The following is a 281,462-nucleotide window of genomic DNA, read 5'->3' as shown; positions in this document are numbered from 1 at the left end:
TGTTTCCGTTGCTAACATCGAAAAGACCAAAACAGTCTGAAAGGGGACAAAAAATGGCGGAGGGATATTTGACATGCGTAACGACACTTGGCGTCCGAAACAACAGAAAATGAACCGTACCACGTTTAATGGCAACGCACCGCTATAGCGAACAGGCCGTTAAAGACACGGTTCAATGAAGCAAACACGGTCGTACTAGTGTATTTGAAACAAAAGGGCAAATTTATGGGACTATTTTCAGGAAGTCCTCCAAGGCTGTGTTGCGGCATCCACGTGAGCCGGCGAACACACCGCATACACATGCGCTGCTATTGTACCGTAACACACTACGTACATGCGTAGAATCGGCTTTTAGTAAACATTGAATACATTGTAAATAAATTGTACATTAGCATAGTACTAACTACACATGAATAAGTCCATATAATGCGATTGCTACTGTATCGTGTCTCCCTCGCGTGGACAATCGTAGGAAATAGTGAATAATGTAAACGCACCATTTAAGTGAACGCTGCCATGTTTACTTTAAATCACCGTCCAATTTATTTTTTAGATGTTATTTTGTATACATGTATTCGTTCGTAGCAAACAAAACAATAAGAAATTGAACCTACGTTTTGAGATTTTTTTAACCACGTTTAAACCATCAATGTGTTTATATTTTTAGCATATTTGATAAACCTTAAATATGTTTTTCAAAAACAAATTTTATAGTGTACGTTTTGAATGTGGTCTGTCATTAAAACATTTTGATCAGGCAATATGGTTTACCTACTATTGTGTACCTTACGCCAATCGAGATGTACCCCCTGTGACAAGTTGCTACATGATTAGCATAATAGGTGCGTGCGTGTCCTGGGGTACTTTTCTCAGACTCTTTGCGGTTTCCACCCTCCGAGGCAATCCATTCAGCGGACAACAACCAGCGGTCAATTGGCGTCCCCGGTAGAAGGATGTTAATGTGGATTTCGCTTTCTAAAAGCGGCAAACTTAACTTGTCGTCTGAGCCAACTCGCTAGCTTGTTAGCTAAGCTTGAGCTCGACACATAAAGCTGCTCGGGGATTTATTCTTTCAGGAATGTTCATAGCGGCAAGCGTTCATGCAGGCTTAAGGTGAGGGTAGAGTCTGTTTTCGATTCAAATCCACGCGATCGTAGTGTATTCGTCCACCCGAATGGGATGTCATTAGTCTATATGCTAGCTCGCGTGCTAGTGCTAGCAGTTCCCAAGAGTCACTAAAAATACACCCTTGTCCCGCGGACCCCCGCATAAGCGGTGGACTCGTCCGCTACATTTTTTTGTTGTTGTTGCCGTTTGCGGCTTTTATTGTGACCTCGCTCGGTGTTTGGCACTCTACATGGTCACTACGGTGGATCCAAGGCGACAGGAAGAGCGAGCCGGTCCGCGAGGTGGTGAGCCGGGTTGGGCTGACTTGACGCCGCATCGCGCAAGCCGGAAGGTGGTGGGGGTGAGGGTGGTGGTCGTGCGTTACTTTGTCCCCATGCCCTGTCGTTAGTAGTCATACAACGAGCCCTGGTCCAGATAAGGGATACAGGAGCAAGGCTTGTTTAAAGGTCAAGCATAAAGTCTTTGATTCCACTGTCAACTGCGTGAGACCTTACGTGGACAACACCTGTGCCAAGTGGATCATCATGTCGGAAGATAACAGCGCAGATAACTTCATCAAGGTAACTTTTGGGGAACGAACCCTGTTATTTGGCATGTACGGGGGTGTCCTCTGACATGAGACGTTACCTGAACGTGTACGTAAGTCGGAACGCACCCTATCTCTGTTACAACCACATGCGCGTTTCACGGTATGTACCTAGAAAATATGACGTTACGAACAAAGTTTAGGCTGCATGAGAAAAAGCAAAAGCGAGCATTTGTCCAAAAAAATATTGTTTTTAAACAGATTTGCAAATACGACAATATTGTAGCGTTCAAAGCAAATTTGCTTCTGGTATAATAAAGTAAGTTTTGTTCCTGATTTAAGTGGTTGCAGAGTACTTCCAAAAGTTGCATGAATTCAGAATTCAACCAAATTGTTCTGGATAAGTATGCTATAAGTGTTTAAAAAAAACTTGAGTTCTACTTCTAACTAACAAATCTTGTGAGACTACAATTTAATGAACATGGAAAGGAATAGTAACGAGTCTGACAACAGAGAGAAAATATCATGATACCCATGCAACCAGAAATTGAATTTACTGCTGCTGGGTATCATAAAATCAATACAATAATTAAACATCAATTTCAATCATGGTGAGCAGGACTATATAATGAATGAATAGCATGACAACATCCAAAGAAACTCGCCACGCTGCCACAGATTTCACTTTATTTCCAAATTCCAATCCCCGTCTTCAAGAGTCTTGCTTGTTCGCGTTAAGTACAACACCTGCCTGTTGGGTTTCCTTCCTGGCCTGCTACCTTCCATGTGTCACCAGCCTGGCATCCAAGTCAGCAGTAAAATGGGATCTCAAGTGCCCCCGGGGCCTCTGCTTTCACAACGGGGTCAGAATGTGCTTAATGGTGGGTTGACTGGGTCGGTCCCGCCCCTGGGAACTAGAACACCGTTGACAAAGCCCGCTGGATAACTTGCTAAACAATCGCCTGTGTTTGGTTGACTGCTCGAGTCATCTTAAAATCTGCTTGCAGAACAAATTGTGTCTGTTGCGTGGCTGTCTTTTGATGAATATCTTTACTTTAATCGCAGGAGGCATCCATTCTAGAGGAATACAACATCAACTGGACGCAAAAGCTCGGCGCTGGCATCAGTGGACCCGTCAGGTGAGTCTGGACTCGGGTTCTTGACCAACTGAGGCAACTTGAAAATACAGCGTTATTAAAAAATCAAATTCGAATACCGAGCGGTACACAGCCCTTAGTTTTTTGCAAACTGAACGAACCTCTGTCAATTTTGGTTGAATACCTCTGAAATACGATATTCAAAGTTGTCATTGTTTTCCCGCGAACTCCATTCAGTAGTGAACAGCATGTACAGTACTGTACCACTAAAAAGCTGTAATTGCACAATGTGGGTTGTTATGTTCTCAAAACGTAAGAAGGCCAACACACATTTGTCTGACGTATGGACATTACTTCGGAACTGAATGAGTCAGACTGCACTTGTCTCCGTTGGAACACATCTGAGTCACTCCATATTGTGCCTAATAGTCCTGCTGCACTTTTCGAACGCAGCCCAAACACGCATTGATGTTATTCACCTGAACCCCATCTGCTCCACGAGTCACCGTTGCCCTCCAGCTGGTGAACTTTAGTCGAAGCGAAACGTTCCGAAGGAAACCTGAACGGTCACCGATGGCTGATGCTTTTGAGTTTTACAGAATGGGAGGCGATATTTGATGTTTCCTATATGACAGACGATTAGGCAAGCAAACGGATGTCGACGCGATCAAGTGACGGCTTTTTGTCTCTTTAAATCTGCAGCAGATCAACATTTAAGCTGCAATAATATTTGCATAACGAAATCGCAAACCCATCAAAACCAAAACAATGTGAACTTGGGCCCCGCTGCACTTCAAGTGACCGCGGCCGGAGTTAAGTTGTAACGCCGTCTTGTTTCGCCCCCGTTAAGAGTTTGCTTGAAGAAGTCGACACAGGAACGCTTGGCCCTGAAGATCCTCATTGATCGCCCCAAGGCCAGAAATGAGGTTAGACGATCCCTTGCTTGTGGTTTGCAGCGCTTGATTTGTTTGTATTTTGTGTGGGTAAGTCTCACATTCGCGCTTCTGCTGTTAGTGAGGATGTAACATTCTTATAAACAAAAGCGTTGAGGTGCTCCTCCGCGCCAGCGTGCAAGCGCTCCTGACAGCTGGGAAAATATGAACAGAACATCACCTCAGTTAAATCAAGAGCTTTTGTTTTTTTTTATAGAAGCACAGCATGTTCTCAAAATGTGCGCTGTGGGGAAAAAATACTAACAACATACTCCTTTTTATTTATTTTATTATTTTTTTTTTTAACTCACCCATTCATTTTATGCAATAAGAAATTAAAAAGATTATATCGAGTAATTTATGCAATATGAGGACAGACGCTTTCGATAATGGATGTTTTACCCCCTTAATACTTAAAATATCACAGATGTTCGTGTGAATGAACAGGTATGAAAGTTATTAACACTACACTAATGTGCACTGATGTGTTTCTTTACTCATTGATCCCAAAAACGTATATATACGTTTTTAAATTGTAAACGTTTTTGTGTATCCCAAAGACGGTTTTATACGTTTTTATGTTTTGTTTTGTTTTGTTTTGGGAGCATCCTGAAGGCTTTGATGCAGCCTTTCAACTGCAAAGAATGGTTGAACAAATGGTAGTTATTACACAAACGACCAGCAGGTGGCTGAAGAGCAGAGGAAATGAACCAGGACCATGTTGAAAAAAAAACTCAATTACTCTCAATTCTAAATAGATTTGTGAATAATGATGAAACATAGCTATATTCTAATGCTAATTGCTGCAAAACTGAAACAGATAGAAATATACTTTATTTTCCCTGATCAAAGAAGAGACTTTAATTTTTTGAGTGAAAATAACTGGCTGTGAATCAGTTAAAAAGTTACCAAAACAAATCTAGCAAGAAAAAAAAAAGATTGTACAATGGTCCCTTTCTATATCTCGGTTCACCCTCTCAGCGTCTCTGCCTGCAGGTGCGACTCCATATGATGTGCGCCAACCACCCAAACATGGTGCAAATCTTGGAGGTGTACGCCAACAGTGTCCAGTTCCCACACGAGTCCAGCCCGAGGTAACTTTGTCCGTTTCTTCTAGCATGTTTTCTTCTTCTTTTAAAAAATAAAATAAAAAAATGTTTCATTTGGCAGAGCCCGGCTTCTGATCGTCATGGAGATGATGGAAGGCGGCGAACTGTTCCACAGAATCAGTCAGCACAGGCACTTTACTGAAAAGATGGCCAGCGAGGTCACAAAGCAGGTAGGCAATCAAAAACCTCCTCGTGATTTCTAACCAGCGTCGTCTGGAAGTACGTTTAGGAGTGTTAAGCCTGAATTGTCGCATGACTAACAGCGCGTCTAGCAGCCTTGTTAGCAGCTCCCCGCTTGGATTCAGCAGCTGATGTCGCACTCGATCAGCGCGCCATATGGCCATTAGCAGTTGTTTGGACACACGCGTAAACGTGTGACATCACTCCCGCAGATCAGTCAAGCCTTGGAACACTGTCACTCTTTAAATATTGCACATCGAGACCTGAAGCCAGAGAACTTGCTCTTCAAGGATAACTCTCTGGTAATTAGAGGAATTTGGCGCACGTGCTCTTAACTTCATGTTTTTTTGTTATAGCTTTACAGTGGTTGTTGATTTTGACCTCGTTTCCCTCAGGATGCTCCCGTGAAACTGTGCGACTTCGGCTTTGCCAAAATCGACCAGGGGGACTTGATGACACCCCAGTTCACTCCCTACTATGTAGCGCCTCAGGTAAGAAAACAAACAGAAAACCCGTAAAATAGAAGAGACTTGAGATAGACAGATATGTTTTTTTCAGGGCCAATACCAATGCTGATTATTAGTAGTCAAGGAGGCCGATAACCGATATTTGAAGCCGATGTAAATTTTTAGTAAAAAGGGGGGAAATATATTGGCGTCAATTAAAAAAAATATATATTTTTTATTTTATTTTTTATATATTTATTTTTTAAAGAAAAGATAAAAAAATTAGGGGCATCAAGCGATTAAAATTTGTAATCGTAATTAATCGCATGATTTTATTAGTTAACTCACGATTAATAAAATGTTTTATATCTGTTCTAAGTGTACAAAAAAAAATAGGTTTTCATACTCTTGTTAACGAAAATGGGAAAAAAAAGTTAAACTAATAGAAATAGTTCAAATGAATTTTTGACGTCTATAGTCGTCAATGGCAGTGAATGAGTTTCAATTTCAACAAAAACAAAAGGTTCAGAAGGTTCCTAGGGGGAGCAGCTGCTCTTATAAAGTTAACTAAATAGTTCCCTGAGATTAAAATGGTTTTAGATTTACCGTTTATCGGCCATCAGATTTTGAAAAAAGGCAGATACCGATATTCATCAAAATGCCCAATATCGGCACTGATAATCCTCCAGGCCGATTATCCCTAGAAGAGACACTAAACCGAAACTCGCTTGTTGCTGTGCAGGTACTTGAGGCTCAAAGAAGACACCAGAAGGAAAAGTCTGGAATCATACCTACCTCACCCACTCCTTACACCTACAACAAGGTCAGACTCGGACCCCCCCCCCCTAACCGAACGGCAAAGGCACTGTAAATCCTTAATAAACAAACTCTGATTGTCTTTTTTTTTTTTTCCAGAGCTGTGACTTGTGGTCTCTGGGCGTCATCATCTACGTGATGCTGTGCGGCTATCCTCCGTTTTACTCCAAGCATCACAGTCGCACCATTCCCAAGGACATGAGGAAGAAGATCATGATGGGCAGCTTTGACTTCCCCGAAGACGAGTGGAGTCAGATCTCAGAGATGGCGAAGGACATCGTGCGCAAGTAGGTTTAGTAAAAAAAATAATAATAATAATTTGCTATCATTGTGCAAAATTTGTCTACATTGTATTTTAGTCTACGGAACGCTCCAACTGAAAACGTTTTTAAAGTTGAGTCGCCAACCACGCCGCCCTTCTCGTTGTGCTCCCTCCCAGGCTGCTGAAAGTGAAGCCAGAGGAGAGGCTGACCATCGAGGGAGTCCTGTCTCACCCGTGGCTCAACTGCACCGAGGCCCTGGACAACGTGCTGCCCTCCGCCCAGATGATGATGGACAAGGTGGGCGGCGGGGGGGGAGCGGACCAGAAGTCGCCCCGCAGTTGGGAGTTGTTTTCAACAAATCTACTGCATTGTGACGACAGGCGGTGGTGGCCGGCATCCAGCAGGCTCATGCGGAGCAGTTGGCCAACATGAGGATTCAGGATCTGAACATCAGCCTGAAGCCGCTCAACTCCGTCAACAATCCAATCCTCAGGAAGAGGAAACTGCTCGGGTCTGTTTGCTCACTTTTTGTGTTACCGAAATGACCTTTTCGGAAGGTTTTTGCAACATATTATTTGTGCAAATCCATTTTTGTAATACTAAACAATGTTACGAGTATTTTGCAATTGGAGGGAGAAGAAGTAAATGGGAAAAAGCACTATTATGGAGGCGCTGATGATTTGAGTCGAATTTGATTCAGATCAACTTTTAAAATGACCGTGCATGGAACAGTATTATTTTTATCCTCCACACTTTTTTTTGCCGCGTAACAACTCCCGCATAATACTTCGTTCCTGTCCTCAAATTGAATTGTTAACCCACGGGTGTGAAAGTTTAGAGGGAGGTGCGGCATGTCTGAACAGCATGTGCCGTTGCTGTCGTTATCCCAGCCCCAAGCCCAGTGACGGTTTCTTCATTCACGACCCAGAGAACGGAGGCGAGGACTCCAACGTAGCGCTGGAGAAACTACGCGATGTCATTGCGCAGTGTATTCTTCCACAGGCTGGTCAGGAAACTTAAGACACACACACACACACAGAGAAACAAATCTGGGGGTGAAATGTCTAATTATTGAATTTCAATCGTTTGTGTTAAGGAGAGAACGAGGACGAGAAGCTGAACGTGGTGATGTATGAAGCCTGGAGGTTCAACAGGGACTGTAAACTGCTAAGAGACGGCCTGCAGGGGCTCAGTTGGGACGGTCAGTTTTCACTTTTTGTTTTTGGGTGAGGATGCTGCGGCTGGACTTTTTAGCTTTGAGCGAAATTTTAACATCTTAATTAGAATTATGAGCTCTTTCAAAATCGGTCCGTTTTTTGGGCTGATTTATTATACAGGACCAATTATGGTATTCAAACATCCTCCTGAACAACAACTGCTGTTTATCTCTCTATTGTTAAAAAAAATATATATATATTTTAAAGAATATTATAAAAATGATGTTCCGCCTGTAATTCATATCTTTGTTTTAAATGTTAAGGGACCAACAATGAAGTTGTTTTAATGAAATGGATTAATCTCCGTATTTGTATTTTATTTTGCCAAATATTGAAATTGGCATCAGCATAAAAAATTCAAAATTGGTTGGGCGCTATTCTTAACCGATTTTTCGAAATGTGAGAGATCCCGTATATGACGAGGGGGGGGGGGGGTTACCATCCGTTTTCACTGCTCTTATATTGTGTGTGTGTGTGTGTATATAACTGGCACCGATGCTATGCATTAGCCTATCTATGATATTTTGCCTCGTTTGTTAGCATGAAGCTGAACCGATTTTCGCATGGCACATGACACCCCATAATGACAACATAAAAACAACTTTTTGGAAATATATTCAAAAATAAAAACTCATTTTCACATTTACATCAGTATTACCAGCCTTTGTTTAAACCTTTTGTTGTTACCCCTTTGGCAGTAAATACACTCACTGGCTAGCCTCAAATCTTTCTGAATACGATGCCACAAGCTTGGCATACTTCTCTTTAGGCAGTTCCGCCCATTCTTCTTCGTAGCAACTCGGGTAGCAGCCAAGTCTTATTTGTTGTTTTGTGTTGCAGGTCGCGCATTCTGTGATAAGGTGGATCGCTTGAAGTTGGCCGAAATTGTGAAACAGGCCATTGAAGAGAGGACAAATCTGGAAGAGTCTCACTAGCGAACGTCTTTATATCGTTTTTATATTGATTTTTTTTAACCAGGCTAAAAAAAAAAAAAAAACTGCTTTTTCTTCCCGTGGATTCACTTGCAAGGCCTATTGTACAGCTGTAAAAACAAACAAACAAAAAAAACTCATTGGTACTTGCAAAGAAAAAGACTATTTTCATTTTGGAAAAAAAAGATGACAGTCAATTCAGTGTGAGAAATTATTTTCTTGGAGGGAAATTTTTATCCACAGCTTGTAGTCATTTGTTTTATCCCAATGATTTAATTTCTTTTAAATTTCCAAACTGTTTTATTTATTTAAAGAATAAGTTCCTTTATTTATATTCATATTTTTGGTAGCCTGCGAGCAGGCTTTAAAGAGAAGAAATCTGATTTTCAGCACGCTATACTTTTTAGGCCTACAGTCGTTCTCCCCCCCAAGTAAACATGTTTATGTGACTCCCTCTCTTAAAGCTGCAAAGACACACTTGGAATAAAATCCAAGCAGACCTGAACCATGAAGGCTCTTCCGCCTCCCAGCAAATCCTTTTTTTTTCACAAAATCTTGCCTACTTGAGCTGCCGACAGCATCTTGATCTTCCTCCTCCGCTTCCCTTTACTGTGTCACACTCGCACTTACTTATCCTTCAAAGATTCATGTTGGTAAAGTCATGATCCAGCCTTAAACATTGGCTCCTTTTTTTTATGCGATTTGTTTCAGTGGAAGTGTTTTGAGTTGCGTGTCACGCTGCTTGACTGACTGCAAAAGAAACAAATATTCCATAAACCATATTTCTTCATCGAGAGGTCACTTCTGTAAGACGCCATGCACCAATTAGTCGCCAGGTTCGTTTACACTTAAAACAAATAAAGCCTCCCTTCTCAGCTCATGCTATCATTCACACCCATTTGAACTGTTTTTAAACAAAACAGCAGCAATCAAGTCTCTTGACTATACACCAGTAGTATTATTTAATACGACCCGGAAATTGCCTTTGTTAAAAATGAAGGCCTGTCCCCCCCAATAACCGCCAATCTTCAGTAAGCAATAAAAGCCCCCATCCATGACCGTTTTTTTTTTGTTGCAGAAATATTGGATGAGATCACCATGGAGTAATGACCACATTCATATATTGCTATGTGCTAATATCCACACACTGTAGTCAGTTTCATATATGGTCACACTCATGTGCTAATGTTTGTGTGTCGTGTCCATGATAGGGCTGTATGCTAATGCACATTCGAGTCATGTCCGTGTCCTAATGTCCATACTATGGAATAATGTCTAAACGATCATGCCCATATATGATCATGTACGTACTAATAATGTCCATCACATTGAGTCATGACCATAAATGGTAGATCCATGTCCTAATGCACATATAATGTAGTTTTACCCTGCCTAAACTATATGTTCAAGCCCGTGTGCTAATGTCCATATATGGTCATGTACAGAATATGGAGTTATGCCCATACTATGGAATAATGTTGAAATGGTCATGTCTGTATGTAGGATTGTCCATATATGGTCATGCCTATGTGCTAATGTCCATTAAATGGAATCATGACCATATATAGTAGATGCATTACCTAGTATAAATATTGCAGTCACGTCCATGAGTTGTCTTGCCCAAATATGGTCGTGTCCATGTGAAATGCCCGTACTGTGTAGCTTATGTCCAAGCCCATGTGCTAATGTACTTAGTGTATTCATGTCCAGATATGGTCATGTCCATATATGGTCATGTTCCTAATATATGGAGTTATGCCCATATATGGTAGGTTATGTACTTGTATGACCCAAATGGACACGATTCCATGTTATGGACATGTCCATATCAGCAAATCACACACTGATGAAATACATCAGCAGTGAGCCGGTGTGGCGTTTCCATGGTGACGGGCTGAGCCAGCAGAATTCTGCACATCCTCTTATTATTCACAGCTTTGTTGTTTTTGTCTCTTGCTCCATGACTTTGTTCCAGGAAGGGGGAAAAATCTTTATGGGATAATTCCTCTGCAACCATTTCAATGATATTTTCCTTTTCCTATCATTTGTTGTTGTGAAAGCTTGTCAAATATTTTTGGATATGCTCAGATAAAGTGAAGGATGAAGTGGTCACTATACACTACTTTTAGTCAAAAAGGAAATTGTTTACATCAACAAGTGTTACTGAAACCTTACCTTTGTAAAATGCTTAAGACTTGGGAGTCCCTTTTTTTTTTTTGTCCTCGGTTAGTTCATTTCATATTGTGAGCGGTCATTTTGGGGGATTTTTCACAAATGTGACTCCCTTTAAATCTCCATGACAACCAGAATAGAAAGGTTTTGAAGGCCTTTTTGCACAAGCAAACGTGCCTTGCAGACTTCTCTTATGAGTGCAAAATTGTTCAATCATTTTGTTGTTTACCCAAAAATGAAATCATTCCACAAATTGGAATTTGTTGTTCTTATTTTCAAATGACTTAAAGTACAATCATTGAGGGGGGAGGGGGTTGTAACTGAAACTGCATTACAAAATGAGCCTTTTCTGTTGATCACGTGATTCAAAATGATCTTTCACCAAAAGTGGTTATCAATGTCAGCTGATGTAGCATGAATCCATCATGGAAGTCTACATGTCTTTCTGCCTTCTCTGGAATGTCTTCAACTTGCTGACTTTGTAATAAAAAGACTTTTCAAGAGCTTTCGTCTTCAGTCTTTAATGCTACTTTTAAGGGCCAACTTGAAGTTCTATTTCATCCCGTATTGTTTTTCTTGTAATTTCTCTTGTGACCAAAATGGACTGAATTTTTTTCTGTAATATAACTTTTTGTAAAATTACTTTTCCACACAATACACCTTTTCTCTCATAACTACTTTAACCAGACTTTCCCCATAACATTACAACATTCTCATAATCATATGTCTTCCATATTTATACACATTGTTGTGATAACTCTTCGTGTAAAATTGCAGCTTTTCATCTTTATTTGAACATGACTTCTTTGTCATTTGGCAGTCAGTTGCGGTGTGCAAATGGTCATTTTCACTGCCTTTGACAAATATACTTGTCAATTAAAATTTTTGCCCCATTTGATACAAAGTAAACAGTTTGAGAGTCCATGGGACTAACGGCTGCATTTTGTGCAATCTACATTTTTCTACTGTCGATTGTAAAAGAACGTCAGAAAGGAGAGTCTATATTTGTCATTTAACAGATTCGGTTTATATATAATTATTGAACATAATATCGTGTGGGTATTGAAAATTTGGATTTTTTTTTTTAATGGCTGGCAGTGAACGAGTTAAATTGTCCCTATATGTGCCCTGCAAGGTTCAAGGTTCGCCTTTTGCCGCAACCCTCTCACGTGATACGACTTTTTCCTCTTATTCCATAGAGTATCACAACTTCACTTGATAGTGTGACTTTTTTTAATTGCAATATTGCAACTTTTCTCTCGATATTTGCAACTTACGACCTATTCACAAGTCAGGCACTAAAATTACAAATTTCCTGTTATAACTTTTTGTAATTTCACCCTTTTTTCTTTTCAGTTTGCATGTACACCAAAGCTGTTTGATGAAGTTAAAACATGCAGTAGACTAAATTGAAACGCCAACAATGTTTTAAGTTAAAACTCTTTTAATTGCAGATAGAAATAAAGTTTGTGTTTCGTAAGAAAAGACAATTCATGGCCACCAACAAGACACTCGGCCTGTTCCACATACAAAAGGCACTTTTGTTTTTTTCCTCGGACATTCGTCTTAAAGCAGCAACACTTTGCTTTGTGGTGGAATTTCAGAGTATTTTCAATCTGTATCATTCTGTCTTGCATTTTAAAGTGGCAAACAAAAAAGTGTTTGTTCAAAAAGCAACAAAACAGTCATTTCATTTTTGACTTTAGGGAGCCATTTGCAAATGGAAAGAACAATTGCTACACTTATTTAGATGATATTTAGGAATGTGCGGAATTACACACTTTTCTTAATTTGACTTGGAGCAAATACAAGACAAACCTGTGCTCATGCACACAAACCAAAGTCTACAAACACCATCAGCAGTTGTATGGAATCAACGTGTTTCTGCGTTTTTTTGGTCCCTTTTGTGCAACAACACTAAGCGACAATTCATTGTCTTCAGGTTTCAATTTGCACTGTTGTGATGCTGAGGGCTTGATTCAGAATAGAGTTACAGTAACAACCACGGGGGAAGACCACAAGGTCTGGTTTTGTTTTTTTTTCATTTCGTCGCCGATCAAACCTCTGCGGGCTCCTCATCCTCAGTCCGAGTCCTCGTCGTCCAAATACTCCTCAGCGTTGCTGTGCGAGCGGGTGATAGCTGAGGGAAAAAAAAGGAACAAAGGGTGTTTCCGTCTTCTTTTTTTCAAGGGTTTATTTGGACAAAGGCAACATGGTGGCTGTGTACTTACTGCTGGCCAGCTTCCTCTTGAGCAACGTGGCACACTGCGCATTGGTGGCCATCTCAAGCGCCAGCTTGTTCTCGTTGTTCCGGATGTCTGTCCGCGCATCTGAACGACACAAGAAAACACACCTTGACGCGCACCATCTACAGAGCAGACATTGGGCGACATCTGTAAAGATGAATGAATTCTATTTGTGATATATACTGCATATCTATTTCATTGTCATGACTTGTGGGTGTAAAACAAAAACAAAATTGACAATAATTCGTTTTATGCACGACCAATTGCACGGTATTAGTGGAATAAGAGTTAAGCAGCAAAATCCAGCCATTTTTATCCATCTCAGGGGGCGGCCATTTTGCCACATGCGGTGGCGTGAAAATGACATTACAGTTACTCGGGTAACAACCAATCACAGCTCAGCTTCAGAAAACAGGTGAGCTGTGATTGGTCGTTGCCTGAGCCATGAGCAACTGCGATGTCATCTTCAGTCCACAGCATGTGGCAAAATGGCCGCCCCCTGAGATAGACACAAAAATGGCTGAATTTTGCTTCATAACTCCTATTCTACAAATGCAATGTTAATCAGAATGTCATGTTTAGACTAGCGACGTCGCATATATACTAGTGTCAAGAAATGTTTAAGATGTGAAAAATGCATTTGGACAAATAAATGCCTTAACCTTAACCCAACACAGAAATACTCACCCTTGTTCAGCAACATGGCCACAATGTCAGAATAACCCTTCCAGGCGGCAGCGTGCAGAGCCGTGTCCCCGAGCTTATTCTACAAGACAAATCTTCACGTCAATGCACTTGGAATTTTCCATTCCCAAATTGTTCCTCACTTGTCCCCACCTGCTGGTTAAGTTCCACGCTGCACTGGCTGAGCAGAAGCTCCACTACGTCTAAGAGGAACAACAAGAGAATCAAAACAACTCGCAGGGATGACCGAGCGAAATTATTCATTATGTCGCAGTCAAGACAGGAAGCGCGACACAAATAACTTTTAGAGACTCACTTCCGGTGAACTGGACGGCACTCCGGCAACTTTTAAACATTTAAGGCAACATTGCGCTAATAGGCAGTGTATATATTAAACAACTACAATGGCTGGATCCCTATCACTGTACCTTTATGTCCTCCGTGACATCCCCAGTAGAGGGCAGTGTTGCCCGCCTTGTCCAAGCCGTTGATTCCCACCCTGTTCTCCACACATTCCCTCAGCCAGGAAAGATTCCCTGCGCGAATGAAGTACACGCAGTTACAATATATAAAAACACGGAAACCAACGCGGTCGCTCAGCGGTCGTCGCACCTCGTTTGGCCGCTTCGTGCATCGGGTGGTCGATGGACTCGGCCTGCTCCGTCACTAAAAGGGACGACAAGTGTTTTGACTTAAGGTTCGCGGATAGAAGACTTTTTAATGTCCTTCTCCACTTACCATAGTTGCGCGGAATAAGGCCCGTCCTCCCCCGGCATGTTCCTTTCCACCAGTTGCTGTCACTCTGAGGACGACAGGAACATGTTGAGGAAAAACCACATCCTGCTGTATGAGGAAGAGTATGGTCTTTTTTTTATGCAGCAATGGTGGATCCATTCTAGTGGGATGCCGACCCAAAATCCTAAAAAATTCTGCATATCAACAATGTATATTTGCTTGATAGATGCCATGTTTAATGACAATGATTTTTCTTTATGTGGCTCTCAGAGGGAAATGTAATGTAATATACATTACATAGCATAGGTTAGTCTTACCGTGTCAGAGATGTAGAGGATGTCTCCTTCTTCAAAGTAAAGCTCATCGGGCTGCAACATGTAACAACAACAATGCCACAGTTCAACGAGCAGTTTGTTTCTTGGGGCCTGAATGCATTTCCTGACTTTTCAGCAATTTCAATATAGCGGAAATTCTAACACAATCCGGGACCTCTCAGATTTTTTCTCTATAGAAAATAATCCAGCCCAGGGTCAAACTGGGCCATCTTTTAGAACAAGCCCCCCCACCCATAAAAAAAAGAAGCTCTAAATTGGGTGTTTGGTGATTAAGTGGTGCCACCATGAGTGAAAATCAAATAGTTTGTGTTCGGGATGGGTGAGTACAAATACAAGGTAACAGTATCAGGCAGATACCCAGCATTATTTAAAAGGTATCGGTACTCTCTTTTGGGCATTTTATGATCAGAAATTAGAATAAACCAAAAATTCCGTTCATTTTAAAGAAACATTTCTTTAAATGTATCCGTCATAGTATTTTTTGTTATGTAGTAAAAGTACTAGTGGTGAGAGTCGAGTACTGGTATCAGTCTGAAAAAAAAGTCTTATTGAGCATCCCTACTGTTTTAATGAGTGCTTGCTTTCCCCCCGGGGTTTCTGTTAGCCACGAGCAACCATCTAGCTCTGGCCTGGTTGCTATGGTAACATAAAGCTCTACTCATGTTTGCAATGGCAGGCTAAACAGTGGCTCAAATGCAAAAAAAATAGTAGAACAGGCCAATTTCAACTGTTGAACGACTTCTACTTCAGTGGTTCTACTGTATTGAATTTCTTCATTTTTTTTCTTCTCTACTGGCTAATATAAAATCAGCAAATTGCATTTTTAATCAATCAGTACCACTTGCCAAGCCAAATCAGCTACACTCCAAAATAAAACAATCCATCTTTCGTCACAAAAGTATTCGGAGGGTGCAGATCGTATGTGCTCAGAAACAAATGTACTTACCGTTCTGGGGTCAAAGGTGAACTCGGCTCTGAACACCTTGACTTGGCCTACAAGCAAAACAACGGAAGGCTTCAGATTAAGCATAACAACAAAAGGTGCACACTTGTGTGGGTTGTGGGTTGTGGGTTATGGCTAATTTGGCTAATTAAGGACTCACTGCAATGTGGAAGCACAAGTTAGAGGATGGCACACATACACACAGAAAGGCTGACATGCAGCCAGATACACAAGGACACATTCTTAACACACTAATAGACAACTATTTTAACTCGTTCACTGCCATCGACGTAAAAAATTAAATTTGAACTGTTTCTATTAGTTAAAAATGTTTCCCACTTTTGTTAACAAGAGTATGAATACCTAGAATTATTTTTTATTGTATTAGAACAGATATAAAATTTGTAATTAATCGTGAGTTAACTAGTGAAGTCATGCGATTAATTACGATTACAAATTTTAATCACCGAATGCCCCTAATTTTTTATAATCTTTTCTTAATTTTTTTTTTTATAATCTTTTTTTTCTTCTTCTTTTCTTTTTTTTTTAAAGAAAAGACTATAAAAAATTAGGGGCATCCGGTGATTAAAATTTGGAATCGTAATTAATCGCATGACTTCACCACAAATTTTATATCTGTTCTAAATGTACCAAAAAAAATCTAGGCTTTCATAATCTTGTTAACAAAAATGGAAAAAAGTTTAACTAATAGAAATAGTTCAAATTAGTTTTTGACGTCTATTGCTGTCAATGGCAGTGCATGAGTTAATGATCATTTTGATTTAATTTGCATTTATTTTGAGGCATAAAGTTTCAAAAACAGATATGAACACAACACAAACGCATGCAACACATTAGGTTAAAAAAAAAAAGAGAGAGAGAGAGACATGCCAAAAAACCCTCAAGGGGCTTGACTAGGAGGGCTTCCCTTAGGTCAGCCAAACAATCTCAATTCTCCAGGTATACACACCTACTAGTCGGCCTTGGGTGCTAGCTGCACGAGTGGAATGCCTTTCGATGACACTGGCATGCATATATTACGCAAGAGCTCACATAACTTCGCCTGCAACTAATAGAAAAGTTGACATGCTGCTCTGTGTGTGTATTTTTTCTGTGTGTGTTTAAGATGACAACTGCAGCAGTGTTTCAAGCTGGGTGAGTGGCTCACACACACAAGCTCTGTTCACTTCTTCGGCACACTCCACAGGCCCGGTCATGTCCACGTCTCCCAACACACACCACAGGCCCCATCACGCAGTTCTAAACGTAAATGTGCGCCGTGTGTGCTCAAGTTTGCTGGAGCTCTCGTGGTTTATGCCCGACACCCAAATGAGTCTCAATTTGGCGTACGTATTGAACGCAGCTTTGGAGTCTTTTTTTCCTCAAAATATACTTTTTTTAAATTTATTTCTATGTCTTTTAGGGGTGCACATGGTAGTTAACGTTGAGTTGATATGAACTCATTCACTGCCATTGACGGCTATAGACGTCAAAAATTTATTTGAACTATTTCTATTAGTTTAACATGTTTTTCCACTTTTGTTAACAAGAGTATGAAAAAAATATATTGTACATTTAGACCAGATATAAAATTTGTCATTAATCATGAGTTAACTATTGAAGTCATGCAATTAATTACAATTTAAAAATATATATATTTCCTGAAGCCCTAATTGTAATAATATTTTCTTTGTTTGAAAAAAGATCATTTTAAAAACGATTATAAATTAGCTCATCAGGCGATTAAAATGTTTAATTTTAATTAATCACATTACTTCAATAGTTAACTCACGATTAATCACAAATTTTATATCTGTATTAAATGTACAATAACAACTTTTTTCTAGGTCTTCATACTCTTGTTAAAAGTGGGAAAAAATTTAACTAACAGAAATTGTTCAAATGAATTTTTGACGTCTAAAGCCGTCAATGGCAGTGAATGAGTTAATTGGGTCTTTGGAAAGACTCTGCATTTAGAAAGATGGAGAGATATCTATTTAACATTGTAGTTGCAGTGGTGTAAAATCATCAAGCATGACATTTAAACTGAAAAAAAAAAACACTTATCTGTTTCAGGGCACTACCAATGGAAAAAGCAACATATGCGGTGCATTCTTCATGTGTCACCCCTTCTTTCATCTATGATCTACGCGCCCTCCTACTACTCAGAGGAGACTTCCCATCTTTCTTCTCTCATCTATTAAGAGCTACACTTCAAACATGTGCAACAACAGGAAATAAATCTCTGCACCTCCTGGCATGTAAAGTGCCAATTGTGAAGGGAGCTACGGTGCATTATGAATGGAGAAGATTGTTTGCTTCTTTATGATCATGCGTCAGTCACGTCACATTCCAAGTGATCATCCTCAAGCAAGGCTCCGAACCACCCCCCCCCCCCACACACACATGCAATTCCACATTCAGATGACTTCATGGAGGCATTTTTCCATCGGTGCCCATCCAAATAAATGATTCCCTCTCAACTACAAAGCCGATAATGTAACATGAGCACTCTTCGCTACGCGCGTTTGCTTATTTTTTGTAAAGTAGTCCCAACTTAACACATTATAAGGCAGTGATTCGATTTATGATAAGGATGGGCTTTTGATGACATTACCGAGATGGACTATGGGGGACAACTAACTTACCGTATTCATGTCATTCCATTTCTTTTGATCTGTTCTGTTAATGTGTTCAAAGTAACATCTGCAAAGCGGAGCTGGGAGTGAACACATTTACAACCACATCGTTTTGAATTGGCCCATAACCAGACCCTCTATTGTCAATTACTTTTCTCAATTAAACACACAATCAATGTAAAGTTTCCCGTTTGACCGGAAATCGGTTAGTTAAATTAAACTTAGCAAAAACTAAGCTATTGTGTGTCTTATTTCTGAGGTGCATACATTGCATGTTGACATCCTCTTTTTCCTAATTTAATCAAAAATGTAATTCTTGAATGAGTTACATGAGGTGGCCATGTCATAGCATAGCAGTGGGTCTCCAAGTTTACAGGCACGACACATAAATAACTTTTCTTTAAAAAGAAAAAAGAAAAGCCACAAAAAATACCTTAAAAATGCAGAGTTTCAAGGCAAGTCACTCCCTCTCGAATATTTCTAGAATCAATGAATGCAATAATCAGATAAAAAGTCCCTAGGATCTAAAATTGCCAAGTCCAGTCAAATGACTCACGTCCCAACCTTAACCGCTCAGCTGTGGGCAGATTGATTTGGGACAGCCTTAAAAATAGCAGTCTGCATCTTTTGCTGCATTCCAGAAAACTTAGAATTTCCATTTTACAGTACACCTAGGAAAAGTGCATTGAAATGTTGCTCCAAGTTGGAGTTCCTACAACTATTATGGAACACAACGATGGCTTACTTTAACACGGAGATAGGTGTACATTCACTATGTTAGTGATGTGTTTACATGAGAAGATAATAAGGTAAAAGACAATACGAACGCTGGATAGAGATTAGAGACCATTAAAAATATGACTGTGAATCAGTAATACAGATTACTAACACACAACTGACGCGGAGTGCAAAATGGCTCATTTGAAAATATAATGTCCACCGAACAAGATTGCATGGCTTGCTTTTGACCCAAGTGATGACTTGACTTGCTTTACTTGAATTTTTGCTGAAGTAAACTTAAAGTTAAAAATATGACTTGCACATGTGACTTACTCCCACTTCTGCTACATTATTGCAGCTGTCTGTTGTGTTTATTGTTTGTCTATGCACAGTTTCCGAATTCCAGGCAGTCTGGAACGCAATCCTAACGTCAATATGATTTGATCCCACCATTGCGCATGCGCAAAAGGGGGATAAACGGCACATAACGCGTCAGTAGGACATATCAGTAAACGTTTATATTAGTTAAAATATGGGGATAAGCGGTTTGGAAAGTGGAATTACGCGCATACATTTGAAAGCCGTTGTTTGCACTCGGTACAGAGACGATTGGGAAGAAGTGACGCTCATGGTTGTCATCTGTTTTTAACCTGTGACCTTAAACGCAACACACTCACCTACAGGATTGGTGCAAATAGGGAAGTCAGAGGCCAGTTGACTGTTTCCAAAGCTGCATCACTACCTCCGTCCGTTTTACGTCCTTCCTTCACTACCCACAATCATACTTTACATCTTTATTTTAGGTAGAGACGCAAAACAGCCCATGAATGTCCCATAACGTCCACGCGTCCGTCGAAACGCGCTAGCAAGGTGTCTAAACTAATTTCGGGGAAATGTAACTCGAGAGGTGCAACGTAAAGTTGCTCTTACCTGGCTTGGCCGGCTTGGGAGGAGGTTTGGACATTGGCGAGGGTGAAAGTCAAACGCAAGCCCAAAGCCGCGTTTGGAAGCGAAGTGAAAAGTTCGCTGAGGTGGACAGCACTTCGGTGTCACTCCCTTTGAGGAAGTCGAGGCTGCCTCTGGCGACGCGGAAGTGCTGCCATGCGCATGCGCAAAAAAGTATAGTAATGTTGGACTTGCTTGTTTTTTAATTGGTTGAAATTAATAACATTATTTAGTTTTCATTTCACTTGATTTTATAGGGATTTACCTGTTTTATTATGCTTCTATGTTCTCACTATATCAGTGTTTGGAATTTGAGTTTGATAATATAATAGATATTCGTTTAATAGATAGATAGCATTACAGCAAAAACAATGGACAAACCAGATGCATTGCTTTCAGAAACCAACTGAATTAAGATATAATACAACGACATTTAATACAAGAACTGTGTGCACAAACTACTTTGACAAATACAATCATTTTGAGTATTAGTAATTTGAAAATATGCAGTATAAATAGCTTCAAACATTTGAAGCTTAATGGATATGCTGCAATGCAGGGCTACACCACTGCAACGCACAGCCACAATAATAATAATTATATATATATATATATATATATATATATATATATATATATATTCATTTGACCTGTATCAAACGTCAAAAAAGAGCATTTTTATCTTCATAAATGTAGCTTTTTTATACATATATAGGCCTTCTTGATATATATTCTTAGGGATAAGAAGTGTATTAAAAAAAAATTCTTAGAACGTATTTATTTATTATACTTGTGTTTTTATGGTAATGCAATGCAATATTTTTGTAATTGTTTTTATTCTCTTTTTTCATGTAATTTTTGTTTACATTTACATTTCGGAGAAGTAATTAATTCATTACTTAATTAATGTACATGTTTTTTGTGTGTGTTTTTCTTTTTACTCTTTTCCCCGGAGGACGTCACGCAAAGCCAGCCAATCGAGAGCGTCGGAAGCCGGAAGTTATGAATAAGTACAAGTTCGAAGTATGACTACAGTTCGAAACCTCGAGCGACGCACGTTACCTCGGTTATTCATGCAGCGTTGCAAATCGTGCATAGTTCTTAGGATATGAGCTGTTTATTTACCTGTTACCAGGCTAAAATCCCCGAGCAGCGACTTTCGCAAGCGGATGTGAAAACACTAATTGTGGGAGTGGGTGGGTAAGTGCGACCATTTTTTTCATAAAGTGCATTTTCCTGCACAATGTTCATATTGGTGGATGCAATAAAGATGGCAACGTTTGCAGGAAACACAAACAAATGATGAAAATACAAATTGAGAATGTTGGCGAGTCTTAAGGCAAGTGACAATCGCAAAGAGTGAAATGGGTGCAGCACGTGACAAACCCGTGGTGGGATGCGTAGCAGCTAAACAAGTGTTTTGTGCAAACTTTCAAGGAGGACATATTTTATATTTTTGTTAATTGATAATCATTTAAAACAGTTCCCGGGTGACTTAATAACCTGTCTGTGGTATGCTTTTCTCATAAGGGTAAATAATTATACCCACTTGACACATACTACTTGACTTGCTGAAATTAGTCAGCAGCAGTATTCCCCACCTGTTGGATCTCAACAGCCATCTGTATGTTACACCGGCTGCTTGTTTCTACTAGCAGAAGCTGATCCCGGACTCATAGTGTGGTGGAAAATAGCCTGAGGCAGCAGTTCCTTCACGAAACTGTGTGTATCTAGCAATAGGCAATAAAAGAAATAGGCAGATAAAAGATTTATTTGGCTGGTTAATTTTACACTAATTGCTGAACAGCCACTCCAGAGAGCCAGATAGACAGAAAATATAACAATACTCACAGGCATATATAGTCTTGATCCTCTTAGAGTAAAGACTAATATTACAGTTTATGGAGGAGATTATGCCGGCCGGCTTCATGTATTATACTGCCTCCAGGTGGCCAAGACGTGCATACCAGAAGGAGCAGTACAATATCCATTTGAACTGAAGCAAAAAAAAATTACAGTAATTCCGTGATAATTGAAATTTAGGGAAAATGTGCACCCGCTCTTTTGTACATTTAAAAAAAAAAGTGCTCAACATGTTTTGTGATGTTCTTCTTTTAGAATGACCAATGGAGGGAAAACCACGCTTTCCAGAAGTTTAAAGGAGAAGATACCCAACAGCTGTATCATTGCACAGGATTCCTTTTTCGAGGTACGATCATTCAGCGGTGGGGAGCCGAAATCCTATCAGTGACAATTTCAGTCTCTATAAACTCCTAGGGTAGAAATACTACATTTATGAAAAATATGGGTTCTCCAACTTGATACGCTGTTTTCATCCAGGATGATTCTGTGGTGCCAGTGGACAGTAATGGCTTCAAGCAGTATGATAGTAAGGATGTTCCCATTATAAATAATGAAAGTAGATGGCTTGGGGTCAAATCTTTAATAATGAATACCTTTATTTAACTGTACAGGAAATGTTTCTAGTAAATAAAAGTATGGAAAAAAAGAAAGTAAAACATGCAGCTAATCTTTCACATTATGTTGATGCTTTATACTGTGTATAGCACATGGACATCACCAAGCACAAATATGTGTAGTTACCATCCCATAATATTTCCCTTTTAAGAGTTATATGCCTTTATATGGCATCAATTGAGATGAGTACACTAACAAAAGGAAATTTGCTGGGATGTGAGACATATTTTGTTACGAAATTCAGGTTCCACATTGAGAGATTTCACTGCTCTCAGAGCAGGCGGCCCTAAAAATGCTAAAACATTCCGAATGTGTTACCGTGTGACACATCTAGCACTGGATGCTCTCCTCATGGGCGACATGATGAGCCAGGTCAACGCCTGGCGAACAGACCCGCAAGCTTTCTTGAAGGAAGTGGATCAGACTGCCGAGAGTGTGACATCATCAGCCGACCGCGTGTTCATGCTCATCGTGGAAGGTTTCCTGATATTTAATCACAGGTTAACAAAGACGGCAATGAATGACTATTTACAAAATATTCGTGTTTCGGGTGAAATTTTAGGATCGGCTTTAAATGCGTTCTAGTTTACAGTGGGAAGTTAAATTCACCTTATCTAAACTTTCTGTTAGTTTTATTTAGTTTTGTTTATTTTCATTAATTTTTATTTTTTTTAATGTTTTGATTTAGTTTTAGTAATACAGAATAAATGCATTTAAAATTAATCCTGAAAGCTCATGTATGAAATAAATAAATAATAAATAAGTTGAAAACGAACAACGTTTTTTGCTATAACTATAATTACTTAGATTTATAAATGTAAAATTTAGTGTCAGTTATCTTTTTCTTTTTTTTAAAGCACTCTCATGTTTGTTTTGTTGTTATTTTAAGTTAAAATGATGTTGTTAGTTTTTGTTAACTATAATAACCTTGGCCCAACTGTTGTGACTTTTGCCGTTCAACTCCTTGTTAATTGCAGAAATCAACACTCAAACTTTTGTTTGCAGACCTTTGAATGAGCTCATGAACAAAAGGTACTTCTTGGAAATACCGTATGACATCTGCAAGGAGAGACGAAGGTAAGTGCTTTTTTTTTCTTCTTCTCCATATTCTTTTCTTATTTGACATTTTGAACAACATGTAAAGTTAAACACGTCGACGCTACTTGTGTGGAACGAACAGTTTGAGGGTGTACGAGCCGCCCGACCCACCAGGCTACTTTGACGGACACGTATGGCCCATGTACCTGAGGAACCGCCAGGAGATGGAGAGCACGGCAACGGGAATTGGTGCAATGTTATAACTTCATTTTAATGAGTCAAATATTGGGTTCATGTTTTCCTTTTTTTTTTTTCAGGGTGAAGGATGATATTTTCACCCTTTTATTAGCATAAAAGCATTAGCATTTTGTGTGTTTAAACAGTAGATCTTTACACTTTTTACACCACCTATTAAAATACTTATCTGAATTGCATTTACTAGTACACGCTTTGTCCTTACTAGGAAGTCAGTTGATTGCACTAGTAGAATGTCTTACTAGTGATGTTTTTTCCACTACTGTATGACATTTCTATGCATTACTCGACTTAGCAGTGACTAGCATGCTACGGCTAATTACATTGTAAAATTCCACCAGTTAACATTTTTGCTAGTAATAAATACTTAGTAGGGAGCAATTGTCATTTGGTGTACAGTTTTGCCTAACTAGTAACTTGTTGTTTTACTAGTGCACTAAATTATCACGTTAGTGAGGAGACAGAACAAATTAGTACGTGACCAAGTCACTAGTAGACAATTACATAATTTCCTCAAGTGTAAATAACTCAGATGTTGATGTTTCAACTGATGTGTTGTTGTTGTTTTTTTTACGTCTTCTTTTTTTTTTTTTTTAGGACATTCATACATTCACACTTCATTTGTGTTTCTCTTGCAGTATTTTTGGATGGATTGAAGTCAAAGGAGGAGCTGCTGGCCGCTGTGTATCGAGATGTTAGTCCGGAAATAAATAAACTGAGAGGTAATTTGGCCGTAAATTATATACATGGAACTCGTAACATGCTCAGATATATGTATTTAAACATAATGCAGTCCTTTTTTATTTTACTTATTTGCAGAGAACGACTGAAATGAACGAGTGACCGAATAAACTGGAAGACTTCAGTTGTATGTGTACCAAAAAAGGAAAAAAGTCATTGGATTTACAGTATACAGTATGTGGCAACATGTTTATAATTTTAGATGGTAAAAAAAAAAAAAAGCAGCTGACGTGATAATGTCTGCAAAAAAAAAAGCACACATCTTCAGATAAGCTTATTTCTAATTGTGTTGTGGTTTGTTTTCCACAAAAAATGCTAAGGCCACAGTGAAAAGAAAGGGAAAAAAATAAAATGATGAGGAATAAATACATTTACGAGACATAAGTCTTGAGAATAAATTCATATGATTATGAGAAAACAAGTTAGTCAGTGGTGCCTTTAGTTGAAACAACCAAACAGCTGCTTAATTTAAAGAAAGATCCCGCTAGCTCAATGCTAACATGCAATAGAAAGCTGCGTTTACGTGCTAATGATTAGCATAGATAGGTGCAGTTTTATGACTCTTTAAGTGATAGATATTTCAACCCAAATGGTGCAGGAACACACGTAGACAGTGTAACAATACTCATAGGCATATATTCTTTATCCTCTGTGAAGAACGACTAATATTACTGCTATACTGAGAAGCCGAGGAAGGAGCTGAACATACTGTATGTATGCACATCCATGTATTAGTCTTATACTGCCCCCTGATGGCCGAGGCGCGCACAGCAGAGGGAGCAGCACAATGTACATTGAAGGAGAAAGTGTGATACTTGTGACAAGTGTGAAATTCTGTAATCATTTAATTTTGTCATGCTTGTATGTTTTATAAAGTATAATATTATGTATTAAATCAGATATAGGTAAATTATGAGTTATTCATAATATGACTTTATTCTTGCAAAAAAAATTATATTGAAATTACATTTTTCTCTTACTTTTACCACTTCAACCTCATAAGGTTATGATTTATTCTCGTAAAATTATGACTTTATTATTGTAAGATTAAATCTTTATTCTTGTAAGGTTATACTGTATTATCTTCTCATACTGTTACAACTTTAGTTTTTTAATATAACACTTTTCACATTTCATAAATTGATTAAATTATTTTTTTATGGTCTTAAAACTCATTTGCATTTCATTTTCAAATTTAAGCAGTAGATTCAACTGCTAACAAAATACATTGAGAATGCATCAACTCAGCAGATTGTTTATTAATGCAGAATGTTATGAATAATAAACTATCAGTGCAATACGATATTGTGTTTTTGTCCATTTCTTTGTCCGCGTTGCACAAAAATATATTATTAAATTAATTACATGAGAGAAAATGCTTTTTTGTGGAGATTGGAGAAGCAATACATCATTACTGCCAGTTGCCAGTATTGCAAAACATAAAATAAAGAAATTTGGCATCCGAGCATTTGGTGCAGTTTCACCCGACTTAATCCACCTTTTAGTACCACCACTGTAAAGTTGCAATGATAGAAAAAAATCAATACTATACAAAAATGCAATACTACAGCACATAAATGTATCTTATACAACACATAAAGCAGTTTAGAATCTATATCTAGCTAATAACATAACACAAGCAAAACATTTAATTCCAATGCATCATACAGTCAAACTTGGCTGTAACGAGTTTTGCTCTGAGCAGCCAATCAGAGGACATAAATACTCAAATCTGATTGGACAAAAAAAAACAAATCTTAACATACAGTACACAATGCCAAGAAAAATACACTGTATGGAACAAATATTGGCATCTTGGTTGCCAATGTTGGTCCTGACTTTTCACCACAGGCAAAAACACACTTACCTAAAAAACAAGCATGTATCCTTCCTCCTATGAGGCACACTTATCAGTGTACAAGCGCATGTGATTAGTCACGTGCACGCTCACTTTACTTCCTCATTCGTGTCTATTTTTGCTCATTTGAATTTAACCGGAGTTGAGGCTTCACAATGCGATTGTGCTCTTTTCTATGTGTCCTGTTTGTTCGCGATTGTTTCAGTTTTCACCAGGCCAAGCTGCTTGGACGCGAGCAGAATGTTGTGAATGACAGACCTGTTATTGGTAAGTACGGTACCACAAGTGGGGACCGTCTGGAAAAGGGCAGGGGACTGTAGTGGCCTGCCTAATCCAACAGGTAGCACTATGTTCCTCCTTCACAATTATTTTACTCTTGAATATAGAGTAGTTGGAAGATGAATGTGACTAAATATACCCATTTGATTGTGTTTATTGCTCTGTTGCTGATGGAGCTTCCCTCCTGTGTGTCTGGTCACTTCCCATTCCTTTTGAGGCCTATAAAGTTTTCATAACATCTGGAACACTTGCTAACCGCATAATAATTTAAAACCTGCAAAATGTAAAAAGGTGAATTTATTTTAAATATTAAAAAAGTAATTTATAAAATAATCAAATGTGAATGCTTAATTTAGATTTGAAAGCTATGGAATGTAAAAAGTCCAATTTAAATTTTAACTTGTTAATTTTAATTTTTCGTTATAAAATAATACAATATAAATAAATAATTTGGATTAAAAAACTTAAATTGTGATATACTGCATTTAAAATGTAAAGCTCCAAAACAGTTTTTTTACATTTTCATTTTTAATGTTTAAAAGCTAAAAAATCTCAAAAGGCCTTTTTGATCTCTAATTAAAAAGATTCAAAATGAAATTCTTTATTGTAAAAATAAAACACCAAACTTTTTAAATTCAAAGCTTTAAAAAAAAATCCCTTTAAATTTGAAAGCCTCAAAAACGTCAATTTAAAAAAATTACAATTGAAATTTAAATGGGAAATTTTTATTTAATTAAATTAATACGCTGAAACATTTCAAACTGAAACTTAAATTGAAAATCTAAAACATTCTTAAAAATTCTAATACAAATGAAAAAGCTAAAAAAAAAACGAAAACCACTTTGACTTTGCTGCATCATATTTGCAAGATTTTCTAATGCATGGGAAAAAGGCTCCAGCGCCACCCATTCTATACCGCAGTTGATTTTATTGTGTTGATTCCTTTGTGCCCTTACAGGTATTTTGACTCAGATTGTTTCAGATGAAGCCATGAAACAATATGGGAGCACATACATACCTGCCTCCTATGTCAAGTACATTGAATCTGCCGGCAGCAGAGTGATGCCCATTAAGTCAGTTGTCAACATTTGACGTCTTTGACATACTATTCGAAACCTTTCATTCAGCGTTTGTTTTCATCTTCACCCACGCAGACTGACGCTCACCACCGCACAGTATGAAAACATCTTTAGCAGGATAAATGGGTAAGCAAACAATTAGGTCACCGGTCATTCATCCTATGATGCTCTGACTCGTGATTTGTATTCCAGTCTCCTTCTCATCGGCGGAGCCTCCAATCTTGAGACGTCTGACTTTGCTCGGGTGTCAAAGGTTTTTCATCAGCTTGCTCTGAAGGTTAGTAGCCAACCGCGAGCTTTATTTCTATATTTACTCACCACTTAGTTTTGTTTCATCGGATCGTAAATCATTTTATGATTTTGTTATTGTCCATTGAAACCCAGCTTGAAACTTTTAAGCCACAATTCAAAATGTGTTTGAATGTGATTGGGTAATTGTGAACACAGCCACATCACAATTATAGGGTGTGGAAACTTGTGCAACCACTATATTTCACATAATTAAATATTTTTTCCCTTTAAAAAAACAAAAAAATTCAACGAAGTTGTACAGGTTATTGTGCAGATAGTTTTCACAATAGCCTGCCACTGGAACAGGGGTGTGTAGACGTTTTATATCCACTGTAAGTATACATTTACTAGTACTTTGACACTGTAAAAATGTTGTTAATTTACAATATGCTCAATATTGTGGTTGTAGTGGTGTAGGAAGTGTGCTATGCCTTTTTTTTTTTTTATATATATACTGCACTGTCCCTTGCATGCAGCTAAATAACGTTACCAAAATACATGCACCACTACAAACTATCTTCACAATAATTGTTTTATAAATACCTCTCTGATAGTGTCAATCAAAAGTGGTCGTTATTATCTTTGTAAAGGCGGAAACTGTTGTATTAGACAATTTGCAGGTGTACCTAATATTGTGAATATTATAATAATAATAATAATAATATATTATTTGTGTATTTTCAGCTATTTTACCAAGAGCAACCCATGAAAAGTCATCTTGTCATCTTTACCTTTTTTGAAAAATAACACACAGTTGTTAAATGTTGGCATTCCAGGCTAATGGGGCAGGAGACCACTTCCCAGTGTGGGGTACCTGCTTGGGCATGCAGCTGCTCACCGTCCTGGTGTCCGGACGCAACTTGTTGACCAAAGCCACAGCTGAAAATGTGGCCTTGCCTCTCAACTTAACACCAGGTTTGCCACGTGTTTTATTGTTTGTCTAATAGTTTACCACATCTGCCTCGCAATTCTGCGGTATGGGGTTCGAATCTCGTCTCTGGTTCTAAAATGTGAGTGTGAATGGTTGTTTATCTCTGGGACATTGTTTCAAATATAATAGATAAAATACGTTTCTAATTGATGTAATTTGGTTGATTAGTTCTCCTTGTAAATTGTGAAAACATTTTGTTTTATCACAAACATATTTTAAATGTATGAAAGTTAAAAATTAAAATACACTCAAATCCTTCTAGCCATTTAGAGCAGTACGGGTACCACTAGTGATAATACTCCCTCTAGTGGTATATGAAAGAATCACTGCCTAAGTACAGTTCAATTCAATGTAATGTTCAATATTATTTTCATTTCATGTTTAAAGTTTGTTTATATGTAAACAGGAATTCAAATTAAATTTTACTCAACTTAAATGTGCAATACATTTAAATTGAATCATTACTTAAACACAGTGCTAATGTTCACACCAGTCTAAACACAGTATTATGATTTGAACAGCCATTATTGGGGCGGCCATTTTGCTGCTTGTTGACGACCGAGTTTGACGTCACAGTACCTCAGGGCTCTTTTTGCAAACATCACATGACCAAACCTAGAAAAACAGGTGAGCCATGATTGGTCATTACCTGAGCCCTTAGAAACTGTGATGTCATTATTTTTGATATTTTTTTCAATGTTATCAGACATAACCGACTGCGTCATTCAAACCAACGCAACCCTGTACTCGTGCAAAAGACACAAAAGTAAAGACACAATAAAATCTTAAGTTTACTTCTTTTTTGTGTGTGTGTTGTAGTTAAGGTCATTTTGTTTTTGACCAGTTAGCATAGTAGCTAACACAGTTAGCGTGTAGCCTACTGTTGCAATGAAATATGTTTTTCAGGTGCCTTCATATCTGTCACAGGGTTGCGTCAAATGCAGAAAATTATATCCCATCCATCCATCATACAAACAACTTAGCGTGATAGGACAAATAAAACAGCTACCTCAAATTTATGTTTGAGCTGGATGAATCAAATGACATGAAATGGTATATTTACTTGAAAACATAAAAATACCGATAAAAATAAATACATTTCTTTTTCAAAAATGTTGTCACCTAAATTCAGGAGTGACCCTTATTCGGCAGTTAAATGAGATGGATTGTAAAGTTGCAGTACTGAATTTGACCACTCAGTGGAAGCAGAGAGTTAGGGTAGTATTAATTGTACATCATTTGTTATTCAACGTCAACGTAAACATATTTTATAATAATAATAATAAATACATTCAAAGAATTTAAAGAATAGATTTGTATGAATTAGAATCATTTCTTAACAAAAAATCTCAAGAGTTTCAATAATTAAAATAAAAAACTTTAACATAACTGTAAGACTAACACAAAAGGCAAAGTTACAAGGGAGTTGTACCAAATGGTCTAACGCTGTTGGAGTAATTTTATTGAAGCGAACGTCAGGGGATAAATATATTTCTTAATCAGTTTATTTCCAAATTAGTTACAGCGTGGGACTTAAGTTCCTGCCAAAGGGCAGCAGTTGATATAGTCCGTTTTGCAAGACATGTGATGGCTGTTTTGGATAGATTTAATATAACTAAAGAAGCTACTGTAGTAGAAATTCCCGTCAGTATCATACCATGCAATTCCGAAACCCTGACTGCATCAAAAAAAAAAAGAAGAAGAAGTTTCTTTTAATTGTTTCTTCCAGCGGCCTCCTCTTGTCGCATGTTTGAGGGCTTCTCAGAGGAGCTGATGAAAGCTTTGCAAAGAGAACCTCTCACTGGTCATTTTCACCACTACGGACTCGCAGTGAAAGTAAACCGAAACGCTCCAACTGTTCAAAAATAAAAACACACTTCCACTTATCTTATTCTGTTTGATGAATACATACAGTGTGCTATCCCCAGGCTTTCAAGCAAAACAAAGAGCTGATGGACTTTTTCTCTGTGATCTCTACAAATGTTGGTGACAATGGAGTCCACTTCGTCTCAACTATCGAAGGTTTGTGCAACGTGTCCCAATATTTGTGTATGTGGTGAATTTAAATACTGTATCTCTAAACAATATGTTTCTATATTCAGGCAGGAAATTCCCCTTCTATGGGGTGCAGTGGCACCCTGAGGTGAATCGTTTTCAGTGGGACAGCACACTGAGCTTTCCTCACTCTCCTCACGCCGCCCAGCTGTCGTCACTCCTGGCCCAGTTTTTTGTCAATGAAGGTCAGCCTTTAACAAGGTCAAACTACTAACAATTAGGGACAGGCTTTTGACTTCATTTAGCAGTACTTTGGCACTTTCAATTGCTTCATCCGGCCATCCTTATTTAGCACATTTTCCCTAGATGAGAGGGCCACAGGCAAAATCTTTTGGAATTTTTATTTTATTTTATTATTATTTTTTTATTATTATTATTATTTTTAAAGAAAAATAAAAATCTTTTGGAATTTTTATTTTATTATTATTATTATTTATTTATTTTTTAAGAAAAATAAAAAAATACAAATCTTTTGGAATTTTAATAGACTACATTCCGAAAAATGAAACTTTCATAACTCAACTCAGAACATATAACATAAAATAACAACATGTAGTCTCATAGTAACACGTTTTTATGTATAAGTCATGCTATGCTACTAACATAGCAAGTATGGCGAGCGTTGGCTTTATTACAGTGCATGTCTCATTGTCTGGTGCATAACAGTGAGGGTCGTGACTTTTTTTGCTAGCATTTTGAAAACTGCAAACTACACTTTTAAGTGAATTTTAAAGTTACAAGTACCGGTAACTGTTTATTTCGAAATGTTTAATTTCATTTTTTTCCCCCTTCCTCGTGATACAGATTTTAACTCATCCACTGACATTGACGGCTATAGATGTCAAAAAATATTTTTTTTCCACTTTTGTTAACAAGAGTATGAAAACCTAGAAAAAAATCTATATTGTACATTTAAAACAGATATAAAATTTATGATTAATCGTGAGTTAACTTGAGAAGTCCTGCGATTAATTATCGCCGGACGCCCCTAATTTTTAATAATCTTTTGTTAAAAAAAAAAAGATTATTAAAAATAACAAAACATAATTACAATTATAAAAAAGAAGAAGAAATTATTACTAATGTAAAAACAATTATTAAAATAAAAATAAAAGATTATTTAAAAAATTAAAACATTTTTTAAAGAAAAGATTAGTAAAATGAGGGGCGTCAGGCGATTCAAATTTTTAATCGTAATTAATCGCATGACTTTACTAGTTAACTCACGATTAATCACAAATTTTATCTGTTCTAAATGTACAATCATTTTTTTTCTAGGTTTTCATTAAAAAAATGTGAAACTAATAGAAATAGTTAGTATGAATTTTTTACGTTTTTAGTCGTCGATGACAGTGAATGAGTTAATTGAATCATTATTTAAGTACAGTTTTTTTTTTTGTCCTATACTTAAGTGCAGTGTCGATGCTCAAAATGAGAATAATGTTGCCATGGCTTACACAATTATGAAATTCTTTTTTTGAGACTAAGACCTCTGCCTTGTTTTTGGTGAACTCTCCATGCGACTATATTTTGGCGCTGGCCATTGTGGTAGTGCAAGGGGAGCTAAGTATTTTTTAAGGTGATACGTGATGTAAAAAGTTCAAGAACCACCATTCTATATCAAGTGCAAGCGCTTAGTTTGTTCAAAGAGACTAAAGAAAGGATGCACCCAAATCACATGCATCTCATTTCTACTTTTTTTTTTTTTTTTTTGGCAGGAAGGAAGAGTTTACATAAGTTTGATGACCCTAAAGAGGAGGCCTTGATGCTGATTTACAACTACACGCCCGTTTTTGCAGGAAACTTCAGCGGTTATGAGCAGATCTATTTCTTCTGAAAAGCTGTCATTAAAAAGGCAGACGATTCATGTCATAGTTTGTATTTTTTTTTTTTTACCCTTAGACACGCAAGTGGGTCAAAAAGAACCTGGAGAGGTTGCAATATCTTTGTAATTAATTTTTTTTTCTAATTTAACATTTAACACGTATTCCTCCCCCAAAAAAATTACCATCAATAGATTTGATCAAACTACCCCAGATTTTTAAAAGTGGGTCAATAATGACCTGCATTCATTTTATGGGATTTGATGTGAACCTTCTATTTTTATCAACTGTGACTGCCAAGAATATGCATTTTGTTTAAAAACAAAACAAAGAAGTGTCAATTCTTACACCACCTCTTTTGGATTATTATTTTTTGACTACTGTGTGGTAGGGTATGTATTGATATCAATAAATTAGCCATGTTTATAGTAAAATAAATAGCTAGCTTGGTAACGTAACATCACTATCTATACTCTGCGTCTATGCAGATGCGTGGCATTCATGACTATTGTATGACAGAGTATTATGGATCAACAAATTAGCCAAGGTTACTGTGTGTGTATTTGTATCTCCATCCATCTATTTTCGGAACCACTTGTTCCTATTCATGAATAATCTCATTCTTGTGACTACTGTGACACAACAAGACAAGACATTCTTCCTCTGATGAAAGCCTCCTAGTCCAGGGAACTTCACAGCACGGTTTCTATTTAATGACAACCAGACCGTGGTCATTTATGTCAAAAAGAACGGAAAGCCCTTTGTGTTCTTGAGCATGATGTATTATAGCCAAGCGGTGGATGAAGATACTACAAAGGGGGGGGAAAAAAACTGGTCATCACAGTCGACAACTGCACTAAAGGAGATATACGCCATGGACCAGTTATTCACTCAGATGAAATGCTTACACGAAGTTACAACTGTTTCACAGCAGCTGAGCATCCTGTAAAAAAAAAAAAAGCTCGCCACGCTGCATATTAAGGTTGTTCCCTACCAGCAAATGCCAATTGTCATTGAGGCAATGAGAAAGTGTGGAGTGACAAAAGCCATAATTCAGCCAAATGTTATAGAAGAAAGGCCCGTGGAAAGGAGGAAAGAGAGTAAGAACATTCTGTTTGCTCGCATTTTTCTGTTGGATGGTTCTTTTTCAGTGGTCAAAATGTTGAGAACATGTGTTTTTAATATGTCTAAAAACAAACATTTCAAACATAGAAACAGACTTGTGTCGACCAAAATCTAATGCATAATATAATACCGATGTTTATGGGCGTGTACCGAGAACAAGTATCGGTGTCAAGCTATACCTGGCCTTATTTCAAGCTGGTATCGGCCGCTCTCTTGTGGCTGTGTTACGATCAGGAACTAGAAATGAGACAATAGAAAATTTTCATTAATTTCATGTAACTTTATGGGAAATGTTATATTAGGATATATAGGTCTTTATTTAAAATGATCCGTCATTGTTTTTTTCGATTTGAGTACTTTTACTGGTATCGGTCCGAAAAAATGCGATATCAAACATCCCTATAAAATACATTGTTTCTGTTGCGGGTCATTTTTGACCCATTTATTGAAAAGTGTTAGGGTCCAGCATCTAAAGTTTAATACAACTCCTACACTTTCAATAATGGCTTTAAATTTATTTTCTTTTTTATTGAATTACTTGTTTTATTTTTTTTTATATTGAATTACTTGTTTTATTTTTTATTTTTTTAGAGTGCAGATGTTTATCTTTTCATTTGATTTAATTTTTGTTTAATTTGGGAGGAAATTAAGTATTTAATTCAGTTAGTTTTAATTTCATTTTATTTGATAGGAGTCAAAACATTGCCAAAAAATAATAATAAAAATAAAGTGCTTTTAAAGTAAATAAATACCGGTACATCCAATTAAATATATAATTTAGTTGTTTTAATTTCATAATATTTGATAGGAGTCAAAACATTGCCAGAAAATAATAATAAAAAAATAAAATAAAGTGCTTTTAAAGTAAATAAATACCGGTACATCCATCCATCCTTTTTCCAAACCGCTTATTTCGTTCCTTATTGACGAGACGGCCGGCTTTGGAAGAGCGATTGATGACTTGAGTGGCGTATTTGTATCCTATCTTGCTTGAGCCGGGAAAAGAAGAAGAGGTCAGACGGAGGACGACTTTGGATGTTGGAAACACAACTCCATGCGAAGCGCACGCACATTGGTCCCCACGCACGTCACTATCGTCCCCGCGGGTGGGAGGGTGGGGTTTAAAGTGGGCGGGCGAGAGCTGTTTCAAAAAAAAAAAAAAAAAATCGAGCCAGTGTTCCACTTTGTCTCTCCCTCAGATGCTGCTGGTCTCTCCGTCCGCGTGATGAACCCTGCGCGACTAATAACAGAACCGGGCCGACAAACTCGCCGTTTGCGCAGTGGTGGTCACGCGTGGACGAAGCAGAGGACGATGCAGCTCGGATCGTGAGCGCTTGTCTTCCGTCTGTTATGCTCTTGGCTTTTGTTGGGTTGACCTCATCTCGACTGCCGGGCGCTTTTCTTGAGGTCTGCCATCCGCTTGTTTGAAACAACACAGTGGGATCTTCCAAGAGAGACACTCCCCCGGATGCATTGATGCACCCCTCTCAGTGGTGCAACGGTAGGCATAACTCAACAAAAAAAAACAACAACAACAATTCACATGCAGACGATGTGTCCATCGCATGCAAGAATAGCATTGGGCAGTGTTCTTATTCGTGATGGTGATTATAAGACGATGCATAGCAACCATATGAATGAGCTTGCTTGATTTTGGGCGAACAATTCGTCCCTTTGTGCTGCTCAATTCCCCTCCTTGTTTTGGAGGCGAAACAGTGGAAAGTATAGCAAAAAGAACGACATTCAGCACTCAGGGGGTGCTTTGTTGTCCATCCATGATCAGTGGTGGGTTCACATTTAATGAAGGAAAAATAATAATAATAATAATAATGTGGGGGCACTTAGCTACTGTACCAGGAAAAAAACACCAATACAGTTGCCTCACATTTTTTACGTTCTGTATTTGAAGCGACACGCACATTCCAAAAATATGCATAAAGGCTTAAAGTTGTCCACAGGTAATTAAATATGAATCTGAATGGCTGTTTGCCTATTTGTGCTACGCAATTGGCTGATGGCCAGTCAAGGGTGTACCCCGCCTGCCGCCCCCCAAAGTCAGCTATAGGAGAGGCTCCAGCTGACGCTCACCCAACATGAGGACAAACGGGATCAAACTCAATAACTGCCTATACTGTGTATTAAGTGTAAAGTGTATCGAAAAGGGAATTACTGTCAGTTTCCCACTGCGGGGCGAACATTTGCTACGCTGGCGAATGTTGACTTCACATCATGGTTCACTCAAGGACGCAACGTTTCCTACACAAGTTAAAAATGTTCATCTTGTTTTCTAATGTTTTTCTTTTTAAAGACAAAGGTTTTGTTTGCCTTCACTGGATTCGGCGTCCGCTGCCGTCTTCCGCAGAAGCTGTCCACAACTGTTTCCTATATGTTCTCTAAGCAGTTTTAATGGTTCTCTAACAGTTTTAATGTGTTTTCTTGTTACAAATACTTTTTTAACATGTTCAAATTTTCCTTGCAACAAAAAAAACCAGCAAGGACATTTTTAACTCATTCACTGCCATTGACGGCTATAGACGTCCAAAATTAATTTGATCTATATATATTTGTTAATTTTTTTCCCCCACTTTTGTTAACGAGTATGAAAACCTAGAATTGTTTTATAGGACATTTAGAACAGATATCAAATTTGTGATTCATCGTGGGTTAACTAGTGAAGTCATGCAATTAATTACGATTAAAAATTTTAATCACTTGACGCCCCTAATTTTTAATATATTTTTTAATTGCGTCAGGCGATTAATTTTTTTTATTGTAATTAATCGCATGACTTCAATAGTCACAATTAATCAAAAAATGTATATCTGTTTAAAATGTACAATATTTTTTTTCTAGGTTTTCATACTCTTGTTAACAAAAGTGAAAAAAAAATGTAAACTACTAGAAATAGTTTAAATGTATTTTGGACGTCTGTAGCCGTCAATGGCAGTGAATGAGTTAATATGTTCAAATGTTCCTTGTGACCCCAAAAATAGAACAATTAAAACTGTTAGAGAACCATTAAAACTGTTTAGAGAATGTTTGCAAACCTCGAAGGAACCATGGCGAACCCTGACAGGAGCACACAATTTTGAATGTTCAAAATTTCCTTGCGACAAGAATACCATTAAAACTGTTAGAGAACTATTAAAACAGTTTGATAACGTTTCCAAAACCCTGACGAGAGCGTGCATTCTCTACCGTCGCCAACACTCGCAAACATTCACCACCCTCAGTGTGATACAGGCTTAAGGGGCTGTATGACTCAGTGGTTGAGTGGTTGTCTCCCAACCCAGAGATCTTGGTTCGATCTCTGGCCCTTGTGATCATGTCGAAGTGTCCTTGAGCAAGGTACTGAACCCCCAGTTGCTCCTGATGCTGCGTTACCAATTGGTGAATATGATGAGTTTGTTTACAAAAAATACTGGAAATGATTTATTTATTTTTTGTTATCATGCAACATGTTTATTCATACACATACAGAGACACCAAGAAAATTAATCCACAACACCGTTACAAGAATTTCAAGATAAGTTCAGTAGCAACTGCTGGATCTGGTGGTCTACTGCCAGCCATGTTCCCCGACGCCCATTCTCTTTGCTCGCACCATGTTTGTGACAACACGACATGTCGCCATGTTTTGGGCTCAACCTACTTTCTCGTAGCAGCAGAAGCAGGCTTCGGCGATCCTCCTCTCCTCCTCCTCATGTGAACTGTTGAATATTTGATGGTGTCTTTGGCGCACGCAGCAGCACTCTTGTGTGTAAATAGGACAAAACCCCGCCAGGAGCTGTTCGAGGAGATACGGAATCACACGGGGGCTTTCCCAGCGTAGTTTGTCTCGCAGGCAAAAAAGTATTGGATCTTTCTTTTTTTGGTGCATTTGCTACTGTTATCGCTATAGCAACGCCTCAAGTGTGTCCATATATAGGGCAGCGGTCTTGCAGGGCTCGAACCATCACAGCAAAAAAAGCTTAGTTGTTTTTTCAGGTATCTGTACTCTGCCTTTATTTTGCCCGTTTAGAGACGTCAGGCTACATTCAAAGCTTGCACACTCTTGCAGTTGGATGGATGACTACTTAGGACAAAAGTTACCTTTGCATTAAATGACTCTCACACAGTTAATTCTCATAAATTTCTACAATTCCCATGAAAAACTTTTTATTTGCAATGTTTGCCTAATTCCCCACCTTGACTTTCAATTGAAAATTTAAATAAAGTTTGTACTTTTATAGGGGAAGGCAAGTCCAAAAAAATTTATTTACAATATTACGTTTGATGTGCCTCCACATGTCTAAATATGACAATCTGATTAATATTGCATTTGTGGAATGTGAATTAAGCAGCAAAATCCATCTGTTTTTACCATCTCAGTCAGGGGGCGGCCATTTTGCCACTTGCGGGCAACTGAATATGACATCACAGTGCCTAAAGCTACATTCAAGGATAGTGGGAAGTCGGACTTTTCCGACTTCAAACCGGGAAGTGTGTACGGGAACGCTTCCTTGAACTCAGAAATCCCACTTGTGCGAAGTTGGGAAAAAAAAGTACCCCGACTTCACCGACCGACTGCAATGTGACATCACAGACCGTGAATGGTAAAACACAATTTACTCGAGTATAAAACTGGATAGCTTTTTTCACTCATTAGTGTTCGACATAACGTTTGTGACTGTATGCCGCTATCACCCTGCATGAAATCATACAGTGAGCAACTGAACTGTATGTGATGCTTATGAAATAAGATTTTTTTTATTTTTTAAATGAAGCAAAATTGCGAGAAGGCAAGTTTGCTGAAGGTCAAAATGTGTTTTGAGGACCAAAATAAAAAAACTATTTACCACTATCCACCATTTTTGTTGTTTACTTTGGCCACCAAAGCTTTCAGGTCGTAACTAGGAAGAGCGACTTCCAACCGTCCTCGAATGCATCATAAGAGCTCAGCTTGCGATGTCGTTACCTTGGCAAAATGGCCGCCCCTGAGATGGATAAAAGCAGATTGGATTTTGCTGCTTATAATTCATATTCCAAAAACACAATATTAATCAGAATGTCATTTTTAGACTCGTGGGGCTCATAGAACATATTATTGCAGAGAACTTTTTTGACTTGCCCTTTAACAAGAGCCGAATCAGCACTTCGACTTTTCTTTTACTGCGTCTTTTTTGGTACAAGTAACTGTACTTCTACAAAGTGTGAGTACTTTTGCAACCTCTGCAACACACACAGCTGCCCATGCAGACAAAGGCGGATGAAGAACATACGCGCAGTCGTGCGTGTCGAGCGCGGTGAGAAGCTCAGAACGTGCGGTACGCTTGACCCAGATTTGCCGAGTGTGTGCAGTAGCCTCGCAGGTGTCGTCAGCTTGTACGCCGCCACCTTGTCTATTAGTGTTAATTTATTTGTATGCGCGCACCTTGTTGCCAGTGGTGATCGCATCCCCGCGTTGGATAATGAAATTGTTTGTTGCGGTGGATGTCGACCGACAGCCCGTTGATGAGCGCCGATTAATAGCTCATTCGGAGAAGAATGGAGCGCAGAGGCGTCCGCTATCGATCCACTTGGAGCTTCAATTTCTGCCGGGGGTGGGGGTTTAAATGCCACGTTATTTTTGTTGTGTGGGCGGAGAGGGAGGCAAGACCTTGATATATTTGAAAGCGGGTGGAGGAATAAGATTGGTAAAGGTTACCATCCATCCATTCATCCAGCCGCCATCCATTTAGTCATTTTTCATCTTATCCCTTTGCCATTGATCTTTACATCCATCCATTCAGGAATGCATCGATCAAGTCTTGCATCCATCAGTTTTGGATGTCTCTCTCATATCTTTGTGGCTGAAAAGGTGTACCACAGGGTCAACTCCTAGGTCCACTACTGTTATTTGTCAGCGTTCTCTGAAAACTAGCATCCATCCTTCCATCATTTGTCCATCCATCCATCCATTCTTCCATCATTCTTCCATCCATCCATCTGTCCATCATCCATCATTTGTCCATCCATCCATTCATCATTTGACCATCCATCATTCATCCATCCATCCATCATCCATCTATCTAGCCATCCTTCATCCATCCATCATTTGTCCATCCATCCATCATTCATCCATCCATCCATCATCCATCTATCTATCCATCCTTCATCCATCCATCATTCATCCATCCATCTATCATTCATCCATCCATCCATCTATCATCCATCCATCATTCATCCATTCAGCCATCATCCATTTGTCCATCCATCCATCCATCATTTGTCCATCCATTTATCATTTGATCATCCATCATTCATTCATCCATCCATTCGTCCCTTCATGCATCATCCATCTATCCGTCCTTCATTCATCCATCCATGCATCATCCGTCCATGCATCCATCCATCCATTCATCCATCATCCGTCTATCAATCCATCCATCCATCATTCATCCATCCATCCATCATCCATTTATCCATCCATCCATCCATCCATCCATCCATCATTTGCTCTTTTCCTCTTATCTTTATGTCTGGAAAGTTGTGCCCAAAAGCTAATTTATTTTTTTCTCTCAAAAGCTGTGCCCCAGATTTGCCTTCTTTATGTCCACTGTTGTCCACATTGTGTACAATTTACATTTTTATGTGGATGACAAGACATGAAAATCAACTGCCCCATTATCTTCAATTTTTAAGAATGAGTGGTTGTTTTTCTGTGATTTGTATAAACAACAATTCAGCCACTTTCACACCTATGGACAATTTAGAATCTTCAATCAACCTAATATGCACGTTTTTTGCAAAATGGGAGGAAAGCTGGACTTTGGGGAGAACATGTTGCAAAGCTGATGTAAGATGGCCAGAGCAGAGATTTGAACCAAAATCTCAGAATCTTACATTTAATGTCTTGGATTTCCCTTCTAAGTCTGCTGCTCCTGTCCAAATACATCAATAATCTCTTATATGTCTCGGAGGCCTACTCTAACCTTATTTGTACAATGTGCGCGTCCATCCAATCTTGCATCTATTTGTATGCATCCAAACATGCGTGTATCGATTGATCCCTTCAAGAATTGGCTTATGCATGCAACTCAAACCCTTCTGTCAGCAAACCAGTGATTATTATTGACATGTTCAACAGGCCTCCATGCAGCAAACATATCGCTTTTGTTGCACAAGGCCAGCTATGCATGCCTTGTTTTTATCACTCAGTCGGCAGCAGCACCAACCCCCCCCCCCTCCCCCCAACAGTACTCTTCCTGTAACCTTGGCGATACGGCGATGATCTCTTTTGTGCTTGAGCAAAGAGCGCTCAGGAATTGAAGCATCAAAGTAAAGCGTGATGAGACAAAGGAGGGTCCTCGTAATGGCAACACCATCTGTTTGTGGCGGAGTTCAAGACTCAAAAACAATGGTTTGTTCAGTCTCAGGGACTGCGGCGTGGGCTGAAGCGTACACCGAGATCATTTGAAACTTTGTATTACTTTTTATGTAATCAGAGGTCATGATCATTTGTTCTCTGGTTGACCCCTGGGCTGGATGGAACTCTTGCGGGAAGAGGGATGAATTATCGGATAGACGTTGATATGTTTAGATGGCACTTTAGCTCATTGAAAATTGAACTCCATAAACGCCCTGTCCAATGACATCCACTTTTTCCACAACAGCAGTCTCACTTTCCTATTTCCATGTTAACTATTAATTTGCTTAATTTTAATTGAGCGTGCTAATTAGGACTACCTGGAGGGAAATTCAAAAATAAACTCTGTTAAGTGGCCTCTCTGTCCTCGCGTAGGCTGCTTCTGTGGTCTGGCTCTGGACTATACCAACAAATCGTGCGCCATGCCGCCCATCACGTTCCAGGACCTGCCCCTCAACATCTACATGGTCATCTTCGGCACGGGCATCTTCGTCTTCATCCTCAGCCTCATCTTCTGCTGTTACTTCATCAGGTGAGGACATCGGGTTGGAAATGTTACGACGTTAGTTGAGAGGCGCGTTTTTGTTTTGTTTTTGGAGGGGGGGTGGGGGTTAACAGGAAGTGAGGCAACAGGAAACCTCCTGCTGAAATGTCACCCTGTGCATTGAAAGAATTGAGGAAAAAATACTGAAAATAAACAAAGCAGTACATCCAAATAAAACACCTGCAGTTTGTTATAACACACTTCTGTCAGGCTACTTTGCATCCGAGTATGGTACAGGATACACGCTCCATATAATGCATACAATATTTAAAGACGTTATACCAATGGACTGGATAGATAGATAGATAGATAGATAGATATACAGACAGACAGATGCTAATGATAGCAAAACATCGGATGGATGGATGGATAGATAGATAGATGGATAGATGCTAATGATGACAAAGCATCCGTTTTGGCTAGCTAGCTAGCTAGCTAGCTAGTTGAGCCAGTGAAAATCTTCCAAGGTTTTTCTTTTTGTAGTCGACTATAATGTGCTGAAAAGTTGAGTTGAAGTCAACTAATCAATGATGTCATTGATATTTTTCAGCACAGTACAGTGAGTGGTCCTCAATTATTTTAGCACCGCCGACTGGTTTCAAAGACTTTTAAAGACATATTTGACAGACGGGCACAGAAACCAATACAAACACGTCTTTGCTGATAAGTAATGTTGAGTAGAAAAGTCGACTCATCGACTCGTCGATTCATTAGTTATTTAGTCACATTTTGAAGAAATGCCGTCATATTAACTCCTTGTAAGAATATTGATAGACCCTCAAAACACCTGGCACACTGTGGTTGTGTAAACAAGTACCAATTGGACACTATTTGAGGAATTGCTCTCATATTGACTCCATGTATGAAAAACAAATAAGTAAAGATATTAAAAGCCCCCGAATTGTTTGTCAGGTAGCCCCCTCATAAAAAACCATGTATGATCGCTTCGTCATGAGTCATCAGCGGTGAGTCACTTCCTGTGCGCACATTAGCATGCTGATGGTAGAGCAGGCAAGGAGGGCGACAAAAAAGAAAAAGCTTCATTTATAGAGCGACTGATTCATGTGATGAATGCGCAGTGATGAATGCCACTCTTTGTCGGGTCGGGGGCAGCTTTCCCGTTATCCCTCTGACAGGTTCCTTCTCAGTCCAGACTCTACTTCATGGTATGAATTTATGGGGGGTTGGGGGGGGTAGCCTAGCCTAGCCTAGCCTCCCATGTTAGAGTCCCCTTTTACATGAAATCAAAAAAAAAGTAAACATGATCATCTAAATTTAAGCACAAAGTGGAGTTGTTGGTGGGATCTCATGTGACTTTAATTTAAGAAGAGTTGTCCTAACAAGCATTAAGTTCTGCAAACGAATATTGACATCCAGAGAAGATATTAGTAGAACGTTTTCAATTACCATTGTTGCACACAATAGCTGAAGAAATGTCCACCGATGCCCCCTTCCACGCTTTAACCCACTTCTCATGGTCCTCTCGGCATGGGAACGCGCGAAAGCTGCATCCTCGCATTGTTCCGCGTGGACGTTCGCTCACAGCAATCAGCGCAAACAATAAGCTTAATGGCAAAAACAGCCAATAATTGTTATTTCCCTTCTTGAAACGGTCACTCAAGCAACACAGGATTTGGACTTGGACTTGCGGCAGCGCGAGGTCTGACAGTCCCAGACACTCGTGTGTCTATGTTTAGTAGTATTAAAAATAACTGCGTAATCAGACAGGGCGTGCGCAGTGATAAGCATCTCTCCATTGTTGCCTTTGTGGGTGGCGCGTGGATTCAATGGACTCAATTCAGCTTACACTGCTCATTAGTTGGGTCAAAAGGTGAACAGCTTGATTAGTGGATTGACACTGTGGGAATTTGTACAGGAAGTTTTGGTTAGAAGCAGACATTTTGGGTGAATTCCTTGACACATTTCTACGAGGGCATTTGCTTAAATGAGCCCCAATCAGAAGCAGGTATCCTGGACAGGTGCCCTGACAAGAAATTGCCAAGCTTATTTTGTGTTTGCACCATCCAGTGTGGGCGGTGTATGGCGTCAAATTATGAATTATTAGAATTAATTAACCAGGAAGGGGTGTAACAAAAATAACGGAATATCGGCGAGTGCATCCAAATGGACCAAATCGAATCGTTCCACTTTAAATTATATCGCAATACGTGTTGAATCATCTTTACTTTTGCATCTTTTACTTTTACACCACTAATATTTACATTTATAGTACAAAGTGACAAGTTGACAAGTTCATTCATGTTGTAAAATGACAACATCTGGAATTCATCCGTACTGTGTCGAATCGAATTGGAATGACACTGAAGTTATTTGAATCGAATCACTTCGCTTTAACCCTATAAAGCCTGAACCATGGAATATATGAGAGAAAATTCTGAGTCTTTGTACATATAGTATTTATTTGTCCTTTTAAACACATTTTGGGGGGGGGGGGGTCAACTTCTGCACTGACTGATGATTTGTGTCATATTTGATACATACGGTCACAATGCTTTAAATTCATACATTTATAACTGTCAAAAATATAATAAGAAACAGACATTTCAAACTAATTAGTATTTCCAAAAATCAGAAAGAACATTTCCCAATTTTAATAAAAATAAGTGTCTCTACTTGCTCAATTGGGGCAATGTTATTTTACAAGTTCGCTGGAAAAGCCATCCGCTGGGTGATACTGCCCTCTGATGGATTATTTGTGTAATGTGTCAGATCATACTCATGCAATAGAGGGCTCAAAATGTCTTATATACGTTTGGCTTTATAGGGTTGAAATAAACCACCCCTGAATCACCCGATTTCTCGAAATACGTATCAAATCGTCTTTTATTTGAGGCCCGCTAAAAGTAAGCCCCTCTTACTGCATTTGCGGAAACCATTCAACCACATTTCTTTTAACATTTCCGTACTAGTGACTCGAGAATATTTAATGCTAATGTGTTTTGCCCTTTCTCCAACAGCAAACTTCGACACCAAGCCCAGAGTGAGCGGTTTGGATACCGAGAGGTAAACTCAACACGTCTTCTCCATTTACTGTCATTCAAGTATGTGTAATGCGTGTGCGTGTGCGTGTGCGTGTGACTCTCCAGGTGGTTTTGAAAGGAGATCCAAAGAGGTTGAACGTGCACGGGGTAAGAATAGCAATGTCGCACGATGGTTTGTTCTTCTGTGCAAAAACAATGGGCATAAATGGGGGGGGGGGGGGGTGCTGAGTGTGCTGAGTGTGCTGTCTGTCATTCACGCAGCAGACGTGCGCAGTGTGTCTGGAGGACTTTAAAGTGAAAGACGAGCTGGGAGTGTTGCCATGCCAACATGCTTTCCATCGAAAGTGAGTACGCAAGTACAAGCTGTCGTTTTCTTCATATAGAACTTTCGTTGTGAGCAGGAAATCACCCATAAAGCAAATATTAATTTGCCTCCATTGTTATGTAAAAAACTATTTAAGTCAGTTGTGCTCCTTTTGGATTTCGCAACTTCCGCTGGTAATTGCTAAAAATAGTTTCGCCGTCGACTTCCATTGTGTCTGTTGTCGGGGGAAGTTTCCACTCTTCAAAGTAATGACGACATCATTTGGAGCTTGTCGAATTTTGTGTATTTTGGAACAGTATTGAGATCTCAACACAACTCCCACATTGCAAAAAACGTTCCCTGCGATTGGCTGGAGACCTGTTTAGAGTGTTTATAGAAAATGAATGGATAAATTACCTCATTCACTGCCATTGACGGCTATAGACGTCAAAAATTAATTTGATCTATTTCTATTAGTTTAAAAATTGTCCCCCACTTTTGTTAACAAGAATATGAAAACCCTAGAATTTTTTTTATTGTACATTTAGAACAGATATAAAATTTGTGATTAATCGTGGGTTAACTAGTGAATTTTAATCAACTGACGCCTCTTTTTTAATATTTTTTTAGTCGCATCAGGCGGTTACTTTTTTAAATTGTAATTAATCGAATTAACTTCAATAGTTAACTCACGATTAATCACACATTTTATATCTGCTTAAAACATTTTTAAAAATTGTAGGTTTTCATACACTTGTTAACAAAAGTGGAAACAAATTTAAACTACGAGAAATAGTTTAAATGTATTTTGGACGTCTATAGCCGTCAATGGCAGTGAATGAGTTAAATGAAGTTTAATTTAATTTCATTGAATTATTTGTTGGGTCGACGAAACCTTGTTTTACTGATACTTAACTGCATTGTGGTCGTCTACAATCATTTTCCTCCATTTGCATCTACATCCATTAGCTTGCGGTGAACTGCAGCTTGCTGATAGCTGGTTATATTTTAAAAATGAATATTCTATGTCAGGGACAGTCAACTGGCAGATCAAACTCTTAAGGACCCTCTTGATTAATTTTACCCTACACAAAAAAAAAAGTTAGATTTTTTATTTATTTTTTTACTTTTTCCCAAACCCAAAAAATTCCTCAAATAAGGCTATTAATTGTTGGATATACGTTTAACATGAAAAACACGGGGTAAATATGGGGAAAAAACATCCTGTAAAAACTGGGAAAAAAATCAAAAATATTTCAAAAGATGTTCAACAGAAATGAAAATAAAAATCTGAACATGTGAATATGCATGGATTGTATGTTTAAGTTGTAATATCACCATTAATCACTAGATGGCAGACATGGCTAGTTGCTTATTCTGCCCGGTACTACAATATGAGTTAGCCTAATTATTTTTTACGGATTTTGAATATTATAGGACAAAGAAAGTATAATAATAATAATAATAATAAATAAATAAATAAAAATAATAAATTAGCAGTATTATTTGGGCAAAGGGCAGGGTACAGATTGTGTTTTCCTATAATACTCAAATATATATTTCTATCATGTGTATCTGTGATTAGAAAGCAAAGTGTGGAGAGTCCCTGTCGCCAAATTGCACAGATGCAATCAGTGAATTTGGCGATTATTGCCAACATATCCTCACTCTATCTTTCCCGTTTGTACTAATCCGCTTCTTACTTGACAATCGCGCCATGTTTTTGTGGTTTAATACAAAGTAATACAGTACAGTATCGTATGTGGCGTCTCAAAAAACCCGATACTGGGTCTCAAGCTCACCACTGGTGTGTGTGCTGACTGATGTTATGCGTGTCTGCAGGTGTCTTGTCAAGTGGTTGGAGGTGCGCTGCGTCTGCCCCATGTGCAACAAGCCCATCGCCGGCCCCCCTGAGCACCACAGCATCGGAACCCTGCTGGACGAACTGGTGTAACCCAACGACCCGCTTCCGGGCGGTGGCGGTGAACGGCGAACGGCCCGTCGCCGGAGGCCGACACCACGACGGTGCTTAGGCCTAGCTGAGCACCCAGAAACAAAATAATAAATCCCTCTTGGTGATGGATGCTGTTGCCTGGCAACCGCCCCCGAGACGGCAACGCGGCGGCGCCTTCTGGTGTGGATATTATGTGCGGCCACCCACACGTCCCTCCGTCACTCGTCTTTCAATCTTCTGCGCTCACGCATCTTCACATCTTCCCTCGAGGTAAGTCAACAGCATTTTTTGTGTTTGGTTGACCGGATCGATGCTACAAGACTTTCATGACCAGGAAATAAAAAAGACAGTCGCGCAAGCGCATTGTTATGTCGACATGCTGTGAAGAAGACTACCTATGAAGAGGACAAAGCTGAAAGCACTGTAGCAAGGAAAGACTGGATATCAAATGTGGACTAATACAGTGTTTCGTTTTCATAACTTGAACTACAATGTTAAACAGTTGAGGTAAAACAATTGTGTCCTACACGCACACTAACTACTGTATTGTTTTTACTTAAATGTATCCTCTGTAGGGAATAAGTTACAAAGTTATTTCTGTCAGGTGGAATCCTCGCATCTCCGAAACCATTTTTTTTTAGGAAATTTTGAAAATGTCTGTTGTTATTATTCTCAATTTATATTCAACACCTGAGATTGGTCAGTAATTTATATCTTTAAAAAAACACAATAAAATAAATAATAATAATAAAATAACACACTTGCAATGGGACTGACAAATAGTATCAATTTGTTTAAAAAATAATAAAAATTGGCCAAATTTGGTCATAAGAAGTTTACGCCCAACAGTGACAAAATATACTATTATTAAAGTCATATACATATAATTTAAATTGAAAAATATTTACAATGATGATAATAATGGAAATACATAGTACACTTTATTGAATAGGAATTATGGAAATCTATAGTACATTTAATTAAATGGGAATTTTGGTGTTTACAAATTGCATCCTAATACAGTATCTTATTGATTAAAAAGATACATTTGTTTTAAATGATCAAAATTAAGATACAAATTCATTTTAAATAATTAAAATAAAGTACAATTTAAGAATATGTAATTTTCTTAATTTAAAAAATCACATTACATCACGCCAAAAAAATAAATTACACTGGTCAACAGCAAAATTTCATCAGTTGGATTCATCTGTCCCTAAAAAATTGTTTTTTTCAAGCACATCAGGTTTCTAAAAAATGGTTGACCTGTATATTACATATTAAGTATAAATAACGATCATTATAATATATTGATTGTTGTATGAGAGTAAAAAAACGATCATATTTTTATTTTAATTGTTAAAATAAAAGTCTTGTTATGAACTACAACATTTTCTGGGGTTCACGTTTCCCTATATAAAGGGTTACTCTCACTAGTATTACCCATGCTCTACTTCAATGTTGAGGAACCTTAATCCGGCTTTTTGTGCAATTCAACCATCCAGGTTCTTTTTAAACCTTTGAACAAAATGCCCCCTAAATTATTTTAAACACAGATTTATATTATACAATAAACATGTTCAATTATTATTATTATTTTTTTTTATGATTTAAATGGTCCTTCCCCCATGATCTACTTATTGTCATTGAGATGGTTAATAGGTTACTTGTATTCCATTCCGCAACATCAGCGCCATCTAATGAGATCATATACAGTATATTGGACCTGCATGGAAAAAAAAAATCTGCATTCACAAAGATTTAGACTATAATGCTCAATTTCATATAATGTTATTTATTGTGGTTATCGATCATACTGAGAGGTGTTTCTAATGTTTTTGGTTACTTTACTAAATGACGCCGTGCACATTAACACCAATGTAAACTAAAACCACAATAATAAACATCAACTGAGCATTATAATCTACAATAATCGCTGCTAATCTGTTACAACTCTTGGATCTCAGTAGATAGCGGAGGTGTACCTAATGAAGTGTCCCGTGACTGCAACAGCTGTTTGGTTCTATGTTGAAGACGAATTGCACTTTACATATGAAAGCTCACCCCAGACGCACCACTTAGATTATTTACTGGTGCTTCTCTATTTTACATTCCACAGTTTTTTTTCTTCTTCAGCAAAACACTGCCTAAACTGAGCACAAATGTCACAAAGCACACGAAGGATTAATAATAACAATTTAAAAAAAAAACTATTATGTGTCATTGTGCAGCACCCGAGCAAAAGAAAATGTCGACTTTTTGTAAAATAACTGATGTAAATAACTGGAAGCAACAATAAATCGACTTGTCTGTTTCAATCAGTTGCTTTATGTTTTGACACGTGATGTGGCGCCACCTTCAGGTGACTCTGAGATCTTATTTTATGGCCATTAGGAGTACAAATGTGGGCTTTTTTTCCCCTCAGTAAAATTTTGCATTAATTAATGCACAAAAAAAAACGTGTGTGAGCCTTTTATGAGAACACACAAGTTATTTTTAATAATTACGGCAGCGCCTATAGAAAAAATATTAACCTGCAAACTGCAGTTTTGTACCTTCAAAAGGTGAGTGTTGTTTTTTTTGCGCTGCGTTTTTTTAGCACAAACTTTAAATGCAAGCAACAATTAGTCAACAATTCTTTAAAAAAAAAAAGATGTTTTAAGCTGTTTAATATTACTCCCCAATTACTGTCAAGATAAAGAATGACTATGAAAACATCTCACTGAGTGATTTTCTTCTATTATGCTGCCTCCCAGTGGTCAAGGCAAGTACACCACAAGGAGCAGCACAATGAATTGGATTGAAAGCATTAAATAATGATACCTAAACTGTTTAAATCATTTGCATTCTATTCAATTATATTATTGATTTGTTTTCATAAAATACAACATTGTGGAGTGCTATTTTTGTTTGGGGGGGGGGGTTGAAATGGGGGAAAAAATGACCAAATTAAACTTGCATCTCACTTGGGATTAGTTCCTATGGGGTTATGGGATGATGATTGAATTGTTTTTGAATTAGGGGTTCCATTTTGGAGGTTCCACTGTATCATTGCCTAATGAGAATTTGTAAGAGCACATTGCCAACACAGCAGTAGAGGGAGGTCCTGTGGGGCGGCAACTAAATGAGAGGAGAAGAGGATGCACACATGAGCTCACTTTGCTTCGACAGGGTCACTCGCTCACCTTTACTTTCGCAAACCCGAAATTTTGGACAACATGTTTTTGCGCGAGGAGGAATCGGATGCTTACAGATGACTTGGGTGAGTTTCAAGCATGCTCTTACAACTCCTAACGTAAAGAATGTGGACGAGTGAATGTGTGCTGTCATGTTTGTCTGATGAGACGCCATCATTTACCGCTTGTTAACATTCCAGAAAAAGGGACACACTTCATTTGGAGCTTTGGAGCTTTTTTTTTTTTAATTCCTAATGTTGTTCATTGTGAAATCTCAAAAGTGAAAAAAAAAGTCTGTATTGTAAGAACACATGCATGCATTTGTAATCACAACACACTTCTCTCTTGTACACGCACACACACAAATTGGGAGTGGGCCATACATGGGTGGATGTGGAAACATAGGAAGCTCTTTCATGGGATCAGCCTCTACCTGTGCAATAAAGACGCAACTGTGCTACGAATAAACTGATGATGGGAACACACGCGCACGCACACACATACATACAGAGACAAGCTTGTTTCTGTCACTGCGGCTTTGTGAGAGAAGGTCAAGTTTGCACTTTCAGGGTGCAGGAAAAGTGAGATTGTTTTCTATTGCTTTTCGCTGCCATTCTTGTTGATATAGGTTGCAAAAAAAACAAAACATAATAGATGAATGAATAAATAAATAAATACATTTGTGCCTGTCCTTTAAATACCCTACCAAAATATGTGTACTATCAATTTTGTTAAAATAAAATAAAAGTAAAAAATAATGAATCACTCCCTAACCCCCTACAAATTCTGGGTGTGTAAATTTATGAACACAACTGTAAAAATAAATAATGTTGAAATAGTTGTAAATAGTAATAATTTATTATTGTACTAAAACTTACAACATGGAGTCATTTAATGAAGTACAAATGATAATAATAAAAAGTGTTTTAGGCCTACTGAATAATTACCCCTGCAAGTATTTTTATAGATTCAAAACATTGTTGAGATTTATTTAAATATATATGTATAAAATCTGTGGTGAACAAAAAGTTGTACAATTAATAAAAAATAAAACACAAATACTCTCACTCAGACTGACTGGTCATTTTTAAAGTTGTATTTATTATTTCCCCCCTTTGATCTTAGGACCTTCAACCACCTGTACTGAAGAATGTTGAACACGTCGTCAAATGACACAATCAAACAAGTGCCATCCAACAAATAACTCCAGGAGTTACAGCATGACTCCATTCTTATTTAGTTTTGGCATATTCACGTGACCTTTCAAAGTGAAGGTCAGCCATGTTGAAACGATGGCTGTTGGCCCTGCTGGCCCGGGTGAGTTCCCTGGGGGCGGGCCTCTGCTGCTGCGCGGCTCTGCTCTACCTGCTGGCCTGCAGACCCGCGTCCAGGGACCCCCGGCGAGACCTCCTGTGGTCGTCGGGGACCACCAGCAAGGAAGGCTACATGGCGCTGCTCCAGGAGAGGGAGGAATCCCACAGGCATTATATCGACAGCCTGGGCAAGCAGATAGCGCAGCTCAAGGAGGCGCTCCAGGAGCGGACGCGACAGTTGCAGGAGTCACTGGACAAAGCCAAACTCAAAGGGATTCTACCTCAGGGCCTCGAGAGTCTGCATAAAACCCCCTCGCAGTCCGACCTCAAGGTATGATTGCTGAAATGAGTCGTACGTCAGTGGTGGGCAAACTACAACCTGGGGGGGCATATGCGATTGAGCTCAAATCACTTTCTCCATTGAAATGAATGAAAATGCCATTAATGCGTTATAGCCCCCGCACCCCAAATAATGTTGTGGTAAAACTAACACTTCATAATATTGTACTTTATTTAAAAAAATAGACATGACATAATAAAATAGCCTCAAATGAACACCGTGTTGATTTTACGAGTATGCCTGCTTTGGCCACCTGGGGGCAGTATAAGGTAGGAAAATGGAGTGTGACGTTGATTAGCATTAGCATTAAGGGAGACTGAAAGGCTAACGTATGTGGTTGCATTTAATCTTTAAGAATTGTTTATTTTACAGTATTTGGGTATATGTTTTTAATATTTAATTATATATTTTTGTTTTATAATAACATCGTTTTTTATTTTTTTTTACATTTCCTATTATTTAAAATCATTGGAAATCTCAAACTGTGCATAACGTGACTTACAATAATATCAAATATACTTGATTGAAATAATAATAATTGTCATGATGGTGGTAGTACTTTTTATACAAAAAAGTAATTTAAAAAAAGTGTGAGAATTACCGACTCAAGCAATTATGCTATCAAGCTAACGATAAGCAAAGTCGCCCCAGCGAATAAAGATAATTTTGTTACAGAAGCAAAAATGTTTACTACAGCAAATCTTATATGCAGTATATACATGCTTGATAAATATGATTTAGAGTGTTTAATAAATTAAAATCAAACAATGTCATGGCCTTCCCTCCTTTATTTTTCTGTGTGGCGTACAGAGTCATGTGACATCATGAATGAATGAATGAATGAATGTGTCCTTCCAGGACTTTTTACGCTCACAGCTGAACCATGCAGAGGTGCACGCAGGCGTGACGCTACCCAACGAATATGTCGTGATCCCATTTGACACTTATACACTGCGCAGGTAAGTGGGTCTACCTACTGGCCTGGCATGAACATTACAGAGTTTTTAGTCCCAGTTGAGTTGTGCACTCCATCTTGCAATTTGCTGGCAAAAAGTAGACTCAATTTTAGACTCGCAGAAAGCACATCTACAGTAAGTAGTGGCGACATTTTGTGTCCCCTTCAGGGTGTACCAGTTGGAGACAGGTCTGACCAGGCACCCCGAGGAGCGGCCTGTGAGGAAGGACCGCAGGGATGAGCTGATAGGCAGCGTGGAGACGGCCCTGCATGTCCTTAATGGACCTCAGCAACACGTGGACGCCAGCAGGAGGAAGCGCACCTTCTCCCCGTCAGACTTCATTGAGGGTGCATGCAACTCATCTATTGAGAATTCCGAGCATCCGGGCATTTCTGACATTTCCACAATGCAACGGAATATTGTATTGCTTTTGCCTGTGATTAGCATACAAAGCAGGCATTTTGTTTTAGTAGTCAAACTACTTTTTAGCACATTTTCAAATCTAAATAATCCTCACAAATCAAATTACAACGATCCAAAGTCCAATGCTTTTCAATGAGCGGGAAAGATAAACGCTGCATTCGAGGAAAGTGGGAAATTGGATCATCCCACTGGGATTGTGTCAGTTGTGACCTCAAAGCGTTTGAACCAAATGTAAACACAAGACATATGTTCACGTGACATCACGTGATTTGAAATGTCTGTGTTAACCAGAACAACAAACAATTTATCGAAATCAGACATATTTGTTGTCTCCTTGAATGCAACTAACACCGCCATTTTGACTTGTGATGTAAACTCGGAATTGTCAATACTGAAAATCAGTCGTGTTCTTGCCTTGACAGATGTCAATATTCTCTTGTTGGAAGAAGACAGCCGATGATCGTTTTCGAAAAGCAGTACACTTGACCCCAATTTGTCGCAGGCGATACGTTACAGACAAACCCTGCGATACAGAGACCATTTCAAAAACATTTTGTTTAGTTTTACCTTTGACCGCCATTTTGTGGCCATTTTATGATCAGGAACTTGAAATTAAAAGAAAAATTGCCATTAATTCCATGCAATTTTAAGGGAAAATGTTGTATTGGGATATATAGGTCTTTCTTTAAAATGACCTGTCATTTTTATGGAGGGGAAATTTTATGTATCAAAAGTACTCGTACTTGGTGAGTCAGTACTTAAAAACACAATTTCAGTATTCCTTAGCACCTGTTCTTTATCGCACAGTTGTCCAAATAAGAGATAAAGCCAACTTGCTTCAAAGAGTTGATATGTCAACCACAGTTGACATTTACTTAAAAAATGACATATTAAAAACAAATATGATATATTTAGCTTATATAGCCAACACAGCTGCTACACATGGTTCAGTGAATAAAAAAAAGTGTTACGTTGTACTCACAGGGCTGACCCGCACCGAGCGCGACAGGGGTACTGTGTACGAGTTGATGTTCAAAGGCGACAGGCCGCGGAACTACGCCAAAACGGTTCTCTTCAGACCTTTCGGCCCTTTGGTGAAGGTGAAGAGCGAGCGAGTGGACACGCGCAGCATGCTCGTCAATATCATCGTACCGCTTTCCAAGAGGGCGGACGCATTCCGCCAGTTTGTCCGCAACTTCAGGTAGCGTCTGGGGGGGAGTGGGTGAAGGCATCGTGGATCTCAGTGTTGATGGTGTTTGTTATGTTTGTCACAGGGAGGTGTGCATCCTACAGGACGGTAGGGTCCATCTGACGGTGGTCTACTTTGGGCGCGAGCAGATCGACCAAGTGAAAGCTGTGCTGGATCAGACAACCAAGTAGGACTTTAGTTCCACCTGCCTACCAAACTAGCTAGCTAGCTAGCTAGATTGCTATATACTGTTGATGAGCAACCTCGATGTTGACCACGCACATGCACATAAGGATTTGCCATCATAACACACTTCCTCCACCAGGGAGACCCGCTTCAGGAACTTCACGCTGATCCAGCTCAATGAGGAGTTCTCGCGTGGGCGGGGCTTAGAAGTGGGCGCCAGGGCCTGGAGGCGAAGCCGCAACGTCCTGATGTTTTTCTGCGACGTGGACATCCACTTTACGGCAGACTTTTTGACTTCCTGTCGCCTCAATGCAGATGCCGGTGGGTGTTCTTTGTTGGAAAGTGATAGCTCGATGCAACATTTAACTTCTTCGACACCGCTGCTTGATGCAACCTGCACATTCTGCGTGAAAACAAACAAACATCACAATTATAGCAGGCTAGCGTGGTGCTATATCAAAGTTCAAGGGCCACATTTGATAGAAGTGGACAGACAAGTCATTTATAGATGAAGTTTTTTTTTTAATTCTTTGAAATTTTTCTTACTTATCTTCAGTGAATCAACACAATATTCTATTCAAATTTCACCATGAAAATGTGAACTTTTGTTTTCGAATAGGTAAAAAGGTGTACTACCCAGTGCTCTTCAGCCAGTACAATCCGTCAATCATCTACAGTAATTGCACTCATGTACCATCTATCCAGCAACAACTGGTGAGTATAAGAGCACATATTATAAACGAATCATGCTGTACTGTAAAGCCCCCTCCACATCCAATTTTTCCCTAAATATATCTGGTCTCTCACTATACATCAATAATCATAGCCAAATATTATAAAATGAAAATATTTGCTTTCTGTATAGTCTTAAAATGCAGTGGAAACATAATTGTGTGCTGCCACCCCGTGGCCAAAAGGGGAATGACGCCCCAAAACAAATTGGAGAGTGCATTTATGGAGCGCGCTTTCCGTCCAAACTTTTTCATTTGAGGGCCATATAAAGAAATATGGAAGGATGCAAAGGCCACTTAATTTATTTTGATTTGGCTTTATTAAACACAAGGCAAAACATTATATAGTTACTTATTTTTGAAAAACTGCTACATAACAGCTTACTGTAAACAGTTGAAAATTGAAAAGATTTTGGGATTGCCTCGGCCCTGTATCCCACGAGACTAGCTCTAACCCTGCACTGAACAGCAACCGAATCCCATCTCCACATTCATAACCGAAATAAGAGCAAACTGTAGTAAGCTGACCATTTTCACATTCATAAACCAGACCTTGACAATACATAGAGCAAAAAGTGGAAGAAACAATTTTTGCTTCTAAAATTTAGTTATCTTTAGTCACCACAGTGTAATGAAGAGAAATTGCGTTGTAGTGTCCTATTTGTTACTCTTTTTTTTTTTTCTCAGGTGATAAGACGCGACACGGGTTTCTGGAGAGATTTCGGCTTTGGGATGACATGCCAGTACAGGTCGGACTTCCTCAACATCGGTAATAACTCATCAACATTATGAATAAATGCTACGTTACCGTATTTACATCAAATGGAAAGAAGAGGGAATGTTTATTGGCAGTATGTTGATACAAAGGAAAATACTGTATTTCCTCATTTGTAAGCCCAAGGCAATTATTAGAGTTGGGAGACCTTTATTAAGAAAAAAAAAAAAGACTTTAATCATAATAAATATTATCATTACTGCCAAGCATTCTTGTTTGTTTCCCTTGCTGGTGACAGTTTAAACCGCGTTATGAAACAACTGCAGGATATTGGTGCAAACAATAAAAGAGAAATATAAGGAAGTAGCATTGAGGGCTGTTGCGCTTGGGGGGGGCTTTCCTGTTCACCGTTTGTGCACGTCCCTTGCAGGTGGTTTTGACCGCAGCATTAAAGGTTGGGGGCTGGAGGACGTGCACCTGTACAGGAAGTACCTGCACAGCAAACTGATGGTGGTGCGAGCGCCGTCACGGGGCCTTTTCCACCTGTGGCACGAGAAGACATGCAGCGACGAGCTGCCGCCGGACAAGTACCAGATGTGCATGCGGACCAAGGCCATGAGCGAGGCCTCGCATGGCCAGCTGGGAGAATTGCTCTTCAAAGCGGACATCCAAGCGCACCTAGAAAGGAACAGAAGAAGCGCATGAAGCGTTGGGACGTTGAACGCGTAATTGTGAACTCAAAAGGAGACAATCGTATGCATTTTGCAGGATACAAAAAAAGTTACCGGGTGTTTTAATAAAATGTCTGTGACATGCTTTTGCCTCAAGAATTCTATTAATTACAGTAATGCCTTGAGATCCAAGTTAAACTCGTATCTCAAATGATCTTTCGTCATAAATAATCTCTGAATGTGAGAAGGTCTAAATGTGCTCCGTAGCCGGGTTTTTTTGTTCTAATATCATGCACCTCCTATTATGTTAGCATGAGCATTAAGCTAGTGAAGTTTGTGCTCACGAGACAAAGCAAAAGAATCGGCAGAACGGCTTGTATCTTGAAGAGCTTAGGTGAGGACTCATGTTGGACACCCAAGAACGTAGCTGTTTTTTTTTAGCCGCGGCCCAAAATTTTTGAAAACTGAAATGGTGAAAAACTCTTCAACACTTTTTCCCCACAACCGTGTACTACATAGTTCTCAACCTTGGCACACTTAAGCAATTATCTTCAAACATTTATAATATACAGTGTTGTATTTAGAAACCAATCTATGATTCAATGTGTGCGTGTGTCTGTGTGTGTGTTCAAATACAATTTTCTGAGAGGATCAAAGCACTAGACAGTGAAGCGATTCATTAGCCTTTTGCTAAAGCTATATTGATAGTTTTAAATACACCATTTGTAATTGTCTTTGTTTTATGTTTACTTTGCAGTAAACATGTACTGTTATATATATATATATGTATATATATATATATATATATATATATATATATGTATATATATATATATATATATATATATATATATATATATATATATATATATATATATATATATATATACCTTGTGCCTCTTGTGTATTTGACTAACACTGTGCAGAAAACAATGGGAACCACGCATGGAATTCCCTCGAGGTGAAATCCAATCAAACAAAGTGCAGTGTTTACATGTTTTCTAATAACACCGCGACTCCTCTAAACCTCATTAATAGCTCAGAATGAGTGACAGGCGATGAGGGCGGGGCCTCGCGATCGCCATCGTCCGAGGGCATGACTGGCACCTGATTGGCTACTCCACCACTTCCTTGTACTGTGCTGCCTTCAAAGTACCTCGGGAAATGGGAAAACTCTACAATCTTTTCTCCTTCTATTTGTTCAACGTAAAAAAAACATGCCAACTCAGAACAGGAATTGATAACCACAGTACTTTTTGTCACGTAGTACATCTAAAATAATCCTGTATGGGTCTTCTCTTTTACTTTAAACGCCACGCGTCAGGAGTAGCAGCCACAAGAAATGGTTATTTCCCAGTGAAACCCGAAGGCCTCACTAATCACAACGGGGTGCTGGTTTCTGGTGCACACCGGTTGAGTTCTACTCAAACGCGGCCGTGTAAAGATGCTCCGTGTCCGGGACAACTTTGACGGGCGTGAAGCTGTCCACGCATGGACGTGCTAGCTGCGTGACTTTTGTTTTCGCGTGTTTAATGAAAGCTCCCGCGCTTTTGGTCGGGTTGCACCATGATTGTGGTGTTTTGTATAGAATAAGACAGTCGGAGCTAAAGGATTTTTATTCGTTTTATTATTATTATTATTTTTAATCTATAACAAAAAGAAGACAACATGTTTGAAGTTTCTAGGATTCCACACATCCTGCTGGACGTTACTTGTCTCGTACTCGGTATGTGAAATGTGATCACTCCTTAACCTACCCTTTTTCTCTATTTACACAGCAAATCGTTTTAGAGAAAAACTACCATTTTCGCCACTATATTATTCTTAAAGTACGTGTCTATTATTAAGTTATTGGCGTTAACTGTGTGTATACACACTGGTAAGCTTGATGTGGGGAATTGCAGACGGGGAGATGGAAAAGTTCCACCCTGTGTGTGCCTGTGTGAGTTTTCCAGCCCAAAGTTTTATTTTTAGTCCACTACTGTATTTGCTTTGTAATCGCAAGAAAACTGCAGCACCAACAGAACCGATGCACTGAATCTGCAATGTCCCCATTGCATCCAAAATAGGCAGTTTTGTTCCACCATGTGACTAATAGTGTTATTTCCTTCAGTGGTATTTGTAGAGGTGTATTTTGCTGTTTAGTCATGCCATCTAGTTTTGTCTGTCTTCAGATGTTTTGTAATATCACTGAAGGGCTGAATTACGAACACACGAGTCATTTAAAGTAGAATTTATGTGTCATCGTCTATAAGGTAAAAGAGGCCCGCAGTAGTACTAAACTCCCTTCCCTGACTTCACCGTATTGTGAAATATATCTTAATGAAAACCAACGCATTGGAAATCAAACGTAATTTAATAGAGTAATTTAGAAAATAAAAGATTTGCTTGTTCGCCTCCAAGGTCACACTCAAGGGTTTGTGTCAGTATTGAATCTCCGTGTTGTCTGGAAGACTGCCAGGCGATGCAGTGGTGACATAATTTCTATCTAGTCAGACAGTCTATCTGTGCCAAAAACAAGATTCTCATAAGAATCATGATTCTCATTTAGTACGATTCAGTATCGATTTTAAATGTCCCAAAATCGATTTTTATTTAAATAATTTTATACTGTCTGTGTGTGCCTTTATTTGGAGCGCTGTTCATGTTGTACCCGGTTTGGCCACCGAGGGGGCAGTGTGGTTCCACGCGGTCTAATACACTGTTAAGTTGTAGCCACATTAGAGAGTAGAAGGAAAAAGTCACGATCAAGTTATTACAATAAAAGTTTGTGTGTTTTTCAGCGTGGAGCCGTTCTTTTGACGGATAAAAGTGCCGCAAGTAGCGCGCTAATTAGCATTAGCGAGTCAGACTGGAGTAGATCATTACAATTCCTTGCACATCTATAGATGGGAGCAAAAATTGTCAATCAAATAATTTTGAATCAAAAATCGTTCTTAATAGAAAATCGATTCTGAATCGAATCACAGACCCAAAAACTCGGAATCAAATCGAGTCGTGAGACATTCAAAGATTCCCACCCCTACTCACTAGCCACTTTCGATACATCTGCACTGTAGTCTGTGATTCAGTACAGAACTGTATTAATCCTTTTTTTTTTTTTTTACTTTCTTCTTTCTCTTACCCCTAAAAGTAGAATACCATTGTTTTGAAAAGTGTTTCTGTTGTAATTGTAACGCTGGTCTAGCAAAGTTGATTAGCTTCCACATCTGATCGCATGAACAATCAACTTTAAATTTGTATCTCAATTTCCTAGCAAAAGTGATTTTGCGATCCATGTCTGTGTCTCCTCTTCTCCGCCACCAGTGGGACTCCCCTTCTTCATCCTCACTCCTCAGCACAGGCCGTTCAAGCGAGGCTTCTTCTGCGACGACGAGTCCATCCGCTACCCCCTCAAAGAGGACACCATTTCCTACCAGCTCCTTGGGGGGGTCATGATCCCCTTCGCGCTCATTGTTGTAAGCGCAAAAAAAGTCTGCGATTAGCATCCATTAGGTGGCATCCATCCTCCCTCTCTCTCTCTCTCTCTTTCTCCCTTTCTCGCTTCCTTTCTAGATCATCTGTGGTGAGTGTCTGACCGTCTACCTGTCCCGCATCAAGAGCAAGACGCCCGGCCACAAGTACGCAGCGTGTGTCTACAAGGCCGTGGGCTGCTACTTGTTCGGGGCGGCGGCCAGCCAGTCGTTGACGGACATCGCCAAGTACTCGGTGGGGCGTCTGCGGCCGCACTTCCTGGCCGTGTGCAAGCCGCGGTGGGATCGCATCAACTGCAAAGACGAAGGATACGTGGAGAACTTCACCTGTACAGGTGACCAGTTCCTGGTGGATGAAGCCAGGTACAAACGTCACTTCACTGTAGCATTCTTATGGCTATTTGGTAGGTTTTTGTAAATCACTGCAATTAGGCAAAAATAATCATAAAAAATCAAATCAAATAAAACAACATATAAAAAGCTTCTTCTTTTTTTTATGTTATGAATATATTCTCTGAAAATACCCCTTTACTGCTGTTTGTTGTAGTATGGCTCATCATATTGTCCCATTGGAACATGATAATATATATATATATATATGCCTAATTTGCATTTCGATATATTTTACGTTACATACTGTACTTTGTTCACCTCAAAAGAAAATATTTTATTAGTTTGTTTAAAAAAATGAAGTACTGGAATTTGAATTTTAAACAATTTTACTAACATAAAAGTGGTAATATAAAACATTAAGAAATAACATTAAAATATTATTTATTGCCCATAGGAAATTGTATGCAGTATTTTCAGTTTTTCACAATTTTTTTTAAAATCCTAAACACAAATGAAAAATATATATAATAATAATATTTGTTTGTTCGTTTTGTATTGGGTTGGGGAAATAAAAAAATTATAAAACCTTACTATACTTGGCGATGCATGCTTTTTGTTGGACAGTGACGATATAAATATGAAAATAATTATGTAAGGCAAATATTCTCATGCATTTAGTTTATATAGAGATGGAAAAGAGGCAATAAAAATCGATTTGAAGCTTTTAGATTCATAAAAAGAAGGAAAAAAAGCATAGAGTATATTGTATTTAACTCATTCACTGCCATAAATTCATTTATTTTTTTCGGGCATCAGGCGATTAAAATGTGTAATCATAATGAATCGCATGACTTCACTAGTTAACTCAAAATTAATCGCACATGTTATATCTGTTCTAAATGTCCAATAAAAAAATTATAGATTTTCATACTCTTGTTAACATAAGTGGGGAAAAAATGTTAAACTAATAGAAATAGTTCAAATGCATTTTTGACGTCTATAGTCGTCAATGGCAGTGAATGAGTTAATATGCTGTATTGGTCATTCTTCATTCTCCATTTACTGCATGTCGTTTCTTGTTGTAAGTAAACTCTTTTTACTTCTAAAAGTATATTTCATTATTACATTTTTGTTGACTCCTTTTTTTTTTTGTATTTTGCAGGCTGTCCTTCTACTCTGGTCATTCTTCATTCTCCATGTACTGCATGTTGTTTCTTGTTGTAAGTAAACTATTTTTGTATTTAACTAGAGAATCTGTGGTAACCCTTTGGTCCATTATACGGAAAATAATAATACTCCAAACATTGTTAATTTTATTGATATATGCTAAATATTGAAATTGTTTCAATTGTGGTTCGCATCTTGGGGTGAGTAGTGTGCGAGACCAATTTCCTTAGTGTGTATCTGCCTGACTTCTTGTTCCGGCTTACGCTCTACATCTTTTATCTGCTGTGGTCTTTCTGTAACAGCCTAGAGAGCAGTACTTGTGAACACAGTTTTTTTCCCAATTGGGCTTTTGGGGCGCAAATGCCAATTAGCCCAGCAAACAACGACATGCTAACATGTGGAACAAGCATGCTAACTCTTAGCATTCTAGCAACCTCCGTGATCCTATTAAAGCCAATTTGTTAGCATCACATGCCCCAATATAGACATTAGACAGATGCTGAAGAGCTAACGCCTACATATAGCAGGTAAAATGCTAATATGCTAACAGTTGATATGCCAACAAGAGCAAGATGTACGAAATGAGTGGATTTCTCTCTCTCTCTCTCTCTCTCTCTCTGTCTCCGTCTCTGTCTCTGTCTGTCTGTCTCTCTCTCTCTCTCCCTCTCTCTCTCTGTGTCTCTCTCTCTCCGTCTGTCTGTCTGTCTGTCTCTCTCTCTCTCTGTGTCTATCTCTGTCTCTCTCTCTCTGTCCCTCTCTCTCCATGTCTCTCTCTCTCTGTCTCTCTCTCTCTGTCCCTCTCTCTCTCTCTGTGTCCCTCTCTGTCTCTATCGCTATCTCCCTCCCCCTCAAGCCAAAATAAAAAAGACTAAAATAAATGACATCACTGTTTATGTAATTGACAACATATGTCTGTATTTGTAGTTTAAAGCAAGTAATCCATTTTCTGCTGTGCTGTCGCCAGCTGTACATCCATGCCAGGCTGAGGGCCAAGTGGGCGAGGCTGCTGCGGCCCACCGCGCAGTTCTTCCTGCTCGCCACCGCCGTCTACGTGGGTCTGTCCCGCGTGTCCGACTACAAGCACCACTGGACCGACGTGCTCGCCGGCCTCCTGCAGGGCGGCGCCGTTGCCTCCTTTACCGTGCGTTTCCCCCACTTTTGTACTGAAGCACATTTCAGATCTACAAGTACAAGACTAGAATCAGTACTTTAGTCTTTTTTTTATACAAGTATCAGTAGTGCTTGAGTTCAGATAGAGTTTAAATACTTTTGGGAGCTCTGCTGTTATCTTGCGAATTTGTAATAACACAAATCCTCTTGCAGGTGTTCTGCGTGTCCAATTTCTTCCAGCAGTCCCTCGAGGCGGGCGTGTCCCAGGAGGAAGGAGGCCAGCACACCAGTTTACACGAGAACCCACCCAATTCCAACCACTACGGCAGCACGGACTGAACCACCCCGCCTCCCCTCGCGGAATCACCCCGGCGGGAGGAGCCGCACGTGCACTTTTTTAATCTTGATGCGAGCATGCTGCCCAGCAGGAGTTACTCTTTACAACAGCGTGCCATGGGGCGGATATACGGCGTGTGTCACGGAGGAATGAAATTCCACTTGCCGTGAATATAATGAGAGTCTTGTGCGCTCGCTGCAAGCAGGCTTGTAAGGGAGAGCCTGGCACCTTTTAAAAACCTCCACTGTCCTGAAAGCAGACATACAGTATGTACACCATTCAGGAAAAAAAAAGTTTAGGTTTGGGGTGACATTTAAGGATGAACTATAACCTTTACGAGAGCGCTTAACCACGTGTCCCAGCAGTTCAAATACCCCGCGCCACGCACCTCCATTTTGTCGATGACAAACTGCCGCTAATCAGAGGCAAACACTGTTAGCCGGTGCTAATTTCTGCATCTGGCAAAACTCAATGCAGCTCTGCTTACCTTGCGCAAAGGCTGGCTAATTGAACCACATATTTCACACTCAGTGGGCAGGCTCGTGAAACCCACTTATTTGCATAAAAACAAGTCAATCATTCCATTTTGTCTCCTTTAAATTTGACAACTCAGATATACTGTTATTATATAGATGTATTTTTTATTCATTCATTTATTGCCTTACTGCAATGTCGTGTGTGTGTGTATCTTTTTCCATTTTATTCAAACTTGTTTCATAAAAATGCAGCCTTTTGAGTTTTTAGTGTTCCAAGGACCATGCTAAATTCATGAAATTTTATGTTTATTATTATATATAACAAAAGCATTTTTATGATAATTTATTTGACATCTGTGCTTTTTATCACAATTTCTCTAATGTTTTACTTGTTTTTTAAGAATGACATGTTGGGCCAGATCGAACGCTTCCGCGGGGCCATGTCTTGCCCACGAGCCGTAGGTTGCCTACCTCTGATGTAAACAGTGCTGTTGAGAATGTGAGAAATAAAATTCATTGTGTCAAGTGTAATTTGTGAGGGAGGGTTTATTTGCCTTTTTGGTGGGGGGGTTCATGAATCATGCATTAACGCTGGATAATCACAGTTTTAAAAAAAATAGTCTGCCAAAAGATCTCAGAAAAGTTGTGGGAGAAAAAATAAAGAAATTCACATCTAAAGTCTCATTCGGGAGGTCACAAGGAAGCCAGGACAACACCGAACCTGTTGAGCCGATTTATTTATTAAATACTATGTTTAAGGCAGAATATTTACCTGCTTAATGTACCTAATGACGTGTCCGGTGAGAGTATTTTGCCGACTTGTACTGAAACTGAATCTTATCTTTGAAATGCAAACGTACAACAATAGCTAAGGGTTCACATCAGTGAGCCGAACCACAGAAACCACTTTGAAATCCTTCGCCCTCGAATGGTTTCAGTGGACGATTAACATGTTAAGTGCGCTTTTGAGTCTGCAAGATGGAACATTGGTGGTGTGTGTGTGTCACCAAGAGAGTCATCTTTCAGCTATGCCGCAAAACTCGCAATAAAGCTCGAGACGACTGTTGTGAAAACCAGTTGGGCAACACGTGAAGTAAACGCACGTCTGCGTAACTGCTGAGTGTTTGCAGCAACGCGTTAGACAAAAATGAGAGAAAACCTAACTAAAGTAGTAAAAAAATAAAATACTGAGGAAACAGCAAGTTGTTTGTTAGTGTCACCTGGTGGCCGGAGTAAGAATTGTGTAAATAAACAATTTAAAATAGTATCTGGTTTAATAGCTTTATTAATTATTCAAACTCATTCACTGCCATTGACAGCTATAGACGTCAAAAACGAATTTGAACTATTTCTATTAGTTTAGTTTTTTTGTTAAGAGTATGAAAACCTGGAATTTTTTTGTACATTTAGAACAGATATAAAATTTGTGATTAATCGTGAGTTAACTCATGAAGTCGTGAATAATTGCGATTACAAATTTTAATTGCCTGATGCCCCTTATTTTTTAATCTTTTTTTTTCTTTTCTTTTTTTTAAAGAAAAGATTATTAAAAAATTTGGGGCGTAATCGTAATTAATCGCATGACTAGTTAACTCATGATTAATCACAAATTTTATATCTGTTCTAATACAATATAAAAACACACTAGGTTTTCATACTCTTGTTAACAAAAAAGGGAAAAAATGTTAAACTAATAGAAATAGTTCAAATTAATTTTTGACATTTATAGCCGTCAATGAAAGTGAATGAGTTAATCATACAAAGCCTTTACAGTGATCATAGTGTTCAGGTTGGTAGGTTTTTACTTTTGTTACATGCCAGGGGAAAATGTCAAAAACCTCTCTGTATAAAATGGTGGTAAAACCGCAACCACAATACTTAAAATATTTTTGAGTATCAGGCAAAAAAGAACATTATGATTTTTGTAAAGGCACGATATGTGAACCTAATAATGCGGTAGGGTGTGTGCTATTTTGTCACATCAGATAACAATGACTTTTTGCGTGTAAAGCAGACATGGCAGTGAAAGACAACATATAAGCATAAAAAGTATGTGGTCAAAAAATGGACACGGAATATTGAAGTGAAACCTAATTATGTTGGCTGAACAGGGATCCAAATTTCATGCGCATCAACAATTCCTAGTCCAATATGTTCTCCCTCTGAAATTTCACTTCCATTTCCTGTGCCATCTAAACAAATACTTCTCCATGTACCATCATCATGAACAATGTTAAAAAACGAGATATTTTTTTTATTCATAAAAATATATATATTTAATAATAATAGGAGCCACTGTAATATGCCATTTCACAGCATTTAAATATAAGAAAAACGGCAAATGATTATTTTAAAATGCACTGCACATAAAAGTGAAATAAAAAATATATATAAATAAATGATATAAAAAAATTCTAAAAGATCCAATAAAATGACATATTTGTTTCTAAATACATTATACATGTTTGATAATTCATAACAAAGACTGACAAATATTTGCTAAACATTTTTTCACCATTTTAGTTTTCCTGATTTTTTTGGGGACGTGGCTAAAATAACAGTGTAATGCACTTTAGAGCGCCTCGTCGACCCGAGTGTGTGTACATCATGCAGAAAATTTGGAGCTTTTCTTTTTTCAAATTTGACTTGACAGTCAGCAAACAGGCCAGGACTTTGGGCTTACGTGGCCACTTTAGAGCGCCTCGTTGTCGACCCTGAGTGCGCATACAACACAGCGAGAAGTGAAGACTTTTTTTTTTTTATGTCTGATTTGACAGCCAGTATGTGTACAGGAGCTTTATGCTGATGTGGCCACTTTGGAGCACGATGGGCAGTGATTCTTTCACGTCCCACTAGAAGAAGCCCGATGACGTCACTTTTACAATCAGCACCCTCAAGTATTCCGGCTAAGCATGACTTATTCACCAGTCAATTCCAGGGTTATGTCTATTGTTACTCAACTGTGTTAGCGCAGTGGAACTGCTAATTCAATTTTAGTGCTGAATGATTGAGACGGTTACCTTTGTGAGACGACTCATTCAGTGTGCTTATGAAGCATCTCTGCGCGGTCATGTGCTGATGCTGCTCCTCGGAGATCTCCCCTGGTGTCACAATTGCACTCATGACTGCAGCTCGTCACTCTATGCCACATGACTCGCTTCATTTAAGCCAGGCAGACATTCATAGTGATAGCTCACAATTCACTGTATAACTGAAGCATTAACTATTATTTTTAAATTAAGACATTCATTGCAATACATTTTGAAATTTGTGGATTTTTTTTTTGCTTGTAGTTTACGGTGAACTCCAAAATTAATCTGAAGTTAGAATGTTTCTTATCAAAATGATTTCTAATATAAAAATGGCCGTGAATTGGCCTTCTGAAATGCATTTTCCTGAGTTTGAAAAACATGTACGCCTGTCACTTTTTTAGCTTAACTACTGAAATAAACCCCAACAGAGGTACTGAATTTCTTATTGTAGATTTATGACTACAGTCCACAACAAAGCTGATAACCCTCATTTATTGTAATAGTGTATGTGTATCTGTGTCCAATGCCTATACAATTAATCCATTTGCATTTATAAATATATTTAAATTCTAAATCGTAAGGGTTGACGAGTATGTTCAAAGGCATTAGCTGTACGAGTGCTGCCACCTGCTGGACAATATGCCAAAATGAAGTAACCTACAAGGCAATTTTTGCACTTCTCTAGGGGTCAAACCATACGAACTTCATGTGCTCAAGAGACAATATAAAACCACTTTCATTTGTTACACAATTTATTAGCATCATATTAAACATTTGACTCCACCCTGACATGGGTCCTTACATACTTTAAACAGCAAAAGGAGCCAAACAAACAACCGGACACTTGCTCCCCCTCGATTACTACAGTGAACAGCGGCACTCGTCACTAATGTTCTGAAATGTTTCACATGTATACTTAGAATTTGTTGGATCCAATTTGAATACATTTACAGCCAGGGAGGTTTGTAAAATTTTATTGGGACAAATCTGTACATGGAGGTTTTGGCGTTGAGCATGTTCACATACATAATGGTAGGGGGGGCACTGAAGATCAACTCAAGTGCTGGACCCGCTTACTCAAAACTGGACAGGAAGTTCAGAACTACCTGCTTCAGTTTGGTATCAGATGCCTCTGAGATCATGCCATCAGCCCTGAAATGTAAACATTGAGGTTTTAATGTTTTTAATTGGCAAATATTAAACACGCTCATTTGCGACAAAAAGGAATCTTACCTGATTGCAGTGAGCAGGTCTTGTTGCTGGCTGAGAACGTGCTGCAGGAAAGCCTTCTCGAACTTTGTGATCTTGCTGGGCTCCATTTTGTCCAGGTGCCCCCTGACGCCGGCGTAGATGACCGTCACCTGCTCCTCAATGGCCATGGGGGCTGGAGGACGACAGGAAGGCGAGACATTAAGGTTCCGATTGAGCTAAAAAGGGTCGGTAGGGGAGGTCATTCTGCCATCACTCACAGTACTGTCCCTGCTTGAGCAGCTCCGTCAGCCTGACGCCCCTGCTGAGGAGCTGCTGGGTGGCGGCGTCCAGATCGGAGCCGAACTGGGCAAAAGCGGCCACCTCGCGGTACTGAGCCAGCTCCAGCTTCATGGTACCGGCAACCTACAATGTTAAAGTGAGGTAATACAATTTTGCATCTTAACCAGGGTTGTTCGATTTAAAAATAAACAAAAAATGATGTAATTATGACAATTATAAATGAGCCAAAACGACACCAAAAAGTTTCAGTTGTGTATTATTTAATCCATTTTAAATTTGGCACTAATATCTGAATGAGGACCACAGGTTGTCATGCGCATTTACTACTTCAACTTGTTAATATTTATAAACAAATCGATAAGTTAATAAAAAAAAAAAATCTTAACTCATTTAAAGAAACTCCAAATTGTATTTTATTTTTTAAATCCAGCGTTTTTATTTAATAATCCAAAATTTTTAAAACCTCAATTTAGAAAAAAATGCGTATTTTAATTAAAAAATACATCTAGAAGCCAATTTCAATTAAAAAAAAAATCCAACTCAACTCATCCTCTTTTTTTTTAAATCAGATTTATTTAAAAATCATTATTTAATTTTAATCCTGATTTTTAAATAAAATAAAACTAACCCTAAAAAAGTTTTTGAATGCAATTTTATTTCCAATTCTAGCCCCTCAAAAAATCCAGATTTTTTTTAATCCACATTTGTTTAATTTTTAACAGTCCACTTCAATTTAAAAATAAATCAAACTTTAAACCCCCCCACCTTTTTTAATTAACATTTTACTTTCTGAAATCATGATTTAATTCTAATCAGATTTTTTAATTCAAAATAAAACCCTAAAAAAAAAAAAAAAAAATCCAAATTCTAATAAATAAATAAAATTCCACATTTAAAAAAAAAACCTTGATTAACTTTTTTTTTTTTAAAACATAACAATGTTTTAATAAATAAATAAAAAACTGTGGGAAACAAATGGTAAAAATGTTTTTAATTCTGAGTATTTAGAAGAATTCGAATGTTAATAATAATAATAATAATAACCAAAGCAATGATAAAACTACTACCCATCTTATTTTTTTACTACTAAAAGAGAGCAATCATATTGTTGCATGAATGACATTTACTAACCTGCTTCATGGCTTTGGTCTGGGCAGCAGAACCCACTCTGGACACAGACAGACCCACGTTAATAGCAGGCCGGATACCCTTGTAGAACAGCTCAGTCTCCAGGAAGATCTATAGCAGAAGTGGAATCAACGTCAACGCTTGGACCAGCAAAAGCTGACGTGACATCACCAGACGTACCTGTCCGTCAGTGATGGAGATGACGTTGGTGGGGATGTAGGCGGACACGTCGCCGGCCTGGGTCTCGATGACGGGCAGAGCGGTGAGGGAGCCGCCGCCAAAATTGTCGTTCATCTTAGCGGCTCTCTCCAGCAGACGGGAGTGCAGGTAGAAGACATCACCGGGGTAGGCCTCGCGACCAGGGGGACGACGCAGCAGCAGGGACATCTGACGGTAGGCTACGGCCTAAGAAAAGAGCAAAAAAGTTGGAGAACCACGGTTTTGAAGAACTCCTGACTGGAGTCCAAAAATCTTGTCTTATCATCTGCACACCTGTTTGGACAGATCATCGTAGATGATGAGGGCGTGCTTGCCATTGTCGCGGAAGTACTCGCCCATGGAGCAGCCCGAGTACGGGGCCAGGTACTGCAAGGGCGCTGCGTCCGAGGCGGTGGCCGACACCACGATGGTGTACTTCATGGCGTCGGCGTCCGTCAGCCTCTTCACCAGCTGGGCCACGGTGGACCTCTTCTGGCCGATGGCAACATAGATGCAGTACAGCTTCTTCTTCTCATCCGTGCCCTCGTTGAAGCGTTTCTGGTTGATGATGGTGTCGACGGCAATGGCGGTTTTGCTGCATATGAACGGTAGTCATACGACAATTGACCATTAGCATGTGAATGCCGTTTCGCATTGTTGGTTAGCATTAAGCTAAGCGAAAGCTGAAGCTTTTATTGGCCAAAATCTCAGCTCATATTTTGAAAATCTCCCAAATTGGGTTACTTTTATCAAAGCACACATTATTATTTAAATATGAATTCAAATACTCAACTTATAAAAGAAATGCATTCAAATTGTTAAGTTTATTGTAAGGGTACTCACCCAGTCTGCCTGTCACCAATGATGAGCTCACGCTGGCCTCTGCCAATGGGCACCAGGCTGTCCACGGCCTTGATGCCAGTCTGCATGGGCTCCCTCACAGAAATACGTGGAATGATACCCGGAGCCTTCAGACCCACACGCCTACGTATGCTGGAACCCAGAGGACCCTGTGGAGAAGCAGGAGTCCCACTTAGGACCCACTTTTATGAATTCTTAAAATTAGACGACATTCTTAGTGGCTTTATTGACCTTTCCATCAATGGCGTTCCCCAGAGCGTCCACCACACGGCCGAGCAGCTCCGCGCCGACGGGAACATCCACAATGGCACCGGTCCTCTTCACGATGTCGCCTTCCTTGATAAGCTTGTCGTTACCGAACACCACCACGCCAACGTTGTCGGGCTCCAAGTTCAGAGACATTCCCTGACGGGTCAGAACCAAAGGGGATGAATAGAAGTTCTAGATATGGACCAGCTTCAAGTATCTAGCAGGATACATTTTTCAGGGTCAAAACATGGAGATGGGAGAATTTTTGTCTCTCTCAAAATTGTTCGGCCCTAATCAATCATCAATTAAATAGAGAGTTTACAGTGTCCTCCCACACGTACTTTGAGTCCAGACGAGAACTCCACCATCTCTTCCGCCTGGACATTCCTCAGACCGTAAACCCTGGCGATACCGTCACCGATGGACAGCACGCGGCCGGTCTCTTCCAGGTCGGCAGTGGTGTCTGCTCCCAGGATCTTCTCCTCCAAGATTGAGGACACCTCGGCCGTGCCTTTTGAAAACAAAGTATAGTCAACCTCAATTATTAAGGTCATTATAGGTTATCATTTGAGGTGTTAGTGCTAGTGGGCTCTTTGCACAAATCCACTATTTACTAAGTAGTGGATTTGTGCAAAGAGCCCGTTTAAAAACAAAACACTAGTTACGACTGGGTGACTAAATCGATTAATTTGTGTATTTAACCATTGTATTTTATTTTATTTTCAAAGTATGCCCCCAATGCCTCCACATTAATAGCTGAGAGGAGCTAGTTTACCAAAAGGCCAGTCAGTGAGCCAACTAGGTCACGGCTTTGACTTTTCTGACCCGTCCAGCAACCAAGTTAAAAAAAAGAAAAAGGAGGAAAAATATAGTGATAGACATTGCCCATTTGAACATTGCTAAAGCAGTGTTTAGCAACATGCTGGTAACTTTAAACGCAAGGTATGTCACTTGCAAGGAACAAATATTTTTGCCAACGTCGCCTTCACCCACCTGTGTAACTTGACTGCGAGAGAGCCGGCAACTAGCCATGTAGTTTTACGGCATCAATTCATGTTAACCATTCAAAACTTTAAGGATTATTGTTTACATTCATGTTTTGGCTAACGTTTTTTTCCTTTCCCCAAATGGAAGCACTTATTTTAACCTAATGTGTAAAGAAAAAATAATAATTAGATAGAAGTTAATGCTGAAGGGGGTTAAAACAAAGGAAAACGTTTTAAATATTGTCATTAAAATTTACCATTTGTATGAGCAACAACAACAAACAATATCTGTTTTGTTTTTTATAAAGATTTTAGGCCGAAATTCCCAGCCCTAGTACAAATTTAAGGTCAGAAACACAAATACAGGTGACCTTCAAATATATATTTTTTCTTCTTTTCTAGCCAAACATTATGACAATTTCTTACCAGTCTTCTGCAGCCATGGTCTGTGTGTGTGGAGGTGGTTGACCCCAACGCAGGCAGCTGGCAGAGCCTTGGACACCTGAAATTGAATTGAACCATACTAATTTACTTGTAAATAAATATGACGCAAACTATGTTCCAGCTATGCATTGCGGATCGCGCAATGAGGACCGTGCAACGCCCCGTCGACGGCTGTCAGGCTAGCTGACCTTCAAAGCGTGGTTGAATGAGTTGCTAACGAGCAGCTACGTTAGCTCGCGTGCTAACACTAGCACGGCGCACAGCCGCTGTCACAAGGGCAACATCAATACAATCGCACAATTACAACACATAAAGCGAAAGGCAGAAATTAACTTCTGAGCATACTCGGAAGATATTTTAGGAAGCATTTTAAGTGGAAGTCGAGTCAGCGCGAGGCCTGCTACGTTGACATTTATTCGGCGTTACCCTTCACGCGTGCAGAGTTTACGCATACATTTAATGAAGCAGTCGGTAACATTTAAGACAAACGGTTTAAAAAAAATAAAGGACTTACTAATCCAGCCCTTTTAGGCAGGGTCCTGGCCAACGCTGCAGCAACTCGCACGGATAACATTTCGCTTGCTTGGTAATGACCTGTCCTCCACCACTAACGGCTGCGACCTGGTTGAGGGAGAATGTAATGGCAGAATGAAGTCTTCTTCTACTAATCTGGAAAATCCGCCTCGGTTACAGATTCGGCTCAATACCGCCCCCGGTCGCTGTAGTTATCGTACTCGTAGGATGCTGCAAAAAAAAAAAAAATCAAATCAAACGCAATCGAATAACCAAACCCATTAGATTATTTTAAAATATGTGCCTTGGCTCAATAAAAATTGGTGATCACTGATTTAACACAGAAAATGTGTGCTGTCTGCTCCAAGTACTTGTAAACAAAAAGCACATCACGTATTATGTAATCTCACGCATAAGTAGTTGGTAGAAGCTGCTGGGTGGAATTTAAAGAAAATTAAATACAGTATACAATACAATAGTAATTAAAATGATAGCTAGATGTTAATAAATCCTTTATTGAAGACACAGGTCCATACAATACAAAAACACAAGGCAACACTATAACTACTGTTAAAATTCATACTGATTACAATGACGGGGTTGTGATCAATATAGCTGATCATGGCTGTTGCAGGAGGACAAGTCAAATATATGTTGAATAATTCAGTGGCATACAGTAAGTATAAAACAGAAAACTGAAAACACAAAAATAATAATAAAGTATTCAAAAATGCCATTGAAGAAAATTCTATGTATCTTTATAAGTTCACTCATTTCCTCCTTAGTAACCATAACAATAATAATTTAATCACATATACGAAAAGCCATATTCTACCATGTGGGAGAGTACATGTGCAAACATTACCAATTAAGACACTAACAACTTTTAGACTCATCACAGCTGATATTTTAGCGGAACGGTACTCGCTAATCTGCAACATTTGCGATTGTGAAAAAAAAATCTTCATAAAATTCTTGGAGCCCATATGATCAAATGTTTACCTACGATGGTGGTCACTGAACTGAACAACAGAAGCTACATTTGGACCACAAAATAAAGTTGAAGCAGTGCCAAAAGCAACATGTTAGGTGTTGAGCTAATTGCTTTTAGCATGACGACGTCAGATGGACGCTGCTCAGCAACACGTGCCACATTTTTCAGGAACTTGATACTTCGCAGGTCTTCAACTAGATATCTAAAGCCCAGCTGCTGGACGCCATTAAAGGTCAGGTGGAAAGCGTCGGCGTCGCACTGGATGACAAGATAGGAGGATAGGAAGAGAACATTGTGATTTAAGTAAAAGAAGGACCATGGTGTCTCATTTGTGGGGAGACAATCCATTTGAAAGGCACACTACAAAACATGCAAAAGTTCGAGTTGGTCATGCACTTCCACATATAGCCATGAGGTGGCGGTATCTTCTAAAGACACGGTCAAGTCTGACTTTTTCTTTCAGGTTTGCCAGAGCCACTCTTATGTTTTGAGCATGAGGCTTAGAGGGATAGTGTGAAGGATTTTGTGCCACCTCGTGGTGATCTAATGGAATGTAACGCTTTCACCAAGTACCACCACTTTTTCTCTGGAGCGTGCGAGCGGCCCAGTTGTGGGAGCGGCGAGCAAGAGTGGCTAGCAAGCAAGAACTAGCTGGAGCGGCTAAAAAGCGCGGCTAGCGGGAGAAGCTAGCAAAAGCTAGCGTGAATCAGCGACGACCACCCGCAAGCCCCAGCTGTGGAAGATAAGCGGCAGTCGACTCATTGGGTCCGACACAAGCTGCAAGCAGCACCAGGGCTAACTATGTTCAGGAAGTTCTTCTCCTTTGGGTATCAATAGCATTAAGATGGCAGCGAAACATGTTAGCCTTCAGTTAGGCGCGGAGTAACTTATGTAATATAATTAGCGATGACTAGACCTACGATAATATTAAAAAATGTACGTTGATGTGATAGAACACATTTTTTTTGCATATTATTGAAATCAAAAGTCAATAGATGGCGCTAAATTTTACACACGGTCACTTTAAAACTACTTCTGAACTGACCCATTTATGGGTAAACAGTCCAAGATATATTAACTGGAAACCGTTCAGGGGCCCTTGATGGCGTGCTCGACGCCAGATGATGCTTGATGGGCGGACTAAAGATACACCTGCTTGATTCTAAATTTCAGTGAGCCCCATCAGTCATGGATCGGATCGGATTCTTAATCACCAAACCTGCCGAGCCGTACTTTTCTGGGACGCCTTTAGAGTATGAACGTCACTTTCTGGGACGTGAGCGAGAGCCACAAATCAACAAGGTGTGGACTAGTCTCACCCAGGGCGCGCTTGCAGATGTAGTTGCGATCCTCGCCACATTCAAGGTCGTTCCAGCGACCTTCATTAGCATGCGCCAGATCACCGCAATTTAGGTTTCCATCCTGGTTGTTCGGCTGACCATCATCCCCAAAATCTGAAACAAGACGAGCTGTCACACAGAGCTGCTGGCAAAGAGCTGAAATATGTTCCATCAGAAATGTAATCTGAATCATTTATATTAGAATTTGAATCATGAAACAATTTCAATTAATTTGTTTGGAACTGATGCCCAATACATTTGAAACCAAAAAATACATGTTTTTTTGTTTTCTTTGAAACTGTTTTGATCCTAACTGATAACTTTCACATTCAGTTTTACAAATACTAAATATTAAAATAAATACAAATTCAGTTTGCTTACTGTAATGTCACTTTTGAGTGAGAAGTAGAGTTCCGTCTGTCCACTTCCACCCGTCCTTACGCCACAGGCCGATCCAGAAGGTATTGTTCATGCTTCTCGTCAACCACGACTGCAAGAAAGGGAGAGAGTGAGAGAGTACGAGTGAAGCAAAAAAAAAAATATATATATATATATATATATTTCATCCCAAGTGAATGAAGTGAATATTTGCTCACCTGCGCAGGTCCAACACAGGCCAAGGGTGATGACCAGCATTGCAGTGAGTGACATCATGTTCAGGGACTCGCTTGTGAGTGCAAATCAGCCGGAAACAATGCAGCAGCAGCAGCAGCAGGTGAGATGACTAAGGATGATGTGCAACTAGTGTCCCCGGACCCTGCACCTCAACTGTGTGCCAGCTCCTCCCGTCCCAAGGGCACACCACGACCAAGGTTATTTTAGTTAACTAAAACTAACGAAAAAAATAAAACTAGCAAAAAAACTAAAACTAACAAAAAAACTAAAACTAACGAAAAAACTAAAACAAAAATTCAAAAAACAATTTCGTTAACAAAATCAAATAAAAACGAAAATGCTTTTAAAAATACGAAAACTAATTGAAACTAAATTTTTATGTCTACAAAACTAACTATAATTATAGCAAAGATGTCCTTTGTTTTAGTCTTTGGTAATGAATTTAATGCATGAGACTTTGGGGATGATTTATTTTGATATTAACCAGCATAAGGACATTTGAAAGTGTGTCACACAAAAGGAATGTCATCTAGCAGCAGCCAATAGAAAAGCACCTTCAGATGACATTTGTCCCATGGTGTTTTTTTTATATTGCCCACAAGTAATACACGCTTTAAAAAAAAAAAACTAAAACTGAAACTAACTAAAACGAAGTATTTATGAAATAACTAAAACTAATAAAAACTGATAATAAAAAAATGCAAATAAAAAACTAACAGAACCACCCTGAAAACGAATTCAAACTAACTAAATTAAAATAACAAAACTCAACACGAAATAAAAACTAAAATGAAAAATTCCAAAACTATAATAACCCTGACCACGACACAGAGGACTGCAAAGCGATGATGCTTTTAGTGCTTTGTGATGTCATTTCCAAACTTTAGACAAAGCTGATCTGGCAGCAGAAGGCAAAATTGAAGAAGAGACCATTTCTTCTGTGCTCTGTTGGCTCGACTGTCCATATTTTTATTCATACCCGTCGCTCAAATAAATGTTCTTCAGATGGACGCCCCAAATCGGGCACCTGCAGTGGCCCTTTGTATGTCGTGCCTGCCCTAAAACTAATATACAATGAACATCTTTACTGCAGATAGACTCAGCATGATTTCTTTCCAGTACCTTTCCCAAAGTGTCATCACCTTGAGAGACCAGTTTAGGGCCACTAAGAGTGTGGTCGGGGCCGCATGCGGCCCACAGCCCGCCGGTTGCCTAACTTTACTAGGTCTCTCCAGGTCACGCCGCGGGGAAACAGCGCCCCCTTCGCCGGCTCCGCAGAATGACACGTCTGCTTTTGTCAGTCATCACCAGGCACTCGGGTCCGTCGATCGCAGGCAGACACGGAGCTCATGTACAGTAGTACAGAAGTGTAATCAGTCAGTCGGCGAGACAGACGCTTCGGTTGCTCGGCCCGCGCGCTGCTAGCCAGCCCAGCCGCCTGAATGTAGATCCGCATGGGCTACTACCACCACCGCACTCTTTCTCTCCAAATAACCCGGCGGAGTCGTAAGATAAGGATCCCAGGATGGTGTTAGTGCATGTCGGATACCTGGTTCTCCCCGTTTTTGGCTCAGTAAGAAACCGAGGTAGGTCGTAGTTTGTTGCTAAGCACGCTAAAACATGTGCCCTGTTTATCTTAATATTCACTGCAGCTGTTAGCTAGCTAGCTCCCAACTTAGCCGCTGGCTTAGCTCGCGTCGGCTAGCGCGTCGTTTCCGCTCGAACTGGTTGCCAAATTCACTTTGACGTTTTCGCTTTGTTCGCAGATAATCGTAAACCACTGAATGACACAATTCGGCGGTTGTATTCGGCTTTAATTAACATTTACATACCGCCACCGGAGATAGCTAACTGGCTGATATGGGGGCTGGCTACATCCTGAAGCAGAATCAATTGTCACAAAGGATTCGGCAAGCGCCGGCTGTTTTGTGCAAACAACATTCCCCTACAGAACACAGTGGCCCCATCCATTTTCCGCTCATGTCACTTGGGTTACATTGTAATGCGCACCTTATATTTTTACACGCGACGGTGTGTTTGCACCGTAAAAAAAAAAATACCGCAAAATAGCCGTAGCCTTCCCCAGCCAGTCATCTTATCTGTGATGATGTCATTTGAAGATCATCTGCTTTCGCCACCGCGATTATTTATGACTCTTTGCGACGATGGGTGAAATTGGTAATCGATACGCACGAGAATTGGCGCTAGAAAAATAATAATTCCCATTTGATGAAAATTGTCAGCTGTTTTGTGTTTGGAGCTTTGCTTTTTTTTCTTTCTTTTTTTTTGTACACAGACGTGAGCGAGCGGCTAAAAAAAGCACACACACAGAAGCTACAGTGTAACATTAATTTGACAACAGTGGCATCAGTGATTTCATTGTGCTTTTATTTCTGTTCTTATTTCCCTGTTTCATAGTATGGAGGCTGGCTCTACATTCTGCATTTATCAGATCTTTGTCGTCCCCCCATTGTGTAGCTAATGATCATCTGCTGCTGTGTGGTGTGGCGTGGCCTCTGCCTGTTCTCTGCATTTAGCTGTATTGTGAACCCCTTCTTCATTTCCTCTTTCCATCCGAAGACGACATTGGTATTAAAAACAAAACAAAAAAAAAGCTCCCCTCCCCCTCTCCTTTTCCTCCTCCTCCCCCCTTCAAGATGTATTCCAACCATGTCAAGCAGACTAAAAAAAAAACATAGCTAACATCTTAGAAGCAGAGCACCTTTTTGTCTTTTGTTTCTGTCAATTTTTTGCTGTAGCACCCGAGTGGACATGTAGCTCCTTTTTTAATGGAATGTCATTGTGTACCTCCCATCCAGTCTTTTGATAGACAACATGCTGTAAATTCCTGTCAAGTGGATACATTTTTGCATGATCTCCAAAACGGCTGCACTTGCATCGTTGAACACCAGAATTGGGCTCATCCTCCTTTTCTCTTCACTCAAGGTGCAGTGTACATGTTCTCATGTGACAATTTGGACGGCGAAAGCAGCTTTTCGCTGTGCGGCGGAACCTCCACAGTCCAACACAAGCCCATTCAGTGACGGGTTGTTATTATTGGTGAAATTATTCCTACTTGTTCCAAGATCAGACCGTCACCACCATCAACATAAAAGTAGCAGTGGTAAAGTCACAACTAATGTATTTTTTTAGAAACATTTCTTGGCCATTATATGAACACAAATGAGAATGACGGCGGTCACTGATACTTATTAATGCTACAGGCAATGTTTTAAGTAATATTTAAAAATTCATAAATGTCATACAGTTGAACCCCATTTATCGGTGAGCATCTGATATGTTCTTGACCCACAAAGCTGCAATATAGGGAGACCTTATAATAGATATATATAAAAAAAAGAAGAAGCTTTACCTACTCTTTAACTTTCCTGTAATTGTATATTTAAACACCAAACTGTTCACCCAAAATTTACAATTTAATCCAATAAAAATCTAGCTGTTTAATGCTAATATGCATATGCCATACGTATATATTATCTCTGTTAAGACTTGCCTTTAATGATTGCTTAAAACCACAGTACAACATGTACAGTGTTAAGGTAGTCAGTCGTATAAAAAACAAAACAAAACACCAAATTACACCCTTTTGTGCCACACCAAAAAAAATTGCCACAGAAAATTTAGTTTGAATTCCAAATTTGACTACTTTTGGGGGTGCTGGACTTTGGAGTTTCTGCTGGAAGTGAATGGAGTGACGGTACACTGCACCTGCACACGACAACCTGCCATAACTGTCTCCATTTTGTGTAGTCCTTTTGTTCCCCCTTTGCAAAAGAAAAAAACATCTTTGAATCACACTGAATTGTTAGGGCTGCTTGCCCTACCTCTCTTTTTAACAAGCTCCAAAAATACAATTTATAGGATACAGTGGTACCTCAAAAATTGAACGCTCTCTGTCCGGTGATTTGTTTAGATATCAAAGCAACATTTCCCAACTGAAATTAATTTGCTTTAATGGTGTTGCTTTCCTGAAAACATGTCTTTAACGATACAGGATTTTTTTTCAAGTACCTTTTATCCTTTATTTAACGTTCATCCAAGTATAAGTAGAAGTTAACCAGTCTGTAGGAGTGGTAATACAAATTCAACTCAACTTTATTCTGGACTCTTAGTCCAATATCATAAATTAAAGACTATTTATAGTCCTCGTTTTACGAATGACGGGCGTAACGAAACCCAAAGGTTAGAACGTGCCGCAGTCCAGTCACTAACCTAAAAGGCATAATTACCCTAAATATTGTAAAAACACTTGTAGGCTGTAAATATGAAATTAAGTGGAAGTACAGCGTTAATGAGCAAGTCGCCTTGTCGCATTACCACGTATTCCTTTGCTAGTAGTTCATTACATGCCTTGTAAACATGAAATGTCGTTTTCTCCATCATTAAATGCACAGGCAATGATTTGAGTAGAATGTGGTAGGGCAAAGCCTGAAAAGAAGCTATCCTGTCTAATAGTAGTCTTCTAAAAACAAAATGCCCGCTTCACTGACGACTGTGATGATGTAATTATACCTCCATGTTTTATTTAAAAACAACCGCTAATGTAAAAACACGAAAACATAGCACACACTAGTTAATATAGTTACATCAGTGCTCCTTCTTGTTGAACAGCACAAACGGATGGACAACAGCACTTACAGAATATCCTTTGTTAAAAGAACGATGCTTTGCGCAAGGAATGGGACCAAAATAAGCTGAATGTGAAGGGAATGAAATGTACATTTTAACTCCTAAATGTTCAACCAACCAAATAATCAAATTTCATCTAACAAAAGTCTGCTAGCTTCATGCTAGCTACTGGTGAGCTAATGAAAATTAGCATAGATGTTGGGGAACTTAGGAAAACTAAACACAAAAACCAAAAATGGCGCTAAAATGACTTAATAGTAGCCGGCGGTTCATTTCCAACGACAGTTTGCATTGACAACTGAGAAGCTTGCTAATAAAGAACAGAAGTGCTTAGACACCATAAGAGTCTATTTTTTTTATGAGTATTGTATTGTATTGTAGAGCCAGAAAAGGCAAAAAAAAACAAAAAACATGCACAGTAAAAAGTCTAGTGAGGTGCTCTTATAACAGATGTTCCAAATATATATGACATGAATGCATGTTTTTCTTGAAACGCTCCCAATTTTTAAGCTGTAAGACAGCGTTTAGACTTTGGAGGTTCCACTGTATCAGCAGGCAAAACAAGCTAACTGGTGGTTCATCACTTTCTAAAATCCCCCCCTCCCCCACTAACTAACATAAGGCCAAAATGCTATCCATTTCACAGGGATGCCTATATTTTCCTGCACTGCTAAAATAAATTCTCTATTAGTAAATAACGTCTCTATTGTTTGGTTGTGGTCTCTCTTTATAGTACTTTTCCAATGCATGGTCACATTTTATGATTCATATTTTTTTTGTTTTGTTTTCTGTTTTGACTCTACATTGACCTGTGAGAATCCAATGTAATCTTTCTGTAGTAAAGATGTTACCCTGCTGTACTTGAATCATGTGCTGTAGCTCATTGGATGCTGCTTTTGTTCCTTTATTTAACCCTATACGGAGCATGGTGGGCCTTGCCTTCAGTCTATGTGATTTATTTTTGGTTGCATGGATTTTTATACTATTATTACAAAAAAAAAAGAGAGAAAGAAAAACACAATTTACTAATATTTTTCAATAAAGAATATAGTGTTTTTCCTAACCTTCAGTGTGCTTCTTGCTGATTTCCATTTATTGTCCTCCCTTTACCACCCCCCTCCCCCTCGTCCCACCTCCCTCCACCCTCACCCTCCTCCTCTCCTGCTGTGACAAAAGATAGACGATTCTCCACGCTTCCTCCATCACAGCGCCCGTACCAGCCTATCTGCTCTCATTCGTGGTGGCCGTATCCCCCCCAAAACGTTCTCTGTGCCCCCACCCCTTTGAACTTGACCTTGCAAGGTCACTACCCGTCTGCCGCCTGGCTGACCCCTTCGTTTTTATTTCCTCTCTTCGTTCCGGAAAATGCAATGCAGACTAGCCATTTTTCCCAAAAATAAATACAAACGCATGTCACTGACTTTGTGGAACATAAAGCTCTGCCAAATGGACGTCATGAATAATGTTCTTGCCATAAATTTTTTTAAAAAAGCCTTCCAAAACACATGTGCAATGCGTTAAAACCACGCGGCTTCACAAGGAAGCCTGCTGTGTCTCGACTGTCTGCGTACGCTGCTTGCCAAATAGTTGTGGTTTATATAGCAAGAAAAAACAGTCGAGCTGTTTCCAAGAAACTGAACATTGTGGAGAAAGAGCAAATAGGGCTAAACGGAAAATTCTTATATTGACGAATGAATAAAGTGACGGTGAAATCCAGTGAGACCTTTAGGGGTGAACCCTATCTTTTCGGGAGGATTCTCAATTTCATATTTGTTTGGATTTCAAACCCATTTTTCCCATAGGAAATGATCTGTTCAACTGCCGCCATGCTTCATTAACCGTCATCAGTCTTGGTTTTACGAGGCCAAGTTGTGTATACAGTAAACCCACCTTTTTTGCAGTTTGCTGTTCATAAATTCACACTTGCATTTTTTTTCTCCCAGTAGAACTTAATCTCAGCCATTTACTTCAAAATGGGGGATTTTTACTTTATCTGTAAATCCTAACATGACGCCAAAGCCCGGGTGAATAGAAAAGTACTGTATTAAGATTTGTGTCGGTAAGGGGAAGTTACATAGGAAGTTCTTTCAAAATTAAACGATCTGTAAACTATATTTTAGGTTTATGTAGGATGAGTTAAAAACAATTCTACCACATGTGAGCTAATACAGTGGTGCCCTGAGAAGTTTAATTCATTCCGTGATGTGAAGTTTGTGTGTGTTTTTTACTCTAAAATATTGTACATTTAAAGAAAGCAGGTAAATGAGATTTAATAGAATGTAAAGATTTAAACCATTTTTGGCACACTTTTTCTTCATTTCAATGGACATTGTGCTGCTCTTTCTGGCGTGTGTTCCTTGCACACAGTATATGGAGACGGTCAAATGCCTCAGTAATCCGCAGCAATATTAGTCGTACTTCTCGGAGGATAACAAATATATTCCTTTGAGTCGTGTTATATGATTCATCTACATGTGTTGGTCTTCATTTGTGTACAAAACTACAAATATATGTTGCTTAAATGGCTGTGAAACCGGGACACCGATGCTATTAGTTAGCCTTCTATGGTGTTTTGCATTGTTTGTTAGCATTAAGCTAAATTGACTTGTTAGCTGAAGCTATTTGGTTGTTTTAAACGAATATATTCCTTTGAGTAGTGTTATATTATTCATCTTCATTTGTATACAAATATCTTTTGTTTAAATGGATGTTAAAACAGTGACACTGTTGCTATTAGTTAGCCATCTATGGTGTTTTGCCTTGTTTGTTAGCATAAAGCTAAACTGGTTTGTTAGCTGAAGCTATTTGGTTGTTTTAAATAGACAAAACATGGCATTCTCTTAGTTTTATATTTTGATATCTTGAACCCTCATTTTTTTAAAGAACATTTAACTATCGGCGAAATTGCTGCTGAGTTAAGTTCAGTGCCATCACACAGTGAAGTTTTGCCTGGACGTCAAAGCAAAAAAACAACAACTAATAAATCAGCCAAATGACTGCTTGCATCTCAAAAACCTCGTTAATCGGGTCAATATCTCAGGACACCACTGTAGAGGTCATTCTAAACAATCACACTCAGTTTTTTGCTATTATTGGCATTGAGTCCTGGTTCTCCTTTGGTAGGGGAAAATATGTGCTTGCTTAATCCTTTGATGTTCACTGAACTAAACTCTTAAGATGAGTTATTTTATTTTTTTAAACATAGTAAAATGAGTTTCCATGGTAGTTCAGAGCCTCGTCCACTTCCAAGAACAGGAAAGGATCCTGAAATGGCGGCTCGCGTATTTTGGTGCTGGAGCACATTTTGGTGTTTGGTTTCGGTGACACTTGTGGTATCCATCATTGTCCCACCCCCACAGAAGCATTTTGTCACCGTAGGTACGAGGTAGGGCTTCATTAACATGCTATGTCACACACACATACTGTATATATACAGTGACACCACAATATTCCCTCTCATTTTTGTTGTTGGCGTGCCTGACATGTTCTGCTTCTCCCCCCTCACTGCGCCCCCAGGATCCCATTTCACCCGGCAACAGCAGCAGCCGCAGCAGCACAGCCATGCTACCTCTTGCCGACACTTCCAGCTAGGCCCCCAGGCCCCGCTGCCCATGGACTTCCCCATGCCCCACCCGGGCCAGCCGCAGTCGGGCATCAACCCCCACCTGGCCCCGCCCGGCCACCAGCACGGACCCCCGTTGCACCACCCGCCCCTCAACCCCATGCCCGCCCCCCAGTTCCAGGACATCCCCGCCCCTCCCTTCCTACCTCAGGCATTACACCAGCAATACCTCCTTCAGCAGCAGATCCTTGAGGCTCAGCATCGACACATCCTGCCACCCAACAGGTACCACTCCCACCACAATATGAGATTTGATGCTGCTGATCATTTGTTGTTCCTTTGATTTTTTTTTTATTTATGTTCTAACTAAAATAGCTTGGTCATTTTTTTCCACGTTGTTTCATTTCATATTAATAAAGACGATCGATATATTTGTGTCAGTAGACGCACATCCGAGAGGGTCCCTCACCAGCCCCACAGACTGCGTCCAGGCTATGAGTTTGCCCCGCCTCTGCACGTCCCACCCCAGACGGTGGTGCAGCAGCCCCGCTACCTGGCCGAGGGCACCGACTGGTAGGGGAGTCCACGTCTAAACTGTGCCTGCATGCAATCCTTATAAAAGGTCCACAAGCCTGTCGTTTTGTTTGAGTTGGCTGATTATTGTGAATTAGGCGTTATTAAAAACATGGTCGCGGTTGAGTTTTATTCAAGGAAACGAGGATGAGAATAAAGTTCCTTTTAATGCCAAAATGAGCGGTAAACAGCACGCACCTCGTGTGGGGTTGTAACATTAATGGGTAGTAATGAGTTTTCTGAGGTTTAACCAAACCTTGGTAGCAAAATTTGCATTTGAGACACTTCAGTTGCTGCAGTTATATTTGTATATATTATAGTTTTTAACAGGATGTTCTTCGAGCATCAGGATAGTAATAACGCAATCCTCCATAGATAAAAACAATATCAAAATTTTTGGGGGGAATATCATAACTTGGGATCTCCGGTTCACTCCACTGCTGTTGGTGGCAATTAGGGGTGTTAGAAAAAATCGATCCGGCAATATATCGCAATATTACAGCACGCAATTCTCGAATCGATTCAATATGCGGCCGAATCGATTTTTAAACATGAATTTTCAACAAAACGTCTTACTTAGGGTTAGGATTCACACATTAAGCATGGAAGAATGTTATATTAATGGAACATTAAGCCTTAATATTTGATTTCAGTGCTGTTCAAACATGAAACGGACTGCAACCTGTTTGTTAAATGCAGTGGCTCAGTTATTAGCATGAATTTTTAGATAAATACATTTTCATACAAATCTTACAGTGTACATGTTCAAGTTTACTGAGTTGTAGTTTCTAAATTTGAGTGGCAATAATGCATGTAACAAACTAATTGTTCCGCACAACTCTTACCTGCTACATTTGATGGCCTGCTTGACCCCGATGTCACAAAGTGGCCAAAAATGTTGTGTGTCATGCCTTTTGTGATTGGCAGAGGGAAAAATGAGTCAAGCACATGCAGACATGCTATGATGCACAATTTTACTTGTTAAACAAATATCGTAAAAAAATAATTTATTTCATAAAGGGATACTTGACTCATTGAGCCATTTTCAGCAGTAAAAACTAAAAGTTAATATTTTGTCCAGAATGAATTTGATAACTTCATTGTTTTTCATGTACAATTAATACCTTTAAAACAAATGTTTTCTACTTGCTGTCGACTGAAGTTGACATCGCCTGTGCTAAAGGAAGTAGGTAATGACCAATCATGGCTCAGTTTGCTAACCAAACCCAGAAAACAGGTGAGCCATGATTGGTCGTTACCTACTTATTCAGCACAGCACAGCACAGGTGATGTCATCTTCAGTCGACAGCAAGTGGAATTATTATTTTTTTCCATTGTATACAAAGAATAATGTAGTTATTAAATCAATTCTGGACAAAATAGTAACTTTTTACTGCTGAAAATGGTTCAATGAGTCAAGTATCCCATTAATGAATTTCAATAATCACCATGGACCATTTCCCTCCTCCCTGCCTAGGGATCTAAGTGTAGAAGCAGGACTCCCTCCACACCAGTACCACATCCACCCACTGCCGCAGCACTATCAACACTACCTGACATCTCCCAGGATGCACCACTTCCCCAGGAACAATGCCTCAACGCAAGTGGTGAGACGCAATCGCGTTCGGATCAGGATCGAATGATTCGTCACCGGTCCCTCCGCCGCGAGCCCGAGGGACTGACGCCGACCCCTTCTCTCCGTCCTTTTCCAGGTCGTTCACGAGATCCGAAACTATCCGTACCCTCAGCTGCACCTGCTAGCGTTGCAGAGTCTCAATCCCTCACGCCACGCGTCCGCCGTCAGGGAGAGCTACGAGGTGGGTGCTCGACTAACCGATTAATTCATTGACATTTGGCCGGGGTAAGATTGAGAGCCAAAGTGTTTCACAATGTAACAATTCTTATTAGCATTACATTTTGTTGGAACCACATTAACATTCTGGTTTAGATTTATCCTGCTGCCTGTTTAGGCAGCAAAATTGTTGGGTCTGGATTTCTAGCGCCCTCTTCTGGTCCTAAAAATCTCTTACGCCTCCACTCCAACAATTATTAGCATTACATTTTGTTGAAACCATTTTTACTTCTTCCTGCAGCCCATCTAGGCAACACACACAAAATGTGTGTTTTTTTTGCTTAACAGGAACTTTTGCAGCTGGAGGACCGATTGGGCAGCGTGAACCGTGGTGCGGTCCAAACCACCATTGAAAGATTCACTTTCCCTCACAAGTACAAGAAGGTAAGCACACTTAGGGCTGGGCGATATGGCTCAAAATTCATATCACGGTATAAACTGCATCCCTTCACGTTAACAGTATATGTCACGGTATAGGATCAAGTGTTTTTTGTTTTTTTAATGAATAATTTGCTTACTGGTTTACGTAGTCCTTTATAGAAGCTAAATTGATTTTTTTTTTTAACAATGAAAGAATAAATTTACTTTGGATAACATTTATTGTACAAATCTCAAATCAAAATTATGCATATGCAGTATGGCTTGCGGTGTGCAGGCTAGCTATATTTGATAGGGGTCGTGGTGAAGGAACTCGTGTGCATGCCACAAATATAACTAAAAATGACTATTATTAGGGCTATATATATTCTTGATTGGTTAAAGAACAATTATAAATACAGAAGACAAAAAACAAATTTACACATAATAATGAACAACAAACTAGTTTACATTTTTTAGATAATCTACTTTTTTTCTTCCTTTAAAAAAAATCTTAAATTTAAACTGTGCTTTAGTAGCACTTTTCCCCATAGATTTTGCGACGATAAGTGACGTCAGAACCACAGTAGCGATTTTGGGGGACTTTTGCACTGCTAGCTGGCAGGCTCCGTTAAACGCTGGCAATGGCAGCGCATTTATGTCTAATTTATGCTCTTAACTGGAGCTTGAACGTGATTTCAGGACGAAGTTGTGTTAGTGCCGCCTGTCGCAAGTTTGGTGCCGTCACAAACTATGAATAGACAAAGCACGTGAACCTTTTATGCTGCATTATGCCGTGGCGACACTTTTCCGGGAACAACTTCAAAATAAAAGCGCTTTTTCTGCATTTATCTCATACTACTTGGTAAAGTGAGGTTTATTTAGAAATCAAGTTTCTCTCACTGCGTTAGTGTCGTGTACTTCCATGCATACTACCGTTTGCTTGACTACCACTTCCTCAGTAAACAGATGTACGTCCAATTTCTGCTGTTCTCCTTTCTTTTCTGCTATGCGCACTTGTTTACAACTGACAGTATGCACGTGTCGGCACTTAACGTCAACGTGTGTGCGTGTGTGTGTGTGTGTGTGTGTGGGGGGGGGGGGGTCTCGACGTTAACGGTATGTTGTGCGCGCCGACGTATTTATACTAGTCGGGACAGCCGTAAAGCGATGACGTCATCAACATGCGCTACCGCGGTAAAACGATAGAGTCAATCTCTACCTTCGGCAAAATGTATTCCTTATATTGAATATACCGTTTATATTGCCCTTCCCTAAGCACACTGTATGGAAATGAGTTCAACGGTCAAACTCGTTTCCAGCAGCAGCTGAGGTGAGACCAGACTGCTCCAAATCACCGTGAGGGATGACTCATTCCAGTGAATTTTAATAAGCGAGCACACGCACATAGAGCCAACGTGACCCAAATACTTGCAAAAGAGTGTCACATCATTTGGCTCACTCTCGAAGAGAAGACATCATTGAGTCTTTTCCAACTTTTTTCCCCCTCCTCCTTCAAAGTACACTTGGCTCAGTCTGGCATAGGCTGAGACACACATTCACACACACGCACACAGAAATAATGAAGAGTTTGTGTTGGTGTTGCAGAGATTCCCCCAGGACCTGAAGATGTGTCTGGACGACGAGGAACTGGACACGGACGAGAAGTGCACCATCTGTCTGTCCATGCTGGAGGACGGAGAGGATGTCAGGTACCATAAACACATTTGTTTGTTTGTTTTTGTACTGTAGTCACATTTTATTTAATCATATGACAGCTTACTAAAGAAAACAAAATCCTGTCAATGCAGTCTGTTTTCACATAAGAAATTATTCTTTAGATGTGAGTCTCTTTTTTTCAGTAAAAAAAAAGAAGCCAAAATAGAATAGAAAATGTTCAGACTTTTTTTTATTGTTATTTTTAATTGTTATTTTTCCATCAGTGAAATTCAGTAAAAACGACATATTTTTTATTGGCTGCTATTTGTGGAAGGCTGCATTGGCATTTTCATTCATTTGAATGGGGAAAGCTGATTTGAAATCTGACCGTTTTGAGGTTCACTAAACTGTCTCCTGTGTGCGTGCGTTTAGGAGATTACCCTGCATGCACCTGTTCCACCAGGCGTGCGTGGACCAATGGCTGGCGACCAGCCGGAAGTGCCCCATCTGCAGAGTGGACATTGAAACCCAGCTCAATCCCGACAGTTGATAACTGCTCCCTCCGCACGCAGCCTCACGTCCCACAATCCTCCACTCTCCCCTTATAGAGGATTCGCAGGGGGGAGGGGGGGGGCCTCCTCGTTCCCCCTCTTTTAATCGGGGGGGCAAGGGTAGGATATCAACAAAGCACACACACGCACACACTCAGACTCATTTAGAACACAAACAGGGATGTGGTTGACGCATTTTTAAGACTGGGCTGACTTAGTGGATGTACGAGAAAAAGGTGGGAGTGGCTATAGGTAGACATGCTGAGTCATGCTGTGTGCTCCCCCCCTCCTCACACACACACGCACACACACATCCACACGCACACACACACGTACGCGCTCACACAAGCACATGTGTATAGAATTTTACACAAAAGCATGATTGGTGTGTAGCCCGATGCTTGTGGTGTGCTATAGTACTGATTGAGTATTTACCGAGTAACAGTGTTGTGTAGCAACTTGGGAGTTTGTGTGACAGATAGCCCGCGGTTAGCGAACCGGGCGGGAGAGGCTAATAGCGCGCGTTGTATGTACAAAGGCCAAAAATAGCGGACAACCCCCGCCCGCCTCCTTGTGTGTTGTGTTTCTTTTGGATTTACAGTGAACCCCCGTTTATCGCGGGGGATACGTTCCACAACCAACTCCCCATTGGTGAAAATCCGCCATACAGAGAAACCACATAAAATGTTTTTTATTTTTAAATATAGTTTTATCTCTATGATGACTTTTCACACTCTGTTGCTGTCAAAAATGGGATTGTACCATATATCATCACTTTAAGCAGTGGTGTAGCCATTGAATTCTTCTATCAATGAGTAAGTGCTAAGATATGGCTGTGGTTTGCTATAAAACAGCCATCAAACTGAGAGGAGAATTCAAATGTTACTGTAGTTAAAGGGTCTGCAACCTGCGACTTGGAGCTCCCTGTGGATCACCCCAAAACATTTTAGACATTTTTTATTTTATTTTTACATATTTCTTTACATTTTTTCGGTAAAATATTCTTTAAATGAATTAATAATTTATATATTTTTTTATTAAATATTTAAAAATTGCCAGTCAAATGACCTAAAAATGTTTTTGTTTTTTTTAAGTGACCAAAGTTTCCCAAAAGAAGAAGAATAGCAGTAAATTACCATAAAATGTCTGTAAAATTGCCAAAAATTTGATATTTCATAGAATTGAATAAAAAAGACAGACAAAATATATATTTTTTTTTCAAAAAGTAACCATGAAATGTCCAAAAACAAAAGAAAGGCAGAAAATTAATGTAAAATATCTTTGGAAATTCCAAAAAAAGACAGACATTTTATTTGTTTAAAAAAAAAAGATAGAAATGTCCAAAAATAAAAGAAGAAATTCTGAAAATTATCAGTGTCCACAAAATTGCTAGGAAAAAAAGGCAGAATTTTTTTTAATTCAAAAAGGAAGAAAGGTATAATATGTCCATATAATTGTGGAAAATATCAAAAAATTGACAGAAAGTAAAAATAATTTACCTCTTTTTTTATCTCTTCGTATTAGATTTAGCATATTTTTGTGTTATGGTGCAGCTCTAATTAGCTCTTGGACCCTCACTACATTAGACTAACACAAACACACTGTTTCATTCATCACAATGTTCAAATGTTTTACAGCTCCCAGGCGGATTTTTTGTTATTCGTTTGGCCTAAAATGCTCTTTTGACAGTAAAGGTTGCTGACCCCTGCTATAGTTAAACCAATAAACCATCATTTCTGTAAATCTGCTAGCTTAACGCTAACATAATGAAAAACACCATAGGAAGTTAGCAGAGATGTAATAACCGGCATTTATTCTCTCTGCTCTGCAATGACTATTATTAATGGCACTTATGTTAGGAGGGGACCTTCTCTGCCTCTTCTTCTACCCGGCATATTGCGGCCCAGCGTGGCGCTACACCCAAATTTGGACTTCGCTGTAAAGCACACAAAACAATCGCTTGAAAATTGTTAGCGAACGATGAACCGCGATATGGCGGTGGGGACACTGTAGCCGCCATCCGCGCGGCTAACTGCAAGCATGGCTTCCAGTGACGTGTTTGTTGTCATAGCGGGCGGCGGCGCCCTCCCCACCCCCGCACCCACCTTCCCCTCCCACCGGCCTTCATCATCAGATGTGCATGTATGTGTGCCAGGCTTGTGAGCTATGTCGTGCCCATCGTGGTCGTAGTGGTGCAACGTAGACGCAGGGACCCCCCCCCCCCCCCCATCCTCTTCGACACACGCGCACTCAGACACCGACCTCGGACCCCTGCTGCGGGGACCGTGTGTGACAGCAACGCCGCCATCTTGCCTCGAGATGAGTGACATTTCTTAGAACCTTATTGCCTACCGAATAAGCACATGTGACTTTTTGGATGATATTTATTTTTGTCATGATTTTTAATTTCCATATCAGTCTCAGTTGTACGGAATTGTGGAACTGCCAATGTGGAGTAAGCATTTTTGACTGGCAAATATGTTTGAGTGTATTTGCAAAGACGGTGAAACGTACTTGTAGGCTAAATGCTAAAAACGTAGCATTTTTTTCACATAATGCAACGGAAATCACGAGCTGCAGACATAATAATAAATCATAAAAATTAATCAAATTAATTAAGGGTTTACGTACTTACTTTTCAAAAGTACTGGTATATTGTAGGCAAATGATTAAAAAAAAAGAATTTTTTTGAAAACTTTTTTTTAATACTTCAATACACTATGGCATCATAGGAAAATGCTGAAAGGAAATCATAAGCTGCAGACATAATAAATAATACAAATTAAAATGGTTTACAGACTTACTTTTCAAACGTACTGGTATAATGTAGGCAAATGCACACACAAAAAACAACATTTTTTTTTGCCTTTTTTTTTACATGCTCATGCGCTAATCAATACCCTGTGGCATCATGGGAAAAATGCTGAAGGGAAATCATAAAAAATACGAATAAACAATGTTTACATGCTTACTTATTACGTATATAGGTCAAATGCTCAAAAGTGGCCTTTTTTTTGTATTTTTGTTTTTGTATTATAGGACAAAAATGCTAAGTTTTTAGCATTTAGCCTACGAGTATGTTCAAATGTATTTGCATATACGTTTAAACATATTGCTAAGTACGTTCATACGTTTGAATTAAAATGCGTTTGCAAAAAAAAAAAAACATTCAAATGAATTTTAATTTGAAATGTATTTGCCAGTCCAAAAAGTTGACTCCACATCGGCAGTTCCACGTTTCCGTACAGTTGCGCCCGCTCACTTGCAAGTGGTGTTACAGGGGAAACAAAACAATACAGTCGTTTGCCTGCGTTAGCGTGAATGCTCACTTCCTTCGTGGTTAGACTGTAATAGCCTGCGTGCGTGCGCGCGCGCGTGCGTGCGTGCGTGCGTGAGTGAGTGAGTGTGTATGTGTGTTGGACGCATGTAGTCTTAGGGCGAAAGGGATTAAAAGCCATCCATTTTGAAAAAAACAACAACAACCAAACAATTGTTCTTAACATTGTCTTCTCATATGATTTTAGTCGTCTTGCCATTTACTTTTTTTTTTTTTTTAGTTGACATGCCAATTTGGACATGGTACGAATAGAGCCGGTCCGTGTCCGCGTTAGCCACAGTGAAGAGAAATAGCTGCAATGCTGCAAAAAAAACAAACATATTTATTGTAATGTAGCTTGTGTTTTTTGTAAATGCACTACCATATGGAGTTGCCTGTTTTTTGTTTGCGTTTGTTTTGGTGGCGTGTGTGGGTTCTTCTTGTCTTAGGGGTTGTTTTTTTGTTGGTGTGTTTTGGTTGCGTTCCAAATATTTTCATGCTTCCCTGTGTGTTCTTTACCAAGAAGTGATAGGGCCACGCTGGAATTATAGTCATGTGTAATGTGAATGAAGTGAGGGGGAAAAAGTTGTAATTGTATAGGGAAAATATTATAAGGAAGTATTTGGGAAAATAAAGTGGTAGATGTAGTAATGTTATTAGATTGAATCTACAAGGTTTCTAAAAAAATATATCAAAATTTTTACTTTTTTTGTTTTGTTTTTGCTATGCTACGTCTTTATTTGCTTTAAATTGCAATTTATTTGACAATATTACACTTTCTTTCTTCTTATTTTTTTTAAACTGTAACATTATGTTTTAGTGTTATAGTGTGTTTTTTTGCACAAAATGAGGACTATTTTTAAGTTCCCAATTTTTTGTCATATTATGGCTTCATTCTTAACTCATTCACTGCCGTTGATGGCTACAGACGTCAAAAATTAATTTGAACTATTTCTATTAGTTTAACATTTTTTTCTACTTTTGTTAACAAGAGTATGAAAACCTATTTTTTATTGTACATTTAAAACAGATTTGAATTTTTTTTTATTAATTATGAGTTAACTAGTGAAGTCATACGATTAAAAAATCTAATCGCCTGACGCCCCGAGTTTTTTATAATTTTTAAGTCGCGTCAGGCGATTAAAATTTTAAGTTGTTATTAATCGCATGACTTCAATAGTTAACTCACGATTAATCAAACATCTTATATCTGCTCTAAATGTACAATATATTTTTTTCTAGGTTTCCATACTTTTGTCAACAAAAGTGGAGAAAATGTTAAACTAATCGAAATAGTTCAAATGAATTTTTGACGTCTATAGCCGTCAATGGCAGTGAATGAGTTAACAGGACATACAAGGCGTCTTAAGACGTCACACTCTAAAAACAGTTGGGTCAAAAGTAACCCAATTAATAAGGATAAGTCTATTTTTGACCCATATTTGGGTTATTTTTGAGTGCATTATGCACTTGTTTTGTAATATGAAGTGGCCATGAAGTTTATATGCGAGCACAAAATAATTTTTAAAAATGAAATTACGACTTTTTGTCCCTCTCAAAATGCTTTCATTATTCCTATGATTGGACTTGTTGCTTTCCCCCTCAGCGTGGCGCTAGCACTGCTTGGTCGTCATCGGAGAATAACTTGATTGTGTTTTTCTTTTCCTCTCATGTGAGACCTCCATCCAAACAAAACAAAACAAAAAAAAAGCGCTGAAATAACGGGAGGTTCTGCTAGTTCACATAGAATGCTGTGATTTAAAGATGCCTTAAGTATTTAACAATCATTATTTATTACTAACTGTAGCTAGCTAGCTATCGTGGTGGAATATTTAATGTCTCATAACTTTGCAATTTAATGGATATATTTATTTAAAATAAGACAAAAATATGACAAAAAAAGAATACCTCATTATGCATTGGGTCGGTGGGGATGCTTCTGCATGCCGTCTGTGTGATTATAATTTGTTTTAATTATCCCCCCCCCTCCCAAAAAAAAGAAACTTTTGAAGCCAGCATGGTGCTGTTGATCGAGATGACATTCCCTTTAGCTTCCCCTGCTTTTGATTGATCGGAGACACGTTTTTGTCTTAGTAATCGCTCTTTTTTTGCCATACGATGCTGCTCGGTAATCAATCGTTTTTTTGACTCCACGTTGCTGACACTCACATCTGGATCCCGAGGCCACGTGTTGCTCCTTTGTATTGCTGGCTGTTTTTCCGCTTGGTGTGCTTGGGATTGTATTTTACTTACTTAAACATGCTAACTTGAGCCATTATTGACAAATATATATTTAAAAACAACAACACAACTATAAATGGAGTGCGGATGTAATAAGCTAACTTTTCAGTGTGCTTTTCCTCTCGATACTAATCATTATTTTGGAGATAAAAAAAAAAAGGGAAAACTAAATATTGGATTTGAATGAAGCTTGCTGGCTGGTCTTGACTATTTATTATTATTATTATTATTATTGTTGATTTAATTTTTTTGTTTGTTTAGCGTTTTTGAATGACTTTGTGTGCTCTCACTGGCCTTAGCCCAGGGTGAACCCCAACCCCCCCCCCCACACCCTCACCCCCCCCGCCCTGTGTGTTGCTTCCGAGCCAAGCGGAGCGTAGCCATGGTATTAAATGAAGTCCAGCCGACGAAACAGTAGAACTTTGAAAGCACAAGCTTTTTCAATGCATGTCCTTCTCAGGTTTTCCTATGTGTATGTGGGAGTAGCTCTTGTTTAGATGTCTTTCATATGATGCTGTATACCTTCTTGAATATTCCTTTCTTTGCTGCTGACAGTGAACAACAATGAGAAAAAAATGACAAAAAACAACAACAACAACAAACGTGGATTATGATTATTATTATTAACCTGCCAGTGAAAAAGGGAAGTGGCCATCTTTGTACAACACACTGCTGTTTTGCTGTAACCGCGCAATGTTTTATGATCTTGAGTATTTTATAGAGAAGTAGAAGTATGTATCATCAATAATATGAAAGCAATAGCTAAAGCATAATGAAGAATAACATTGATCAGTGATGAATATTGTGGAGACAAAAAAAAAAAAGAACCTTTAGATTCACTCTGGGTGGATTTTTGTACTGTATTTATTACTAATGACAATGCAAAAAGTTGCATAGCTTAACCCAAACTGTTCTGTCTCTTTTTTATTTATTGTCTTGTATATGATCTTTTTCTATGTGTTTTTCAAATAAAACGCCTAAAATGCTGACAACAAATGCACCTTTTCTGACGCATTTATTCATAGCAGCACAAAATGACAGTTTTTAAAAGCATCCTCCGCCAAACATTTATTGACAAACCCTGACTTACCAAAAAAAAAAAAGTAAAACAATATACACAGCCTAATAAAATATAAAAGTTTTGTTTTAACAATTTATTGTTGAAGTGAATTTTTCCAGTTTTTCTGGCTTTGCATATAAATGAAACTTGCAAAAAAAAAAAATGAATGTGACACCATTCTTCTAAATGCTGTTAGAAAACCAAAAATCGAAATGTCTGATATTTGCTGTCAATAAAAAAAAAATAACATACAGATCAGATCATTGTCCTGTTGCATGTTGGCACAAGTTTAAAATTTAGGCTAAGCAGGGAAGTTTATTAACTCAGCCAAGGATGTTGGGATTTAATGTAATTAAAAATAAATAAAATCAAGACTTCCAGAAAAGAAACAAATTGAATAATAACGCGTTAATGATGTTTAAAAGTTTCATTCACACTGACCATCGAGCGAAGTCAGGCCAAAACAATCCAACATGTTGAATATCCCCGATATTGGGATTTTTATCTGTTAAGATTATCGTTTGCATGTCGGCGCGTCTTTACCATTGTCTGAAGGGGAGATTCTCCTGCCGTGTGAACCAGGCTTAAATCAAGATGGAAGCAAATATGAATAGTTGCAAATATGTGAAAAAAAATGTCAGGAAATGCCTACTGACACATCTGAACTTTATATTTAATTTAAAATGGTGGCAGGTGTGTGCTGAAATTTTGCAAATTTGTGATTAATCGTGAGTTAACTAGTGAAGTCATGCGATTAATTAGGATTAAAAAATGTAATGATTTTTTTTTAACTCATTCACTGCCATTGACGGCTATAGACGTCAAAAATTCATTTGAACTATTTCTATTAGTTTCACATTTTTCTACTTTTGTTAACAAGAGTATGAAAACCTATATATTTTCTTATTGTACATTTAGAACCGATATAAAATGTGTTATTAATTGTGAGTTAACTAGTGAAGTCATGCGATTAATTACGATTAAAAAAAAATTATCCCCTGACGCCCCGAATTTTTAATAATCTTTAAGTCACGTCAGGCAATTAGAATTTTTAATTGTAATTAATCGCATGACTTCAATAGTTAACTCACGATTAATCACACATTTTATATCCGTATTTCTAAAAAAAACCCACAAATTCTAGTTTTTTTATACTCTTGTTAACAAAAGTGGGAAAAAAATGTTAAACTAATAGAAATAGTTCAAATACATTTTTTACGTCTATAGCCGTCAATGGTAATGAATGAGTTTGTTTCAATTGAGTTGTTGTACAGGTTATTGTTTACATTAGAAAAGGTTTGAAATCTTGGTCTTAAAAATAAAAAAAAACACAAAATGTGGCATATGAATAGGGGGTGTGCAGACTTTTTATGAAGGTATCTAGTACTTGGGGTAGAGAACCCTCTCTGTGCGGCCGTCAGCCTTGCCCTTGTCCAGCCACTTGGCGCACTGAAAGATGGTGGTGACCGAGTTGGCCGTGTTGGTGACCTCCACGCACTCCAGAAACCATCCGTGGTTGATTCCGCTGTTGTCGTGCTCCACCTTGATTCGGAGCAGCTCGCCAAGGTCCAGCATCTCCACCACGAAGCGGTCCGTGCGGCCTCGCTCGAACAGGTTGCGGAACTTCTTGCGAAGGTGACGCCGGCCCGAGTCGCCGTTGACGCCGTAGACGGTGATGTGGACGTTGGAGTCTGTGCCGGCGTCCTTCACGTCGCCGGTGATCACGATGATCTCGTACTTGACGGGCACCAGGTTGCGCACTTTGCTGGCGAAGCTCTCCATCGACTTGTAGCACTCGAAGGTCTGGAACTGATCCTTTTTGGACGCCAGGGGCACTCGGGCGTCGCATTGGAAGAAATACCTGAGGGATGCGAGTTTGGTGGCTGCTTCACTGGACACTTCATTAGGTACACCTGTGCAATCTTCATGGCATGTGATACACTTTAAAAACAGTTGGGTCAAAAATAACCCAACAACGGGTCAAAAATAACCCAACAACGGGTCAAAAATGGACCGATCCTCTACTTTGTATCAAGGAATGGGTCTTTTAGTGTAAAACAACTCATAAATATTGGTCAGATCCTTTACTTGGGTCAAAAAATTGGGTCATTTTGTATAAAAGAACCCAGAAAGTTGCGTCAAATTGACCCATAAAGTGGATTAGTCCTTTTTTTTTAAACTATCCATAATTGGGTTACCAACTGTTTTTAGTGTGTACAAGAGCTGGAACAAACATTCTGATTTTTTTTTCTGTTTGGAAATTAAGCACAGGCTACCAGCAAGGATGTTAAAAATGAATATTCACTGAATATTAATCACCCTCCAGTTGCCCCCCCCCCCAAAAAAAAAATATTTTAATTTTTAAAATGGAAAGAAAAAAAATAAGAAAACATGGGGGGGCATAAAAAATGTAATAAAAAAAAGAAGCTAATTGTATCCCCAAAAAAGTTTAATGTATTTTTTTTTCTCACCCCAAATAAAAATAATCCCCCCATTTTGTTGTTGAAAAAACTATTATTTTGGGAGAAAAAATATTTAAAAAAATTTGGGGGGAGGTGGGGCGTAATGACGGTGGATTTTTTTGCGTGAAAATTAAAAATATATATTAAAACTTTTTTTTAATTTTTTTTTTTAGATAACATTTTTACTCTAATCCAGTGGACCCCCACATAGTTCCGTCGCGGCACCCACAAATTCACTTATTCGCAATTTAAAAAATGTATATTTTCACTTAAAAATTGTTTTTTGCTTGTTTGGGGCTTTTTTTAGGGGGAGAACCCCCCTGCTTTTTGTGGAAAATTATATTGGAGGTTTATTAACATTTTTACAGATTTTTGGGGGTTTACTAAAAACAAAACAAAAAACTAACTAACTAAACTGCTGAGACCAAACAGTTCAATCTGAAATATCTGGTGGGCTACTGTCCAACCAGGCTCCAATGCAAGCAGACTGTAACACCAGCCCAACCCATAAGCCAAACAACCAACCAATCAACCAAAGCTCGATTTGTAATTGAAAAAGTGAACATGATTATCTTTGAAAATGCAGAATTTGCGTTCCAGCACTTGCATTCGATGTCATGAGACTGCGTGAAGGTGCATTTGACACGAATGAATGAAGCGATGTGACTTACTTGTTTCCCAGCTCTTTTTCGGTCACCGTCACCTCGGCCACGTGCCAGCAGGATTCACTCTTCACCTTCTTTCCGTCTTTGGTGACGTGTCCGATGCAGATGCCAGCGATCTCGCCCAAGTGCTTGGACGAGAACTCGAAGGTGGAAGTGGCGCCGCTTGTCAAATAAGACCCAAAATTCAAATAAGTGCGATTCATGGCTGATTGTTTAAGGTTTCTGTTTAACTCATTCACTGCCATTGACGGCTATAGACGTCAAAAATTCATTTGAACTATTTCTATTAGTTTAACATTTTTTTCCCACTTTGGTTAACAAGAGTATGAAAACCTAGATTTGTTTTTTTAGGAATACAGATATAAAATGTGTGATTAATCGTGAGTTAACTATTGAAGTCATGCGATTAATTACAATTAACTCATTCACTGTCATTGACGGCTATATATGTCAAAAATTCATTTGAACTATTTCTATTAGTTTAACATTTTTTCCCACTTTTGTTAACAAGAGTATAAAAACCTAGATTTGTTTTTTTAGGAATACAGATATAAAATGTGTGATTAATCGTGAGTTTACTATTGAAGTCATGCGATTAATTACAATTAACTCATTCACTGTCATTGACAGCTATATACGTCAAAAATTCATTTGAACTATTTCTATTAGTTTAACATTTTTTCCCACTTTTGTTAACAAGAGTATAAAAACCTAGGGGGGGGGGGAATTATTGTACATTTAGAACAGATATCAAATTTGTGATTAATCGTGAGTTAACTAGTGAAGTCATGCGATTAATGATGATAAAAAAAAATGTAATCACCTGATGCCCCTAATTTTTATAAACTTTTCTTTAAAAAAGAAGAAGAAAATATTATGAAAAATAAATAAATAAATAATTAATATTCTTCTTTTTTTAAAGAAGAAGAAAAGACTATTAAAAATTAGGAGCGTCAGGCGATTAATTAATTAGTCACATGACTTCACTCGTTAACTCACGATTAATCACAAATTTTATATCTGTTCTAAATGTACAATATTTTTTCTAGGTTTTCATACTCTTGTTAACAAAAGTGGAAAAAAATGTTAAACTAATAGAAATAGTTCAAATTAATTTTTGACGTCTATAGCCGTCAATGGCAGTGAATGAGTTAAAAATTTTAATCGCGTGACGCGACTTAAAGATGATTAAAAATCCGGGGCATCAGGCGTTAATTTTTTTTAATCGTTATTAATCGCATGACTTCACTAGTTAACTCACAATTAATCACAAATGTTATATCTGTTCTAAATGTACAATAAAAAAATATAGGTTTTCATATTCTAGTTAACAAAAGTAGAAAAAATGTTTAACTAATAGTTCAAATGAATTTTTGACGTCTATACCCGTCAATGGCAGTGAATGAGTTAAAGACCCACCATGAGAATTTGTTCTTCTTATTCTCCAGAACAAACTCCTTGGAGCGGGCTTTCCTTCCTTCCAGAACAATCCAGACGTTTTCATTGGTGGATGCGTCCTCTGTGTTTGCGGTGGTTATGGCAATCTCATATTCTGTTCCAAAGCAAATAAACACGGTCACCAGGACGTTTTCTTCGTGTCATCACGTTTGTGTTTTTTTTTTTTTTTTTAGTTACTGACTTGTTTTGTCACTAAGGTCCACAGCATCGTTGTTGGCACATGCCAGCTCCCTGATAATCTGCCCGTCGTCTTCGTTTTTAGCCAACCAGCGGTCACACGGGAACCTGAATGTTTGATCCATGCTCTCGTCTTTGATGTCGATATAGTCCAGGTGCCAGCCCGGAGCCGCACCTTTTTACCAAAAACAAAAACGCAGCAATGAAATAAAATAAATTTAAAAAATATTTTTTCTTTCATTCATTTCATACTGAGATTGAGCAATCATCATTATCGTTAAACCGAGATGACGTCATCATTACCTTTGTTATCGTGCCACACTCGCACCTTGGAGAGCTCGCCCAGACTGAGCATGTCAGGGAAGCGGAACACGTCTCTGGTTTTGCGCTCAAACTTGTTCCTGTTGGCGCTCTCCTTGAGCGGCAGCGTTCCCGTGTCGCCAAACTCCCCGAACGCCATCAGACACACGTTGGCGTCCGTGCCGGCGCCTGAAAAGTGAGAGGAAAGAGGAGATTTGTGTTTATCTACATGCAAATGTTTCATTTGGTGTCTTATTTTGATACTTTTTAGTGCCAAAATGATAATATTAGTAAAGTGGGGATATGAATTAATTGATGCCCATGATGAATGTATTGACAATATTTTTTAACAAAAAAAAAAGAAGGAAAAAACGATCAGCTTTTTCCATGAAAAACTGGGTTTGGTTCAGCCCAAAACAAATACAAAAATAAATAAAAATTCCCCCCAAAAAATGCTGGGGAAAAAAAATCAGCTATTTCCATGATAAACTGGGTTTGACTCATCCAAAAATAAATAAATACATACATTAATTAATTTAAAAAAAACACATTAAAAAAACTAGAGCTGTCAACCGATTAAATTTTTTAAATCAGATTAATCACATCTTAGAATTGTGATTAATCACGATTAATCACTTAATAATTAATCGCTTTTTTATCAACATTTTTTTTCCTCGCCAAATTTGAAGAGCACCGGTTATGTTAATTATTTTGACACTTCATGTTATGAGGACGATCCACTGCACACGCTCATCCTCCTCTTTTTCTAATCAGTTAATTACTTGCATAATTTAAAATGGGAAAAAAATGACGTAGCCATTTCCTGTTACGCTAAAGGCTAATCTATGGTCAAAATTAATAGTGCGATTAATTTGCGTTAATTCATGATGAATGTAATCATTTTTTGTGATTAATTAATCAATTAACACTTTAACTTTGACAGCACTAAAAAAAACTAAAATATATTTTTTAATATTGAAAAAAAATTGTGCATATATTCATAGGTGATGATGTATATGGGGAGAATCGTGACGTCGTGAAAAAAAAAGAAATTGAATACAAATAAATTATATTCCAATATATAAAGTATAATTAAATAGAAAAATGTCATTGAAAAATCCAATTAAATAATGATAAACCTAAAGAAAATGTATGACCCAATCATGAAATAAATATACTGCACTGGTTGTGAAATAAATGATTAATTTACAATTTCCCCCCCCAAAACTTTTTGTCACATTTGTTATGAAATTATTGTTATTATGAAATAACAGTAGTACATAATTTGTGAAAATAAATAAATCAGCCCTCCCTGGCACCATTTTGTGCCTCTATTTTGACTTGACTTGACTTGAGAAAGCGGTGTGATTGATGAAGTGTCAATGACTTTTTTGTGTCGACTTCATAAAAAAAAATCGGAAAAATAATCTCAAAAAAAAAAATCGGAAAAAAAATTGAAAATAAAAAAAATCTGTATTACAACAACACTCCATTACAAAAAAAAGGGAAAAGGCGCTTTTCTATGATCACAAGCACGAGGAGTGAATAAATGGTTGTTGCTGACAACCAGTCCAGGGCGTACCCACCACCACTAGCCCCCACCCCCACCCCCACCCCGCCTCTCACCCAAAGTCATCTGGGATAGACTCCAGCTCCCCCACCATCCTCAGAAGGATGAGAAAATGCATGGATGGACCTTCACCTGATATATGAAACGTGAAATATGACCACAAATGTAGTTTCCGTATATCTGAGAAATGAGTTTGACTCACCCATGACATCACTGGTCTGGACTTGGATGACGTAGGTGGTCTTCTCCACCATCTCCTCCTCGTCCACCGTGGCCGCCAGCTCGCACACTTGAGTCCTTCTGGGACCTTTGCTCTTCGACAGCCAGTTCTCATAGGTGAACGTGTACACCTCCTCGGTGGTCAGGTTTCGCAACAGGATCTGAATAAAAAATAAATAAAATCTCAGAAAACTGTTGATGGTAAAAATGATTTTGGGATATTATTTGGCCGTTTTGAAGTTACCCTGTCGAGGAACCAATCGGGACGACTCCCACTGCCGTCGATCCTCACTCGTATCTTCTTTAGTGGAGCGATGTCGTCCACTTCTTGGGTGAACGTGTCCTCTTGGCCTCTCTCAAACCTAAACAACCATTAAAGGAAGCAAATTCAAAGATTTATCATATGCCTTAATAAAAGTTTCAGTCAAAGTATTTCACAAGAGTAATTTTTCCTTCTAACCTGTCCTCATTCTTGGGCAGGAGAACTTCCTCTGTGCTTCCATTGGCTCCGAACACAGTCAGGAAAATGTTGGTGTCCGTGCCGGCGTACTGCGTGTCGCCCGTGACAACCGCCACGGAATAAATCACCTACACAAACACCAGGAAGTGAATTTTCCGGCCCGTCGCCCACTTCGCCCAAGCTGCCGTGTTGGCCGGCGCTCACTTTGCGGTTGATGCTGATGGTGCTGGCGTCCAGCGCGTTGAACAGTCGGACGGTGAGACCGTCGCCCCTGTCTTTGGCCAGCCAGCACTTGCACGGGAAGCTGTACTTGACGCCTTTGGTGGGCACGCCGATCGCCAGCTCGTCCACCAACCAGCAGCTCTCTGGTGTGGCGCCGTTGTGGCCGAGCTGAGGAATGGAAGGAGAAGAAAGAAAACGGTAAAAAAAATAAATCAATAAATCAATATTTTTGACCTGTGTGGTCGTTATCAAAAACTTTGAATGCAGTTTATTTATTGATTTTATTTTATTTATATTAATCCTAATGTCTATTGGATATCTTTAGATGTTTGAGAATTCTCACTTCCACCCGCTTGATCTCTCCCACGTCGGTTCCATAGCACACAAAATGCTCCATGCTGCCAGCCGGGAAGGATTTCTTCCCGTCTGGCAGGTCCAGCCACAGCCGGTCCGTCTCCAGGTCTCCGGGGCCGAGGATGATGACGTAGACCCTGGCGGTGGTGCTGGCGTCGCGCTCCAGTCCAGTGGACAGAGTGAAGTGATAAGGGATGACTGAGGAGCCACACAAAGGGGAAGAGCCGTGTTTGTTCGGGGCTTTAAATGTCATTAAAATCACTTGTTCGTTGGTTGTGTGCAAAGACAATATTTGGTTAGAGCTTCTTTAAAAAAAAATTAAAAAAAATACAAGAAACCACTTTTTTCTTCTTCTTCTTTTAAAAAAAACAAAAATAATGAAATTAGATATTTGTGCTATGTTTAGATTAGAGGATATAAATAAACTCCAGATGCAAAATACATTTTGAAATTGGATTTCTGTGCATTTTAAGACTTACTGGAGGTACTTTTTTTTTTTGTTTAGTCACGAAGAGGGTCTTCTGCCCAGATTTAGTCATAACTGTTTTAATTTATTCATTTCCTCAGTAGAACTTTTATCTGTGGATGTGTCTTTGTGAGTGATGTCGCAATTTCTGCCAAGTGTCTGTAATCAATGATGTGTTTAAAGTCTTATCGTCATGACTGGGATCTCATCTATTTCCACAACAATGTAATCAATGATGTGTTTAAAGTCTTATCTCATGTCCGGTGAACTCCAGGTGGGCTGTTTGGAGGGGGCGTTGTGGTACCGCCCCTTCAAGATAGTATAAGAACGTTGTGAGTCCGCTGTAACTACACACTTGCGAGAAGCTGCAGCTGTGTTCTGTAAACTCGCTCGTGTCCGGAATATTCTGTAGGAATAAATCCTTCGAAAGACCCGTTCACCAATCTCCAGTCTGTATTCAGAAAATCAACATTCTCTCTACCCGAAAAACAACGAACACGCGGAAGACTAAGATGATCTTCTAACAGTCAAAAAAGGTGTATGAAATTCACAGTTACTAAAGACACATTATTTAGGTGTTAGCTGAATTTTTGAGCCAGAAAATATTCTTCAAAAAAGAGGCTTAGAGCTGTTTATTGCCACTCCCAGTTGACGTTCACTGTCATCAAATAAAGAGAATTACAACTTTGTGCATTCAAAACAACCACATAGCTGAGTCTCTTAGTCCGCTAGCTTAATGCTAATGCTAAATAGCATGTAGCAGTGCTACAACCCTTTTAACAACTGTTTGAATGAACTAACCAATGTGGCACACAAATTAGAGCCGTACAGCTATTTAACTGATACAGTGTGACAATTTTTTTTTAATTATTTAAAGTCTATCTAATTATGTCATTACTGTATGTTTCTATAGCCTGAAGTACAATATTACGCAGTGCTATTTTTCCTCATTAAAATACAAATGACAACAATTGTAATTATTTATTGTTGTATTAGGGAAATTCACCTCATTAGAAAATGATGCAATAAGTATTTTTGAAGCACCAAAGTGGAGTCTCATACGGAGCGCTATTCAAAGTAGCATCAAAACTGAGCGGAAATAAACCGTACTGCGTATACGAAATGCTACCATGGAATATATACAATGTATTTTTCATCCTTACTTGGCCCTTCTTCCACCGCTGCCATCTTTTTCTTCTTCTTCTTCTTGTTTGCATTCCTATCCAGACCCATTTTAGCTTGAGCCATCTTCTTGGAATTTGGATCAGCGTTTCTTTCGCCTTCATATCCCTGAAAAGCAAACATTGGGGTCGTTTCAGTGTGCCGTTTTTTTTTTTGTCCCGCCACATTTATTAAACCTTGACAAAGAATGTCCTCTCCAAGCGTTTGTCCTCCTTTTTCCTGGACAGCCAGCGCTCACACAGGAACATGTAAACCTCCTCCGTGTCCACATCCAGCACCTCCACCTGGTCCAGGTACCAGTCGGCGCCCATCATGGAGTTGTCGTGGCGAATTCGGATCTTAAACACTTGGCCCAGGTCTACCGCTTCAATGGTGAATTTGTCCACCTAGAAAGCGGACAGCGTTCAAACGTGACGACCACTTCTTTTTTTTTTTTTTCATGTCTTCACCCTAATACCTCTCCTCTCTCAAACTTGTTCCTGTTGTTTTCAGATCTGGACAGTTTGCGCTCTCCCGTGTCTCCGAGGTCTCCGTAGACGGTGAGGAAGACGTTGGCGTCCGTCCCCGCTTTGTACATGTCACCAGTGCGTACAGACACCTGGTACATGTGAGCTGGCACAGCAAGACCAAATTAGTCAACACTTTTTCTCAAATGATGATTTTAGTTTTTGGATGTGAACATTCTCATTTATCTGGCTCGTATTTATATACTGACTGTTCTGTGCATGTGTGCCAAATGTCAAATAATTGACAAATACAATTTGGGATTTAAGCTCACTTTCCAAAGCATCCTCCACCTCGGTTTCGGTGCGCTTCAGAGTGCCCCCCCTGAGGAGTTTCTCTGTGATGATGTCCGACGGGACCAGCTCCCTCACCGTCTCGCCGTCATCCTCCGATTTAGCCAACCAGCGCTCACACGGGAAAATGGTCGTCTCGGAACCCTGTCGTCAAAGTTTGTCATTAAATTTAAGGACCGTGTTTAAAGACAGTCCCCCCCCCCCCACTACCTTTCCTTTCCTCAGCAGGCGTCTGATCTCCACTCTGTCGAGGTGCCATCCGGGATTAGAGCCCCTGTTGTCGTGACCCACTCGGATCTTCTCAATAATGTCGCCGACGTCTTCCAACTGGCACAGAATACATACACTGGATATGAAAAAGTTCTACACGAAAAAAAATTCTTATCTTGGTTTTTTTTTTTTGCTTTTTTGCTTTATCTCACAAAACCTGACATTTGACCAGGGGTGTGTAGACTTTTTATGTCCACTCTATACAGTAGAGGTTTCTCGTAAAAAAAAAAAAAGAGGCTTCTAGTAAAAAAAAAATTATTTTTTTTTCTTCATTTTAGTAAAATGTCTTCAAGCTGAGGGCTAAAACATCAATTTAACCACGATTCTATAGTACTTTTTGAGTTTAACAATAAACTTGAAGAGTAAAGCATTCATTTAAATACACTTTTTTTTCTTTTAAACAAATCATCCTAACTTGTTCAATTAATGTAACAATTAGGGATGTAACAATATTCAAACATCACTATATGATAAATATTACAACATGAACTTCAAAATACAATAATTATCACTATATTGTGATAAAAAATAAATTAAATAAGGTCATATTGGCGCTAAAAAGTACAATATTGCGTTTTTGTACATAAGAGCAATGATGTAGAAATAGGCTTGATTGTCATGTGCTCCTATTGACTCAGCGCCGCAAAGTATGATGGTCTATGTAGTTCACAATGTTGTGTTTGGCTGAAGAGGGCCAAAAGTAGTGTATTTTTGATGGAGATGTATGGGAGTGATAACCACCGCAATGGCCAAAATGATTCCTAATTACATTTGCACTAATAAACTAACCATCAGGGGGCGCTATACCTGCACAAATGGAATACAACCTCGCCTTTTTAACAGTTGTATTTTTTGGGGGGTGACGTGACAAAAAACTGATCAAAACTGAGTGGAAATGAATCATACTGCGTATACTAAAGGCTACCATTTAGTTAGTCCCTCCAAACAATATTTCTTGATTCATACTAGTGTTTATCAGCCATTTGTAAATTTAGTCTCAGTTTTAGTCATGTTTCAATCACGCTTGTTAGTTTTTATTATAGTTAGTCAACCTCATCCTGTTTGATTTAGTCCATTTTTAGTCGACTACAAATCTAGCATTTTAGTCTTTATTTTAGTCCAAGAAAACATAATTTTATTCGTCTAGTTTTAGTCAACAAAAACTGTCAACGTCTTGGTTTAGTTTTAGTCAGGACAATCACAAAACTATTCCACATAAAATTTCCTCTCATCTTTAATGAAAAAAAAACTTGACACACAATTACAGTACATCAACAAGTGGCTACTATGGCTCCATGCTACTAGCTAGTAAATTAGCCGGCATTAGCTAGCAGTCGGATTAACATTATTGTTGAAACGTTATAGCCGTTGGATTAATGTTAACTATAATTTACTTTATTTTCCCTAACCTTTCACTGTGTATCAATCTCCTGTCTGTCCCATGTGTTTGTGCATGTTGCACTCGCTAGCTGCGGATTTGAAATCGGGGTGTGCCACTGTTTGTCACATGACCTTGTGTTAAGTTATTAACATTGTTTTTCAGTTTTAAATTATATTTTAGCCGTTTATAATTTAGTTAACTCAGTATGGCTAAATGAATAGCATTTTACTGTGTCTCACACTCCTGAGAAAATAAGGGAGTGTATGGGTCTGGTATCTGTCTCTTCCGAAGGAGACGGGCCGATGTGTGATTGTTTCTCTCTAATCTGATTTATAGCTATGGGAACTTGCTGAACTTGCAGAAGGGAGGAGAGAGGGATTTTCTTGTGTTCATTTGGTTGTGACCAGGTGTGTTGTGGGCTGACCTTTTTATGAACCCTCTTTGTGAATAAATAGCGATGTGAGCCAAGAGGAAGGAGCCACATCAGAACAGAGACATCGCTTGGATGAATTTGTCAATGTGGACCAGAAGCTTCTGGTAATTAAAAACTTTGCAAAGGAACTCCTTCAACAGAATCTCACCATTCAGTTAATTGAACACGCAAAGAGTACAATACTTAATATTGTCTACTCTAACAAATGGTGACCGCCGACGCTGAATTATAACGAATGGTCTCCTCCGTTGAACCAAACGGAAGGTGTTATTCTGACATGGAACAAGCTGCGGCGTTCAAGGACGGGCGGAACTTCTAGGCCTAAATAAATAAATTACGGTAAGTGGAGATCTTTATCCACGTAGAAGAAGTTTTGTCTGTCTGGTCCGCTGCAGTTGGTTTTTTCGTCTTCCAAAATTGTCTAAATTTTAAAAGAGATCTGTGTGAACGAGTGTAGTTTGATGTCGTTCTATTGTGAGTTGTGATAATTCCGACGATATTGAACTAAACACGTCGTGGAGTGGTGCATTTGAAGGTGACGTAATGCAGACTCGAAGTGATGAAGCTTTTTTGTACAGGAAGAAATAGCGGTTAATTTTTTGATTTGTTTTGTTTTTCGTCAACGCTATGAAGAATCCTTAGACCATAATATATAAAAGGGTTTGCCGGATGACGTAACAAGTCCTTCTTGGTTACTAAGTATCGCGAAGATTATGGTACGCGCTTCTGTTTTTTAAGCAGTTTTGACCGGATTGGGGACGAGTATCATATTTGTTCATGGCTCTTATTGAAAAAGTCCTATTTACACGTAATATGTTTTTTGAAAAAGCGCCTGTTTGAAATTGAACAGAAAGGGGTCCAGGTTGATTACAGCGATGATTGGATTTTTGTATCACTGTATTTGCAATCGAGAGATTACGTGAAAGATTTTATTTCAGTTTTGGCGTTCCTACTTTTGTAGTTTTGGGGTCAGGATTTCCGTATGAATACCTTTTGTTCTACGGTTAAATTCGATGGTACGTGACATTTTATTTTGAAAATGAGCGCCTTGCAGAAATTTTGCAATGTATGGAGAACAGTTTAGCTCAGCGGGATTGGGTAACCGCTGTGTATAAACGAGAGGTCACGTAATTCTTATGTCTGTTTGTGTGTGGCCATATGTGTTAACATATTGAACTATTAATACTAAAAGTGAGACGTCACTGTATTGATATATATTAATATTACTTGTGTGGGATAGATACCGGAAGTAAACAAAAACTACAAACAAAAATGGAGGCGATTTCGACCCGGATACAGAATGGTTTGTCCTGAATGCGCTTCCGGTTCAGCGAAAAATAAAAGCGTCGATGAACAATGAAAAAACGAACTATGGATCGATTGTATACAAAGCTTTCGCTGGACAAAATGGTATGTCAGACTTTTGTATTTTCTTTGTTGGTAATGGAAAAAGGCTGAATTTGATGCTAAAATGACTCCAGCATTTGTGGAGCAGTTTACGGATGGGTTGTTCAAAGTTACCAGTTTACTGAAATCACCGTATAAAACTGCAGTTTAAATGCTATAAGATTTGTAGACAACGAATTGAAGGAATAACACCGTTTATTTTTTTTTATAATGACTGAAGAGTGTGCGTATGCATTTGAGTGTGTGACCTAGCTTCTAAAAAAGGTGGGGGTTTGTAAGTGAGAAGTGTGCATATGGGGATTTTGTTTGTTTTTCTTTAATATTTTAACTAAGTTTGGTGTTGTTTTGTGTGAGATGATATTGTTGTGATAGTGGCGTTTGTTTTATTAATGGGAATATGATAAAATAGGTTTTGCGATTTATAGTGTTAAGATTCCTCCCCCCCCCCCCTTTCCCCCGTTTCTAGGTTAGAAAAAAAGGTGGGGGCTGAGCTGTGCGCTGTGAGCATAATGTGTCCTCGTAATGGGACTCTTTTTTTTGTCAAAATGGTAAGAGAGGAATGATAAACAATATAAAATAAGTAATAGTATTTGACTGAGCTAATAAATCTTTACACTTTAATGATTGATGACGATGGTTAATTTGTTAACTTTCCCTTTTCGGGACAAATGAATAAAGAGTAATGATAAAATAATGGCATTTTGTTTGAGAGTTGATATAATTATGCCTACATCTTTATAGCTGTGGCTGGAAGTAAGATAGTTGAATAAGGAGTTATGAATGTTTTTGAAATTGACATGTTGATAATGATTTTTAATATTTGTTTTTTCTCTGAGTGTGTCATTTCAGAAACTGATGTTTGAGTTCCAAGGCAGATGAGGGTTTGATGGACTTCACTGATTACAAACTGCGAACGGGATGCGCCCCAGCTGCTGATACGTTGTATGGCTAGTAGCTATTTGAAGGGGTATTGAAAAAAAAAAAAAAAAAAGAGAAATGAATAAAGAGGCTGTGTTTTTTACGAAACATTTTTGAGAAAGCAGGGAGTGAACTGTCTTGCTATGATCCCATATCCTCAGTCTGGCATTTTTAAAGCATTGTATCAACGAATGTGCATTTTTTGATCAGGTGAGCTCTCAGAAAGACTGTGTGTCATCGGATCCACATTGCAGACTGCGTCTGAATGGATGTGGCAGAGATCAAAGGTCAAAAGCCGCAGAGCAACAGTCTTCTCGTCCTGTGCCTAAGAAAAACATGATGTTCAAATTCCTCAATGCCCAGTGACTGTGTATACGCCTCATTCTAGTGACTTCTCCCCTATGGCTGTTTTGCATCCAGAGGAAATCTAAATGCCTGCTCTGAACATTGCTGCCACAACAGCCGCCATGCTGGCCAGGACTGAACATTGACAACAGCTGCCGTCCTGCCTTTTGCTGGGGGTCTGGACAAAGAAAGTTGGTGGTCGGAATGAGATGTGATCCATTCAGTAAAATGCTACATGGTGATATGCAAGGCATTCTTAATGTGTTGGGTGGGGAACTGTGATCTATAGCAAGATATTTCAGGAAATTGAAAACGACATATGTAAATTTGAAATGAGGGATTGAGAAAAATTATTTCAATCTATAGCCTATTAAATTTTTGCCTATATTTTTGGGAGAATCAGTTTCTGAATTGGTACAATGGGAATTTTATTAATATGTTATGATATGATATATTTTTATTTTCCCCGTGAGGAACTTTTTTGGACTTCGTCCAGCTGCAGCTATAGTATAAAATAAATAATAGAATAAAATGAGTAGTAACAAGTAAAAGACTAACTAAGAGTTTGATGGCTAAGTTTGATTTTTTTTTTAACAGCACTGTGATTTATAAATCCCAGAAATATTTTGTGTGCTGTGTTTTTTATGAGCCCCGCTAATATGTGAAAGATTAGCAGTTTGAAGATGATTTTATCCTCAGCCCCACTAAATCTGTAAAAGAGGTGAGGTTGATTAGCAGTTTAAATAATTTTTGGGACTCTAGGAGAATTAGAGTAATATGGTTATCTCTATTTTTTATGGCCCCAAAGTCATCATATATTAGTGTCTTAAGTTGTATCTGCTTATGCTCAGTTTTATAGTGTTTTGTAGCTCTTTTGTTTATTTTATAGCCTGATTTAGAGGGTTGACTTATTTATGACGTCTTTTGAGTCATGAGGTTTTTATTTTGTCCTCCCTTTTATCTTGACGTGTTTGAAAAAATCAGTGGATCTTTGTCAAATGAGGGAGTTTATGTTTAAGAATTTAACCAATGTAGACGAGTTAGAAAATTAAAATCAAACTTAAAAACGAAATTAAAAAGGTTGTGGGGTATCGGCCTACACTCCAATTGACAGGATGAGTTTGAAAATGATCATTCACAGTTTGAATATGAAGAAATCTATCAGAGGAAATCGATCGCAAAGTAAGTCTGAAGCAAGCAAGGACAATAATGCATATTCGCCGAATGAAGGTAATTATATTATATTATATCTTTTATCTCAGAATTACATTTGAAAAATGTAATGTTTGGAGCCCAGTGTTTGCAAAAGAGTATAGATAATATGAATATATGTGAGTTTTTCCCAGCATGCCAGGATTCGGCCGGTCATGGGATTCTGGGAAGAGAATAAGAGATATGAAAGGCACAGTTATGCAAATTTAGAACAAATTAAGTCATGGTAAAAAATTACCTATTATTGAACAAAACCTATTTGAAAGATAAATATTTATAAGCTCTGTCTTATATTAATGAATGAGCGAATGTCATTCAACTCAATCAAGGGCTGGGCTCTATTTTAATGTCACAAAAATAGATCTTTTCCTGTTCCAACAGCACAGGACCTACGGATCTTAATCAAATAACATTTATTAATCCCAACTAACAAAAACTATCAGGGTTTTTTCCTCCAAATAAAATTTATGTGAGTTTATGAGAAACTAAAAATGAAAAGTTTTTGCACTCAGGAGAACGGCCCCAGGGGGTTGGTGAGGAAATCTTGTGCAGTTCTCTGCACAGAGAAAATGCCACATCTGGTCTACAAGGCTTCCGGAGACGTGCCAGGCTCGGCCATCTCATCAACTGATGCTCTCAGGTTGAAAGGAGAGACGAAATTCCACAACTGGAGCATCAATCTTATCACCTCCGACCTGGAACCACGTCAAATGATGATCCAGTTTCCGGCTCAGGAGCTGTCGTTTGAGGACATCATTCAATCTTATTGAACGAAGATCAAGATCAAGTGCCTTTTCTTGGGCAATCATTCCTTTGATCAGTCACATTTTGGGCAGAATAATCCCAGGTGACAAATCGAAGAATTTGGGTAGTCTACCCCAAATTCTTAAAGAAGAGACGAACTATTGCGACAATCTTTTCATTAAAAAAAAAAGAAAAAAAAGACCTTCAAAGAACTTCATCACAAGATGGCTTCAAAGAACACATATTCGTCTGCCGATACATTGCGACACTTTTTAATGAACAACATTTTATGTTAAGCCTCACATATGCTATGCTTATTTTACTAAAAATCTTTTAAATGTATCAAATTGTTTTTTAATGTCATATGATTGCTAAATTACCTCCTCTTCTGCTAAAGGGATGTTTTAAGGATAATTATTTTTACCACACAACCATTGAAAAAAAAATGTTTTAATGTGTTGAGCTCTTATGAGCTCAAATGAGGGATTGTTAAGTTATTAACATTGTTTTTCAGTTTTAAATTATATTTTAGCCGTTTATAATTTAGTTAACTCAGTATGGCTAAATGAATAGCATTTTACTGTGTCTCACACTCCTGAGAAAATAAGGGAGTGTATGGGTCTGGTATCTGTCTCTTCCGAAGGAGACGGGCCGATGTGTGATTGTTTCTCTCTAATCTGATTTATAGCTATGGGAACTTGCTGAACTTGCAGAAGGGAGGAGAGAGGGATTTTCTTGTGTTCATTTGGTTGTGACCAGGTGTGTTGTGGGCTGACCTTTTTATGAACCCTCTTTGTGAATAAATAGCGATGTGAGCCAAGAGGAAGGAGCCACATCAGAACAGAGACATCGCTTGGATGAATTTGTCAATGTGGACCAGAAGCTTCTGGTAATTAAAAACTTTGCAAAGGAACTCCTTCAACAGAATCTCACCATTCAGTTAATTGAACACGCAAAGAGTACAATACTTAATATTGTCTACTCTAACACTTGTCACAGACAGATAAACAGAGACAAGATTTTACAAAAAACATTTTTTTTCGTCTCGTTAGATTTTAGTTTTTAATGAAGTGAAGTACATTTTTGTCTCGTCTTCATTAGTCGACAAAAATATATACTGATTAAGTCCCAGTATTTGTTTATTAATGAGGGTTTTAGTCTAATTTTAGTCCGGTGAAAAATGTGCATTGACGAAATTTTTTTTTCAAATGGACTCTACCTCCACAATGAACATGTCTTCAGCTCCCCTCTCAAAGTAGAGCCGCCTCTCCCTCTTGTTGACACACAGATGCTTCTGCAGCGTGCATACTCCTTTCTGGCCGTACAGAACAATGAACACGTCCGCGTCTGTCCCCGCGCCGAACACGTCGCTGGTGAACATCTTCAGCTCGTAGGGTACGACTGACAGGGCAAAAGACGTTGATACATGTTTGATTTGATTGATCTGATTTTATTTTTTTATTTTTCGAACATGCATTAAAATAATTGTAATTTAAAATAATAATAATAATAATAATGAAAATAAAATTGTGAAGTCAAAAACTTGCAAACAACAAAGAATGAGAAGAAGAAAAAAACAATTGAAGCAAAAAAACAAAAACAAAACTTAACATCCTATGAAGCAAAAAGAGATATAAACTAACAGTTAGACATACATGTTTGAAAGGGAGTAAGAAGAAGTATATATTTTTATGTTCCTACCCCTTTATCTCCATTTCAACAGCAAAATATTAAAATAAATGTTTTATAATTTTTACATTTGACTAAACATAGTATATATACTATTAGACTTAATGAGGATTAAAGTGTATGAATCCTCTGTTATTCGGAGTAAATAATATACCATATATACTTGCCTTTTACATAACAGCAATAATATTAATAATGATAACAATAATAACAACAGCAATAATACGAAGTATTCTTATTATCACCATTGTCGTATAACCAGAGTGTTTCCCATAATATGATACAACAATTTTACACTGGCTGCAACTTTAGGTAAATAACAATAGAATGCATTTACCAAGAGAATGGATTTATTAAAAAAATTTAATTAAAAAAAAAAATATTTTTTTTTAAATTATTTAAATACATTTATTTACATGAAATTAATACATTGATAAATGCCTTCATGAAAGCCCTCACTTCCAACGCTAAGAGTGGTGCGCTGTACACTCACACGGCGTGTACAGCTCGGTCTGTAACTCGGCTGGGTAAAGATCCCTCACTATGGCGCCGTCGTCCTCTCCTCTGTCCAACCAGCGGCCGCATGGGAAGCGCAGCCTCAAACCCTGGGAGGGGGCGTCGATCTCCACCCAGTCCAAGAACCAACCGGGTGATCCCCCTGTAAAAAAAAAAATCCTCGAGTTCTATTGACAATCCTCACTCGTAATCATCTCAGTCAGAATTATATTGTTTTTTCGCACCCGAGTTGTCATGACCGATTCGGAGCTTATCCAGCTCGCCCAGGTCCACCGCCTCCACGGTGAACTCGTTGATCGCGCCCTGCTCAAACTTGTTCTTGTAGTTTTTACAGGCCTTCAGGTTGATGATACCTGTCGATAACGACAAGTCACGAACAGGAGTTGAAAACGACACCCTGGGATGTTGACGACTCTTCTTACCCGTGTCATCGTTCTCTCCGAATAATATGGCAAAGACGTTAGCGTCGGTCCCTGCATACTTCTTTTCTCCGGTTTTTATTTTGATTGTATATGTAGTAGACATAGCTGAAAGAGAAATTAAAGATGCTCAGTGCTTGAACACACGCAAGCTGGAAATTACAATAATAATAAAAAATTCCACAGATTTCTGTGAAATCGTGCAATGTAGCAAATAGCTTTCTTTCCCTCCTTTATCACACGAAGCAGCATTGCAAACGCGTTACCTTTCTGCTCAAGCCCCAAAGTGGCGCCGCCTCCCTCCTCGTCCTCATCCTTCTTCATGAAGGCCTCGTCCACAGGAACCAGCTCTCTCGCTATCTGGCCGTCATCCTCGTCCACGGCCAGCCAGCGGTTACACGGGAAGTAGTACCTGGAAGCCCACAAGGAGGCGCAGTTAAAAAAAAAAAAAAAAAACGAAATAAAAATAGATTTCACCCACGTCGTATCGTCCTTTGTGTCCACTATCTCCACACGATCCAGATACCAGGATGAATACGAGTGCGTGTTGTCGTGACGGATCCGAAGCTTTTTTAGAGGTCCTAAATCAATTGCTGTCACGATGAACACGTCCTCCTGCAACACAACTTGCGGTTACTGTCAAGGCAACAGTTTAAAAAAAAATAATAATGTAATTTTACATGACTGACAAGTTGGTGGCTGAAAGTAGACTAAATTGCTGGAAGCTGGTCTAAGTTGTGGCGCAGGTCGTGTAAGGCGATTTTGGTGAAAGGGGACCCATGTTGCCTTTTTAGTCTGTGCCGGCCAATGACCCAAATAATTCATTTATCATAAGAGGTCTATGAGCCGTTTTCTGGTCATTCTTTTTTGCTATGGGTGACCGTGCCAGCGGTATAAAGTAAGGGTCATTACAAAAAGATGGCTCAGAAAGGGAGCTATTATTATCATCTTTAATATATTTTTTAAATCACCCACTCTATAGCTCAGCTAAGGTTCGCCATTTCCATTTAGAATGTACGCCTCTTGTGCACTAAATTTAAAAAGCTGAAGTAAGTCGTGTGCACACCCACAACGGAGGGTCGAACTCAGTGACCCTAATGAAGACAAGCGCTATAAGTAATAGGGTTGGGTATCGATTGTAATGTCCTCAATCAATTTGATTTCGATTAACAATAGTTCAGTTCGATTCGATTTAGATTTTTTTTTTTTCCCTGATTCGATTCGATTCACTTCACTCCAATCCGATGATGATTAATTATGGAACATCAATTCTTCTTAAACATTAAAACTCCACAAACATTCAAAGTGTTACACAAGCATTGACATCAGCAAGGATGAGATGATAATATTTTTTATAATTCTAATTAAATAAATTGTAAATATAAATTTAAAAAATATTCTGGATGGTCTTAAAAAGCAATAAGTTAGGTCTTTCATAAATGCAAGAAAATACTTTTAAATTCATGTGAACAGTAAATTTCAAGAAAACAGTAAGATACAAAAAAAAACGGCCTTTGAAATTCTATTTCTTATGAATTTATGGGAAAAAGAGATATTACAATAATCGATTCATGGTTTTACGAAGTGATATCAGGATGGAAATGGAAAATTGTTAGATTTTTTTAAACCCAGTATTTTTAAACCTAACTGTATTAGATTGTGCTGGCAGCTCATTTTGTGGCTGGTATGTTTATTTTTCACACAAAACCTCTTTGACAGCAATATGCTAATCCTGCTTGTGATGGATAAGAAATAAACCCAGTCTAATTGTTTGAGGACATGATTTATGTGCTTGCAACGGCAGGTGCAATGCCGGGTTGAATAATTCATAAGTTGCATTCAAGTAATGAGTAAAAAGTAGGACAGGTTCAGTGACAGGTTCAGCTCCTCTCAGTCACAGCTTGTTTGCCTGTTTTAGGAAGGGGGCGTGGGGGGGGCTTCGTAATCGTAACCGAGCTACTTCCTGGAGTCGTGGAGCTAAAACACTGCTTAATCTACATTCTGAGAAAGACATCCCGACGAGGCGACGTACCTCGCCTCGTTCGAATTTGTTGATGTTGTCGGAGTTCCTGAGTTCGCGCTCTCCGGTGTCTCCGTTCTCGCCGTAAATATTGACGAAGACGTCCGCGTCGCTTCCAGCGGCCAGCACGTCACCGGTGAAGACGCACACTTCGTAGGTGTTCACTGCCAGACGATAGAAGGGATGCATTACTCACCCCTTCTTAACCTTCCGTCCTACATTGTAAGCAGAACAGTCCAAACAAGACAGGAGTTCCGTCTATGCAGTAACACAGCATACTGTATTGTAGGTGTGACTGAATACGAAAGTCTTTTCAATTTAAGGCTGAAATGACAGCATTATACTCACAGGTGTGTTACAGCCTGCTGTATGCTCTAGCATAAATAAATAAAACATTTAAAATATATATATATATATACATACGTTTTTGGGACCATGGCAATATTTAACTCATTCACTGCCATAAATTCATAAAAAAAAAAAGATTAAAAATTAGGGGCAAGAGGCGATTAAATTTTTTTAAGTGTAATTAATCGCATGATTTCACTAGTTAACTCAGGTTTAATCACACATTTTACATCTGTTCTAAATGTACAATGACATTTTTTTAGGTTTTCATACCCTTGTTAACAAAAGTGGGAAAAAATGTTAAACTAATAAAAAAAATTAAAATAATTTTTTGATGTTTATAGCCGTCAATGGCAGTGAATTAATTTTTTTTATTACAAATTCGGTGCGTCAGGCGATTCAAGTTTTTAATCGTAATTAATCACATGGCTTCACTAGTTAATTTGCGATTAATCACAAATTGCATCTGTTCTAAATGTACAATAAAAAAATTCTAGGTTTTCATACTCTTGTTAACAAAAGTGGAAAAAAATGTTAAACTAATAAAAATGGGTAAAATATATATTTTTTACGTTTATATCCGTCAATGGCAGTGAATGAGTTAAAATAGAACGTTTTTGGGAGCAAATGAGTAAATTTTTGTGGAAAAATAATTAGGCAGAATAAGCCGTCCATTTTCTTCTCACGGGGCCAATACCGCCCTCTGCTGTCAACTGAAACTTCCCTCGTTAGCTGGATCAATCATATCGCAAGGCGAGAACTACTCAATGTTCGAGCTTGTTTTACCTTCCAATTCTTCGGCTCCGTCAGGAAGCAGCTCCACCTGCAGCTCGCCATCCTCCTCTCCTCGGGCCAGCCACCGCGAGCAGGGGAAACGATACGTCACCAGCACTTCCTGCATTTCCTCCGCGCCTTCCTCCTCGTCCTCCTCGTCCTCATCCTTCTTCTTTTTCTTCTTCTTCTTCTTGTCCTCCTTCTTCTTCTCCTTGGGCACCATCGCCATCGCGATGCGCTTGACCTCCACCGCGTCCAGGAACCAGCCGGATCCGACGCCCGAGCCGTCGTGGCCGATGCGGATCTTGAACACCTTTCCAACGTCTTTGGCCTCGATCTTGAGGAGCCGTGAGAGGTGTGATTGTTTGCTACACTTTATAGCAGGGGTGGCAAAATTACTCACACTAATTAGGTCAAATGACGAGGGCTGTCAAAATTAAAGCGTTAACTTTAGCGATTAATTTAAATGCCACTAAAGCATTTTAACTCAGTTAACTCGTGTGACAGGCGGGAAGTTGAATAAACATGGACTATAGGTAGTTTTACTTTCTGATTTACTTGCTTGGTGCTTGTTGGAGAACTCTAAAGTAATTGGTGCACTTTGCGGAGCCAAATCCAAAGAGCATATTATTTGGCGGATCATCTGAGGGCAAAATATCAAGTTACCTTCATGGCGCTTCGCAAATCAACCCTTCTGAAGAGTGCTGCTTGTGAGCACAACCTGGAAGCGAGCTCTGAAATTTTTTTCTATGAAAAAAATGATTTCTCCATTTTGATCATTTGAACTCATTCACTGCCATAGACGGTTATAGACGTCAAATAATCATTTGAACTATTTCTATTAGTTTAACATTTTTTTCCATTTTTGTTAACAAGAGTATGAAAATCTAGAGAAAAAAAATATTGTACATTTAGAACAGATATAAAATGTATGATTAATCGTGAGTTAACTCGTAAAGTCATGCAATTAATTACAATTAATAAAAAAAATAATAATCGCCTGACGCTCCTAATCTTTAATAATCTTTTATTCTCTTTTTTTTTTTAACGAGTCAGGCGATTAATTTTTTTTATTGTAATTAATTGCATTACTTCAATAGTTAACTCACGATTAATCATACATTTTATATCTGTTCTAAATGAACAATATATATTTTTTCTAGGCTTTCATACTCTTGTTAACAAAAGTGCTACAAAAAGTGGTTAAAAAAACAATACTCAAAGTACTGCTTCCTGAAAATTTTACATTAATCAATCAATTATAGTGTATACTTTGTTCCTTCCTTGCGTTTACGTTCCACTTTTACCACAGGATACCTTAAATATGTCTGTGGACCTCCTCTCAAAATTGTTGGAGCGGCTGTCAAGCTTGATGACCTCTGTCTTCCCTTTGTCGCCATAGATCTGGATGAACACTTTGGCATTGGTGCCGGCGAACATCTCATCTCCAGTCACTACCGTCAATTCATAGTTGATCACTAGGGGGAGGGGGGGGCGGTGGGTGTTACTTGATATTACGAGTTTCAATAACTTCCTAAACTGACAATAGAAGTTGAGTTCAGTTCAGAAAATTCAGAGGGTTCAGAAATGTCAAACTCCCACACGAATTGAAATGTGTTGCATACGTTGTTGTATGTCAATGATCTCGCTGGGGTAAATCTCCACCTCCGTCTTGCCGTCGGCTTCTCCCTTGGACAGCCAGCGATGGCACGGGAACATGTAGTGCTTTCCATTCAGAGGGACGAGGATCTGAACGCTATCCAAAAACCAGCCGGCCCGCATCCCCTCGTTGTTGTGGCCGATCATCAGGCGGTTGATCTGGAGCGAAAAAGAAAACGAAAAGGGTCGGATTTTGCTATGCCGTAGGAGCGAGGAGACAATATTTCACCTGTCCGATCTCAGAGGTTTCCACTGTGAAGATGTCGATGCGGCCCGTTTCGAAGTAATTGCTCAGGTTGTTGTCGGAGACCACCAGCTGCATTTTGCTGGTGCCGCCTTTGTCCCCGTAGAGTTTGACATAAACCGTGGAGTCCGAGCTGCCCCCGGGGATGTTGCCTGTCTTCACCGCGATGTGATAGCCAACATCTGGCGCGTACGCACAAACGCGCTCGTGTAAAGAAGCACAGACGCATACAAATATGCATGTACAAAGTTGACTTTCTTACTGTGAAGACGCTGCCCGTCTGACAATGGAACCAACTCTCGAACGATCTGTCCGTCATCTTCATTGCGATCGAGCCACCTGCACGACGACGTACGAGCTGTTTCGTGCCAGCGATGCTGATATCAACACACCCGAATGGACTCCTCACCTGTCGCAGGGAAACTCGATGGCGTGCGCCTCAGCTTGGCCTTCCTCTCTCACTATGACTTTCTGGAAGAACCAACCGCAGCCTCCGCCTTTGCCGTCATGTCCGATCCTCACCCTGCGGATCTGACCGAGGGCGACGGCCTCGATAACGAACTCATCCAGCTGAGGACGGCACGGCACAGCAGCGGCGTCAACGCCCAAGTTCTGTCATTCTGATTCACTTCATGAGCGTCTCCCATCACAGGCTGAATGAAGCATAATGGGCAAAAACGTGGGCACCAAATCCTTTTCTGTGATTGGTCAATACTGGATGAGGTCATTGTTAACTCATGTGCTCCCAAAAAACGTGTAAATATGTTCTATTTTTAAAATTACCATGCTCCCAAAGACGTATTTATAAGTTAAAGTTAAGTTAATTTTTTTTATGATAGAGCATACAGAAAGCTTTGATGCAGCCTCTGAGCTGAAGAGAATGGTTGAAGCACTGGTAGTTTTTACAAAAATGGCCATCAGGTGGCAGCACAGTATAAGAGATCAACCAGGGCCATGTTGCAAAAAGCTTTTTCACCCCCACTGTTTTAAACAGATTTGTGAAGAATTATGAAATTTAGGTATATTCTAATGTTAACTGCTGCAAAACGAAAAAAAAAAAATCCTGATGAAAGAAGAGACTCTAATCTGTCTTTTGGTATGTTCCATGTTTTTATAGCAATAGAACACAATATTCTGGGGGCCTTGCAAAATCAGTCAAAATGCAGTAAAACAGCCGGGTGCGGAGGGGGTTGCTTCAGTGAAAATGGCTCGGAGTGAATGAGTTAAAGGGGAAGTCAACTCCCCAAAAATGATTGATGATAATATGTTCTATGCAGTCCCACTAGTATAAATAGCTCGTTGCCTGAGCCCTGAGCAACTGTGATGTCATTTTCAGTCGACAGCAAGAGGCAAAATGGCCGCCCCTGAGATGGATAAAAACAGCTAGATTTTGCTTCATATTCTATGTCAAATAATCATTTGAACTATTTCTATTAGTTTAACATTTTTTCCCTACTTTTGTTAACAAGAGTATGAAAACCTAGAATTGTTTTATTGCACATTTAGAACAGATATAAAATTTGTGATTAATCGTGAGTTAACTTGTGAAGTCATGCGATTAATTACAATTAAAAAATTAAAAGATTACATTTTTTAATTACAATTAAAAAATATAAAAGATTAACATTTTTAATTACAATTAAAAAATATAAAAGATTAACATTTTTAATTACAATAAAAAAATAAAAGATTAACATTTTTAATTGTAATTAATTGCATGACTTTACGAGTTAACTCACGATTAATCACAAATTTTATATCTGTTCTAAATGTACAATAAAACAATTCTAGGTTTTCATACTCTTGTTAACAAAAGTGGAACAAATGTTAAACTAATAGAAATAGTTCAAATGAATTTTTGACATCAATAGCCATCTATGGCATTGAATGAGTTCATCAGAATGTCATGTTTAGACTAGTGAGGTCACATATAACATATTATTGTCAAGAAATGTTTAAGGCTGACATCCCCTTCAAATACTGCATCCAAGGAAGGTGGGAAGATAAATCCCACTTGGATTCTCCCAGATCCGACCCCATTGCGCTCCAGGCAAATGTAAACAACAAAGATGGCTGATTCAGATCAATTGTTGTTCTGGCAGTCAGTCCAAATCACGCTGGGTTACGTGAAGTTACTTATTTCGAATAGCTAAATGAATGTCATGATAAATAAAATTGATAAATATGTTTATAATCGTGTGAATTATGTTTTGTCATTCGCGGTCTTTGTCTCTGATTTAAGCCGAGTTCAAAAGGTCGTTGCCGTGCACCCTGCCTCGTATGGTCATAAAGTACGACTTCCTAACTTCCGCAAATGCAGCAAAAGTACATCATAATTTGACTAAAACATACCCAAGCTTATTTACTCACATTTCCCTTCTCAAACTTGTTGATGTTATTTTTGCAGTTGACCAGCGCTCGATCTCCCGTGTCACCCTGCTCGCCGATCAGATTGAAAAACACCGACGCGTCCGTACCACTGCCGCCGACGGTCCCAGTGCAAACGGTCACTCTGTACTTTATCACTGTGGAACACGACATCCACTCAATCCTTGCAGTTATCAACAGTTATATTATGATATACAGTACTATTATTTACGGAATACATACAAGGTAGCGGGTCAGCAATTGGTCGGCCCATGGCGGGAAGCTCTCTGACCACCTCATTATCATCTTCATTCGTGTCCAGCCAACGCTCACAAGGAAAATTATACTTATCCTTTGTTAACGTTTTCATCAGAGTTGCCTAATTTGGATGCAAAATGTGTTAACGAACAAGAAAAACTCCCTGAGAGATTAGATTAGATTTAAAAAAATATTTTTTCCTCACCTTACTCAAATGCCATCCCGCAAAAGGACTTCTCTTCTGATGCCAGATACGAACTTTGGTCAAAATTCCCAGATCAGGAAGCTCGACCTGAAAAGCAGGAAAGATGCTGCACTTTCCCGTACAACAAAAGTCACTTCATGAAATGTACTTACTATGAACCTATCAACTTGCCCTCTCTCAAAATTGTCCGTTTTGTTGTCTAGTTTCATCTCATCTGACTTGCCCTTGTCTCCGTACACCTGGAAATAAATATCAGCGTCGCTTCCGGCATTGGCCAGGTCGGACGTCCAGATCCACAAGGACCAGGGATGTTCTAAGGAAGAAGCAAATCACTGAATGCTGTTTGGTTTGAATTCATCTTTGACCACAAACGGAAACCCCAGGAGAAAACAAGTCTATTTTTGTCTTCCCGCTAAAGACGTAACATACTTTTTTGCCTTCTCTGCCTGAGCGAGACCATCTCGTACAGTTCTCGTTCAATCAGTCCGTCTCCTTCCTTCTCGTCCAGCCATTTAGAGCACGGGAAGGTCTGTTCTACGCCCGTGAACGGACAGTACACCACCACCTGCAAAACAAGCAACGTTAGGATAGGACAGGGGTTAGTAACCATTACTGTTAAAAGAGCCGTTTTAGGCCAAATAAAATAACTAAATATCTGTAAAACATTTGAACACCGTGATGAATAAATGAGTGTGTGAGTGTTATTGTTAGTTAGGGTAGTTAGTCTAAAAAATATGCAGCATGCAATACATAGAGATTCGTTGTATTCTACTTTTCCTCTTCCGTATTTGGATTTTATTATTATTATTATTGGTAATTTTTCAGAGTTAGTTTTTTCATAGGTTTTAGACTTTTATGACTTTCAGTCAAATTTCTGACATTTTTGGCAATTTTTGGGACATACGGTAATTTCCTGAACGTCGTCTTCCTTTTTTTTGACAGTTTATAGCCATTTTTAAAAACATTTTTTTCTGCCTTTTTTGCTTTCATTTTTCTGACATTTTTGGGCAATTTTTTGGACATTTTATAATTACTTTTTAAACATTTTCTTTTCTGCCTCTGACATTTTTTGGCAATATCGTGGCATTTTCTGCTTTTCCTCTTCCTTTTTGGACATTTTATGGTCACTTTTTGCTTTTTCATCATGCTTTTTTTTCTTTCAACTTAAAAAATTGGACGCTGTTATTTTTTGGGGGGAATATTTAATTTTTCATTTTGTATTTAAATAATTCATTTAAAGAATATGTTATCTATAAAATACAAATAAATATGTAAAAAAAAAATTCTACAGTTTTTTTTCCATCTCCTGTGGCTCCCTGTGAATCTAAAAAAAATAATATATATATATCTAAAGTTTTTTTTTTTTTTTTTTAGAGATTCACAGGGAGCCACAGGAGATGGACTAAAGAGCTACATGTGGCTCAAGAGCCGCAGTTTGCAGACCCCGGGCTAGGATATAGTAGCTCCCACTTTATTTCTTGTGTGTGGATATTTCTTACCTTGTCACAGTACCAGCCCGCGCTGACCCCGTCGTTATCATGTCCGATGGTCACCCTGCTGAGGGGGCTGAGAAGTGCGGCGATCTCGACGTTGAAGATGTCGGTAAGGCCTCGCTCAAATTTGCCTCCCTCCAGGAACACCTAAAAACACAGTCAAATCATCTCTTTTTTTTTCTTTTTTTTTTAAATGTTGGGTTATAAAGACCAAGCAAGCAAAAGCATAATTTCCTGACTTTGCCGCTATTCTTTATGCCTTTGCTGCCATGCATCACTATGTGGATTTTGGAGTTGGTCCCAGCTCCTCGGATGTTTCCGGTTACAATCTGGACGTTGTACACGATCCCTGTCAGGAATAATTACATGCGCTGTTTTGGTTCACAGGACCGACAGCAACAACATTTATTTATCCCAATTAACATTAAATAATTATTGAAAGAAGAATCCACAAGGCTTTGTCACAACAAGTAAAATATTTGTTATTCAATAGAAATATTTGACCCCCCCCCCCCCCCCCCCCCCCGCTCTCACCTGTGGGTTGGCTTGCTCCCACCAAAACGTCTCTCTGTATCTTGCCATCGTCTTCATCGATGGCAAACCAGCGATTGACAGGAAATTCGTACACTAGTTTGTTTCCCAGATCATCGACAATCACCTTCAAACAGCATCGAAACAACAACTTGTGATTGAGCATCTCTCTTTCTCTCTCTCTCTATATATATATATATATATATATATATATATATATAGATAGATAGATAGATGTCAGTCAATACTGCAAATCTACCAATTTGTCTGCTTGTTTGAAGGAAGTTAATCCCTTAATGGGGAAGGGTTTCCCTTTACACGTTGGCTCGGATGACATCATGCGCATCCCACCTGTGTGTGCGTGCGTGCGTGCGTGTGTATGCATGAATGCTATCATCGGAATGAGCTCATTTCATTGTATGGGTGACTCGGATAAGAGGACCGAAAGGAAACAAGAGGATCACATATCTTAAGTACCTCGCTCGAGACACAGGCAGACTGAAGTGCAGTAAGTGCGGCAATGATTTTTTTTTTAATGATGTTGATTTACACAAAAAAAAAAAAAATCTTTCATTACTTTGACTAATTGTTTATTCACCGGTTACTCAAAGCAAACTTTTTGCATGCAAAATGAATGATTTTTTTTTTGGTAGGGATGCTGAATGCCACTAATACGCAATTCTCAAGTAGTCACCGATACTCCGATACTCCTTAAAAACTCCTCCGAAATTTCCTTAAAATTGCATGAAATTAATGACAATTTTCTATTTTTCTATTTTCTTTAAACAGCTACAAAACGGCTGATTACTGCTATTGGTCCTCCTCACGTCGTGAGTACCGATGACTTGAAATAAGGCCTGGTGTATCAGCCCGTGATCAATACCTAGTATCGGTACTCACGCATCGCTATTCCTTTGTATGCTTGTGTTCTACCTTGTCTGCAAACCATCCTGCAGAAGAGCCTTTGTTATTATGGCCGATGGTGATCTTCCTCACTTTCCCCAAATTAGGCGCTTCAATGGTGAATTTGTCCTCCGTGCCTTTTTCAAAGTTGTTTTTGTCTGTGTTTAGTAGCCTTTCCCCTAAAACAAGTCAACAACAACAAAAATATCAACCTGCTTGTCGTAAATTACATTATTTGATTTTTTCCCTTAAAAATAATTGTATTTGATTTCTAAGAGCTAATAGAACAGGACTGTGGACCGGATGACATGATCTGGTGTCATATGGAGCTGGCTAATATGGCCTAATATTCAACAACTTTTGGATTCGTTCTTCTTACCCGTATCTCCAAACACTCCAAAGATATTAATGAAGACGTCAGCATCGGTTCCGCTACCTTTTATATCTGCAGTGAAAACGCTGACCATATACTTGTTATCTGTAAAAATGAACAAAACATCATAACATGTACGATTTCAATTGGATACATATAAAAAATAAATAATAATAATAATGTGAGTGTTTCATACATTTGGGCATATCCATGGGGTCCGAAGTGCCCAGTAAATCCCGAACAAAAAGGCGGTCTCCTTCCGTTTTACTGAGCCAGTTGTTACAAGGAAAATAGTACCTCAGGTGAGGCCTGATCACATCCGTCACAACCACCCTGTCCAAGAACCAGCTGGCGTTCAGGCCCGTGTTGTCATGCTCAATCCTGAAGTCCAGCAAGGTACATACAATCTATCGCGTTGTTCAACGATCACGACGCAAATTCTGTTTTGACTTACCGTATCTTCTTCAAGGGGCCAACATTGTGGGTTCGTATTCTAAACACATCCGTTTTGGCCCTCTCAAACGCAGTGCGGCTCCTGATAAGGTGAAACGTGTTAAGCACGAGGCAAATAAAAAGGATGCGTACACTTTTCAATCATCGTTAGGCCAACGTACCTTTTCTCTGTGCTGTTAGGGTCAAATGAAGGGCACGGTTTAGTTTAGTGGAAAGTTGTCATCCGAGTTAAACTGAGTCATATATTTCGTGTAGTGCCTGGCAACACGTTGAATTAAATCACTTAAAATCCCCTTTTTTGAGAGAAACTCACTTGCTGGCCAAATGGACTTTGGGGGTGATGCCGAATTCTCCAAAGAGGGTGACAAACACATTTGCATCTGTGCCAGCTCCTCTCTCATCGCCCGTGATGGTCACCACTTCATATACTGAGAGGTTGAACAGACAAGAATGGGTGGGTTATAGAAAGCTAAACATGGGGGGGGGGGGGGATAAAAAGAAAGATATCTTTAACCACATCTACCTATGTGAGACCTTTACGATATCATCTGTAGATTTTGTTTGGACCAGTTTCTTGTGTTTTGCTCTCATTGAGTAGCAACGCTACTTGTTAGCTTTCCGCTCGCTTTTCCCGCTCTTTTCTCGGAGCTTTCCACACTGAAATAAATGATGACCGTGACATTCCATATGTACTTTACCATCTAATTGTTCTGTCTATCGCAATATATAGCTGACAAATAGATCAATAAAAGGTAAATGATTAGTAGTGACGCTTATAGCAAATTGAGTTGACGTCGCAATAAACAGCATCGCAAAGAGCTGTAGTTAGTCCATTCATTTTCTCAGTGTAACTTTACTGAGAAGACATACACACACACAGTATGCTCTCCATAACCTCTTCTCTGACCAAATTTTTTTTTTTTAATTGTCTCTGAAATGATGATAATTTGTTCTAAAAGTGGTTTCAAGTCAAGAACTTGCCTTTCTTTTTGTGGTACTCATCTTCATAGTTCTCGACCAGCTCTGCCTGGTAATTGCGAAGCTCACTCTCATAGATTTCTACGTAATTTTCCACCTTCTTCTTCTTCCCTTTCGTCTTCTTGCCGTCCTCGTCGCTGTTCACAGATCCTTTCTTCTTCTTGTCCTTTTTCTTCTTCTTCCCTTCCTCCTCATCGCCGGCTGCTTGTTCCTCCTCTTTCTCCGAGTCCTTCTTGGATTTTTTATCCTTTGACCCCATCTTGTCTTTTGAAGGTCGACTTGATACTTTCTTAGTGGTCGCAATCAAATCAGGAAGATTGCCCTCTCTCTTTTTACCCTTTGAGTCGTTGTTGTCTTCATCGTCTGTGCTCTGCGACTGATCATCGAGGTCATCCCTGCCGACTGCTTTTCTTTTCTTCTTCTTAGCTTTGTCGTCAACTTGCCCTTTTGTCATGATGTGTCAGAGCGGTAGCCTTCTTCATTACCGTCCTTCTGCTGCTGCTTTTTCTTCCGTTCTCCGGACTCCTCACTCACCTTCTGACTTGTCCTGTTGGGCTTCAGATGCTGATTCTCCCGAGTCCTCGTCATCCACATCTTTGGTTTCCTCCGCCACTCTTTGCTGTTTTTTTCTTCTTTGTGGGCATCTTTAATTTATGTACTACCCTGAAACCGATTCCTGTGTGTTGCGGTGAAACTTGATTAAACTGACCTGTGACTGCGCAAGAGTGACCCACAGGTCTGCACGTCTGACTGGAGCTTCCCGGCCTGTGCCGTGTCGGCAAACCTGGGGAAGACCCCTCACCATACAACACATGGTGCAACCTCATTAAAAAACGATCATCTTTAATGAGGTCACATGACTGAGGGAGAGCATGTGAGCTTCTTAAGTGTCAAGAGTAAACATAGAAAATTTGATTAGTGGTAATTGTGGGGGGGAAAGTTGACATACCACACTAGTGTGTATTAATTAGAGATTACACTGTATGTAATATTACGATTATAGTGGTCAAAAAGATCATGGTTATCTGTATTAAGGTATAATTGAGGAAATTGCCAAAAGAAATGTAAACAATAACAGCTACGGTAAATGCACATAAAATAATTTTAATGATGTAACACTTTAAGAGTGAGTAGGCCTAAACAGCTCAGAAACACTAAACTGTGATAATAAATAGATAAACAACTAAACCAAGATCCAAAGTGCAATGCATTTCAATGAGCGGAGAGCTTCCTTTCACCGAGTAAGACCGCCATTTCGACTTCTGACGTAGGCGTAAACTCGGAATTGTCCATATATGTTTAACAATTATGTTTAAGTATTTCTTTTAAATACGGATAACTGCATATCTATGAATGTAATACTTATACAGTACAGTAGTTGTTCCCTGGCCTCAGGACCAGTTGCGGCACAAAGGTAGATACGAAAGTAACATTGTTAAATAATAATAATAATAATAAAATAAAATAAGAAGAATAAAGCAACTTCTAATATATATATATATTTTTAAGCGAATTCATCGCTCATTAATAGTCATTTTAGTACATGAATGGGGAAAACTCTAATTCGCGAATGTGCTGTAGCAAAATGAAAGCTCGCTATCTGTTACAGTTGTACGTACGTCATCAATCCGCGCCGTGTCTTTGAACAGTGATGTCTGGGTACATGTGAATTTGCCGTTCTCTTTCCTTTCTTGCGGCTCGTGTTTTGAGTGAATTCCAAAAACATGGCTGCGGCTGTGACTCGTTGTATCGGTAGGATTTTATCTCGACAGACGGGGTAAGTTTCGAAATTAAGCGACATCTGACGGAAGGCAAGGCATTTGTAGCTAAGGTTATACATTGGACCATTGCTTCTGTCGCTTGTTTGGCCTAACCTAATGTCTTTCCTGTCGTGTGTGGCTTGTTAGCGGTGTTTTGGCTGAACATGGTGGCGTTCACGGGCCTTGGTTTACTGCAGTGATGACAGTAAGGACGTCTGCTCCTCTCAGGTGGGATTTATACGACATGAAAACACTGTTATGGTTAAGAAGCCTAGAATTCCACGAAAATAAAGACCAATGTATTTTTAGCGAGATGCAGTCTTAGCTCAGATCATCTTTCCCTTAATGTAGTGCAATACCTCAACAAGTTGCTGTTGCGTGTGTGTCCTTTCTTTTAAGTGCGGAGCCCAAAAAGAAGAAGAAAGTGGACCCAAAAAAAGACCAAGTGATGAAGGAGAGGCTGAAGAAAAAGTTGAAAAGATTGGAGAGGGTTGCACCTGAGCTGATCCCCATCGAGGACTTCATCACGCCAGTTAAATGTTTGGATGACACCAGGTGCAATCATGGATCTCCTTGTGTGATAATTATGTTACGTGTCAGAAGCTTCTTCGCATGACACCTATTGTCGTCCTGTACAGCTAAGAAAGCTTTCGATTTTGGTGACGGTTTATGCTGATTAATTCAATTTTTGATTAAGGTTTCACTGTACTGCCTAATAGTGAATGTGTTGTTTTTGCAAAGGGTCCGCTCCGATCCCAGCCTGTCATTTGATGAAAGCGAAGGCCGAGCTCTTCTGCTGAAGGAGTGGTGTCGATACAAACACGTAATCACCTTCCCATCAACGAAAGCAAAAAAAATAAATAAATGGGACCTCACACATAGTTTGCAGGCTTCATGTGATGTTTTGTCTCCCCCCCCCCTCCCCCCCAGGAGCAGCACTTAGCTGAGATGCAGGCCATCGAGCTTGCCCTCGAAGCCCAGAAGGAAGCGCTGGATGAGCTCAAGGCTGAATCTGAGGAGCTTTACCAGGCAGCGCTGGAACCAGACCCCCTCCTGGTCCCCTTCTCCCACGAGGGCCCCGCTTACATGCCGCCAAACGCCAACTACGAAGCGCCCGATGGGAAATACACCGACATCACTAAAGTCTACACGCAGTGATGAGCGGCGTTTTTGTTTTGAAAGAACAGTTGTTATAAATGTTCTACCGGATCAACAATATGAAACAAAACATGCCATTTAATGAGGTTGGACTTGTCACATTTGTTATAAATATGTTTCGTCTAACGGACTGAACGCTACTCAATAAGGAATCACCCGAGTGTTTTTGTACACAAACACACGTCATTCATTTGTGATATTTACAGTACAGCACTGTCCAATGACAATAAAGAGTCAAATTTCACTTCTTGACAGTTGCAGCGTCATTTGTCTGTGACGGTTCAAGAGTCCTGAGGTTGTTCATGGTTGAGGGGCAGGCGCCAGTCGCCGGGTGGGACTCGTCTCAACTCCCACACCGGGGGGAACTTCGTCTGCTCTGCTATTCGCTGCCTTTCGCTTCTCTGCAGTGCTTCCTGTAAGCCAGATAGGAGATCTCATTTAAGCGTTGAATCTCACTAAAAAGCTTTCACTCGTTTGTCCTACCAAAAACCACTAAAAAATAAATACAAATAAAATTCTGCCTAAATATTCTTTCTCCACTTTAGACAAGTCAGTCTTTTTCTAAGTGGTACAGGATTGTAGTATCCTGCCATTTTTACACGTATGCGTACAGACGTACAATTTCGATGCAAAAAAAATAATGATGATCACCCAACATAGACAAAATGGCTTGAATATCAAGAAAAATGAATGGCACGTCTCATGAAAAATACTTTTACCTTCGCCTCAGCGCTCATGTTCTTCTCGTACGCTTGACAGTTGTAGTAATCCTCTTTCCACTGCCGGCAGGATGGAGAGGTACCATAAGTGTAGTAATGATGGAAACGATGCCACAAGCTCTTGCAGTGTTTGTATTCACTCCAGTAGTCGCTGCAGGCACGTGGTGTCTGCAGCACAAAGCCAGGAAAGGTTATTATTATTTTTAAAATTTAGTGTTATAGGAAATAGGTTTTACGATTAATAGAACAGTCATAATTATTTGTAGCAAAAACAATTATCGATGTTTTAAGGTAATCTAAACTCAGTAATTTAACCCTACAATAATTATTTTAATGCGTGAAGTTTTTAATCAATGGCAAACTTTAAGCTATTCATGGTGAAATACCTACGGGGAAGTTTGTTTAGAAATACACACATTGAACAACAAAAAGGAAAAACATCGCTAGTAGCTAACGTAGCAATGTTAGCAAGACAAACATATCACCTTGCCAATTTACAGTTAATACATTATCATTGACACTATGCAATATTATAGACGGACAGTCAAGAACACCACTAACAAAAAAAAAAATACGTTATAGTACGTCAGTGTATTTTACCATCCATTGTGTCTCTTCAGACTTCTCCATTGCTAGCTTGATGGGCTAACGACAGATGCGTTCACTTACACTTGTTTTCTACAGTGCTATTTCATGCGAGACCATGTCAAACTATTGTATTTCTTATGAATGCATTTAATCACATCTTTAGAAGCTGTTCAACTAGATAATTCTGCGTCATTTGTACCGTGCACGTATCATCGTATCTGGAAATATCGAAGGTTGTGGCTTTCGACTTAATTGTGCGAAACAAGGTTTAAAAAAAAAAAGAAAGAAAAAAAAGAAAGAGAGACGACGTTACAAAGAGAGGAAACATGTATTATTCGGATATAAAGTTATATATTTCAAAGAAAATTGTCAGAGGTCAAGTTAGTTTAATTTGAACGAAAATCAAAATTCCCAGCCAACTTTAAACGCAACCGTGAGAGAAGCAGGGCGCAAGACGTCCTCATTTACGACGTAATTTCTTCCCTACGACCGTGACGTACACTCTACGTAAGGTTGAACTAACGCACATATTTACATTAAAAACAAGTATATAAACTATATCCGCATGTTTACATTAAAAACTATTATATAAACTAAAAGTATAACAATGCAAAACAGTAAGTACAGTGATAAAACGCCTTAAAATGTTCTTAATCTCGAAATGTCGTTAAGCACATCTGTTCAATGTTGCAGTTTATGAATATGATACGAATGGCAACTGTACTTTAACAATTCTTTATTGATCTATAAATAAAGAAAAATAAAATTCTTGTAGATCCCTACAATAACCCAGGAAAAAAATCAAACATCTCATTATTAAAAACAAGTTAAAAAATATTGCATCCATTTTGTCACAATAATGGGCCATAATGGGATAGCAATAGGTATGAAGTGGACTGCAAAAATTAGACAATGGAAAATAGCAGGCAAACGTAACCTTCAAGTAAGAGGCAATTCAAATCCGAATAAATAAAGATGTTTCAAAAGTGAATCTTGGTCATGTTGTGGTAAAATAATTCAAACCAACTACCAACACATTTGGGAGTACAAATATCACTGCTGGCAGCAATTTATTGGCAGCAGGTTCAAATGAACAAAAACAAAAGAAAGAAAAAAAAACAGGAACTGCCCCAACTGTAAATACAAGCCCACCTCCACAGCACAACTGCAATTTCAAAACATCCGCGACGTCAACGTCCCGGTGCACCTGAAAGAAGTTTTTCCACTTTGCAGGTGTAGGTGACAATACAAGTTGCGTGTGTTTGTGCACGAGCCAACAAGTCGCTTCTTTTCCGGAGCCCGTCATGGCTTTCTGCCCTTCTTGCGTAACGATTGTCCTTCACCAGAGAAGGCGATGAATCTGTTCAAAGCGTCATCCTGAGAGGAAACCCACCCCCCCAAAAAAAAAGGTTTTGATTGCAAACCCCTGAAATACAATTCACATTTTAACTGTAATGGGCTGAAACATTTCGCAAGACTTACATCCTCAGGCATTCTTCTCGGCTGTGGCCTTGAGTTTCGGATGAACGTGATCCGGCCAACTTTGAACTCGTAGTTGGGGATACCTCTGCATGACAAAAAACATGATTGGCTAATTGTTTTTTTTTTGGAGGGGGGGTGTAATCAGTTGATTATAGACTGACCCATTAATATGACGACAACTCCTGAAATAATTACAATAAATGCATTTTTACCATTATTATTATTATTTTTTTTTTTTACAGTTTTGAATGTTATCTTTGCTTACAATTATTATACTTCTATTTCCATTCATTCCTATGGGAAAAATGTTTCAGAAAAGACTGTGTTCGACCTTAGACCATGCATTCTATTAGCCCCCATTTAGTGTGAAATCCTGTCTGTGACTGCCAAAGTGCATAGACTTCATTAAAAAAAAAAAAAAACAGTCTGCTTGCACCTTATTATGTCACTGGGGCCCAGAGGAGCAGGGCTGGGCTCGATCCCTTTGGTTTTACCATCCAAGCGATTGCCGGAGCCAGTGAAGGCCTGAGGAGAACACACGACATTGTCAAGACGAAGACGCGAACACGAGTGTCATTAACAATTACTCACTCGGAATCGCATGTCCATATCGGCGTAAGTGCTTGGATCCGCATCGTCTTCCTAAGAAGGTCATAAATAAATAATAAAAGCACCCATTTTGTGGAGCGAATCACAAAAAATGACAAGCAGGGCAAGTTGAAATGTGGCACGTACGGTCGTTTCTTCCTGGTTCTGAAATCGGCGTTCGGGCTCTTTGTAACCCAGCGGTGCATCAAAATCCACCTGGAAGTGACATCACATCTTCAAAATGGCACTGAAGCGGAATTAATCATACGCTGGATGTAACGTCACACTTACATTCATGTCACACTCTATGATGGATACCGCTTTGTCTGGCTTGGTTTCCATTACCCGCAGCTCATAAATCTGAAAAATATACAAACCGGTAGCTTTTCTTAGTGGGCGGGATTAGTACGACGGGTACACACTGAACAAAACAAGCCATATTTACACAAATGTTATTGAACAATAACTGCACCTCTACTGTAAGCTTCATTTATACCACTGAGTTAGAAAAAAAATAACAGGTAGTGCCACCTTTAAAATGATATTTGATATTCCATGTAGATGTGAAGTGCTCCTTTATACATTATATTGTAGGATTTTTTTTATCAGTAGGCTGGAAAAAATAAAACTCAGTTTATGTCATACCTATGTTCAAATATCAGGTTTATGTTAAAAAAAAAAGGACACCAATATGATTTTAAAACTTTTCCACCATAGCAAGCGAAAATAAACTAAAATCATTGTTGCAAAAGTGTGCACACCCTCGTATAGCTGGTGATGTGGCTGTATTCAGAATTAACCTATCATATTCAAAATCAAGGAAATCAGCTCACAAATGCCTCCACTCAGTTTTTTTTGTGTCCAGGTATTACTTTGGCGCCCTCTTGTGGAATGTTGGTGTTAGGTTTAAGTCAATTCCCGTTTTTTTCCCCCCAACGTTCAGCCTGTCCAGCAGGTTTTGTTGCAAGTTTCTGCTTCTCTCATGATGCAGACACTAATAGATGATGTACTCTACTTTGCTGTTACCAATTTTATTTTGTTTACATGACAAAAGGTCACCGTTTGTGTTCATTATTTGCAGATTTGGCAACAGGGCTAATCCTAGTTCAAAGTACATGAATTACTTGAGAGTATTACCACCCAGTTTACGTATTCATGACCAAACTACGCACACATCACATCCCTTTACCGCAACCCCTTTTTGAATGATCACATCTTCAGTACGACCAAATTGGAATATTGCATTCAAGGCTCATCTCATTGATGTCCTCGTAAAAATAGGCGTGGATCTGCGCACCTTTTCATTATAGTTGATGGCTATGACATCCCCAGTGGTCAGGCACGCAAAGTTCCTCAAAGCATTCTCCAGGCTGAAAGTGGGTACAATAACGATTTTAAAGACACATTACATACCACTGTGTAGTAAAGGATCAGTCGAGTGTTGTGCAGTGCTACTCCTTACACTGCTTTTGGGTTTGTTATGTCCAAAAAGTCTGGACTCTGTGGCTGGAACTTGGAGTAGGTGGCCACCATGAGGTTAACGCTCTCAACCTGGACCAGACCACCTTCCTCCAGGAGCAGATTCTGCATCATCTGACGAGCAAATGAAGATACTTTAAAGATCGATTTTTTTCTTTTTTATTTTTTTTGCAAAGTATGCTAGGAACGCTTTTATATGAATTAAAGACATTAGATGGCGGTCCTGCGAGGTCCACTAATGTATCAATCTGTGTTTCGTGACAATTCTCTGTGTTTCTCACCCAGTGCGGCAGATAGCAGATGCCCTCATCTGCCACGAATTCCAGAACGCCACAGTGTGTCATTCTGTCGGAGTTCTTATTGGTCAGTTTGAACAGCATCGGATAGGTGATATTAAGTCTGCCTGTACGGGTGGATAACAGAGAGTTGTCAAATATAGGAAAAGCTCAAAAAAAAAAAGAGAGAAAAAGACATTTCATTTGGAAAAGTTGGTTAATCACTTACTGAGCTGGTCAAGTGCTGAAGGTGGCATTATGACTGAGGAGAAATAAATGATTTGTCATAAGACATGAATTAAATATTCTCATGGTATCAGTATATATCGTGGATACACAAAGTGAACATTCTACACCATTCTAATCTCCACTAATTATATGTACAATTTTTTTTTAATATTGCGCAATGCATACATGTTACGGGGAAAGCATACAATACACTGCATAAGTGTGCACACCCTAAAATTAGTGCAGAAACTGTGATAAAATGATCATTGTTTTCAGTATTATCTCAATGTTGATACAAGAAATTTGAAATGTTGACGGCCTTGAAGTGCTTTTCATGTCAGTATTCACTAGAATTATGACTTCACTATTCTGTCAAACCATTGTTTCCCAATCTTTGATGAGCCCAAGCCACACACATTTTACATTAGCAAAAAAACTCATTGCACACCAAACATGCCACAAAAAGGGCTATCAAATTGTTTTGTTTTGACAGTAAACGTCACCTGTAAACAGTAAACTGGAAGCCTTTTGTTTGTTTTTCCAAAGCTCATAATAAACTGTATTGCCGGTTTTATGGCAGCTATCTTTGTGCACCCACACATACAGCATTTAAGACGATCACAGCACTTCGTGAGCAGGATGCGGCTTACTTTTGCCTCCCTTCTCCACGTCTGAGCGGTCGTTGGGACCGGCCAGCATCGACACAGAATAGCATCGGTACTGTGTGGAAAAGCGGTTCTGGAAGCCACGGGACATCGGATGGTCGAAGACGTGGAAGGAAAACTGTGAGACATTAAAACTTGTTAGGAACCGCAACACGTTGTAATGTGGGACATTAAAAATGGTGGTTTATTGGCGTTAAGTTTCATGATGACGGTGCGTGTTTGGCCGTGTTGTTGTTCGTAGGGGCAGCTAGCTTAACAGCGTCCAGTTGTAGTAGTTTGGATTGCTTCGTCAGCGGCGACAGATGAAAGCATCTGTTACCTACCATGTCAACGTGGTCGTCTTTGTTCCCTCGAAGCGCCTAAAACAAGAATTCGCGCTTGTGTTAGGCTATTTTGACATTTATATAGAAGCCGAGTACTTCCACTGTTGTCTTCCGCCCAAACCGGAAGTAAAGGTGACGTAGGCAATGACGGAGCGGGGGCCGCCAATCGCATTCGTTCCAATTTTCAACAAACAAAATCCCTATTTTTGTTGCTTTAAATGTGTACAGTGTGATTATCCGAAGGTGGCAAAAGTAATCACACTTGATAAGTACTGGTGTTAGAAGACTTACTGATCCGTTTTTTTTAAAGAGATACATGTAAATATGACTACTTCCTTAACTCAATCCCACTCCTTCATTTCCTGTCTTCCATGATTGGACAAGCATATTCATCCAGGTGAGCCTGACCTCGGTAACCACGACAACAATGGCCAGACACACCTGGATTAGTCAATTTGTCCAATCATGAAAGACATGAAATGAAGGAATGGTATTGAGTTCAGGAAGTAGTGGATTTGTGCAAAGAGCTCATTAGGAGAAGTGGCAACATTCTCTCCTCTAGGTTATGGGCAATGGTGGATGGCCTTATTTACCAAAGAAAAATATCAAGCCCAACTCTGGGAAAAGGTTATGATACGACGAGACCAAGATTGAGCTCTTTGGCCAAAGTGACAAAATGTTATTTGTCGTAAACACAACAGTGCCTAACAGTCACCAAAAGAACACACAGTGAAGTGGCAGCAACATGCTCTGGGCCTTTGTTATTCACAAAACACGTAAACAAGTGTTAATATTTTTAATAAGTCTTATGAAGACCAAATCAGATGTACATGATTAACTACAGCACAATTAAAAGTCACCGGAACTCTAATTGAGGTATATTCTATGATAAAATGCATGTACACAGAGCTTATAAAATACAACAAAGTGAAAACGGCCATTCTATGACAACCAGTGGATGAACTGCAGGGTTTCTTTCCAAAGTTGCCCTTCAGACTGGAGGCCAACTTTTGGCAACGTCCTGATGCAGGGCCTCAGGTAGCCACTGGCAGTATGCAGACAGCAAAACTGCGGGGATGGGAAAAAAAAAAAAAAAAGTCACGGTGAGGCAAAAAGATGTTAAAATCTGACAATCAAGTTTTGGTTGTCAGCTATATATATATATATATATATATATATATATAAAGTCCATACATTTATTGTCAGTCTTCCACATAGAGAGGAGAGCGTCTCTGCAGTCGACTCTCTGCGACACCAGAGCTCCCAGCACTGCTTCTGTCCTGGGCTGCAACCTACAACACAAAGTTAGAAGTCAGGCTTCTTTCTTTTTCTTTTTGAACATGAGGAAGCTACTACTGTATGTGTGAGTGAGCAGTGACTGACTTGGACCATGATTTCATCATGATGGAGGGGTTTGACAGCAGATGGCTCCTGTAGGCCTTCAACTTAGGACATACCTGCACAGCGCACATGAAAACTCACACTACAGACCACCTTGCACATCATATGTAAAATTTATAACGTTAATTGCTAGGGTCCTAATAGCTAAACGCATGACAACAAACATAAATAATATAAAAATACAACAAAGCATCTAACGTTGGATTTCCCATATGAATATAAATATTAGGGGTGTGCCCAAAAATCGATGCTCATAAGAATCGCGATTCTCATTTAGTACGATTCAGAATCGATTTTAAATGTCCCAAAATCAATTTTATTTAAATTATTTTATACCGCCTTCCCTTTGTTTGTGTGTCCCTTTATTGGGAGCGCTGTTCATGTTGTACCCAGTTTGGCCAATGAGGGGCAGTGTGGTTCCACGCGGTCTGATACACTTAAGTTGTAGCCACATTAGAGAGTAGAAGGAAAAAGTCGCGATCAAGTTATTCCAATAAAAGTTTTGTTTGTTTTTCAGCGTGGAGCCGTTCTTTTGAGGGATAAAAGTGCCGCAAATAGCGCGCTAATTAGCATTAGCGAGTCAGACTGGAGTAGATCATTACGACATCTTTAAATTGAAGCAAAAATCATTGTCAATCAAATCACTTTGAATCAAAAATCTTTCTTAATCGGAAATCGATTCTGAATCGAATCGCACACCCAAAAATCGGAATCGAATTGTGAGACATTCAAAGATTCCCACCCCTAATAAATATAGCCATATTGTAATTCTATTATTAATTATTTCTCCACATCACTCAGAAGTTACTCGTATTGGGTGTAAATTTGCATATTCTGTCCTTTATCAACTGTGTTTTTGTACTATGCTTGAAATAAATCCATTCTGTCTGCAATACCTGTCCATCTAGAATAAACTGAGCAAACAGTTTGTATCTCTCCAGACCATCGGGGTACTCCATCTCCACTGCGGGAAGCTGCCAGGCCACTCGGACTGCAAAACAGCACATTTCGTGTCGAGAGAGGACGAAAGCCACAATGCGCAGGATGAACGGTGACGTCATCGGTCCCATCTTACAGAAGGTGCTTGAGCGGTGACACCTGATGCTGCCCGTGGAGGTGCAAAACCACGGCGCCGGTGATTCCAGAGGAGGGCCAAGATGGCAGTACTGAGGCAGGAGCTGAGGGACCCACTCGGCTTCGACGGCGGACACACCTGGCGGGAACACAATAATCAAATCAGCAACGAGGAAGCAACAACTGAAATAATGTGGTTGCGTAAGTGTGCACGCCCTCTTGTACCTGATCACCCAATCACATTAAATCATGTTAAATGAGAGCACATACATGCCCAATTGAAAGTGCCTGTGATTTACACCTTGGTTTTCATAAGACTAAAACACATTTTGCACAAGTGTTCGGGAGATGTTGCTAAGTAGGCGTGAGAATCTTTGAATGTCTCACGATTCGATTCAGATTTTTGGATGTGCGATTCGATTAAGAACGATTTTTGAATGACAATGATTTTTGCTTCAATTTATAGATGTTTAAGGAATCGTAATGATCTACTCCAGTCTGACTCGCTAATGTTAATTAGCGCGCTACTCGCGGCACTTTTACCACTCAAAAGAACGGCTCCACGCTGCAAAAAAACAACTTATTGGAATAACTTGATCGTGACTTTTCCGTCTACTCTCCAATGTGGCTTCAACTTAACAGTGTATCAGACTGCGTGGAACCACACTGCCCCTAAGTGGCCAAATCGGGTACAACATGAACAGCACTCTCCCAATAAAGGCACACACAAACAAAGGGAAGACAGTATAAAATAATTTAAATAAAATCAATCGATTTTTTGGCACACCCCTATTGCTAAGGTCCAATCACAGGGCAGGACTTACAAAAACATCTCAATTTGGGTACATTCAAGTACCCTCTGTATACAGCATAAAAAAGTAGGCGGGCTCACTGACCTCTCATGTACATCTTGGTGGTCTCCATTATCTCCTGATAGACGACAAACTGAGGCAGCGTTTTAAACAGCGGCGATGACGGGTGAATGAACACCGGGTCGTCAATGAGAGGTGTCTGCGGAGAAGAAAAAGGGTTGAACATGTACGAGTGTTTCCAATTATGGTTATCAAAGGCTCACCTTATAAGCGTCCTTCCATTTCGGATTCAACAATTCCTCCACCTGTACTCTCCGGGCCAGGTGGTCGCCGAGGCCCGCTAGAGTGATCTGTCGCAAGCAGACCACCTGGTGCGCTGTAGGGGGAGACATCTTGGGGTCGACGAACACGCCCATATCGGGGCACACGCTGTTCACTGGGAAGAAATATGGTATGATATCATGTGTTTATGTCGCACTTCACATGTTCATATACTGACCAGAAAGCACATTATGACCATTGGTGGAATTGATTAAATTACAACATTAAGGTAAAAGGTAATTTATTTTAGTACTTCCAATTTAAAAAGTTTCATATCATGTATAGATCAGGGGTCAAACCTTTACTGTCAAAAGAGTCATTTTAGGCCAAATAAAAAATCAAGCAGGAGACGCAAAATATTTAAACATTGTGATGAATGAAAGTACCGTGTGTTCGTCTAATCTAATGTGCTGAGGCCCCAAGCTAATTAGAGCTGCACCATAACAGAAAAATATGCAGCATCCAATACGTGGATATTCATTTTCTTCTCTTTTGTCTTCTGCTTTTGGATTTTTTGTTGTTGCAATTTTTCATAAATGTTTTTACTTTTCTGCCTTTCTGTCAAATTTCGGACATTTTTTGGAAATTTTATGGACATATGGTAATTTGTTGGGGAATTTTAAAAATATATATTTTTTTGCTAGCACTTCTGACATTTTGGGCAATTTTGTGGACACTTTATGGTAATTTTCTGGATTTCTTCTTTTGTTTTTAGATATTTTATAGGTAATTTTTTAACATTTAATTTTCTGCCTTTATTTTATTTTTTTTACCTGACTTTTTGACATTTCCAAATATATTATATGTAATTTTCCGCCTTTCTTTCGTTTTTGAAATTTTTAAAATTCAATTATCTGACATTTTTGGCAATTTCATGGATATTTCAATTTCCTGCTTTTCCTAATTAGCATTAGAGAGTCAGACTGGAGTAGATCATTACAATCCCTTACACATCTTTAGATTGAAGCAAAAATCATTGTCGATCAAATAATTTTGAACCAAAAATCGATTCTGAAGAAAATGTTTTGCAGACCCAAAAATCGGAAGCGAATCGTGAGACATTCAAAGATTCCCACCGCTAATATTAGTTCCTTGAGCTAAATGTTTGTCTGCTATGTTTATTAATGTTCTTACAACCGAAATGGTGTATAATTGTGTGATGCACTACATTGGAGTACCTGCATTGGTGAGTTGACTCCTGAGTCGACGGATCTCCACCATCGCTTTGTACCTCAGGCCGTTCTCCTCGCAAAACGCGGGCGTGCAGCCGGCGAATTCGCAGGCGCCGACAGCACCTGACGTCATACGCACACATGTGTCAAACGTTTCAGGCGGTTTCTTGCCAGGGATGCCACCTGAGACAAAACAAACGTACCCAGCATGACCATGATGTCCCCCAGCAAGAGCGACGGCCCTTGCCCCGCCCACAGCCTCCTCATTTGGGCCATCCGAGCGCGACGCTGTGAGAGCTTGGAGCTCTCGTCTTCGCTACCTGCAGGTCTGAACATAAAAAGAAAAAAATCTTATGGATGACAAAATTACAATTCAGGGGTTGTCAAACTTTTTCCAGAATATACAGTCTTGTCTTCCCTGCGGCCAAAAACTTTGAGAACCTTGCTCCTTACCTATTGAAGTCTTCAAAAATCTCCCGGACTGTCATGGCAGCGACCACGGCGATGACGTAGGGCAAGCACTCCTGCTGCTGGCCCAGCGCCAACATTTTGGCGTAGCGTGGTGCTACAGGGAAGGAGGCCATTGCTCTGCCCAACGGGGTTATGGGGCAGCTCAGCCTTGCTCGCTGCATCTCTTTCATGCTGGAAGAAGACAATGGCACTTCATAAACGACACATGTCCAACATGCAAGGACATGTCGGCAAGTAAATACTGCATACACTGTAAAATCCTATCAAAACAATGGCTTCAAATTGTTGCGACATTGTAGAGTCGCCATTGGTTAACGGTGATAGTTACCTTCCAAGGCGAGGTGGTTCTTTGAGAGCTTCTAAGGAGACCAACAACTGTTCTGCTGCCACGAGAGACTCAGTAGAAGGAGGAGTAGGGAAGGGGAAATTGACCACCTGCAGATCGTACATGTGATTATTTGCACATTTATTTCGTAAATAGACTTACGGTGACGAACTGCGACAGACCTTCTCGATGTTCAGGTCCTTCATCTGCAGGACCAGGTCGTCCACGGGCCTGCGAGTGATCTCTGCTTCGGAGAAGTGACTGAAGTCACCAAAGACTGCAGATGAGTACAACCTGCAGGAGAAACATCGCTCGAATCAGTGTTACCTAACCTTTATCGATAAAGCACAAACAGCGGTGCCTTGACTTACAAGGTTAAGTTGATTTTGTCTCGTAACTCAAAACACATGCTTAACAATAGTGATGGGAAAATGAGGCTTCGTGAAGCTTCATGAAGCGCTTGTGATATTTTGTGACTCTTGGTTGAAAGATAAAGGCTAGTGCAGGGGTCAGTAACCTTTCTTGCCAAAAGAGCCATTTTAGGTCAAATAAATAACCAAAAATCTGTCTGGAGCCGCAAAATGTCTTGGGGTTTCAGTACATTAGACTAACACTAATTAGTGTTAGTCTTATGTACGGAGGGCCCACGAGCTAATAATAGCTGCACCAGAACAGGAAAAATATGCAGCATCCAATACGTAGAGATTCATTTTCTTCTACCTTCTGTCTTCTATTTTTTGATAAAATAAATTTTAAAAAATCAGACTTTGTTTTTAATTTAATTTTAAGTTTTCTGCTTTACTGTCAAATATCTGACATTTTTGGCAAGTTCATGAACATAGCATGGTCATTTTCTGCCTCTCTTTTTTGTGTGTGGATATTTCATGGCTATTTAAAAAAAAAAAATCTTCTACCTTTTTTGCTATAAATTTTCTGACATTTTTTAGCAATTTTGCGAATATTTTATGGTAATTTTCAGGATTTTTTCTTTTGTTTTGTTGTCATTTTAAAGCTACTTTTCAAATGTTTCCATTTCTGCTTTCTTTATAAATACATTTTCAGACTTTTTTTGTGGCAATTCTGTGTATATTTTATGGTAATTTTCAGGATTTCTTCTTTTGCTTTTGGACATTTTATGGTTAATTTTTGAACATTGTCTTTTCTGCCTTAAAAAAAAAATTCTGACTGTGGGAAATTCCAAAGGCATTTTATGGACATTTTTGGGATTTCTTCTTTTGTTATGGTTACTTTTTGAACATTTTCTTTTCTATCATTTTTATTCAATTCGCTGACATTTTTGGCAATTTCGTGGACAGTTTATGAACATTTTCTGTTTTTCCTTTTTGGACATTTCATGGTCACTTTCTGGACATTTTTAGAAAAATTTAAAAACCTTTTCATCTACGTTTCATCTCTCTTTATCTGACAACTTGAAACATTTGGAATATTCAATTATTAATTTTTTAAAAATCGAGTTCATTAATTTATTCAAAGAATATTTAATCTAAAAATAAATATTGGTATGTAAAAAATATTAATTTCTACAATTTTTTTTAAGAGGTCCACTGGAGAGGTACCAACACATGTGGCTCCAGAACCGCAGTTTGCTGACCCCTGGGCTAACGCAATGGAAATCGATTACATTTCCACAGTGCCATCTAGAGGAGTCAAAAAACATCACAAGCGCTTCATGAAGCGTCATCTGTCCATCACTAAACAACATCATCTAAACTACTCTGACCTATAACAATGTCCTGGCTCCGTTCGTCCCGCTCTGCCCGCCCTCTGATTGGCCGCCGCCTGCGAAATCCACGTGACCTTGAAAGACGACACGCCTGTCACACGGTCGTAGAAGCGCTTCTTCACGCGGCCGCAGTCGACCACGTATTTGATGCCCGGGATGGTCAGCGAGGTCTCTGCCACGTTGGTGGCCACCACACACAGACGAGTGCCAGCGGGAGGAGGCCTGAACACCTGCATTAAAAAAAAAAAAAAAAAACATTGCGGGGAAATATACTCTTCATATGCTACATGTTATAAATTGTGTGTCGATGATTTTACAGAGGTTATGCTACAAGAGTAAAGCTACATTAGTTATTTTGGTTAGTGTGTTCACCTTGGCCTGTTGCTCAGGAGCCAGCAGAGAGTAGAGCGGGAGGACGTACATGGGGATGGACGGGTCAGCTTTCTCCTCTATTGGGACAAAATGCAACCTCGGTAATATTTGACGTATTTTCACGCCTCTCAAGAGTCGTGAAATGAGCAGCGACTTGCCTGTGCCGCCAGAATCGTCTCCAATGTCCAAGTCGGAGCTTTCGTCCTCGTCCTCGGCTATCCCCGCTTCTCGGTCCTCGTCTCCTTCGTCCACAGGCTGGGCGGAGTAATTATCCAGGTCGATACGAGGCAGTGACTGCAAGCGGATACAACGCAATGTTTAATCATGTAATCATCTATCAATGTGGTTGACCGAGAGATACGTACAACATTCTTTTTCTGTTTGGCCCTCTTGAACCTGTTCACCGCTTCTGAGGTTTTGGCCTCGTCGTCACCTGAACAGAAAAATGCTCTCAAAATAAGCCAAAACATACATTATGTTTGAGTGAGCCACACTTACCAGTGTCACCCTTTTTGAAGGGGAAAGCTTTTCTCAGTTGTCTGCAAAGGCTGTGAACCTCCGCCTGGCCGGTAAGAAACACCAGAATGCCCCCTGAAGCATGGATACGGAAATTGAGTCCACAACTGGAAGCACAAAACTCCACTAGGTGGTAGTTTTGACTCTATTTATACTCTGGCGTGACTTGTGTTAAATACAACTTTAATTAGAATTCGGACTGCCATCCTAATTGAGTTGATAGCAGCAAACGAGTACCAGCTGGATTTAAACTTCTGCTTCTAACAAAGATTTACTATTTACGGCAAGAAAAAACTACTCAATAACCGAGTAAAATTCTACCTCTGGGCACAATGCGAAGCGGGAGTCTAGTTAATGTAAGATATTTTAAACTAAAAAGAAAAACGTTGCCACAGTTAGAAGTGGAAATTTCAAAACACACATAGGGAAAAGAAAAAAAGAAAAAAATCCCTAAAAAAATGTGACTTATAGCCCCAAAAAGTAATATAAAATTTACTAAATGTTTAAATATTTTTCAGCTATAATACAGGGCAATTTGACCTGCATCGTAACAGCATTGTTGAAAAAGGACAACTGAATTCCACGACGATAATGCAGAAGTCTGCTTGCGAGGTAGATTGATCGAGCACAGCCGCGAATAATTGACACCCCTCAAAAGTTGAATAGAATTGCCGAAATAATAGTTAACACCATAAATATACAACATCTAATTGACATGGTAAGAAACACTACAATACAATTAACTACAAATTCAGTACAATTTTGCCACATTACAGAAATGAGTAAATAGGCAAGTTATTCTGTGAAAAAGACAGGATAGGTAAAAAAAAAAAAAAAAAAAAACATAATCACAAAGGAGGCAAATTTACAAATGCTGAATTGCAAATATGCAAGGGTCCACTGTATTCCGTTTCCCAATAACATGCCTCTCTAGTAGCGAAAGAAAAAAGCAAATCATAGTTTGTGCACCTGAAGGCAGCATACGGTGGATCTTGCAAGTCTTGTGAAACATCTCCCCCGTGTAATCATCCAACGGGGTACGTTTGTTGAAATGTATGGTGACAGGAAACTGTCGAGCGTCCACCTTGATGATTGGCGGCGGCGTCTTGAACAACTTCTGGTTGTCGGTGAAGTCCTCCACACGCAGAGTGGCCGACATGACCAGCAGCTTCATGGACAAACCTTTCTGAAGACGCACAAAAACCATCGGGTAACGTTAACACTACATACAATTTTAAAAGAGAACACACACACACATTGTATGTCACCTTGTTTCTAAGGGGAACTATACGAGAGAGCAGTCCAATGAGAATGTCCGTGTACACGCTTCGCTCGTGGGCCTCGTCTATGATGATCACGTTGTAACGTCGCAGCAGGAAGTCCTGACATAAGAAATTGGGAAATCTCAAGTTTTGCTGAAATGAGGACATCTTCAAGTGGTGATTAAATGATCAAGTGTTACGAATTAAACCCTGGATAATAAATACAGTAGATTTTTTTTTTAGACTTAAGTTTCTACTCCACCTTCTGGATCTCCTTCAGAAGAACGCCGTCCGTCATGAACTTGATCTTGGTCTCATCCGTCACATTGCCCTCGTATCGAATCTGATAGGACACCACGCTAGACACCCAAAAACAAACATGACGTCACCATTTTAAAGCGGCTGAAGACCTCACCTGCGAGAATGTTACCGCGTGGGCAGGTTCATCTCTTTGGCGACTCTGTGCGACATGCTGACGGCTGCTACTCTTCTCGGCTCAGTGATGCCGATGATGCCAGTGTCACTGGAGGGGAGACAACAACCTCGTCACTGCCTCTTAACACTCAAACGTTTGAATCAGGATTGCAATCGTTTCAAAGGCTGCATGAACGCAACACGCACTGAGGACCAACTCACCTGGCGTAGCCGGCTTCGTAGAGAAACTGAGGCACTTGTGTCGTTTTCCCACTTCCTGTCTCTCCGCAGATGATGACGCAGGGGTTTTCTTTCACAGCCTCCATGATGACCTGCTCCTCGGCCAGCACCGGCAGCTTCAAACGAGCCTCCTAAAGCCAACAGACAAGATCGGCAGCTGACATGGCCATATATGAAGAATATACTAACAAAACCTCAACTGCTATATATATGTGCTTGATGTCCAATTCGATGGCCAGTGTTTAAAGTTTTTTTTTTTTTTATCACTGCAGTGAACATTTAAACAAAGCCATACATTTTGTACATAAACAACACATGAGGAAAAAGTGGTTTACTGTTTCAGTGCCAAACCTGTATTTTTGGTGATCTGTCAACCGGGATGAAGACAGCCGGCTGTGATGTCTTCATCACGTCATTGGACATCGACTCCTCAGTCTGCTGCTGTTCTTCCGTCATCTTCTCTTTTACCTCCTCACAGGGAGGACTTGTTTCCTTACACGCACTCGTCACCGGGGTTTGGTTAACTTCACTGTTTTCTTCCTCCTCCTCTTTACAGTCATTAGCATCATCATCATCATCATCATCACTCGTTGAGACATCACTAGTATCATCTACTTCCTGCTCTTCTTCCTCCTCTTCTACTTTCCATTTTCTCTTCCTGTTGGCCCCACTGACACTGCTGATCTTTGGTCCAGAAGCTCCTTCTACCACTTCATCAAGTGATCTGAAAATTAGAGAGGACTAAGGATCAACAACCACGCAGCTGCACTTATCCTTTAAATATTTAATTATGACACACACGTCTGAATACTTATGTTTTCTATGGAGGGAATTAAATAAGCTTAACACATTGCATTGCAGTGATATCAGACCTGAGTAGTTATCAGCCATCGAGCGACTCGACTTGAATGCAAAAAGTAAAATAAAAAATGCTATGGGGTATCCCCACCCATAGAACTTTCCCCCTCCTCATTTCTTTGTCTAAACATACTCTTTAGTGTGGTAGAGCTTATCCCCCGTGCCCAGTTTAGATGTGGTGTAAAGGAGCTTCAGTTCAGACTCTGGAACTTGCACCTCTGCCAGTCGTGTCAGGATGTCAGCTCTCTGCACATAAGACAATAATATTCATGTGAAGCAAAAGTGGAAAAGTTTGAAAACATTTCGGGATGGGAGTGCAGCCTTGTCACCTGAGCTTTCTTCTGCTTTCTCTCCAGCACTTTTTGCAGCTCCTTCTTCTGCTTCTTGGTGAGAGGCTTCTTTTTGGAAACAGGAATTACTGAGGACTTCTTCTTTTTTGCTTTGCAGGCCGGGAGCACCAGTGCGTTGCTCTCGTCTACACCCTTCAGTCTGGTCACATCTACGGAAAAAAATATTACAATAAATCCAACTAAAGCGCGTTGGCAATGCCAATTTCAGTCACCTAGTTCTACTACAATGTCAGTCTTTTCTGCATTTGTTGGTTGTTGAGGTTCATTCTGTAGTCTCCCTTTCCAGTTATGCTTCTTTCTCAGTCTGCCCATCTCTACCTAAGGGGAAATCATCCATGCGCGCATAAATATACCGGGCAGTGTTGAACCACGTCAAGTACAACAAATGTTATTCAAACAACTACTCGCGTCCAAAATTATCATAACATGTACAAACCGTTTATTTTCACGTAGCAAAAACATTCATAGAAGAACACACACTTTCTACGGTAGCTTTGCTTAAACCTCACGTGTAAACAGGAGCCAGTCCTTCATTTAAACGTACTCGTAATGAAAACGCTAACGATTCAATGGTTCCGCTTTAAAGCAAAATCAAATCAAAAGAGTTTCCAGAAACTAGAACCTGACAAAAAGTACTCATTGTTTATTTTATCCAAGAAAATATTGTCATCGACTTATTCATACGTTTTAGAGTAACTTTGCAGAAACCTCCCATGTAAACATGGTTGAGTCCACTCGTCAAATGTGTCCGTAATTAAAACGTGTACCCCAGATTGGTTCCGCTTCGAAGCAAAACAAAACAAAAGAGAACAAGATGCGAGAAACATCCATCCATCCACCCATTAGCCTAACCGTTTAAACAAATTATCAAACATGTTTGAAATTTTTTTTTACCACCCCGTGTCCAAAAAGCAACACAAATTATATTGCTGCCTGTTCAAACCCCCCCCACCCCCCCCAAAAAAAAAAACACATTTGTGGACACATGCTTTCTATTGCTTCATTTGCATGTTAATAACTGTATTTTTATGTGTTTTGAAAATAAGACTCTTGGGGAAATTCAACAACAACAAAACAGTTTAGGTCAACATGAGAATCAATGATTGTGTCTTTATTAACAATACAACAAAAAGTGACACAATTCCCATGTTGGACACATGAAGTGACCCCCTTTAAACACACGAAACACACTTTTTTATTATTATAAATGACTCAAAATGGTTTTGTATAACCTACATGTGATCTGGCATAGTTTCCAGGTCACCCAAGACCATAATAGGGTTAACAATAATAATAATTAAAAAAATATATTATGCTTGCTACACACATTGTTAAAAATACTTTAAAAGACCATTTTAGATACACAAACTTTATTCGAAAAGAGAAGAAATAAGAAATATATATGTAAAAATTGTACATATACAACAAAATAAAATATATATTTTTAGCCATAACAGCATTTGTGTTCTACCAACCAGTATTCAATTTCAAAACAAGATCCTGTTCAAAAAGGGCATAGGAAGAAGTTTGTTTTGTTTGTTTTGCCATTTTTGTGTTGAACACAGCAATTTCAACTGCTCCTGTCACTTAAAGGAAAATAAATATTTTCCCTCTGATTCTCCCCTTCTGTGAGGCTCTCCTCCTTGGTCCTCCTGGCCTCATTGGAGAGCTTCTCAAACCTCCTCAGGAACACGATGACAGCGGCCAGCAGCGCGGCCTGCACCAGCACAAAAACAAACAGGAACACCTGTGAAGTCAAAGCCAAGTCGCAGTACCAGTAGTGGCAGGAGTCCAGCATTTCCTCCTCAGTCAAATACTCCACCAGCCTCCCTCTGAAATGAGGAGGGGAGCTGCAGTTGACCTGCGGTTGGGCCGAGGGACTTCCGACAGGCCGTCGTCTCAACCAGGCTCGCAGGTAAAGGACGCCACAGTCGCACGCCCACGGGTTTCCGTGCAGGGAGACCTGACGGAGGGAGGAGAGTTTGTCCAGAAGCCCGTTCGGGAGGGTGGTCAGCCGGTTGTCGTGAAGGCGCAGCTCGGTGGTGTCCGCAGGGTAGACGCCGGGGAGGTGGGAGGAGGTGAGAAACCTGCTGCTGCAGTCCACCTGGCTGCCATGACAGGTGCAAGGATGGGGGCACGCCAATGAGCTTTGACCTCCAAAGATGAGAAGACACAGGAGATGGAGCTCCTTCATCCTCATGAATGACTGAAGAGAAAAACAAGCTCATCAGTCATCCCTTTTTAGCATCAAATAGAGGCCCTTTATTGTGTTAATGTCATAAAAAAAAAAGTACTAGAATAACCTGAAGTATTATTTGTAATGGGTTGCCCATTTATTGGTGGCACAAGAAATGTTTAGCATGTTTGCCTAAAAGGCCAGGATTCAAATTTTGGCTCCATTAATGAATTTTTTTTTTACGATGGGCTGTCTCGAAAAGCTACAGTAGCTCTGGATGCCGCAAACTCCTCTTTGTAAATAGTTGAGAAATTTTGACTTACCGCCAGCGTTGTATGTCGTCGTCCCTGTAAAAGGCGTGTTGCTCTCGTCAGCTTCAAAGTGAGTGTGATGCTGCCGGCTGGACCTCGCTGATAAAGACTTCCAACAGGATGTGTGCTGTGCACTATCTCACTTTATTTTCGTGCTAGTTCATCTCCTAATGAGCTGGTGAACCATTGTTTTATGGCCACAACAAATGTTTAATTCAAAAATATGTAGACGTTATTCGTTAGGGAACAAACACGCGTTTTTCCAACATTAGATTATGCAAATATTGTGATTAGACTGTGTATGAGTAGGATAACTCATGATCTTTTTTTGTATTTGTATTTGTGGTGGTTCTCATTTTTTTTTTTTACATCAAGCACAACCTAGAAAAACAGACTAACGTTAAAATAGTGTAGCATAGTAGGCCTAAATGTTCGTCAAAAAGCAGGATAGAGGTTTTAATTATTCAGAGCACATGTATTTAAAAAATACTGTAGGTCACTGTAACATCATGCAGTTTGAACAGTAACACTATGCTAAAATATAGATTTAAAAAAAAGTTCTTAAACAATAAAATCAAATGACTTGCAGATACAATTTTAATGATTTTTTTTACCTAAATAAACGTTAATCAAATTGTTCTTAAGAACGAGATAATAAATACAACTTAAATGTGCTTGCGCAGTTTTTTTTACCATGCCACTAGAGGGAGCCAACCAAAGAGAGTTACTGTGCTATATATATAATTTTTTTAAATAAACCGGGAAATAAAATTATACAAACAAGAGCATAAAAATTTAGAGCAGGGATTTAAAAAAGAAAGAAAATCAATGTAAGGTATGTAATTTAAACAAATAAAATCTCACATCTAATTAAAACTAAATTCTCACATTTTCCAAGACTTTCAGACATTGATATGTATGCCTAATGTGTCAGGATGAAGGAAGAATGGCTGCTAAAGATAATGATTCGGAAAATAATATCCGCCAAGCTCTGTGACAGCCGGAAAGAATGGACAATTTCTTCCCAAGAACCACTTACAGAATGACAAGAAAACGTTTATTATTTGTCATGTTGTACAGAAGGAAGATGCACTTTTCCTCTGTTTGCACTCATTCACACCCTGCTCTTCTTCATGGGCACAATTCACACCTTCAAAAACAAAAACAAAAACAGAAGCATCAACGCTACAAGTATTTGCTCCTCCACAAAAGCGAAAGAGAAAAGAAAAAAGGTCAGATAAAGTTTTGATACGGGCGTAAAAATGTCAGCTGTGAAGCAGTGGAGAGTGTCAAGCAGATACAAGTAGCGGCCGCATGCTTATGCAAGAACCCTGTCATCATAATAATTATTTTTTATCATTGTTATTATTATTATTACTACGTGCATTCACAGTTAACGTTTGACGAATGACAATAAGTGCAGTTTTAAACCGGCCAACCAATGACAAAAAAAAAGCTGCTCACATCCTGAATTTCATATAAATAATGCATTCCTTATGATCATCTGAAGAATTTAAATAAATGGAAAGCAATTGTGCAAAGACTATTTGGAATATTATGGACACCAGAAGAGGATTAATGACACAAATACACTCCCTCACACACTGGATAAAAAACACCATTCAAATGTAAATTCCACGCATAGTTATACCCTGACATAATATTTAAAAAAAAAGAAAAAAAGTTCAGCACTGTCTTTATAAATTAGGTACACTGATTAGTGATTTAAATTAGGATTGTATATTGTTTAACCACAGTTGGGGGAAGTAGTGGGGGTCATAGTTTGAGTTGGGGGGGGGGGGGGGCAAAACAAGCATCCAGGCAGACGAGCTATACAAAAAGCACCAAACTGAACTTAAATGTGCACTGAACAAAATCAAATGTTGCGTTGTGGTCGTTAGTCTTTTTCGTGCATCTGCTGCTGCATTTTGGTCAGCATCTCCTGCATCCGCTTCAGCTGATCACACACACAGAAGAAGGGAAAGAAGAAGAAGGTTTCAGCAAACAGCGGCAGAAAATTTTAAAATGACATTTCAAAAATTCCATTGATCTAATTCTGTTTTTGAGTATTATGCAATGACACCGTGAGGGGAAATTCCTTGGCATGAAAAGTGACTCTGATCGTCACATCACAATAACTGCTCATTGTATTCTAATGTCACTTCATCACATCAGTTGTCGCCTTACTTCCTCATCTTTCATTTTGATCAGTTTTTCCGTGTCCGCGTCGGGAGTGGACAGCGGCAGGATGGGGATGGGACTCTCCATGCGGTTGTCCTGTGCCAGTTTACTTGGGAGAGAGAGAACAGAGGAGTTGAAGCGGGCGATTCAGCACTGAAATCCCAAAACATCGGCAGTTATGTGACCACGAGGTTTGTGTACAAAACACGCGTGCCCGTATGAGGGGACAACCGGAATATCATACAGGATTGCCTCTCAAACGCCACTGAAACGCTCTCATTTAAAGCAGCATGATGAGAATCTCTCGTAGAAGGTACTGACACTTTTTTATATATATTTTTTTTAGAAATGCTTTAATACAGACTACTGAAATATTCTCAAACGCACTACTGAATTTTATTACGGTCAAATACACTACTGAAATGCTCTCATAAGAATTACTGAAATGATCACATACATACAAACTAAATTATTAATATAAGTTTACATTTATTTATTTATTTATTAACTCAAAGGGGAGGAAAAAAAAACGCTGATAAACATTCAATATTCGTTTTCCACACAAAAAAGGGGGAAAGTGTGTGTGTGTGTGTGTGTGGGGGGGGGGGGGGGTCCATCCAGGAAAAATTAGGGGAAATCCAAAATAAATAAAAAACAGAAAAGGAAAAAAAAAACTGTAAATATGCAAATCTGGGGAACTTTAGTTTTAAGTTGTAATATCACCATTCACCACAAGATGGCAGACATTGGATCTTGTACTGCCCTGTACAACATGAGTAGGCCTAATTATTTTCTCCCAATTTGGAATGATTTGCAGGGCAAACATGGTAACTTAATAATCTTAAAATTGTGAGTTGATTTTTGTAAAAAAAAAAAAATGCTGAAAATTAGTTATTGCATTTTATGTTTTTTCCCCCCGACAGTTTTGTGCCGTCTTATTTTGTTGATTGCTTCAAACCCACTGTTAATGGATTAGATAAGTTGATCATTTATACACACATTGAAAAATGTATTATAAGTATCTTTGTGCAGTTTGTCACTTTTTTACTCACGACTGCCACCTCTGGCCCAAAGCTTAACTGCAGCATCTATGTCAGGCTCGTTCATCATGTGCGTGTGAGTACGTGCATGGTCTTAATTAAAGCGACAGCCACAGTTGACAAACGAAGACATGACTTCAAATGAGAAGAAGCACTGACAAAAAATGGTGGCCCATTCCAGCATTTAATCTGCTCATCTCTGCAGTAGAGTGTATGAGAGCGTTTCAGTAGTGCCTATAAGCAAAAAAAATAAAAAATAATCAGTGGTGTGCATGCTGCACCTTGTCATCTCCTGTATGCACTGCGCTCTGTAGTTCTCATAGTGGACGTCGCAGGTGACGTCTTTGAGGTCGTGCATGTGCGAGCGGATCAGCATGTTCCTCAGCTTCACAAAGTCACAGTGGGATTGGTTTTCCACTGCAGAGTAGAATCACATTTCACATGAGTCATTCAGCTTTTCAGAAGCGGCATCCAGATGTTAAAAACAAACAAACGATGAAGGCACCTTCAACAATTCCCCATGGGTACAGTCGCCCTCGCACCCGCTGCCCTCGAGCTTCCACCACTGTGTTACTTCCAATCACCGCGAATGGGGTGCACTCCTGCACACACGTACACGTACAGCTTTGGATTTGCGCCGACCCGATCAGTGAAACCTCTGAGATTTGGATTCAGATTACTTTATTGATGCCTTAATGGATAACAGCCCATCCAAGAAAGATGAAAACAGCAATGAACAACACGGAAGTCTGGCGGGTTGCCTTTCAGCACCTCAAGTTTGTTAGATGAAAACATTAGGGGGCGACGGGGAGGGGGATCGAGGCTCAAGCTGTGCTCCTTTAAAGGGGGGCACAGAATGAACCTGGAAAAAAAAACTCAACCCATAAAGCCACATACGATACAATCCATTCCACAATGAAATATTTTTTTCCAATAGCAAATATCGCAAATAGAAATTATTTTTCTTTCTGTCTGTCACCATCAAAAAACTTAACTGCACTGACAATGCTTTAAGTAGCATTTTAAAATTCTTCTAGTCATACAAGCGTTAACAACTGTATTGGATAGCTGTTGTAAGTCATTTACCTTGCTGTCTTTAAAAAACGTTTTATTATTTTTTGCTGTTAATACAAATGTATACAATTTCCCAAAGGTGTGGATATTTGCGTGATTTTCAAAATGTCATATTCAGCTATTTAAATACTGTCTGTAAATAATATATTGTCCACATTCAAATTGTAACTTTTGGCTTCTCTCGTGACATCTTTCGGGTAACTGAAATCTACGAATATCAAATTTTTTGTTATTTACATGACAAAAATCATACAATTTGGATAAAATAGGCTTCATTCTATAACTTAGAAATTGCATTGTTTGCTATTTTCTACCAGATTTCATCATTCATACATTTTCGGGCAAAAGAGCAACTTCATGTGATATTTTTAGACAGAGGCATTTAATGTCTTACTTCCTTTTAATGACACAATTTTGATTTTCAAAAGTAGAGGTACCCTCTGCTGACCATGAAGAAATTACATTGTATAAGAAGTGGAAGCTCCCTCTGTTGACACTAAAAATGTTTTCCAACCTTTTCTGCTATTGTGCAAACAAACCCAAATTCAAAGGGTTAAAAATAAAAGTAGAGGCATCTATGCCCACCTTCAACTCTTTATCCAGTTGCTTAAACTCCTCATCCTCATCTGAGTCACATTCAGGGAACTGATAGACTTTGATGCCAAACTTGTCGATTTCCTCTCGTATCTGCATACACGTAAACAACACACGCACACGCACACGCTTCAATCAAAATGAATGTTAACCACGCCGCCAACGTGCAAAGTGCTTGCACTCACTCGGTCCTTCAGCTTCTTGATCTCGCTGGGAGTGAGGCAGTCGGCTTTGGCGATGAGCGGGATGATGTTCACCTTTTCGTGCAGAGCTTTCATGAACTCGACATCCACTGGGCGCAACCCGTGACCAAATGGAGGGATGAAGTAGAGGCAGCAGTGGACTCTGTTGTCCTGGATGTTCTTCCTGTTGAGGCCGCTCTCGTCTCGGAAGTACTGCTCGAACTGCTGGTCGATGTAGTCTGTGATGGGTTTCCAGCTACGCGCACACACACACGCACATCAGGCACGTTCCCCAGCGTTTTGAGGCGCTAACAGAGGAAAGCTCACCATTCATTGTTGTTGACGGCGTCTCCGAAGCCCGGCGTGTCCACGATGGTTAGCTTGAGCTTGACTCCCTTCTCCTCGATGTCCACGGTGTGTTTGATGATCTCCACCGTCTGGTTGATGCGCTCTGGTCACCATGACGACGTGAAGAAAAAGTGAGCGTCAGGATAAGGCAAGCAATTAAATATAAATAAACATTAAAAAAATAAAAAATATATGAAAACATAAATATAAAACAAAATTAAGAATACAAATAAATATAAAGCAGAGAGAATTACACATTATGTATTTCAAACACTTACGAAGAAAAAATTATAACTATGTCCGAATCTACTAGCATAATGCTAACACATAATACAAAATGCTATAGATGAGCTATTGCATTTATTTGCCTGTGTTATAACTCTTATAACTCTAAAGCAACGGACTCAAAAAGTTCATCAACACATGTAGACAATTAAATAATACTCACAGGCATATATGATTTATCCTCTGTGAAAAATGACTACGGCATTTGTGACACTCATCCTTATTTGTGTCTGCATGATCAGAGCCGTTGATAGAGAGAGTTTGGCCAACTCACAAGATGGCGTCCATATGTCATGTGATCAGCAGTTGACCAATCACAGCGTTGTACTTTAGGCTCTGATTGGTCAACTATATATATAATATCTTGATGTTTTATGTAATTGACTTGATTGTAATATTATGCAGTGCTTTGCAATTGTTTGTATTGTATTAGATGTGAGTTGAATAAAAAAAAAAACTCTCTGTATACAGCTCTGTGCATGATGATATTACACTGCCCCCCGGTGGCCAAGTCACATACACCAGAAGGAGCCACAAACTGTTTAATTGTTTAGATTCAATTGAATGTTTTTTTTTTTTAAATACAACATTAGTGAGTTATTTTTTTTAAGGGATGCTGGAACTGATTAATGGCACTTGTATTCATTTCAGACAGGAATGATGAGTTACAAGCATGGTCACAGAACTAATTAAATTCATATCTCAAGGCACCAGTGTACTTAAATGGCCTATAATTGAAACAAGATTCATAAGTGTGTGTTGTTTTTTAAGAAATATTGATCAATCAAGCTGCTGTTTGCATCATGAATGTCTAAAGCTACGTCAACACTGAACATGTGTGAGCGCCACTAAGTAACTCGATGCAGTTTGAGCTCCTCGTAACGAAAAAAGCAGATAAGAGCGGGGCACTGCCTGCGGCCATGTGACATGACAAAAAGTACAAGAGAAAGTCTCTTATATAAATAGCAGACCTCCGAGCACATCCGTCAAGCAGACAGCAGTGAAAATGTAGCTGATCATTACGAGACTCACCCTCGGCATTCAGCAGCTTTCTGTCCTTGTAGAGGTCGGTGAGGAACAAGCTGTTGACCAGAGTGGACTTGCCCATTCCGGATTCGCCTGATCAGTCAATAAAATCATGAAATAGTTCTCATTGTGTGTAGCGAAAAAAAGACAATCGCTTTTTCATTTGTTGAACTGCTGAAATAAAGTTTTCAATGATATTCTCATACTGTTATTTCTACAATTTTGACCTAACCCTGAACACTACTTTCGTGGATCGCTACGGATTACGCAGGTTTATCAAAAGAAGCATACAGTTAGTGTATTCAATGACAAAACACTATTATACCAATACATTTTTTTATAGGTACTTCAGATCATTGTAGTGATTGTTGAGAACTTGGTGAGAAGCCAAACACACCTGCCACCATGAGAGTGAAATCGAAGCCTTTCTTCACAGACTTCCTGTGGACTTGGTTGGGCAGAGTGGCGAAGCCCACATACTGCTTCTCCTAGGAAACACAAAACACATACATGCCTCACCTTGTATGGGAAACACAGGTACATCGAAAACAGGAACTTCTTTTTTTTTGCCTTCACGAAGCAAAAGAGTGAAATATTTAAGAGGTATTGTTTTGATGCAAAAATATTGTAGGCCAGTTAGTTATTTTTGCTGACAATCTGGATAAAGGTCTAGTCGGATACAGGAATTTATTTACACCATTTGAGTCACTACGTACGGAAGCGTATTGCATTCAGTGGGGGAAAAAAAGTCCTGTTTTTCTGACTAATTTTTGGGGGGAGCTTTGTTTTTTTGAGTATTTTTTTTCTGTTTTATTGAATATTTTTCCCCTGGTTTTTTTAAAGTATTTTTTTTCTGTTTAAAAAAATATATTTTCTCAGTTTTTCTGAATAATTTTTTTCTATATATTTTTCTGTTTTTTATTTTTATTTTTCCCTGTTTTATAAAATAATTATTTTTCTGTTTTTCTGAATATTTTTTTTAAAGGGTTTTCCCTTTCAGAGATGAGAAAACAAACTACAATACAGTATACACGTTCATTCCTTTATTGGGAGCCAGTAAGTAAACATGACCATCTTATTGCATATGGAGGTATGCGGGAAAGTGTCCGCTTCTGTTATTAGCGAGTCTGCAGTAAGTAACTTGGAGTTAAGGTAAAAACAAAAAAAAATACTCAGAAAAACAAAACACCAGCTTTGTTTTTCTGCAAAAAAAATTCTGCCTGTTTTTCGGAATATTTTTTGGACAGAAAAAAATATTCAGAAAAACAGAAAATGAAAAAAAATACTCAAAAAACAAAGCCCCCCCCCCCCCCCCCAAAAAAAATTAGTCAGAATTTTTTTTTTTCTCAAGTGAATGCAATACGCTTCCGTAACTACGCTCTACTTTGCCCAAAATATCTAATTGCACAAGCCATTTGAAAAGGTTAAATAGAGGCAACTGGACTCTTCTTGTTTTCACCTTAAATCAAAAATGCTTCTTCTGTTCTAAATTTGAGATGTCTACAAATGTAATGTATCTCAGGAGAGTGTTTCCCCTGAGGGGGTCACAATAGAGTGGTTGTTGTTGGTTGACATGGCTGGTAAACAACTGACCTGTAAAACCACCCTTTCTGAGAAAGGAGACAATATTCTTGGGTACGGATGTCATGTCAGGATATTGTCAAAAGCGGACGATGGTTGATAAGGCAAACTTCCCGCTCTGTTCAATGAAGCCCTCTCTATAGCTTAACATTAATGCTTTCTTTCAAACCAGAATTAGGACATTATTGTCCTCAAATGAATTCCCCTTCATTTTGAGTTGCAAATGAACTGCTTTCTGGCAGAAGCTGCCTATGTTGTGCCAAGTCTGCTTGGTCTCTAGACTGCACTGAATAAGCAACATTGCTTCGTTTTTATGTCTGGAATTTGCCGGTGGGATGAAAAAACTTTTGTATGAGTTTGGCACAAGTTACTCTGTTCTAAATTGCCTGTCAAATAAGCAGAATGTTACATAAGCTGTTATATGTTAGTACATTAGTTTGTTTAGTACAAAGTTAGCAGTTAGCGTGGTCAAGGGTAGCACATTAGCCTAGTTTGTAGTTAGCATGGTTATATTAGCTAGTTTGTGAGTACATTAGTCAGTAGCTAGCATTGTTATTGGCAGCACATTGGCATAGTTAGCATGCTTAGCTATACGTTCGTACATTAGGTAGGTTGACCAAGCTAGTTGTTAGGTCATGGGCAGCTAGCACGTTGGCCTAGCTAGCAGTCAGCATGTCTGCCACCAGGGTTATTATAGTTTTGGAATTTTTCATTTTAGTTAGTCTTTATTTTGTTTTGAGTTTTGTTTTTTTAAATGTAGTTAGTTTTCAAAGTGGTTCTGTTAGTTCTTATTAATTTTAGTTATTTTATAAATCCTTAGTTTTAGTTTAGTTAGTTTCAGTTTTAGTAAAAAAAAAAAAAGTGTATTACTTGTGCGCAATATTTAAAAAACACCATGGGAGCGACGTCATCTGAAGGTGCTTTTCTATTGGCTGCTGCTAGATGAGGTCACTTTTGTGTGACACACTTTCAAATGTCCTTATTGCGGCGGGTAATATCAACATAAATCTACTTAAAATCACATTTAAAATCATCCCCAAAGGCTCATGCATTAAATGTATTACCAAAGACTAAAACGAACGCTATAATTATAGTTAGTTTTGTTAACATAAAATGTAGTTTCAGTTAGTTTTCGTTGTTGTTTTTTTTAAGCATTTTCGTTTTGATTTTATTTCGTTAATGAAATATTTTTTTGAATTTTTGTTTGAGCTTTTTCGTTAGTTTTAGTCAACTAAAATAACCTTGTCTGCCACACAGTTGAGACGGCCTAGGTTCTGCATTGAACTGTAACAAAGCCGGTACACTTGCTAACAAACGAAGAGCAACAACACATACTGTAAGACACTGCACTAGATTTATTTGTCCTTGTATTTAACAGTTTAACCTCTGTAGCGGCCCGTGCTCAAAAATAGAAAGCTGACATTTTTACTGTAAGTGGTTCGCTAACATCACAACGACAGGCACTTTTTCCATCCAGCCAATCATTTTGTAACGCGCTTTTCCTCATTAGGAAAAAAGGAAGAAACCCTGCACAGAAGCAAGACCAAATCTGCCTCAACAGGACTGCTTGTCAACATGTAAAAAATAAAAAATAAAATAAAAAAGCAAAGGGGTCTCTCGGTTTTCTCTCCTGCTCTCTGTGGCAGAACATCACCACATCAGTTTTGGTGTGTAGATATAAATACACACTCGGACGGAGGTTGGCTGCATGACAGCAGAGGACATTCACAGGCACGCAGACGCCACATTGACCAGAACCCAAAAAACTCTGCAACCGTGCAAACACACAGCCGGCGTTTTTATATAGAACTTGTCATTGGCATGTTATGCTAACCCTAACCCTAACCCTGGTGGGGGGGTGAACAGCACTGCATGGAGAACACACGTTGGTCTAAAAGTCGATAAATGAACTAACAAAGCATACTTGTGACACTTTCCTGCAATTAGGACAGTGTCCAGCAGAGTGTGCTGTGGTGAAAAAAAGCCCCTTTACTTACAAAGCATTGGTGGGGTATAGTGGTTAGCATAGCTGCTAACCTGGGTTCAATACCCAACCAATGCAATTTGCTATGTATGATTTGTGCAATGTTTTGTCCGTAGGGAGCTGTTATGCCCAAACATATTTACCAAATGCCAGGATTTGAGGTCAACTTTACTCAATTTATGTCGACTAAGTACTTCATAGCTTTTGAATTAGGGTACTCTTCACTCAAATACAAGATTTAAAATCATCCAATTAAAGTGTCTGTAAATTGTTACCTTACATTTATTGGGTAGATATACATTTTTTTTTTAAACTGTCGATTTTCAAATGTACACAAAGTGACTTGTCAAGTCATGAAGTTCAAATCAGTGACCCAAGTCAACTCGAATCCAAGTCGCGTGACTTGAAAAATACAATACTGAATAATAACCAATAGTATACTGGTAAAATAAAAAGAAAAATGCACATTTGACAGTAACAATAATAATAGTAACAGAATGTTAGGCGTCTTTTAAGTGGCCCAAGTACAGAACTTGTATGATACAAATTTCCTAGCGGGTGTGCCCCTGACAGCGATTTCTGTAGTTTTCCGATATGTAACCTAAGTAAATGCTGCCCCCCACCCAATTTTCTTTCCATATCAAATCTTTCATTAGCCCAGCTTTTTACCTTCTGTCTGGCCGTTCTCACTCGTGGGCACAGGAGTCGTTCAACTAGTTTCTCCTGCAGCATGATGGCATCCATGCTATAAGTGCACCAAAAGCTGCTGGCCGACGTGTCCACCCAGTCAAAGAATAGTCCAACGGGATCGGGATACGACAAACGGGACGCCTCAAAACACAAAAAAAATAAACTCCCCCTTCTAAGTGATCTTCCCTGTTTCTCCCTTTTCTTTACACTCCTGCTCTTTCACCACAGCGCTCGCGCCGTCTGCCCTTGTTCAGACAGGTACGCAGGAATTCACATTGCGCCGAGGGAAACAGAAAGCCAGGCGAAGCGGGGCCAGAGGTGCCAATTTGTGGGAGGAAACCAGGGAAAGGCCTGAAAGAAATTCATTCATTTGGCGCGTGTTCACTCCCTTTCAGAAAGAGTCTCAACTTTGCTGAGCTCAGCGTGAAAGGGAGAGAGAGAGAGAGAGAGAGAGAGAGAGATAGAGAGAGAACCTGTCTGAGCAGGAAGAGGAGCAAAGAGGTCCTCATAGAAACAACACGTGAATCCACTAAACATCTCTTCAGGCTGCGAGTATGGACCTGCAGTCATAACAATGATCAACTTGTGAGGAAAGTCAACCTGTTCGTCCACATGCTCAGTGATGTCACAATATACATCGCCGAGCTGCAATAACACCAGCCAAGCCGGTCGCATTGAGAAACAGGAGCATCATTCTAACAAAAGACGCACAAATTGAAACAAAATTAAATTCTAAACAAAGAATAGAAATGTACGATAAAAGTACGGACTCTCTGCACTTAAGTAAAAGTACTAAGATTCATTACATCGGGAGCTTTTCTGAAACTATGGCAGAACATTCACCTCTAGAAAATGGAACAAAATGTCATCCCTTGTTTGCCAACAACTGGCCATAACACGAATGGAGCAAATGGACCGCAGGCTGCTGAGAGGATTCAAAAGCGACTTCAAACTTAATTTAAGTAAATTAAAACCAATAACCGTCCGTTACTTAGAACAATTTTTAACAAACCGACACGCACAAAAAACGTGTCCCTCTTTTGTTGAATTGAGCTCTTACAGAGAAAACAAAAACCTCCTATTCACATATACGCTGTTGTTGTTTCTAACAATTACGGGCTAGCTAGCTAGCTAGCTAGTTGGCTCGCCATTTATGCTTTCAGAATATTCCCACAGTTTTGCTAACTTTGTTAACCGAGTAACCAAGAATGCTAAATGATCTAACAAGTTTTTGTATCTGACAAATCCCCCTCAAACAAAAACATCTTTAAGGTAATTTTAGTTATTATTTCCAGGTCCATTTCTACTGTTTCAGCATGCGGTTAGCTAGCTAGTAGCTATGCTAACACACACGGAAAATGTTCCTCCATGTTGCTGCTGTGTCTATTTTTTCCCCCACACCGCCCTGAGACCCCAAGATCTCACCTTCAATTGACTTACACTCTCTATTTCCTTTTTCCCCTTTACATTGTATCAATATATTTTTTTTAGTCTGTTTTTCCACAAGCAAAATCACACTCAAAAGTATTGTACAGTATAAAATCACGCTTTTGTTCATCACATAACACAAACAGGAAATGTGATGGCAAAACAGGCTTTTACCTAATGTATTGTCCCTTCCTGATGTCTTTTGGTTGTTAGCAAACTAGCTTAATCGCGCATTAGTGCCAAAAACTGATATTGTCAGGCAATGTGAATCGATGATGTCCGATTCTTGTGAAGTCTTAAGACAAAAAAGAAAAGAAAAGAAGCAACAACCAAATGACAGTTTGTATCCCCCAAAAAATCACAAGTCAAGGCGTAAAGCTGGAAAATCTACTTAAATACAATAACATTTGCAACATAGGGATTTACTTATTTCCACCACTGGCTGTCGACAACTAGTAAAAGTTGACCAACCACTTTCCATAATACAAAAACCTATCTAACTCTATTTAATCTATGGATTTAAGAGGTGGATTTTGTTGCAACGAAGGCTGCAGGAGATTTCTTCCAGATGTGACAGTGTTGTGTGTGGGTGGGTGCGGGTGTGGGGCTGGGCGTGGGGCTGGGCGTGGGCTGGGCGTGGCTGTGGTACATATGATGTGGGCAGCGTCTTTGGGGGAAAAAAAAAGCTGATCTTTTACTTTCCCACCAAGTAGCAGACACACCCTGTTAGGATGTCACAGCCAGTGATTTGGACACACACACTACACCATAAGGAGACTTCACACTCAAAACATGAACTGTTTTTTTTTGTTTTTTTTTACCCAGCCAATGTGGTGACCCACAAGGGAGCGACTTTCATCCTGACCCTGGACGGACACAGTTCAAAGGGATGATAGATTTGAAAGGGTTGAAGGAGAGTAGCTTGCTGCTTGTTGGGTAAATAATCGATTTTATGTGGAGAGTAAAAAGAGACACAACTCGCCTTCATTTCGTTATTTATGACACCTCCACACCAACCATTTTCTATAGGCTCTATTGTGCTTGTCCTCACCTTAGATTGGTCACCCGGCAATACAAATGATTTACACACACAGTGACAAACCGTTGGCCCACTTGAGCTCCTCTCCCACTATAGAAAATTTTGAGCGCCTCATTGTTCGCTAGAGCGCCTCGTTTTTGGCCATGATTGTGTGCACATCACGCAGAGACTGAGAGTGAAAAATGGGGATTAAAAAAAATATATATATATTTTATTTTAATTTATATATATATATATATATATATATATATATATATATCCATCCATCCATCCATTTTCTGTACCGCTTGTCCTCACAAGGGTCGCGGGGGTTGCTGGAGCCTATCCCAGCTGGCTTCGGGCAGTAGGCGGGGTACACCCTGTACTGGTTGCCAGCCAATCGCAGGGCATATATATATATATATATATAAATTAAAATAAAGATACAACTTTGCAACAAAATTAAATTTGAAAATAAAAATACACATAAAATTATATTTTAAATGAAAATGAAAATAAAAAGAATACATTAAATTAAATGTAAATAAAAAATAAAAAATTAAGTCAACTCTCAAAAATAAGTTTGCTGGACACTAACTGGGGTTACGCCCGCAATGAGTGAAATCAGCTATATAGAAGTACCCTATAAAACTGTCTAGGCATATTTTATAGCATTTATGTTTTTCCTATAAACACACGTTTTAAAATACAAGCACATTAAAACACTTATACAACACAAAAAATATTGTACAAACTGTGCAACAGTGTACTGATTCCTCTGTGTTCACAGTAAGCAGATCCAGTTTTTTTTTTCAAACAAACATTTAACATATAAAATCCTGTCCAAAGATGTATATTATAAAATGCCCTACAGCCGTCAATTTATGTAAAATGCAAGAATACAGCGGCATTTAATAATTTTCAACAAAAACTAGGCTACTCTAAAATACATTAGTTCCTGTTTTCTTCTTCTTCTTTCAAATTGACGCAGTCTCAAACTAAACAAATGTATCGCCATCTCGTGGCCGATAGTTGAATTACACTCAGCGTTTATCGTCTCATGTGGACTTTTGTTATTCAGTTTTAAGTTCAGGCGATGGTGGGGATAGTGCAACGTGTGTGCTATTAAGTGTGTGTTTTGTCTTCATGAAAGAAAGAAGCAGATGCATCCTATAATAGCACCGCAGACAAAAGCCCTAAGACCTTTTGTCTCAGAGGCCAGCTGTCTCGCACACGAACGCAGACACACATCCTTACATTTCAGAGAAAGCAAATGTTTGTTTTAAGCGTCTTAAATGATTAGCGGCTTATCAAAAATGTTGCATATTAACAAATTAATGATTTCAGTACCAAACAGAAAGATGTCTTTCACTCGTGTACACATTTAAATGAATGTGTCAATGCTTGTCCTCTTGGACAGTCAGACAGAGGCAAAAGATCCAAAGCTCAACATGGAGCCATCAACATGTTCATTCAATGGCATGACATTACAGGAAGCGATGCCACAATAAAACCCAGCAGTTAGCGTTGATTCAAAAACACACAATTCATATTGAACCCGTTCCAAATGGGCCAAGTCCAAGGAGGGCGCACTTTGAAAATGGGTCAAAAATATTTCAAGCAGCTCCCAGCAAAGACCAAATTTTCTCTCTGCAGTCACAAAACAACACTAGTCAGAAGTAGAGCGTGAGTTCTATCCTGATCGACTTAACAGTAAGCGCAGGACTTTGTATTAAAAATTACAATAGACAATAGCGCCCCCACATGGAGGTTTCAGGCACTGTCAAATTCAAATTGAATAGAAGAGCTCGTGTGTTATCGACGTCAGAATTTTAAGTGGCAGAAAGATATATTTCTAAAATAAGGAGGGTTTAAAAAAAATATATATATATTTTTGCACATGGTTACATTTGTTGTACTTTTAAAATAATACAATCATAGAATTACAATTTGCATGTTTACAAAACTAAAGTGATATAATTACATGAATAGTTGAAATATTACAAGAATAGCTGCAATTTTACGAGAAATAAATTGTAATTATAGGGGCAAGGGGGTGGCATTTTTATATTAATCCAATTTTATTTATAGTGTGCATTTCATGCACAAGACAAACCTTATGTGCTTAATGGATAAAAACGATTACAATACAGTACAAACAAAAATAAAATTTGAAGTCATGAAGTTATAATAGTACAAGCTAAAGTTGTATTTTCTTTGAATATATATATAATTATTATTATTATTATTATTTTCCAAAGAAAAGTTGCAGTCTACGTAGGGCAAAAGTTGTACAAAAATAAAGACATTAGATTATGAAAATAGAGTCATAGGTTTCACATTTAAATTCATAGTATCATGAAATAAAGTTTGTTTTTTGTTTCTCTATTGCGAATTAATAATAACTGATGATATGTCTGAATGTACACTTGGGTGATCGAACCGACCGATGTGCTTCAACGAAATGAAAAGTGATGTTTCCCATTCTATGCTAGCATTAAACTAGCATAGGCTGTGCGGTTGTTTTAAATATACAATGAGTCGTTCTCTTTGTTTTATGCTTCCACTGCAAATGGCAATAAACAGCTTGACACCTTTTGTTGAGGAATATTTACACTTTATATTTGCCAAATTTCTGCTTGTTGAGATTGGAGTCATCTGCCACCGTACAGCGCTCGTATCTCAAGTATGCCCCCTCACAAGTTACTCGTATCTCGAGGCAACACTGTATATCTACATCAGGGTTCCACGGCCTTGAGACGAGGGAATGGGATGTGTGTTAGCTCTCATAACCAGCTTTTTTCAGCACTTAGTGATGAACAGGCCCACAAACACCGAATTGGCCGCTATGCTAACGCTAATGCTAATCCGGCAGCGTGTAATTACTGGCATTGAGCCCAGCCTCCCCATCCCGCAGGCACACACCTCAAGTTGAATGGAACGGATTGTTTACATTTGGCCTGAAATGCTACGCTCCAGTTTAACGGTTAAAAACATCCCAGCGCCGCTTCAATATTACATTGACTCCGTACACAAAACAAATAGCAGACTTTGCTTTTTAAGATCTCTGAGGGGGGAAAGCTGAGCTCTTGACAAAATACGGCATCCATCCAAAATCACTTCTGTGTGCTTTAGACAAATATCCAAGGTCCTGATAAATATTATGTAATAATCTTCATGTGTTTTTTGGGTGGGATTTACAGTACAGCTCAGACATTTGCGCAGAGCTGTAATCCGAATCTTATCAAGCAGACCAAACAACGTTGGTCACTTTGGATTTTGATTTGGCGTATCGGAAAATGTGGGTCAGCCTCCAGCTAACTCCTCAAAAGCTTTTTGGAACACTTGTGACTTGCTTTAAAAGGAGAAACCAAACAAGGGGACAAAATTAACTTCTTAATGGCTTGTATACCAATAATTGTGTCTTTTGACTGCTGTTCCACTCAATCTTAACACAACTGTATGTTTGCTAAAATATATTTTTTTGCAAAACATTCCCTAGTATTCCCTTACATACAAGTAGCAACCCTGTGGTTGTTTTAAATGAATTGGTGAATAACCGAATAAGTTCCGACTGTCTGTGAGGCCATGAAGGTATCGGAATGTGATTGGTTGAACGAGTCAGGGGGCGGGGCCAGCACAACTGAGGACGATGGGGAAAGTGAGCAAGTGAGCTTGTGTTTACTTCCCTCACATTGAGTTTCTCCACCCATTAAATTAGCATTCACTAGCGGCGCTAGCTTCTTAATAGCGGGTAGCCTTCATCAATTCAGAATGGCACTTCAACGTGGATTATGTACCCAATGTTTTGTCTCACGGGAGTAAGCGATCACATATGGAAAGTTGAACTTGTCAAATGCACTTGAATTGTAATCACAAGGTCTTCCTCTATTGCCCAGTGAAGACTTGCACTTATCACGTATCGCACTCAACATCTGTTCACTTCTCCTGCTGAGACAATCAATGAGATGAGAACAATTGAATGCTTGATGTGCTTTCCTCGAACAATCAATTATTCATCGTTACTCCAACACACAGCTAATCCTCTCTGGAATAAACAATCAATCAGTCACACTGTATGGAAAAAACAATATATTGGAAAATGTATATTGTAAGAAGCATGTAAAAATGTCTCAGTGTTTCATTAACCGGTTAAAAGATATCACAAAATAAAATTTGTGGAAGATTTGGTATAGAAAGCCAACAAATGTAAATACTCTAGATTATTTTATTTGTGAAATATTTCTTTTTGGTAAATAAAATAAAATAAAATAAAAATGCTATTAAAAAATATAACTAAAAAAAAAGAATATAAAACAAATATAATTAAAATAAAAGTTAGATTAAATAAAAGTTACAAGTTGAAAATATATATATATATATTTTTTACATTGAATAAAAATAACTATACCATTTAAATTCATATTTATAATTAAAGTTAAAATTAGATTAAAATTTTAAAATTAAAAACATTCTCCATTCTCTTATCCTCACTACGGTCACAGGCATGCTGGAGCCTATCCCAGCTGTTTTTGGGTGGTAGGCAGAGTGCATCCTGAACCTCACGGGCCAATCGCTGGACACAAAGAGACAAACAACAATTCACACCTATGGACAACTTAGATTCTTCAATCAACCTACCATGCATATTTTTGGGAATGTGGGAGGAAACCAGAACCTCGCGAAGGCAAGAGAAGAACATGCAAACTCCACACGGGAAGGCCGGAGCCCAGATTCCAACCCAGGATCTCTGATATGTGAGGCAGATGTGTTAACCAGTTGTCCACTGTGCCAAAATTAATCTTAAATTAAATTAGAAATAAAATGAAAACAAAAAAATTACAATTTACAACTGAATTGATTTTTTTTGTTTTTCAATCACAAAAAGCCTGCATGTTACTGAAGACACTTTATACTGTATATTATGCAATGTTGGAAGTTTAACAGCAAATTTTGTACAAAAATCACTTGAGTACATCAAACTCCATTCTAACCAGTGACGGAAAGAGTCCAGTGAGTATTCGCCCACTCACACAACACAAGCTTGTGGATGGGTCACGAAAGTAGCGTCCACAAAAAAACCCCCACTGTTGCCTGGCAACACATTCCCACAGCACACAGGAAGTGATGGCAACATCCACCAAATGTGAGCGGAATTATTTTGGACGCTCTCCGGGGTGTGCACAGTCCAACGACAGCCCAGCTGGGTCGCATGGAGATGAGATGACGAAGACAGAAAAAAAAAGTCAATACTGTGTCGTTGAAATATTCAAATAGAGTCCAATACTTGGATTGGATTGAATGCTTGCAGCCATCAGACTAATCCTGGTTTTCCAGCAAAATTCATAAGCTCGTCTGTGCGTCGGTGTGCGTTGATACCACGTGACCACAAGATGATTTGTGGATGAACTGGATTTGGTCCAAGTGTGAATTTCAGTGAGAGAGAAAATCTGTCTGTGTGGCTTATCTGCCAGGAAAGGGGCTGCAGGGGGTCATAATTCAATCAGGAGGCTAAACAGCTGCCGACAAAAAAACAGGATGGGTACTCGCAACTGGACTCCGAAGATACGGACACATCAAGAAGAGTTTTCAATGTGGGACAACTATTGGAGTTCCAACTTTTTAGTGAGCCAAACTCAAATGTCCCAAAAAGTACATACTGTATCCTGTAAAATGAATGAGGCCATCTCAGTCCACACACAAAAGTACCTCGACTTACGAGAGACCGATACGAGCTGTGGCTCGGCTGATTTTTTTTTGTGTGTTGAGTTTTTGCGTTGTAGAACCAAACCACATAACATACAAAAGTCCACTCGCTTAATGCTAACACACAATAATAAAAAAATCACACCATAGACAGGCTAACGAAATTAGCACCAAAGCAGTGAGATGCAGGTATTATTTTTGTCCACTTGGGTTCGCCATCCTCATGTTTTTGAACCCTGTAGTATCTGTGACTGAATGCGTGCGACTTAAGAAGGTCTGTTTGAGGGATGTCAAATTCAACAAATGAGAGTGTTGCTAATGAATTTCTATTAATTATATTGTGCATACACATGTACTGTATATAATGTATATGTGTGGAAAGCTACCTACAGCTGCTTAGAGGTCAAATGTCACAACGGGAAGTCATCTTGCACCTTGCAACACACACACACACACTAAGCGCTACATTTTCACATCATTACAAATCCCTGCAGTCACATGACTCACACGTGAGCGTGCACATTCATATCGTGGATGTGACCTAAATGTGCGAGCATGCTCCTCTATACGGTAACTTGTGTTGTGTTTAGGGCAAGGAACCACATCTGGTACCTCAAGGCAATGGATGCCTCAGGGAGTCCCTATAAGGCCAGAGGTAAAACCATGTGGTTCCTCTCGGCCAATCAGCAAAGTGTTTAAAAAAATATTTTTTAACGGTATAATATTTGAAAAAGTACATTTTACAAATGTAATCCTCATTGTAACGACAATACTTTTGTGGTTATAAAATTCAGATTCTGAGTATTTCAGCGAGCACGTATAAAAGATTAAGCGGATTTGTGTGAATTGCCACTGTGAGACTGTCATTAAACAGTTAATAGCATTGTGGCCTTACTTCACCCTCAGCCGCCCCATAATTCCATAATAATCTGTAAATACAGCAGCTTGATTATTATGCTTATTGTTCTAATAAGAAGCAAAAGTGTATTTGTTTGAGGAAAAAAAGCTCTGAGATAAGTGCAGCACTGCTTACTAGAATCAATTTGTTGTCTGGACAGATGGGTAAACAAAAGGTCTATTTTCAAGAAATTACATTTTTTGATAACATTCTATGCAATTGCAATTTTAATAAATCACATCTTCATTATGATTTGTGATGCAAAGGTTGATGCGCTATGTAAGAGTCACATGAGCTGAATGCAATATCATTTCGGACTTATTAGTCTTTAATTTGTATTTTTTTTTACTTGACCCAATCTGAAAATTAATAAATTCGGTGTCAACTTTAGCCTCACAGTGCAACTTAATAGTGGCATACTATGAATGCATGTTATGCATATTATGATTAATGCCATTAAGCACACAGCATTTGCAAAACTGGGGGTAGGGTGACCTGAGGTGAGGAGGGGTGGGGGTCCAGGGTCAACAGAACCCCGCAGGCAATATAACATGGCAGCTGTGTTTCTTCTCTAAATGGAAATAAAAAGGAAGTAGAGAAAAATCATAAAGGCTAATGGAGGAGAGGATGGGCATAATGGATGCTGCTCCACTTCTAAAAATGAAACCTCGCCTCCCATCACAATCACCCCTCCTCCTTTTCTTCCAGCATCCTTCACAAATGCATAAAACGAAAATCCTCCTCTAAACAGAAGTGAAATTACATTTTAAAAAATATATATGAAAAAAGAGATAATGAATGCTGTATCTTACCTCGGCGGTTTCCTCTGTGGGCCACGGCACACACGATGGATTCGAGGATGGAAGAAGAGGAGGAGGAGGAGGAGGAGCAGGTGCAAGGATGCACAGCGACGCCCAGAAAACACAAACACGAAGAGCTTGTAGTTAATGAAACCGGTTCCAAACAAGAGGATAGAAGAAGCGCGAAATGAGGCTCACCAGTCTTCACCGGAATCCGGCTCTTGTATCGGATGCTGGCCGTCATGTCGACCGCTCAACAAGATGCGACCCGCTCGGCTGCCACACACACGCAGGCAGCAAGAGGGAGGAGAGAGAAGGAAAGGGGGAAAAAAAGGAAAGAAAAGGAGGGCGAGCAGCGAGGGATGCAAGCCGCGCCCATCGCCCTGGCTCAGCCAATCAGCTCACAGAGCTGTCCACAAGCAGGAAGTGGAGTTGAGAGGACACTTTTTATTCGAAGATGTTTTACAGCAGATTAAAGACAAAGACACAGGTTGCTTTGTAAGAAAATTAAATCCAATAAATCGGAACTATTTTTGTAAAAAAACAACATTAACAACAACAACAACAACAACGGCATCAAAAGGATACACTCACACATTAGGTTGATAATACAAGAATGTTGTTAACATGTTTTATTTAACCTATTTATGTCATTTTAAAAATCTATTAGTTTATTTTATTTGCTATACACATTTTTTTTTTTTGTATTAATGGTCTTATCTCAGTCAGTGCAAATTTACAAATGTACAGTATGAGCCCAACAGAGTCGTGCATTTGCCATTAAATTAGCAGACTGACAATAAAAACGAGTTAACTGGTATTTTTCTGCCTTTTAAAAAATTTTTTTTTACCGTTCATATCCAGCCTGTGAATATTCTCATTCATCCGGGCTATTGCACTCTTATGGCATTGAGTCAATTGCAACTGGACTGTTCTGGTTGTTTTATCTAGCCAGTTAATCTGCATCATATCCTGTTTTAATAGGTTGTACAGTTTTTAGAACATTTTAAAGTTATATATCTGGCTTTTATTTGGAGCAAACTTTTAAATAATGGTCTGCAGCTGCCTTCATTTTCGTCACAACCATGTCAATATCTACTTTGTCTAACAGTAAAGTGATAACACAGTATCAGAGAGTGAGAAACAATATTTTTTGGACTGGTCTTAAATTGTGGAGAGTTGATATCTTGTGGAAGTGATTGCCCCGTGATAGCTTTGGAGCCAAGAGTTTAAACTGACTGGAAAGTACGGGAAGGACAACCTTGAAAGTGTGGGGAAGGATCTTGTGTTCAGCTTTTGTTTGACCCAAAGTGCAGGTTATTTCATATGCGAATTCTGGTAAAAATGCAGGTAACTGCGTTCCTAACCAGGGCAAGTTACTTCAGCAGTCATACAGTAAGTGACCAGTGCTAAATGAAAACATTAATAACCAGGAAGTAGAAATGTTTTCTGTAAACAAATTTTTATTGCAGTGGAAGTACAACATCAGTCATGGTTAACAACTTGCATGATGGTAAAAAAAAAAATTGTCATGTAAATGGCACATTAGTGATGACATACTCTATTTAAGAATGAGTCCAAAAACTATATTTTTGACACGGAAAAGCAGAAATTAATACTGCTCGTGCGCTGCAAAAACTGGCCAGGACAAGTCCATACAATGGTGCCTTGGCTTTAACATTTGAATGTTTACTAACTACCATGACATCACTTATTCGTATTATTTTCGTGTTTATGTTTAGTTTAACAGTAAACTTTAACTTGGAATACTAACAAAGATATGTTTAGCATTTTTTTTAAGAACTTAGTGTCTGTGTCAATTTTTTGCAGTTAAACCAAAAATTTTCCAACTGAGGGCTTGCATCTACAAAACTTTGTAAGCCAAGTCACGCTTAAGTCAAGGTACAACTGTATTGTCAATAGGCTTTTACTAAACATGAGCTTTTTGCTTAGACACTCACGTCATACACCTTATAAATACAAAAATAGTTGCAACATGGCATTTAAACACCATCTTTAAGTGTATTAATTCTCGTGATTTTTTTTTTTTTCTAGTAGCCTCGGAAACTTTCATGGCTGGATAAGGTGACAAAAATACAAAACGTTTGGCAGGACAACGACACGTCGTACTGTAGTGTGTATATGACTTGAACAGAAGTAAACAATTCACTTCTCACATGTAAAAGTGCTCATAATAGTCCCAACGACAGACTATTATTAAGACTGAACAGAAAACCTTTTGGTAAACTTGAGTGTGATATTATCCGACAACCTGACACATCATACTGTATACACAGTATCAACCAACAAGTAGGAATCCACCAATGAATTTTAATTCACTGTTAAGAAACCACAAAGATAAAAAAAAGTAAAAAAAAGTAAAATGTCATACATTTATGGCAAGTGGAGGTGCAGACAACTGGGGATCCTAAAAACACTTTTGCAGGTTGTATAGGGTGACAGCATCATGTGTGCGCGTGTGCGCTTTCACTCGTCGGATTTCATCTTCATTTGCGCCTGCATCTGAGCGATCATCTCTTGCATGCGTCTCAGCTAAAGGAAAGGCGAAGCACAAAGTAAAATGATGATGATGATGATGATGATGATGAGTCAAAAATAACATTAAGCAGCCAATCAAAGCTCGTGGGCTATTTGCTGCCATCTTGTGAGAAGAAAGGAGAACTACACAAGGAACATTTAGGATTTTTTTAAATCTATTTTTTTTACTAGTCATGAAAATTGAGCAGTGAAAATTGTCAATTCATCTTGGTATTATATATCTATATATATTTTTTTTAAATTGCTTTTCTGGGTTTGGGCATGTGATGCTCACAATGCTAACAAAGTACTTTGACGACAATGTACTTTCAATGACAAAATGGCTGCCATGAGATGAATGAAAAGGGGTGGATTAATCTGTTGTAATTCTTATTCCACCAACGCAATGTTAATCAGAATCCCTAAATAATAAATATATTTTCGACTTGAAATGCTTTACTCAAATTGACATATGTTAATGGTGTGTATCGTTCTAAATTTCTTGCATTTCAACAACATCAACAAATGAAACCCTCTTGAAGGACCACAAACAAACTAGACAAAATAACGTCGTATTTCAAAAAGGCCATTGTCTGAGCTTTTTTTTTTTTCTCAAATGGAGGTCATTCCCACCATAAAAGTGGGCCAAGACATCCGGTCAGGAAGTGAGGTCATAAACTGGCCGACATATATAATATGTATTGTTACAACCAGTTCTGATTGCAGCCGCCTGGCTCAAGATTGTAACACAAACAGATCATCAAGGATCATTAGGAAGCTGACCGTTGCCAAACGACATGCCCAATGCATAGGCCAAATGTGTAAACAATACAGTACATAGAAAAGATAACAGACTCATTTGACTACTAGGCATGAGTGTGTGTGTGTGGTCTTGTTTTTGTGACATAATGGGGCCAACATGAGTTGTAGGGCCCACCTGTCCATGTGGGGCCATTTTGCTGGGCCCCACAAGTTTAGACCTCTTTTTGAGGGTCAAGACTTGGTTTTAGAGTTTAGGCTTGAATTGGGTTATGGTTGAGGTTAGGGCAAGGAATAGGGGTAGGCAATCATTTTTGAGGGTTGTGGTTTGGGGAAGGGGCTAGGAAATGAATTATGTCAATGAGATGGCCCCACAAAGATAGTAAAACAAACGTGTGTGTGGTTTTGTCTTTGCTACATTGTGGGGCCTATACACACACGTGTTTTTTTCCAGGTTTAACCACCATTGTGGGGACCAACTTGAAATTGTGGGGGCATTTTGGTAGTCCCCACAAGTTCAGACCACTTTTTGAGGGTCAAGACTTGGTTTCAGAGTTTAGGTTTGAATTTAGTTGTGGTTGCGGTTAAGGTAAGGAATGGGGGTAGGCAATCATTTTTGAGGGTTGGGGTTGGTTAGGGGAAGGGGCTAGGAAATGAGATGTCCCCACAATGATACAAAGACAAGTGTGTGTGTTTGTGTGTGTGTACCTCCGCCTCTTTTTGTAGCAGTATCTGGTCTTTATCCATCACATCCTCATCCACAGCTCTACGGCGAACCAAACATTCTGGGATTAGACACGGAAACAAGCAGCTCCTCGACAGTGTTAACTAACATAAAAGCATCTTACCTTCCGGCTCTCTTCAGCCTCTCTGAGCGGAAGTTCTCGTAATGCAAGTCCTGAGTCACCTCCTGCAGGTCTTGCATGTGCGTCCTGCAACAGGCACGGCACACGTATGATTAGGTTTTGGGGGGGGGGGGGGGGGGGGTTTCTTAAGTGGCCGGAAGAACGTTGGGCTCAGTTCCTTGGCACTCACACGAGCATGGTGCGCAGCTTGAGGAAGTCGTTGTGCTCGGGGTTCTCCACCTCCACGACCCCCCACGGGTACAGGCGGCCGCGGATCTTCTTGCCCTTCACCTCGATCAGCTGGTTGGAGCCGATCACAGCAAAGGGAATGCTGGCCTGAGTGGAGAAGATACAGGCGCATCGCAATTAATTGACACTGTTATGGGGAATTTCATTTAGTTCACTAGTTGGTGTCATCAAACTCAAATCACTTCACAACAAGCAGCAGTTTAATAATAATTTAATAATTATAATAATAATAATATTTCACTGTCTGCGACAATCTTTTGAAACATTTTACGATCCCTGACAAAAACCCCAAATTAGCTACATTCGCATGCATACAGGGACATTTTCATTTATGGATTTATTTAAATTTCCACTTTATGAAAAATGATGCTGACCCTGGGAACTGACACTTTTTATTAAAAAAAATTGGTGTAATTAATCAATTATGTTGACATTTTGGAAAGCTATTTACAGAAGAAAACTATTTACTTGCTTAGTTTTAAATTTAGCTTAACACATACTGATGATCTTGGAAGCTCCTTGAAAATGTTATATAATATTTAAACAAAGTTGTCAATTATTTAAAATCAAATAAAAAGTTTTTTTTTGTTTATTTTGACGCTAATATTTTCTCTTTCATTGCAAATGAATAACGGCTTGAAATATCAGTTATCAATCTCCTTGACTACTAATCATCGGTATCGTATGGGCCTTGAAAAAAACACATCGGTCTATCACTAATTATTATATCTTAAAGCTAACAAAAAAAATCCCAAATTCTCTCACTCAAGCAATTAGAACATTATGTAACAATCCAAACTATTTTTAATAGGGATGGGCGAGTACCAAGAGCAGGTATTGGTAATTCAACTTAAGGTATTGGTACTCGCGAGAGTAGCCGATAACTCTTGTGGCCGTTTCACAACCAGGAACTAGAAATTACAAGAATAGAAAATTGCCATTAATTTCTTGCAATTTTAAGGAAAAATGCTATATTGGTATGTATAAGTCTTTCGTTATAAAATCAGCGACGTTTGTTTTCTGAGAAATGTTATGTGTCAAAAGTATTAGTAGTATCGGTACTGGGTATCAGTTACTACTCAAAAGGGTGTGAAAAAAGTGGTATCAAACAATGCAAATAAAATTAGGTAGGAATTCACAATTCAATTTATTTTCCTATGTGTTAAAGTGACTCTGCGTAGTGTATGAGTTCCACTTTTTGAATTGAACTAAAGAAAAAAAAAGGAACTTTTTGACAAAATAATCACATTTAGCAAGATGCACTTTTGCACAAGCATGCAGAAGTGTGTGAATGAAGCTGAATGTCGACTTTCTCACCAGCAGGCGGAGACATAGCTACAGCGTGGACACGCACCTTGAGGACTCTGGTCTGCTCCTTGAACTCCTCATCCTCGTCCGAGTCGGCATCAGGGAGCTGATAGATTCGAATCCCGTGCTCTGCGATCTCGTCCAGGATCTGAAAGGCAGAAAAAAGGGTGAGCCGGCCGGGGTCATGACCACTTTGCAAACACTCCCTCTTCTCAAGCCTCTATGATCCAGATGTGCAAACCCAAAAAATGTTTAATAAAACGAATACTCTAAGGAGCACCTACACATCCACACTAAAACACAAGTCTTTGTTTCAAGCTTGCTGGCGCTCGTGGTGAAAATACAGCTGCAGTTGAGAGCCATAAACAGGAGAAGAAGGAAGCATCACACGCCAACAAGTGGGTGGGAGCACGTATGCAAGTTGTTGCGGCAACACACTTAATTAAAACCCCCGCGGAGGACACGAGTGCGGACACACAAAGGGGGTGGAAGGTGAAAAATAAGCCGCCTGTGTGTGTGTGTTTTCAAATCTAAAAACAGTCATAAAGAGTCAACTTCTCACAGGCTTCCATTTAAAGCTTCCGAGGGCCGAGACGTATGAAAACAAAAGGGCTTTCTTTACCCTGACCATGGGACACATGTCAGTATTTATTATTCTAAACATCAAGGCAGCATTTGTCTTTTGTATTGCCGGGATTGTATTGTTATGTAACGGAGCCAAGAAATGTCAAGCCTTGTTTTCCTGACTTTTGGGGGCCACTTTCATGTCGGGGCGAGTATAAAGGGACAGCGGTGAGTCAGCTCCGATCCCGGGAAGTGGCAGCAGGTTTTCCAACGGAGAGTAGCTCCTGTTTGCACTTTTGTTATGGCTAACGCTTGTTTTCTCAGTGAGGCATATGTGCATAGTGTACGTGTGTGTGTGTGGGGGGGGGAGGGTGGGTCAGGTATTGTTGTGGTGCAGATGTAAAAACAAACATTCTTTGGAGAGCGCGACACAAGAGCAAAGCTTCTTCTCGACGCCTCCAACACGGTAGCGCGACTTTGGTTCACGCAGCGACTCGGTGAGAAAGTAAACATGCTTCACACAATGGCAGGAAACAAAGAAACAAACAACAAACCGACAGTACAGTAGTTGTGTGGTGTGGACGTGGGGATTTGATTGGCTTCATTAGTGTTCTTCTTGAGAATTGTATCTTAATTCCGAGACCGTTATAATTTAACAATGTGCCTACCAATTTAACACGAATTGCTTTGTCTGAAAGAAAAGAAAAGCAGAAATAGGTAACATACATTTAAAATACACAAAGTCCTCGGTTCCAGTCATACAGCTGCGATTTACGGTAAACTGAATTTATACTCAAGAAATTGAGTTGACAATAGCCTAACATGAAGCTTCGCCCACTTCCTCTGAATATATATATTTTTTTTTAATTGACACGTGATGTGGTGTGCTTTGAAACAGTTGCTTTCATCTGAGCAAAAAATCTAATTCCAGAGAACTTTTTAAAAATGTTTTCTGTCTTTTATGAACATCAATAGAATGCTTCCTTTGTTTGTTTGTTTAAAAGGTTCATACAAGACTCTCTTTTTCTTTCATTTGGATTTCAAATTCAGTAGCAGCTTATCTAGACAGCATTTGGGCGTGAATTAATTAAGTATGGCAAATCCATTAATCCACCTTTACCTTAAACTAATAACACACATGCCTAGTGATAAGAAACATAAATCAAAGCAATAGAGCAATGGACGAGAGGTGCGGCACCGTGGTTGTTTACCGAATAATGATACGTGCTCAGCAACATGTGGCAAGTTGTAAGGCGTGACACCTATAATCACGAACAGGTGCCAAAATCACGGCCTGCCTTCCTCCAAATCCTTGTTGTCTCCAGCAGCTTTGCCTAATCCCTCTTGCTTCACTGCACTCTCCTCCTTGTAGTTTTGTATTTTTGTTGGCGCACAAAAGTTGGCAGCGGGAGCCATCTTGATTTTATGACCATCCTGTGCAGCTACAAGACACCCCCCCTCCCCCCCCCCCTCACTCAGAGCTGTTATGCTTTGCTATGCAACTCCACTCAGTGTCGTCAAGGCAGCGAACAATGCCCCTCGAGGGCAAACCTCAATATTAATTAGAAAAGGAAGCCTGCGCTTCTGGTTAACACTGTAGTTTAATAGGAAGTGCCGTCATTATAAGAAATATCAGGGTGGAGGCTGATGTTTTATTTAGATTTAGTTCAATTCCAGTAAGATGAAGTAAAAAAAAAAAAAAAGGTTACCTGCTAACTAAACATAAAGCAAGAAATGGGGTGGAGTTGTACAAGAGGTCAAACCTGCAATCAAAATGGAAAGCCATCATTAAAGCGATCAACTATTGAATCCTGCTAAACTGCAGAAAGAAGAATAATATTTATGTTTTCCTTCTCACAAGCTAAGCCACAAAAACACCTTCCTGAAGGCTTACAAAAAAAGTTGACAATATATCGAAAAGAGAGCAACACGAAGTGTAACTGTCATAAACAGTGACCACACACACACACACACACACACACACACACACACACACACACACACACACACACACACACACACACACACACACACACACACACACACACACACACACACACACACACACACACACACACACACACACACACACACACACACACACACACACACACACACACCACAAAGTTGAAATCACAGTTGTTGAAGACAGAGCCGAGCCTCCTCTGACCCGGCCGCCCACTGGGAACAATACTTGGAAGTAGAAACGAGCTCGGGAGAACTCTTAGGAAATCAACAACGTTGAGAGCGAGAGAGCAATCCAACCAGAAAAAAAAGAGAAGAAAAAAAGCAAGCGCACTTGAGGAGGCGGAACTCCATCAAGCTTCACTAATTACTTCTGTAAATGTACAGAAAAGCTCTCCATCTGCTTCCAAATGCACTTGCTCCTGAGGAATGTGCACCACAAAAGAGGAAAGGAGCAAGAAAAACATAGCCCGCTGAGAAAAGCGACTACAAGTAACATTTATGTAACCTCCAAGCTGCCTGCCAGCTTCTGCGGAGCAGCTGCGGGGATGAAGGCTATGCATCACTTTGAGATGAACTTTGTTAGCGTGTACCGTAACGATAAGATCAACTTTTTCTTTTGTGGATACAGAGGTTATCCAAGGGCAATGGTTGTGTGCCAGGTGGACAGTAATATGTCAATATGGAGATTGTTGTAAACTACAAACTGAGATAAAAACACTCAGCAAAAACAAGAGAAAGAATGTTTTATTTTTATATGAATCACATTTCACTGATTCATATCAGTGGAGAGGCATTTCTACTGTAAGCTGCGCTGTCCAAGAAAAATATGAATAAGAATAAGAAAAGTCTTTGTCCACAATGTGTTCGGTCTGCTATTTGCATTTTTTGTGCTCTTTTTTTAATGCTATCAAAGGTGGCGGTAAATCTCTGAAAGTATAACATTTCATATTTGTACTCTATATCCATCGATTTTCTATGCCGCTTTTCCTGTTCAGGGTCGCGGAGAGTTCAAGTCTATGCCAGCTGACTTTGGGTGAAAGGTAGATTATACCCTGGACTGGTTGCCAGTCAGTTTTATGGCAAATATAGACAACCACTCACTCTCATTTCACACCGACCAAATGGGAAAAGCTTTTTTTTTTTTTTTAAATATATATAGTTTGATGTGTCATAAAAGCAAAAACTATAAGCATCATGATTATATTGCTTTGTTTACATTTTGTTTTCACAAAAAGCTTATTTTTTCGCTTTTGGTCAGAAAATTGTGTTTTTAGTGAAATCAACCCATTCTATATTTGATTAGTAAAGAATGGGGGGTTGAAAAGTTCCCCAAAACTTTTTTTCCTGGTGAAAGAAGAGAGTCTAGTAATTATTTTACCCTGTTAAGTGCTTATATTGTCACAAAACATATTTTGTCATCAATGAAAATGTTCTAAAACTGCCGGCAATTAGAAAATGTCTGCCAGTGAACATTAAGCAGAGAATTGCCGGTGCATTTTTCCTTCTTTCATCATTTCATCTGTGAGCCATTTATTTTTAATAGTAATACTGTAGAAGACTAGATTCGCCCATATGTGTGAATGTGAGTGTGAATGCTGGTTTGTCTAATGGTCAGTCCAAGGCCTAATAATGAGGACAACAGTTATTTAAAAAAATAAATAAAGAGTGATAGATCACAGGATGACAAGGATGTTTCTTAAAAAAAGTTAGACAGTTTGAAAAGTTAGCGTTTTCAGTCTCCACTCAACAGGTGGCGTACAACCCAGTTCCACTTGAGTTAAAAATGGTCCTGTGCAGTAAGCCCCTGAGATGTCTGTATCCAGGAAACAACAATCAAGTTAACTGTTGCCCCAGGGAGTCTTTCTGAGGACCAAGGAGCCTCAACAATACCTGATGATGAACAAGGGGCCACGTCTCTCGCATATCTGGCCGCCACCTCACTTCTCAGATCTCGTGAAATCTGGCGTCAAGTCTTGGGAAAAACAGTCGAGGGGAGGAGCAGTACCATGAGTGATTTTTGTGTCTCCCACCCATCTGAGCTGCACAGACTCACAAAGTGGCACAGTAAGAAACAATACCACTGTGTGCACAGGATTAAAGATTCTTCACACACATTCCAACTAGATCCCATCAGGGTCTGAAGGACAGCTCAGACTGGACCGGACCGGACCAGAACAGCTGGATTTGTTCTAATGGAAAGTACCGAGGAAATCAGTGCAGCCTTGGTAACGTCGAGGCGTCACATGACTTCACAGTGATCAACGTCCTCGCACACCTCCCTCCCTCCCTGCCCATTGTCTTGCTGTAAGACTTAGCACTTTTGAGACCACCCATTTTTCCCTGTGATCAAAGAGCATGGAGAGGAACAATTGAGCTATTCAAGTAATATTCTGTTTAAGGCACATTTGGAAAGGGGACAGTGCGAGGCACGCATTTTTCGACCACAAGTCACACTCTGCTGTTCAGCACCAAATCAAAAGGCTCTCTAGTGTATAAAGAGACTCTCTTGGTGATTCCACAGGAAGAAGAAAACTGTCGCCAGAGAGCGGATCATTGTGTTCTAAAGAGCAGCTTGCTCGATGAGGAAAAGTGCATATTTATTGTTTTAAACCGGGGAGATCGTTAGCATGCCCTGGCACAATGACTATGGCAGGGCACAAAATAAATATGTCCGCGTGTTTCAAACAGTGGCAGGAAAAAGAGCCGGCATGGCCTCATACATTAAAACACACAAAGGGGGACTAGGCAGACAAGGATGACAACGTGCCGAGGATTGCGGCTAACACGCAGAATGAGCTAGTTGAACTAAAAATGGAGAATTGCGCCTTCTTTGTTTTCCTTTGTAGTTCCGTTAGACGAGGGATGGTCTTAGTAAATGACGAATTGATCGTTAAGATTTGTCGATTTTTTAATCAAACCGAAGTCAAATGGTGTGCACTACTTGGCTAGAACCAGCAGAGGCGCTGTTGATTTTGTCTCGACTAGTTTTGCGTCCAAAGAAGAACTACATACACATCATCAGCTGAGTGAAGTTAAACTACATCTACGCAATGGCAACTCCTCCAGGAGTAGTTCATAACATTAAATGGAAAGAAAAAACTAAACACTTAAGACAATACTGTCAAATAAATTTCCCCTATCATCAAGTTAGGAAATTTGACAATCCCTACATAAACATACAGCAAACTGTATTTCTCCCATAACTTGTCTGCAAGTGAAACTTTTGAGAAACACACACAAAAAAAACTCTCGTCTTTACATAGGTGGTTCGCCTTTAAATTTCCCCTTAAAAAATATATATCTAAAATCCCACCTGGCCTTTACTAGTTCAACAGACCTCACTGCTGTTGAAACAGCTTTAAGGTTCTGTTATTGTACTCGAAGAAAACACAGGCTGGTACGATCATCCAGGACAAAAATGTGTCCCTGCGGGGCCGTAGGATTTGTTCACACAGCAGCGCATGCTCGAGTGCTTTGGGGAGACGACATTGAGGCAGACAATGAGGGGAAAACTGTGACTGCGCCCCGGCCGGGGGTGAAATACAGCAGCTGAGCGGCCAAACGTGAGGGTGGGAGGGAGGGAGCGAGAGTCCAGCGTGGGAGGGAGAGAGCCGGTGCAATAAGGATGGGGGAGAGACAAAAAAAGGTGGCTGAGAGAAGAAAGGAGAGGGGATGAGGACATGGAATGGGAAAAGCCAGGACGGAGGAAACAGAAGGGAGCGGAGAGGAAAAAGTGCACCACTATCGTCTGCTGCCAGGAAAAGAAGTGATGATTACTTCTCAAACTCGGGCCAAGCTTTGATTTTGGACAGTAATCTTTAAGAAGAAAAACACAAAAGATACAGCCAAGTTGAGGGTGACGTGTGTCAAAAATGCAATCCATGCGAGATTCTTATAAACACTGAACGGATGATTCCGAAATCTTGACTTACTCGTCAAAAGCTATTAAACATGCGGCGCAACCTTGCATCATCTCGGCCCCCGATTCACTTTTGAACATTTCCGTTAAAAGCGTTTGATGTACTGACGGGAGAAACTTCAAAAGTTTGTCCGAACTGAATGAATTGCAAAAGTTGAAAATGACAAGTGAACTGGCAAGTGATTAAAACGAACACTATGAAATCCTTGATGACTGTGTAAAGTTGTATAGGGCTGGAAGGAAGCCGACTTCCTGGATGAGCTATCCATTCAATGCACTTGAAGCTGAAAGATGTGTCCTTCTACTTCAATTGTCGAGATCACACTGCTAAAAGATTGCCGTTTTACGACACGCAAAAAAGTACAGCAGAGTTTTGTACCCCATCTAAACCAGATGTGTGTTTTCTCAGTTGAGACAAGAACAAAAAGCAGCAAAGCTGATTGAGACCCATGCCCCACACAGGATATGACTGTAAGGCCCCCAGACTGAGAGAGGATCAGCCTCTCAATATAGCCTCCTCTGGGCAATTTATGAGCAGGAGACCACCGCAACCCAGCCGAAGGAAATTGGCATTACAGCAGGCAGGGGAAAAAAAAAAAAAAAAAGAGGTAAGTAGAATAGGGGAAAGAGGGGGTGATTTCAAGAGAGGAAACAAGTCGCGAGAAACAATCAACAGTGAGAAAAAGAAAACATTAACAACATTAAATCCCCCCCTCCTTTGTCCATGAATCTGAGCTGCTTGAGGCAACAGCTCGTCTCCTGACGTGAGTTGTGACACATTGCAGGAAATGTATATTGTTCTGTACAATCTGTTTCCCCTCGCTTCAACAAGAGAAAGTGCATACCGAGGTGGGAGGTCTCATTTACTGAGAGAGCCAAACGCCCGGCAAAACGCCCATCACAACAAATAAATATTGTGGGAGAAATTCTGCAGGTTATGCATCACTCTTCAAGGCTGCTGGCACTGGAAGCGCCAGAGGAAGGCGTGTTGCGCAGGACATTATGACAGGATGCACACGTGTACGCATAAGAACCACTTCAGCTAATCTGATCTAAGCAAGCAGCAACATGCAATTTGGTCAACCTAGTGACATTATTATGAGCATTTCTTATAGAGTACCAATTTAAAAAAAAATAAAAAATCCCATGCAAAATTGAATTACTGTAATCTCCTGCTATATTACGTGATGACATACTTTCACAAATTCTTTAAAAAATGGGAAGTGAGCCCAAAATGGTTTTTTTTAGGACATCATGTTCAATGCACCCCCACTAGTCTAAACACCGCATTCTGATTAATATTGTGTTTGTGGAATATGAATTGCTCAGGGCTCAAGTAACGACCAATCACGGATCAGCTTCAGAAAGCAGGTCATGAGAGATGTGCACACACCGTTGGCCATCCATTTAACGGGACTGTCAGACTGGTGTGAACTTACTTGGAGTGGAATGTCCAACTGATGTTGACACGTTCAGCAAATGGCAACAAGTCCCGGTAAATTGTGACAATTCCCAGAAAATTGCAACAGGGAAAATAGCTCACCCCAGCCAGCAAAAGACATGTCAGTCAAAGCAATATGCATCACGTGATGCCTGCCTGATACATGACCCAACTTTGTGTAATTTCTTACATCAATGGCTTTTCCAGGAACCAACGAGATTTGTCTGGTGTCAAGTATTTGTCAATACTTGTACATATTGTGTGATATTTTTTCTGCAGTTTAGGAGTGACATCAGCTGTGACAGGAAACAAATGTTTTGCTCGATCCAAACTGCCACAGGAAGGGTTGATGGCGGTCACAACACAAAGCGACCCGACAAAGTATGATTCGGCTGATAGGGCCCTTCTGGACAATTGTACACAATGGAGGAATTTAACATCTGACGTGAGAACCACTCACACCTCCACTCAAACTATTACTGCCCTCCAGACAGTAATAGTGGATGGAAATCTCCCTGGCTCAATTTGAATATTGACTTTGAACTGATCAGGTGGAGAAAAGGAAAAAACAATGGTGTGACCTTTTAGTCCAAAACTGTCAAAACAATGATCTGAACAAATGACAACTCCTTAATGATTACTCAACTCAACTTTTACTTCCTTATTGCAATTTTGAAAGTCATTTAGTGTCCTGTTTAATTTGTGCCTATGCTGATTTTGCACATTTGTAGGGCCGGGCGATATGGCCCAAAAATAAAATCGAGATTTTTTTTCAGTCATTCAGGACGATTACGATTTTAATCTAATAAACCCAGCAAACGTTTATTTAACGGTCTAATTTATTCAAAAATAATTCCTGTGCAAAATCTTCAGACAACAATAATGTATACTGATTCTAAATCAGTTTTAACATAAACTTAACATTCATAGTTAGCAAAATTACAACTCACAATAACATCTAGATCTAACAGAACATAAGAACAACATCTTTTAATAATACAGAAGACAAAATTCGATTTGGCACATTTTAAACGATTCGATTTCCAAAATGACGATTAATCGAATTAATAATAAGCATTAATTTATTGCCCAGCCCCACACATTTGACATCAAATTGTTACTCCGTCTCGAAGACTGATGTAATCTTGTTAACAGTAAGGGAAAGTCAACTGTTGTGTGCCCTGAAGTGACACCTTCCAATTCCACAAAATGCCGCCTCAGTGATTTTTTAAAGCAGTCTTGCTGTGCAAAACCTTCAGCAAACCAAATTTCCTGTGAATGCGAAATGACTCCTTTGAGCTGGTTCCCTGATGCCTGCCAGACCACCGGCTCCGAGGCCTGAATGAGGCACAGGAGGGGAGGTCTGAGCTCTGAAGAGGTAGCTGGGGTGACTTCCAATTAAAAAGCCCCAGGTTGAAAAAGTAATTTATGTCGGAGAGTAATCAGAGGCAGGAAAAGCCTGCGATGAATGCGATCAGCTGTGACGTGTGTATTGTCCTACTGCGTCCTTCCACCTATCGTCAGCAGGAAACTTGGGAGCGCGCAAGCGGCCGGACACTTGGAGGTGTTCCAAAAGGAAATATGAAGGACGAGCTGAGACTGGATGAAATGAGCTCATCTACGTTGTAAACACCCGCTTTGATATTGTTCAACAAACGCAAGTCCCTCCAGGGAAGCACACATTTACTTCCTCGCATAAACACCATCCATTAAATATGGACAAGTGATTGTTGGAATCTGGTGGCGGTGGATATTTGAATAGTGAGAAAGTATAGTAGCAGTAGTGCATTTGGATCAACTTACCCGCCTCTTCAAGCGATCCCTCTCCCTCAGCGTCAGGGTATCAGCCTTTGCAATGACCGGGACGATATTAACTTTGCTGTGGATGGCCTTCATAAACTCCACATCCAAAGGCTTTAGGCTGGGAGGGGGGGGGGGGGGGGATGACAATATGAAAAAAAGAGGGCAGAGAGCTTGGGTGATTACACTGAATAATGTAACACAAAAAGGACCGACACGAGGTATTCAATGGCGTTTGTATAAAATAAAAACACAAATCAAGGGAGAACAATACATTCAAACAACTAAGTATAATCTTAGTGTTAGATGAAGTCAGCAGGTATTTACATACCCATGTCCAAAAGGCGATATGAAGTAGAAGCAGCAGTGCACCCTGTTATCCACGATGTGCCGTCGGTTGAGGCCGCTCTCGTCGTGTAGGTAGCGCTCAAACTGATTGTCGATGTACTGAATGATGGTCTTGAAACTTCATGGCGCCATGTGGGATCGAAAAAGAGAAGGGCGTGAGCAGGGATGACCACCATCAACTTGCAACCTCCACATTCGAATGCCTCTAAAGGCTGAAGTTGGACGATTCGGAATTTGAACAAAAAATGTACACCTCCGGCAGATTGGTGGATCCAGCCTGTCTGCCTCAAAGACCTGAAGATGGGGGATCCAATCTGGACTCTGGCCTCGCGTTAATTGTACATCTTACCTCCAGCTTCCTTCCACATTCCAAAATCATGCAGGTTACTTTAATTCCCGGTAAAGACTAAACTGTCATTTGTGTGGCCTGAGGCCTAAACAGAGATTCAAACCTCGACCCTCAGAACTGCTAACCACTAATCCCTCCGTACTGCCTGCCAAGTAGACAATCCAAATAAATAAAAAATAATGACAAGAATGGAACATAAATGAGCTGTACTTAGCACTAATATTAACCCCCCTTATCAGCTGTAATTGCCCTTTGTGTGGGTCATAAAAGCGTCTCTTGCATGAGACTTAACAGTGTTCAAATGTTACTGAAAACATTGTCTGTATAGTTAATAATAATATCACGATGATGACCATTTGTCAAGTCGGAAGTCAATTGGCAATCCTGAACAGATTGCGCTTGACCTTGGAAGGTTCCACTGTAGCCATTTACAACAGGACACATCCCGTCATTAAAATGAATCTAAATAACTTTTTCACATTTAATTTCCTTGATAGCGATTAATGGCATACTAACAGGTTGTCTTTTTTGGACACATTCACAATATGTTAGTGTAACACCGCTGGCATGTCAGTCGTGCGATGTGGCGAAAAGGGAGTCAAGATGAAACTCAAGAAGGGAGTCGAGGACAGGAGGTAAGGATAAGAAAGCACACGTTTCCTGAGATGTTTTCGCTCCTTCCTCCAACGCAAACAAACACACCAGTCCTGGCTGTTGATGGCGTCGCCGTAGCCCGGTGTATCCACCACGGTGAGGCGGAGCTTCACTCCCCTCTCTTCGATTTCCACTGTCGACGCCTCGATCTGCACCGTCCTCTCGATCTTTTCTGTGGAGCGGGAGAGAGGTCGGCGGGTGTCGAAAACACAGACAGAATCCTCGCGGTGTCACAATATTTGTAATTTCCACCGTGGGTTGCGCAACATTGTCTCAACCTTCGGCTACACGCAGGTTAGGTGAAAATGTTTTTGTCACATAAAAAAAGTTTGTACAGAATGACCCCTGGGGATGAGGGCAGGGGGTTTGGATCATGTTTAAAGCCCGAGTAAGGCATTCCCGGCATTCCTGTGGAAATAATGCTCAGCTGGAGACACTGTAGCAGACATTTTGCTATTATTACAGTGTGTGCGTGTGTGAAAACGCGCATGTGTCTGTGGGAGTTTACCTGCAGCGCCAGGAATGTAGCGTTCAGGGTAGAGATCAGTGAGGAACAAGCTGTTTATCAATGTCGATTTGCCCAAACCAGACTCCCCTGAAAACAAAGAGAGGCAACATAGTGTCAGAACACGTCATGTAGCACATGATTTACGCAGTTACAATGTTTAAAACGTCAAATAATGACACGCACCTACAACCATAAGAGTAAATTCAAAGCCTTTCTTCACTGACTTTCGGTGAACTTGGTTTGGGAGGTTTGCGAAGCCCACATACCCAGTTGCATCAGGGAACTGCAGGAAACAATAGTTTATTTTTGAGGCAATCGAAAATATCAACAACACATTTCACCACCAGTATTTTTCTCGGGCATTTGCATGTACGTGTGAGTCCAAACTCAGTGTGACTCACCTTCCCTTTTTCTCCAGACTGAGACATTGCTGATATGTACAGGAGATCCCTGTCAAACCTGCCAGTAAAAGATAAGAGATTCTGTTTCAATAAAGTGTTTTCTTGAACAAGTATCTTACTTTAAAAGCTTCACACATTCGCATTATGGGTACGAATGTTTTGGAACACCGGGTCATTATACCTATAGGAATTGAAAATGAAAAAAAAAAATAGAGCAAGGCTCCGCCTTTGTGGCTATTAACAGTTTTCCACTCTCTCCTTGGAATCTGTGGGATTTTTGTCCATTCATGCAGAAAAATAATTATGAGGTGAAAGGTCACTGATGCTGAATGTGAGAAAGTGTCTGCTGGCTCACAATCTCTGAGTAGTTCACCCTGAGTGAGCTAACTCCATGTTGTCATTTTAAGGTACTGTAAATTCAAGTTCAGCAATGAATAGAGAAAAGGCACACGTTTCATATGAATAGTGGTTGAAGTTAAATTCAGTGGTTTAGTTATAATTTTGATGCGGGGGCAGTCCATTAGTGCACTCAGCACTCTCCTGATTCATCAGAGCGATAAATGGGCCAACTCTCATTTCCAAGATGGCAGCACTGGTTAAAACCAGGCTTCACCCGGGAAAAAAAATCCCACAGTGGACTTCAGAGCTTGACAGAAGAACTTAAGTACTTCTTTAACTTTGCCGCCAGTTTTTCTGCATGTTACTATAAATGACTGTTATTTAGCATTGCTCATGAAATAATGATAGATTTGACAGATATTTGCAATAAATTAAAATCTGAGGAAAAAGTCATTTCTGAAAAACGAGTCTTCCCCAAACCTTGCCCACAAACTAGCAATTGTCCAAATGCCCGGTTGAGTCAGTCAAGTTTCACACACCTATTAGCGTCTGAACATGGATCCATTTATCTCAAGCAGGAAGCATGAGAACATGACAAGGCACCTTTCAGCAGCTTCATGCAAACACTTCCCATCCATATTGAAGATCACACTCTTGATATGAAAGTACTTCTGTACTAAAGAGCTCCCTGGGCGCCGAGTTTGTTCCAAAACCTCCATTAAACTGTTGCAGTGGTCCCTGTGCACACTCCCCACTCTATGCCCCTGAACAGACGACAGGGCAACAAGCCGGCATGATAAATTAGCCACATAATGACCAAGCAGGAAGAACAGGCTCCATTTTATCATCAACACACTGGCCCTTGGCATGTGGAGTGTGATAAGCATAAGAAGGAGGCAGACGGCCGTACGGTGCCAAACGGAGATGCACTCACGGGAGCGGTGGCATGGGAACCTTAACTGACCTTTCTCCACTGGCATGTGACACATCGGTGGGCACTTAGTGGGCACATTTCACACGGTTGAGCTGAATTAGATGGCGGCAGCCCGCACATCAACATAATAGTGAGGGGACTATCTATCAAACTGACAATGTGGTTTCGGCGCAGCTGCACGGGAAACAATGGTTGTTTATTCCTCTGCTTCCCCAAAAGTCTTCCTTTATACGTCAACATGGCAACATTAACCTCATTCCTGATTGCGAACACGAGGGGAAGGATTAAAGCTGTTTTATACGTTGTTCCCATTTCATTCCCATTGACCCACAAAATTGACTATTTTTTGTCTAGCTATGTTTCAGGTGGGGACTAATGTCATACGTACCATAATGGAGACAAAAAAAAAGGAACAGTTCGCATTCGTTATTTTGGACAATAGAAATACAAGACATTTTCATAGGACTTCCCCTCATTAGGGTCACGGGTGAGCTGCAGCCCATCCCAGCAGATTTTATGCACCCCGGACTGGCCGCCAGCCAAAGAAATACAAGTTGGGTACTGAAATAGCTACAAGTCCCCATGGCTCGCTACCACTACAGTCCCTGGAATGGAAATTGGAAAGAAGTCCAAGCGGACAAGATATAGTGCAACTGCAACGTCACTTTGACCCATAAAAATCCAGAATACTTCATTACATAAGAATTTGACTGAAAGAAGTGAAACGTCAACAGTCGCAGCCCGAGCACCGTTCCAACTGAAAGAATGCATAAAGTAACAGTGCACGGAATACCCGGCTGTTGTTCTTGTTGGGTTGCTGAAATCAAGGAATCAAGGATGCATCGTTTTTTTCTTGTTGATTCCCAGCTGCGAAAATATTCCAAGGTCGATGGGGAAGTTAACAAGTACACAGCTATTCTTGAATTTACCGAGAAAATTGTGTTCTTAGGAAGACCATACTTGACAAGTTCACAAGATCGTTACCCTATGTTATTCATATTAAGAAGCGGGGAAGATTTCTACAAACTTCCTGTTTTTAAGGAAATCAAATAATTGTTACTTCCTTTTCTTGCCATTTCAACCAACGATTTATACCAAACCACCCTGGTACCCAAACAAACAAGGCAGAAATAGCTGAGTGCAGAAATACGTTAACTTTTAAGTACATTAACTTAATCATTATTGAATAATCCAATGTCATTTTTAAGTACGGGTAATATATTTGCCAGGGTAAACCGATATTGAGAACAGTATCAACGATAACGGACCGATGTCAATGAATGATTGTGTTTCTTTGTTAGTGAACCCACACACTTGGGCACCCATACCCACTTACACAAAAGTGTTACTTCTCGACCAGCTCTGTGGGAACCGGCATTATTAATAACAACATTTCAATATCACAGTGCTAACATCACAAGGACAACACAACAGGGCGGACAAGCAGGAGGCACGCTTCATTAATAATGGCCATTTAATCAGCTGGGTTGTTGAGCTGCTTACACCCCCCCCCCCCCACACACACACACACAACTATTAAGAAGCCAGACGTGAGGAGGATTAAAGTGTTTGAGCCAAAAGTGAAAAGGCCACCTTCAGTAAAGCCAAACATGTTGGCATGTAATGCATTTACAGTTTATTTTTTATTGGTTGGACGCAAACCAAGCAGAACTATTCACCCTCCAAGCAAGCTGTGAAAGTCATATTGTAGAGAATGGAGAAACACTCAAGTAGTACGCGATACTTATTTTAGTAATACTACACTGTAAAAGCATAAAAGGCCAATGGTCTTTTATCTGGCAACACATCATGGGAACCCTGCAGACAGTCTATTATGCAATCATTCAAAGAGATGTTTGGCTCAGGTAAAGACACACTTGTTGACAGGGGCAGGGGGTGGATTATATGTAATTACTTTCTGCTAGGGGGGGGGGGGGAGTTACCAGTGGCGGACATTAATAATAATAAAGACGTGATATTAGTCTATAAGCCGTGGTTTCAGCAACAATTAAAAATATGAGCACAGAGGGCAGGAAAAGGTTCTACAATAGACGGGATGGGAAAACCTTTCAACCGCGAGGAAAGCACTGGGCCTCTTCAGAACACAAACACAGAGTTTAAAGTTCAGGATGGACCCTTTATGGTTATGCGGGCACGATCGGAAATGACTGAAACAAGTGGAGTGGAGTCATATAGCAACAAAGTGATATTGTGACACTCTCGTCCACACAGCTGCTGTTGAGCACAATGAAGAATGCTAGCAGTGATTACATTACAAACATTTGATGCAAAACTACATCTTTAGCTGCAGATGGACAAAACACTTTTGTAAATATGCTTGATGAACCACTAATGATAATATAGTATGACACCAGTCCTGGAATGTTTCTGACACCTCATAAAACAAAAAAAAAAATCCCGATAAGACAACAACAACAACAACAAATGCTCAAAATGGACACCTTTAGTGGTTCCTTCACTTCACAGAAGTGAGCGGATATTAGCTATGCCAGTTAGCCATGTTATCTTCCTCAGCAAGCAGTCTGGAACACTCATTTTCAAACGGTGACTTTTTAAAAACCATAGTTTACCTTGAAACTGTTAACTGGCCTACGCGCCTATGAACAACATTTCAACAGTTGCTGCTGTTTGTTCTATTCTTGGCTTCTATTAATGTCAGACAGTAGGGAAGTGGAACTTAACAGTGTCATGCTTAAGTTTCTATATGCGACACATCTGTTAAACAGTGCAGCTAAAGAACAAAAGAGATTGCACCCGATGTTTTCCTGCCCTATCTGCTCGTAAAAAAGGGTCGAGCTGACAAAAGAAAATGTTAAACGTGTTCAGAATTTATGGTTGTAAATCCTACAACATCAATCAGCACGACGACAGACATCTGGTGTAGGGGAGGAGACTCACGATTGTCAGAAAATGTACGCCGCTAACCAAATCGAGGCAAGGTTATATGTGTCGCCACACTCAATTGCCGATTTACACGTTACTATTACCGTAATAGCGCCATGGCCTCCTATACTGTTTGGTATACTGTACTGTAGTAGAGTTAATTGCAGCTACCATTGCCTATTTATTTATTTAATTTTTCCCATCCAATCAATTTTCTCATTAGGGTCACAGTTTGATCTGAGGTCAATTGCAATTGATTTTGGCAGAGATGCAGTCAAATCTCAGGACACATTTGGACAACCATACACACTAAGGTTGAACAATTATTCAAATGTAAATTGATATCAGAATGCGGTAGAATGCAATTTTCAAATTGCAAAGGTTGCAATTAAAAAGGGGGGGGGGAAACTGCTTCGTTGGTCAGTCTAGGCTTCATTTTTTTTTAATATACAGTATATATACAGTATATACAGTCCACATGTACACTTATTGTTTCACGAAAAATGAAAAGTTGGAAGTGATAAGGCCACAGATTTATTTGCATTAATGTTGTAATCTGATTTATGATTTGCTGATTAATTTTTAAACCTTATGCCACACTTTTGGTAGAATTTTGTGAAGGTGTCACAGTGAACGCTTAAAATATTGCAAGGCAAAGTTTTTAGTAACATTAATTCATGGGTCAGTTCCCTTAGTTTTAGCGTATGCCTTATCTATCATAGCAAAACATTTATGTAAAATAAATTTGACATTGTTTATTTGAATACATTAAAGGCAGATTATTTTCTGATTGTCTTTATTAAAATCACATTTGTGTAAAATCACAATTTGATTAGTTTTCAAAATCGTTTTGCCCTAATTCACATTCATGCTTCTGGACAGTTTAGAGTTTTCAACTACGGTAACCTAACAGGCATGTTTTTGTTTTTTGTAATATTGGAGGAAGCCAGAGTACCCGCAGAAAACCTATGAAAGCACTGGGAGAACATTAAACCCCTCACTCTTGTGAGTAGGGAATCAAACCCAGAACTTCAGACTCTGACTATGTGAGGCAAACATGCCTACCGTTTACAGTACAGTGCTGTTCTTTTTCCCACCTTCTTTTCCTAACGCGGTCTACACGATATTCAGAGGTTAAATCTTGAAAAAAAAAAACTGAGCAGATGCAAAATAGTGTTGAAATAAAATTTTAGTTATGTAACAAGAGCACTCACTAGCGCAAGAGTACTTATTATTGTCAATATGAATCACGTTGTTTGTCCATTCACACCACACTGCCAAGTAGGAGGACGCCTCCCCTACGTAGCTCGTAATGCCAGACAGATGTCTTACTTGGCGCTCCTGTACCGCTCACTGTTTAGGTCGCAGGAAGGAGAAAGGTCAGAGAGCGGTGAAGGTGCTTGGAGCAGAGATTCAGGACGTCATTCGCTACGTTATTGTCCTCGTGACGGCTGCGTCAAAAACTAAATTGTTGGACAAAAAAAAGTTAGAGATTAACATCTCAGTGAGAAAGAAAAGTAAATTTGCACATTTCCACTGACTAAAAACACAAGATGAATGATAATTTCTCAATAGTGGCCCCCTGCCACATTTCAGACAATGAAAATACATGATTGTTTCCTCTGTTATAGTGGAGGAAGACATTTACATTTGCGCCACTTTACAATCAAAGGTCAAGGATTAATCAGATGTTAGAAGGGAGGAATGTTATACAAGAGAGGATTTGCGGGTAATGTGTGAATGTCGATGATTTGAATGGGCTGTAGATTAGGCTTTTATGTGGTACTGATTTAGGAGTACAATAAAATGCGGTTTCCCCACCGTTGTGTATGAAGCAGGACAATGGGAAAATAAATGAGCTCCATGGAAGTCCATTTACAAATGAGACGTTGGGTTATTGGCGCCTTTAATAATAGCCGATTACAGCCAGGGCAGCTCGAAAAGTGTGTGAAGGACACAGCACTGGTTGTACTAATGTCTTCCCTTGGTAAAATACTGTGCAGCTATGATTAATAACAATGCATTACTAGGGTTCATTGAGGGGTAGCACGGTGGACTAGTGGTAAACACGTCTGCCTCAAGGTTCTGACGTTCAATTATTCCTATTCCTATGTGGAGTTTTCATTGTGTACTCCACTCCAAAAACATGCATGGTAAGGTTAATTGTAGACTCTAAATTTCCCCATAGGTGAATGTGTTGGTCTATATGAGCCCTGCAATTGGCTGGCGACCACTCCTTGTTATTTAGGCAGCTACATGAAGCCTAAACTGCATGTTGGCTGAAAATGTATTCAGAAAGTGTTTAATTAGATTCACAGCAGAGGCCCACGTTTTGATTTGCTGATGTTCAGGTTCAATTAATTGTGGCAGCTCAAATTGTAAATTCAATTAATTGTGCAGCCCTAGGTGAGTACAATGACATTTTCATTCAATAAAATATTTGTTCCCTTATTTATGCATTTAAAATACCCGTTTGTCCTGGAGTGGTTGCAAGACAATCATACACAAACTAATAATTACGTTGTGCTTGGTTTTAAGGAAGTTTGGCTTATGTCAGTATGCCCAAGTACAGTATCTAAGAGGCCGTTGTTAAATAGTTTAGCCTTGTGTGGTGATGGGACTATGCGACGGTGGGCATAATGTCCACCACACCCAGTTTGTCTGTCAGACACACACACACACGCGGAAGTTCTCAACTAAACAACTGAATTTTCATCATAAGCATTCAAAATGCGCATTCAAGTGTCTTTTTTTGTTTATTTCAACCAATTACATTGGGAATGAGCGTCCAATAAACGGAAGTGTGTTAGCATGAATTTAGCCACAACAGTTGTTACTTCGACTGTTGTTGTCATGTTGCCAGCTAAGTTCGACTGTGACCCTCCTGCTGCTACTTTTCGCCACCCTCTCTCTCTTTCGCACACTTGGTTAACAAAAACACACACGAAACCACCCGCATTCACGCCTTACCTGAACTTTGAGATAAAGTTTGTGAACAAGAGCGTTTCTTTAGAAGCCGCTGTCCCAGCCCAGGAAAGGAGACGCGGAAACCGCTCGCCAAGAGACCGCCCTCGTCCCGTCTGGGTTCGGTTGTCGCCGCTGACGCCATTACGGCTCAGCTACGGGTAGCCAAGCGTACAGTTTTTGATCCAAGATGGCGGCCGCAGTGTTACAGTTTCTTTGACGGACGGTCCTTCACTTATTTTTCAAGAGTAAAAAAAAAGAACAAAACTTTTCGTGAGCGTTAAACTCAAAATGTTATTACAAATATGCAAAGATTACTAGCTTGTTGTGCATTATAACATATTGGTTTAAACGTTTTTGCTTTTATGTTTTAACCGTGATTTTTTTGGTTGACCTTAGTTGTTTTTCCCCCTTTAATGCATTTGTGCATTTCATTACAAGTTTTTTTTATCCGATTTGAGGAAAATAGTTGTTAAAATTACCCCAGGCCAATACAAATATTGTGTGTGCTTCTAAAACAATAAAACAATGCAATTCTAAAATAACTGTCAAATAAAAGTCAATTTGTTAAATCGGTAGATATTTTCAGTAATTTTTGATTGGTCAATTTTGAGTTCTAACAGTCAAGTAAAAGTGACATTGCATTAAAAAATTTAGACCTATGGTATACTTGGATGTTTTTAAAAATGTCATCTGTGTTCATGTACGTCACTTGTTCTTTTGTGAGCGTCAAAAGAGAAATCACGCCCGTGCAGGCCCTCCAACCACACAGAATAACATACAGACAGACTCCCTTTACTCTTTCATATAATGCTCCTTTGCACGTTGATCTCTTTAATCATTTATTTTCGCATGCACCTCTTTCATCATTAAAAATGCCACAATCGCAATCTTTCTAAACGGCTCACAAATTCTGATAATACGGTAGGTTGCCATTTGAAATCTGCGTCATCCCGTTCTTGTTGGGCATTAAACAGTCCAAATTATTTTAGGTGGGAAAAAAATAATTATATTACTTTTTACTCATCCATCCACCCATTATCCGAACGCTTATGTTAAAAAAAAAAATCCCTGGTGGTGCAAATCAGCTTATTTCAGCTGGAAGCCCCCCCTTTCTTTTCTCCCCTCTATTAATTGTAAGTGTTCAAACGCACAAAGCGAGCTGGACCGCTTGATTCATCTTCACAACTTCCCTGCCCTCCCATTGGTCCTCAGGGGATGCGGCGTCAGCTGATTGGAAGAAAGTTTCCACTCAGACTCACACATCCCCGCCCCGAAAAAAAAAACACTCATCGGTGGTCGGGTGTTGCTGCGAGTCCAGTTGTTTTCACACTTGCACAAAGGAACTGAGCGCTGCCGGTTCAAAGAGATGCGCAAGTAAGAGACGACTAAAGAGACTCAATCGACTTGAGAGCGAAGGGAAATCCATTGAGGAGAGTTTGACAAGTGTTTTTCGACCCATACCTGATTGGAAAAAAACGTCAAACATGGTGTCCGCCGGACTGGAGATTGTGGGACTGTCGCTGTGCGTGGTCGGCTCTTTACTGGTGATGGTGGCGTGCGGTCTGCCCATGTGGAAGGTGACCGCGTTCATCGAGGCCAACATCGTGGTGGCCCAGACCATCTGGGACGGCCTGTGGATGTCGTGCGTGGTTCAGAGCACTGGCCAGATGCAGTGCAAGGTGCACGACTCGGTCCTCGCCCTCAGCCACGACCTGCAGGCGGCCCGTGCGCTCTCCATCATCTCGTCGGTGATGGGCGTGCTGGGGCTCATGGTGGTGATCGCCGGAGCGCAGTGCACCAACTGCATCCGCAACGAGTACGTCAAGGCGCGGGTGGTGAACGCCGGCGGGGTGATCTACATCATGAGCGGGCTCTTCGTGCTGGTGCCGCTCTGCTGGATGGCCAACAGCATCATCTCGGATTTCTACAACCCGCAAGTGCCCAGCTCCAAGAAGCGGGAGATCGGCGCCGCGCTGTACATCGGCTGGGCGGCCGCCGCGCTGCTGCTGACCGGGGGGGGCTTGCTGTGCTGCTCTTGCCCCTCCGGCGGGAACGCGGGATACTCCGTCAAATACGCGCCCACCAAGCGAGCCACGCCGAACGGGGGGGACTATGACAAACGGAATTACGTGTAACCCCACTCGGACTCCCCCCCCCCCACCTGCTTTATTCTCATTCAATAAGATGGACCATGTTTTTCCTATCAGGACCCCCCCCCCCTCCCTCTTTCTTTTGGAAACCTAAAACTTCAACCGACAAAAAAGGAGTACAGCTAGGTACATGCGCTTTTGTAAGTTTTTCTATGATTGTTTTTTTTTGTAGAGGAACTCATGCCATTGACTACAACACATGCTTTGCCTGCCAAACTGTACAGTAACTGATAAAAAAAAAGAATAAAAAAAAAAAAAAAAAGATTGCACTCTGTAAATGATGACACGCGTGTCAGAAAAGTTCCAGGACTGAAAAAGATTTCTTTCAAACCCAAACTACAAAGAGATCCTGCGTTTTTTTTCTATGTTCAGTGCGCAACAAGAGGTTCCTTCCCACAATGCCCCTGACCTTTGGACAGTTCTTGGCTGTGCTGGAGTGCCGCCTGTTCTCTCACAACCTGGTTCCGTATGAGGTTCCCCCCCGCCCCCTCTTTCCCAAGCTCAAGGGAACCAGTAGATGCTAATTACATCAAAAACAGTCGCGGCGACGGACGACGCCGGAAGAAAGAGTGCCTTGAGGTGTGGCAGAGAAAGAAGGCTGACAGACTCCAAAGGGGGATTACTTCCAAGAGGAAAACTTATAGTTTGGGTTTGAAATCTCTTTCATGATGTCAAGTCTTGGAACTTTTTGGACACAAACTGAAATTCTCAAGAAATCTTGTTTTGTTGACACGCTGGGATTGATGACCGGGACATTTCTGTCTGTTATTCCATGCACACCTGCTGGCATCGTGACCATCGCAGGAAGTGTCATTTCTCAAGTTCCTGGAATTGTTTGCCTTTGTTCTTTGATGTAGTGAAACATGTATAAAATGATGCAATATGGTTTTTCTTTTTATTGAGATTAAACTCACTATTTGTCTGAAATATTCATCAAGAGTGTTCTTATAGCAAAACAACGAAACAAATCTCACTGTGCATGCGTAAACCTCCCCCCCCCCCATGCAGGGTGGGAGAAAGTATTTTGGTGATCCATAGAAATCCAGATGACAATACCCATTCAGCTCGAGTGGGGCTCTGCTGTTCAGCTCACAATGCTCCACGACCCCCACCATCCCCTTTTCAGAGCCCTCCCACCCCCACCCCAGGAACCCCCCTCCACGCTCACAATCAGTGAAAAGGCTTCAAATTAAGACAGCGGAGAACTCGCTGGAAACACTCTTCCCGTAAGTCACCACATTCATTAGTCGGGCCTGGCTGACACAAAACGCACACACGCTCGAGATGCAAAAAAAAAAAAATGCATAGCCACCGCTGTCCCCATGTTAAAAGTGTGACTGGATTCCGAAAGCTTATCCATACTTGTTGTGCTGCTCACTTAAGAGTCTTAGCAGGTCATATGCTCTCTTCAAAGTTGAAAATATGGCAATGCATACAGTCGGCCGAGTGGGAGAGGTGACTCAATGGCACAGCTGGGCTTTTCACAGACGATGGGAAGGTGCTTCTTAGATAGGGCTGAACAATTTTGAGAAATAATCATAATTGTATTTAAGAAGTAATAAAGGAATCTGCATTACAGTAAACAGTATTAGTAACGTTTTGGTCTGGACTTAAGCTAAAACAAAAGGCAAATGAACCATGAATTCATATAAAAGTAAAAAAAAAAAAAACTACTTTAATTAGAGTTAACTCACTATAAACATGTCATAAGTCAGACTACAACAATAATGCAAACAAATCACTTAAAATTTTCATGTTTTATGAAACAATGATATTTAAATATTTGGACTTCACTTCTTCAGCACTAAACTTACCGAGACACTATAATTCTATATCTTGGCCGTATCGGGCTGAAACCTTTGACCCTCAAAATCCTCACTTTTCACGAGAGTCCAAAAAGGACATGTTTGTTCAACCATTAACATTATAGCATCAAAGAGCTCAAGCCATTAATAGATTGTTTGTAAAAAATAAAATTAAAATACTCCCAAATGACTGACTAATAAATATTATGGATTTTCGAATTTTTTTTTAAATAATAACTTTACCAAATTGTGACTTATGAGATGTCAGGCCGACGCCAGCAATATATAATAAGGCCCAACACCTGACTGAAATTAAGCCCCCCCCCCCCCCCACAAAAAAAATGGATACAGCCTTTGTGACTTGGAATTGCATTGGATTGCTCAGCCTCATTCTTAACCACAATTTAATTTCAGTTCAGGCTATTTCTAAATCACATTCCCATTTAGTCAATGAATGTAAAAAAAAAAACGAAAAAAAACCCTGACTGTCTTTTTAAACTTTTAAGTTAACAATATATCAAAGAGAAGTGGTGGGGGAAGATACACTGTTGTCACGGTGAGGGGTCTTTTACACTTTTACCACATCCTGTCAACACCGGTGTAAAAAGTTGAACACAAACGTCAAATTTTGACCTCGGAAGTGGCAGTTTGCAGGAACAATAGCAACTTAATGTCCACTTACGCAAGTCTTTGAGTTTATTGTGTTGACCCTGCCGCCATATTTGATGACTTTCATTTGTTTTTCACAACTTTCATCAAGTTGTGAAAAACATTACTAGAGTATTTTTCTGGGAAACAAAAAAAAGGAAAAAAATTGAAGGTATTTCTATGAGTGCTTTATAAATAAAAGGTTAAACTAACATCCATCCATTCATCCTTTTTCTATAGCATTTGTCCTCATTAGAGGAGCCTATCCCAGCTGACTGAACGGTTGGCCACCAGCCAATCATAGGGCTCATACACGTAAACAAACAACCATTCACCCCCATATTCACCCTAAAGGGCAATTTAAAGTCTTCAGTGAACCAAAAATGCTTTTTTTTTTGTAAAGTAGGAGTAATTGGAGAAAACCACACACGCATGGGAAAACATGCAAACGCCACATAAGGCCCCGGATGAGATCCAAACCCGGGACGACTACCCTGAAACGCTAAATAAAGATGAGTGATATTCATAAACAAGACCCACTCAGCTGCTACGTAAAGACTTCCTTGATTGGTCTGTTTTTGTCACATTGTTAGTACCACGGCTTTGGTCACTGCAGAGAGGCTGATGAAGCGCATGCGGTGTGTATGTTGGGGGTGCAACTTTAACACACACACACACACACACCCACACACACACAAAAAAGGCCTCATTCCAATGAGGAGGCAAGGCAAATAGGGCCAGCCACGTCACTCAATGGACATTCTCCATGGTAACCAGACCGAACCCGCTGTTGCTAGGCTACCGGAAGCTACAATGTGGTCGTATGGATGGTCCTGATAAAAAGGTCGGCCAGAAGACATCGCACACGCATGTTGTGATGTTACATGTTGCCACCACTTGTCCAATGGAATGACAACATTTCCTTATGCGCATGACATGGCACGCTTAAAGTTGACCTCTGAACTTGACCTCACCTAGCCTGATTGTCACACAGACCAATTTGTGGGACAGGGGCTGAGGGGTCTCATGACATGACCTTTTCCCTCAGGTCAGGGACGTTGTGTCACTTCCCGACTGACTGCCCGCCTTCCAATCAAACACGAAGAAATCGCCTTACGTTTGACTGACCCTCGCGTTTATCTCATCAGTCACAGAAATAGGTACACCCCCCGCATTATCTAACGAGCTGTGTCAAAACAATACCTGCATGTCACTCAGTGGAGTGACCTCCGCCAAGGCGGGACAGTTCACAAAAGTAAAATAAATGTAAAAGCTAAAGGAGAAAACAGATTGCACAAAAATTATAGGGAGCCATATTTGTTTGGCTGTCAGTTTACAAGGACCCTCAAAACTAATTCACCCTAGTTTTCGGAGTTAGGTTAAGGATTTTTTTTTGTTCACGTTTTTGATTTGTTTGTTTTAATTACAGGCAAGAATTTTTCCCATCCAAATATGACTTCACTAATGTGTTAGTGATTATAAGTTTGGGTTTAGAGACGGAACCCTGTGAAAAGGAATTCCTCTAATAAAACAGAAAAATATAAAGAGTTCTGTATTTTTGTTTTTAGCTAGCAGGCTGCTAATTGGTTCATGTTGGATGACTTAACATGTTATAACATTTAGATTATGCAGTGAATTGTAGTATTGAGGGACTCAAATGGCCAAAAGCAGAGGTGGCAAATCCAGGTCCAGAAAATAAATGCCCTGTCACAGTTTGGCTTTAGCCCCTGGTGCTAGCTAGCTAGCTGGCTAGCGAGCTCCCTAGCAGGTAAATGAGCACCATGGGAGCTAGCTAACTAGCACCTGATGCTAAAGCCAAACTGTGGCAGGGTTTTTACTTTCTGGACCTGGATTTGGCACCTCTGGCCAAAAGTGAAATGTTTATACAGTGCTCCGTCGCTAAATGAAATTTCTCAACTCACATCAACATGCAGAGGTCCTTGGCATCAAAATGCAAACAGGATGGCGACAAAGCACTTGAAACTTCTCAATTCATGTCAACATAGTTTGACGCCAAGATACCCCAAAAATTGGAGTCAAATGGCATGCTTTGTGGCTTGACCATAAAAACAGCAAATAGCGCAGTTTTTCAGTGAATAACAGAGAATGGGCTCCAAAAAAAAACAACCTATGAATACTTAAACTGGCAAATGCTGACTTGTAAAATATGTGGGGGTTTTATTATCTGTGATCTTTCTGAAGGCGTACCTAATTTTTTTTAAAAAAAACCCCGCTTGTGAGTTATAGTGTTAAGACTTATCAAGTAGCTGTGGCTGTGATGATTCATATCCTTTAAAAAAAAGAAAAAAGTCTGATTAAGTTTTTACAGATGACCTCATGAAAGCCGGCAGGTGCACTTATGGCCTAAAGCTTACTCACAAATCGCAAAGCCAAGAGTTAGCAGGTGGTTCAACATGGAGGACAAACGTAGCATTGTCCGACAAGCGTTTGAGGCGTTTGTCTGAGAAACAATGTCAGAGGGGGGCCAAAATCCCCTTCACAGGTTCGGAGCGATTTACTGCACGGTGACTCATGGCTTGTGTCACGGCCCACTAACACCAGCACTTCCTGAGCAGCGGACAGTGCAACAGGAAACAGGAAGGGACGTGGGCGAGGGAGTGGGAGAGGCGCAAGAGTGTGTGTGTGTGTGTGTGTGTGTGTGTGTGTGTGTGTGTGTGTGTGTGAGGACTGACTGTAGGACCTAATTAGTTTGATTTGTCTGTTTGACCACTCCTATTGCTATTTACAAACACACACGCAGAGTGCTACCACTGGTGTGGAACACAAGCGATTTCACATCGGAAGTATGTAAATGTTCAGTTCCAGGTTCAAACTGTGAACCATCATAAAGTGTTTATTTACTGTCTAGGTCATTTTAAAGTAGGGCTATAGCTATGAAATACTTTTAAAATGGATTATTCTTACGATTTTCCCACTTTGCACGTAAAGTTCTGTTACGATTGTGAAATAGGGTGAGTGCATTTGAAAAAAAAATGAAAAAAAAGTGGGACTTGGCTTGGTGGGTGACGTGGGAGCCGCTAGGATTAGCAGCTGGCTGTTAAGTGGCTAACCGTTAGCCAGGCTGCATGCTGAGAGTGCCTGGCCATAGCAGCTCATGTGTGAATGTGTTTACTTTTTTTTGTTTTATTTTTATCATTTGTTCAATTGTTCAATAAAGCCTTTTAAGAGCAAGGGTTATTACAATGTGTTCTAACTCGTGGTGGTAAGCTATATTAAATTAGCTGACAATAAATACATTGTTTTGTCGATCGTCAATGTGCTGTTGTGGTTCTGCTTTGCACACTGCCTTTTAAGTGTGAAATGATCACAAACTGATTATTATTATTATTATTATTTTAAATAAGCTTTTAAATCGTGAAAAACACTTTTTTTGTTTGTTACGTTTTTCGGATGTCTGCATTTAGTTCAAAAAGAAAAATGTAAAAAAAAAAGAAAAAACTGGACATAAGTGTTTTTCACATAGCAGTGACGAAATACTCGTTTCAAACTAATGAGACAGTAATGACAGTCAAAATATATCTACGTGAAACCAATCTGTGTTGGAAAAAAAAAAATAATAATTCTAATCGACTACAAAAAATCTCATTCAATCCCTGATGCCTGGTGATCATACTTTCATACATAATAAAAAGCAGAGAAGGGAAACGCATGCAATAAACATACCTAAAGCAAGAACAGGCAGACATAAATTCAACCATAATCTTAGTTTGTCCTAATATTTATAAAGTAAATGCTACAATATTCAGGGGCAATATTTAAAAAACAGGACAAATTTGCACAAGTTTCCTTCAACAGGCTGACATACGGACTGTTTAATCTCCAAAAACTGAGAGTGGAGAGTTCAAATGTGAGGGGAGTGAACTCCTTTCTCGTGCCTATAGCAGAGTCATCAGAAGCACAGGTGCAAGCGCGCACACACACACGTAAACACACACTTGAATGGCAGCTGCCTGCTGAGATGAAGAGGCGGCCTGTCTGAGATCTGGCTCGGATCCTGTAGAATTGCCAATTTGGCACGCTCGGCACAAATTGTTTCAACATAAATTGCCGCGGCAGCTCACCATGCCAACATCGCCGATGCTCGTCAAGGATGTTAGCACAGGCGGCTGCGCTTTTTTGGATTAGCGTCGAAAAAAAAAAAAAACACACACACATAAAACTTGCCTTTGCTATTAACCAGGTGGTGGGAGGACATTAGTGCATAAATTCTACTTACTAATCTGTTCTACAAATCTTATCGTTGTATCTCACTATACATCCGGAATATCCCAGCCCGTCTTTGCATCCATCTGTACCAAATGTAAGACTGCGCAGTCAGCACAGATTTATTGCGGCTTAAAGTAGACAATAGCTCATTTCAAGGAATGACACGACAACGGTGAGAGGGTCCGAGGGGTTAAAGTTCACAAAAGGGCATTTGGGGGGGGGGGGGGTGGGGGGCTGACAGGTTGACATGAAGCTGACAGCAGTGTTGATCCAATTAAGCTTTGCCTTTATAGGAAGTGCGTCTAATGAGAAAGGCAAATGTTATAGTACAAGACTGTCTTGAGTTATAAATTCGTACACAAAAAAATGTCGGGTTATTTTCCTAATCCACTCGTTGAGAAAGGATTTTAAGCAGATTGGGTTCATTTGACCCAAAATTAGGTTAATCATTTGAAACCAACAGATTTTGGTGAAGAGCTGAAGCTTGTCGCCATTTTTGTTGAGCACTCAACACTGAAGTTAAAGTAAATTGAACGTAACATTAAATTACAATGTTGGTGTGGTGGCCGGATGGCTCTGTGGGTAATTTTGGACACATGGGTTGGGGTTCAAGTCGCGCTCAGGGTGGATGACCCACCCATGGAAAATGGGTGGGTTATGTCGGTAGGGGCATCCGGTATAAAAACTGCACCAAACGTATCATGGGAGTGATTTGTTTCTTATTCATAGAGAATATTGGTAATAACATTTTAATTTTTGTTTTCTTTTTTAAATCAACAGACATGCTGACAACCTGGTAACCTACTTCTTGATAGTGTTAACTCATCAGAGTATGGGTAGTTATTAACCCTTGTTGGTTAAAAAATCTTGAATCAATTTCCTGGGTCCAATCCTCAACCCAGTACACATTGGGTATAAATAACCCAGCATTGGCTCAGTTCCTTTTCAACCCAGCATTGAGTTAGCTATTATACCCAAATCGGACACCTTTGTTCCAACTTTTTTTTAAGAGTGTATTTGTATGTCCTTTTATTCTTAGTTCCTATGAATAATACTGCACATTTTCAGATAAGGGCAGAATTGCAGTCAATGCAATTACAGCTATCGCCCGAGTCAGGATCACCAAAAGGCGCCTTTGAGACTTCCCCATTTCACAAAATAAAAGCGGCGTGTTTTCCATTCAACTTCGTATTCATTGTATTAAACGCGGTAAGCAAACTCCCCTCCCACTAAAAGCAACAGGACAGTCTACGAGGCTTGCCCGGATCACTACATGGCTGCATGATCATGCCTTGTGAGGGTCTATTCCCCCCCCAAGTGTGTGCGTGTGTGTGTGTGTGCGCTGCATGCCACATTCCTCACATGCGGAGTGGCGGAAAGGGCAGCGGCCCCTCATCGGCAGAGGTGTATGGAAAAGGGGAGCGCGAGGAGGGAGGGGGTGTAGACGCAAAGTGATTGATGGCACAGGCCAGACGGCCACATGACGAGCCAAACAGCTGGATGTTGAATTACTGTATAACTTGTCGATTATTTTTCGTTTTTGATTACTCACTTTACGTGGTTAATTTTTACTGTAACATACTGTCCCAAGTATTTTCGGCAGGTTTCTATAAAGTGTCCCTAACAAAACGTTGTACGCGAAAATTTCCTAAATGGGAAGAACCAAAATTAGATACAAGGCAGTAAAGGAGGGGGGCACTAATGATCCATTCATGAGTAATTCAACATAATTATGCTGGTGGAGATAAACGTTAAATAGTTCTACAGTGGATAACATCACTTGTGTAAACAGAATCATGACACATGTAAACGGCGGTGGAAAAGCTGACCAATGAGTGAGCTGCGAGACACACGCACTCACTGACCATAAAATTAAGTACACGTGCATCATAAAATCTTAAGCGCCACAATTTGCGATTCACACACGAGGAAAATTAGACCATCCGCAACTGTCATGATGGTATAAAGAGAAGCTGGGGATCGGAATGTATGATAAAGCTAAGAAAAGAAATGACACTACTTATCATTCGAAGATGCCTGACTAATGCTTAAGGGAGGCAACAGGAAGTAATTTCTTGGTAAGTTTGTGCCCTTAGCCAATACTTTTCTGGCAGTGTCAAACCATCCAATGTAAATATTTATTTTTTGTAAATGCAGAATCTAGTATCGGCTCTCACGAGTTATTGAGTGTCTCGTGATCGTCACCATACCGATCTTTCTCCGTCTCAACCATATGGACGAGCATTAAGCAATTATCAGTCTTGCAGCTGGAGACTGTCAACCCCCCCCCCCTCCTCCCCCTCCTCCCCCATGCATCTTTCAAGTGGTGCTGTGGGCCGACAGCAAATCACCACCAGGACACCTGACCTGCATTCTCGCTCGAGTGTACACCAAAGATGCACGCTCACCTTCGGCTCAGCTTTGATGAAGTTCATTCCATTTCACTAACTCTTTCTCTCTCTCTCGATACAAAAATACGAGATTCATGAAAGCATTTTGCCGTTCATGATTTGACATCGCTACACTGGTCAAGATGGATGATCAAGGGTTTGTGTTTAAAAGGAATGAGGCACATGGCTGAAACAACCTAACTGAAATATTTAAGTGTGACGTTGTTACTTAAGACCTTTTGATTTATTAAAATTGTCAAAACTGTAACATTAATGAAAGTCTGAAACACAGACATGCATAAAAACATCAACACATTTACAACCTACTGTACAATATACACGGAACCTGATTAAAAACATCAATAACTAAAAAAATAAAAAATAAAAAATAAGAAAAACATGGATATAAAACTCAAACTTGTGCTGCTCTAAGAGGTGAACAACATTCATATAATGCGTCTCCTTCGCACTCACATTCATTTAGAGTAGTGAGGCCTCAGGACAGGAGGGTTATGAGCGCGTCCAGGAACTTGCTGTGGTCTTCTGTCTTCAGTTCAATAACTGCACGGAAACAAAATTGACAAGTGGTCAGCTTGGTTTTGTATATTTCTATGAGCCACTGAGTAATATACACGGTTATACGGTGGCTTGCCGCAAAAGGTATGAAAACTTGCTGGGGGAGAAAAACAAGTCTGTTAGCCGTAAAAATAGAACATGTTTGTAAAAATACAGCAACATTCCGGTCATATTTGTATTAAGCTGCAAGGCTAAAAAAAAAAAACTGGAAATATTTCACACCTCTTTGCTGCCATTTACTGTCAGTTTTCTACTTGAAATGAAGACAATGCTGCCCCCACGTGGCCACTAAGAGGTTACAGACTTTACACCTTAACCCCTCACCCTTTAGCAACCAAACCGCAAATTAACTCCTATGCAGGAAATGATTCTTTCACTTACTGGATGTGTCAAAGTGGTCATGTAGAGTTCTGGAGCTGGTGCTCTCTGCAGCTTTCTCAAATGCTCTGCCAAAGAAACTAAGAACAAAGTTTTTAATTGAAATAAAGCCTCAACTGGTAGTCCATAAGCTAAAAGAGACGTATAAAAAAAAAAGTGCCTTTACAAAGATAATGGTCATCATTGGATTTTGTAACTAAACGAGTTAAAATGTCACCATCAGAAGTGGGTAGAAGCCCAAATTGCACTCAAGAATACAAATATACTGCTAAAAATGAGTCCTTCAAAAAATTAAGAGTAACTATTAGTAACAATAGAAATGTGCACATTTTGATATTGCCCAACAATAGCACTTTAACCACAAGAATAGTGAATTTCCTTGTATCTTTAAAAAAACAAAACAAATTAAAGCAAATTCAGTCCCAAGAAATGGGTTTGAAGTAACTTTCTTTCTAACATGATGTGTTTTTCCTCAACAAAAATACCCCAAACCACTAGTACAATTTATCCAAACAGTTATATAAGCACCAGTAAATATAACTGTGTAAATGGGTATAATAAACAAGAATAAACAATAACTATGAGTATTAATAAAATGGACAAAATGCTCCCACTAGTCAATCGGAACATACTTCTTTTTGTCAGACGTTTCAGACTCGGGTGGGATTCCCACGACGAGGACGGTCCCTTTCTCGACATCTTTGGGAGCAGCCATGATGAGCGGAAGCAGCCTGCACCGCTTATTCCTTGTCTGGCAAACAAACACAACATAAGGAAAAACATTTTATTTCATTACACTCCACAATGGAATCCCTGAAGTCAAATATGTGTAGAGTACAGTTAAACACTCTGAAATTCACCCTTTAGCTTTCATATAAAAAAATAAAAAAAAGTCAAATACGTTTCTATTTATTATGAATAAAAATGTTTTTGTCTTGGATAATAATGAACTACTCACTGATTGGATGAAAGCTTTTAGGAGGTACTTGGAAAGCAGAGTCAAGGCCATGGGCTTTGAAAAGAGCTTGACATCGGGGGTTCCCTGCGCGAGAAGTATGATTATTCAACTGTGCAACACGTGAAAGCTAGCGAACAATCACACGCATGAAGGTGGACCACGTGCACCTCCATCAGGTAGCAGTAAAGGAACGGTCCTTGGGACAGGATCAGGTTGGTGCAGATGCAGCTGGCGACAGTCTGCTGGATTGCGATCAGCTTCTTCTTCGCCAGGTCCATGCCTGAGTGTAGACGTTCCAGCTTGCTCCTTAAAAAGAGAGCAGGTGTCAGGAGGTGGCCCAAGAAACTTAAGGTCGAGTTTACAGTGATTTGTCGACATTACATTGCCCATTCGGTGGCCTAAATGTGTTTTTTCATACAAATATTTACTGTAATTCTGACTTTACAAGTTAGGGTTACGTCACCACCAGAGTAACGGACGTTCTTTGTAAAGTCCGGCTTCACACCTTGAAAGAGATTCCAAAGCCTTGATAAAGTTGTCCGTCTCGTTCTCGTCTTTCTCGGTGTTCTCGAGTAGAGCGGTGGTCGCGTGCACCATGTCGCTGGCCAGGAAACGGTTCTTGAAGCCAAAGTGGACACCGAATGTCTGGATGCGGATGTCTTTCATTCTGTCAGATGGGTAAAAATGTCAGGCAATCCCATCGATGAGTCAGTGACATCAACAGAACGATTCAATGTTCACCGCATCCACACCCGTATTTATTGGAAGACTCCTCGATGGCTTCCCGCAAGTTCTCTTTGATGGACATGTCCATAGAGGTGAACTTCTGCCGCACTTGCTTCAGAGGCAGCCTGGTACAAAAAGACCGCCCCCTCAATACACAAACATTCCCTTTTCAAGCTGATTTGCATTTCATGATGCACTCGTCTTACCCCATGTCAGCTAAGAACTCCTGCAGTTTCTTCTGTCCGTTTAATGTCCACAGCTTGAAGTGGCAAGAGGTGTAACATGAATTACGGATGCTCTCGTACAGAGACCAGTGCTGGTAGAGGGTCAGACGCAGGCTGAAGCAGGAAGTCAAGGCAGTAGGTGCCACAAAAAAAAAAAGAAGCTTACAGACATATAATACCGCGGACAACGTGCCAGATGCCCTCAGATTGACAAGGATACTCGTACTCAAAGGAGATCCTCATGCAGTCGATGGAAAGAGAGTTGTCCTCGTCCTCGTTTCGATGGTTATGTCGGGAGACGTGCCGCTGCATGGTGGCGATGTCGGTTACATACTTCATACTAACAGACAAAATGGAATATGTTACAGCACAGCTACAGTACACGAATAGCAAAATTGGGCATAAGTGTTGTTTCAGTTTGGGTTTTTTTGCTTGAAAACAACTAATTTGCAGTCTATATTGCCATGTAAAGCCAAAAGTGTAATTATTTCAATTCTTTAATTTTGTATAGCTTAATATGCTGGTTTTCCCTTTTTAGTTACATAGACCATGTTCTCTTCCAATATGTTGCCTATCGCATGTCGATTTTTTATTTCAGTAGTTTACTTCAAAAAGTAAAATTCATATTATACATTCATGAAACACATTGGAAATTTTTTTTCAGAAGGACTGTCTAATTTCTACAACAAAATAATATTGATCATTTCTATTTAATATGCTACTTTCTTTAGATGATAAATTTAGGGATTTCATTTAACCGTAATAAACACAATAAAAACAAATAAAACCATGAAATATTTTATTGTGTGTAATTAATCTATAGGAGTTGTATTTTATACTGAACTAATCAAATAAATTAAGTTTTCCATCATATTCAGATTTATTGAGACGCACCTGTATTCTTTAACATTTCTGCCACCATATAATAAACTATATTAAAAAAAAACAACCTCTGATGCTATAGTAGCTGGTTAATGAAGGAATGAGGATCATTTCTCACTGTGTGACTTTATCGTGAACCCACTGGTCAGTCAGCCCGATGACAGCCCACCTGATTAAAAATAACAAACATTAAATATCTGAACAGTATAAAGTATGAGTTAAAAAAAAAAAACTTACCAGAGCATGTCTTTAGTGTCTTTAGTCGACACCCAGGCAAGCTCGAAAAACATCATGGCTGCCTAACATAGGAAAGACCATTCAAGATATCGTACAGTATTTTCTGAAATAGTTCACCATTGTCCACTCACAGATGTTCCATGGTATTCATACTGCTCGTAGTCAAACAAGATTTCCCTCCTGTGATTAAACAAAACGTAAATGCAAATATCCGGCACCAAGACACAAACGCAGTCCAAAAGTGACTTAATAATGATGGCTAACCTTCGTGCTTCCCACTCCCGCTTCTCACGTTGCCTCTCAATTCTCCTCTCAACAGCGCCCTGCATTAAAAATCACATCAACCGCACAGTTTCAGTTTGGCTTCGCACTTGGTCATCTTTTTATAAAATGCCATACTTCATCAAATCTCCTCCTCTTGCCAGATGGCTCTGAGCTTTGTTCGCTTTCATTTCCAGAGTCATCTCCCTCCTCCTCCTCCTCCTCATCGTCTCGAAATATTTCATCATAGGAAGGCACGCCCAAATCATCGTCTTGTTTTATCAGCAGTTTTATCTTCAGAGAACAAACAAAATAATGATAAGAACTTTTTGTGACTTGAAAAAAAAAAGGTCGGACTTCAGTAATTATTATCCATCACCTGAGTCTCATTGTAGACATTAACCACATCAACAGGCCGGTGAGTGTCGCAAATGAAGAAGATGGAGTCCTCGTCCGGTTGCAGCATCTCAAGGAGGTCAACGTTGGCACCACAGTTGATGAGGACAAAGTATTTAAACTGCAACAACAACCAATAATGAAAAAAATTCTTCTATACAAAACTTTCTCAAGTCATTGACACATTTATCGCTTAAGGAGTTTCATACTTGGTCTTTGTGTTCAAGGAAGGCAGTGCCAAGGTCCTGCCATCCGGCCACTGGTACAAGGGTATACTGAACCTGGTCGCAGTGGAACAAGGCCTGAGGAAGAATAAAAATAAATAAATAAATAAAAAAAGACCAATTCATATTTGATACAGTGATTCTGAAGTGGTAAGTCGGGACCAAAAAGTGTGCTGTGGACAACTAGCATTTAAAACAGCCTCTCCTGAGCTCATGAGATGGAGCCAAAACAACAAATGCCAACATTAGTGTTTTTAGAGCATAATAATTTACACCGTAACATCGTTTATTTCCCAAAAAGACAAAAAAAAACTATAGATAATGCACGTTCCCAAAATGAAAAGATGCACGCTGAGAAATGTTTACATTTCATTTTCATAGACATGCTGTTTATGGTGAAACCACAAATACGTTTCCTTGGTTCTAAGTTGTTGCTCATGTGTTTTCTCTATGACAGTAACCTTGTTATCCAGTTATAAAATGCATAAAACTGAAATACAGAGGCAATTGTATACATGTAATTACACAATGAGGTGATTCAACGTTTTTAAGACTCTTTTATCCAGTAGTTCACTTAGAACGTACAGTTCAAATGTGCTTCACGTTAAGCTTAATAGTTTTTTTAAACCCTTTTTTCGAACATTAACTGAGATACAAGTTTAATTTATGTGTAATAGATTTTTAATGGAATCATTTAAGTCCTTTATTTTACATAATTCAAGTGTAGCATGCATGCACTGCTTAATATTTCAGTGCATTCACATTATACTAGTTGGAAACGAAGCAAACTCGTTTTTATGATGAACACTTACGCCTTGTACTACAGTATTTTAATCTTTGTTTCTTGGTTATTAGGGCGCTACTATAAGTATGTTCAGTTGTATTTACTTGGTGTCAAAAGTTTGAGAACCATTGCCTCAGAATTAATGAGATTACTTAACCGGACCGTCATTCAAAGCCTGCTAAGATGGAAGTAAACTCGCTAAAACAAATAACCACATAGCATTTGCTAATATTTTTCACTAACAGTTAACTTACCTGCAGGATTTTACAGGCGCAAAGAGCATCGATATCTGACGCCACCAGGAGCGCAACTCTCTGAAGAAGAGTTCGACAATGTTAACAAAGAACAGTCGATAGTTAGCTAACGAACAAGCTAATGTTATGATTCGCTCAACAACCTACCTGGTTGGCAACAACTTCATAAAATTCTTTCCGAATGTCCGTGACAAACATTTTGGAGGACGACAAAAGACGCTGGCGTAGAGTCCTCGACAGGTAAACGACGGGCCAAAGAGGAGCATATGTCACAAAAGCGGCATGAAGAGAGACTTTCTGGGGTTTGTGTCAAGAATCGGACGACAGACAGCTGCTGCACTGTTGCAAAATGTGGCGCCAAATGGCCGCGTCACACTTAGCCAATCAGGAAAGGGGACGCGCGCATACGTCAACACGCAAGACGCAACGCTCACCAAAATACGGAAACGAGACGGCTGCTGAAAAGAAGCGTAGTAAAAAAAAAAACTGTAAATAAAATATAAAAAAAAAAAAGAGCGGAGAGAAGTTTATGGTTTACCGACATAAACTTTTCGAGGTTACGAACGGAGCACAATGAACGACAGTGGTGCTTGATATTCTACAGCTTCATTAACTACAGTAAACATACTTTTCGGGAGCCAAATTCCTAATTTCTTTATTAAAAAACATTTTTATTGTTTCATACTGAAATACGTCAAGTTTTCCCACCGTGGTCTAATTTCTGAAGATGCGCATGTAGCTATTACTGATCAAAAGACTTGTGCGATTTTAAAAGCTGTCAGTCTACATTTTTGTAAAAAAAGTGGGCTAAAATAAATTTCATAGGCAGTTGCTATACACACATTTGAAGAAAGTAACCATGTTATTACAGTCAGAAAATATAACATTAATACAGGATAATGTGCCGTGACGGTGTATACATATATTGCATATACAATATTTGACCAAAAGTTGAAAAAGAATGATCTCATCTTTAAAACTTGCTTTTGCTAGCATATAACTAAACAGCTATTTACTACACAAGTGAACTGACACTTTTGTAGAAACATTATTTAGTGTGATCAAATGACATCACAGCATAATACAATCAGGAGAGTGTGTCAGCATTAAGTGGCTGCTAAATGGCCCTTACAAGGCAAAACAAAGATGTGCCTGACCATAAAAAATAAAATAAAAATGGTACTTGACAAAACTATCAGGAGACATCATTAACAACCAAATTAAAAACAAAAAAATCAGGAATGCTTACATTTTAATATCCTGCTTACAAAATCAGAAGAGGGATGTGGAAACAAGTGTCTTTTTCTATATAGATGGAGAAACATGCAGGATTTTAAGTGCCTATTGTATTTGTTAAGCAAGTTAAAGGACTCGTGCTTTACACTATCACATTTTGGGCAAACAAACACTGAAAATTCAAGTAAAACTCTTACATGCCCCAAGGAACATTTATTTATACAGTACACAATAAAATACAAATTAAAACACTACTATAATGGAATGCTGAATGTACATATAAATGATAAATAACTTTCCATTAAGACAACTCAACTCTCAAATGAGGTTTGAATTTAAAAAAATAAAAATTAGATTTTGTTTTTCCTATAAGAAAAGCATCATATCACATTTCAGTAATCATTTGTTGATGTCAAAACCAGCCAAGCCTGAAGTTACAGAACAAAAAATGGAATGAAAAGCAACACACATTTCACAAATAGGAAGGAGAATGTTGGAAATAAAAAGGCACAAAATCCTGGCCAAGTTTGGTCTGAAAGCCTCTGTGATCAGCGGATTTGAGCTGGATTCACAGCGACCAGCAAAAGTGCTTGTACCCTGCAAAACTTTGGCTGATTTCACCCAAAAAAAAAAACAGAGATTTGCCTTGATTCGTTTGTCCTCACCACCAACACAGCCCCCCCCCCCCCCCCTATCCCCCCAAGAATAAACCAGGAAGAGAAATAAAACCCTGACCAGCAGGAGCAGCATCACCTGACAAGGTTGCATTGATGTTTCAGCTTTTTGACAACAGTCGAAGCTGGACCATCTAGTTTGTGACAGCTAAAGGAATAAATATGACTATTGCTCCCCCCAACCCCTACCCTAAAAAAAAAACCACACACGCACACACAACTGAGGTTATTACAGCAGGTCATGTACAAGAAACAAAGTACATGAGTGACCCTGTTTTATCATTACAGTACATGTACGGATTACCTTTCAATAAAAAAGGCCAAACTTTTCTCTATCAGTCCGTAACAATGACTGTAATTATGACTGAAAGCTGGTGATGGCAAGTTGCTGTGTGAAAACAATGAGTGGGAAAATGTGGATAAACATCTTCTGTTACAGCGCTGGGCAACCAAAGGTAAAGAATTCCTACAGGCCTTTTTAATGCGGTTATTCTCTCCAACTGAAAGTGTCTTTTTTTTTAGTAAACACCCCATGAACCAGACTTACCTATAATACCGTTTCCATAACAGACATTTCCAAGCCCCGGAGTCATGATATATGCAACGGCAGCACAAATGACCCCAGTGCGAGCGGCTGCTTTACATGGGCAGGATGTAGTTGGAGTTGGCCAGCTTGCGTTGCTGTGCGGCGGGGACAAGCTCGCGGTGACTCAGAGGGCGGTAGCAGTTGTCGTCGTGAAGCGCCGGGTAGTACTGCCTGTAGCACAGCCAGGCGAAGACCAGGCCCAGCAAAGAGCCCACCAGCACATCTACAAGCAGGACAACGCAATGTGAGTGACTCGCGAGGGTAGCCCAGAAGCCTCGGACTGACCTTGCCAGTGGTGTTTGTAGTCGCAGGTTCTGGAGAGGGCAATGGTCAATGCTACGATCAAAGGGGTGAGGAAAGCGCAGAGCCGCCACGCCCTGCCTTGGCCGGCTGCATTGAAGCATCGTAGCTTCCCGCCGATGTAAAGGGCTGTGAAGCCGAGCCCTGCGAAAGCAACTGGGAAGAGAATATCCAAGGTCAAAAATAAAAAAAAATAAAAAATACACTCTCATGTTAAGATAACACACACAAAAAAGATAGTGTTGACTTCAAAGTGACACGACAATGCGCAGTTAATTTAAATTTGATGAATTGTTAAGATCTGAAATATCCACACTGAAAGCAATTAATAGTCATTTCTGTACTACAAGGCGCACCCGACTATAAGCCACGCTTGCTAAATTTGGGGAATACTCGAGTTTGTTACACATATTAGCCGCACCCGACTGTAAGCCGCAGGTGTTTGAATGTTACCGCACCGGGTTCCCGCTACTTTCTTTTCCAGAATGAGGACGCAAATTGTCTCGCTCTCATTTTGTCTCTCCTACTGTATTTGGGCTCACTTGGTTTGTTTTGCTCTGCCTGACGCTCTTGCGCTTCCTTCATAGTGCGCCCCCTTGTGATCTGATGGATAACCCGCACCTTTGTATTAGCCGCAGGGTCGAATGAAAGTGAAAAAAGTAGCGGCTTGTCGTCCAGAAATTACTGTAGGTCAAAAATTACCCAATTATGGATAACAAATGGACAGACTCAACTTTGAGTCAAAAATTGGGTCATTTTCTATAAAACAACTCAGAAACTTGGGTCAGATTCTCTACTTTGGTCAATTTGACCTAACTTTCTTTGATTTGTACCAAAAAAGAGGGCCATTTTGTATAAAACAACCCAGAAAGTTTGGTCAGATCCTCTATCTGGGTTAATTTGACAACTTTGGGTCCAAAATTGGGCCATTTTGTATAAAACAATCCAGAAAGTTAGGTCAGATCCTCTTACTCGGGTTGATTTGACCAAACTTTGTGTCAAAAATTTGATCATTTTGTATAAAACAACCCATAATGTTGGAGTCACATCCTCTAATGTTCTGGGTTGTTTTATATCAAATGACCCAATTTTTGACCCAAAGTTGGGTCAAAATGACCCAAGTAGAGCATGTGACCCAACATTATGGGTTGTTTTATACAAAATGATCCAATTTTTGACACGAAGTAAGAGCAACGCCCAACTTTGGGTCAAAAATTGGATCGCTTTATATAAAACAACCCAGAAATTGGGTCAAACTGACCCATTAAGTGGATCGGTCCATTTTTGATCCATAATTGGGTTACTTTTGACCCAACTGTTTTTCGAGCGCACAGCAGAAACAACATTAAAATCTCTGTCTTACATGAAGAGTGTCCGCTGGGAAAACTCTTTCTTCCCTCTATGACCACGTCTGGGTCACCACTGCAGCGTAGCTCCAGGTTCATCTGACCGTCGGGGAAACAGCGGTAGAAGAAGTCTGGCCTGGGCCTGATGCAGGAGCAAATGTTATTTTGGCTCTGGTTTGCTAACAGCATGATCATCTGCACTGCTTTACCTGCCGACGGCAAGTTTGATGACGTTGGTAAAAACGCCGTTCAGCACCAGCGTCAAAGTCACGGCTAAATTACAAAAGGAAACAATGATTAAAAAATGAGGAGTTAAACAGGTACAGTGCTACCTTGACTTATGAGTGTTCCAATTGATGAGCAGTTTCAAATTATAAGCATTTGCTTGGTTGATTTTTGCTTTGTATTGCTGGCTAAATTTCATATCGCTGTGTTGAGAGCTTCGGATAGAGCGCTGCTTGTGTTGAAGTGAAAGAAAATGGAACAAATTGTAACGGCCTCCTCACATGTGGGACAGTCACAGAAAAATACAATTTGAGAACACAAGAAGCTGTTGACTCATCTGATTAAGCAGTTTATTCTAAATAGCAGCCTTTGCAATTTGAAAATTGAATGCGACTACACTGAGATGTCGATTTGAATTTGATTAAATGCTCAGACCTATTTTATATTAATGACTAATTGAGTTACAATCTTGGTCACCAAATGTGTCATTAGTCAAGGTGCGACTGTATTGTGACGACAGTCGCACGTTTCTCACCCAGTGATGCTTCCTTGGCGTCGCCTCGCTCTGGCTTCAGCAAAACAGTGAAGGCCATGATGGCAATTAGTGGCGTGAAGACAGCGATGCTCTGGTGTGGCAAAAAAGGATGCAGAGTACACATTTAAGTCAGGTCAGACGGAAAGATACAACTTTCATGTGACTTACAAACATAAGCCATGTAGGGACGTGATCGCTCTCCACCCGATGGAATTTATACAACCACATCTCCTCTGGCTGGATCTCGCGGTAGAAAGGCGAAAGCTGCTCCGTCACGCTGAGAAAGTGAAACACAACTTGTTCAATACAGATGCTACTCAACGTACAAGTTACATGTCACACTACGGAACGCATCCGTCTTGTGTCACCAGTAAACAATAAAGCAAAGCATCGTACAGTAATATGTCTGCTTTACAGAATGAATCCAGAGGGTTACTTACAGGAAAACCACAAAGAGTGCCAAGCGGATGCAGACTTCGGACAGGAAGCCGCGAAGCAATCTCCTCTTCATTTTGTCTCTCGGTGTTGACATCAGTCAATGCAGCACATCACCTCCCGGCTTATATCACCTTAATAGCTACATGTTAACATACAGGACAATCCATAGTAAAAATGTGTCATCTAAGCAATGTTTCGCAACCTTTATTGTGCCAAGGTACAGATTTTATTTAAGGGAGGAAAATATCACAGCACACCACAACAAACAAAAATGAGACAAAAAGTATATACAGGGATCTCTTGTCTCACAAGTTTAATTAAAACACTTGCCATAAAAAATAGTTTGGCCCCATGCCAGGTAGGTGCAACCAAACTTTTTCACATAGCATCATAAGGACAAAGGTTCAAATTGAAACCATCGAATCAAGACTTCGCAATAAGTAAATTGACTAAGAAGCGAAAACAACATTATTGATCACTAGTTTCAGAGTCTGAACACATTTGAGGAAAACCCGTGTCTAAACTGTATTTGCCAAGGTATCTATTAACCACCACAATGTAGCCGTGTCTAAATACACATGCCACGACGTTATTACACATCACATGAGCGAAAGTCGGATTTAAAAAGCGACATATGCCAGCCACGCTTATGACAACATTTAGCATCGTCTGTCTTGGCCAATGGAAGCGAGATGCTAGCAGCCGTGGCTAAGCTAGCTGGCATCTGTCAAACAAAATGACTGTCACCAAAATCTCAATCAACGGTTTACAACTCACCTTTAAAACGTCGTTTTTTATCTCGCTATTTTGATGACAATGCCGGTGGTTATGTAGAAAAAGGCCGCAGGCATCTTCACTCATTTGAGAGTCAAAAGATGCTCCATACAGAGAAGCCAATAAGCGCGTCACTAAGCTTGCACAAAACACATCCGTTTTACGCGTTTCAAAAGTAAAGAATTGTCTGACTTGGCTTCGATAATCATAGAAAATTTGATATTTAAATAAATAAAGTCTGTGGAATAGTGATTATTCCCTGCGTTAAATGCCCCATAGCTCTTAAATCTCAATGTGTTGTGTACGTTCGTATCGGCATCCGGAAACGTTTTTATTTTGAAAGACGGAAATTGTATTTAAATAACTTTGTTCAATTTGTTGACCTTGACACGTGGATGAAACACGCCACGTCACGTAAAGTATATTTGTTGTTTAGTTTATCTCTTTATAAATCCTTGATTAAAACTACAAAATAAATTGACTTTTATTCATAATTTTAGTAGTACTTTATTTAGTCTTCAAAATTCAATAATTCATTCTACATATCGCAAATGAATTTGTGTTGATCAGTGTAGTTTTTCTCCTTTCATTTTATTATATTTGTTGTATTGTTTTGCATAATATTTAAATTACGTGTTTAAATGGATACTTCGCTCATTTTGGCCATTTTCAGCAGTAAGAAATTGATATTTTTAATTTGATGTTTTATTATTTTTTCATGTACAATTAATACGTTTAAAAACAAAAATGAGTTATCAAATTAATTATAGACAAAATAACTTCTTACTGCTGAAAATGGCTCAATGAGGTAAGTAGGCTGTCCCTTTGACTTAAGTATTTCAGTACAGTAATGTAGAAGAAAAAAAAATAACCGTACAAAAGACTTGCAGCGATTAAACAGCTGTCCACTGTGATAACTGCAATGCATTAGAGGGCTATGACACTTTTGGGACAAATTTGCAAAAACGACACAATCAAGTGCTTCACTGAGACAGAGTACAGCTTTATTAAAGTCAAACTTCAGGCATGTCTGAACTCTTCCAACTCAACTTTTGAATGAAAAAAAGGACAGAAGTCATATTTTCAAATAAAAAGACGGTCATGTACAAAAAGAGTGTCTTCCCAACAGTCACGCACAATTAGAAGCGGAATTGTACAAGCAAAAAAAATAATAATAAAAAAAATTCGCACGCCACAGTAACATGATTCTATGCAAATACAATGCAAGACTATTTACAGGTTCGCCAACAATATGCAATAACACAGGTTGAACAGTCATCAACATGGTGGTCGTGTTCATCCACGGTTTTCATTGAAGCAACACCAAGAGAGATAGATATGACCTCAGTTAGTAACTCAAAGTAATTCTACTACAAAAACAATTGAGTGCTTTGCAGGTGAGGTTTTAATCAGCACAACACCAATTCTTCTCTGACTGCCTGTCAACCAAAAACTCAACAGTCAGCAAAATTGCACAAAAAAAGATGTTACGGAAACTTTGACGCACTAGAGGGGTGGCTGGTTCTAATCTGAATAGATATTTATAAAAAATAAAATAAAAAAAAGAATTGCTTTGAAAAGTCATTCTGTGGGTTTAAGGGTCACTTACAAGGGCACAAACATGCTTGGGGGGGGGGGGATTTATCACAAAATAATGGCACTAATAAACAAAACAAAAAATGTAAGCACATGAAATGATGCAACACACAAATGAAGCATTCCAATACTGCCACTGCATCAGCAGAGAGGACAAATGGCACTGAGCGACGTTGTCATGCAATCCGCATGTGCAAAAAAAATTAAATTAAAAATAAAGGCCGCTGCTTTCATTATTGAAAGTATAATAAAGGGACAGAAATTGTGCTGTGATGAGGCATTTTAAGACTCAAATGTATGCAGTTCAGTTTAACAGTCACCTTAAAAAGACAGAGACCAGTCATACCATTATGATCCCCCCCCTCCCCAAAATGCCTGTGGTCCCCACTTAAAATAACACATGAATAAATAATAACATTCAAGTTTGGGTGGTAACATGCGTGTGTGAAAATAAAAGTGCCTTGACAACAGATGACTAAGCTGAGAGTAAAGTATTGGGAGGGGGAAATAATTTATGTACAGTGCCATCAAAATGTATTTACCCTCTTCTCAATTTATTTTTTCAAACCTTTGATTAAGGCCTTTTAAGCATTTTTTAAAACAACTTAACTTTCTGGTCTTTTAGCTTCTTTCCGTTGCTTTTAAAAAACATTTTTTTGTAAATGTGTTTAAATAGTGTCATTATATGTTGTTTTCATCATTTTAATTCGCTATATTTTTCTCTTTGTAATTGATTTTAGATGCTGTGCTTGAGTTCACGTTGCATTGCCTTATGTATGAAATGTGATACTTAAATTAATGTGCCTTGCTTTAAACATTAAAATGCCGGAACTGCAAAAAAAAAGAAAATAAAATAAAATAAAAATTTGACAAGCGGGTGAATATTTTTGATAGCACTGTATATAAGAGGGAAAATGCCAACAAATGAGACGTTACATACTACATACAACTGAGAGCCAAAATTGGCCAAATATTAAGTTAACACCCCCTCTTTAAAAAAAAAAAATAATTTTACACAAAACATCCTTAATTGTTTTGCATTGACATTAACTTGAGTTTCTTATGATGCTGATCACCTTGTGAACTTAAACAAAAGAAACATATACCCTAGTTACCCGGGAGCACAAAAAAGACTAAGGCATGATAACAAACATTCCAATACTGAACTGCCTTTTACAGCAAATACAGTGACGAGTCACCACACATGTGAGCAGCGGCTAATGTGGAATCATTACACCTATATAACAAAAAAAAAGTATGCACTAATTACAGGTATAAGTGAACCCTTCTGATTTTTTCTTTTCTTTTTAAATGTCACACGGTGGTAACAGGGAGTACTGCACTGGTGTTCGACAAAGCAATTGGTATAAAATGTGGTGCAATAAATACAAAAGATTCGACAGATGAGCAATTTAAAAACACTGTACAGGTTGTCTTTTGTACACTATACTGGACTGTGTGTCATGATACTGATTCATGATTTCTTCAACACGAGGCTGGCAGTCATTCAAATTTTGCCCCCATCCCACAAAAAGTTTTTTTTTTTTTTTTGTCACAGCACATTTGAAATTCTTATGTTACTACCAGAAGAAGAGGTATCCATTTTCAAAACACTTACGTTCCTTTAATATACATATTCTGTATATGTGTGACCTAACTAAATAGTGTAATGACAAGGCGTGTGAAAGTGCTTTTCAGAGAAGTTTTGGCGAAAAAAAACCATAAAAATAAAAAGGTCACAGTACACAAACGTTACCGAAACGCATCTGGGCAGTAGTTCCTCCAGCCACAATGGGACTCAAGTCATCCCTTAAGGCTGATTAACAGATAGCAGAGTGCTCACTGGCTGGGCCCTCCTACCTCCCCTCGAGCAAGACGGCGGCTCAGAGAAAATGGGGAACCAACTTTATATTAAAAGAGAAAAAAAAATCTGTTGTGAAAAATCAAGTGTGGAAGCTGGGCGCCGTGCCTCCCCGTTGTTAAGTACTTTACAATAGCATGAGCCAATTATGTACACGTGAATGAGCAAACAAAAAGAATCACAAGTACTTGTGTAATGTTATACGAGTACGCTATATATCATTATACAGTATTTCACCTTAATAGGACGATTTTCACAAGGAGGTCTGCGCAACACCTAAACAAAGAAATACACCACTCACCGAGATGAAGTGAGAAAAATCTGCCTGTAAACATTAACAAACATAGATACGTATATAATTATATTCATCTATAGCCATAAGTATATCAAAAACATGGTTAAAGGAACGTTGGAATGTAGTGTGGGCCTTAAAAAAAAAAAATTGCACAAAAGTGTCGCCCCCTCCTGTTCGTCAAAGAGCGGAGGAGCTTGACGCGATGACGTGTCACGTGCGGAGTGGCGTCGGGGCAGTGGAAGTGTGCGAGAGAGACGCCAGCCGCGGCGTACAGCAGGTAAACAAGAGGAGGAGCGGCGTGGCGTCCCCTCCCTCCACCTCACTTCCTTCAAAGAGTCGGCTACTGACAACAACACTCGGGATTATCCGAAGGGGGAGCAAAACAAGGCGTTGGTCTGGGATCTTGCCGCTGTTATGCGTTAGTGGTGTTTTACAGCCAGAAAAGCGCGCATCCTCGCCCCCATCCTGCTCTAATTTCACTGCGTTTGCCACATAAGGAGTTCTTCAACATGTCTCGGCTCAAGGTCCGACAAAAAAAAAAAAAAAAAATCCCTTTAATGAGCACAGGTGGGCGGAGCTCCAGGAGTGCACTTCACAGGGAACGAGGTAACGAGGGTGCCACGTCGTCTCCCTGCGGTTCCTCTTTGACCGTGACGGGGCTCAGAGACGAAGTCGGCGGCGGCTTCGTTGACGCGGGGCTGGAGCTCAGGGGACTGAGGGGGTTGTGGCTGGAACAACAGGGGCGGCCCTCCAGCGAGGAGGCGGTGAGCGCCCCCGTCTCGTGGTCCTGGCAGAAGGAGCGAGGGCAGAAGTCACAGAGGGACGAGGCCGGCGAGCCGCAGATACTGCAGTCGTGCCAGGGACACTCCCAACGACCTGTGGGCGGGAAAATGGTTACGATTGCATCACTTCTACAAAATCAATGGGCAACTACTCAAAATGTCAGGATGAACCTAAGGCCCGCCGCACACCAAGCGACATGGCCCAACGTGACCAAATCTAGATGAGGAAACTTTCTCCTTCTCTGAGTGTGGAAACGGAAGGGGTGAGCAGTTACCGTACTTATGGAGGAGGAGGAGCTAAATGCAAATTGGTGCCAGCAGTTAATATTTAGACCCAAGGAAAACAAGAGCACACTCTAGAAACAGTTGGGTCAAAAATAACCCAAATTGGGTCAAGAATGGACCAACCCAACTATTTTAGTTATTTAACCCCAAAAATGGGGTCAAATAAATTTATTTAATAACCCACAAAACTACCTAAAACTGGGTTATTAAGTGGGTTATTGACCCAAATTTCTGATGTAAACCCACAAATAAACCCATTTTTTGGGTTGCTTTGTGAGTTATTCATTTGACCCAACTTTTTGGGTTAGTTGAATAATCCAATTGAATTGGGTCAAAAATGAACCAAACCAACATTTTGAGGTATTTAGCCCCAAATGTTGGATCAAATTATATTAATAACCCACAAATAAAACCAATTTTTGGTTTGCTTTGTGGGTTATTCATTTGACTTTGGGTTGGTTTGTGGATTATTCATATGATCAATCGTGGCTCAGTTTGCTAACGTCACATGACCAAACCCCTAAAACAGGCGAGCCGTAATTAGTCCTGAGCTCTGAGCAACTGTGATGTCATGTTCAGTCAACAGCAAGTGTCAAAATGTCTTTTTAAAGGTATTAACTACACATGAAAAATAACAAAGTTAGCAAATTAATTCAAGACAAAATATGAACTTTTTATCGCTGAAAATGGCTAAACGAGTCAAGCATCCCATTCAATTGCTAGATTTTGAGATCTTTACCATATGGCGGCTTGGTGAGGTTGAGACACAGCAGGTGGTACGCCTTGGGACACTCCTTCCTGTCGCACATCACCAGCTCTCCTCCCTCTCCGCAGTAAAAGCAGAAGTACTCGTGCGTGTGCTTGCCCTCCAGCCGCAGCTTCCGCTTTTTCTGCCTCAGCTTGGCATTCCTGGCCTTCTCCTCTTTCTCCTGCACCACAGCACTCTGTTGGGAAAAGTTACGAGATGATGAAAAGAGGCTCAAAGTGACGTTGCGCTCTAATGGGGACCGGAATGCGCGCTTACGGTTGGCTGCACGCCGAGGAAACCTGAGCAGTTGTCTGACCCGCAGTGGCAAGATGTTCTCCTGTTGCCCACGCAGTGCAGGTTATAATTGAAAGTCATCTCGGTGCCTGCACACAGACGGGAAGCATTTCATTCAATTCACCTGACCCGGAATACCAAACTGATCTGAAGTCAGCTACCGTCATTTTTTTCCCCCAGCCTAACCACTTTTTGCTTAAATAATAATACGACCTACTCAGGGATTTTCCCAAATTTTAACTCACCAGCCTCTATATCGCAGAGAGTGAAGAGTCCAATGCGGACATCGCCGTTGACCGTCCACTTTTGGGTTTCGCAGTTGGGGCTGCAGCTGTGGTTAATGAACCGGGAAGAATTCCCCTTTGGACCGGCGTCGATCACACGATCCTGAAGTGTGCAAAGGTGGGCACTAAGACAACGTCGGTTGAGGAGAACGTGCGTTTTTCACAAGGTCGTTACCTTAGTGAGAGTCAGCATGTAGAAGTTGGTGACGTGGTTTTCATGGGCACGTTTAATTCGCTGCTGGCACTCCTCCGAGTCAATGACTTCTCCAACATACTCAGTCACAAAGTCACCCTGCAGAAAACATTATATTTATACTTGAGTCATTTGGATCGCTAATAGTGTAAGGTACTTTTGTCTTTATTATTTTCTTTTCTTTATTTTTTCTGTGAATTCGTTTTTTGGGGGAAATTCTATGTATCAATTTTACGTATCAAAAGTATGGTAATACTGTAGTGATATCGGTGACTACTCCAAGAGTTGAGTACTCGTGTATTGTTCTGAAAAAAACAAACGGTATTGGACATCCCTAATTTTTACAATTAAGTTCCCGCTGAAAAGAGACAATAATCAAACTACATGAAAAAAGTCAGTTACACCAAATCTGAATATTATACTCTTTAGAAAATTATTTTTCTAGTCAACTGTAATAATTGTGCTAATTTTTTTTTTGTTCGGTGGCGTGACTGTAAAAATGGAAACATTTACACATATTTAAAAGATTAAATAGCAAAATGTGCAAATATTTCCAACTTTTTCTTATAATACTACAACTTTATTCATGTCAGATTTTGTGCAAAATCACATCTTTAAACAATGACGCCCCATGAAAAACATCTTGAAAATAAAAGTCAATCGTTTCCAAATTAGCTTATTATAGATGTTATTACAGATTGTTGTTGAGAAATATGAAGAATGCCACCATGACCTTGACAAGACATATATAATCACATAAAACCCCAAAAATAAGAGATATAGTGTTGTATGTTCATTGTATTGCAATTACCACACAAGAAATGCAGCATCAAACTTTAGGCGTTGTTTACTTCCTCTTTCTATGGCGAATAAGTCTTTCAGATCAATCAATCATAATGTAAAATAAAATGACAAACACACCAAAGACTTAACAATTCAAATTGAAAGCCGATTGAGAAAATGATAGTTGGGACAGTCCACTTGACACCCACCTTCCTCAGTGCCTGGATGGTTCTGAGGCCCCATCCCCGGCCCTCTGTCTTTATCACCTCCGTCTCCGCATACAGCCGCTTGGAGAAACACTGGTTCTCGCAATTGTCTCCTGCAGGACACACCTGTGCCATGACGGTGAGAGGTTAACACATTGACACTCACTCCAAAATGTCTCAAAGGACAAGTAGAGCAACAAACCTGAGGATGACACTCGTACTGCAGCATGCGGTTGAGACACTGGGAGTCCAGGCTGCACGGGCGCTCGTCCGCAGGTCGGCAGTTGCAGCGTGGAATTTCGGACAAGTCGGCAACGTGCATGTGGACTTTCCCAACAGGTTTGTTGGACTGAAACAGGAAATGACACCACAAATTTAGAAAAGTACGACAAATGCAGTGCCTCAATACAGAAGAAGAAGGCAAAAGGCATAGTTCTTACCAAGCAGTACAGTTTTACTAAGGATACCAAACAATCCATCAATTTTCTACACTGTGTTTGTTGACGCCCACGTCACTCACCAGGCCAGGAAACCACCTTTTAAGCTACATAGACTGCACTGCTTGGTAAAAAAAACAAGCCGAATAGACCTTATTGGCAATTTTGCATGTTATTATTTTATCTAACTGATATGATACTACCTTAATGACTTTGTAGGGTGGCGGTTTGCGAGAGTTGCGCTCCTGTTCTAAAGCCTCCCTGCTCTCCCTCTGGGCCTTGAGCTCCTGAAACCTGCGGGCTGCTTCTTCCAGAGCTGAAACACCCCGACAACATGTTAGAAACCTATATTGCGGTCTGCCTTTTTTGTTAAGAAGGTTCCAGAACCTCCAGTTGATTACCTTTCTTGAAAGTCTTGTTGATGTTGATCTGACCCGTCACGAAGTTTTTGTCATTCTCGACGTAAGGGAAGACACGGCCCTGGTTGATCCAGTAGTAGTCATGGGAACCGAAGAAAAAGACGGGGAAGTCGCCAATGTCGTGACGAAGGCTCTGGATGTTTGACGGCACCAAGCGAGGGTTGCAGATCTCTGCCGGCCACCACCTGGAAGAGAAGACATTTTGTCGGAGAGAGAACACGCGGCATTGAAAACCAAACAAAACACAGATCTCAGCTTTTAGTAAGTGATAGAGTAAAACGACATGTTAGCGCATGAGTTTATCTAAGCATTTTATTTATATTTTTTTAAATGAATTTAACACTTATCTATGACCCGATTTTGACATGAAAGAAGGTTGGCAAATCTTTGGATCAAGGGCCACATTAGATTTTTTAAAACAGGCAGAGGTGGCAAATCATTCATAGTCGATGATTAAAAACTAGGCGTGTCTAAATGGGTGTGTTCATTTTGAGTTAAAGTTCCTTTAACGCTCCTTACTTGGAAAACCTGTACTGCGGGAATTCCAGTCGCAACGCAGCAAGACATGTCCACAGCAAAATTTTGCAGTAATAAATTTAGATGATATATTTGTGGACACTGGGGTCAGGTTATATAAAAATGTGCAGAATTACACTTCATGGTAAAGATTAGGTAGCTCTTAATATGAAAAGAAAAATGCACTGAGCTGTCACCAATGTCTTACAAATGCAATTATGCCATCGAGTGGCAAAAAAAATGACCTCAACACAAATCAATAGCACACTAAGGTTTTTTTTACAGTACAGTACAGCTTTTGACTAATAGATGCAGCCATCTTTCTATTTAACTTTTCCCCCCCACTTTTATGTTAACAAGAGACAGCCCTAGCTGGCAACTAGTTCAGGGTGTACCCCTCCTACTGCCCGAAGCCAGCTGGGATAGACTTCCTCTTGTAAGCAATAAGCAGTTAGGAAAATGGATGGATGGATATTAACAAGAGCATGAAAACGTATACATTTTATTGTACATTTAGAACCGATATAAAATAAGAGATTGATCGTAAGTTAGCTATTGAAGTCATGCTATTTAATTAGGATTAAAACAATAATAATCGGCTGACATCCCTATTAAAAACATAAATTTGTATTTTAAAATAGAAAAACATTTTTTTTTAAATTTAAATACATCATTAATTATCCAATCAATTTTTTTCCCCAAAAATCAAAGAGAGCAGCTTGTTTGTGGCCCATTGCCACAGATGGGTAGTAACGAGCTACATTTACTCCGTTTTGAGTGATAAAAAAAATAAATAATTGTACCTGCCAAGAGCAGCTTTACATACTACTACAGAGACGAGAATGTGCGTAGCTGAAAGGTGCGCAACAGGAACAGGAGAATATGGCCCTATGTCATTAAGCGTGTCCTTAATCTGTGCATACCTGTAGTTTCCCAGTTTGACCCAGACAATTTGTTTGTAGTGCGGTTTCTTGCCAGCCCTACAATCGCTGCAGGACCACGACCCCTCAGGCATCTCCATCTCCAAACACTCCGGGTGGAATGAAGCCGGGCATGAGTCGCAGCACAGCAACTTGCCTCCTACATTTGTATGTATGGATGGACACGGGTTTGAGCGTGTGTGCATGCATGCATGTGTATGTGTGTGTGTGTGTGTGTGTTTGATGTGGGAAATGAGTATACAAAGACAGGAGGAGGGTATCATTAGGCTTAAAGAATTTACAAGATGGACAAACTCTGAATCTCATTTGCAGACAAGCCTAAGAACATTGTGGAAGTAATTAAAAAGGTGACGAAGCGTCAGGTTAGCAGGTACAGTGGAACCCTCCAAAGTTGAACACCCACAAAGAAGTAAAATTCTAAATCAAGTTGGACCAACTTTTTCTGGAAAATCTCATGAGACGTGAGCTTGGGTGAAAATAAAGATAAAATAAAAAGTAAAATATTGACTCCCTACTAAAATAATGTCCTAGGTCACAAACCAAACCCGGTACTGGATATATTATATTCAATAATATATACTTGAATATCTGTACAACTGAGGATGTAGGTGAACATTGATATGTTTTAGGAAAAAAAACAAAATTGTTGTCCAATTTTCAAATTGTAGTACCACATGTTGGACTTTCTCTAATGGTACACAAAAAATAGTGCATATTATTGCCTGGACTTGGGGTCATAATCAGCACTTGCTATTCCTGTTTTCACATTATTGAACAACTTTTAGTACTTATTCCAAAAACGCTTCATAGTCCGACAAATGAGAAATCCAAATATTAAATGGTAAATAGGGTGTCCTCAAATAGCACTTTATTTTGATCATCCCCATATCTCATTCCGTCCGTTGACGCAGAAACAGAAACGTTTCCAAATAAGTTAACCTCCAAGAACATGGCCAACGTGAGAACCAATGATGTTGTTTTGTCTTTGGTCCCATTTTAAATCCATCCCCGTCGTGTGTACTAGCTTAGTGTAGCTTTGTCCTAGCTAATGCTAAGCCAGTTATTCTCTTAGGTCCTTTGGGGTCCTTTGTGGCCTGCGCACATGCCAATGATGGCTGGCTACCTGCTCAAAGCGGGAATGGTACAGTAGTTTTACTTTTATTTCATTAGTTAAAAGTTTTATTTCATTTTATTACACCTCCTAGCCTATGGGGAAATTATAACAACTTCCACATCATTTATTAGTTTGTGTTCAACGTTAGAGGTTCCACTGTTCACACAAATCAAACTGAAGCTACTTTTGTAACATATGATCCATATTTGGAACTAGGAAAAGGCTCCTGTTGGAGCTCCTTAATGACAATCGTGTGCCATGAAGGAGGCTGGAAATGGTAGGCCACCCCGTGTTTGAGGCCGTCAACTTGGATAGCACTTTAAATAAAAAAATGTCTGACAATCAGATTCAGAGCACTGTACCAAGGGCTGGTCAATTGGATACACATGCAGACTCCAATCAGCCAGTGATCAGGGGTTTAAATTAAAAATCATAAAATACAAAGACTGGCAAAAGAAAAGAAAAAGCAGGCATGCAGTCCTGCCAATAAAGCAAACGGTTCCCCATCACACACAAAGCACCTTGCATAGACCGGCTTGTATGGAATTTTCAGAACCAATTTTGCGCCAATACCGCATCATTTAAGTCTGACAATTTGTACTTTAAACTTGTGTTGTAATCATTTCCAAATTGTGATTTCATTCCATCCAAGGCAGGTCAAAGGTGTAGAAATAGATGTTCCCAAAATGTCAATTCATCTGACAATATCAGTCAAAAATAAAACGTACAATTGGGGTCAGGGTTGAAGCAAAGGGAAGCTGGACATGGCCTTTTGCGTAAATAAAATAAGCCCACAGTGCTCAAGCAGAGAAGCGGTGCACCTCCACAAACCACAGACAGAGCATGAACCAACGCAGAGCATCCAGCATCATAGCGCTATACTGCCGTCTATGTTCTTAAACTGACCATATGCTAGTCGCACAATGGGCCCCATGCAAAAGCCAGAGTTCATTGATGGTGCACTTGAGGACGACCTGTTGCATTCACCAAGTAATTATTTATTCATCAGAAGGAAAATGTATCAATTATTGCATCAGTTAACAGTGAGGAAATATCTCACTCCTCGACTCTTGCATGCGTGTACCGTTTTCATCTAATAACAGCCAGTAGCTAGTCGACTAGAGATACGGGTAGCTATTAAACATGAGGGAATTCATGTTAAAAGATAAATAAATAAAATAACATATTGTTATCTAATTGTATTGTGCAATTTTGTAGCATTTTAAACCTATAATATATTTAAATTAAATATAAAATAATTAGTTATATCATCATATAGCGAAATTATAATAACTTATCAAATTGATGCGCTAAATTGCAATTGTAAAAATGGGACAGAATTCCTGAATCAAGATTGTTGATTGTGTTGAATTATTGATGAGGTCTACCATGACACATGGTGCTGGTTAATATGAGGTGAGGTGGGTTTTTTTGTGTTTTTTTTAAGTAGTCACTACATTAGTTAATTATTTGAGGTAGGGCTGCACTAATACTGAAACTGCCAATATCATACCGCTAATGTGCTAGTCTCTACATGCTGTGTGTGTGTGTGTGCTGTTTATTGATACTCCAAACAGATATTAACAGTAAAACTAAAACAAAATAAATAAAATTATACACTATATTATACTATATTTAAGTTAACACATGGCATGACATTGTTTTGCAAACATCTACTAGTTTAATGCTAATACGTACACAAAATGAATAGCATCAACGATGCTGTACCTTCACATAACGCAGCACACATATATAAAGAATGATGAATTAACATTCACACTACAGTCACATATATTTCCTACGCTGTAAACAAACTATTTATAATATTGTAGCTTTGCCAACATTCTTCCTTGTGTCTTCTCACCAAATCGACTTGCGTGTTATCCACACGAGTGCACCACACTGCCCCCTGGAGGCATGAGCAGCGTGCAAACAGCATCAGCCGCATATATGCCTACACGTCTCCAGGAAGTGTTATATTTGAAAAAAATGTATTCCATGCTCAAAAAAAGCTTTTGGAACAATATTTGTGTGTGTAAAAAGTGTTATATTTGAGTGAAGCCTGTTTAGTAGCAGTTTGTGTGTATTAAAAGGGATGAAAAGAGTCAAATCTATGCTATGCTCAGTAAAATGTTGTATTTTGGAATGAAATTGAAAGATTGAATATGTTTTTTCTCCCACTGTAATGGCATTATAAAGTATTGATACTATAAATGAATAAGAAAATTAAAGTGGCATCAGTGGATCCATAGAGGCACTGCATATTTTAGAGCGTAAATAAATCACCATTTTAGGGAATATGTTAACTGTATAATGATGAGGGTCAAATGATGATAAAAAAAAGAAAATTATTTTTTCCTTTGGTGAATCCAACAGGCACATTTCAAATTGAATTAAACAAAAGAACTAGATTTGTTTTGCATGCGACCCAGAGTTATCTGTTAATTAAAAGGGATTCAGGCTGAGGTTATTTATTCAATGCACAACTCTGCATGGCAATTAACTGCAAATTGAACCAGTCAATTAAGGTGGCACCTGAAGGCTTTGAAATGAAAGTGGCATTCAAAAAAGGAGAAACTGATCGGAATGGGAGCAGGCACAATACAAACACAAACCAGTGGGGACAAAGGAGAAAGAGAAAAACTGTTCAGTTACCTTTCCCAACATTCTTTTTGGTAGCTGACGAAGGAGAGGGAATCATAGGTAATTTCAACTCAGCACGATTTGACTCAGTCAGAAGGTAGTGGGACTTATAGGCATATGAACTTAATATGGTGTCAGTAAGGTCTTGCACTAACAGCCCTACACAAGACACACAGGAAGAGACGGGGGTGAGCCGCAGTCAAACTAAAATAAATTAATTATAATAATAACAAAAAAAATACCCAAAAAAAGAGATAGAACAAACACTGTCTCTCACACATACTGACAACACAAGTAAGAAACATGTAAAACAGTTGTGGCCCAACACAAAGTGGCCGGACGAGTACGCAGGACTTATCGTTTAAAAAGGAAAAGGGCCATCAACATTTTCAACATCGACATCCGGGACATATGAGAATCATTCAAGTGGAGCGCAAAGTAACAAGCTTGGCTCTTTGTAATCGAAAACTAACAACACATTACATTTAGCAGCCTTGCTAGTCATGTAAAACGGCGCCAAACAGGAAACACACAATACTAAATATCACAAGTCGTGGTTCCACCGTTCAGTTTGAGAAATTATATAATTTCTTTCCCATTATCCAAAGTTGGAAACTGTATCAAAATGTATCTGCAACATAATGTTAAAAAGACTGAAGCTAAACTGCAGTCCATACAGTATATTGTGTTATCACACACTGTACATGCTACATGGTAAAAACACATGCCAGATCACAATTTGAATTTAATGATCTAAACCATACAAAATGAGAACAAAACTGAACTGCACCACTTGGTGGAATCACGGCTTAAGTATGTGAGGTTTACCAAAAGAAATAGGCTTCCCCAAAATGAAAAAAAAATGAAAAAACTACAATCATGTAGGTCAACAAGGTCTTGTTTTACATGTCATAGTCGAACCGATAAGGCAGATTATTTTAAAATCAGCCAAACAAAAACATCCTCTGCGCCACCTCTTCAGAGTGGCCGCACGACTGTGTGTTTGTAGGAGTTCGTGTGTGGGCTAATTTTAAGACAGGGGGGGCGGAGCTTACCTCTGGCGCACAGGAAGCACCAGCCCACGTTGACGGGGGAAGTTAGGAGGCCGTTCTTCTTGGTGCTGCCGTGGCTGCTGCAGATCATTATATGATGTGTGAGGATGGCACTGCCCGCCGCCACGCAGCTGTCGCCTGTGTGATACGCCACCGGGCAGCGGATACAACGCATCAGGCGACCTAGACCAGTGGACAATAAAGATTCAAGAGAGGTCCAACATTAAGACTTATTGTGTGGCATCCATGTTAGGATGCCTCCATCTTAAAAGGGAAGTCAACATTAAACATTTCTTGACAATAATATGTGACTTGATGAGAATTTGCGCCCTTATTATGGGAAAGAAAGTAGCGGGAACTGGGTGCGGTAATATTAAAACACCTGCGGCTTATAGTCGGGTGCGGCTTTTAATATGTAACAAACACGAGTATTCCCCAAATTTAGCTGGCGCGGCTAATAGTCAGGTGCACCTTGTAGTCCAGAAATGACTGTAGCTGCATACATGGGTTTGGGGAATTTTGGGGGGGTTGACTTGCCCTTTAAGGCACGTTAAATTCAAGATTTGTTAAGTATTTAAATTCCATTTAAAATTAAATTACTGATGTTCCCAATGTTCCATGTTGTCCAAAGTTGCAACAGTACATACATAACATGTATCGCCTCTTAGGAATCACAGCTAAAACCACATCACTATTGTGTTGGTTGGCTAAGCTATTTTTAGGAATGGTAATTTATTTTGAGATTTGAGACTACTTACAATCATAACATCCAACTTAACGTGTGTTAAAAAAAATTAAAGACTGATTAAAAACATTTTAAAGGGCAAGTCATCCCAAAATTAAATTATTGCCAATAATATGTTCTATGCAGCCCCACTTGCCTATATATGGTATTCTGGTTAACATTACGTTAGTGGAATATGAGTTGAGCAGAAAAATCCAGCAGTTTTTATCAATATCAGAAGGCGGCCATTTTACCACTTATTGTGGAGTGAAAATGACATCACAGTTGCTTCAGGTCTCAGGTAACAACCAATCACAACTCAGCTTCAGAAAACAGGTGAGCTGTGATTGGTTGTTTCCTGAGCCCTGAGCAACTGTGATATTATATTTAGTTGACAGCAAGTGGCAAAATGGCCACCCCCTGAGATAGATACAAATGGCTGGATTTTGAATGTCATGTTTAGATTAGTGAGGTCACAAATAACATATTATTGTCAAGAAATGTTTAAGGTTGGCTTCGCATAAGGATCCATGGGAACCTTGCCAGAACCGGCCCTATATTCATATTATACATAAGTTTCAATGATCATTTAATATTTAGCGACTTTAAGAAAATATGACTTCCTGTGTAGTTACTTTATTTGCACGTTGTGTTTTTTTTTTTTTTTGCAGTATGAAAATCTTACTGATTATTTAACATTTGACATTTTCTGGCCTTTATATGTCGCTCAAGGCGTTCCTTATGGAATTCCCATCAGGATGTTTTTTTTACGGAATCATAAATACGTATCTTTCACCTTTGCTGGCTCGCTGCAGGTCTCTCTCCAGACAGCAGGTGGCGCAGCTGTGCTGAGGGCAGCTGAAGCCTCCGCCAGTGCCGCCGGTAGTGCCTGGGAGTTTACGTACACAATCCTCGTGGTAGTAACATCCGCATCCGGTCACCGCACAACGTGTCACCTCTTGGCTTGCTTTCTTACAGCTGAAACACTGGTGATTGCCTAGAAAAATGGTTGCAGAGAAACTGAGAATGCGGAACGCAAGGACGCAGTGGAAGGTCAACGATCCACTTACCATTTCTACATTCCAGGCACGAGAACCTTCCTTCAGGTAGGGACGTTAGACCGAGACACTCGAGGTGGAACTGCCTGTTGCAGTCACCTTCACACACCACCAAATTCTCGCCGTACACCTCGCAAATCTACACGGAAACATCACGTAGGTTAGTACACAAAAGTTCGCAAGAGAGTAAGACAGCACGTGGATTAGTGTTGACCTGGCAGACGGTGTCCCTCTTCCCGGTGTTACTATCCTGACGAGACAAGCCAGAGTCCACAGACTGAGTGTCTGAGGCATCTGCATCTGCAGCTGCTGGACTATCAAGACTCTTCCCAAATAAACCCTGAGAGAGGAAAAAAAGGCTTAACGGTTATCATGCTTTTATATAAACATATAACGTAATCAATAGAATATAAAGACGCCTGCTGATCTTCTCCAACCCTACCTGTGGATCGTTGAGGCCTCTGGAGTCTGAATCTGACGTGTCTCGATACTGAGAGGACGCCATCTCCACGTCAGTGGACGCTCGACTCCGTTTCTTCAGCGGTTTGCAGGCGTCGGATATCTCGCTGGCTCCTGAACAATTGCGCAAGAATGGACGTCAGTAAAAGAAAGACTGTATAAAATGAAGGCAAAGTGTCAGGGAGCGTGAGCACCAACCTTTCTGGGAACCTGCCCTTGGTGTGGCCTCGGGCGCCATCTCCGCCTGAAACGATAGGGTGACAAAGTTTTAAGAGGGGTTGACATTTTGAGATGAGGAGAAAGGAATGGAACATTTGCGGTGGCAGCAGCACGGTGTAGCACAGAAATTTGGGTTGTTTTAAAAAGAACAACAAATTTAATTTGCGATACGATAATTGTCACGATATTGTGGGGAGGTTGGTGATATATAAAAAAAAAAAAAGCTCATGATACGAAAATAAAAAATAAAATAAAATTGAAATCTCATAATAGAAAGCCCAATATTGTGTTCTTGTACATAATAACAGCAGTGACAAAGACGTAATGTCATGTCACATGTCATGATCATGTGCTATCTATGTCGTTCCCAATACTGTGTTCGGCGGAATTGGGCAAAGTCATGATTTTTGACAAAGATGTTGAGAAATATTTGCTGGTATGACTGATTTACCGGAGCGATAACCACAACAGTGGCCAAAATATTCCTAACAAAAATTAAACTGCACAAATAAACTAACCACCAGAGGGTGCTAAAACTGCACAAATGAATTACAACCTGCCTTTCTAACAGTTGGGCTGTCTTTAATATTGTGACATGACGACCACGATAACGTGGCAATTTTAATATCACAATATTGCCATTATCGTTACATCATGTCAGCCGTGTGGAAATACTTTGAAGTAAACACAGATGACAACACTTAGTAGAAAACACGTGTTTTTCAAGATCCACTCTTCGCTGTTTCATTTCATAACTGAAATGCCTTATGTTACATTTGCTACAGTTGAGTGAAATGTGTGGTAAGACTGTGCCATGTCCAAGATACTTATACTCATTCGAGAGTGAAAAAAACGTGGAATTAGATCATCACTATTAAATATTATTCTGTGAATTATGATTTGAGGTCATTAGCGTTACAACTTAGTAAAGCAATATGGTTGGTACACTGCACACTGAATTTTCTTTTTTTTTTTGCCTGCCTACTGGACTAATCAAACAGAAGCTGACGGATGAAAAGACTGTGTGGTCTATTTATAAACCATCTTATCGCATATTTACAAGTCAGTGTCCTAGGTTTTTGTTTGCATTTTAAAAAGGTTCACAAACACATTGAGAACATTGTTAAAAACCGACCTGCAAAAAGGAAACCTTCCATTTCAAAATCTTTGTTGTCATGTAAATAAATGGTCAAACCAAGACTGTTTTTGAAACCTTATCAACATAATCTATTGTAAACAGAACCTCTTGTCTTGATACCTGTTCCTTTTTGGTTTTCTTTTTCGGGACAGGGTCGTTGCCTCTCTCGGACTCAGACCTGCTCCTTATTGACCGCCGCTGCAGTTTCCTCTCTTGAGAACCTAAAGAATGATCAAATAATTGAGCTCCCGGGTTCTCTTGTGCCCGCAAAAATCTTGCCGTGTTCGACAAACCATGTGGGCTGCTGTGGTGAGAGCCAGGAGAGGAGGTGGGCTGCGTTCCGCCTTCTTCGCTCCTCCGACTAGCGGGAGATTCTCTCCTCTCCTCTCCTTCTTCCTCCATATCGTCCACATCTTCGTCTTCTTCGGGACTGGGCTCGGGTTTAGCTCTGTTTTCCTGCTGACATAAAAAAAAAAAAAAAAGTGTATTAGAACTCCCAGCATACAGTGTTGCGCCACTAAATTGCAGTTCATTGTTCATGCCCCAGCTGTTCACAGCTTTTTAAGTGATTGCTTATGGGATTTTACAGTATGCAAGTCCGAATTTAGAGTGGCGTGTCTTCCGTGTCGTACAACATTGGGTTGCAACATGCTGGGCAGCCCTGAGGTATGCATTGAGATGCAGCGTAGTTGAGAGCCACAAGATGATGGTAAACTTCAGCAAGTCTTTGCTCCCTCAAAGTATCGCTGTGCAGTTGAATTTGTTCCTTAAACCGCACTTGGAACTGAAATCATCTTTCCCCACTGAAATAAATGGAAATGCCATTAGTTGGTTCCAGGCTCTTCCCACTCAAAAAAACAAAAAACAAATGTTTGGTGTATCCTTTTAATGAGATAAATAGAACTCTATACATTTAAACTTCATTAAAACATTGTAATGACAATTAAATGAAACCAGTTTCTCATTCAATACACATTGTGCTGTTCTTCCTGGTGTGTCAGCCTTGGCCACTAGAGGGCAATATAAGACAGCTTTACAGTTCAGTATTGGAGACAGTTAATGTATGGCAGTTAAAATGACTCTTTCCTTGCAGAGGATAAATAAATGCCTTTGTTTAGTTTTATACTGGATTTCTACATGTTTCACAGCACTGTGTTCAGATATTTGTTGCTTAAAGTGTAACAACACCACCAGATGAGATATATGCTAATTGTTAGCCTTTGAGGTTATGGAGCTATTTTTGTGTTGCTATTGAAAAAAAAAACATACAATGAAATTGCACAATTTAGCAGCTGCATCCAACTTTTTTGTTGCTATTCTTCTTCTTATTTATATTTACAAAATATATATTGTTCAAAGTATTGCTAATAGTATAGTTCAAAGGTCATTATAGTAGAGCGTGACCAAACCAAAGCATTTGTCGAGAGAAGCTAGCAGTGTCAAAGACAATAACAAGATTAACCCCCAATGAATTTGAGCAAATTTATTTCACAAGTGGTCACCCTTCCAATGAATCAATACCCAAATAGCTCTCAGTTTCAAAAAGGTTGCTCCTCTCTATTGTGGATTTTCACTTATTGGAGGTGCGTCTGAAACGTATCCCTCGTGACAAGCAGGAGTTCACTATACAACATATGTGAATACTTGAGCTTCACCCACCTCAGGTGAACAGTAGCCCAGATCAGGCTGCTTGCCTTCTCCCTCCACTCGCTCCTCCTCCACCTCCTCTTCCTCCTCCTCCTCCTCCGCATTCTTCTCCTCTTCTTTTTTAGGCGAGGGAGTGATTTTTTTCTGCAGGAGAGGCCAGTCACACTTTGTGATCTCCACGTTCAGCCTCTTCATGGTGATGGAGAGAGGCAGCAGCTTTCTCGCTGCCGCAGTTTTCCACGCCCTGACTGGCGCTGGAGAATCCGGTTTGGCTACTGTATCCGAACCGGCGTCCTGTTCAGGGGAGTCGGACTTACTCTGGTCACCCCTCAGGTTCTTCTTCTCATTTGAGCCATTGTTGTCGTCCGCGTTGGAAATACTACACTGTCGACGTGGCAGCTGCCTCCTTGGTGGCGGCTCTCTTTCAGGCGACTTCACTGCCCCGTCGTCCTTTTTATTGGCTGATCCACTGGAGCGCCGGTTCCGCTTCTCGGGTCGGCCGACTGGTCTCTTGGCAATCGGGGCCTCGTTAGGGACCGGGTCAACGTAAATGAAAGTGTAGTTGTCGATGCGCTCCTGACGCGTCATCAGGAAGGCGTCCTCCGCGTGGCCCACGCCGACTTCCCACTGAGCGCGCTCCCTCTGAGGGATAGGCTTCAGAAGCTGGAAGAGATAACGGACAGTTGATTATGTTTTTTTAATCTTTTTTTATTTATAAATATGACACTAATTTGACATTTGGTTTAACAAATGTGTTTATCAGCTCTCTGCTTTGATATTAGAACATTTATAGAACATCAAAAAAACATGAATCCAGCTACTGATTATACTGAACAATTTTAGGGCTGTCAAAATTAAAGCGTTAACTCTGGAGTTTAATTTACGGAAAATTCTTTAAAGCGTTAAAAAATAATAATAACTCCTGTTGTGGCCTATAACCTGCAGCCAAACTTTGCCACTGGCATGAAGATGGACAAGCACAGTTTTACTTGGATACATTTCAAATAATTTGCGCACTTTACAAAGCCAAATTCAAATAACATATTAGTTGTACGTCTTTGTCTTTGGCGTATCATTTCAGAGCACAAAACATGGCTCAAGTTCCCGCCACGGGGCCTCGCAAATCAACCCTTCTGAGGCGTGCTTATTTTTGGAAGAAGTTTTGATCATTTTTTCCTATGAGAAAAAAAAGATGGCCTTTAAAGCTGAGTCCCTTTTGATCGTTTTGTTCAAAAGTTGTATTATACAGTACAAGAATTAGATTTGAGGATTTCACATTAATTCCAAGATTTTACAAGTAAATGTCTGTTACAAGCTTTGTAGAAAAAAAAGTAGAAGTATAAAAATGTACGGAAGAGGATTACGGGCCAATGAAGAGAGAAAAAAAAAGTGTGGCAAGATTCTCACTTTATTCTCAAAATTCTCACTTTTAAGTCAGAATTCTGAGAATAAAGTCAGAATTGTCACTTTAAAGTCAGAATTCTGAGATTTTCTCTTCATTAACCCTAAATCTCTTAATTGTGCAATTAACTCCTTTTTTTTTTTTATCAATGGCTTGACAACACTGTATATTATCGATTTTTGACAAGTCCACAAAAAAAAGCTTGACATGAATTATGTTGTTGACGTACTTTATGTTTTTCCACAGTGTTTGTGGTTTTGCGCAGCGTGTCCGCCTGGAGCTCATCAAACTGCAGTTTGCCCTGGTAGATAACGATCCTCTTCTCGTGTATCCACGCTCGCTCTGCTACGCTGCCAAAAAACTGGACGTGGTACTCCCTATGACCTGCATCAAATTGGAGTTGAGTGTCAATTCTCATGTTCATCCTTGAAACGTGGTCTTAAAAGCCGGGCGCACTTACCTCGCGTGTTGATGCGCGTGTGGACCTTCATCTGTGGGTCGGATGAAACCATGCAAGGCCACCATGGGTAGGTGCCCACCTTGGACCACACGAGGTCTCCAATGACAAATTCTTTGCAGAATCCTGTCTCTTGGATCACCGACGGTTGATTGACTTTCGGAACCTGAGAATAAGATGTCTGTTCAAAATTCAAAGCACTTTGCTTAAATGAACTGGAGGTGAGAATTTGAGCTCTTGCCTTTGGTTCAGTTTGGATAACGGTCTTCTGAGGCTTCTCCGTCTGGTCAGGTGGAGGCTCTCTTGGCTGCGGCTGGACGTGGGTGTCCTCCGTCTGGCCCGTGGTACCCGCTTGGCCTTGGAAAGGCTCCAAATCTTGCTCCTGGATGTGGAGCTGCAGCTTTGCGCTCTTTTTCCTCTTCTCTTTCTTCCTCTCGTGTCGGCGCTGCACCTGAGCCGCCTCGTTCTTCTGAGATTCGTTCTGAAGATGAAAATAAGGCAGAAAGAAAAACTGTGGTGAAACAACAGTTAACACCTGGGTGCTTTTGAAGCCAACGCAAACTTGGCTGCATGTCTGCAGATATCAAACTTTGCTCCGAGACTATTAGTAGCGAACATTTCAGCAGGAATTTTTAAGTATCAGGTTTTTTTTTGCGTCACATGGCCTACAGTAACCAATCACCTTGGTTAATACAATAATACAATCCGTTGACTCACTTTGCACTTTTTTTTTCTTTTTTTACAAGTGAAGCAAATAGAAAAGCAATAAATCAGTTCCAGTCCCCGAATGAAGTTTTTCATTATTTTTTTAATCGGTGTGTGATTAAAAATGGACACTGTATAGAAATAAGTGAAAAACATATTATTATGACGAAATATAGTTTATTTGCTAACTAATCACTGTGTACTCTCTTAGTCTTTTCGCAGCCAATACCGTTTCACAATGGCAACACAGGTAACTTAAAATGGCTGCCACATCCCACAATGCAATGCGGCTTTCGTGTTGAATTGCGGGATGTGGTGGCAATTTCAAACAAGCTGTATCAATAGTGAACTGTGACGTAAACAAAGCCAGACTGCCATCACTGGCTTCGCGCTTTGCTGCATCCACCAGTTTGTAATTTTTTTTTTATTATTGTCTCTTTCTTTATGTCAAGCATTTTTGGGTGTTGAGAAAAGTGGCACACAATTTATTATTATAAGCTTTGTATCACCAACACAAAGACCATCCTCCAGTACATGTACTACGTTTTGGCTCCCTAAAAACACTATTGTGAGCAGTTTTCACTTTTCTTTACTGAGGGCTAATTAAAACAAACAAAAAAATACAGTGCTGGCACTTCCAATGTGTGATGCACAGAGCCAATGATGCTTTAACAGCTTGAGAAAAAGCACAACTGACTGAGTCTTCCACATGTCCATGCTAAGAATTAAATGAAAATAGTGCATTAACTGAGGTATTTTTTCTTTGAAGATTTTATACATGAATTTATATTGTTCTCAAACCAGGTCATTTGTAAACCGAGATTCTACATTACAGAGATGGGCGGGTCCTTGTTGTCCGGGGGGGGGGATTTTGCACAATGAATCGATTCATTTTTATTTTAAAATCTCTTGATTTGGTGGGAGATGTTCTGCACTCTACCGGTATTATATTGCTGTCAGAGTGGACGTCTGTGGACACTGGATGTTGCTAAGTTTTCCATAGTCACTGTCACGTTTCTTTAAACCACAAACTACTTGAGAATAAATCAACCGCACTTCTGTTACTTGCAGCTAAATAGTAAAAAAAAACAAAAAAAAAACATCAATTAATCAATAATAATAATAAGAACTGGGGGGGTTGTTCTGTTCTATATTTGGATATTTACTTGTCTGAGTAACTAACGAAACAAAGATAAAGTGTATAAAACATTTTTTTTTTTTAATAAAAACGTTGATTACAATACCTGCAGTTCTTGCAGCAAATCTCCACACAGTGCCGTTTCGAACAACTCTTTGCCATTCTGATACGTCTTGATGATCTTCAGCTTGATCTCAGGGGAGCTAGTTTTCTTCAGCACTCCTGTGGGAGCGCTGGGAGGGGGCTGGACCGGCTGCGAGGAGGGGGTGCTGTCCACCAGGGAGGGGGGAGGGCTGGATGAGGGCAGGTGTAAGGGTGGAGGAGGAGGCAGCGTGTGGGTCATGATGTGAGGCGTGTGGGGAAGGTGGTGCTGGGTGGGCATGGGCAGCGGCGGGGGGCTCTGCGGGTGGCTTTGGATGTGGGGTGTGTTTGATAGGAAGTGGTGAGCGTGGGGGAGGTGATGGTGATGATGGTGGTGGTGCAGGTGGGGGTGATGCGTGGGCAGAGGTGGTGAAACAGGGGAGCGGGGTCTTTCCTGGAGACCGGGGCCCCTTAGCACAGTACTCTCCCCTGGCATGAGGAGGCTGTGCTCCGCGTAACTGCGTATGGGCCCGTAGCCGTTAGCCGAACCGTTGGGGAACTGCGAGTACATGGAGAATTTGGACTGCGGTTCGTACATGCCCAGACCCGGCGGGTAGCCGTTGGAGACGTGTGGCAGGTCCTCTGACGCTGAGGGCGGGTAGAAGTCTGCATCCAGGGCAGCATCGTAGGAGGGACCGCCATCCTCACCCGGGTCACTGCCGGTGTCGCAGGTGCCGTCCTGTCTGATGTTGGCTGAGTCAATAAGCTGAGGGGGTTGCTGAATTGTATTTCCCATGATCCCTTGCATGAAAGAGAAGGAGAAATCCATTGTTGGGCTCCGGCATCCTTAACTGTCTTTTTCTTTGACTGGACCTGTTGACAGTGAGACATACAAATGATCATTTTGTGATTATGAAGGTTTAAGTTCATACCAACATATGGTGCCTTTAAAATGCTTTTAAGTTGACACTTTCCATTCAACTTCATATTAATTGTTTAATTGAAAGTAAATATTAGAAATGTTAGAAATGCATATTGGTCAAGTGCTCCCATAATTATTTAGAAATTAACTTCAAGCACACGCTGACAGCAAAATATGAGAGCTGTTGAAAGGGTGAACATTTTTGGCTAATGTTAGCATTTTACGAACCCTTACTTCGCCACATGATTTAGTTATCATGCGGACTCTACTGTTTAACAATATAATTAGAATTTCTGAAAGGTTGTTATATCCGTTGATATTTCACTATGACGGGGGGTGGACATAATATGATGAAAATTATGAAATATAGGTCAAGTGTAAATATTGATTCTGCAACTATCCACTGTTCCGGCCTCCATTGAAGAAAGACAAAATTATGTTCTAATGTCACTGACAATATCAGCATAAACATCACAACAACGGGGGTGGACAGCAAGTTTGAGGGACACCAGAAAATAAAATATTCTTGATTTTAAAAAAAATAAAATTATTTTCTATCATCTACCCATTTATTAAACATGCTGCAGTCAGGGAAGTTAGTGTGTGGAACATGCCAAAATCACATACATCCAAATGGGGGGGAAATGGTTTAAAATAAATGACACACATTTTATGTTACTTATTTAACTGGTAAGTATGGAAATGTTTGGCCACTAAGAATAATTCTTCTGAGGAGGTCACCGAAGGCACTTTATAGGAATATTGACCCAAAGTGAAATATGTTTAAATTTACGTTTTGTTTTTGTTTTTTAATTAACAAGCTGGCACACATCTTAATAGCAAATCAAGTTCCTTTTTTCCCCACTAGTTTATGAAGATTGCATGTTTTAGGATTGGATGTTACACCAATACATATTTTAGTAAATTGTGCATAATAGTACACAATACAGTAGCACCCACCTGTAAAGTTTAATGATTCATGAGCACTTAGTAGTGATGCACAGTTGCACACTCCTTTAAAACACATCTAAACACGAAATGTAAATGAAAAACTGTTTATCTTTCCACAACTGTTGAATTTCTAGCAGATAACATAATAAAGTCCGAAACTATGATCTGTGATACTAATCAACTGCTTGTGCTGCAGAAAACGTCTCAATAAGTCCATCCCCATATATTAATAGCAGACCGGTCCTTCTTTCAGTTAATTATACATTCAGTTAATTATACAGTAGCATAATTATAACGAGACTCGTCATGAAAACAAACCCCATCGGCTTTTAATACTTGCTGCTGGGGGTTTCTGGTCAGCGATGCGCTTCCCGTGGTGTTTTTAGGCGGCCAACACAAACACACGGCGGTCTGTTATCGCCAAACAAAACAAAGAGCAGTGTCCGGTATCCTTTTTCACGCCGATTTGTTGACACTTTTATTGTGTTTAGTGCTGAGAAGAGTGAGGAGGCTGACTGTGGTTGAACGTGTGAGCCAAAGGTGGATAATGGTGATGTAAACATCCGTGAGATGCCGTGCAACAGTCACAAAAACACGAAAAGCATGTAAAGGGGTCATTTTTAATGATATATAGGGAGTAGATCGTAAAAGCTTGGTTACAGATGTGTGACTGAAATCGGGGGAGAAACATCTGCGCAGACAATTGTCTCCCTGGATGATCTTATAGCCTTGTGGGATGTTAGCTTCACAGCTACCTTGCTACAAAATGATCGTCTTGGGCTATCTACTGGGGATTTGGGGTCGCTTAAAACACACACACGAAACCTTGTTGACATATTTAATGTATCTGCGCGCGCGTTTAATGCGCGCAACGCGAACGTTTGCGCACACGGCAAGCGGAATAAGATGAAAAGGGGGAAGGCTAACGCTAGCTAAGCCAACGGTACATTGCCAATATGGCTGCCTGTCTGGCGTGATTATTCCTCCATCACTGGCGCTTTGGGGAGAATGTGCTTGAAAAAGAAGCAAGCGGCCACTGCAAAAGGGTTGCGCCGGCGACGGATGGACGAGAGCATGCATCGGTAGCGGCGCTAAAACAAAAACATGCACAAAAAGAAGAAGGGGGAGATGGCTTATGAGAAGCAGGATTTTTTTTTTTTGACGGAGAGTCGCGAAATGCAGGCAAATAAAAATGTCCCTACCTTCAGCGTGTCCCATTCTAAACACATACACCAGCCAGCAACGCGTCCTCGTTTTATAAAGAAGTAAGGAAAATAAAATAAAATAAAAAAACGTGTTCTATTATATTGATAAAGCGCAGGCCTATCCTTTTTCGTTTTAACGCAATTCTCCACAGAGAGGAGGAGGGGGATGTTACGCTATCTGCTCGCTACCCAATCCCAAAGCTGGGCTCTTCTTCAGCGGAGGAACTGGAGATTTTAATGACACCCTGCTAAAAACAAGAGGCTTTCGATACGGAGCACTTTTCTGAATTGCGCTCAAACTACACGAGCGCGTTTGGAGACGGCCAAAGCGTTAAAAAAAATCCGATAAATCTTCAGGGGCCAGCAGCAAACGGCACCTCGGGACGTGTAGTTTACTGTTAATTTAATTTGATCAATGCAGCTGCCAGCACTTCAAGTCACGGTCACGCCTACACTAAAGTGAAAGAGGAAATGTGTGTCATGTCATGTGCAAAGGTAATACATTGTACAGCACAGCAGTGTTCTTTCCAACCTTTACTGAGCACTTTATTTATTTATTTATTTTACAATATAAAATTGTCACATAAAGGCGATAGTACACTGGTTAATTATGCCCCTTATGCCACCATTCCACTCATCCAATTTTTCATCTAATTGGAGGAAAGACGTCAGAGTCGAAGACGATCTCCCTCCTGAGCTGGGGAGGTGAGACAGAGCCTTGCTCAAGAACACCACAATAGTAGCCAGGAAGCAGATTAACATATCTAGTCTAACAACTAGTTGTCGTTTTTACAGTTTTTTTTAATCCTCAACGGGACTTTAATTATGATCCTCTAATTCCAAAACCCAAGCTCTTACAGATGAGCTACTGGCACGTGACGTCTTATGGCCGCCTTCACAATGAAATGCCTTTCATTTAAGACAAAACAAAATAATTGAATCATGCATTTACATATTTTATCTCCTGGGGATGCAAATGGAACAGATTCAGTGCAATGGTCCATATGTTGTATACTGAAATACATGGTGGCGTTCGAGGAAGAAAATATAGCTAAAATGGCATAGATAATTATAGTAAATATTGAGATACAATTATTTTCTGACCATGGATAATATTGGGACAACGTGGTAGTTGTCTGGTTAGCACATCTGCCTCGCAGTGCAAAAGTTGTGGGTTTGAATCCAGGCACTGGCCTTCCTGTGCATGTTCTCCCTGTGCCTCTTTTGAGTTTTCTCCGGTTTCCTCCCACATTCCAAAAACTTGCATGGTAGGTTAAACGACTCTAAAATGTCCTCAGGTGTAAATGTAGAAGGTTGTTTGTCCACCTGTTTTTGTGCCCTGCGATTGGGTGGCAAACTGACGACCACCCAAGCACACCCTCAACCCTATTAGTGAGGATAGGCAGTATATAATATAAAATGGATGAATTATATGATAAAATGTATTGTCATTTGTTGTTAGATGAGATGTTAAATATTGCTTCAGATAAACACAACAGTTCTGATGCGTCATTTGATGATGATGATTGTTATTATTGTTATATAAATATGTGTGTTAATAGATAAGAAACCCACACCGTGGTCAAGTATTCTTCCACACTTTTTAACTTCAAATGGGTTATTAAACGGGTAAACATCTCAGGATGACATGGGCCATTATTTTAGCAGCTTGACAATATTTTATACTATACAGTTAAGAGATTATTTCAACAGCCCCGAATACTGGACTGGAAAATTTGTGTTTGTTGTGTGCCGCAGTTGATTAAAATTAGACATTACCATGAAATATAATTCATGAATTTAATTTTTTTTATCTTATTCCCGCTATTTCAGTTTACTCTATTTTCTTAAAAAAAAAATCCCAATGCTCCACAGGAAGCTGCATCATTCTGATCTTCTGCAGGCCATAGAAAGATCAACAATAAGTTACTGAGACCTTGTATGCAATTTTTGAAAAATACGTTTTTTGGAATGGGTCAGTGTCATGAGCATAAATGCCGTATGGCTAATTTTCAGGAGTTTACTAATTACAGTGCAAAAAAAAAAGTCACTTCAGTTACTTTTAGTCCTGTAACGAAGAGTTCCAGTTAAATAAAACAATGATATAAATGGCTGACGTCACAATGACGATGTTGCGATCGTGCCACCTCTGCGCATGCGCCGTCAGAGCTGCGTCAGCTCAGCAGGTTAGCCTGCGTCTACTGTAGTCCGAAAGAGACACACAGGCGGGGACTGCACGACGACTCTTCTCGAAGCCGCTTCCAATTTGTTTGTTTTTTTACCACCTCCAATGGATTAATCGCCACTCCATCCGCTGACATCGTCGTTATTGTTTGCAATGGCAGCTTGTTGAGGATGGATCGTGCTTCTCACGTCGCACCGAAGAAGCCTTTGAACGCCCAGTCAGCTGCGATAGTTCGGTCATTGACGTTGGAGGTTAGTGGGCTCGCCATTTCACTCACTCGCTAGCTTAGCGGGCTAGTATGACAACAAGCTAACCGGCTATAAACTGATAGTTGCGAGTGTCAGATGGAATACAACATGACTTCTACTGTGTGTGTGTGTGTTAAGTACTAGAAATTCGTTTGACTTGTGGTTTACGCTTAAACTCCATTAGTCGCGATACCAGATTTATGTCCGAAGCTCACGTGAGTGGAAAATAACCAAAATATTGCGAGTGTTGCTTGTTGACTTAAGCGTGGAGTCCGAGTTACGTCGGGGTATCAAAGACTTACTTAATAAAGACTAGATTAGTTTGCAATTATACGTGTATTCTTAATTGGCGACTCTACGTTTATTGTAACAGAAATGCTCATTTTAATAGCGATTTGAACCCATGGAATCACGGTTTTGACAAGGGGCAACGTGGCTGGCCGTTTCTAATGTTATCCTAGTCACGTTTATTATTGTGTAATATCGAGTCGCTAAAACCAACCAAGACTCGCTTGACAGTCCACCATGTGTGAAATACATGCGCTTACTAATATTAAAGTTGTTCGATAACGGCGAGTTGTAATTGGATATTTATCCTCCTCATGTTTCTGCCCCCAAAGTGATCTACCCATGCAATGGCAGTTTTCAGCCACCAGGTGCTCTTTGCCGTTACAAGATCCAGGTAAGATCTTTAATTTTGTTCATTTATACTACAATACATCTAATCCTCTGTAGCCATCTCTACACTGTAAAATGAAGTAGCGGTTGTGCATTTAGTTTTTGGGACTGAAGCCACTTACCACCACTTCACAACATCACGTTACAGTTACAAATACTATACAAAATTGTAATATATTATGCTCAAAACTGTGTCATATAAATCATCAATAATGTGACAAAAACACGTACCGGTAAATCTAGTTGCTACACAAATTTTGCGTGTTGAAAACTTATTGCGCTGACCAAACAGTCAGAGGACACAAAAATGCTTAGCTGGCCTGAGGCAAATTTGACATTTAATTGGATAAAGAAACAGTACCATTGCTAATGTAGTTTAAGTCATCCAGTACCACACATTTTCAGTTTGGCACTCGCGGATTTACAGATTTCCCTGATTTGTAACCGTAATGTAGGTACCAAAATAGCAGAGAGTTACTATAGTTTCTTTTATCACTCTTTGTATTCCCTGCCATCAGATGTGTAAGGATTGATTGATTATTTGACAAATTATTGATGATCAAATGAATCGCTAATTATTTTTGCAGTTGATTAATCATTCATTTAAAGTCCTTGGGTAATTTACAATTGCCCAAATCCTCAGCATTTTAGCCTCTCAAAAGTAAACATTTGCAGACTTCAGTAGTCCGTCATTACAGAAGACGTATACCGGTAATATTTGTGTAGACTCAAAACATTTGCAAACATCTATTTTTACTTTGGAAGCCTATTTTCTGACATGTTGCCCACCTAACCAGTAACTGAGCGTTAATTTTTGTATGCGCATTTTCTGCACAATCAATTTGAAATAACGGCCGGTTTTAAAATGTAGGGATGGGAAAAAAATAATACTAATTGTTGCAGCCCTACCTGGCATGCCCTGTGGCACCATTTGTCCTTCACCGGTTAGTTAGTGTTGGTCCACCCCACGACAAATCAATGGTTTGGGGGAGGAGTCTCGCGATTGACTGGGAGATATAATAGTGTGTGTGTGTGTGTTTTGTTGTGTAAGATATCTGAAGTAATCCACACAAAAAAAAACCTGTAATAACACACACTTATTTATACATTTGACCATCAACATGTGTGAGTGTCAGTTAAAATAGTCATTAAGATGTTAAGAAATTTGTATTTATATAGACTGCTCAATTCACACTCAGACTAACCCCAGCAAGTTTTTGAAATGAACAACACAGTGCCGACTCGAGGCTTGACAAATACATTTGTGACGATAACGATTTGGTATTGCGCTGTCTTGACACTTGATCACTTTCGAGTGATCTAATCGCAAATTGAAGGTGAGCAAGGAGGAGACACTAGCCTTATCTATATTTATAAATTATAGGTGACATAATGTTGGGGAATGTTTCACTTGTCATAACAATGGAATTAACCTCCATGTTATTTTTTATCATAAAAGGATGAAAACCACAAATTAAATGTCAGATGTAAAAACAAAGTAGCTAGCAACCTACTTCCTCTACGAATGAAAACAAGTGATGAGGCATAGAAGCATTAGCAACTTATTTGCTGCTGCTTCTGTGCTGACATATTCATCATACAGTCAACATATTTCTCTTTTTTGCAAAATCATTGTATTAAAATGATTTTTTGTTCAAATAATGCAGTGTTTTGTTGTAATTTAAAAAATGGTAATTATATGTTTGAAATGACTTTGCATAAGTTAAAAGTTAAAGCTGTGCAGAAAGGTGCTCACTCGCGCAAGTTAATCATTTAAATATATGAGAGACACATGTAGGAAGATGTTACGTAAGTGTTGCTTATTTGTTTTTGTTTTATAATGCTGCCTAACTACATACAATTCCGATTAAAATGATGATTTTCAGTCCTCTCCAAAAGTATTGGAAACGGTAAGGTCACTTATTTTCTCTTTGTTGTATACTGAAGACATTTAAGTTTCAGATCAAAAGGATGAATATCAGACACAAGTTCTGAATTCCAACCAATTTGGCGGCAAATAAACGCCCTTCCCACTTTTGTCGACCGCGTGAGCGTCAAGACTCAATTCCAGTGAATGTCAAAGAACGTGGCAAAGCGTTTGAATAATCTCATTATGCAACATGAATTTTGAGTAGTTGCACCATGCAAGTTTTGGCCTTTTTCCATGAACTCAATAGCACCTGACACTTAAGACCTAGCTGAGAAGTTCAGTACTCTGCGTGTGTGCCCAGATGAAGTCACGTGAAATTTTCCTAAGTCTCCTTTGTCTTTGCCAGAATTCTTAATGACACGACTTTGCGTCATATCTGACCAGTTTTCTTGATGTTGTCCACAGGGGATCGTATTTGCTATCCCAACGGCACAGCTGCTCTTCGCTGTCCTCCAGAGCCCACCTCCACATCGAACCTCCACGCAGCATCTCCTCGTCAACAAACCCACTCAGGCACTCCCGCTACGGCCACCCTCACTGTTACAGAGGCCACGACCCGGGATGCAGCCGAAGCTCCGCCCTACACGCCCGAGCTCTTCACACTTCCGTCGTTTGGCTCCAAGACATTAAAAACGGGGAGGCTAAAAATTCAGCCGCTGCTCAGAATTTGCCGTCGGACGGGAAAAAGGACACTGCGGCCGCCGTAGCCCAACCGCAAACGCCAGCGCCTCCGACGCCCGCCGCTGCCGCTGCCGTACCCGCGGCGCAGGAGAGGGTCGTGGTGAAGAAGGCTCTGTATCTGCGGATCGTCGACGAGCTGAAGCATTATTATAATGGCTTCCGGTTGCTTGGCATCGACACCACGGTTGCAGGCAGGATGGTGTGGACTCTGCTGCACGGACAGATCCTCACACGAAGGGAAAGGAGACGGGTGAGAGAGCTTTTTTGATATATGCGCACCTTAATCTAAATTTGATAAGAGATTTCAAAACACCGCTTGTAAAAGGACACAATTGAAAGGGTTGAGAGCGGTGAGTTAGCAAGTCTGCGTCACAGTTTTGAAGTGTGAACCTGTGTGGGTTTTGTCCCGGTACTCTCATTCCAAAAATATTTAATTTTAGATTCACTGTTGTGGACACTTTGGGCTTGTCCCATCAGAGGTCGCCTCAGTGACATTTCAAGGCCTGTCTGGTTGTCTAAACAGCATTCAAAACGTGTTTTTTTTTTTTGTCTTGTCATGTGTCGTGGTTCTACAATATCACAGTATTTATTGCAAGTACTGCCCTAAAATGTATTTCCTTTGCATTGGTAAACAAAAAAAATTCAAAATAAAATTAGAATGTAGCAGTAGCTTGACGGTAGCTGTGCTTATTTCTAGGGACAGGCCGATTATCGGTAAATGCCAAATATCGCCATCGGCCTTTTTACTAATCTGAAGGCCGATAAAGCTGGTATCTCACTGAGCGGTGAATGCTTGCGAACGTAGTGAATTCGGGGTTTTCATCAGGATTTGTAAGATGTTCACAGACAGTTTTTACTTGTGTTCTGAAAGACATTTCAAATATCTTCAACCTTTCACCGTCTGCAAAGACCATTATTCTCATAAGGATTGCGGTTCTCATTTAGTACGATTCAGAATCAATTTAAATGTCCCAAAAGCGATTTTATTTATTTGTCATGTAAGGCTGTTTCAAAAAATCGATTCAGCAACATATCGCGATATTACAGTGCACAATTCTTGAATCGATTCAATATGCTGCGAATCGATTTTTAAACATCACTTTTTGATGGAAATATTTAACAAAATGTCTTACTTGGGGTTAGGGTTCACACTTTAAGCATGAAAGAATGTTATATTATTGTAACATTAAGCCTTAATATTTGATTTCAGTGCTGTTCAAACATGACTGAAACAGTGGCTTATAAGCCAGAAGTTTTTGATAAATAAATAAAATTTCATACAAATCTTACAGTGTACATGTACACGTTTACTGATTAGTATTTTCTAAATTTGAGTAAAAAAATAAAATCTCAATAATCAATGTATAGATTCATATCGGGATTAATTGGCATAGAATCGAATCGTGACCTATGAACCGTGATATGGATCGAATCGCCAGGCACTACACAATTCGCAATTCTGTCTTGCCCTTGTTTGTGTGTGCCTTTACTGAGAACGCAGTTCATGTTGTACCCGATTTGGCCACTTAGGGGCTGTGTGGTTCCACGCATTCTGATACACAGTTAAGTTGTATCCACATTCGAGAGTAGAAGGAAAAAGTCACGATCAAGTTATGCCAATAAAAGTTGTTGTTTTTTGCAGCCGGTGAGCAATCTGTATGGGTGTCATACTTGAACTATATTTGACCCATTGCGCTTCCCAGAACAACAAGATGTGGGTGCTGAAAAAAAAATAAGTATCATGGTGTTTTTTTGTGTGTGTTCACAGCTGATGAGGACGTGTGCCGACCTCTTCCGCCTGGTACCCTTCATAGTGTTCATTATCGTCCCCTTCATGGAGTTTCTCCTTCCCGTCTTTCTCAAGCTCTTCCCAGACATGTTGCCCTCCACCTTCGAGACAGAGTCCAAAAAGGCATGTGGATATGTACACACACACACACACACACACACACACACACACACACACACACACACACACACACACACACACACACACACACACACACACACACACACACACACACACACACACACACACGGCCTTAGCGGCCGGTTCACTCTGATTATGTAACTTCAGATATGGCTGCCGGCGCAAGAATGTCTGACCTCAGAGCCAGCTGACTGATCTTATCAAAGCAGTTTTCTTTGGAAGTCATGACACATTGTGCACACCCACAAGTACTTTTAATCGCTTGTAAGGTGGTGTCACCCTGATGGTCGTTATTAAGCATGTCTCAGTGGCTCCGATATGCAACTGCCCTCTCTTGGAGAAGTCTGACCTCCACGGAAGCGAGACGCGTTTCAAAAACAGAGCCGGAGATGCTGACGACAGTGTTTTAAAGTGGCCGTGACTTTTAGGATGTTGGTGTAAACAGTTCCTAATCTTGTGGTTGGAGGCGTCGTTATACATAGGTGCATCTCAATTAACTCATTTGCTCCCAATAACGTATAAATACATTCGGTTTTAAATGTTTCAAGTGTCCCAAAGACGTATATATATGTTTTTTTATGTTTAGGTTGAGAATGCAGAAGGCTTTGCCTCTCAACTGCAAAGAACGGTTTAATTCGTTGTAATTACACAAACGGCCATCAGGTGGCAGCAGAGCAAGAGATCAACCAGGGCCATGTTGAAAAAAAGCAAATTTACAAAATATATATATATATAAAGCATATACTGAAGTGGATGATGCGTGCTGGAATTAATTGATCACAAACAAAAGAATATCATCTAACAATATTTCCACCATCAACTTCTGTGCAGGAGGAGAAGCAGAAGAAGGGCCTGGCTGCAAAGTTGGAACTTGCCAAGTTTCTGCAAGAAACCATTGCCGAGATGGCTCGAAGGAACAAGGCCACAGCTCAGAGTGAGGATGAGACTCAGCGGTTCTCCACATACGTTCAGCAGGTACATTATAGAAAAAGAAAAAAAAGTCGGCTCAAATTAGTATGTTCACTTGTCTTGTTGCATATGAGTTTGAAGTTACCCCCATTAATTTGTTTGTGAAGCCATTTAGTGTTTCGCATTGCAATACTAACAAAATGGCGCCACAGTGTTGTTTTCTATCTACTGACCAATCAACAGCCACCAGATCCAAATTTGCTGGCCTATCCCAATTCACATGATAAACGTCCATGTGTCCATGTCAGGTTCGGGGCACCGGCGAGCAGCCCACCACCAAGGACATAGTCCGCTTTTCCAAGCTGTTTGAGGACGAGCTGACGCTGGAGCACTTGGAGCGCCCCCAGCTGGTGGCCCTGTGCAAACTGCTGGAGCTGCAGCCCATCGGCACCAACAACTTGTTGCGATTCCAGCTGATGTTGCAACTCAGGACCATCAAGTCAGACGATGAGGTGAGAGGATGAACGAAAGGCTCTTCCTTAGACCTGAAGGGTATTTGATTATTATAATTTTTTTTGTACAGATGATTGCAGCAGAGGGCGTTTCAGCAATGAGCGTGTCAGAGCTGCAGGCGGCTTGTCGCAGCCGCGGAATGAGATCTCTCGGTCTAACCACGGATCAGCTCCGTCTGCAACTGCAACAGGTAAGCAAGCAGGAACTGATGCAAATACCAGAATATTTGTACTGTAACATCCTGTGGAGATTATTCATCTTTCTCATATCCTTCCTCTCAGGAAGTCACTAAAAGCAATGAAAAGGCATTTAACTCCCGAAAATGGAGACGCTTAATGATTTTGTAAACAAATACTTGTCTCCCGAAATCCAGTGGCTGGACTTACACCTGAATGAGAATGTTCCTCCATCGCTGCTGCTGCTCTCCAGAGCCATGTACCTAACTGACGTCAAACCCAAGGCCCCAGTCATCCCGCCTGTGCCCAAACTTGAGGTTCGAGCACATGATATCACATGATCCGTCTTGACAAATACTAATACATACTCACAAAAAGCTAGGGATATTCAGAGTTAACCAAAAATGTACTAAAACAATGAACAGTTGGACGTGTCTCATTTGGACATTATTTGTCCATTTTGCGATTTCGCCATAAATGGCCTCCTTGAGGCAGCTGCACAAAAGTTAAAATTGTAACAGAAGTGTATGAAAATAACCAATGATTAGACACTATGCATCGTAAACCAGGGGGAGTGTTTTTAGCCTTGCTGCTAGCTAGCGCCGCGTCTTGCGCAACTGTTTAAAAACAACCCGAATTTCCTAGCCTCAAACGTAATTCATAAAGGATTTATATAAATGTTGTAAGGATAAGCGGATCTGCTAATGGGTGGATGGAACCCAAAAAATCAAAATGCACCATTCAGCACAAAAGTGAACAGAACAGTCATCCTACTTTGAAGCAAAAGCTATGTTGTCATCGGTCGCCGGCTAATCGTAATCCAAACAGAGATAAACTTCATTTTAGGGATCTCTTTCCTAATGTATCAGTTTCTACTTTTAATTGAATTGACTACGTTTCGCACACTAAAACATATCCAATGACGAGATTTTCGCTATGTTTTGCTCAAGTATTGATTTGACGCAAACCAAAGACTGATGAATTTCATGGCTGCTATCCTCACAGAAAAGCACTCCAGTGGAGAATAACGGCACAAACGGGACCTTGGTCAGCTCAGACCTGCTGTCGGACCCTGCGCTCATTGTCAAAGACAGGCCGGTTCGTACCTTCCTACAACACACAACATCACCACATAAGATCCGCTGGATTGAGGGCAATTTAAATGGGTTACTACCCCAACACTAAATGTAGTTAATTATGGAAGCATTGTTATTAACTCTTTGACTGCCAGACGTTTTCAGAAAAGGGATGCCGCCAGTGCCAGCCGATTTAAGCATTTTGACTGATTTTCAAGGTCCACAGAAAATGTTCTGTTTGGACTATGGAAACACACGTACTACCAAATGAAAGATTGGACTTTCATCTTTCATCAGAAAAAAAGAGTTTGTTTCTACCTTATTCCGTTCTTTAGTAATCAACAATAGAAAATGGTTAGTTTGACCCAATTTCGCCTGTGTTGGACCAAAATACGGAGAAATCAAGCTTTTAGTGAAACGATATTATTTCATGCATTCTAGTGAATTTGACACTTCTTTTTGTCCATGAATGATGCCACAAACACCTAAATAGTGCTTTACTTCTATAAAACACTACCACCAAGAATGAAAAAGTGTTTTTTGATAGCAAAATACGTTTATTTACATTCAACAGTGTAACAATTTGACAACAATTTGGCAAACTATTTACAAATGTGTGCAACTGTGGTGCTATTTACAAATATGTGGATGTTTCAACGACAGTTTTTCTTTTTGTAACACTCTCCTGCGTGCAAAGAGACGCAACAGCATTTGCACAACAGATTGCCTCTTCGCGTGCGCCACTTTCTTGCCGGCCGTTTTTTTCCGGGGAATAGCAAGTATATACTGCAGTGTGTCATCAAGTCTAATATCAGGATCATGCTACGGTTTCGTTACGGTTTCGTTACGTCTCGCTTCCCCGTGTCCTTCAGTTGCTATACCGGGTGGTAGGAGATGTTCTGATCCATTTTATCCACTCCATTCATGGTGGCATCGTAGTCCAGAAACAGTGTCTTCTCCGTGATCAGACTGTACCCGCTCCTCCGATGAATATGCATTGGACTCGGGGTACTCTTCATTGTCCGATCGAATGTCCGCTTGTGCAGCTCCGCGTTTTCCGGCCTTAGCAGCGCTAGCCGCGCTAAGCCGGTGAGGCTTACTACGTGTTCATAACAGTCACGCCAAAGCTTCCAACTTTGGCGTAGAGCTCGGAGTCCTCCTCATCATCATCATCAATCTGCATTGGTCGATGCCAACTCTCCATCGCCCGATCGAATGTCCGATTGTGTAGAAGTACCCGGCCGGCTATTGTGCGCGTTTTCCGGCCTTAGCAGCGCTAGCCGCGCTAGCCGCGCTTACCGGTGAGGCTTACTACGTGTTCATAACAGTCACGCCAAAGCTTCCAACTTTGGCGTAGAGCTCGTTGTCATCATCATCGTTGACATCAATGCGCTTTTTAGTATTGATTGATGCTTTCCGTCTTTGAAAAAAATGCTCAAGCGTGAGCTGCTTGCAACCGGTTGCTTGGTCAGCCATTGTGGCTTCATCAGCCATTGTCTCCTCAACACTCTAGCTCCGCCTCACGTCTTCTACTGACGCCCACGGTGGGCGGCCCATCCAACCTTGTGCAAAGAGAGTCATCGCTGCCCTCTAGGGGCCAAAACGAGTCTTTGACTAATCAGATCTGCCTGATACTTTCAGCACAGCTGCCCAAGGCTTTCCTGCACCCGTTTTTAAAAAAAAAAAAAAAAACATAGGGGACGTCTTTTAACGTCCTCGGCGCCCTTCCCTAGGTTTATGCTAAACGTTTTATAACGTTTATGGCAGTCAAAGAGTTAATAACCAATTTATCAATACTTACTCTTGTGGTAACATTTTGTCTCATTTGTGTCTACAGGCGGAGGAGATAAGGAACAAGACTCCTGTCATGTCAGAGAAACCTTTAACGGCTGCTGAAGTCCTCCAGGTGATGCCTCATTTTGTTATTAAATCTCTTATACTCTAATATAATAGTGAGGTTTGTATCAACACGATTGTGATTTAAGACAAAGCAGTAAAGCAAGGATTAGCAGACTAGTTTCTCATCCAATTAGTCCTTCCTGGCTTTAGTCTTTCACACATAAATTGCTAGCAAGCCCTCTTACGTTTTAGACCGCTAACTTCATTAAAAATAAAACACGCAGACAGGAATGTTCAGTCTGCCGGTCTAACATCAGTGTGGGGTCTCAAAATAGCATCTATTTATAGAGCTGTCGCGATCGCCCTCACACGCTGTGAAGTTTAAGTTACTTTGTTTAACTCCACAGTCTGTAAAGCCTTCCTAATGCTTTCAAAAAAACATTAAAGCTTCTGCGGAGATATAATTAAGTGGGTTAAATACTTAATCCATTTATCCATCAGCTTGTCTTCCTTTTTGTTTTGGGAAAGTGGTTGTTGATTATGTAATGGAAATTTAAACGTCCGTTTATTAAAATGTTTCCATTCCATTTATATCCACCGACCAATACAAATGCTGTGTTCATATTCTGCCTTTACAAAGATAACACTGTCAAATATATATTTTTATAGGTATTTAACATATTTTCAAAAGTATGTGCTCGAATATACCTGGATGGAGCTTCTTGTGTGATCATTTGTACGCCTACTAGCACTACCGGTACTCAAACCACCTGCTATGACAACATTTTTAAAATAGGCTAGTTAGCTTGTTTATATTGTAGCTAGCTAGCTAGTACCAAATAACTATTTCCTAAAAGGTTAACACTGCGACACTGATGCAATGGTTAGCATTGTTTGTTAGCTTTAAGCTAAACTGACTTCCTAAGGCACAGCTGTGGGGTTGTATAAATGCCCAATATGAAGTTCTTTTTTACCATTTTTAAAATGGGCTAGTTAGCTTGTTTATGTTTTAGCTAGTAGCTAGCTACCGCCTTGTATTTTATTTACCTTTTCTGTTAAACTCCTGCATTGAGAATTAGCATTTGTGCTAAAACACTTAAGGCAATGGTGCATCTGATTTCAAGTGAGCAAATTCTAGCTAGCTAGCTAGCTTGCTAGTATCAAATAACCATTTCCTAAAAGGTTAACACTGCGACACTGATGCAATGGTTAGCATTGTTTGTTAGCATTAAGCTAAACGGACTTCCTAAGGCACAGCTGTGAGGTTGCTATAAATGCCTAATATTAAGTTATTTTTGTTTAAACTTTGACTGGGATTGGCAATAAACTTGAATCTTTTTGTTGTTGCTTTGGCAGGCTAAAGCGGCAACCGAAGTGTCCCAGAAGAGCAAGATGAGTGCTAACGGTGTCTAAAGAAGAATGCGAGCGTCTGGACTTAAAAGGAGAGATGAATTTAGGCAGCCCAGAGCCTTTAACAAGAACGCCGCTATCAATTTTACACTTCTCTTGCTCCTATTTAAGCGGAGGGTCGCTGAAGATGTTAACTGTAGATGATGCGATGGTGCTCTGGATTTCACTTTCCTGCACTCCATAGCAGCTTGACGTTTCAATTAGCTCGTAGGTTCTTGACTCAATTTGATCCAATTCACCCAAACCTCAACGCTGACTATCCCTTTTCTTCCACATGGATTCCTCCTCCTGTAAAATTGTAAATGTTGTGTATATTGTCATTTGTGTCTTGCGTTATCGCAGCAGCTTTGTACAGTTTGCTATGCAAACCCACGAAATGATCGAAGCTCCCATTGTTGGCCATTTTCTCGCTCATCGGTTGCTCCTGTTCAACATGTGATGTGACAGAGAAATACTTCACCCGTCCTCCTCCATCCTTTTTCTCTGCCAACAGGACAACCTGCCAACCCGCAGGTTCCGTCAGTTGAGTAGAACAGGTTCTCATGGCGCACGGTGAGACTGACGTTTAGAGAGAATTCACTCCTTTCACAGACAAAACTGAGGCAGAGTGTAGTCTGCCTTATTTTAGGTGAATATACTGCAGTGTATTTTAACATTGAGACGCTTGGTTGTCATGAAGCTGAAGAGAATATACTTGATGTTATCCAGAAAGAAATTCTATTTATGAGAGATCTTAAAACTCCGAATCATGATGCATTATTTTTTTATGTGCTTTTAAGATGTGTAAGCGTAACCACAAATCCCAAAAGCGTTGCCCTTTAATTTTTCAGTTTTTACATGTTAATACCGTTTTTAGTGTTTTCGTCGCCCCTGCTCCTTTGTTGAGCAAGTTGATATCACTACAGGATAGGGCTGGGCGATATGGCCAAAAAAGGAAATCTCGATTTTTAGACATTCAGGGCGATTACGACTTGAATCTAATAAACCCAACAAACATTTATTTTAAAGGTTTAATTTATTCAAAAAATAATTCCTATGCAAAATGTTCAGACAACAATCCAGCATTCTGTCACAAAAACATTTGAATGTAACACAACATAAGATAATCCAAAAGAGAAAATTTGATTTCACGATTTAGAAAATTTTCAACAATTCGATTTTTAAAATGACAATGTATCGAATTAATTTGATTTATTGCCCAGCCCTACTTACTACAGGATTCATTTTCTGTTTATCCATAGGCACATGCCAGTTGTAGATAGATGCCATTGTTGTTTTAGTAAGTATTCAGTGTTCAATTGCACTTTTTTTTTTTTTGAAGCAGGGGTGGGAATCGTACGCATTGTGCTAAGTTGCTAACTAGACTAGAGCATTTGATTGGCCCCGCCATGTAAGTCTCAAAATAAAACCTCAGAAGAACGGTTAGAAAAAGTCCCAAAATATTTAACATATTTGTATAAATGACTAACAATTTAATTTCTTTGCTTGTTGAGTCATATTTTTCATCGTTAGTATGGCCTGGTGGGGAATGAAAATGATCATGTATTTTTAAAGCACAAATTGTTCATGATTTGAAAAAAAATACATTCCCCATTCCTGTTTTAAAGCAATATCTCCTCTCCTCTTCCACCTCCATCCTTTATGAAAAACCGAATGAGAGAATATATGTTTGAAAAAATGCATATTTGTTCTGTATCATTCTGAGTGGATGTGGACTTTAAAAAAAAAAAAAGATTTCTTGAGCTAAAAGACTTGTCAAGTTGATGTGATGCTCCAAGGTGGTCTGCTGTTCCTTTTCCCGATTTCAAACTTGTTAGTACTATGTACTGCTTCAATAAACTATATGGTTATAGAAAGTAAATTTGACACTACTGTATGTGTTTCAGCTATTTAGCGTGATTTACAGCATTTCTAAACTACCACAGATGCCGGTTTGCTTGCTGTCAACTGTTGAGATGCCCTACGGCAAGGCACCAACGCCGCAAGTAATTTTCTGTCCAGCAGATGGTGCCACATGCACGAAGGAAAACAGCAAAGTCGGACAGATTACTATTACGTGTCAATCAAAACATATATATATATATATATATTTTTTTTCAAACAGACAGGTAAGCGATGTAGTTGGTGTTACCAGGTTTGAAGTTTAATTTGTTATATGTCTTTTAATTGTGAGTGAAGTGTTTAGTTTTACCAAATAGTGTAAAAACAAACATGTCTATATGATCACTTTAGTTTGATTCAAACCCAATAACACTTTACCAGTACTTATTAATTGCATTTTATTTTAATATCCAACTGCATGTTTTTCTAACAAAATAAACATGGTAAAAAAAAAAATCATACATAAATATACAACCGAAAGGGTGTAGGCAGAAGCAAATGCTTTTCATTTCTGTGCCCACCCCTTTAGCACTACAAAATAGAAGAAAATAAGAAATAATTGTACATTTTATAAAGCACCAAGGCGCTCCACAGCAAGGTCTAACCTTACACGTACCCTCTGAGCAAGCACACCGGCAACAGTGGTTAGGAAGAACTCCCTACTTCATTTTCAACGGACTAAATGCCACGGAGGAGGCAGGACCTCCGACTTCCAGGTTTTCACCCATCAACTTTGTTTGAATGAATGATCCCTGTGAAACACCACGTTACATTAAAAATCTTTGAATTTGTGTTAATATAAAACAGTTGCCGTTCTTCTAAATAACTAGCTAGCCAATCCTAGGCCAGTCCTCTATACCATACCTATGCCACTTTACCAAGAACAATTTATGATCAATAGTGTCAAAAGCTTTTTGCAGATCCAAGAAAAATTCCTACTAAACATTCATTTCTTATAGTAGCAAATTTAATTTCGAATATCTACTGCCACCTGTGGCCGATAAGCCAAACTGCACACTTAAAAAAAATAGCATTTACAAGTAAACTGCACACCCTTCTTTACCCCCCCCCCCCCCCCCCCACACACACACACACGTCCCTGTGAACAGCAAAGGTGTTAATCTACTAATGATGTTCAAATAAAAGTCAAATAAAAAGGCTGTTGTAAAGATATATTTGGGCAAATTGTTATATATGCTTTGAAAAAAAAAATACTGAAAAAAATCTGAAGAGCCGTTTGAAGAGTTCTTAAGTGAGCCGAGCCATAAGATCCGGTTGTCCAAAAATAGCCGGAATTCCCATCACTGCCCCAAATCCACCACCGCTTCTTCCATATATTGCTCTGGATTGGGCCTGGATAGCATCCTGGTGTTGCTCAAGTGCTATCTTTGGACCTTGGTGCAAGGTGGCCTCTGCGTTGGGCGTCAGTGTGGCTAAAATGAGCACACACATGGCGACCGTCACCTTCAGCAGTCTGGACATGTTGGATAGGAACCGTTCTCAGTATGATACAGTACACCGCTGGACACAACTAGGACCACAATAAAAAATGTTGAGTATAGTTCTCGTGTCTAATCCACTTCCTGTATGATGTTCCTCTCACCTTTTCGCTCGCTTCAAGCAGCTCGTTGATCAGCAGTAATCTGCTGTATACCCCCTGACGGTTTTTGTCATGTTGACAGAACACTGTTTGGGAATAATATTTATTGTTCCCAGGTTGATTTTGGGATTTTAATGTGTTTGAGCAAGCGATCGGCTTATTATGATAATTTTAAGATGCATATTTCCCCAGTGTGTGACTAATTATATTGCTGGCGTAGGGCCAAAACACATCCATCTATTTTTATTCGAATTTTCAAGAATTGCGAAAAAGAAACTGAATGGAAACGCCAGAAATTCGAGAGAGAGAGAGAGAGAAAAAGGCCAAAAATGTGCTAAAATGTTTTTACGCTTGGAGGAGATGTTTTTTTAAGCGTATCGAAAAAATGGAAAATGCGCGTTTTGGCGATGGAAACAGGTTTTGCGACTACAAGACCGGAGATACGTCGCACGTTCTGACCGATACTACGTCACACGCACGTTCGTAGTCACAATAAATGGCGGATGATAAAGTAAGATATGTTTGGGGAGACGAAGAAACGCGATTCTTTTTATAATTAATTAAAGGAAAAAACATTAATGCAATTTTAGATGGCTTTATTAACATCAATTCTCAATGTAACGAAACACTTTACTTACATGCGGGAGGGACGCCAACAAGACAAAGTACTTCCGTTTAGTCCGTCCAAACCAAAATTCCCACCTGGAACTCCCCATTATCCCAAAGTTCCGTCACTACAACGTTATCTCGCGGCGCATATTCGCAAAAGAAGAGCGGATGAAAACGGGCATAAGTCGCTTGTCCGTTTTGCGCATTTCACAAAATTCGCATAAAAAAATCGAAAGATTTGGATGGAAACCTGACTACTTTTCAGGAGACCTCAAAACGAGCACGTTTGTTCAACCATTACCATTGCATCTACAAAGAGAGCAAGCCGTTTTCAACACGTTAGATTGGTCAATATTTGGTAAGAATAACACCTATCTGTACAAATAAACACATACAATTTAAAAGAAAACGTTTTTTCAGAAAAAAACGGCAGTGGTTACCGGCTGCTGTTATTTTCAGATTTAACTGATTTACAAAGGGCGCCACATTCACATTTAACTTTAATACAATTGTCAAATGTCAAATTTAGGTCTCTTGGAAATGTCATTGGAAAGAAGGGCAGTATGATGAGATCACCATTTTTTCTCTCCCCTGGTTGGTTAAAGCAAAACTTGTTACAGCAAAGCATGTCTGTAGCAATCTGCATGAATACATTAGATTAATCAGCATCTCTGTCAATATGATGCAGTTTATTTGAATGTACACTCTAAAAACGGTTGGATCAAAAATAACCCAAATTGGGTTAAAAAGGGACCAAACGTCAACTTTTTTTGCGTTATACCCAACAACCCAAAAACATGGGTTGCTTTGTTGTTGCTTTTTAAAATTTGACGCAACCTTTTGGGTTGAATAGCTCAAAACATTGGTTTGTATCAATTTGATGCAATTAAATTGGGTTATTCAATAAACCCAAAAAGTTGGGTGAAATTAATAACCCACAAATAAACTTTAAAAAGGGTCTCTTTGGGGGTTATTTATTTAATTTGACCCAACTTTTAGGGTTAAATAACTAAAAAAATTGGGTTGGCTGATTTTTTAACTAAATCAATTGGGTTATTTAATCAAACCAAAAAGTTGGGTCAAATAAGTATAACCCACAAAAAAAAAAGAAGTAAAAAATCTGACTCTTTGGGGGTTATTTATTTCATTCGACCCAACTTTTTGGGTTAAATAACTCAAAATATTGGGTCAGCTCATTTTTTACCTAAATCAATTGGGTTATTTAATCAAACCAAAAAAGTTGGGTCAAATTAATAACCCACAAAACAACCCCAACAAACTGGGTTGATTTGTGGGTTATTAATGTAATTTGACCCAACGTTTTATTAAATGAATAACCAATTTGTGTGTTGGTATTTTCAGGTATTTATTCTTTTTAAAGACGAATATACTGTATTTAATCGTTTTGCAAAAGGACAGTGACCTTGATTGCTGTACATGACATGCAGGGTGACACAATTTCATTCCAGTCCTCTGAGATTGTTCAGCCATGATGGCCATTTTGTAAGACTGAAATATCTTCAGGGAGAAAAACTAATATTTGAGCGGATGAAGAACATGGCTCAACCGGGTTTCTTGATCAAACACATTAATCTTCCATTAGTCATCATAATACAAAAACACCTCAAGCCAAGCTTGTTTTGTACTTAAATCCCTTTTATTTTTTTCCTGTCGAACTGAATTATTGCTGTTACAAAGCAAGACATTTTATTTCTACTTTTGCAACGCGTTCTCTTTGTGCTAATATATTTGCTGATGTTGAGATGTATGATTTATTTTCGTTTTTCAAGACTAAGTAAGATATTTGACAGCTTTGGAAAATGACCACTGAGGCAAAAATACCATGAATTACCTGCAATTTCTGCAAATGTCAGACTCCTTCTCAAAGTCCTTAGTTGATCAAATCAATAAATGTGTCAGTGACATGTCAGTGATATCAGGATGACAAGTCTTTGCATCATTGTGTATAGAAAAAACTGTCAAATTGCTTCGTCATGTTGTCAATATTACAGTGTGGCCTGGAGGGATGTTGTAACCCCTCACACACGTTTGAGTTGTTTCTTCAGAAAAGCATGCAGAAGATGCAAAAGTCAAAGAAGGCAAATTCAAGCGCCGACTCTTAATTTACATTTGAATACATTTATCATTCACATTTGTAAATGAATTGTTTAGAAAATGGCCATGTGTTGCTGTGTTTGTGTATTCACATGACTGCCATTGACGGCTATTGACATCAAAAATTAATTGGAATTATTTCTAGTAGTTTAAAAATTTTCCACTTTTGTTAACAAGAGTATGAAAACCTAGAAAATTAATTAATGTACATTTAGAACAGATATAAAATGTATGATTAATCGTGAGTTAACTATTGAAGTCATGCGATTAATTACAATTACAAATTAGGAGCATTTGGCGATTAAAATCGTAATTAATTGCATGACTTTACGAGTTATCTCACGCTTAATTACACATTTTATATCTGTTCTAAATGTACAATAAAAACAAATCTAGGTTTTCATACTCTTGTTAACATAAGTGGATTATTTTTTTTTTTAACTAATAGAAATAGTTCAAATGAATTTTTGACATCTATAGCCGTCAATGGCCGTCAATGAATGAGTTAAGGGAGAAAAAAACAAAATACTTGAGGAAAGATAAACATAACTCCTCCGGTTGCTTTTGCTGAGACATTAATATTCCATGAATCATCCTTGGAACAATAAAATGTTATTTGATCAATGGACAAAACATGAGAAGGAATATTTAAAATGTGAACCGTCATATTACTTTTCACTTCAACACCAACGAGCTGCTTCAGCTTCAACCTGTGCATGATGTTCATGTTAACAAATATCCGGTTAGGATGTTTATCTGAATTTCCTGTGTAGTGACAGTGCGTAGTAGTAAGTGACCACTAGCTGTCGCTATGCCATAGAATACAGCTGAAACGCATGCGTTTCAAAGCAGCACACTATGGTGGCTCACATAGACCACACTTCGCAAGCCGACCACCAATTCTTATTTTGCGTGAGCGAAAAGGCATCTTGGCGAGCGACGGCGACATGGCAGGCTGGATTTAGCCGCAGCAGCTAACAAGAGCGGCTCGCGGGAGAAGCTATTTATAAAACAATAATAATAATAACAATGACAAACGACCGGAGCCCGATTCACGGGACTCAGCGATGAAACACCTGCTGGCCCCCTTCGCTTGTTGTGTTTTGGGCATCCGTAGCAGGAAGATGTCAGCTTCTTGTAAGGAGAGGCTCCAGCCATGTAATATAATTAGTGATTACTATGATTAGGTAAAAATAAAAAAGTAATTTGATGTGGTATAAATGTTTTGTGTGCTTATTATTGAAATATAATAGTGACAAGTCATGGTGTACTTGCTTAGTCCTGTTGTTAATATAAATATACACTGCCCCGGAAGAGAAAACATTTCAGGAAACGGATGGAATTTGGTTTGTATTTAATGAATGAAATGGACTGCAAAGCCAAAACCCTGTCGCACTAACATCAACCAGTCAAGTCTGACACAAAAGAAACGGTAAGGTTGTCATATTAAAAACAAAACATAATAGCTCATAATACCAACCACATTCTTTTAATAAAAAATCCAATCTAATATCACAACCCCAATAAAGCGAGACAGTCTAAAGCAGGGGTGGCCAAAGTCGGTCCTCTAGAGACCCTATCCAGCCTGTTTTCCATGTCTCCCTCTTTCAGCACAGCTGGATCTAATGATCAGCTCATCAGCAAGCTTTGCAGAAGCCTGATAACGATCCTGATCATGAATCAGGTGTGTTAGTGGAGAAACATGGGAAACAGGCTGGATAGTTGCTCTCGAGGACCGAACTTGGCCACCTCTGGTCTATAGTGACAAGCATTTTTTTAAATTTCTTTTTTAGCAGCAACATTATTTGAGGGTGTGGACCCTCACACAATGTGTGGCTCCATGTCAACACAAGTGTACCTTCGAGTCAGATCATTTACACTCTAAATGTAGGCCTTTAGAATTTATCGCGTCCATTTCTACCATTTTAATAAGTTTGTGTTCCAAAGGATGAGGGCAGTTGGGCCTGCATGTTTTGTTTATAAAATACAGTCAAGTGGAAAATAAACGACACCCCATTAAATAGTAAACTCTTTATTAATAAAAGTTCACATAACAATGTCAAATCTTGGTTTTGTTTCTAGAAAAAGAAAGTGATTTAATTGTATTTAACATAAATTATTCTTGTCATCACACAAAAGATACGAATAAAAAAAAAAGTGTATTTCAATGGAGGAAAAAATTAGGATACCCTCCTCTTTTCAATCATTTGCCCAGGTTGTCTCTGAAACCTTGTGTACTCCCACAAAAGTCAAACTTGTGTAGTCTCTGATGAATTTGGCTTTTTGGTTGAACTTGAGCTTGAATGGCCACGTCAGGGCATGGCGGCACTTGTTTTAAATGTCCTCCATTTGTAAACACATTTTCATATGGAAGAATGGCTGAGGTCAAATTCCCTTGATATCTTTTTAAATTCCTGACTACTCGTATGTAGCCTTCATTTTCTTTCCGAGAGTTTCGGACAGGTCTTTGGACTTCGACCATGTTGCTCCCTCACTTCAACAGTCAGAGGCACACACTGATCTGTATATATTACTGGATAGCCAATAGGCCAAGACTTTTGAAGTCGCGAGGCCGCCATATTGCTCCTCCCAAGAAACGTTTCTCGGAATACGATCCTATACATTTAAAGTATCGATATTGGAGAACGTTTTGAGACAGTACTTTGTAGAAACGACATGATTTATTATGTTTTAAATTTGTTAAACATAAACAAAAGGACTTCAGACATTTTACAACTTGCCTTAAATACATGTATAAAAGATATGCTTAATGATGTTTACAGGAGGAAACTTGTATATATTTTTTTATTAAAGAATTATACTTGTAATTCAACAAAAGATGCCTCTGCCAAATCTAATATTGAGGTCTATGGTACTGAGCGATAAAAAGGGGGTCTTCACAGCAGCACATACCGCCCACTTATTTTTTATTTTTTTACTTGTTAAATAGTGACCACCACGCGTATAGTTTACAATAGTCTGCTCGCAAGATGGGATGAGTAAGATGGCCGCCCTGTGGCTTCAACAGCTTGCACGGGTGTGTATAGGCTATATATACACAGATCAGTGTGTGTGTGTGTGTGTGGGGGGGGGGGGGTCACACCACAAAGAAAGTTTTAGTTTTTGTTGATTATAGCGGCACCATATGGACAAAAGTGGTATTGTTTTTACTCAAATGAAGACCACATTTCCCATGAGGACCAGCGCATATTGCCATGAAATCCGAACGTCCCTGGCGCCTGAAGTGAGACTGAATTACATTGTTTACGTTGGCTATTTTAAATTTTTTCTTTATACAGCACTGTTTATCAAGTATGTTACCAGAAAGAGTTGGTTGTGCTCTTACCTTCTTTATTGTACACACACAAACACCCGCACTCCCACCTCCCTTCCCGGGATGCATTCACGAGCACTCGTAAACAAGCTAGCACACAATAGAGTGTTGCGTGGCTAGTCGGGTCAGTGTGGAAGGGTGAACTACCCAAACTGATGGCTATTTATTGCTACCATGCAAATTTTCTGATAGCTAACATTAGCGTAATAATTTTTTTTGAGCTGGAAAGCTAAAGATTTCATTTATCTAGCTGTAAGTCAACGTTTGATCAGCAGAATTATGAAAATATGTATTGGAGGTTGAAAAGTTAATTAGTGGGGCTTTACATGTCCGAGGGTTAAACAGGGCAACCCTCCTGATACATGACACACCTGCGTGTGATCACAGCCATTTTAACTGGGACGTGCGATGTCCTAATTTATTCCTCCTCAGAAATTGCACTTTTTAAATCTTCATTTTTGATTGCTATACAACTCGGATTCCTCAGTATTGTTAAAATTAAATGGATATTACTTGTCCATATGTCCAAATAAGTTTAAAAAACAAAAAGACACTTTCATAGGGTGTCCTAATTTTCTCACATGACTGTAAGTGGAGCAGCAGTCTCTTAAAATGAAACAATGATCCTCAAATATGTACACATCTACACAGAGAAAGCTGTTTGTTGGCGATTTTAAAGCAGATGGGAAATGGGCTTTTGTGGGCATCAGTGCAAAGGACAAATGTTTAAAACATTTAAATAAAATCCTTAAAAAATAAACATGGCCAGGTAAAAGTGAAGTTTGTTTCATTATTGAAACATCAATATAAATAAAGAAATTAGCAAGCGCATGTCCAACAGTTTCAGGACTGTACAAAATGAATAGAATGAATATCGCATGCTTTCATTGGCCAGACCAAAATCGTGTTAGCTTACCATTTCTCCAGATTTATAGAATTTAGTTAAAAAACAATCCTGATTGCATGTCCCTGTTAAAATGAAAATTTAAAATAAAAAACCTCTGAAGAGGGGAAAAGAAAAGAACTTAAAAAAAGGCCCAAGATGGCTTCAAGTCAAGGCGTCCTGGCTTTGGCTTTAAATGGGCTCGTTCCCGTCAGTCCGACAGTCCTTGTTCAGACTGACAGGCTTTGCGGGGCGGGGCGCCATCTGCCTGGACACAAGTCGAACCTCAAGGGGGTCTGTGTGGCCACCGCTCACTCCACTTCCGCTCTTCCTGTGACTGGAGCGAACCAAATTGCGGGAAGCTAAACTGCCTGAACCACAAGTAGAGAAGATGGGTTTTTTTTAAAGCCAGAGATTTTTCAGTCACATTCTTTGACTTTCAACAGCGAATCTTAAGACTTGAAGATTACAGAAGATACATTTCCGGTATGTCTGGTCAATTAAGCGACTGGATGAAAAATGATGAAAATGATGGTGAAAAATCTGCAAGAATTTCCAATGAGGTCCTTAACTCATTCGCTGCCATTGACGGCTATAAACGTCAAAAATTCATTTGAACTATTTCTATTAGTTTAACATTTTTTCCCCACTTTTGTTAAAACCTAGATTTTTTTATTGTACATTTAGAACAGATATAAAATTTGTGATTAATCGTGAGTTAACTAGTGAAGTCATGCGATTAATTACAATAAAAAAATGTAATTGCCTGACTAGATGATTGTTAAAAATTAGAGGCGTCAGGCGATGACAATTGTTAACTGCTTATCTCATTCACTGCCATTGACGGCTATTGACGTCAAAAATTCATTTGAACTATTTATAATAGTTTCATATTTTCCCCACTTTTGTTAACAAGAGTATGAAAACCTAGAAAAAAATTGATGTACTTTTAGAACAGATATCAAATGTATGATTAATCGTGAGTTAACTATTGAAGTCATGCGATTAATTACAATTAAAAATTAGGAGCATCTGGCGATTAAAATCGTAATTAATTGCATGACTTTAAGAGTTAACTCACAATTAATAACACATTTTATATCTGTTCTAAATGTACAATAAAAACAATCTAGGTTTTCATACTCTTGTTAACAAAAGTAGAAAAAAAAAAGTTAAACTAATAGAAATAGTTAAAAGGATTTTTTGACGTTTATAACCGTCAATGGTAGTAAATGAGTTAAAAGCCACATTGCTGCGTTTCCCTAGTTTGACCATTTGGCCCGTGTCTTGCTGCATTACGTGCATTGACCGTGAAACATTTATCCGCAGGATTTTCCATAAACAATCACAATGAACACTAGCATGGTAACAGTTGCTATGCTAGAGCTCAAGACCCCAAAATACTGGCCTCTGATTGGTCTATTGCCATTCATTTGAGTAGCGTAATTGGGGATAATCACAGATCTGTGGCAGCCCAGATAACCACTGTGCCTACATGGCGGCCATGTTGGCAGGGGCGACTTTCCCTTCAAAGGCAATGCTTGCTCAACTTGCTCATTTCATGAGGTTTACTTTTTTGTCAATGCAAAAGCGTGTGCTATCAATACACCGTATACCATTTGAAAAAAGACCCCAAAATATTTTTAACTGTGAAAGGTTACTCCCAATTCCCTTGTAGTAATTGTACGGCGTTGTGGGCAACTGTGTACAATGTGCTGGCAACCTTGTTCTTTTGGTTTTTTTTGCCGTCCACACACATATAATTGGTGAATTTGACCTTATGCGTAGTTAAAATCATTCAGTTTTTTTGATTACGCCAAAACCTACATTTTGAATTATGGGTCACAGTGACTAATTTTGCTGGGCGGGTCACATTTATGATTGTGATTGGATGTAGGCTCACAGTCACACTCTAACTTAAACTAACTTCTGAAGTTGAGAGGAACAATTAAACACACGGTCTCATTGATCCTCTCCCTCTGCAAAGTTTCTGCGGGGATTGGTCTTGGGTTCTACAACTAACGTCAATGTAATTCAGGATTTTAAATACTGCAGACACAGTCCTACCTGCTTGTGGACTTAGCATCACATGGTGATGCCTTTTGTTCTCATCTTTTAATGGTGAACCCTAGAGAAGGGAAATTCAACAGATCTGTAAAAACAATGTTAAAAAAAAAAGTGTACATCTCATTTACTGACTTAAAACTAAATTCTTACTTGTTTCTCTCTAAAATTCCTCAAGAGGCCCGATGAGGGTGATGGGAAGTTTTCCATTTTCATATTTCCTGTCAGACAAGATAGAAAAAATGTGAATGCTCTCCAATGGTAATAGTTAAGGATGGGGATGTAACTAATATTTTTAGACTCGAGTATTCTCACGGATAAATATCGATTTTGAATTATTAAACAATAACACGCATGCGAGTTGCTGGTATTATTTTTGTCCACTTAAGTTCGCCTTCCTCACTTTCCACTGTAGTACCATGAAAAACAGTACAGTATCCCTTACAGGAGGAAAAAAAAGATGTCGTGAACCTGCGGGGCCTCTGTACAGCTGACAGTCCTTCTTGATGTGAGCGCTGGATCCACACAGGAAGCAGCAGCGCGGCTCCGGAGCGTCCCACCTCCTCCAGTGTTCACTTTTGTAACCGGACGCCGGGTCCTCCCCCATGTCCACTCGCTCACGCATGCCGTCCAGCCTTCTATCCGAGTCGTGCCTGTGCCTGGACCTGCGTGATGCAAAAACAACACTTGTGTACCTGTCGTTTCACTTTCTAGCCCGTGACCGAGGACACTCACTTCCTGCGCATGGGGCAGTCTTTCATGAAGTGACCTATCTTGCCACAGATGCGGCAGCAGCGGTCGTTGGGGGCCACTTCTCCCTCGGTGAGGACTTGGGGATCAAAAAAGTACTCCTGGGGGATGTGGAGACAAATTTGAGTTAGCAGGTGGGCAAATAGATGCAGTAAACCTCTTACACATTTCCTCTAACTGTAATGAACAAAGAATAATGAAACGTTTTTAAGCTGGTCTCGGACGAATAGTTAAAGAGGGGAAGTCAACCTTAACATTTCTTGATAATAATTTGTTATATGTGACCTCACTAGTCTAAACATGACAATCTGATTAATATTACATTTGTAGAATATGAGTTATGAAGCAAAATCCAGCCGTTTTTATCCATCTCAGGGGGCGGCCATTTTGCCACTTGCTGTCGAATGAAGATGACATCACAGTTGCTCAGGCAACGACCAATCACAGCTCACTTGTTTTCTGAAGCTGAGCTGTGATTGGTTGTTACGTGAGACCTGAGGAACTGTGATGTTGTGTTCCCTCGACAGCAAGTGACAAAATGGCCCCCTTCTGATATTGATGAAAACTGGGGGGGACTACTTCCCCCCCTTTCACTGATTCAAACTCAAAAATATGTCAATACGTTGTTTTTTTCTTCAATACTTTGTCCTTCACTCCCCCAAACGTATTTACACGTTTTTTATGTTCTTTATGCAAGAGCGTAGGCTTTGATGCAGCTTCTGACATAAAGAGGTGGCTTAAAGCAATGGTAGTTATTACAAAAAAACAGCCAGCAGGTGGCAGCAGAGTATAAGAGATCAGCCAGGGCCATGTTGCAACAAGCTCTTTTTGGCAGTGTTTTCACCAGGAATGTGAATAATGGTGTAATTTAGCTATATTCTGATGCTATTTGCTGCAAAAAAAGAAACAGATACAAATATACTTTTTCCTGATGAAAGAAGAGACTCATCTTTCTTTTGCTAGGTTCCATGTTTAGTTAAGAACATTCATATTTTCTTCAATATCATTTGACTTGAAGATTTAATTAGCAAATACCAACCATCTGAGAGGGGTACTCAGGAGGAAACACCTTCACGGGCGTTCCAAACACAGTTCTGCCATTGATGAAAGCCTTCATGATGAAATTGGTCACTGCATTCATGATAATAAACAACAAGCACATTTGAGAGACAACATAAACAAAAGATGATAATCAGAAAAAAAGAACCTTACTTTTCCTGGACAGACCAGCACCCAGATTGTGATTGAGGTCAAATGGATCTGCAAAAGAGTTAACAGTCAAAAACACAAATTCACAGCTCAGGTAAATTACATATTTTTACAAATAGTAATTATTTGTTCAATTTAAGCAGTTCCTTCACACTACCAAAGGCATCTTCTATTATTTTCAAATATAAATAGTACAAATGCAAACTACTGTGACACCCACTGACCTTCAATGACGATGTATTTGGACGTCCACTGCTTGTTGAAGGTGGTGAGACGGGCTTTCTGGCGGGTGCACACCACATACTCTTTAAAGTCAAACTCCTCCGTGTAGAAGCGGAGGAGGCCGAGCCACAGCTCTCCCACCGTCTCCGTGTTCTTCCCGTACTGCGGCCACCGACTGGGCTGCGGGTCGAGCAGCAATGAAGTTAGCGAGATAGAAAGCAGATACGACTGATTGTACACAAGATACTGACTAGTGCTTTTAAATCGTCAAAGAAATACACATTCCAGCCATCCGCTAACACCTCAGGCTTCTTGTCGCCGTCATAAAGCTGCAAAAACACAAGCAGTAGAGCCAAAGTTTTGTTATTAGCCGCTGAACAGAAAATTTAAGTTACAAGTGTTAGCTGTGGTGGCAGAAATATAATTAATTGATCTGCTCTGAATTTTGCTGAAACGTACCTCCTGTAGCACAGGTATAAGAGGTGGATCCCTCTGCTGGAGGAAGAAGAGAACCATAAGGGTGTAGGCGTAAGATGAGAGACTGCCACGCGAAGCATCCCCAATGTCACACATCTGGAATTAAACGCCAGCACAATTATGCAAAAACGGCAACATCTCAATGACAGCGTGTGCTCTCTCGGTGGCATACAGACCTTGGCAAACACCTTCATGACATAACAGAGGATCTTCACTCTCCTGTCAATGGCGGCGTATAACGCGAGCAGGCGCGTGTTGTGTAGAGCCTGTGGGGGTGAAACCAAATCTCTAATTGTGTGTAATTTACATTTCAGCAGGAATCAAAATTGCTGCCAACGTCCTACCAGTCTATTGTACAGGCTTATGTCTCCCTCCAGACCAGTGCGGACATGGTAGAACTTCACAATGGGGACTTTGGCTGTAGTAATCGGCAGTATGTTCCTCAAATCTTTGCGGACAAAGAACATGATGAGACACTCAAAAAAATTGAAAAAGAATACATTTAGCACGTACAACTTGAATGAGGATGAATTGCTTTTTACCAGGGTGTTTCCTCAGAAGCTTTGCAAGTCGCTCAATTATATTGATGCAGTCAGCATCCTGACGAGACAAATGGAAAGTCAAGTCATATTTTTGTAGTTTGGCATACTTATAGCAGTATGGAAGCAATTTAGTTACTCGTAACACAGTAACATCAAAACATCAGAGTCAATTCATAGGGTTTAGCATGCCACAAAATTAATTTGGGTTGGTAGCAACTAAAAACTGCTCGCTGACATTTTAATAATCGCAAGATGAAACGTTCTCATCGCTTACTCTCTAGCCACTAACACTGTTTTACATGCACAACAAGATGACATACATCCATGCTGTCCTGGCCCTCTCGCACCATACAGATGTCTAGGTCACTCTGCCTGAAGCCAAAACCATTTTTGGAAGATCCAAACAGCTGCAGCCGAGCACCTGCCCACAAAATAAAGGAATAAATAATCGAAGTCATCTTTATGACGTCATGGACAGGTGTAAAGTACATGGCCGAAATGTTTTCAAGATGAACTGCGGATTGTGGTTTACTTCACCAGGGAACTGTCGCCTGACAAAGGTCTCGAGATCTTGAAGGATGCACTCTCGGACAGCCACTTCCAAGTCATCTGGGGCAAAGTCCACTGGAAAGAGGCACACATCACACTTCTCGCTCAAACTGAAAGTTTATTGTAAAAATAAATAATGCAAAAATATAATAATAATTCATTAAAAAGTCACTCTTGACACAAGTACATTTATTCAAGTGAAAATGCACAAGTATACAAAAGGTCATAAATAACAAATAATTATTTATTGATTTTCAGCAAGTGGCAAAATGGCTGCCCCCCTGAGATGGATAAAAAAAAAAAGTGGACTTTGCTGCGTTATTCATATTCCACAAGCGCAATTATTAAACAGAATGCCTCGTTTACATGAGTGGGGGCGCATAGTACATAATGAAAAGATTTGTTTTTAAATTTGACTTCCCCTTGAAGTTTATGCTGCTGCGCGATACAAACAGAAGAGCAACTGCTTGTTTTTCCTCACATCATTCACCACAATATTATTGACAAGTGAAGAGTTTGCACTCACCGAAACACTGCTCACAGACTTGGTCAAGCACACTGAGGAAGTCCGGTGTCATTGGGGGCAAAGGCTGCAACTCCACCTTCTTGAAATCCTCTGGACAATCTTTCTTCAAGTGGCCATCACGCTTGCACAAGCTGCACACAACCAAGTGTGACTGGGTGGGATGAAAGGGAAAATATTAGTAGGATGCTCACGTCAATAAACACCGCAACTTTAGTAGGAGTTAATCGGAGGTACTTTAAATGGCGGCAGGTTTATGCTGACTCCCATTTAACACAAGTCTGAATATGAGCGGTTAATTAAGAAAGTTGCCACATTCCCTGTTATAAGAGGGTGTGTACACTTTTAGAACCACATCATCTGAGTTGTTTACTTTTACTTTCAATATTGAAAATATTTGTTTCTTTTTATATCACAAAAACCTGGCATTTAAACAATTGTGCAGACTTTACATCCACTGTATGTTTGATAGTGAAAATAATAAACTTACCTTTCCTCTGGTGAAAGCATACTTGCTGAATTGATATGACCTTGTGGTCTGCATGTGGGTTTTATTTTCTGGGAGCTCATTTTCAACAGCGTCCTGTAAGCATGTAGATGAGGCGACAACAGTTGCCAGTTCCTCTTCATCTTCCTCATTTGAACCAGGTGTGTCCACATCTGGAGCTTCCTCATCAGACAAAAGCTCCTCCCCCGAGATCTCATCCACAGGGAAAATCTCCTCATCCTCCGTGGTGAAGCTGTCCAAGTGACGTCTGCCGTGCGCCTCAGCATCTTCGTCCTCCTCTTCCTCAGAGAAGCTACTTTTCCCTAAGTCCACCTTTTCCTTCTCCCCGTCAGAGTCGCTGCCTTCCTCAATTTCCTCCTCTTCCTCAATGATGCAATCAGAGTCGTCGGGGCCGTTTTCTTCACATTCGCTTTGGGATTGAATGCTCAGCTGGCTCAACTCTGATGGGCCCACCTTCCCCTCACATGACTCCTTTGCGCATGGAGCTGCCATCTTGTGATTGGCTGCCGGCATGTTGGGGGGCAGTGCGAAGTACTTGTATGTTGTTTTGAGGCAATGGAGGATGTATTCATACATTTGCTGGCTGTTAACAGTGCGGGCCACGTTCCTCTTGACAGCAAAAGGGTCTATAACCCACAGAAATAGACATACATGTTGGGTGTTCACACATACACAATTCAAATCGAGCATCCTGCTTACCCTCCACAGCTATGCGTTTCTTGGGCCAGTCTTTTAACTCCCGGGAGAGGACAGCACTGGTCCGTACGCTGACCACATTGTCGGACATATTGAACTCCAGGGAATAGAAGCGGAGAATTTCGACCCAGAGAAGGCCGATGTCCACTGGGGGACGAGGGCTCTGGAAAACCAGTGGAACCTGAAAGGTAAACATATTAACAAGTTTCACCTTCAGAAGAAAGTCACATTTCATTTTCAAAAGAAAGCTTCATACCGCCGGTCTGTAGTTAAGTTAGTGACATAACGTTTGGAGGTTACAAACTGAGCACAATGAAGTAGTTTGGGCAGCCTAAGAATACGTCTTCCTGTTGAGCCGTTGGCAGTGCGTGATTCATACATTTAACGTCATTCACAGTCGTCCTGTGATTGACAGGTTACCACTCCAAGATGAAGTGAGCCTTTTGGCCAAAGTCAACAGGGACAATCCAGATGAGTAGAAATTGTATAGAAATGGATGGATGGGGAAAACTCCCAACGTGAATGTTACCTTTCCCTTCATGCATGCGCCCTCTGCTGGCTGTGGCGCATCTTTGGCTGAAGTGGTGCAAGTCCAGTGCATGTATCCATCCTCTACACACGTGAGGTTGAAGTCTGAAAGCTTGCCCAGCGAAAAGGTCTTGATCTAAACAACACAACAGTGCACCATTATAATTAAGTGTGAAAAGATTATCTTTCTGAAAATGAAGTACAAACCGCGTGATTCAGATACGTTGGCAAGAGGGGCTCTTTGCGCTGTTGTAAAAAGTAGATGACCATGAGGGCGAAGACATACGGCGGTAGTCCACCCTCGTCCGCGTGGTCGATTTGACAGATCTACAGCAAATACAAAATGAAGACATGTGTCATGTGTCCCTCTTATTTTGGAAATAAATCATTTGTTACCTTAGCCCAATGTCGGAGTCCCAGAACCAATGGCGGGAGGAGAGGCTCCTGCTTGGCTAGGGAAGCTAGATAAGAGGTGGTTTGGAACGCATTCTCATTCCCTGCGCTCACTTTGCAGAGGAGACCACTGTGAGGGGGGTGGAGGGGACAATTTGTTTAATGACCACGTGGAGTCAGCTCTATTGTCTCATTTTATTGCTCAAGTTCATGGCAAACTTGTTGGACACAAGTGATTTTTTTAATTGCCAGACATTTGGTGACTAAACAACTTGCAGGGCTACACACCTCTTCTTTTCTTTGCAGATGACAACAGGCACACGAGCATGAAAATCAGCTTCCAGGTCAACAAAAAGAGCTGAGGACAGACAAACAAAATCAGTGAATGGAATAACCCCCCACAAAAAATAAGATTTTATTGTGGTCGAACATAGAAAAAGGTGACTCACGGCTCACAGCGATGGACTCCTTGACAGACAACAAGACATCTGGCTGATGCATCTGTGAATACATTCAATTTCAAAGCCTTTACACAACATAAATGTAATATAAAAAAGACAAGTGTGTGAATATGGCGCATTCTGCAAATGTCACATTCTCGGGTGCACAAAAGTATTGGCGCTGCGCTACTCACGTGAGGTGGATACTGTATGTCGATGTTGACATCAGAATCCTTGAATCCAAACTTAGTGCAAGATGATCCATACAAGCGAAGCCTGATCTCTACAGATTTGGCAGACAAGTGATACCGTTACCAGCCATGCACCACACAGTGTGCTGTAGATAAGTTACATTTAAGCTACCGAACGCTTATTTGTGGATCGTCATTCACAAATACACAGATTCACTTTTTTTACCTATTCACACCTCCTGGTGTATTTGTGTATTCTTCTGCTGTCAAATTAGCACTGGCTAATAGGAAAGTAGTAATTAGCACTGTTAAAGCTTGCAAAGAGGTTATAAGCTAGCGTCAGTGCACTCCCAGTTTTAAAATCAATCATCCGCAAGCCATTTATTTTTAAGGGTAATGTTATAAGTGTGAAATGAGAAAGTGTTTTGGGATAATAGTTTGTGGTCTAGTCACAGTTTAAACTATTCATATAGGGAATGACAATTTTTTTTTTAGGGGGTGTCAAATACATTTTTTTCACCATTCGCGGCCACCTTCGAAACTAAATTAATATTGTCTTCAACAACTTGTGAGGTGGCTCACCAGGCAGGACGGTCAGGAGCAGATCTTGCATTAGGGACACAGCACACTGTCTCCTCTCTACATCGCAATCATCCATTCCGTGCTCGAGGGCGACAGCCTCTAAAGCGGCAGTCAATGCATGAACATGCTCGGGGCCAGGGGGCAGGATCTCAGTCAACATCGCATGCTCTTTCTTCTCCTGCAGACATAAACGCAATCTTTTCCACATTCAGTTGTACAACCCACAAAAAGGCTGATGCGCTGTGCATTCTTTAAAACATGGTAATGTAACCTAACGCTGGCTATTCTTCCTTACCTTGAGCCTCCGCTTGTGCCGCTTGTCTCGGACGTGCCTGTTGGCATCAGACACGGAGTCGAGGAGAACGTCGCAGAGGGCGCAGGTGTAAAGTGCATTAGGCTTGCTGTTGGACTTCTGGTTAACACAAGAGCAGAGATTTTTGAAAATAGTGAATCCAAACCAAGAATTTCCAACAGTTACAAGAACATGAAGGAAAGAGTATAGTTTTTACAATTTCTAAGTTGTTGTGTGTGGTACCTTCTTGAGACAGTGTATGTCATCTTTACTTAGACGCATCTCGGCCTGTCGCAGAACGTGCAGATCTTTGGCCGAGAGTGAGGACTCTTCACTTACGAGGTCCCGGTCCTCTTCAGCAAAATTTCTGCCCTTGTTTCTTCGCCTATGTCGTTTTCCTTTTGGAACAAAAGAAAAATGACAATGAGATGATTAAAATGGTAGTGCATTGCTTTTTTTGAAGTCCAGGAATGGAAAGCTTTAAATCTATAAAATGGTCTAAAGGAGGAGTGCGCAAATTATGCCTCAGTGGCCACATCAAATGAAAAAGATAAACAAAAAATTATATTTATTTATTTATTCAAGAGTACAATATAAGTAAAATAGTAGTCAACTAGTTTACAGTTTACAAAATCAACTGCCTCCTTGTGAATAATGCAGATTCCTTAAAATGTAATAATTTTAAGTTATGATGCTACATATTGTGTTAACAGTACTGTACACCATTGCTATTTGCAAAAACAACACGTTTGCAGTGCTAATGCTACATGTCAAAACAGCTTAATCTTCGGAGAATAACACCAACCTCAGCTGTGCATTTAACAGCACATTTGGTCATTGTTTGTTTACGTCTTCAATTTGTCTCACTCTTATTGGCTGTCACAAACATTTCCGCGGCGTCTGATGGTGTAAATATGCTTACAGATGATCACAATCAACATTATTTATCAAGATGACTATTTGCGATCATATAATCGCCCAGCCCTAGCTCATATTTTATTTTTTTCCACCACCTGGCCCATCTGTTTATTTGAAAAATTTAAATGGCCCTTGAGCATAAAAATCTGCAAACCCCTGGTCTACACGAAATCAGACAAACGTCATTCCAAATGCATCCCCGAACGTACATTTTAAAACGAACTCTGAAATCCCACCTGCATTAAGAACATTTCCATCAGCGGTGTCCCTCCTCCATATATCCCTGTCCTCATGTGGACCTCCATCACGGACACTCTTGCCCCACTGTT

General features: G+C 39.7%; 23 protein-coding genes and 2 long non-coding RNA genes across 33 annotated transcripts in view; 10 read left to right on the top strand and 15 right to left on the bottom strand.

The window, feature by feature from the left end:
• The first annotated feature begins 649 nt into the window (after positions 1-649).
• mapkapk5 (MAPK activated protein kinase 5) lies at positions 650-11,321 on the top strand. Of its 2 annotated transcripts, XM_086075414.1 has the most exons (14): positions 650-1,688; positions 2,720-2,793; positions 3,602-3,677; positions 4,680-4,777; positions 4,854-4,962; positions 5,185-5,274; positions 5,368-5,463; positions 6,161-6,241; positions 6,334-6,521; positions 6,674-6,794; positions 6,878-7,008; positions 7,388-7,503; positions 7,594-7,698; positions 8,555-11,321. In XM_086075414.1, exons 1-14 carry the CDS (start codon positions 1,653-1,655, stop codon positions 8,647-8,649), a joined length of 1,416 nt encoding a protein of 471 aa, XP_085931540.1. In that variant the 5' UTR covers positions 650-1,652; the 3' UTR covers positions 8,650-11,321. The 2 variants fall into 2 exon arrangements, with proteins under 2 accessions (XP_085931540.1, XP_085931541.1); XM_086075415.1 differs by lacking the exon at positions 3,602-3,677 and having other exon boundaries at positions 653-1,688.
• Positions 11,322-12,244: 923 nt separating this feature from the next.
• ostf1 (osteoclast stimulating factor 1) lies at positions 12,245-20,206 on the bottom strand. The gene is made up of 10 exons (XM_086077246.1): positions 20,051-20,206; positions 15,765-15,811; positions 14,801-14,851; positions 14,487-14,550; positions 14,361-14,414; positions 14,177-14,284; positions 13,902-13,951; positions 13,752-13,830; positions 13,050-13,148; positions 12,245-12,958 (listed from the first exon to the last, which is right to left on the bottom strand). Exons 1-10 carry the CDS (start codon positions 20,082-20,084, stop codon positions 12,900-12,902), a joined length of 645 nt encoding a protein of 214 aa, XP_085933372.1. The 5' UTR covers positions 20,085-20,206; the 3' UTR covers positions 12,245-12,899.
• Positions 20,207-21,063: 857 nt separating this feature from the next.
• Positions 21,064-25,857, top strand: nmrk1 (nicotinamide riboside kinase 1). Of its 2 annotated transcripts, none has more exons than XM_086074987.1 (8): positions 21,064-21,265; positions 22,184-22,274; positions 22,406-22,454; positions 22,878-23,043; positions 23,549-23,620; positions 23,724-23,830; positions 24,475-24,558; positions 24,630-25,857. In XM_086074987.1, the coding sequence occupies exons 1-8, from the start codon at positions 21,174-21,176 to the stop codon at positions 24,677-24,679; spliced, it is 711 nt and encodes a 236-aa protein (XP_085931113.1). In that variant the 5' UTR covers positions 21,064-21,173; the 3' UTR covers positions 24,680-25,857. The 2 variants fall into 2 exon arrangements, with proteins under 2 accessions (XP_085931113.1, XP_085931114.1); XM_086074988.1 differs by having other exon boundaries at positions 24,656-25,855.
• Positions 25,858-26,518: 661 nt separating this feature from the next.
• On the top strand, positions 26,519-32,940 carry gghl (gamma-glutamyl hydrolase like). Its single transcript, XM_086076163.1, has 9 exons — positions 26,519-26,702; positions 27,673-27,787; positions 27,869-27,919; positions 27,986-28,070; positions 28,861-28,999; positions 30,745-30,851; positions 30,944-31,037; positions 31,118-31,255; positions 32,789-32,940. Exons 1-9 carry the CDS (start codon positions 26,591-26,593, stop codon positions 32,905-32,907), a joined length of 960 nt encoding a protein of 319 aa, XP_085932289.1. The 5' UTR covers positions 26,519-26,590; the 3' UTR covers positions 32,908-32,940.
• Positions 32,941-35,174: 2,234 nt separating this feature from the next.
• On the top strand, positions 35,175-49,527 carry rnf122 (ring finger protein 122). Of its 2 annotated transcripts, none has more exons than XM_086076165.1 (6): positions 35,175-35,519; positions 41,781-41,937; positions 44,928-44,973; positions 45,057-45,098; positions 45,216-45,295; positions 47,098-49,527. In XM_086076165.1, exons 1-6 carry the CDS (start codon positions 35,495-35,497, stop codon positions 47,207-47,209), a joined length of 462 nt encoding a protein of 153 aa, XP_085932291.1. In that variant the 5' UTR covers positions 35,175-35,494; the 3' UTR covers positions 47,210-49,527. The 2 variants fall into 2 exon arrangements, with proteins under 2 accessions (XP_085932291.1, XP_085932290.1); XM_086076164.1 differs by having other exon boundaries at positions 35,176-35,519; positions 45,213-45,295.
• A 671-nt stretch (positions 49,528-50,198) lies between these two features.
• On the top strand, positions 50,199-57,053 carry LOC147173605 (chondroitin sulfate N-acetylgalactosaminyltransferase 1-like). The gene is made up of 10 exons (XM_086076674.1): positions 50,199-50,471; positions 51,511-52,029; positions 52,897-52,997; positions 53,163-53,341; positions 54,402-54,618; positions 54,692-54,793; positions 54,932-55,113; positions 55,412-55,506; positions 56,211-56,292; positions 56,669-57,053. The coding sequence occupies exons 2-10, from the start codon at positions 51,667-51,669 to the stop codon at positions 56,941-56,943; spliced, it is 1,596 nt and encodes a 531-aa protein (XP_085932800.1). The 5' UTR covers positions 50,199-50,471; positions 51,511-51,666; the 3' UTR covers positions 56,944-57,053.
• A 1,257-nt stretch (positions 57,054-58,310) lies between these two features.
• Positions 58,311-64,336, top strand: LOC147173604 (phospholipid phosphatase 1-like). The gene is made up of 6 exons (XM_086076675.1): positions 58,311-58,635; positions 60,216-60,367; positions 60,465-60,745; positions 61,878-61,935; positions 62,847-63,023; positions 63,206-64,336. The coding sequence occupies exons 1-6, from the start codon at positions 58,578-58,580 to the stop codon at positions 63,329-63,331; spliced, it is 852 nt and encodes a 283-aa protein (XP_085932801.1). The 5' UTR covers positions 58,311-58,577; the 3' UTR covers positions 63,332-64,336.
• Positions 64,337-67,571: 3,235 nt separating this feature from the next.
• Positions 67,572-72,870, bottom strand: LOC147173603 (ATP synthase F(1) complex subunit alpha, mitochondrial). Its single transcript, XM_086076736.1, has 11 exons — positions 72,709-72,870; positions 72,177-72,252; positions 71,106-71,275; positions 70,747-70,920; positions 70,498-70,664; positions 69,949-70,249; positions 69,637-69,861; positions 69,460-69,567; positions 68,307-68,451; positions 68,071-68,221; positions 67,572-67,989 (listed from the first exon to the last, which is right to left on the bottom strand). Exons 1-11 carry the CDS (start codon positions 72,766-72,768, stop codon positions 67,911-67,913), a joined length of 1,656 nt encoding a protein of 551 aa, XP_085932862.1. The 5' UTR covers positions 72,769-72,870; the 3' UTR covers positions 67,572-67,910.
• A 411-nt stretch (positions 72,871-73,281) lies between these two features.
• On the bottom strand, positions 73,282-77,764 carry LOC147173602 (uncharacterized). Its single transcript, XR_015094826.1, has 4 exons — positions 75,638-77,764; positions 75,423-75,531; positions 75,021-75,155; positions 73,282-73,959 (listed from the first exon to the last, which is right to left on the bottom strand). It is a non-coding gene; the product is annotated as an uncharacterized LOC147173602 (long non-coding RNA).
• On the top strand, positions 76,472-92,026 carry LOC147173601 (E3 ubiquitin-protein ligase ARK2C-like). Of its 2 annotated transcripts, none has more exons than XM_086075844.1 (8): positions 76,472-77,242; positions 83,823-84,153; positions 84,310-84,441; positions 85,919-86,048; positions 86,154-86,258; positions 86,582-86,677; positions 88,259-88,362; positions 88,742-92,026. In XM_086075844.1, the coding sequence occupies exons 1-8, from the start codon at positions 77,182-77,184 to the stop codon at positions 88,857-88,859; spliced, it is 1,077 nt and encodes a 358-aa protein (XP_085931970.1). In that variant the 5' UTR covers positions 76,472-77,181; the 3' UTR covers positions 88,860-92,026. The 2 variants fall into 2 exon arrangements, with proteins under 2 accessions (XP_085931970.1, XP_085931971.1); XM_086075845.1 differs by having other exon boundaries at positions 76,473-77,242; positions 84,313-84,441.
• A 4,501-nt stretch (positions 92,027-96,527) lies between these two features.
• Positions 96,528-128,203, bottom strand: LOC147173600 (lipoxygenase homology domain-containing protein 1-like). Its single transcript, XM_086077056.1, has 43 exons — positions 127,753-128,203; positions 127,085-127,199; positions 126,933-126,944; positions 126,773-126,853; positions 126,515-126,699; positions 126,325-126,423; positions 125,976-126,124; positions 125,046-125,169; positions 124,751-124,860; positions 124,518-124,658; positions 123,448-123,583; positions 123,171-123,331; positions 123,019-123,105; positions 122,799-122,934; positions 122,559-122,713; positions 120,598-120,758; positions 120,451-120,527; positions 120,174-120,370; positions 119,911-120,103; positions 119,603-119,763; positions 118,298-118,622; positions 117,176-117,327; positions 115,625-115,758; positions 115,410-115,555; positions 115,147-115,251; positions 114,949-115,077; positions 114,702-114,866; positions 113,739-113,920; positions 106,020-106,136; positions 105,791-105,953; positions 105,470-105,624; positions 105,189-105,398; positions 104,994-105,120; positions 103,354-103,562; positions 102,993-103,178; positions 102,789-102,916; positions 102,573-102,690; positions 102,312-102,489; positions 100,543-100,728; positions 100,244-100,414; positions 100,024-100,156; positions 98,611-98,766; positions 96,528-97,338 (listed from the first exon to the last, which is right to left on the bottom strand). The coding sequence occupies exons 1-43, from the start codon at positions 128,201-128,203 to the stop codon at positions 96,858-96,860; spliced, it is 6,987 nt and encodes a 2,328-aa protein (XP_085933182.1). The 3' UTR covers positions 96,528-96,857.
• Positions 128,204-129,374: 1,171 nt separating this feature from the next.
• On the top strand, positions 129,375-130,908 carry mrpl40 (mitochondrial ribosomal protein L40). The gene is made up of 5 exons (XM_086077057.1): positions 129,375-129,526; positions 129,657-129,737; positions 129,909-130,064; positions 130,251-130,332; positions 130,440-130,908. Exons 1-5 carry the CDS (start codon positions 129,474-129,476, stop codon positions 130,665-130,667), a joined length of 600 nt encoding a protein of 199 aa, XP_085933183.1. The 5' UTR covers positions 129,375-129,473; the 3' UTR covers positions 130,668-130,908.
• On the bottom strand, positions 130,719-132,081 carry c5h22orf39 (chromosome 5 C22orf39 homolog). The gene is made up of 3 exons (XM_086077058.1): positions 131,987-132,081; positions 131,387-131,554; positions 130,719-131,080 (listed from the first exon to the last, which is right to left on the bottom strand). The coding sequence occupies exons 1-3, from the start codon at positions 132,014-132,016 to the stop codon at positions 130,949-130,951; spliced, it is 330 nt and encodes a 109-aa protein (XP_085933184.1). The 5' UTR covers positions 132,017-132,081; the 3' UTR covers positions 130,719-130,948.
• A 612-nt stretch (positions 132,082-132,693) lies between these two features.
• On the bottom strand, positions 132,694-137,146 carry ufd1l (ubiquitin recognition factor in ER associated degradation 1). The gene is made up of 12 exons (XM_086076225.1): positions 137,015-137,146; positions 136,677-136,809; positions 136,028-136,060; positions 135,805-135,926; positions 135,507-135,637; positions 135,342-135,414; positions 134,336-134,404; positions 134,192-134,260; positions 134,048-134,098; positions 133,893-133,981; positions 133,457-133,541; positions 132,694-133,351 (listed from the first exon to the last, which is right to left on the bottom strand). The coding sequence occupies exons 1-12, from the start codon at positions 137,015-137,017 to the stop codon at positions 133,277-133,279; spliced, it is 933 nt and encodes a 310-aa protein (XP_085932351.1). The 5' UTR covers positions 137,018-137,146; the 3' UTR covers positions 132,694-133,276.
• Positions 137,147-137,796: 650 nt separating this feature from the next.
• Positions 137,797-148,870, bottom strand: dhx37 (DEAH (Asp-Glu-Ala-His) box polypeptide 37). The gene is made up of 27 exons (XM_086076162.1): positions 148,783-148,870; positions 148,559-148,664; positions 148,326-148,495; positions 148,130-148,242; positions 147,490-147,862; positions 147,121-147,269; positions 146,915-147,007; positions 146,747-146,843; positions 146,491-146,604; positions 146,192-146,408; positions 145,205-145,297; positions 145,072-145,139; positions 144,865-145,000; positions 144,707-144,783; positions 144,332-144,564; positions 142,773-142,884; positions 142,594-142,700; positions 142,248-142,436; positions 141,998-142,122; positions 141,801-141,917; positions 140,565-140,737; positions 140,386-140,500; positions 139,491-139,628; positions 139,312-139,406; positions 138,398-138,471; positions 138,209-138,306; positions 137,797-138,082 (listed from the first exon to the last, which is right to left on the bottom strand). The coding sequence occupies exons 2-27, from the start codon at positions 148,656-148,658 to the stop codon at positions 138,006-138,008; spliced, it is 3,453 nt and encodes a 1,150-aa protein (XP_085932288.1). The 5' UTR covers positions 148,659-148,664; positions 148,783-148,870; the 3' UTR covers positions 137,797-138,005.
• A 554-nt stretch (positions 148,871-149,424) lies between these two features.
• gp1bb (glycoprotein Ib platelet subunit beta) lies at positions 149,425-150,898 on the bottom strand. The gene is made up of 2 exons (XM_086076783.1): positions 150,846-150,898; positions 149,425-150,552 (listed from the first exon to the last, which is right to left on the bottom strand). The coding sequence occupies exon 2, from the start codon at positions 150,544-150,546 to the stop codon at positions 149,917-149,919; it is 630 nt and encodes a 209-aa protein (XP_085932909.1). The 5' UTR covers positions 150,547-150,552; positions 150,846-150,898; the 3' UTR covers positions 149,425-149,916.
• Positions 150,899-151,868: 970 nt separating this feature from the next.
• On the bottom strand, positions 151,869-172,020 carry septin5a (septin 5a). Of its 2 annotated transcripts, XM_086076780.1 has the most exons (11): positions 171,867-172,020; positions 171,681-171,694; positions 157,961-158,051; positions 157,570-157,656; positions 156,232-156,355; positions 155,908-156,160; positions 155,714-155,815; positions 154,560-154,656; positions 154,336-154,471; positions 153,021-153,123; positions 151,869-152,790 (listed from the first exon to the last, which is right to left on the bottom strand). In XM_086076780.1, the coding sequence occupies exons 1-11, from the start codon at positions 171,910-171,912 to the stop codon at positions 152,731-152,733; spliced, it is 1,113 nt and encodes a 370-aa protein (XP_085932906.1). In that variant the 5' UTR covers positions 171,913-172,020; the 3' UTR covers positions 151,869-152,730. The 2 variants fall into 2 exon arrangements, with proteins under 2 accessions (XP_085932906.1, XP_085932905.1); XM_086076779.1 differs by lacking the exons at positions 171,681-171,694; positions 171,867-172,020 and adding an exon at positions 161,798-162,228.
• Positions 172,021-173,113: 1,093 nt separating this feature from the next.
• Positions 173,114-196,620, bottom strand: LOC147173593 (septin-2). Of its 2 annotated transcripts, XM_086076782.1 has the most exons (13): positions 196,467-196,620; positions 194,829-194,959; positions 189,320-189,377; positions 189,102-189,201; positions 188,919-189,005; positions 188,459-188,582; positions 187,391-187,525; positions 187,063-187,180; positions 177,414-177,515; positions 176,001-176,146; positions 175,814-175,897; positions 175,674-175,731; positions 173,114-174,221 (listed from the first exon to the last, which is right to left on the bottom strand). In XM_086076782.1, the coding sequence occupies exons 3-13, from the start codon at positions 189,344-189,346 to the stop codon at positions 174,156-174,158; spliced, it is 1,047 nt and encodes a 348-aa protein (XP_085932908.1). In that variant the 5' UTR covers positions 189,347-189,377; positions 194,829-194,959; positions 196,467-196,620; the 3' UTR covers positions 173,114-174,155. The 2 variants fall into 2 exon arrangements, with proteins under 2 accessions (XP_085932908.1, XP_085932907.1); XM_086076781.1 differs by lacking the exon at positions 194,829-194,959 and having other exon boundaries at positions 196,467-196,616.
• A 1,136-nt stretch (positions 196,621-197,756) lies between these two features.
• Positions 197,757-199,540, top strand: cldn5a (claudin 5a). Its single transcript, XM_086076046.1, has one exon. It carries the CDS (start codon positions 197,948-197,950, stop codon positions 198,596-198,598), a length of 651 nt encoding a protein of 216 aa, XP_085932172.1. The 5' UTR covers positions 197,757-197,947; the 3' UTR covers positions 198,599-199,540.
• Positions 199,541-207,911: 8,371 nt separating this feature from the next.
• On the bottom strand, positions 207,912-213,939 carry cdc45 (CDC45 cell division cycle 45 homolog (S. cerevisiae)). The gene is made up of 18 exons (XM_086076358.1): positions 213,731-213,939; positions 213,584-213,643; positions 212,531-212,623; positions 212,305-212,442; positions 212,064-212,219; positions 211,929-211,987; positions 211,796-211,844; positions 211,665-211,726; positions 211,546-211,596; positions 210,766-210,885; positions 210,528-210,659; positions 210,348-210,446; positions 210,101-210,262; positions 209,763-209,901; positions 209,596-209,679; positions 209,270-209,388; positions 208,641-208,717; positions 207,912-208,244 (listed from the first exon to the last, which is right to left on the bottom strand). The coding sequence occupies exons 1-18, from the start codon at positions 213,779-213,781 to the stop codon at positions 208,180-208,182; spliced, it is 1,716 nt and encodes a 571-aa protein (XP_085932484.1). The 5' UTR covers positions 213,782-213,939; the 3' UTR covers positions 207,912-208,179.
• A 1,588-nt stretch (positions 213,940-215,527) lies between these two features.
• On the bottom strand, positions 215,528-219,862 carry plpp5 (phospholipid phosphatase 5). Its single transcript, XM_086076398.1, has 8 exons — positions 219,701-219,862; positions 218,926-219,062; positions 218,654-218,762; positions 218,486-218,576; positions 217,935-217,998; positions 217,743-217,867; positions 216,365-216,535; positions 215,528-216,302 (listed from the first exon to the last, which is right to left on the bottom strand). The coding sequence occupies exons 2-8, from the start codon at positions 219,015-219,017 to the stop codon at positions 216,133-216,135; spliced, it is 822 nt and encodes a 273-aa protein (XP_085932524.1). The 5' UTR covers positions 219,018-219,062; positions 219,701-219,862; the 3' UTR covers positions 215,528-216,132.
• Positions 219,863-220,679: 817 nt separating this feature from the next.
• nsd3 (nuclear receptor binding SET domain protein 3) lies at positions 220,680-246,610 on the bottom strand. Of its 3 annotated transcripts, none has more exons than XM_086075941.1 (25): positions 246,250-246,610; positions 243,200-244,047; positions 241,492-241,731; positions 241,254-241,416; positions 241,023-241,177; positions 239,404-240,054; positions 238,038-238,203; positions 237,865-237,965; positions 236,586-236,631; positions 236,371-236,501; positions 236,143-236,268; positions 235,941-236,067; positions 235,667-235,867; positions 234,150-234,329; positions 233,107-233,253; positions 229,320-229,476; positions 227,863-228,065; positions 227,665-227,777; positions 227,227-227,373; positions 227,028-227,150; positions 226,018-226,134; positions 225,804-225,945; positions 225,541-225,647; positions 225,256-225,460; positions 220,680-224,325 (listed from the first exon to the last, which is right to left on the bottom strand). In XM_086075941.1, exons 2-25 carry the CDS (start codon positions 244,001-244,003, stop codon positions 224,042-224,044), a joined length of 4,836 nt encoding a protein of 1,611 aa, XP_085932067.1. In that variant the 5' UTR covers positions 244,004-244,047; positions 246,250-246,610; the 3' UTR covers positions 220,680-224,041. The 3 variants fall into 3 exon arrangements, with proteins under 3 accessions (XP_085932067.1, XP_085932070.1, XP_085932069.1); XM_086075944.1 differs by having other exon boundaries at positions 233,107-233,130; XM_086075943.1 differs by having other exon boundaries at positions 238,038-238,200.
• Positions 246,611-248,420: 1,810 nt separating this feature from the next.
• letm2 (leucine zipper-EF-hand containing transmembrane protein 2) lies at positions 248,421-261,688 on the top strand. The gene is made up of 11 exons (XM_086076786.1): positions 248,421-248,688; positions 249,306-249,367; positions 251,699-252,224; positions 253,743-253,886; positions 254,736-254,879; positions 255,122-255,325; positions 255,397-255,516; positions 255,700-255,819; positions 256,508-256,600; positions 258,416-258,484; positions 259,774-261,688. Exons 2-11 carry the CDS (start codon positions 249,321-249,323, stop codon positions 259,828-259,830), a joined length of 1,524 nt encoding a protein of 507 aa, XP_085932912.1. The 5' UTR covers positions 248,421-248,688; positions 249,306-249,320; the 3' UTR covers positions 259,831-261,688.
• A 1,177-nt stretch (positions 261,689-262,865) lies between these two features.
• LOC147173587 (uncharacterized) lies at positions 262,866-263,974 on the bottom strand. The gene is made up of 3 exons (XR_015094914.1): positions 263,947-263,974; positions 263,312-263,394; positions 262,866-263,239 (listed from the first exon to the last, which is right to left on the bottom strand). It is a non-coding gene; the product is annotated as an uncharacterized LOC147173587 (long non-coding RNA).
• Positions 263,975-267,369: 3,395 nt separating this feature from the next.
• Positions 267,370-281,462, bottom strand: part of tut7 (terminal uridylyl transferase 7) — a 15,108-nt gene continuing 1,015 nt past the window's right edge. The window contains exons 2-29 of the mRNA XM_086076240.1: positions 281,370-281,462; positions 280,459-280,613; positions 280,219-280,335; positions 279,924-280,101; positions 279,345-279,433; positions 279,160-279,211; positions 278,999-279,068; positions 278,714-278,840; positions 278,525-278,644; positions 278,319-278,453; positions 277,793-277,970; positions 277,076-277,719; positions 276,589-276,739; positions 276,051-276,137; positions 275,834-275,934; positions 275,514-275,571; positions 275,316-275,419; positions 275,148-275,237; positions 274,954-275,067; positions 274,746-274,823; positions 274,497-274,674; positions 274,276-274,323; positions 274,103-274,194; positions 273,049-273,164; positions 272,785-272,978; positions 272,467-272,534; positions 272,317-272,377; positions 267,370-270,620 (exon numbers count right to left, since the gene is read on the bottom strand). The exon at positions 281,370-281,462 is cut by the window's right edge and continues 326 nt beyond it. Of these exons, the coding sequence (XP_085932366.1) occupies positions 270,442-270,620; positions 272,317-272,377; positions 272,467-272,534; positions 272,785-272,978; positions 273,049-273,164; positions 274,103-274,194; positions 274,276-274,323; positions 274,497-274,674; positions 274,746-274,823; positions 274,954-275,067; positions 275,148-275,237; positions 275,316-275,419; positions 275,514-275,571; positions 275,834-275,934; positions 276,051-276,137; positions 276,589-276,739; positions 277,076-277,719; positions 277,793-277,970; positions 278,319-278,453; positions 278,525-278,644; positions 278,714-278,840; positions 278,999-279,068; positions 279,160-279,211; positions 279,345-279,433; positions 279,924-280,101; positions 280,219-280,335; positions 280,459-280,613; positions 281,370-281,462 (3,677 nt within the window). The 3' untranslated portion in view covers positions 267,370-270,441. The remainder of the gene's footprint in view (positions 270,621-272,316; positions 272,378-272,466; positions 272,535-272,784; positions 272,979-273,048; positions 273,165-274,102; positions 274,195-274,275; positions 274,324-274,496; positions 274,675-274,745; positions 274,824-274,953; positions 275,068-275,147; positions 275,238-275,315; positions 275,420-275,513; positions 275,572-275,833; positions 275,935-276,050; positions 276,138-276,588; positions 276,740-277,075; positions 277,720-277,792; positions 277,971-278,318; positions 278,454-278,524; positions 278,645-278,713; positions 278,841-278,998; positions 279,069-279,159; positions 279,212-279,344; positions 279,434-279,923; positions 280,102-280,218; positions 280,336-280,458; positions 280,614-281,369) is intronic.

Source organism: Leptonotus elevatus, chromosome 5 (assembly GCF_054856555.1).
Source record: "Leptonotus elevatus isolate MCC_2025b chromosome 5, RoL_Lele_1.0, whole genome shotgun sequence".
NCBI classification, from domain to species: domain Eukaryota; kingdom Metazoa; phylum Chordata; class Actinopteri; order Syngnathiformes; family Syngnathidae; genus Leptonotus; species Leptonotus elevatus.
The sequence above is the reverse complement of the archived record's forward strand: the minus strand, read 5'-3'. Positions and strand labels throughout refer to the sequence as shown.

Coding starts and splice junctions, on each gene's coding strand:
- mapkapk5 (XM_086075414.1), top strand. CDS start 1,653: ATGTCGGAAGATAACAGCGCAGATAACTTCATCAAG. Junction 2,794..3,601: donor GGCATCAGTGGACCCGTCAG/GTGAGTCTGGAC, acceptor GCCCCCGTTAAG/AGTTTGCTTGAAGAAGTCGA. Junction 6,242..6,333: donor CTCCTTACACCTACAACAAG/GTCAGACTCGGA, acceptor TTTTTTTTCCAG/AGCTGTGACTTGTGGTCTCT.
- ostf1 (XM_086077246.1), bottom strand. CDS start 20,084: ATGTCCAAACCTCCTCCCAAGCCGGCCAAGCCAG. Junction 14,852..15,764: donor TCACCTTTGACCCCAGAACG/GTAAGTACATTT, acceptor TACATGTTGCAG/CCCGATGAGCTTTACTTTGA. Junction 13,149..13,751: donor GGCCATGTTGCTGAACAAGG/GTGAGTATTTCT, acceptor TGTGTCGTTCAG/ATGCGCGGACAGACATCCGG.
- nmrk1 (XM_086074987.1), top strand. CDS start 21,174: ATGAGCTGTTTATTTACCTGTTACCAGGCTAAAATCCCCGAGCAGCGA. Junction 22,275..22,405: donor CACAGGATTCCTTTTTCGAG/GTACGATCATTC, acceptor GTTTTCATCCAG/GATGATTCTGTGGTGCCAGT. Junction 23,044..23,548: donor TTCCTGATATTTAATCACAG/GTTAACAAAGAC, acceptor TTTTGTTTGCAG/ACCTTTGAATGAGCTCATGA.
- gghl (XM_086076163.1), top strand. CDS start 26,591: ATGCGATTGTGCTCTTTTCTATGTGTCCTGTTTGTTCGCGATTGTTTC. Junction 27,788..27,868: donor AGCAGAGTGATGCCCATTAA/GTCAGTTGTCAA, acceptor TCACCCACGCAG/ACTGACGCTCACCACCGCAC. Junction 27,920..27,985: donor ATCTTTAGCAGGATAAATGG/GTAAGCAAACAA, acceptor TTTGTATTCCAG/TCTCCTTCTCATCGGCGGAG.
- rnf122 (XM_086076164.1), top strand. CDS start 35,495: ATGCACCCCTCTCAGTGGTGCAACG. Junction 41,938..44,927: donor TTCTGCTGTTACTTCATCAG/GTGAGGACATCG, acceptor TTTCTCCAACAG/CAAACTTCGACACCAAGCCC. Junction 45,099..45,212: donor AGAGGTTGAACGTGCACGGG/GTAAGAATAGCA, acceptor TCATTCACGCAG/CAGACGTGCGCAGTGTGTCT.
- LOC147173605 (XM_086076674.1), top strand. CDS start 51,667: ATGTTGAAACGATGGCTGTTGGCCCTGCTGGCCCGGGTGAGTTCCCTG. Junction 52,030..52,896: donor CCTCGCAGTCCGACCTCAAG/GTATGATTGCTG, acceptor GTGTCCTTCCAG/GACTTTTTACGCTCACAGCT. Junction 54,619..54,691: donor CAGTTTGTCCGCAACTTCAG/GTAGCGTCTGGG, acceptor TGTTTGTCACAG/GGAGGTGTGCATCCTACAGG.
- LOC147173604 (XM_086076675.1), top strand. CDS start 58,578: ATGTTTGAAGTTTCTAGGATTCCACACATCCTGCTGGACGTTACTTGT. Junction 58,636..60,215: donor CGTTACTTGTCTCGTACTCG/GTATGTGAAATG, acceptor CTCCGCCACCAG/TGGGACTCCCCTTCTTCATC. Junction 61,936..62,846: donor ACTGCATGTTGTTTCTTGTT/GTAAGTAAACTA, acceptor TGCTGTCGCCAG/CTGTACATCCATGCCAGGCT.
- LOC147173603 (XM_086076736.1), bottom strand. CDS start 72,768: ATGTTATCCGTGCGAGTTGCTGCAGCGTTGGCCAGGACCCTGCCTAAA. Junction 69,862..69,948: donor ACGATGATCTGTCCAAACAG/GTGTGCAGATGA, acceptor CTCTTTTCTTAG/GCCGTAGCCTACCGTCAGAT. Junction 68,452..69,459: donor AGACCAAAGCCATGAAGCAG/GTTAGTAAATGT, acceptor TTAACATTGTAG/GTTGCCGGTACCATGAAGCT.
- LOC147173601 (XM_086075844.1), top strand. CDS start 77,182: ATGGTGTTAGTGCATGTCGGATACCTGGTTCTCCCCGTTTTTGGCTCA. Junction 77,243..83,822: donor TGGCTCAGTAAGAAACCGAG/GTAGGTCGTAGT, acceptor CTGCGCCCCCAG/GATCCCATTTCACCCGGCAA. Junction 86,678..88,258: donor TCCCTCACAAGTACAAGAAG/GTAAGCACACTT, acceptor TTGGTGTTGCAG/AGATTCCCCCAGGACCTGAA.
- LOC147173600 (XM_086077056.1), bottom strand. CDS start 128,203: ATGACAAAAGGGCAAGTTGACGACAAAGCTAAGAAGAAGAAAAGAAAA. Junction 120,528..120,597: donor ATCGAGTTTCCCTGCGACAG/GTGAGGAGTCCA, acceptor GTCGTCGTGCAG/GTGGCTCGATCGCAATGAAG. Junction 115,556..115,624: donor GACACAAAGGACGATACGAC/GTGGGTGAAATC, acceptor GTGGGCTTCCAG/GTACTACTTCCCGTGTAACC.
- mrpl40 (XM_086077057.1), top strand. CDS start 129,474: ATGGCTGCGGCTGTGACTCGTTGTATCGGTAGGATTTTATCTCGACAG. Junction 129,738..129,908: donor AGGACGTCTGCTCCTCTCAG/GTGGGATTTATA, acceptor CTTTCTTTTAAG/TGCGGAGCCCAAAAAGAAGA. Junction 130,333..130,439: donor AGTGGTGTCGATACAAACAC/GTAATCACCTTC, acceptor CCTCCCCCCCAG/GAGCAGCACTTAGCTGAGAT.
- c5h22orf39 (XM_086077058.1), bottom strand. CDS start 132,016: ATGGAGAAGTCTGAAGAGACACAATGGATG. Junction 131,555..131,986: donor CTGAAGAGACACAATGGATG/GTAAAATACACT, acceptor TTTGTGCTGCAG/ACACCACGTGCCTGCAGCGA. Junction 131,081..131,386: donor ACATGAGCGCTGAGGCGAAG/GTAAAAGTATTT, acceptor TCTGGCTTACAG/GAAGCACTGCAGAGAAGCGA.
- ufd1l (XM_086076225.1), bottom strand. Junction 135,415..135,506: donor ATAACAAACCCAAAAGCAGT/GTAAGGAGTAGC, acceptor ACCCACTTTCAG/CCTGGAGAATGCTTTGAGGA. Junction 133,982..134,047: donor ATATGGACATGCGATTCCGA/GTGAGTAATTGT, acceptor TGTTCTCCTCAG/GCCTTCACTGGCTCCGGCAA.
- dhx37 (XM_086076162.1), bottom strand. CDS start 148,658: ATGGGCAGACTGAGAAAGAAGCATAACTGGAAAGGGAGACTACAGAAT. Junction 148,243..148,325: donor GAAAGCAGAAGAAAGCTCAG/GTGACAAGGCTG, acceptor TCTTATGTGCAG/AGAGCTGACATCCTGACACG. Junction 138,083..138,208: donor GTGGAAGACTGACAATAAAT/GTATGGACTTTA, acceptor CCATCCCCGCAG/TTTTGCTGTCTGCATACTGC.
- gp1bb (XM_086076783.1), bottom strand. CDS start 150,546: ATGAGGATGAAGGAGCTCCATCTCCTGTGTCTTCTCATCTTTGGAGGT.
- septin5a (XM_086076779.1), bottom strand. CDS start 161,872: ATGGATGCCATCATGCTGCAGGAGAAACTAGTTGAACGACTCCTGTGC. Junction 157,657..157,960: donor TTTCACTCTCATGGTGGCAG/GTGTGTTTGGCT, acceptor TTGACTGATCAG/GCGAATCCGGAATGGGCAAG. Junction 153,124..154,335: donor TGCATACAGGAGATGACAAG/GTGCAGCATGCA, acceptor CTCTCTCCCAAG/TAAACTGGCACAGGACAACC.
- LOC147173593 (XM_086076782.1), bottom strand. CDS start 189,346: ATGTCTCAGTCTGGAGAAAAAGGGAAG. Junction 177,516..187,062: donor GGGATCGCTTGAAGAGGCGG/GTAAGTTGATCC, acceptor TCTGCCTTTCAG/ATCCTGGACGAGATCGCAGA. Junction 175,732..175,813: donor AGGCTGAAGAGAGCCGGAAG/GTAAGATGCTTT, acceptor GGTTCGCCGTAG/AGCTGTGGATGAGGATGTGA.
- cldn5a (XM_086076046.1), top strand. CDS start 197,948: ATGGTGTCCGCCGGACTGGAGATTGTGGGACTGTCGCTGTGCGTGGTC.
- cdc45 (XM_086076358.1), bottom strand. CDS start 213,781: ATGTTTGTCACGGACATTCGGAAAGAATTTTATGAAGTTGTTGCCAAC. Junction 211,845..211,928: donor CGGGAGTGGGAAGCACGAAG/GTTAGCCATCAT, acceptor GTTTAATCACAG/GAGGGAAATCTTGTTTGACT. Junction 210,447..210,527: donor GAGTTCTTAGCTGACATGGG/GTAAGACGAGTG, acceptor TTTTTGTACCAG/GCTGCCTCTGAAGCAAGTGC.
- plpp5 (XM_086076398.1), bottom strand. CDS start 219,017: ATGTCAACACCGAGAGACAAAATGAAGAGGAGATTGCTTCGCGGCTTC. Junction 218,763..218,925: donor GCACTCTTTGTGGTTTTCCT/GTAAGTAACCCT, acceptor TCACTTTCTCAG/CGTGACGGAGCAGCTTTCGC. Junction 217,868..217,934: donor ATCAAACTTGCCGTCGGCAG/GTAAAGCAGTGC, acceptor CTCCTGCATCAG/GCCCAGGCCAGACTTCTTCT.
- nsd3 (XM_086075941.1), bottom strand. CDS start 244,003: ATGGATTTCTCCTTCTCTTTCATGCAAGGGATCATGGGAAATACAATT. Junction 236,269..236,370: donor GAGGCCTCAACGATCCACAG/GTAGGGTTGGAG, acceptor TTCCTCTCTCAG/GGTTTATTTGGGAAGAGTCT. Junction 227,778..227,862: donor CAACAAGACTTTCAAGAAAG/GTAATCAACTGG, acceptor GGGGTGTTTCAG/CTCTGGAAGAAGCAGCCCGC.
- letm2 (XM_086076786.1), top strand. CDS start 249,321: ATGGCAGTTTTCAGCCACCAGGTGCTCTTTGCCGTTACAAGATCCAG. Junction 255,820..256,507: donor CGCCTGTGCCCAAACTTGAG/GTTCGAGCACAT, acceptor CTATCCTCACAG/AAAAGCACTCCAGTGGAGAA. Junction 256,601..258,415: donor TCATTGTCAAAGACAGGCCG/GTTCGTACCTTC, acceptor TTGTGTCTACAG/GCGGAGGAGATAAGGAACAA.